At 38.4% G+C, this 277,557-nt stretch overlaps 1 protein-coding gene across 4 annotated transcripts; it reads right to left on the minus strand.

Annotated features, from left to right (window-relative positions):
* Nucleotides 1–12,543: 12,543 nt before the first annotated feature.
* On the minus strand, nucleotides 12,544–243,434 carry AFF1 (ALF transcription elongation factor 1). 4 transcript variants are annotated; one of them, XM_077142909.1, is made up of 21 exons: nucleotides 243,242–243,434; nucleotides 232,302–232,375; nucleotides 141,221–141,341; nucleotides 139,907–140,830; nucleotides 89,401–89,442; nucleotides 83,851–83,937; nucleotides 82,673–82,709; nucleotides 77,339–77,384; nucleotides 65,569–65,623; nucleotides 65,405–65,442; nucleotides 62,093–62,249; nucleotides 54,735–55,754; nucleotides 29,786–29,895; nucleotides 28,611–28,857; nucleotides 27,619–27,710; nucleotides 27,320–27,380; nucleotides 22,270–22,406; nucleotides 21,610–21,681; nucleotides 21,044–21,181; nucleotides 18,928–19,151; nucleotides 12,544–17,805 (listed from the first exon to the last, which is right to left on the minus strand). In XM_077142909.1, the coding sequence occupies exons 2-21, from the start codon at nucleotides 232,337–232,339 to the stop codon at nucleotides 17,684–17,686; spliced, it is 3,768 nt and encodes a 1,255-aa protein (XP_076999024.1). In that variant the 5' UTR covers nucleotides 232,340–232,375; nucleotides 243,242–243,434; the 3' UTR covers nucleotides 12,544–17,683. The 4 variants fall into 4 exon arrangements, with proteins under 4 accessions (XP_076999024.1, XP_076999025.1, XP_076999023.1 ...); XM_077142910.1 differs by lacking the exon at nucleotides 243,242–243,434 and adding an exon at nucleotides 242,006–242,712; XM_077142908.1 differs by lacking the exon at nucleotides 243,242–243,434 and having other exon boundaries at nucleotides 232,302–233,665.
* Between the last annotated feature and the right edge of the window lie 34,123 nt (nucleotides 243,435–277,557).

Raw genomic sequence — 277,557 nt, forward strand, 5'->3', positions numbered from 1 at the left:
TCCTATGCTTTTATTCAATGTATGGACAGATGAGTAAAAAAAATGAGGACAGATTGAAATACTAGTGGCCAATGAGGGAGGGGTAAGGAATATGGTATATATGAGCTTTTTTTTTCTTTTTTCTGGAGTGATGCAAATGTTATTAAAATGATCAGGGTGATGAATGCACAATTATGTGATGATACTGTGAGTCACTCATTGTATACTATGCTTGGACTGTATGTGTATTTCTCAATGAAAATATTTTTTTAAAATAAAAAAAGGGGGAGGCTAAATCTATGAATAGGCATTTTCCTGAAGAGCAAATACAAATGGCTAAAAAGCACATGAAGAGATACTCATTATCATTAGCGATATGGGAAATGAAGATCAAGAATACAATGAGATACCACCTCGCACCTATAAGAATGACAAAAAGGATGAGACTTGAAGACATAATGCTGAGTGAAATAAGCCAGACAAAAAAGGCTATACTGTATGATTTCACCTTTATGACCTTGATAAAGTTAGAGGCTTATAACATAGAATATAGGGGACTGAGAGATACATGGAAGCTAAAAATGGGTGAAAGCTTAGCTAATGAGGTTGGGGGTAAGGGAATAGATTTTTTTAAAAAAGTGAATGCAGTTCATTAGTGGGTCTATAAGTAATATTGCCACATTGAAGGTGAACATGATTGAAAAGGGTTGTATAGACCCATGTGTCCTACTGATTGACAGTACAAATATTAAGTTCTTGCATGAACTACTTCAAAGGTATGAATCCTGTACAAAGAGTGTGTAATTTCAGCCTATAGGAGGAAAACTGCAATTGTACGCTATGGGCTATGTTTAACAGGAAAACATCAACAGTACCACAGCAATATCATGCGTAAACAATGGTGGGGAGGGACAAGAGCTAAGGGGAGGTTTGGATTTTCTATTCGAGGAGGTGTTTTTCAGTTATTTTCTCTTGGGAGCAATGAAAATTTTTAAAATTGAGAGGGTTGATGGACTGCTGACTTTGGATATTATATATGATGCCCAATGAATGGAGGTGGCTGAAGAGTACACTGAGAAGTAGAACAGCAAACAGTGTGGTATACACGTGATCAAATCTTGCACTGCTACAGAAAGGAACAAAGCTGTGAGGCATACAATATGGTAAAAGAACCTGGGGTTCTTGTGAGGCAAAGTAAAGCCAGAAATGAAAGAGCAGATACTGCATAGTGTCATTTAGAACACACTTATTAAGAAAATTGGTGCCTAGATTGTAAGCTCTTATAGCAGTCACCTTTAGTCTGGAGTGGTAACTGTTATTTCTAGATTTTGAGAGGCTGTGCTATATATGTATAACCTGATATTTAGAGATAATGCTGATCAGGTTGGGATTAAGGTAATTCAGAAAACAGGGATAAGGAAGACATCATCTATATTTTAGAACTTCACATACTCTGAGAGACCAAAGGAAGAAAGGATTATTTTGTCCAGAACCTAAATTTTTTGTAGCACATAATCTAACTCAATGTAACTCAACCTGTATGGATACATCATTTAAACAATGCAAACACAGGGAACCCAAAATGGAAATGAGAGCCTGTAATCCTGTATAGCTTAATTTAATGCCGGGATATATCCCAGAGTATGTTAAACAGATAATAACAAAATATTGGCAAATAAACCGAAGGGCCTAACATGTTCATGGATTGGAAGACTAAATATAATTAAGATTCAATTCTACCTAAATTGATTTATAGATTCAATGCAGTACCAATTAAAATTCTATAAACTTACATTGCAGAAATAGAAAAACCAATAACCAAATTTATTTGAAAGAGCAGGATGCCCTGAATAGTTAAAAATATCGTGACAAAGAAAAATGAGGTCTCACACTACCTGACTTTAAGACATATTATGAAGCTACAGTGGTAAAAATAGCATGGTACTGCATAGAGATAGATAAACTGATCAATAGAATTGAATGAAGTTTTCAGCTATAGACACTCTCATCTCTGGACAATTGATCTTTGATAAGGCAGTCAAGCCAGCTCACACTGAACAGTCTCTTCCATAAATGGTGCTTGGAGAACTGGATATCCATATGCAAAAGAATGAAAGAGGATCCATATCTCACACCTTTACAAAAACTAACTCAAAATGGATCAAAGACCTAAACTTTAGAGCTAAGACCATAAAACTTTTAGAAGAAAATATAGGGAACTACCTTATAAAACTTGTAATAGGAGGCAGTTTCCTAGATCTTACACCCAAAGCATGAGCACTGAAGAAAGAAAGAAAGAAATGGGAGCTCCCCAAGTGCATCGAAGAACTTTGTCAAGAAAGTAAAAAGGCAGCCTACAAAATGGGAGACAATATTATCAGATAAGGGTCTAGTATCCAGAATATATGAAGAGATTGTTCAAATCAACAACAAAAAGACAACCCAATTACAAAATGGGCAAAAGACCCAAACAGACACTTCTTAGAAAAGGAAATACAAATGGCTAAAAGGCACTTGAAAAGATGCTTGACTTCCCTATTAAGGAAATGCAAATCGAAACCACAAATGAGATATCATCTCACACCCACCAGAATGGCCATTATCAATAAAACAGAAGACAACAAGTGCTGGAGAGGATGTGGAGAAATAGGCACATTTATCCACTGTTGGTGGAATGTCAAATGGTACTACTGCTATGGAAGGCATTTTGGAGGTTCCTCAGGAATTCTAAGTATAGAATTGCCATATGATCCAGCAATACTATTGCTGGGTAACTATTCAGAGGACATGACGGCAAGGACACAAATGGACATTTGCACACCAATGTTTATAGCAGCATTATTTACAGTTGCCAAGAGATGGAAACAGCCCAAATGTCCATCAACAGTTGAGTCGATAAACAAGATGTGGTATATATATATGATGGAATATTACAGCAGTAAGACAGAATAAAGTCATGAAGCATGTAACAACATGGATGGACCTTGAGGATATTATGCTGAGATTAGCCAGAAACAAAAGGACAAATACTGTATGGTCTCATTGATATGAGCATTAATGAGTGAACTTGGAGAATTTCAGTTAAGGACAGAGGTTATCAGGAGATAGAAATAGGGTAGGGATTGGATAATGGGAGCTGAAAGGATACAGATTGTGCAACAGGACTGTTTTTAAAAATTCAGAATGAATAGCACAATACTACCTGATTGTAGCACAATACTACCTGATTGTAGCACAATAATTTAAGTACACTGAATGAAGCTGAATGTGAGAATGATAGAGGGAGGAGGGCTGGAGGAACATATGAAATCAAAAGGAAAGAGACAATAAAGACTGAGATGGTATAATCTAGGAACACTTAGAGTGTACAATGATAGTGACTAAATGTACAAATTAAAACATGTTTTTGCATGAGGAAGAACAAAGGAATGTCATATTGCAGGGTGTTGAAAATAGGTGGTCATTCATATTTTAAAACCTCAACTTCTGTGTGAGAGTAAAGCAAGAAATGTTTACTTGGTGCAGAAGTTATATTCTGAGTAGTGCATTTTCTAATTTAACTTATATGGACAGTTTAATTGAACACTTTAAGTACATGGAACCTTGAGTAAGGCATGAGATTTTATAGGTTTGCTAGGTTACTGTGATGCCCCAATAAATCAGAGTGATTTGAACAGTGAATAAAGAATTATTGCAGAGTCCCTGTCATGGTTAGGGACAGGTGTCAACTTGGCCAAGTTGTGGTACCTGTTCATCTGATTGGGCAAGCGCTGGCCTGTCTGTTGCAATGAGGACATTTCATAGGATTAGGTCATGATCACGTCAACTACATCCACAGCTGATTCCATTTGTAATCAGCCAAAGGGGAGTGTCTTCTGCAATTAGTGATGCTAAATGCAATCATGGGAAGCCTTTTAAGGAGGACTCAGAGGAGACAGGTCCCATTCCTGCTTTGGCTGGTGAGCCTCTCCTGTGGAGTTCATCCAGGCCATCCATCGGAGTCATCGGCTTCGCAGCCTGCCCTGTGGATTTTGGACTCTGCGTTCTTACGGTCACGTGAGACACTTTCATAAATTTTATATTTGCAAGGGTTCCCTGTTGATTCTGTTTCTCTATAGAACCCTAAATAATACATCTTGGTACCAGGAGTGGTTCTTAAGGAACAGAATCTTAAAAATGGGTTTTTATGAATGGTTTTCTACTCTGACTGAACTCAGAGACACTAAGGACTCTGATTCCCATAATCAGAATGACACTCCCAATCCATGGACTGAGTTGGCAAAGGAGATAGTCAAAATATCATCATTCGATTCTCCTAATGCTTCGCTTGTACGAAGCCAGACTCTGGGGGATAATGTTTTTTACACCTTTACAGAGTTTTGTAGAAATAAGAGTTATAGAGATGTTGGTTGGTTGTTGTTAGATACACTGTCTACATTAAAGGGTGAAAGGGATGGGCTTAAGGCTTCAAACAAGAAGCTTAAGCACCGTCTGAAAGATGTAAAGGTTTCTATGAGTATCCTGAAGGAAAATTTTATTTCCTGTAGCCATAGACTTGAGATCTCTGAAAATCAGACTCAGAATCTTATTGTTAGAGTAGCAATTTTACAACGTAAACTGAAATCTCAGTCTTGCATGGTGTCTGCTGTTAAAGTGAGGGCATTGATTGGAAAGGAGTGGGACCCTGAAAAATGGGATGGTGACATATGGATTGATAATGATGTTGGGGGTGAGGTTGAAACCCTAGACCATGCTGAGCCTTCTTTAGATAACCCTGTAATAGCCTGCCCTGAGGACATAGCCGCCCCACCTCCAGCCTGCCTCGAGGAATTGGCCACCCAACCTCCTCCTGAAGGGATTAGCCCTAGAGTTATTAATCCTGTTTCACCAGATGAAACTGCAAATGAAAGCCCTGAAGCAAATGGCTTGGAAGATATTTCTAATTCTTTTCATGACCCACCCCCACCACCCCTCATTTCTTCTAGACCTATAACTAGACTAAACTCCCAACAGGCCCCTAAAGGTGAGGTACAAAGTATCACACATGAGGAGGTACGTTATACTCCAAAAGAACTGTGTGAGTTTTCCAATTTATATAGACAGAAATCAGGGGAATATGTGTGGCAATGGATTTTAAGAGTGTGGGATAATGGTGGGAGGAATATAAGGCTGGATCAGGCTGAATTTATTGATATGGGCCCACTAAGCAGAGATTCTGCATTCAATGTTACAGGTAGAGCAGTTAGAAAAGGTGTTAACAGCTTGTTTGGGTGGTTGGTTGAAACATGGATCAAAAGGTGGCCAACATTACCTGAGGTTGAAATGCCAGAACTGCCCTGGTATAATGTAGATGAGGGGATCCAGAGGCTTAGAGAGATTGGGATGTTAGAGTGGATTTATCATGCAGAGCCTGCTCTTACACCCCAGGAATGTCCAGAGGATGCACCTTTTACCAGAACAGTGAGAAATAAGTTTGTGAGACTAGCACCATCATCCCTCAAGAGCTCTGTGGTTGCACTTCTCTGTAGGTCAGATATTACTGTAGGAACTGCTGTCACTGAGCTGGAATCCTTAAACACAATGGGGATGACGGGATCCCGAGTTGGCAGAAGCCAGGTGGCAGCACTTAATCACCAAAGACAGGGTAGACGCGGCTATTATAAAAGACAACAAACTCAAAGGAGGCATCAAAATTATATGACACGCAGAGATTTGTGGCATTGGCTAGTAAATCATGGGGTGCCTAGAAATACAATAGAAGGGCAGTCTACTAAATTCTTGTTGGAGCTGTATAAACAAAAGAGTTCTAGGTCAAGGGAAGAGAAGTCTAACCTGAATTACAAAAACACAGAATCACGGCCCCTTAATCAATTTCCAGACTTGAAACAGTTTACAGACCCTGAGCCCCTTGAATGAAGGGGAGGCCAGGTCCCTATGGGGGAGAAACCTGTTTCACTGCCACAAATTTATACTGTTAACCTTCCTCTAAGTCTTCCCCAAGGAGACCGACGGCCTTTTACCAGGGTAACTGTGCATTGGGGAAAAGGAAATGATCAGATATTTCGGGGATTATTAGACACTGGTTCAGAAGTGACATTAATTCCAGGGAACCCAAACGTCACTCTGGACCACCAGTCAGAGTGGGGGCTTATGGAGGCCAGGTGATCAATGGAGTTTTAGGTCCGTCTCACAGTAGGTCCAGTGGGTCCCCGGACCCATCCTGTAGTTATTTCCCCAGTTCCGGAATGTATAATTGGCATAGACATACTGAGCAACTGGCAGAATCCCCACGTTTGTTCTCTAACTCGTGCAGTGAGGGCTATTATGGTGGGAAAGGCCAAGTGGAAGCTACTAGAACTGCCCCTACCAAGCAAAATAGTAAATCAAAAGCAATACCGTATTCCTGGAGGGATTGCAGAGATTACTGCCACTCTTAAGGACTTGAAAGATGCAGGGGTGGTGATTCCCACCACATCCCCATTCAACTCTCCTATTTGGCCTGTGCAGAAAACAGATGGGTCTTGGAGAATGACAGTGGATTATCGTAAACTCAACCAGGTGGTAACTCCAATTGCAGCTGCTGTTCCAGATGTAGTATCATTGCTTGAGCAAATCAATACATCCCCTGGTACCTGGTATGCAGCTATTGATCTGGCAAATGCTTTTTTCTCGATAGCTATTAGTAAGGACCACCAGAAACAGTTTGCTTTCAGCTGGCAAGGTCAGCAATATACTTTCACTGTCCTACCTCAGAGGTATATCAACTCTCCAGCCCTATGTCATAATCTTGTTCGCAGAGACCTTGATCGTTTCTCCCTCCCACAAGGCATCACACTGGTCCATTACATTGATGATATCATGTTGATTGGACCTAGTGAGCAAGAAGTAGCAACTACTCTAGATTTACTGGTAAGGCATTTGCGTGTCAGAGGATGGGAGATAATCCAACAAAAATACAGGGGCCTTCCACCTCAGTAAAATTTCTAGGTGTCCAGTGGTGTGGGGCATGTCGAGATATCCCTTCTAAGGTGAAGGATAAATTGCTGCATCTGGCCCCTCCCACAACCAAAAAAGAGGCACAATGCCTAGTTGGTCTTTTTGGATTTTGGCGACAACATATTCCTCATTTGGGTGTGCTACTCCGGCCCATTTATCGAGTGACCAGAAAAGCTGCTAATTTTGAGTGGGGACCTGAACAAAAGGAGGCTCTGCGACAGGTGCAGTCTGCTGTGCAAGCTGCTCTGCCACTTGGGCCGTATGATCCAGCAGATCCAATGGTGCTGGAAGTGTCAGTGGCAAATAGAGATGCTGTCTGGAGCCTTTGGCAGGCCCCTATAGGAGAATCACAATGCAGACCCTTAGGATTTTGGAGCAAAGCCTTACCATCTGCTGCAGATAACTACTCTCCTTTTGAGAAACAGCTTTTGGCCTGCTACTGGGCCTTAGAGACTGAACGCTTAACCATGGGCCACCAAGTTACCATGAGACCTGAGTTGCCTATCATGAGTTGGGTGTTGTCTGGCCCACCAAGCCATAAAGTTGGGCATGCACAGCAGCACTCTATTGTAAAGTGGAAATGGTATATACGAGATAGAGCCAGAGCAGGTCCTGAAGGCACAAGTAAGTTACATGAAGAAGTGGTACAAATGCCCATGGTTTCCACTCCTGCTGCCACATTACCTTCTCTTTCCCAGACCAGAGCTATGGCCTCTTGGGGAGTTCCTTACAGTGAATTGACTGAGGAAGAGAAAACTCGGGCCTGGTTTACAGATGGTTCAGCATGATATGCAGGTACCACCCGAAAGTGGACAGCTGCAGCATTACAACCCCTTTCTGGGGTGTCCTTGAAGGACAGTGGTGAGGGGAAATCCTCCCAGTGGGCAGAACTTCAAGCAGTGCACCTGGTGGTTCATTTTGCTTGGAAGGAAAACTGGCCAGAGGTGCGTTTGTATACTGACTCATGGGCTGTTGCTAATGGTTTGGCTGGATGGTCAGGGACTTGGAAAGACCATAATTGGAAAATTGGTGACAAAGAGGTCTGGGGAAGAAGTATGTGGATAGACCTTTCTGAGTGGGCTAAAAACATGAAGATATTTGTGTCCCATGTGAATGCACACCAGAGGGTAACTTCAGCAGAGGAAGATTTTAATAATCAAGTGGATAAGATGACCCGTTCTGTGGATACCAGTCAGCCTCTTTCCCCAGCAACTCTAGATAATGGAGGTAAAGAAGAGTTTTCTTGGAATATAGGAGATCCCCTGGAGCATCTATTAGTACTACCATGCCCTGGGATTAAAATCAATGGAAAACTGCAACAACACAATCCAGGCAGGACCAACTAATGGCTCTGAGACTTCAGGAATGAAGGTTTGGGTCATCCCACCAGGCAAAGAACCACGGCCAGCTGAAGTGCTTGCTGAGGGGAAAGGGAACATGGAATGGGTAGTGGAAGAAGGTCGTGATAAATATGAACTTCGACCATGTGATCAGTTACAGAAACGAGGACTGTAATGCTGTTTTGTTCGTGTTATACTATTTAAGTTGTAAGATATCAAGTTTAAGAATGAATGTTGCCCAAGGATTTGCACCCTATTTTTGAGAGATTTAATGTGTTTTCAGTTATATGCAGGACAGTTGAGTATTGTCAGGTAAAAGAAAAAATGTGTGCTTATTTGTTTTCATTTGGAAATTAAGTATGGTGGTGCCAAGTTGACAAGGGGTGTACTGTCATGATTAGGGATATGTGTCAACTTGGCCAAGTTGTGGTACCTGTTCATCTGATTGGGCAAGCGCTGGCCTGTCTGTTGCAATGAGGACATTTCATAGGATTAGGTCATGATCACATCAGCTACATCCACAGCTGATTCCATTTGTAATCAGCCAAAAGGGAGTATCTTCTGCAATTAATGATGCTAAATGCAATCATGGGAAGCCTTTTAAGGAGGACTCAGAGGAGACAGGTCCCATTCCTGCTTTGGCTGGTGAGCCTCTCCTGTGGAGTCATCCAGGCCATCCATCGGAGTCATCGGCTTCGCAGCCTGCCCTGTAGATTTTGGACTCTGCGTTCTTACGGTCACGTGAGACACTTTCATAAATTTTATATTTGCAAGTGTTCCCTGTTGATTCTGTTTCTCTAGAGAACCCTAACTAATACAGTCCCCTTGGTGGAATGGGGAGAAAGGGGGAAAATTCAGCTTCCACACATGGAGAATTCCTGATATTCTTGCAAGCAGTGGGGAGAACCAAATCAATAGGCCAAACCCTCAATCTTTCGGTGTGTTCCTATGAAACTTGTCCCCACAAAAGATAGGCTAAGCCTACTTAAAATTAGGACTAGGGTGGTGCAGTGGTGGCTCAGTGGCAAGAATCCTCACCTGCCAATCTGGAGACCTGGTTCAATTACCGGGAGTCTGTCCATGAAAAAAAAAAAAAAAAAGGTCTAAGACTCACCCCCAGAGAACCTCTTGTTGCTCAGATGTGGCCTTTCTCTCTCTCAGCTGACATGGCAAGCAAACTCACTGCTCTCCCCCTCTCTACACGTGACATGACTCCCAGGGATATAAACCTCCCTGGCAATGTGGGACAGAAATCCTAGAATGAGCTGGGACTCAGCATGAAGGGATTGAGAAAACCTTCTTGACCAAAAGAGGGAAAAGAGAAATGAGACAAAATAAAGTGTCAGTGGCCGAGAGATTTCAAACAGAGTTGAGAGGTTATCCTGACGCATTATATAGGTATCCTCTTTTTAGTTTATGGAGTGGCTAGAGGGAAGAGCCTGAAACTACAGAGCTGCGTTTCAGTAGCAATGTTTCTTGAAAATGATTGTATAATAATAGTTTTCACAATGTGAATGTGTGATTGTGAACACCTTGTTTCTGATGCTTCTTTTAACTACAGTATGGACAGATGAGTAAAAAATATGGGTAAAAAAAATAAGTAATTGGGGGAACAAAGATTAAAATAAATTGAGTAGATTGAAATACTAGTGGTCAATTAGAGGGAGTGGTAAGGGGTATGGCATGCATAAGTTTTTTCTTTTTTCTTTTGCTGGAGAGATGCAAATGTTCAAAAAAATGATCATGATGATGAATACACAACTATGTGATAATATTGTGAGTCATCAATTGTAACCATGTCAAGAATGTTTGTATGTCTGTTCGTTGTTGATAAAAAAAACATTAAAAATATATATATTGGAAAGTCCCCTGGGGGATGGGAGACAAACTATGGAACTATTAAACTTTGTCATGGGGAAACCCCAATACTATGCCAAACATTAGGGACTCCCAAGTCAATAGGACAAGCCCTTGCTCTTGAGGCTTGCTCTCATGAAGCTTACGTAGGTAGCGGAGAAGCTTAGCCTACCTATAAGTATGCCGAAGAGTCACTTCCAAAAGACCTCTTTTGTTACTCAGAAGGGGCTTCTCTCTCAGTGCAGGTCTGCAAATGAAATAATTACCCTTCCCACTATGTGGGACATGACATCCAGGGTTGATGGTCTCCGTGGCAACATGGGACATGATTCCCAAGGACGAGCCTGGCACTGGCATCATGGCATCGACGATGCCATCCTGACCAAAAGGGGAAAAGTGCTAAAAAAAAAAAAAAAGTTATCAGTGGCTGAGAGAGTTCAAAATAGTCAAGAGGCTATCCTGGAAATCACTCTTATTCAAGCTTCGGTTAGACATTGCTACCCATCATAGTTTGCCAAACCCCAATAAAACCATTCCTGCTAACCCTAAACAACACCTAGGACTTTGTATGAGATCCTACAAAGTTCCATGGACTAGGGTAACTTCCCAGAAACTTACACCCTCCAGATTGGTTCCTGAAATACAGATGGGGGTTAACCTCTCAAGAACATCAACTAGTTCCATCCCCCTACCCCATATTATCAACAGCCCCTTTCAACATGAAAAAGTTATTATGGACATAGCTCAAATAACCCTAAGGAGTGGGAGAAAGATCAAAGGAGATGGTAGAGTTATACAGAGAAGGCAGAGTTTAAGAAATGAGTATGACTGGTGAATCATTATATTGATATTTTAGTCTCCAGTCTTGGGGCAGCTAGAAGTAAAAGTCTAAAATTGTGGAATTGTAACCCATACTAAACTCTGAAATCTGTTCTACAACTAATTGTTGTGGTTTACTTTGAAATTTATTGTTTTTTGGTATGTATGTTATTTTTCACAAAAAAGAAAAAGTCAATTGTGATGATAAATGCATAGCTCTAAGATGATCCTGTGAACTGTTGATTATACACTGTGGATGATTACACAGTATGTGAATATAGAAAATGTATCATAAAAATTGCATTAAAATAATAAAAAAAGGGGAAGAGAAAAAATAAAACAAAAAAAGAAAGGGAAAAGAAAACAATTGAGGGTGGGGGGCAAGGAAGGACTATTCTGGATTAATAGACATAATGAGACATAATGATCAATTCTAAAGCATAAAATTGATTGAATTCTGGTTTCAAGAACAAAACACTGGGTGGTGCGATGGTGGCTCAGTAGCAGAGTTCTTGCCTGCCATGCCAGAGACCCAGGTTCAATTCCTGGTGCCTACCCATCCAAAAACACAAACAAAAAAACACTAGAGATGTTCTAACCCATCTTTCAAGGCCTACTTCAAACTTTTTTCCTTGACAATCCTCTCAATCAACAAAAATGCTTCCTTTTTCCACACTTGCCAGTGTGCCTTGTACAACAGTTACTGCTTACCTGTCAATTTTACTGTAAGCTTTCGTAGGGTGGGTCCATGTTTTTAAAGCACAAGACATCAACTTCATTTGTGAGGAAAAATGAAGGAAAAAAAGGAGGAGGTGGGGAGTGAGTTCTTTATCAGCATTCAGGCAGAGACTAAATAGTCAGCTATAAGGATGTTCTGGTGCAGGGAGGGGACATATATTGTCAGCCACCAGTTTCTGGGCGTTTACTCTATGTGGGACACTATGCTAAACTCTCTCTACACATCATCTCAATGTGATCCTTGCAAGTCATGTGAAGTAGATACCAAGATACCATATCAGCACAGTTTATAAATGAGAAAAGTCCAGATAAGTCATATAACTTACCCAAAGTGACAACTAGCAAACTGGAGAGTCAGGATTCAAATCCAGGATGTCAGTGCTTAGGCCTGTTCCCATTTCGTGAAACCACTAGGGTAGAATATTATTTCTTTAAGGTGGCAAAGGGATAAGAGACCAGATGGCTTTTAGATTCCTTCCAATACTAGCATTCTACAAATCTGCCTACGCAGCAACAAATGGAAAATAGGTAAACTTGGTCACTACTGCAGCTGGCAGTTGATGTTGGGCTCAGAAGCCATGCTAGTTCTATTCGGCTCATTTACGTATAACGACAATCTTGGAAAGAAACCAAATAGAAGGATGAACTATCCTATGCCCTCACTTCTTTCTGTGTTTCAACTATAAATACATACTGCTATTGAGAACTCATTAGTTGGTGAGACTGTCCTTGGATATAAATGCTATTTTCTAAAGCAATAACTATTTGAAGACTTAGTTTGTATAAAGTGAAAGCATGGATTCAACGCCAAAAATTTCTCTAAATTTTTATTTATTTTTACAGCTCAATCCTCTTGTGAAAAGGAACGAATTTGAAGATGAACCAGTCAATTACATTTTTTTTAAACAGCAATTAATCCTCATTATAGAGAACAAGCAAAAGATCTGTGGCACATTATCTTTGGAAAGATCTTTTGCTAATTTTTCTTCTAAAAAAAAAACAAAAACTATAATTCTCTCACAGATCAGGTATGTCTCTTTCAAAGGACTATACAAGGCAGCTAAATTTTATCCACAAAAGCCCCAACTTGCAGTTCTGTTGCTGAAGAAGATAAAATACACGAAGACCCCTTATTAATCTATGTTGCACATCTTCCCATCAAGAGCATCACTGCTTCCCTAGCCTACATACAAAATCATTGTGGTGAATAGACAGCTGGCACATTATTCCACAGTAATGAAAGAAAAATCATATTATTTTAAAAATAGGCCAGTAATTTTTCAACTGGATAATCTATTCCTTTTTTCTTTTTAACAATTTTAATAATACCAAGATTTGACTTTCCTCTAACGTTATAAGAAAGCAAAAAATATATAATATAATATAATATATAATGGTAATAAATAAAAAAGGCAACCCTGCTAAGGTATCATCCAAAACATGATCACATTCAGGAAAAAAATTTAAAACAAGATTTGGGACACACACACGTACCTCCTCACACACACACTGACAAGAACAGTGTATACTTGGTATCTGAAGGGGATGTGCAGTAACTTTAACAATACATGTTGATGGCCTGAACAAAAGGCGAAGTTAATACTGCCTGTGTTAAGCATCACTTAGATATCTACTTTTAAGCAGAGCAAATTACCATCCTTAGGTCAGCCACTGCCTGCTCTGACCATGCAGCTTGGCTAGCCTTAGCTGCCAGTGGTCTTATTCCCTTTTCCCCCCACGCTGATAAAGTCCTATATAGGCTCACGGGAGCTGTATGCTCTCTCCTCAATCTCTCACGCTCCTTGTATAGGCAATTCTCTACCTATCACAGTACCTGTTGATATCTGATGCAGTGAGACAGAATACAGTGTGATTTTCCCTGGGACCATAGGAAATGTATTGCCACTTCTGAAAGGTGATGGATGGTGCTTGTCTATTTACCATAAATAGGAACAAAAAGTATGGCCCATGCCCAAAATTCATAAAGAGATGTGCCTTCTCAGTCATTGAAAAACCAACACAACTGCATTGTATTTTTGAGGTGTATATGGTAGAAATACCACTTGTAATGTTTGAAGCAGAATCCCCAACATGTTATTCTGCCACTCTACCTGCACCCATCCCCAACAAAATGACAAAAAATAAAAAAGGCACATGAAAATATCTTACACATCCATTAATTCTAAATGGGACCAAAAACACAAAAAAAGAGGCAGCCCACTAGAAAAAGGGAAAGAACAGGTACCGCTGTAATCAATCCTGAAATCATTCCACAGCCACAATGCACAACTCTCACTTACTAGTGAGAAAATCTATACTCCTGTGTTTCTAAAAGAAGCCCAAAATATTCTTGTGAGATTTAAATACGGCTAATCAGTGATGGAGGTGGAGAGTGCCATAGATAAAGTGGCCAAAGTTTTTCCAAAGATTTTGTGTAATGTCTGGGAAAAGAAACTGTTTTTAAAAAGTTGAAATAATTTTTGGTGGGAGATATATCTTTTTTTTTTTTAAGTACAATTCTTATATGAAGCCCAACATCAAGCCTTATTTGATTCACTTACCTTACAAGTCATAAATATACCTCGAACTTTATGAAGCATAAGAATAAAAGGGACAAGACCCATGTAACATCTCCTAACGCCATGGGAAGACAAAAATAGCATTATTCATAACGAGGCTTGGTTAGTAAAAGTATAACAGATATATCCATTTCAATCAGGTCTTGTTCACTCTCTCTCTAATGTATTACATATTTATATAATCTCAGCCTTCCCTATATTACATATGAGTTTTTTGTTTGTTTGTTTTGAAGGATACAATATTTTCTTTTTGCTTCTAAAAATTACTGAACAGGGAAAAAAAAAACTTGTAATGGTAAGCTCTTAATCCTACTAACAATATTTAAGATAACAAATAAGGCAAGTTTTCAGCCAGGAAGGGGCAGTTTGTTTGCTTCTAAATATCCTGAGCTTTGGAATTAAAGGATATAATGGACAAAATAGTGGTCTAATTTGTCTAGAAGAAATAGCTATATGTTTTGGTCAAAACAGACCTATAAAAAAAAGATCCTTTCATTCAAAAACCAGATGCTTTTCCCAATCAATAATGTCATATTATCCTTCTACTGCAATTCTATCCCTCATACTATGATGGCTACACCCTCCATCTCTCTCCATCACCGTTAGCACATGGCCTTAAGTTTTTCACATTTTTAACCCAGTGTAATTTGGTAAAGTTCAGGAAAGTGTCTTTCTTTGTTTAGTAGGGCTCCTAGTCTGACTAAAATATAAGTTCATTCATTCACATTTTAATTATTTCCAGAAAGGACAGAAACATTCAACACTTTTAGAAGTAAAACAGTGTTCCATTTCCTATTAAACACATACACAACACACCCACACTCATAAAACTGTAGTGCCAAAGGCAAGATTTTACACTCCATATTCGCTCCTTAAGATGTTTTAAACCTCTACATTTGTTTCACTGTGAAGTATATACTATTATTGTTATAACTTCACTTATTCCAGGGCTTAATTTTATAATGTAGCCCTTTCAGTTACCTCTCAATACAAATTCTGCCTTTGGAAGTTTAAGCATGCAGTGAAAAAGTGCAAATGATTTTTAAAAATCCTTTAAATATATACAACTGTAACAGCAAAAAAGACCTTGTGTGAGTATTATAGATTCATCAACTACTGACTATTACATACTCTATTAAAAAGGGAGCCATTAGGAATTCTCTTTTAGGTACAATGCACATTGCAGTATGAACTGGAAATATCCAATGATTAAGATAGTACATACTGATCTATGCAAATTTTTTTTTTTGTTTTTCAAGGGACAAATAAATTTTTAATATAGAGATCAAGAAAAAAACCCCATGAAGAATAAGGCCACTGAAGAAGCGATCTGTTCTTCTAGAAATGGCTGAGAAATCTACTTGGAAATGTCTTTAGTCAAGGGAGCACTATGGCGTCCTGAGAGAACACACAATGCGGCACAATCTGCACTGATCAGATCTGTCATAGAGGACATAACCCTTCAACATTTATAGAGGATTGTTTGGGGAGTGATGGAGAAAAGGGAACGGAGTCGGCCAAGGAAGTAAAAAAAAAAAAAAAAAAAAAAGTTGAATAAACACATACGCCTGACACTGGTGCCTTGTGCCCCACAAAGTTGGACATACAATGCCATAAGCATACAACTGCTATCAGGCAATTATCGTGCATTTAGCAACAGGTTGTTGTTAAAAAGGACCACAGCTTTGCCTTAGACCACCATTAATGAAACCAGTTCATCAGGATTATGCACCAAAATATATATTTACCAAACTACTCAAGAAAGTTCTTACACTTATCATATGGACCTTAGAGTTCTTCATTATAAAGATGGTGCTTCCTTCTTCACTAATAAATGGGTACGAAAATGTCTAACATGCTCGGTAGGAAACAGACCATGTACAGTGGCAGGAGGGGGCTGAAGGGGGAAAGAAATTAATAATCAATTTTAGAGCTAACACACTTCAATTTTAATACATGTGCAAATTCTACTTCTTGCTAAAAGGGATAAAAAGAATTGGCTTTTAAAAACACTGCATGGAAAATAACGTTTCCAATAAGAACCTTCAAAGTTTCAATGAAAAAGAAAACCTGTGCTTATGGGCATGTGGGAATTCTGAATGTGTTCCTTCATTTTAGGTCATTTAGAATGAACTTGATTTAATGTAGATAGCATGGCAATAATCACTTAAGGGAAGGCCACGGTTTTTCTTCATTCTAATCAAAATGTAGGTGACTGAGAACACTCTGGAGTAAAGGCATGTGGTGACGGTTTTTAAAAAAACTCTAATTAACCACTCCAAATCTCCACATATTCTCAGGAGTTAGTTTTCTCCAGACAATCAAGGGCTCTAAAAGTCTAATTTTGCTATAAATATAAAATAATTTGTAGCAGAAAAATATAGCCTCTCTAAGAAGATTTCATTTCTCTTTGTTCACTGACAAAACTCTAAATTGGTTAGACAACACAAGTTACCACATTACTGTAGACCACAGATCAGCACCTCAAATTCCAGCTCTACTTAAAACAAAAATGAAAAAGAACTTTAGCCTTCTGCTCAGATATAAACATTGGTTCCCTTCTTCCCCATGGTAGGAAATTCAAATATAGTCAATGGTGACTGCCTGGCAGAGAGAGCCTTTCACTCGAACCTGGGGTGGAATCGGCACCAAGTCCTCCATGAGCGCTTGGAGATCTCAGGATGGCTCCCAGTGGGCTGTGCTCCTCTCTCTTCACTGCACTGACTTTCAGCACAGGGACGGAGACATTAGAGCAGGGCTGAACGTGCAGTACTACAGGCAATGGGGGTCACCCTCGATTTCATACACTGCGACAATATTTGGTATCATCAAAGTCGCTGTTCGTTGGCAGAAAGTGGGGTAATGGTGGAGTCCTTTCACAAATTACGTTTTCTCGATGATTGTTGGAATTTATTAAACAATTATTCGCCTCAAAACTTCAACAACAACAAAAATCATCCACAAATCCCAACACCAAAAATCATTGTTGAAAAAAAATTCCTTCTGGGAATGGACTAGTGTGGCTTCTGAGATGATATGAATTTGCTTTCAGAGTTGAAATTGCATCTCCTGACCTCATTTCATTTGCAACTTTCATCCTGCTGGTTAAAAAAATACAGAAATGTTTCTAGACCATTCACACTACCATTTAGGCTACATTGCACTTCCATCCTTCAGTTAGGAAAGGCAAGATCATCTCTGCTTCTGCATAACCATAGTGTTCACCCAATGATCTCACAGTTCTTGAGAATTTAAGTGGACAAATGTCCTTGCCATCTCGAGGTTGGTGTCCTGATGAGACAAATGTCGGAACTATTTTTGAGATTTCCAATGTGCAAAAAAGTTCCCAAGGCATTGAATCAACCTGGGCCTCTGTTAAGGTGTTTTGGTTATTTGTTTGAGCCGCCGAAAACCCTGTCTTGTATAGTGCACCAGGTCCATCAAGCTGCTGTTGAGGGCCAGGGCACACACACCTGTGCTGAGCTGAGCAAAGAACTCTGCAGAAAAAACAGAACCAAAAGCAGGTAAATACACATGCAGACACAAAACAACAACAGAAAAACAAAAGGTGACTTTCCAGAAGTTATGTCCCTACAATACCCTGCTCTTCATCTGTCACAACAACAAAAAAACATGATATCTAGTGTAATTGCTCACCAATTCTCCACATCCCCCCACTAGATGAGTAGGGTAGGAACTCGGTTTGTTTCATAGTTGAATCTGTAATGCCTAGCACTATGCCTGTGCACCAAGAGAAGTATTCAATTTATACTTTTGGATCAATGGATGTATGAATGGAAAGGAAAAAAAAACCCTATCAAAAGCATCATGAATTTGCTAAGAAAGATAATAAAGTTCTGTGAGGATGTGGAAAAATAAAATGACTATAGCCAGCTTCTTCCCTACAGCCAGGAAAATACACGTAATGGCCTTCATCTGTATCACATACAATCACTGACTTAGGGGTCACTGGCACTGACATGAAACAGTACCCCTAATAGCGTGCTTTACCATTTCCTACACCGAGGATTTCTCCAAGGGCCTTCTTTTGCCCTAACAAACCTCTAGAATACTTATTAGGCCATCTTATTCCTGTTGTCTTTAGCCATCTTAACATATACTGAAAGCAAACAAACTGAGTATTTGGGTTAGTCTATTTCATATCCCAAATTTGTTGAGCCCAAGAATAACCAGCGACTTTCCTTCTCCAGTTGCTTTTTGCTAGCATAGTCCATTTGCCAGCATTTCCATTCAGGAGTGATAAAGACCTAGAACTTCTGAAGGGGCGAGATGTTGAAGTCCCTTAAGTTTTGCTAAAATCCAGCTCCATGCCACAGAGCTCAAGAAAGAACTGCAAGGTGATGAGTACACAACCATGCGATGATACTGTGAACCAGTGACTGTATACTTTAGATGGATTGTATGGTGTGTGAGTATATCTCAATAAAATTAAATTTGGAAAAAACTAAAGAACTGCAACTAGGCAGAATTTGGAGACTTGAGGAAGGGATACCTAGAGATTTCCTTTTATTTAACAAAAAGAAAAGAAAATACAAACCAACAAAGTTATTCTCTCCCATTCCCCAAACTGCAGTAATTACCACCACAGAATCATTTACCTTTATTCCTCCTTGTAAGTGCCTCAGCCTGTTCCCAAAGATCAAAGGCAGTAAGGACGTGGGAAGTGATGGTGACATAGGAGGATGTCATGTTTTGGATAGCGACTGGGGTACTGATGGTGGCCGTCATCCCGCTGCTCCCTCCACTGCCAGCACTTGACTGGAACCCTCCGGAGCTGGCAGGAGATGGCATTGGAGACAGAGGGGATGGTGTGCCTGTGCTTCTGGAGGGTGGAAGACAAGAGAGAGAACTGGTTAAAATCACACAGACCCCCAGATTACAGATTCCCCTGTCTCTGGAACCACAGACCAAGTCACAAAATTTCAGTTGTGAACCAGCCAAAGATGCACTTCTAAAGTCACTCCTACAAGGTCAAAGAGATACCCCCTCACCTTCAGTACTTTTGGCAATCTATTTCCTAAACAAAGTGGGATGGGGCCCAACAAATGGAAAAAATAACACCTGCCTCAGGGCAAGGTCTCCCTTAGTGGACAGAGAGTAAAGTGGGATATCAGGTGGGGATTCCAAATGTTCTTTCCCACACCATGTACATATTCTACTTCCTCTCCATGGACTCCCTCCCTCCCACTGAACCCAACAGCAACTTGCACACAGTGGGACACTACTTTCCTCTGGGGGATGCTCCTAATCTCATATATATATTCACTCACTCACTCACTCAGTCCACCACACCTGAGGACCTACTATGCTCCTGGTACTCTTCTGGACACTGGGTCTTTCCAGTGTCATGGCTTCCTTTCCGCCACCACTTTAATTAACCTCTTTCATTGCATTTATCGTATTCCACTATAATTTTTCTATCTATTCCTTTTCCTGGGGTCATGAGCACCATGAAGTCAGAGATCATTTCTTTTTAATCCTCAGTGCTAAGGACAAACAGGCTCTTAGTAAAAATCTGCTGAATCAGTGAATGAACTGACACGGGACAGCCTACAAAGAGATTGGGCAAGAAGTGGTATGCACAGGAGACGTACAGTCGTATCCACTGTATACCCAGGTATGCAAGTTAATATGTGCCTTGAGGTAGAGCAGATGAGAACAGATAAGTAAAATCACTTCAACTCAAAAAGAAAGCAGATACCAAGTGGAAAGACTAGCCTCATGATATGGGTACAGCTCCCTTTTGGGCTGCATGGATCATAAATGTACTCAGAAAAATCTGTATTTTAAAAAACCAGAGTGCTCCAAGAAGGTGCCAATTCTTGTCAGTTTTGTTCTTGCCATATCCCCAGTACCTAGAACAAAGTCTGGTACAAAGAAGGGCTCAATATGTACTGGATGGACAAATGGTTGAAAGGAGTTGTTTTAAAATCATGTGATTGACAACCTATTAGGTAAGAACAGTATTTTGTAGGTAGGAGCTGTAAAGTATTTCCAGAGGTGGGATGTTAAGTTACTTGTCAATCAGGACTTTCTTTTTTAAGAGAGACCATATAGGAGTCTCTTCTTTTGAATGTGCTAGGAACGGGACAATTTCCTAAGTGATATTCTTAAAACAGCAAAATCTAACAGAACTGGACACTATTCAACAAGTATGACCAAATTAAAAAAAAAAAAATCCTAGGCAGGAACTACAAGAGAGAAAATTCTGTCTTCATCTTAAAACCACCTAACACAAGAATTCTAGTTTTCAACATCTCATGGCATATGTAAACAATTTCAACTCACAAAGTGGGGATAAGAATTTTGCTAGAGGTAATCATTCTGATTCATCATCTTACTGGTGCAGGTCCTAGAGAGTGTGGAAGGCAAATGGTTCTAGAATATTCTTGCTTACTGAAATGCCAAGAAGACACAGCATATGAAGAAAGGACCCTGAATCTGTCTGTTATTTTGGGTTCTTAGTTTTATCTAAAGATCCTTACATTTTGTCATTATATTCTATGCAATTATCTTTTTATGTTACTCAAAAAGCAAACACTTTGATGTGCAACTATTCCTCAAAAAGGCTAAAGATTTAAGTCTGAGCAGCAAATCAGCACATAGATGAAGTACACACCTTTTTTTGAAAAGACCACGTTATATGCATATATAAATGAATGGCAAATAAGGGAATGAATCAATTTTGGAGATTTAAATTAGTTTTGTAGTTACCTTGCAATGCACGGAGAAGGGGCCTGGGCAGCTTTGGAAGAACTCTCGAAGTGTTCATTAAGTGTACGAGAATACTTCATTGCTGTGTCTTTCTTACAACGAAACATCGCCATGTTCAAAATGGACTGGCAGCGCATACTACAAACAGAGAACGGAGGAAAAGTGAAGTACTGCCTTTTGAACATGACTGTCCCTACCTTTTACAGACTAATGATTACACTGGGTTTTCTTCATCTACAGAAGAAACAAGACTTTCTCAAGAACCTTACTGCACTTTTCACACTTATCAAAAGTAATGACTGGGTTGGTGGGTGGGGATGACAAAACTACACAAGGGTGCAAGAGAAGTCACAAGACAACAGCATTCACCGAGTCATCAGTAAGATGGCAGTAGATGTCACTTCATAATAATTAACTATCAAAGGGATTAATCCCCTTGGCCACACATTCAATTTTTTTCAGCTGTTAATTCACTTTTCATCATTTCTCCCATAAAGAAAACAACTTCAGAATCTTTTTGTAACATCAAACGATGCAAAGATAAATTCAAAGAAAACAGTACACACCATAAAACAGCAAATATTTTTTCTTGTGTTGGTGGTGTGGCATCTGAGAAGGATTTTAATGACATTATGAATCTGTAGGAAAATATAAGAGTGCACCAGTTTAAACAAAGGAAGTTAGGAAATTCCAGACACAAATAAACCTTATTTTGTTTGTCCCAGTTTTATATTGATTTTTCCTGAAGACATGAAGACATGAGAGCAACACAGAAAAGTGAGGCGTAAAAGCAATGATCCAGGCCATACAGAAAATCAGATGAGGATGTGTCTCTACCTGGCCTGTCTACTTGCTTGAAACTAACTAGAACTGTGCCCTTACTAAGTCTCCTGTTGAAATGCAGATAATACACAAAGAAGAGAGCTGTAACTGAGAAAGGCCATCTGATAAAAAAGCTAAACTGAAAAAAACAAATGAACTCTCCCTGAAAGGTTTGGCATTTTACCATGCACTTGGCAAAATGATGTAACTGCACCTAGTTATTCTGTTCTCACACATCACCTAGAATATAGTTTTAGTTTAGCACACACGCAAAAAGTTCAGAGCCTAGTTCCATTTTTAAGGTCCCTTCTATTGAGCTATCGTCATATGGATTCAGCTGGATTAAAGCAATAAAGGTGAGGAGAGAGAAATTAAGAGGAAAGCAAAATTACTTTGGCACTTACTTAATGAGATCTACAGTTTCTGAATATACAGAATAAGCTGACTTTGATGCCGAACTTTCAGACTCCAGTGCAATTCCACACTCAATAAAGGATAAGACAGCTTCCAAGTACTTAAATGCCTTTCCAACCTTGTCTGTCTGTAGGAGAAAAACATGTTCATTGTTAGGCCTAAGACAGACATTTATTTGGTTTCTCACCCATATTTTTTATTGAAACTTTTTCCTGCTTAGTTCAATAAGGACTAGAGTAAAAGTGGGAGACTAAACGAATTCAAAATGATAAACTGAAGCCTGCACTTCCAACCTACCAGAGATTTTTCTTTCAGTAAAGATTTGTTTTGAAAAAGAAAACAGGTCTACGTTAAGACGACTCTCAAAACCTCATGAAATAGTGCATTCAAACTAAGGCAATTGATTACCTAGTCTCTTTGTTGTTAATGTGCAGTTATTCCTATACAACTTTCTCAAGAAAAGATTATTCTACACACCTACAGTAATGCAGATAATGCAGATGTTTTTGGTATGTGTTGAGTATCTTATTATAAGTAGATAACACTTACGTGGCTTATGAGCATCTTAGATATATCATCTAACAATGGTCAGACTGTTAGATTAAATGCACAATAGCTGATTTAATCTCCTGTGGTGTCTGGTGTAAGTGTGCAAAGTCATACCCTGAGATGACAGGGATAAAACTTGAGAGTTCCTTAAAGGGAAAGTGGCTGGTCACCCTAAACTGAATATATACTTTTTTAATCACCTAACAGTCTTCTCACTAAGTGGCACCTGGCCAACTCAATACATGAGACTGTGATGAGTGGTTCTCTACACATAATATATGATTTTTATCATACATTGTAAAAGCAAGTGATTAATGGGACATTTGCAATTATGTTTGTTGTCTCTACTAATGCTATCAATTTGACGTGTTCAAAAAGAGGGGAGGAAAATAGTAAAGATAGGAGTAGAGTATAAGGATAAGGTGTGTAGGGCTGCTACTTAATTTATACAGTTAATACTTAAAACCCACAGGCCCTGTGCTGCATTCCATGAATAGGAACAGAAATGAGTCCTCCCTTCAGTGAGCTAACAACACCACTATTTCAACATATATCATTTTTGTGTTTTGCTGGTAGCTGAACAAATTGGATTTCAGAGTACCCAGCCTTCTAGAGTAATAATATATATTTTTTTTGTACGGGCAGACACAGGGAATCAGACCCAGGTCTTTGGCATGGGATGCGAGAATTCTGCCACCGAGACACTATCACACCGTCTTTGCCCAGTTTCTTTCAAACCATTTTGATTTTTAAATAATTTTTTTCCAGAGAACTCAAAGCTCAAAAAAAAAAAAAACAATGATCAAATTAGCATGCCCCAATGAATTAGCAGTATCTCGCCTGATTGGTTTGCTTCACTGATGGGAACCTAAGTCTCTAAATTTATTTATTAAGCACCACTACTTTCATGGAATTTCCAAAATTAATATTGGGCTTAGGGCAAGAACAAAAGAAACTACAACACAGTAATCTGCCAATGTCCCCTTCCTGAGGTAAGTATTTTACAAAGCTAATAATAAAAATATCCTTGAGATAACGCTCTGTATATCTCCTGAGACAGTTTTCAAGCAGTAGAATTCTAATTTCCCTACCCAACAACCAATGAGTATGGTGAGGAGGTGAAATACACTCCTGTACACTCAGTTATGGGATGTCAAATGTATATCTCTGAGATACTGTGGGATTAAGCAAGACTATTACAGAGAGGGGAGCCATATATGTTATTGTCCAAGATGGGTTATTTTGAGAATTAAATGGGATACTATTAAATTATAAGATGGGACAAAACAGGCAGAAACTGGGCATACTAGGATGTATGGTCACTTTAAGTAGAGAGGAAGGTAAGCATACGCACAGTTTTTTTAAAAAAAGTTCTCCGTAGTATTAACCTTATTTGTTTGAGCAGTGAGTGAATCAAGTGGAAAGTGTTCAAATGTCAAGTAAGTTTTAGGTGACTGGCTGACAAAATACTGAATGTTTACTCTTTCCCAATTAAGGCAAGTCTATAAAAACGTCCAAAGTAAGGTATCTTTCCCTTTAGGAAATATTTTCATAGCCTCAGAACTGTAAACTTGCTACTTAATAAATCCCCCTTTTTAAAAGCCATTCCATTTCTGGTATACTGATACTGGCAGTTTTTACAAACTAGAACACTCACTTTGCAAAATTACAGAGTGAACATAAATTGACAGGCACAGGACTCATTTTTTCTTTTTTACCTTTACTAACAGTCTCCATTTCTACATTCTTCTCCAGACCTATCTCCTGCCTTTTCCTATCTCCCTGTAGTACTCCCTTTAGTACTTCTTGTAAAGCTGGTCTCTTATTCACAAATTCTCTCAGTGATTGTCTAAAAATATTTTAATCTCTCCCTCATTTTTGAAGGCAGTTTTGTTGGGTGTAGACTTCTTGGTTGGCAGTTTTTCTCTTTCAGATTCTTAAATATATCATAATACTGCCTTCTTGCCTCCATGTTTTCTGCTGAGGAATCCACACAAAGTCTTACCGAGTTTCCCTCGTATGTGATGGATTGCTTTTCTCTTGCTGCTTTCGAGATTCTCTCTTAGTCTTTGACATTTGACAACCTGATTAGTAAGTGTCTTGGAGTAGGTCTATTTGGATCTATTCTGTTTGGGATCCACTGTACTTCTGGGATCTGTAATTTTATGGCTTCCATAAGAGATGGGAAATTCTCAATGATTATTTCCTCCATCAGTCTTTCTCTTTCTTTTCTCTTTTTCTTTCTTCTCCTTCTGGGACACCCACAACATGTATATTTATGTGCGTCATGTTGTCATTCGATTCCCTGAGACCCTGCTCATATTTCTCCAATCTTCTCCCTATATTTTCCTTTGTATCAGATTTCAGATGTCCAGCCCTCTAGTTCACTAATCCTTTTTGCTACCTCTTCAAATCTATTGTTGTAGGCTCCCACTGTTTTTTTCATCTCTTCTATTGTATCATTCATTCTTATAAGTTCTGCGATTTGTTTTTTCAACTTTCAAGTTCTTCATGTTTGCCTAATATCTTCTTTATATCCTACTTCAACTTGATTTAATTTTGATGAGATTTTGCATGTCTGTTCGAACATCCTGTATTAATTGTTTCAACTCTTGTATCTCGTCATTTGAAATGTTGGTTTCTTCCTTTGACTGGGCCATAGCTTTGATTTTCCAAGTATGACTATTTTTTGTTGCAGTCTAGGCATTTGATTTCCTTAGTTTATTCTGGAGGTTGTTTTCACTCTTTTACCTAGGGTTTTCCTGCTAGATGGCTTTGTTCTCTGTTTTTTGACATTCAGTTCAACTTATTCTAGACCTCTAGCATAGGTTCTGTTTGATCAGAACTATCCCGTTCTTGTTTTTGTTCTTGCCCTGCCCATACTGGAGTCTCTTTCTGAGAACGGTCTCCTCAGATACTATATACCCTAGTCAGAATCTCCCAGACTAGACAAGCCCAGGTCTCAGGAGGAGAGGGTAGCCAATATCAGTTTTCCGAGGGTGAAACCCAGAAGGTAGTCAGACTTTCCAATGTAATCTCTCAACTGTGTTTTTCCTGTCCTGCCCAGCTTGTGACGGCTGTCTGCTCAGGGTTTCCCAACCAGGTTAAAGTGATGCGATACCTTTAATTTCAGCAGACTCTCCCTGCCAGTGGTGTGGATGAGACAAAAGTGATAAAGTAGGTGGACTCTGACTGCTTCTGTTATCCAGTCCCTTGGGCCTGAATTCCTTAAAGGAGGGCTTTCATTTGAACTAGGCCCTGCCCCCCTTTTCTTGGGGAAGATATGCCCTTTAGGGAATTAAGCCCTTTCACGTGACTTTGTCTCTCAGACAAGACTTAGATCTGCCCTTGTCTGGGGCAGTGCTGGAGCCTGAGAGTGCTTGCAGTTCTATCTAATGAGCTGTTTAAGAAGAAAAAAGAAAAAAAAAAAAAAAAAGAAAAAAAAAAAAAGAAAAAGGCCTTTTCAGAGCCAGGCCCCTGCCTTTTGGTTTGCCAATCAAGAGCTTGATTTGGTATATGGCTCTATGTATCTCTAGGATCTATATACACCCTTTCCTTGGGGTTCAGTCCTTTTCCAGTATTTTGTGCTGTCCAACTCAAAAAGCCTCTGGTTCTCAGCCCCCACCTCTTCTGCTGGGGCAAAAACTCTAGGGTCCTTCAGTGCTTATTCCAGGTTTATCTGTTTTGGGGCCTGTTTTTTTTAATTCTGCCGTTGGAGCTTGTTTGAGTTAAGCCCTTGATACTACTAAAGTCTGTTGACTTCCCCTCTGGAAATCAGCCTGCTGTATCTGTGGGGGGAAGGTGCTAGCCTCCACAGTTTGGGGGACTTACAGGTTGGCATGGGATCTCAGCCGTTCCACCTAGTCTAGACTGGTGTATACTGTGTGTCTAATTACTGATGCTCCCCCAGCAGTTGTTCTGTACTGTTCCTGGCTATTTACTAGCTGCTCTGGAGGAGGAACTAAATTCCACACCTCACTATGTAGCCATCTTGCCCCACCTTCAGGACTCATTTTTTTTTATATCCAAAGAACTGTTTCAGTGGGACAAGGGAGCATTCAGGCATTACAACACTGCCAGATAAAACGAATTTCACTCATTCATACATGAAACTTGTGATGAATAGGTACTTTGTATATCTGCCCATGACCAGACAGAATCAATGAAGTCAAAGAAAAGAACTGATTCTCTTCCCTTCTCACTCACTGAAATCTTGATTATCCTGCTTATGCTGTATCTTACGTTTTGCCACACACTCTCTCCCTCCTGCTGACACACATACACACACGTGGAAATTAAGCAATATAGAATACACTATAGGACCACACTATAAAAATGTTATCAGAAAACACTCTATAGGGCGGGCCACAGTGGCTCAGCAGGCAAGAATGCTTGCCTGCCATGCCAGAGGACCCGGGTTCGATCCCCGGTGCCTGCCCATGAAAAAAAAAAAGAAAACACTCTATAAAAGGCTAAAGAGCCAAGACTGACCATTGACTCTGCTTTGTGCTTCAACTTTCTGGCCTCCTTCATGTGAAAATCTGCTTGTTGTCTGAAAGAGAAGAGAAAGATCAGGGTTGGGTCGTATGAACCTAAAATTACTGGGGCAAGATAGCTTCAGAAAAGTTAGAATAAGAAGATGAAAGAAGATAGAGGAAAGGGTAAGAGAGGGAAGAGAGAGGGTGAGCTAAGAAAGAGAGATGAGGAGGAGGGGAAAGCACCAGGGAGAGGGCAAGAAAGAGGAGGAAAAAATGAAAGAAAGAATAAGAAGAAAGCAACCAAAGTCTTACTTGTCAAACTTCGCTTGAGGTTTCCCTGGTTTAGAGTTACCATTTGGCAAAGAAGGCACTGGAAAAGGGTTTGCTATATCTCCTGAAGTTCCCTTAAAAAAAAAAAATTATTTTACAGATTATACTTAACATGTAAGATCACTGTCATAAAAACATCATGCCTCCTATAAAGCCCAAAATAGTAGTTCAAAAAGGAGGAAATCAAACATTGCACAATTTAGTTCAGTTAACCACTTTCTCAGCTACTGATACAGATACAATTGCAGCTGTAGCTCTACTTGCACAGGGGACCTAAAAAGGTATGTTACAAGAATGTCCAAGAGAACAGACTATCAACAAAGCCAAACATAACATTGCCTTTTACTCAACACAAGCATACAGGTTAACAGGGAGAGAGAAACTTAGATTTGAGAAAGTGGGTCATTTTGTACCACTATAATCAACAATGAAAGTATTTAAGATCAAACATTCAAATCATAAGCTACCCACTATAATCATTTGTTGCAAAACACGCGATAAACAACTACATGATGATATTGTGAGCCATTGATTATACATCATGCATGGAATGTTTGTATGTTGTTTTATCAATAAAAAAAAATTTTTTTTAAATGTGATAAAAAGTTATTAAAAAACTATTCCTGGGCGGGCCACAGTGGCTCAGCAGGCAGAGTTCTCACCTGCCAGGCCACAGAACCAGGCGCGATTCCTGGTGCCTGCCCATCCAAAAAAAACTATTCGTATTCCTCACATCTGAACCACTGTTTAAGAAGCATAAACTGACACCTAAAATTTTATGTAATATAAACTGCTTTTATTCTATCTCCCATTCAAAAGTAGAATTTTAAACATAAACAACTCATTCTTGCCATATTAAAAGAGATAAAAAGCTCTGAAATACAGTTAATGGGACCCTGTTACCAGATTTGGGAATTTCACAGTAAAAAACACCAATATATCCCATTGCACATAAGAAATGACTCCCCACTCACTTTGTGATCTGCAGAGCTACCAGAGCCCTTCCCCTCTATTTTTCTGTGCTTGGCAATGGAAGAGTCTTTGTGGTTGCTCTTGGTACTGCTGGCACTTTTGGGAGTATCCTGGCCACAGGTGTCCGCTTCCTGCCTTGGCCTCTTGTGTGCAGGCTTGGCTGGCTTCTGGGAGGATGATGAAGATGATGACACAGGGGGTGGGGGAAGCATTTCCTTCTTTGAGGGCTCAGAGGCAGGCCTGGATGTTCTGGAATGAAATATCATAAAAATCAAGTTAAGGTAGAACACGAATCACATGGCTTAGTTCAGTAAAAGGAAAGAATGGCTGCTAGCATGAAAGACTGAAACATCAGAGCATGAACGCTATCTATTTGTAGGAAGAAAATTTCACGGACTTTTTGATGCCTTTGAAAAATCCAGCTCAGCAATAAATGAGGTTGTTTGCTTACAAAGTCCTCCAACGGTTCTAAACTTCCCTAACCAAGTAAATCTTGCTTTAGCTCCTCCCCAACCTGTGCCTTCCCCTGATCAGCAAGCAGGCAAGCCCAACTGTCACCTTCACTTCTGACCGCGTTCCTCGCTCTCAAATCTGCGTGTTGGCTCCTGCATGGTAACAATATGCACTTGCTTTTGCCAAGTCACTTTGTGAAGAAACTTCGTGAATAAATCAGAGAATAAGTAACAGCTACTCTTTATAGTCACACCTTCCTAGCACCAACACTTCTCGCCTGCCATCATGCTCCCTAGCCACTGACACAACGAGTGGGTCCTTCAGATTCTTACTCATCTCTAAAAGAAAGAGCACTGAAGCCATGCTTGAATTTGGTAAACTTGGGCAAGTTTTCTAACTTGGACAAGTATCATCTCTCTCTGTGCCTGTTTCCTCATTTATACAGCAGGGATACAGCACTTTCTTTATTGGATGTAATTTTTGTGAACAAATGCCTTTAGAAAAAAATTAATTCCAGGTGTTAAGAAAAATTCCATACTCAAAATGCTTCTGATAGATTGAAAAATGCTGCTAAGTTGTTAATTTTTATATACTCTTCATGGATGAAAGCAATACAAAACAAATTTAATACATCATCAAAATGAACCAAAAGAACGACTTTTTCACCACCTCAAGACCCAGGAAGGCTTAATCATCAATATAGACGCTAAGTTTCTTAACTTACTTTGTCTTAGTAGATTCTTTGTGGGAAGATGAAGATGAAGATGATGACTGTGATTTGGTTTCTTTCTCCAGTCTAATTTTTTTGCTCTCACAGTCTTTTTCTGCTTCACCCTATTATTGTAGTATAGCAAACAAAGTGAATTGTTACAACCATAATAGTAAAGAAATTCAGCAAAGGCAATAAGAATAATTAGATTTTTTTTTAAAGACAACTATACACACACATCAGCACATATGCTGCAGTATGTGCAATGGCTAGGAGATGGGATATACTCTAGATTTGATGGGATTTGTTTTGAAACAGATTCTTGCATGAGGTAAGACTATTCTAAAGATCTAGGAAGGCGCCGACATCTAATGTAACAGCTGACAAAAAGAAGAAGAACTATTTCTACACAGCAATGACAATTTCCTAAATATAAATCACTAAAGTTGTGCATTCACATCAAGTACCAGACGGTTTTATAAAAAGATTCCCCCTTTTTTTCAAAAGAATCATCCAGTTACACCCAATATTGTTTGTATAAAACTACGAGTGGACTATCATTTAAAGTTTACTTTCTGCCTAATGAAAAATAATTTATATTGTTGAAAAAGAAACAAGCTACAAAATCCTCTAACTGCACATTTTACAGACAGGACTGGAAAGATACACAAAAAAATGAGAATAGTTGCTTTGGGATTCTGGCTTCCCTGGCCACCCCATCCCCACCCTGCTGATGATATTTTCTCTTTATAAAATGTCTTTATATCCATCTCTACATATATTGAAAGGTATGTTTATGTTTTTCAAACATTTTGATACACATAAAGTATTATAACCATGATTTGGGAGGAGAAAGAGTAAGGACAGGAAGAGAATATTTACCCGAGGAAAATACCTCAAAAGCAGTTCTTTACACCAACTAAAGCGCTACATAAATATACATACAAATCATTAAAGGAACAAAGAATTCTTCATGGCAAATTCTTTTTCATGTTTTTCACATGCCTTTACCTGGCAACATACGTATCAACTTTTAAAGAAATCTAACATAGAGATTTGGTGACTTCGTGGTGACATCCTTGAAATGGGTCTGGGTTCAGGTAACTGAACTAGCAGAAGAGCCCACATATTCTCTAACTAATGACAGTGAAATGATTGGTGGGAGTCCTTCAGTTATTTCTGTTGCACATTTAGAACTGAACTCCTCCAACTGTCAGTTCACTGCATTAGAAATCTGGGACACCACCAGTCAATCTAGGACAATCCCTGAAACCCTCTCTCAAAGCCTAAAAGGAAAAACACATTCTTTGAATAAACTAGTTCTAGAAGGTTCCCGCTTTCACCACCATTTTTCCCTTTTTCCCTCACCTTACCCAAGAAAAATGAAGCAATAAACTAGAAGCATAGGCATCAGCTCTGCCCAGACACTAATAAGCAACTAGCTATGGCAACCCAAGGGATAGGATCCCTGACTTGGGGAAGAAAACAAACAGAGAAACAGAACTTAAAGCATGCAGCAGCCTGTGTGGACAGAGAACATGCCAGAATGAAAACGACCTCTCTGGAGGGGGAAACAACAGTCAAGCTATTTAAATAGACCTGAACTTCTTTGAATGATTATCTATCCTGTTTTCCCTTTAATGTATCAATGCTGAATCTATATCCTGTATGTTTCAGGAAACCTTGAAATGTTACTGTTACCTAAGAAAATAGTTAACTTTGTTAGCAGCATGGGCATGCACTCTCTTGGATCTGAGACTTCTTTGTCTATGCCCACTATAAAGTCTGCCTCCCTTTCTGATGAATGCAGAGCACTGATTTCCATTTGCACTAGTGCTGACTTCCATTTCCTAACTGGGCGCCACTGGAAAGAAGTGTCTCTGGTTAGTAAGTAACTCTCTGCCTAGCATGGACTTCGGTTTGGGACTGTGCTGGGTTAGAACACTAGCCCAGCTCAAAAGGAGGAGACAAAGGAAAAAAAAAAAACTGTTGGAAACAAACGTGTCTGAGTATACACTTCTGTTCAGTCCTTCACAGACTTCCTGGAAAAATAATTTCATTAATATATGCACCATCTTGTTTTAAAATGGATTAATTCAAGGTGGCTTATAAAGACACATGGATTTAATCTTGTGGTGTGTGCAAGTGAGAATATTAAAAAGAGAGAAAACATGGGTAGAAAAGATAAAGTAAGGCCAAAAGCCAACTGAAGGTTTGTACCCTCTGAAGGCCATTGGTGCTACACTGCAGGACAGTCACCCTAGCCGTGAGCACTTAAACATGCTAAATTTAATCTGAACTGAAAAGTGACTTCAAAGATTTAGTGTAGAAAAGAGGGAATAATTTTTTACATTGATTAAAAGTTGAAAAGACACTATTTTAGATATATTGCATTGAATAAAATTATAGTTAAAATTATTTCCACTGGTTTCTCTCTGCTCTTTTTAAAAATGTGACTGCTAGAAAATATAATGGCATATACAGTATATTTATATTGGATAACACTGTTCTATATACTTTGCTGGACGTGATCTGCAAACCGGACTCTGAACTTCCAAATACCCAATGCAAACAAAGAATTATAAACACACAGGTTAGATAAGACATAAATGAATCAACTGTTCAGAGATATAACCATTCATTATGGAAGACGGGGTAAAAATATATCCTGAGTGCACTAATAAGGAGATAGCAGGTGATGTAAATAAGCATATCTTAAACCCAAACACAACACAGATTACCCAATATGGGTCAGTAGCAGAACACCAGAGCACAATTCAGGAAAAGTGCAAAGCACTGGCACATTCAGGAGAAGTGCCAAAAGTATGGGCTTTGCAATGGGTATTGGCACAGCATACAAACCTCCCTAAAACTAATTTATAGTGGGGAAACTTTGTAAAGCATCAGCATTTGAAGAAAGAAAAAGAACAAATTGGAAACAAACAGAAAAGAACCTGCTACTGACATGGCCAATGAGGGACCCCCTAGATCCAAGGTACACTGCCACCAGGGGTCCAGTGAGTTCTCTTCAGTTTAGAATAATTGTTTAAGTGCTGCACAACTGGCTCCACTGACTGGGCAAGCACTGCAAGATGAGAAATCTGTCTTTGGGAAAAGTCACAGAAATTGCTAAAATATCCAGATGGACATTAACATGAGTGAGTTAGTACTATATACTTATTTAAATTACAGGTTCATTCTAGGTAGTTAACGACACAATGAATTACCCAAGGCAAAACCAACCATAGATTAAAAGCTAAATACCAGGTCCAAGATGGTGGCTTAGTGAGGTGTGGGATTTAGTTTGTCCTCCAGAGCAGGTAGTAAATAGCCAGGAACAGTACAGAGCAACTGCTGGGGCCACATCAGTGACTGACACACAGCGTACCCCAGTCTGGACAAGCTGGACCAGCCTACCCAGAACTGTGAGTCCCCCAAGCCATGGAGGCTGGCACCCCTCCCCCCACACCCTGCTTCCCAGAGGGGAAGGGCAAGAGATTTTACTAACAGCAAGGGGCTGAGCTCAACCAAGCTCCACTTGTGTAATAAATTAACAAATTCTGACTACTAAAAATAGGCTGCCAGCTCAGCTGAACTCAAGTAAAAGCTGAGGTTGCTGGTTTTAGCCATGGCCCAGACGGGGCAGGGCTGACAGAAAAAAAAAAATGTTTTTTTGGATCGGACAGGAAAAAGTACTTCAAAGGGTCTGGGCCCTGAAAGAAAGTTAGAGGCACATAGGACCTGAAAATATTCAGAGCAACGTACAAACTTAAGCTCTTGATTGGCACATCCAAGGAATCAGGTTTTGAAATCTGAAAAGGAATTTTTCTTTTCTTTTCTTTTTTGTGGCTGTGTTTCTATGACCTAACTACTCTTTGAATACAACTGCAAGGCTTCTCAGGCTCAAGTGCCCCAGGCAAGGGCAAAATTAGCCTTGTCTGAAAATCTGTCTGGAGGCTGTACCTTGGAGAAGAGGTATAGGGCCCAGCTCAGGTGGACTCCTTCCCTGCCCTCAAGGAATTCGGACACCAGGGTCTGAAAAACTGAGGCAATTCAAGCCAGCATACAACCTCTACTCTGTCTCAAGCACGCTTGCAGCAGGGGGAGTCTGCTGAAGTTAAAGGTACCGCATCACTTTATGCTGGTGGGAGCCACAGGCAGACAGGTGTAAACTACTGGGCAGAACAGGAAAAACATACAGTCTAGAGGCTTCAAAGGAACCTCTTTCAACCTCCTAGGGGTTTCACCCTCAGAGAAAACTGATGCAGGTAGCTCCTCCTGAGAAGAGGCCAGTCTGGTCTGGGAAAATCTGACTAGGGTCTATAATACCTAAGTAGACCCTCCAAAGTCAGGGGTGGGGTGGGGGGGGTAGGCACCATACAGGCAGGACAAGAAACAAGAAAACAAGAACTGAAAATTTCTGCTCTGTTAAACAAAACCTAAGCTAGAGGTATAGAATAAGCTAAACTGGATGTCAAAGAACAGACAGACAACAAAGTCATCCAGCAAGAAAATCCTAGGTAAAAAAAAGTGAAAACAATCACCCGAATAAATCAGTTAAGGAAATTAAATGTCTAGAAGCCAGTAAAAAATAATGAATCATACTAGGAAAACTGAAGATATGACCAGGTCAAAGGAACAAATTAACAATTCAAATGAGATATCGGAGTTGAAAAACAATTAATTTAGGATTTTCGAACAGTTATGGAAAAACCTCATCAAAAATCAAATCAAATGACATGAAGGAGGAAATAAAGAAGGCAAGGGATAGACAAAAAGAAGAAATTGCAAGTCTGAAAAACCAAATCACAGAACTTATGGGAATGAAAGACACAACAGAACAGATGAAAAAAACAATGGAAACCTACAACATTAGATTTCAAGAGGCAGAAGACAGGATTAGTCAACTGGAGGATGGGAAATCCGAAATTCCAATGAGCAAGAGAAAATACAGGGAAAAGAATGGAAAAATATGAGCAGGGACTCAGGGAACTGAACAACAACATGAAGTGCACCAATATATGTGTTGCAGGTGTCCCAGACGGAGAACAGAAGGGAAAAGGAGGAGAAATCCTAATGCAGGAAATTATCACTGAAAATTTCCCAACTCTTATGAAAGACTTACATTAAAATCCAAGAAGTGCAGCGTAGCCCAAACAGAACAGATCCAAATAGACGTACTCCAAGACACTTACTAATCAGAATGTCAGATGTCAAAAAAGAAAGAGAATTTTGAAAGCAACAAGAGAAAAGCAGTCCATCACATGCAAGGGAAGATCAATAAGACAATGCATGCATTTCTCACCAGAAACCATGTAGGTGAGAAGACAGTGGTATGACATACTTAAGATACTAAAAAAGCAAAATTGTGAACCCAAAATTTTATATCCAGCAAAATCGTTCTTTAAAAATGAGGGGGAAATTAAAACCTTTTCAGGCAAAAAAATCACTGAGAGAATTTGTGAACCAAAAATTTTATATCCAGCAAAATCGTTCTTTAAAAATGAGGGGGAAATTAAAACATTTTCAGGCAAAAAAATCACTGACAGAATTTGTGACAAATAGACCAGCTCTGAAAGAAATACTAAAGGGAGCACTAGAGACAGACAGGAAAAGACAGGAGAGAGAGGTGTGGAGAAAAATGTAGAAATGAAGGCTATCAGTAAAGGTAAAAAGAAGAAAACTTAGGTATGACATATAAAATCGAAAAGGCAAAATGGTAGAAGAAAGTACAGCCCTTACAACAATAACATGAAATATTAATATATTAAACTCCTCAATCAAAAGAAATGGACTGGCATAATTGATTAAAAAACAGGACCTATATATACACTGTCTACAGGAGAAACATTTTAGGCTGAAAGTGAAAGGTTGGGAAAAGATATTTCAAACAACTATCAAAAAAGAGGAATAGTAGCTATGCTAATGTCCAACAGATTAGACTTCAAATGTAAAGCAATTAAAAGAGACAAAGAAAGACACTATGTATTACTAAAAGGAACAATTCAACAAGAAGACACATAAATATTTATGCACTGAGCCAGAGTGCTCCAAAATAAATGAGGCAAACACTGAAAACACTGGAAAGAGAAAGAGATACATCTATTATAAAAGTTAGAGACTTCAATTCCCCACTCTCATCAATGGACAGAACATCTAGACAGAGGATCAATAAAAAAACAGAGAATTTGAATAATACAATAAATGAGCTAGACTTAATAGACATTAATAGAACATTATACCCACAACAGCAGGATACACCTTTTTCTCAAGTGCTCATGGATCATTCTCAAGGATAGACCATATGCTGGGTCATGCAGTAAGTCTCAATAAATTTTAAAAGATTCAAAGCATACAAATACTTTCTCAGATCATAAGGGAATGAAGTTGGAAATCATTAATAGGTAAAGGGCCAGAAAACTCAGAAATATATGGAGGTTCAACAACACACTCTTATACAACCAGTAGGTCAAGGAAGAAATTACAAGAGAAATCAGTAAATATCTCGAGGCAAATGAAAATGAAAACACAACATATCAAAATTTATGAGATTCAGCAAAAGCAGTGCTAAGAGGGAAATCTACTGTCCTAAAAGCCTATATCAAGGAATTAACTGTTCAAAGAAAGAATAGTAAACTAACCTCAAAGAAAGTAAAAGGAAAGAAATAATGAAGATTAGAGCAGAGATAAGTGAAATTGAGAACATGAAAACAACTGAGAAAATCAACAAAACTTTCTTGGTTCTATAAGAAAACCAGTAAGATGGATGGACCCTTAGCAAGGTTGACAAAAAGAAGAAGAGAGAGGATGCAAATAAATAAAATCAGAAATGGAAGAGAAGACATAACCCCTGGCCCTGCAGAAATAAAGGAGGTAATAATGAGAGGATATTAGGAACAATTTTGTTCTAATAAACTCAACAATGTAGATGAAATGGACAACTTCCTACATAGGAATGAATGACCAACACGGACTTGAGAAGAAACAGATGCCCTCAACAAACCAATCACAAGTAAAGAAATTGAACCAGTCATTAAGAAGCTCCCCAAAGAGAAAAGTCCAGGACCAGATGGCTTCACATGTGAATTCTACCAAACATTCAAGAAAGAATTAGTACCAATCCTGCTCAAACTCTTCAAAAAAACTGAAGAGGAGGGAAAGTTACCTAACTCGTTCTATGAAGCCAACATCACCCTCATACTAAAGCCAGAAGAGATACTACAAGAAAAGAAAATTATAGACCAATCTCTCTAATGAATATAGATGCAAAAATCCTCAACAAAATTCTAGCAAATCGAATCCAGCAGCACATTAAACCAATTATACATACACATGACCAAGCAGGATCATCCCAGGTATGCAAGGATGGTTCAACACAAGAAAATCAATTAATGTAATACACCATATCAACAAATCAAAGCAGAAAAACCACATGACCATCTCAAGTGATGCAGAAAAGGCATTTGACAAAATTCTATATCCTTTCTTGCTGAAAACGCTTCAAAGGACAGGAATAGAAGGGAACCTCCTCAACATGATAAAGGGCATATATGAAAAACCCACAGCTACCATCATCCTCAATGGGAAAAAACTGAAAACTTTCCCCCTAAGATCAGGAACAAGACAAGGATGTCCACTATCACCACTGCTATTAAACACTGTGTTGGAAGTTCTAGCCAGAGCAATGAAACAAGAAAAAGAAATACAAGGCACCAAAATTGAAAAGGAAGAAGTAAAACCCTAACTCTTTGCCTATGATATGATAGTGTATGTCAAAAACCACGAAAAATCCACAGCAAAACTACTAGAGCTAATAAATGAGCACAGCAAAGTGGCAGGGTACAAGATCAACACTCAAAAATCTGTAGTGTTTCTATACACAAGTAATGAGCAATCTGGGGGCGGGGATCAAGAAAAAAATTCCATTTATAATTGTAACAAAAAAGAATAAAATACTTAGGAATAAATTTAACTAAGGTTACAAAAGACCTAAACAAAAAAAACTACAAGAAATTGGTAAAAGAAATCGCAAAAGACCTAAATAAATGGAGGCATACCGTGTTCATGGATAGGAAGACTAAATATAGTTACAATTACCAATTCTACCTAAATTGATTTATAGATTCAATGCAATACCAATTAAAATCCCAAAAACTTACTTTTCAGAAATAGAAAAACCAATAACCAAATTTATCTGGAAGGGCTGGGTGCCCTGAATAGCTAAAAATATCCTGAGAAAGAAGAAGGAAGTTGGAGGTCTCACACTACCTGACTCTAAGCCCTTTTATTAAGCTACAGTGGTCAAAACAGCATGATGCTGACATAAAGACAGATATAGTGACCAATGGAATTGAACAGAGTGTTCAGATATAGACCCCCTCATCTAGGGACAATTGATCTTTGATAAGGTAGTCAGCCAACTCACTTGGGACAGAACAGTCTCTTCAATAAATGGTGCCTAGAGAACTGGACATCCATATGCAAAAGAATAAAAGAGGACCCATATCTCACACCATATACAAAAATTAACTCAAAATGGATCTAAGACCTAAACATTAGATCTAACACCATAAAACTTATAGAAGAAAATGTAGGGAAATATCTTATAAATCTCATAATAGGAGGCATTTCCTAGATCTTACACCCAAAGCATGAGCACCAAAGAATTAGATAAATGGGAACTTCTCAAAAATTAAACACTTTTGTACATCAAAGAACTTTGCCAAGAAAGTAAAAAGACAGCCTACACAATGGGAGTCAGTATTTGGAAATGATGCATCAGATAAGGGTCTAGTATCCAGAATACATAAAGACATTGCTCAAACAACAAAAAGACTAACAACCCAACTACAACATGGCCACAAGCCATGAACAGACACTTCTCAGAATAGGAAATACAAATGGCTAAAAGGCACATGAAAAAATGCTCAACTTCTTTGGCTATTAGAGAAACACAAATCAAAACCACAATGAGATATCATCTCACACCCACCAGAATGGCCATTACCAATAAAACAGAAAACGAAAAGGGTTGGAGAAAGAAGCACACTTATCCAACTGTTGGTGGGAATGCCAAATGGTACCACTGTTGTGGAAGACAGTTTGGAGGTTCCTCAGGAAGCTAAGTATAGAACTGCCATATGATCCAGCAATACCACTGCTATGTAACTATTCAGAGGACATGAGGGCAAGGACACAAATGGACATTTGCACACCAATATTTATAGCAGTATCATTTACAACTGCCAAGAGATGGAAACAGCCAAAATGTCCATCAAGAGAAGAGTGGCTAAACAAGCTGTGGTATATATATATATATATACAATGGAATACTATGCAGCTATAAGACAGAATAAAGTCATGAAGCATATAACAACATGGATGGACATTATGCTGATGAGATTAGCCAGAAGCAAAAGGATAAATACTGTATGGTCTCACTGATGTGAACTAATATTAATGAATGAACTCGGAGAATTTCAGTTAAAAACAGAGGCCATCAGGAGATAGAAATAAAGTAGATTTTAGGTATCTGGAGCTGAAGGGGTATAGATTATGCAGCAGGACTGTTTGTAAAAATTCAGAAATGGATAGCACAATACTATCTATCTGCAACACAATAATGTTAGTACACTCAATGAAGCTAAATATGAGAATAATAGAGGGAGGAGAGCTGGGGCACAAATGAAGCCAGAACACAAATAGATGACTGATTTGAACAGTGAATAAAAAAGCATTTGCAAAGTCCCCTTGGGAGAATGGCAAGAGAGAGAGAATATTCAACTTCTCCATTTGGAGAATTCCTGATATACTCACAAGCAGTGGGGACAACCAAATCAATAGGCCAAGCCCTCAATCTTGGGGTTTGTTCATATGAAACTTATCCCCACAAAGGATAGACTAAACCTATTTAAAATTAGGTGTAAGAGTCATCCTCAGAGAACCTCTTTTGTTGCCCAGATGTGGCCTATCTCTTTCTCAGCCAACATGGCAAGCAAGTTCACTGCCCTCCCCTTCTCTACATGGGACCTGACTCCCAGGGGTGTAAACCTCCCTGGCAATGTGAGACAAATTCTACAATGAGCTAGGACTCAGCATCAAGGCATTGAGAAAACCTTCTCGACTGAAAGGGGGAAGAGAAAAATGAGACAAAATAAAGCATCAGTGGCTGAGAGATATCAAACAGAGTGGAGAGGTTATCCTGGAGGTTATTCTTATGCATTTTATAGATATCCCCTTTTTAATTTCACATATTAGTAGAGAGGCTAAAGGGAAGTGCCTGAAACTGCAGGGCTGTGTTCCAGTAGCCTTGCTTCTTAAAGATGAATGTATGATACCGCTTTCACAATGTGACTGTATGAGTGTGAAAACTTCGTGTCTGATGCTCCTTTTATCTATGATACTGACAGATGAGTAAAAAAATATGGATTAAAAATAAATAATGGGAACATATGTTAAAATAAACTGAATTGATCAAAATACTAGTTAACAATGAAAGGGAGTGGTAAGGGGTATAGAAAAAAAATAGGGGGAACAAAGGTTAAAATATATTGAGTAAGGGCAGGCACAGTGGCTCAGCAGGCAGAGTTCTTGCCTGCAATGCTGGAGACCCAGGTTCGATTCCCGGTGCCTCCCACGGGAGGAAAAATTTATATATAGATTTATATACAGAGAGAGAGATGATGGAAATAAGGGAGGAGTAAGGGGTATGGTATGTATGAGATTTTTCTTTTTCTTTTTATCTCTTTTTCTGGAGTGATGCAAATTAAAACAAGCAAAAAAAAAAAAAAAGCACTAAATACTATTTGGTAATGGATGGTGGTGGTGATGGTAGCCCAACACTGCAAACATAATACCGCTGAATTATATATCTGAATGTAAAGGAGAAATTTTAGGTTGTATAAATGTTACTAGAATAAAAAAAAAAAAACCAACATAGGACTGTAGAAGACAAACAGTGAATAAACTGTAGACTACAGTTAATATAATTATAATAACATTATTTTATCAATTTTAACAATTGTACTACGCTAAGGCAAAATGTTAATATGGGAAACTGTGTGTATGAAGGCAAGTATATAGAACTCTGTATTTTCTGCAAGATTTTTCTGTAAACCTACAATTTCTCCAATAATAATATACCTGTATATAAAACCTTAAAAAAAAAAAAAAAAACCCCAACCATAAACCACCTGTTTTATTTCCCAAAGGAAAAAACCAAACCCTAGTGGTGGAGTAAGAGTTCATTTTTGTTAGTATATTTACATGCAGCTTAGAACTTCACGCTAGGGATGACTATAAAGCAAACTGGCAGAATTCACAAACCACATCTGAAGATAAGAGTCACAGCTAATCAATCCTCACAAACTGGTTATAACTGGCTTGTGCTACTCAATGACTCAAGAGAACAGTAAACAATAAATCATCCAACACTAAATTCAGTGCTAGCCTTTAAAACAACTGTGGTGGCACGCACATCAATAGTATACTTGATATTAATGTTTAGCTACCTAGAGGCTGATAACAGTGTATGAACTAGGAAGGTAAGTCATTACAAGTAAATGCTCTAAAGAAAAAACTCCCGTTGGTTGGTTTTGCTTGCTTAATAGGTTGAGTTCAGGCTTGCAGGCAGGTTTTTTTTTTGTTTGTTTTGTTTTGTACACTGCATTTGGAACCCCATCATTCCTTGGAACAGTCACAGAGGCTACCCCAGAGTAAATATTCAGTAAATATTGTCAGTTGGTATGGGAATTAAGTTTAGCAGCTGAGGGACACAGCTCTGGTCTCTGGAAGCAGGAATGCACTAAAATTTTTAAGTCGATAAATTTAGGAAAAGGGCTAGTTAAGAGAGAGCCATGTAATACTGGGTGGCAGGAAACACAGGCTTGAAATCCAAGACCAAGATCTGCTGAAAAACAGGAGGCTTGAGGTTCTTGAGAGTTTTCTACGCCCAAGAGCTATTTGAAAATCAGATGAGATCAATGCACTCCCTCCTCAGAGGGAAACAGAAGCCTCCTCTGCCCCACGGCTTACTGACAGACCACCCCCACCTGAGGGACTCTGTCTAAGGTCTGGGCTTAGAAAGTTTTGTTTGTCCAGAAGGAAAAATGTCTCAGTGGTCACTGCACCTAGAGCAAAAGGAGGCTGGTGGGAAAAGACCTGGTCCTACCGCTTTGTTTGCTGTTCTTAATCTGTTGGTTCAAGCAGCCATGGATTATGTGCCAAATGCTGCCTCATCTACAGAGTGGAGCAAAGGGCAAGAAGGAAAATCATAAAAGGAAGAGATGAAGCTGTGGTAGGCCAAGCTGGCTTGTGTAAAAGAATTGCCTCCAGGGCAGCCTAGTGTCCTTCCCCAATATTTGGCTCAACATCAAGGCACATGTAGGTAGCAGAGGAGAAAAGAAGGCTTTTTCAGAATTGGCATTTGTTTGGGGCCCTAGAATTTCTATTAGGTGGAAAAATATAATCTACCAAAAGCTTGGCTGTGATGAGGAGCCATGGGAAGCATCTGAAAGGGAAACTGAAATGGAGATGTAGTGGGCTGGGTTTTGCAGTGCAGGAGTGGAGGACAATGGAGGAACAGAGCTCAGGATGATACTGTAACATACCAACATGCTGACCTTGTCTTCTCTCAAGAACCACAAAGAGGTTTTATACATGCAAAAACACACTTGTACACACAAAAACATGTCTGAAATAGAGGAAAGATCATTGGACAGGGACATCTGAGCTCCAGATCTTTTACTTTCACTAAAAAGCTGAATAATGGTAGAACCTTTCCATATCTCATCTTTAAAAAGTAACAGCTGCTACTGACTCAGAAGTAGATTGGTGAACAATGGTGGATACATATGATTGAATGTTGTACTCCTACAAAAAGGAATGAAGTTGTGAGTCACTCAACAATGCGAATGAACCTGTGGGACATTTGGCGAGGCAAAATAGGCCACAAACAAAAGAACAATTATTGTACAGTCTCCTTTAGAAAATGCTTATAAGAAATCACAGGCCTAGATTGTAAACTCTTAGAGCAGTCACATTTAGCCCAAAGGGGTAATTACTGTTTCTGGATTTTGAGAAGCTGTTTTATATATTTATAACATGGTATTTAGAGGTAAGAACGAAGCTGATAGGTCAGGATTAAAGTAATTCAGAACACATGGGTAAGGAAGACATTCTCTATATTTTAGAGCCACATCTGTTCTTTGAGACCAAAGGAAGAAAGGTTTATTTTGTCTGGAACCTAAATTTTCTATAGTACATAATCTAACTCAACCTGTTTGTAGAGGTCATTTGAACAATTGAAACCCAGGGAGCCCAGAATAAGAATGAGGGCTTTTAATCCTGTATAGTTTAATGTAAGGCTGAATATATCCTAGAATATATTAAGCAGATAATAAAAAAGTATTGGCAAAGTTCCTTGAGGGATGGGAGAAAAAATATGGAGCTATTAAACTTTACCATCAGGGAATCCCCGATACTGTGTCAAACTTTAGGGACACCCAAATCAATAGGCCAAGACCTTGATCTTGAAGCTTCTCTTGTGAAGCTCATGTAGGTAGTGGAGAAGCTTAGCCTACCTATAGGTATGCCTGAGAGTTACTTCTGGAGGACCTCTTTTGTTGTTCAGATGTGGCCTCACTCTCTGTAAGCTCAACTCTGTAAGTGAGATCACTGTCCTCCTCCCTACATAGGACATGACATCCAGGGGTGAAAGTCTCCCTGGCGGCGTGGGAGATGACTCCCAGGGATGAGTCCAGCCCTGGCACCACAGGATCAACAATACCATCCTGATCAAAAGGAGGAAAGAAATGTAATTCAAAGTATCAGTGGATGGGAGAGTTTTCAAATAGAGCTGAGAGGCTACTCTGGAGGTCACTCTTATGCAAGTATCAGTTAGACATTGCTGCCTATGACAACTTGCCAACCCCCAAGCAAAACCATTTCAACCAATCATAGAGAACACCTAGGGCAATATATAAAATTCTACAAAGGTTCCATGCGCTAGGGTAACTTTCCAAAAACCTACAACTTCCAGATGGGTCTCTGGACCACACAGGTCCTGAAACCTAGAGGGCCCAGCCTCTCCAGAACCATCAGTTAGTTCCATCTCCTACCCCATATTACTGAGAGCCCCTTCCAATGTGAAAAAGATAGAACGGCCACAGCCCAAATACCCCTAAAGAATGGGCTAGAAAGATCAAAGGTGATAGTGGAGTTATACAGAAAAGGTAGGATTTAACAAAAGAAATGATTGCTGAATCATTAAATTGATATTTCTTTTAGTCCCCAGTATCTTAGAGCAGCTAGAAGTAAAAACCTAAAATTATTGGAATTGTAACCCATACCAAACTCTGAAATCTGTTCTACAACTAATTGTTGTGCTGTGCTTTTAAATTCATTGCTTTTTTGTATATATGTGATTTTTTACAAAAGAGAAAAAATCAATTATGATGATAAAAAAAATATTTATTCCTTCTAGCCTCTTAAATTCTTGAGCAGTTAGAAGGGAAAATCTAACAGGATGGTATGGTAGCCAATGATAAACTCTGGGATCTTGTCCTGCAACTACATGTAGAAGTGTGCTTTGAAAACTACTGCTTTTTTCTTTCTTTGTTTTGTATTTTATACAATTTTTAAAGTAAAAAAAAAAAAAAGTAGCAGTTGCTAATAATGATTCTAGAGCCTTTATCTTGTGCCCTCGTTATTGTAAAAAGTTGTGACTAACCTTCACTGTACCTATTTCTCCAAATTTTCTATTTTAGGGTCTTTTGATCACTAAGAAAACTCCTAATATTTATTAACGAAGGGTTAGCCCAGAACGAACCCACCTCACATCCAAAATTATCTTCAAAACCAAAGCTGGATCTAACCAAAATGTGCCCACCTAACATATACAGTAGCTTAGACTTTAACTTATAAGTCAACTATCCCTCATTATAATACTAAAAATCATGCCCATTACCATATTAAGGCCGCCATTTTCTTACATCCATTCTGTGACTAAGCATGTAATAAATCTGTGCATGTTCAATAATTAAATCACCTCTAAGTACATCCTCTGGGGCCACTGTATTATGCTCATCACCCTAAAACCTGCCCATCTTTTGATATTCTAAAACTATCAGAATTATTGCAGTTTGGAGAGACACAGTTTTGGGGCCAATAGGCTAGCTAGCTGACCTCCTGCTTCTTACCTAGCAATAAGCTCTTTCTCTCTTTGGGGGAAAAAAGTAGCAGCTGAACAAGTGTCATCTGAGGTCCTCTCAGTACTCAAATTCTATGATTTTATTTCCTTTCCCCTAAAGTGAAATAAATAAGCTTGGCTGTACCTGAGAAGCGGAAACCTGGAGAAGGAGCCTTTGGGGAGCTTCAGGTACTTCCCTGTGATTTGCCTCTAAGGGCATTTCAATAAGAAAGAGACACAGGGGACACCCAAGTCCAAATCAGAGTCAAGAACAGGGATAGGCCTTGCTGAAGACGCAGATTATATTCACTGGGATAAGTACTACAGAAAGGGAAAATAAATTCACTCTTTTTCTCTTTGGTAAACATACAGGCTATAGAATGGTCTATACCAGCCTTAGCTACCATATGCATATGGCTATGATTCTCTTCTTAGGATAAAAACACCTATGAAGAAATTGAATGTAAGTGGCTTTAAGAAAATTATAAAGGATGAGTTTTCAATTCCTTGATTTTGAAGGATAACAACTGGGAAATGTTCATCTGTAGAAAGAACCCAAGAAAAGACAGATCTTTGATGGAAAGGAATGACTGAATCAAATGTGCTCAAGCAATAAAACCACACATTTTCCAACCAGAACCCATCACTATCTTTCTCCCCTCCTCAAAACCCCTAATTTCTGATGGCACTGAAATCCATTTCCAAAAATGTCAAAGTTTACTTGGCCAGTGAAACAATTATTTAGAAAAAGGAAAAGAAAGACTTGAATAGATATACCTCTTTGTTATTTGTCTAAATGACTATTAAGACAGGCTATGAATTTATTTCAAAGTCCATTATTTGATTAATCAGGACATTATCTACATAAGTACACAGAACGATGCCTGGCTCACAAATGGATTCCTTTGCGTGTTAGGTGCATTTTCAGAATGTTCTCAGTTGCACTGGTATGATTGCATATAATACTGTACACCTTAAATTCAATTTTCCTTCAAATCTGGATAATTTAACTTTGGTTTAAAGATTGTATAGAGATCAACAGGTAGAGCACAGGGCATTTTTAAGGCAATGAAACTACACTGTATGATACCATGATGGTGGACATATAACACTGTGAATCTATCAAAACCCACAGAACTGTACAATAGAAAGACTGGACCCTAATATAAACTGTGGACTTTAGTTATAATGTATTGATACTAATTCATCAATTGTAACAAATGTACTGAACTAATGCAAGCTGTCAGTAATTGGGGAAACTGTGAGGATGGGGTGGGGGTGCTAACTTGGGTAACTGTGTAGTTTTTCTGTAAATCTAAGCCTGTTCTAAAAATAATTTATAACTTCAGAAAGTGATATAAAAGAAAAAATAAAATTGGTAAGTAAATTCTAAACTGTAGTTGGGTTGATGAAAAATCTATAGTTGATGCCTATCACAACTTTCTCAACATATGATGGCCTCATCACAGCCGCTGGTCACTATTAACTTTTTGTGATTATCTTTTCACACTTTAAGCCAAGAGAGGGACAGATTCTAGTAAGCCCTAAATTAAACACTATAAACTGCACAAATGTGAAGGACCAGGCATATTGTTCAATAGCTCTGACCGTGTCCTCAGAGAGTCTTTTGTGGGACATATCCTTCAAATGAGGAAAATGAAAAGCAAGCCTTCACTATTCCAAGTTGGGGAAAAGTGCCCCCAAGCTTGAAAGAGTACCCTGCCGTCCGCCACAGAAACCCAGGCCCACGCGCTGGACAGCAACTGTGCCTGTCAGAAGCTGAAAGCCATGACACCCGGGGCAGGCAAAGCCAGGCTGCTGACAAGGACAGCTGGAAAGCCTTGAAAGAATAATATATTCAGTGTCTCCCACCTGGGATCCAGCAGTAGAGACAAAACACACAAGATTCTGTGATCAGGAAACAAGTACAGAGTTGACTGATTTTTATATTTATCCAAAAGCTTCTGAGTAATGTTCTAATTAGTAACATGTCAGTCAAGGAATTCCTGGTTGCCTAGATCTGTGATGTCTAAATAAAGCACACTTGAGGAATTTCTCAACCCACTGAACTAGCGTTCGCTCATCTTGGGCTCCAAAGCGATGCTCTACTCCAGTGATTCCCAGCCCCACTAGGCATTATATTGCCTGAGAAGTTTTAAAAACATCACTGGCAGAGACACTGACCATCAGAACTAGCAGCTCCCAGGTGGAGGTCATGTGCAGCCAGGGTCTGGAACTACTGGTTCAGACCCTGGTCCTAATTCTACTGCAACAGAGAAGCAGACCGTTTCCACGGCCAAACTGCTTGGCTGCTGCCAGAAAATCATGCACTCAATGAAGCTGAGGGGATCATTATTTCTCCATGCTCTAGACAGAAAGATAAATGAGCTATCCTAGAGGAGCACAGTCAGGGGGGCACAGCTCTTAAACCAAACAGAGAGAGCTGTGCTCGAGCTATAAATTCTCCTATCTAGAGCTACCAGCAACACTTTCAGATCTGCACTGGGGCATGGTTTGGACAGAGGACTGTCTGGGGGATCCTCCGCCAGCTAACGTTCCCCCCTGGTTATCTGTGAGGCATCACTCCAGGTCATGCAGAAGGTTTGCATGAAGTATGGCTGAGAATATACAAGAGTACGGCGACTGGGAGATAGATGATAGAAGATTTACTAGGAACAGGAGGTAAATGACTCTATTTAAAAAAACTTTCTTGGGTATATTAGATGCAGGTAGCTTTTCCCTAGTCAGGGCCACCACAAATTTCCCTTCCCCCATAAAGTGCTATACCTTTAAAGCACAGATATACACACACCATTTAAAAACTTTCCTGTCATGAGAATATACCCTCTTCTATTTGAAATGGTATCTCCAATTAGCACTTAATCCCATTCCACTCGACTTGCCTGCTTCAAGCATGCGGCAATAGACACCCTCATTCCACAAGGTTCTGGAGAAAACAGTCACTCTTTACTACTTGGTAAAGTAGTGTTGTATTTTTAACCCAGTGGATTAATCAGCCAAACCACAGATCTTGACCACAGGCTTCACAGTCCTTTTTTCCTTTATTCTTAGCTTAATTTCCACAGCTGGGTAAGAAGTTCCTCATGTGCATGTAAGAACATTAAATTTTTTTATTCCTTCGCAGGTGAAAGATGGTCCTTCATATGGCTTTAACTCTCATCTTGCACAGGTTACCTTGGGACTACTGCTGGAGAACAACTCACTAATCTTCCATTGTCATAAAGAAGCAAAAAATAAGTAAGAACTGAAAGAGAACAAAGTAAAGGTACTGGATTTCTAGGAAGACGGTGGAACAGGATAGGTCAAACTCACCCTTTCTCCAAGGAACAGCTAGAGAAGTAACAGAAAAACGACTGGGACAGCAATTCCAGGGTGTAAGTGACCTGGGAAGGTCTTTACACCACATAGGGAGGCCTTGGTTGCAAAAGCTGAAGAACCGAGAACCAGAGACTGTCCACCTGGTGCAAAACAACCTAACCCCCTTTCTAAATGGAGGCCGGGAGCCCTCAGGAGTGCACGGACAGGGAGACCAGGACTAGGAAGTAAGCCAAGCTTGAACACACTACACTCTCACTGTGCGACTCCCCATATGCAACTTGCCCCATACCCTAAGAACCTGAACACCACCCGCCCACGGTATTCCAAGCACACGTGCCCTGATGCCCCTTCCAAGCCTCTCTACCCTACACTCCCGCCCTGCAAATGAAAGCACACAGGCCTGTCTCAGTCCAACCCACCTCTCCTGAAAGTGTACAGGCTCACCGCCACCCCACCCCACCCCCGCAGGAGCTCACCTGCAGATCCTAGCTGCAGAAACTTACCTCCATACCTGGGCCACACCCGCAACCACGCCCTGCCCTCCCTGAGCTCTGTGCACATGTACATCAGCATCCAGCACCCCCAGACCCAAGCACATGTGCACTGCCACCATGCCCACCGAGCTCTGGGCAAGTGCTGACCTGTGCATCCAGGTCACACCCATCTGCAGTCCATGCAGGCCCAGTAGGGCTCCACCCTCCCAATCTGTGCATGTTACACAGCCACATCCTCCCCACACATCCATGAACTGACCTCTTGACCCTTGTACCTCACCTTCTCACTTCACACATGTGCATACCCTTGCCCCACCCTTCAGCACAAGCAACCTGCTCCCACACCTGGCAGGTGCTCACAGGTGCATCTGTGCACACAGCCTCTGCCCTGCACGACACCTATGCACCCACCCACCTGACATCACCCACGCAGACCCATGTCTCATAACCCGTGTCCCACCCCTCCACAGTTACACATATGCATCCTGGCTCCCCTGGATCCCTCCCCCTGCGCAAGGACACACCCGCCCCCTGCCCTCCCTGTGCCCCATACTCCACACCCTGATACCCATGACCTCCATGCTCCATGCACCCACCCTTATCTTGCCCACATCCCAGCCCCTGTCCATCTACACAGCTCCCCCACCTGCCTGCCACCACGCCCTACCCATGTTCCCCACATCCCACCCTACTCTTGCACTCCAAGGCCTGCCTGAGCAAACCTGCCCCCACTGCACCGCACTTCCACAACCCTGCGCCCCACACTCACAGGCACCAGCATAGCATCCCCGACCTGTGCCTTAACCTGTGCTGCAACCCATCACCACACTGTGTGTCCCACCCCACGCCCCACATCCTGCTCCACGACCCTTGCGCAAATACAAAGCTTCAGACTACTGAAGGAAATCAACTTCCAAAGTAACCCTATCAAGACATTTATATGCCTCGTAGGCAACAGATCACTAAGCATATGAAGATACAGACAGATGTAGCTCAGCCAAATGATCAAATTAAAGCACTGGAGGAGACATATGCTTGGGAACAACTAACATCAAATACGTTCATGTAACTCTGCTAAATAAAATCAATGTGATGGCTAATGACATAAAGGAGATCAAGGAGACATTAGGGGAATATAAAGAGGAATTCGAAAGAATAAATAGAAAAACAGCAGATATCACAGAGATTAAAGATACTGTAGAAAAAATAAAAAATATACTAGAGATCCACAATAGCAGATTTGAAGAGGCATAAGAATAAGTGAACTAGAGGACAACATGACTGATTTCAAACTCACAAAAGAGCAAATGGGAAAAAAGATGGAAAAATTTGACTTGGATCTCAGGGAAATGATGGACAAAACAAAGCACACAAATATAAGTAACATCAGTGTCCCAGAAGAAGGAAATTGTAAAGGCCTAGGAAGATTAGTTGAGGCATAATGGGGAAAAACTTCCCAACCCTTATAAAAAAAAGACAAATATGCCAATTAAAAGAAGCCCAATGAACTCCTACGAGAAATACTAAAGAGAGTTCTGCCAGCTGAAACAAAAAAAGACAAGAGATGGAGGTCTGGAGGAGGGCACAGAATTGAGGAGTACCAGTAAGGGTAATTTAAAGGATAAAAAGAGAGTGAAAAGAATATACAGATCTGACAAATAAATCCAAAGGATAAGATGGTGGATTCAAGGAATGCCTTTACAGTAATAACTTTGAATGTTAATGGACTAAACTTACCAATTAAAAGATACAGATTGGCAGAATGAGTTAAGAAATTTAATTCAGCTGTAGGCTGCTTACAAGAGACTCATCTTAGACGCAAGGATATAAATAGATTGAAAGTGAAAGGATGGAAAATGATGTTCTATGCAAGCTGTAACCAAAAGTAAGTAGGAATAGCTATACTAATATCAGATAAAACAAACTTTAAATGTGAAAACATCATAAGAGACAAAGAAAGACATCATATATTAATAAAAGGGACAATTCGCCAAGAAGAAATAATAATCATAAATGTTTATACTCCCAATCAAGGAGGTCCAAAGTATATGAGACAAACATGGACAAAACTGAAGAAGTGATAAACGTTTCAACAATAATACTAGGAGAATTCAATACATCACTATCCTCTATAGATAGGGCAACCAGACAAAGGATCAACAAAGAAATAAAGAGCTCAAACAATTTGATTAATAAATTAGACCTAACAGACATATATAGGTCTTTACACCCCAAGACAACAGTATATGTATTCTTCGTCAGAGCTCATGGATCATTCTTCAGGATAGATCATATGCTGGGGCACAAAACAGGTCTTTATAAATTTAAAAACACTGAAATCATATGGATTAAAAATAAATAATAGGGGGAACAAATGTTAAAATAAATTTAGTAGACTGAAATGCTAGTGATCAATGAAAGGGAGGGGTAAGGGGTAAGGTATGTATGAATTTTTTTCTGTTTTCTTTTTATTTCTTTTTCTGAATTGATACAAATGTTCTAAGAAATGATCATGATGATGAATATACAACTATGTGATATCATGAATTACTGATTAAATATGTAGAATGGAATGATCATATGGTGAGAATGTTTGTTCTTGTTATGCTTTTAAAAATTTAAAAATAAGGAAAAAAAAGAAAAACACTGAAATTATTCAAAGCACTTTCTCTGATCACAATGGATAAATCTGGAAATCAATAACCACCAAAGAATGAGAACTTTCACAAATAAATGGAGATTTTAAATAAAATACTCTTAAATAAACGAAGAAATTGCTAGAGAAATCAGCAGCTATATGGAGACAAATAAAAACAAGAATAAGAATACAATATATCAGAACTTATGGGATGCAGCAAAGGCTGTGCTGAGGAAAATTTATTGCCCTAAATGTCTGTATTAAAAAAGAAAGAGGACTTACCTGCCCATCTGGACAAACTTGAGAAAGAACAGCAAACTAACCCCAAACCAAACAGAAGAGAAATAACAAAAATTAACACACAGCTAAATGAATGGAGAACAAAAGAACAATAGAAAGAATCAATAAAACCAAAAATGGATTCATAGAGAAAAATCAATAAGATCAATGGACCACTATCAAGGCTGACAAAGAAAAAAAGAGAGAGAATGCAAATAAACAAATTCAGAAAATGAGAGGTGAGTCGTTACCACAGACCCTGAAGAAATAAATCATAAGAGGGTACTATGAACAGCTGTATGCCAACAAACTAGATACCTTAGATGAAATGGACAAAATCTTGGAAACAAACAAGCAAGCTACACTGACAACAAACAAGTTACACTGACTCAAGAAGGAACAGAAGATCTCAACAAGCCAATCACAAATAAAGTGATTTCAATCAGTCATCAAAAATCTTCCTATAAAGAAAAGCCCAGGGCTGGATGGAATTTTATCTTACATTCCAGAACAGAACTGATGCCAACCCTGCTCAAACTTTTCCAAAAAAAAAAAAAACGAGGGAAAAGAACAGGATCTAACTCATTTTATGAAGCTACCATCACCAACACTGGGTAAAGATGCTATAAGAAAGGAAAACTACAGGCCAATCTCCCTAATAAACATAGATGCAAAAATTCTCAACAAAATACTAGCAAATTGAATCCAACAACACATTAAAAGTTATACACCATACAAAGTGGGGTTTATACCAGGAATGCAAGGATGGCTCAGCACAAGAAAATCAATTAATGTAATACAGCACCATTAAAAAATTCAAAGGGAATAATCACATGATCATTTTAATTGATGTTGAAAAACATCCTTTTCTGATAAAAACACTTCAAAAGGTAATTTCCTCAATATGATAAATGACATATATGCCAAACCCATAGTCAGCATTGTTCTCAACTGAAGCAACTGAAAGCTTTACCCCTAAGATTAAGAATGAGACAAGGACGCCTTCTGTCACCAGTTTATACTACATTATTCAACAGTGTAGTATAACTTCTACCTAGAGCAATCAGGCAGGACATAGAAATAAGAAGGCATCCAAACTGGAAAAGAAGAAGTGAAACTTTCATTATTTGCAGATGACATGAGAAATCTTGTAGATTTCCTAAGAAAGTTACTTGAGCTAATAAAGAAATTCAGCAAGTTGGCAGGATATAAAATTAACGTGCAAAACTCAGATCAAAGGTGATGGTGGAGTTACACAGAGAAGGTAGGGTTTAACAAATGAGTATGACTGCTGAATCATTACATTGATATTTTTTTTAATCTCCAGTACCTTACAGCACCTAGAAGTAAAAACCTAATATTGTGGAACTGTAGGCCATACCAGTCTGTTCTAAAAGCTGTTCTATCACTAATTGTTGTAATGTGCTTTGACATTTATTGCATTTTTGTATATATGTTACTTTTCACAATAAAGAAAAAAATGCCAATGGTTCATAAAAATTCTTTACCCACGCTTAAGAGGAGACTTGCATTGAAAGGCTGAAGGATAAGTTTTAAAATATACCACAACTTACCCACCCAAATGAGAGCTATCCTCCTTCAAAGGAGTTCCTATCAAAAGCTGCAAATTCATTCCAACTATAATTTCGTATTTTAAAGCTTTTTAAATATACTTATTTTGGAATTAACCACCATAATCCTCCAGGAATTTACAGTTTTCTATTTTTTTCTCATTCTATTCGATGTTTAGAAGTATTCATGCTCTGGGAATGGTTGTCATTTCCAGAACCATTCAAACCCCAAGCGCCAATCCAGGAAATAAAGAAGATAGCTGGTTGTCACTGCTTGGGATCCAGATGGAATATGAAAAATTCAGACTAGAAAACAGTAGTTACCCAATGGTTATAATAACATAGAAGCTTGTGGATATGGATAAACAGTCTTCAACAGTAATAGAAAAAATTTAAAATATTCATAATAGGTTGTAGGAATTCTGGGTACTTTTATAAAAATTGTCCCAGTTATTATATCATCTTTTCACTTACAAATATTTTGAATGTTAAAAGGGAAAGAGCTGGGGTGTGAGGGTAGTTCAGTGGTAGAATTCTTGCCTGCCATGCGAGAGACCCGGGTTCGATTTCTGGCCCATGCTCTTTCCAAACAAAAACAAACAAAAAACAGTGAGAGACCTGTGTTCATCATATTCATTCCAATTATTTCAATAAAGTATTTTTGTAATTTTAAAAATGGGGGGAAAAATGTTAAGAAACCATCCAAAATAGTGGCATGACCAAGCAACATAGGGTCTGAAATAATTTAGGAATTTTTTTTTTTAATGTCCTTAAACAAAACATCAAATAATTGTGATAAAATGATGAGATTTCAACACGTCACAACCTATCAGTCAGTCTATTTTACTCAACAAGATATCCTAAACAAATGTTTGAAACCTATAAACTTTATAATGTCCTGCTGATTAATAAGTCATTAATGGAGGTAACACATACAAAATCTGATTTCAAAATAATGAGGTGTGCAATGGCCAAGTGTTAAACTTTAGATATAATATCGGTATTATAACAATCATACCACAAGAGTAAAATTCAGTGTATAGCAGTTCCTTCAGTGATTCAGAATACTAGTTAACATTTCAGTTCTTGTAAGGTCTTAATTTTTCTAGGGCAAATCCCATTTGGCCTGTTGGTAAAAACCAATGTTATCAGAATAAATAAAAATGTATCCCTAAATGCTACATTATCCTAAAAAGCTATACTTTTCAATGACTGCCCCATCTTTTTTCAAACTAACATGACTGATGAAATCGGGCACTTGTTACTACCTCTGACTACAGCATGTAAGCATCAAAGTCCAGACTGAAGGAGCAAATGCTACATAATGATCAAAATGAAGATTTCCAGCCTCTGCTAAGACAACTCAGGGCTGGCTTTAAATGAAGGGTCAGAGAAGCCCCCAAGCCAGAGCAGGTACATTCCACAATGTAGTGAGAGGCCATCTTGCTACACTAACCTTTCTCTTTTTGGCCAATTTGCTTGAGTTCTCTGAGCTTCTCTTCTCAGAATCATGCTTCTTTCTTACAGGTGGCTGTTTCTCTACCGGTTTCTTTTGGCGGCTGCCCTTCCCGGGTGGCTGGGGTATCCGAGATAGAAGGTCTAGGGTTATCTTCACCATCAAGTTTTGGGGGGGAGGAGTGTCCCTGAGGGGTGAGAGCAACTTGGTGTCTCTCAAAGGCAATGGAAATTTATCTTTACGGCGGTCTTCCTGGACGACCACGGCTTGTCTGCAGCCACTTGTCCTGCTGCCACCGCTGCCACCACTGTGGGAAGGGCCCTGGCTCTGAGTCAGGGGGACGAGAGCAAAGTGCTCAGGGCTCCTGTCCTCCACATTGTCCTTTGTGGGTTCTGGGCCTGAGAGTGCCTTGGAGGGGGGTCGGGGGGAGCTCTTGTGCTTCTTCCTTTCACTGGGAGCCGGCACCGCGGGTTGGGGCTCTCGGCTTTCTCCCACGCGGGGCCTGCCTTTCGTCTTCACTTTGGGCTTGTCTTTGGAGGTCTGGTCTTTTGAGCCATAGGGAAGAAGTCCTGGCTCACTTTCTACCTGCAAATTGGCCTGCAAACCCGCCTGGCCGGAGGTCTTGATGGGCTTTTTGGGTTGTTTGGTTCCCACGGTTTGCCTCTGCGGGGGTTCCTGTTGGGCAGGAGACTTCTGGCAGCTTCTCTTGCTGGGGTGGGGAACTTCAGAGGGGACGCGGGGAGCTTTGCTGGGGCTTTTGGGGGGAGGATCTTTGGATTCAGAATGCTCATGACTAGCGCTGCTGCTGCTGCCGCTGCCGCCGCTGCTGCTGCTGCCGCTGCCGCCGCTGCTGCTGCTGCCGCTGCTGCTGCCGCTGCCGCTGCCGTCACCCTTGCCCTTACTCTCCTGGTGCCGACCGGGCTTCTCCGTGCTTCCGGGGCCTTCCTGGGGCACAGCTGGCTGGTTGACTTTGGTCAGCCAGTTGTCCAGCTGCCATTTGTTTGTTGTTGGGGGCTCAGGCTAAAAATGAGGAAAAAGGGAAAAGTGTTAATCGACCAATAATGATACGCTGTTCTTTTGTGTTGTCACAATATAGGATAGTCACGGTGTTGACGGGAGGGTTGGGGAGAGGGCTGTGATCAAAACCTAAGAATTGAGCTTCTATTCATCCTCCTCTGATAATAAGTCAAATTCCATAGCAATTAACTCTTAAAACAATCCTTAAACATTTCTATGACATGGGAATTGTCTTGTAGTAGATAGACTAAAAACAGGCCACTGATAACTACTGAGAAATCTTAGTAACATGTATTTTGTTCTAATGCTACTTACATCATAATTTAAACAGAGTCAGCATATCTTGGCTTGTAAACTATTCTATTAGGGAATAATAGAGTAAAAGGAAGAATAAAAAGTATCATAAAGAATTTTCAGAAGAAAACTAATGAATATAAGTCTTGGTGATTATTCATGGGTTTTATGCTTTATCCATCTCTTTTGACATATTCTTCTACTGAAAATGACTTTCCCTCAAACACAGCCATTTTGATTTCATTTCTCTTAGTTACTAAAAAACATTATAAACATTTACATGCGATGGGATTATTGGCATGAGAGAGATATATGCTGAGTTTCAAACTGTACATCTTGACAGAAAGGGTCAAATGGGAAGTCACATTAGCCAAGCATTAGTTTTCCTTGGAATCTTTAAAACATGGACAATTATCAAACAATTTCTCATCACAGGCAACCTAGTCTGGCATACACCCGTGTTCTAGCCAACATAGGGAGGGCTCCAGAAAGAGAACACACCAGTACAACTGATGTAGCAAGTAAACAAGTTCCTGACCTCTACTGTTACCGTAACTGTCATTTAAATGTTTGCTGTTAATGAACTACTGCTGCATTCAATCATGCCTCTCCAACCAGAATGGTAGATCTCTGTATCTCCAAGCCCCACTTGCTGTATCTTGCACAGTGGTGAACATGTGATGTTTATCTGAGCATTCCTGTAGGTATACCGCTGTGCCTATGAATTTTCTATCACATTAAAAAATATATCCAATACAGTGAACAATCATTATACTTTTAAAAATAAAAATATGACTTCACTGGCAGGCTACCTGTTCTTCTTAAGGTGCATTCTGACAGGTGGTTTGTATGAGTCACTAAATCATATCCCAACGGACAAGGAAGTTACTGAAAAAAAATCTACTTGGAACTTTAACTGATTATATTATGCATGAGGAAACCAGCAGGTGGACAAATATTTTAAGGAGAAGACTGCTGACAATTTTCTCACACGCAATATTCCAAATAATTCAACTCTGTAAAAATACGCAAACAATATACACAAGATACATGGACATGATTTAAAAGGCTTTTGGGACAGGGAAAAGTCAGCTAACAGAATGATCAGCTAGAAGCTTTGGACTTAGTTCTGTGATTGTAAACACACAGAACTAGGAGGAACTTTAAGAAAGTAGGTAAGGCCATACCTCACCCAGAAGGACGGGTGTGTGCTTGTTTTTCTGCTTACCCTGTACTGTTGCTTATGATAACATATCTCCTTTAACAGCTCCCTTCTCTTAAATCAACTCTATAACTAGGCTCTCGTGGTCAGGGAGGGAGAAGAAAACTACTATTATGTGCCAGACATTTTGTGCCATGTAATCTAAAACTGTATTCAATATTCTAAGAAGACAAAATGATTGTTAAGGGTAGAGAAAAGATTAGCACACAACACCTACTTGTCAAATATTCCCTGCAAATACTTGAGGGCGTGGTAACGCAAGTGGTTAACCAGGGGTGAGGCAGTAAGAAACATCACTTGCCAGTCAGTCAAGACCCTGAACGGGTCCCTGAAGATATCTGAGTATCTCTCACTCACATGCTGTGTACAGGTGTACCCCAATCACTGACAGTGCCATTCCTGGCATAAGTAACATCTGCTCCCTACCTCACCACCCCTAAAACAGGGCTGTATGGGATACATTTAGTAATCTCTATAGGAATGTCCTGGTTACAGATATAAAACGTATTATCTTCTACTATAGTAATAAAAATGTGCAGAACAGGAGGCTTGTGGCCCAATTACAGGGCAAAGTTGAGTTGGGGGGAGGGGGAGGAGGTCAATGCCTTTCTTGTACCAAAGTAGTGTATAAAGTTGTAAAATGGACAAAATCCCTTTCAGGTCAAGATTATATGGGTTTTGAAATGCACGGAATTTTTACATAAGGTATTGATTTACAACAAATATTTAAATGAATCTTAAGGTTATAAGTTCTGGAGAGAATCAAAATTTGATCTTCATTCCTTTCTCAGTCTCGTCTCATTGCTCCCTCCGTCCTTCCAGTGCTGGTATATAACCCAAATACCGAAAACTACTAGTGGAAAAAAGTACATGACTTAATTTGCATTACACATTTTAATAAATGTTTTATCACACGCTCCTTTATATCTCTCCTAACCTTTCAAATTGTCAAAAATTCATGTATTTTTGAATAGGGAATGACATAAATCATAGTTGTGGAGAGAAAAGGAAATAAGGAATGGAGGAAGGAGAGAAGCAGTATTGTGCAGTGGGGGGAAGAAAAGCATGCTGGCGTCGGAATTAAATGACTATGTGTTTGAATTCAGTTCTGCTATTTTCCTATAGGGAAAAAGAAGGCAACCACTTCTACTTTGTAGACTGATGGAAGAAATAACTTAGATAATTTATGAGAAAGCACCAACAGCCCAGTAGACAATCAAGGCAAGGTAACTTACTACTGAAGGACTGGATAATAAGTAAGTGAGAAAACTGAGCAGATCAGTAGGTTCTCTGAAAAACCAAGCACAGAATCATGTTTTCTGAACTTTAAGTAGCAAAAAGGCAATGCTGAAACAAAAGAACAAATGTATGGTGTCTTTTAGAAAATATCTATGAGAAAACTGGGGCCTAGGTTGTAAGTTCTTATAACAGTTACATTTTGTCCAGGGTTGTAAATGTTATTTCTAGATTTTGAGATGCTGTGCTATACATGTATGACCTGGTGTCTCCCAAGAACTTTGGCTACCTGTATGACACCTACGACTCAAAAGTTGGAGTTCTGCAGCTCTGAAGGTCAGCTTTACTGCAGACAACTGGTAAAGAAACCAAAAAAGAGATTAGGTTTCAATTAGAGACAAAAGTTGAGAGGCTATTCTGGAGGCTACTCTTATGCAAGCTTCAGGTAGATATTGCTAACTACCACGGTTTGCCAAAACCAAACCAAAACCATTCCCGTTAACCCAAAAGAACCCCTAGGGCTGTATCTGAGGTTCTACAAAAGTTTCACGTACTAAGATTACTTTGCAGAAACTGACCCTCCAGATGGGTTCCTAGGCCAGATAATTCTGAGAAACCCAGAGATGCCAAGCCTCTCCAAGAAATCAACCAATTCCATCCCCCTATCTCATCTTATTGCCATCCCTTTCTAACATGAAAAAGAAATGTCAGAGCTGAAATAAAGGTTTGGAGAAGGATCACAGGAGAAGAAGGAATTAGAGAAGTTAGGACTTAAAAAATGAGTTAAATTGCTATTAATTAAACTCATTTGTTAAATGACTACTGAATCATATTCAAATTTCTTTTTAGTTTCCAGTGTCTTGGAGTAGATAGAAGGGAAAACCTGAAATTGTAGAACAGTAACCCATACCAAACTCTGAAATCTGTTCTGTAACTGCTTGTTACAATGTACTTTGAAATTTGTTGCTTTTTTGTATACTGTTATAATTAACAATAAAAAATGAAAGGGCAATGTTTCCCATACATTTTGAAAAGATGAGATTTATATTTTTGATTCACATTATAAAGCAAACACTTAAATGGAATCTATAGTGGCTAGTACCAAAGTTAAGCATCAGTCCATCAACATGCATATGTTTCATATCTCGTGAGATTATTGGGATTACTTTAATAACAAATGAAATGACTCAAAATGGAACCATAAAAAGCAAATTTCCCAGCATTAAAAATAGAAGAAATCTGCAATATTGTGATTGTGATTAATCCCACTGAATACTATGCCTGGGAGCGGCTGAGATAGGCAAGTTTATGTTGTATATATGTTCTCACAATGAAAGAAAGGGATAGGGGAAACAGAAGGGGAAGGGGGGAACAACTAAAGAGACAATAATAATTAAATGTAATATGTTATCCTGGACAGGTTCTAATAAAGGAAGAGAAAAGGCTCAAAAGGACATCATCGGGATGTATGAAAAAAACAGAATATGGATTGTAAGCTTTATATCAATGTTAAATTTCTTGAGCTTGGTAAACGTACCTTAGTTACATAAGCGAATGTTAAGTGTTCAAGGACCACGATGTACACAACCTACACTCAAGCATTCAGAAAATGGATGGACAGACAGACTGACAAGGTAGGTAGATAAATGGATAGATAAAATGATAACGGCAAATGTAGCAAAATTTTTAAATTGATGGATCTGGGTATCTGAAGATGATAGGGTATGTTAGAATTCTGTGTATTGTATTATTTTGTAACTGTCCTGTTAAGTTTGAAAGTATTCAAAAATAAAAACTTAAAAAGTAACAGAAGAAATAAAGTGAGAAAGCTAGAACTAGTTTCTATGGCTTATTACAAAATGCATGTGACTCAATTTAACTCAGGAGATTTACAATAATGTAGATATCTATTTTTAAAATGAGGGGGTAGAGTTAAGTACCTTGAGGTTTTATAAAATCCAAGCAAAGCAAGACAAAATATTCCTGGGGAACATGAGCCTTAGTTCATAACAGACAAACCATCCTCAGTCTGAATTTGGACCTAAACCCACATACACAATTTTTCAAAAATATAATAAGATAGGGACATTTATTTTACATCTTAGAGGTCACTAAGTCTATTTCTATACCATCTTGAGCAAGAAGATAGAGCCGAGTTTTCTTAATACAAATCCCAGATTAAATTTTTCTTTCAAACTTCAATTATTCAGGCAAATCACTTTATTTCGACTGAATTATATCTCATACTTGAATTCTCTTCCATATGGTAGTAATCTCACAAGCATGCAGATATTCTTGAGTAAGTTAGAACATAAAGCAAAGATATACACATTAACAGTGAGCAATCACATAATTTCTCTGCATATCATATTCAATATCTTTTTCCTGAGGCATTGGACAATTATTTCAACATCAATTCGTATCACATAAAGAAACGAATGGCCCCCCACAACACACATGGCAGCTTCTAAAATCTGAAAGGGACATTCTATGCAGTTAATATTAATCCATGTTCATTCACTCCAAAAAATATTTATTGGGCACTTATTCTATGCCAGAGATAGATTCATAATTAACAAAAAATGGAACTGTTATTTTCCCAGCCTCGCTTGCCCTCAGACCTTTTGAGGCATACTACATATATTCTGTTAATGCTTTCTTAGGCACCAGAGACTAATATAGAAAACATGAATGCTTCCTTAATCATAAAGCCTTCTTTCCAGGCAATCCCATCTTAAATGTGCAGAATAATTTTCTAAGGGTTGGTGTCTAGTGCACCAAAATGAAAAAAAAAATTTAAGAATGCCTTCCAGAATAACCTTTTTCATTAAGTATCCCTCATCTTGTGTAATTTTTACATTGCTACTCCAAAGTTCTGAGGGCATGTGGCAACCCTTGTTAGTTTCTTCTAACAATTCATTGTGCTCGACACTCCAGTAAATGGCAAAATGCATCTAGATAAATTTAGCACTTGAGATTTTCAGTCTCATCGGTTTGTTCTCCCAAGGGTGGGTGACAGACAAGCAGCAATTAGCCCTATTTTACATGGGGAAGAAAGGAGCAGGAAACACCACTCTGGCAAAATCAGACTGCCATTAACTGAATGCACGGCTTTTAGTGATTTAAAAATAGAGCCCATGATGACTTATTTCTAGTTCACATTCCTGCCCTTTGCTAAATCAGGCTGCCTCCTTGTCATTTCCCTAATTCATGCATTCCTGAAATTTCAAAAAGAATTCTCATTAATATTAAAAGAGCAGCCCACGGAACAAGTTTTCTTTTTCAAAAGAAAAAGATGTGCGCACAGTCTTAATGAGCTGCTTGTCAAAACAACTTTAGCAACAACAGAGAAGAACCAATCATTTTAAACAGGAGAAAGAGGACATCTTCCCCAAAACTCCACTGTGAAATATCTGTAAGAAATAAGTAAACAGAAACAGAAGGCTCTACACAGCACAGGGGCAGGAACGCACAGTCCCAAGGGACAGAACTACTCAGTCTCGTGGCTAGTCCTGGCTCCCACCAGGTTCTATCCCCAAAAGACAGAAAGCTGGCATCTTAAGACTCCTCCCTGAGGAGGACACGGTACCTCAGGAGCTGGGGTTTCTGGAGGTTCGTTCTCTTCGCTGTCACTTGAACTGCTCTCACTCTCCGAGTCGGAGGAGCTGTCTGAGTCGCTGGTGCTCTCTGACTCCTCACTACTGCAATGTGCTGATGCCGCTGGTTCTGGAAGCGACTGTGGAGCGCTGCAAAGCAATCCAAAGATAAAATCAGAAAACACCACATCAGGCGGATTGCAACCCGCTCTATCCCCTGCCCATTTTTCTGCTACTTGAAAAGAAAGACCTCAGAATTACCTACTACTTCTAAATTACCATATCATCCAATTAAGAGAGAACCCCACAGGGGCTCAAAAAGCAGAGAAAAACTCTTAAAAATGGGTTTCCAGACAAGTACATTAAAGAGAAGTCTGAAATTTTACTCTTGGAGAACACTTCAAATTGTGTATGGAGTCCTTTATATTAGTGGTTGTTAAAACCAGGATCTGGAGCTGGTTGCCTGCTTTTCTAAAGTTTTACTGGGATACACCCAAACACCCATTCTTTAACATACTGTTCATGCCTGATTTTCAGGTATAAAGGCAGAGTCGAATAGCTGCAAAAGAGATTATATGGCTAACAAAGACTAAATTATTTACTATCTGGTCCTTGAAAAAAGGATTGGCTGAGCCCTGCTTTCCATAGCTAAAATAACATTAATTTATAAACGGAAAGCCAACAGCTTACATTTTCTCTATACGAGAATGTGGAAGGTAGTCAGAGATTACTGAATAAGTAGTGCTCCTTTGGAAGGTGAATGCAAGGACAAAGCATTCACATTTATTTGGCGAAATTATAAAATGGGCTCTTCTTTATGATTAAAAAAGCTTAGGACCATCCCCAAACATCAGCTTAAATAGAGATTAACTGCTGCAAGTGTTAAGAATAGGGCAATAATATTTTAAAACTTCAACTTCTGTGTGGGAGAGATGTTTATTTGGTGCAAAATTTATACTTTGGGTAGCGCATAACTTAACTTGTAGGGTCAGTTAAGTTGAACACCATGTACAGGAAATCTTGAACAGGGCATGAGATATTATTGGTTTGCCCAGGTTGGTGTGATGCCCCAACATATCCCAGAGCAATCTGGGCAGTGAATAAAGTATTTGCAGGGTCCTCTCGGGGGACTGGGGAGAGGGGAAGAAATAGTCAACCTCCCCATTTGGAGAGTTTCTGATAGTCTCACAAGCAGTGGGGACAGCCAAATCAACAGGCCAAACCCTCAATCTTAGGGTTTGCTCCTATGAAACTTATTCCTGTAAAGGAGAAGATAACCCTACTTAAAATTATACCTAAGAGTCACACCCACGCTCACAGAACCTCTTTTGTTGCTCAGACGTGACTTCTCTACGCCAACTTGACAGGTAAACTCACTGTTCCCTACCATGGGACATGACTCCCAGGGGTATAAATCTCCCTGGCAAAGCTCCTGGGATGAGCTGGACCTGGCATCATGGGATCAGGGAAGACTTCTTCACAAAAAGGGGGAAGAGAGAAATGAGACAAAACAAAGTTTCAGTGGCTAACAGACTTCAGAGTCAAGAGGTTTTCCTGGAGGTTTTTCTTATGCTTCATTCCTTTTTAGTTTATGGTGTATTAGACTGGCTAGAGGGAAATACCGGAAACAGCTGCACTGTGTTCCAGTAGCCCTGATTCTTGAAGATGATTGTATACAGATATAAACTTTTACAATGTGACTATGTGATTATGAAAACCTTGTGTCTGATGCTCCTTTTTTCCAGGGCATAGAGAGATGAGTGAAAAAATACGGATTAAAAATAAATAAATAGTTGGGGGTTAAGGGGTAAAATTAATTGGGTAGATGGAAATATTAGTGGTCAGTGAGAGGTAGGGGTAAGGGATGTGGGATATATGAGTTTTTTCTTTCTTCTTTTTCTGAATACAAATGTTCTAAAAAATGATCATGGTGATGAATATACAACTATGTGATGATATTGTGAGCTGTTGATTGTACATCATGTATGTACTATATGTGTACAAAGATGTGTCAATAAAAATATTAAAAAAAAAAAAAAAAAAAAAGAACAGGGCCATAGCTGCCAGAAAGCAAGAAAACACACACAGATCACATTGCTTAATACATTCGGAATTTAAAAGCATATGTAATTTGAAAATCTTGCCCTGGATCCTAACAGCTAAAGTAGTAGTAAATCATTGACTATTATCTTGAAAGCCTCCAAATCTACCTAAAATAGTTTTCAAAATGATAAATTAAAAATTCTATTTGAGGTAATTTTAAAACAAAAACCGAACCAAACCAAAAGTTCTCGCACTACCTAATTTCCTTATAGGATGCTGTAGTCAAGTTTGTGACCCTTTACACAGTGGTGGCTGAAAAGCTTAATGTACACTTTCAATGTTAGTCCTGCTTTCTAATTTATCCCTATCTTGTTTTGTAATTTTTTCTTTTCCCCCCACTTTGTCATATTTTTTGGAGTTGTTATAACCCACCAGAAATTACTGAAGAAACCGAGAAACAAATTATAAGCAATGAAACCTTAAGGATTCGTCATTTATTTAACTATAACATCACCTGTGTGATAGGCAGGTTTTGATTGCTGATCTTATTTCTGAATGAATGCCCAAATCCCAAGGGAGTAAAATAGCTAACAGCACAACTTAACTCTTTGTTGATGCAGGCATTTGGCATGTTAGTTCATTAAACTCCATTACAGAGGAATTGGATTGATTATAAAGACAGTTCAAATAATTCCCAGTTCCAAATGAAAGCATCAGATTTTCTAAAGTGTGGATAGCTGTTTTGCAAGTGAGAATAGCGACATTTTCTATGACATTAAAACTGCTGCAGGTCAATTTTAAAAGCAGTTGAAACTATTTGAAAATGGCTATTTTCAAGAAAACAGGCTGTGGAAAACAATTTCTAAAAACACGTTGGCATTATCATTTTTTAAAACATAGTGAATCTGTCACCTTTGTAAAAACACTGGACTCTTCAGTCTAACTTCTCAAATGCTGGTTACACAATACCAATGATTAAGTGTGTTTTATGCATATTTTTAAACTCTTAAGGTTAAACCCTGTGGGATTCATCACTGAGAACAAAGGTGGATTGAGGGATTCTTGCTCTTTGACAGGGTTAGCAACCTTTCTAGGACTGATTACAGCTTCCAAAGTATTAAAAGGTATTTTCCTTCACCTGTGATCCCTCATCCCCTTCCCCATGAAGAAAACATACAAGCACTATTTAACAAGGTTTTATTCTTCACACGTAGGAAAAATGCCACAGTTGAATCCAGGTGGGACGAAACCACACACAGTACCTTGGAGGCGCAGACGAGGAGGGAGGCTTCTCTGGAGCCTAATTCACAGTAAGGGAAAAGGAGGGTCAGAAAAAGAACAACAGACAAAATAGATTAGCATAAGCAGCTCAGCGGTGTCCGACTGATTTAAAAGGATTTCTAGTATCAGGGTGTACAAAACTTACTTGTTCGCTGTCACTGTCCTCACTGTCACTGAGCTGAAGGTCATCTTCAAGTGTACTGGAATGGGCAGGGAGGGAGACATTGCAGAATTTAACGTAATTTCTAAAGCGATATCTTTAAAAGATAGAAAAGCTGCTTAATGACACAAAAGAGGGGTGGGGAGAGGTATAAATGTTATTTATACTCTGAATACTTTACTCCCCTAAAGATACAAGTTTTACAATTATAATCCAAAACTCAGTTTAGTTCAAGCCCCCCACTATTCCAACACTGAATCTTTCACCTGTTCTCAACATTAAAAGTGGAACTACACAAGACAGGAATTTGTTGCCAGCCCTGAGACTTAAGTCCTGACTCCCTAATCAGTGAGGGCAGGGTCTACAACATAAGAAAAAATATATGCACATACATGCAAAAATTATTTTCTATTGTCTCTAATTTAACTAGACAAATGATTAACTATTAAAAGAATTAATACTGAATGAATGTGTACTTGTAAAGTAATTAGAATAGTGACAGGCACATAAACATACTAGGTAAGAAATAAATAGGTAAGACAATATATGCCAGCTATTGAGGCAACTGTCACTAAACAGTGCAAACCGTTCAGTTATTTTACACTTTTGTCCAAAGGACATTATTCATACTAAGCTCTATACATCAACACAATTCTCTTTTGTCTGCTTGAACACTAATTAATGGGAAAGACAGCAATATAAATTTCATTGTTGTCTAGAAAGTACAGTTAACTTTACGGCTATCATTCTCGTGGGAAAAACAAACAGTTCTCCAACTCACTTATGTTACTATTATCTCTGTATTCTGGCTTATGAGGAACCTTAATATTAAAAGCAAACATGGTCTATTTTGTATACATCTACTCAAATTTTAACAATATCCTCCCTCTCTACCCCTCTTCCATGGAAATACCTAAATACCAAAGGAATGAATCAATAATTCCTCCCTCCCATTTAATGAGCACAGCTATTTGAGGAATGGAAAAAATGAGAAACAAACAAAAAATCTGCTTGAATATTACTGATGATCCAAAAATTAAGTTATATTAGAGACTAAAATCCTTCAGTATTTATAAAAATGTGTCTAATAATCTGACCAGCAAGTATTACGTCAAAACCACTACCTACCACTGAATTAGAGTGGATATGTTGATTTTGGGAAAATCTGGTATGCCAGTTGGAAGTATTATGTACCCGAGAAAAGCCATGTTTTAATCCTGATTCAATCTTGGGGGTTTGGGGGAGGGGGGCGGCCGATTCTTTTAATCCTGATTCAATACTTGTAGGTTGGAGGCTTTGATTAGTTTATCTCCACAGAGATGTGGCATGCCCAACTGTGGATGTGACCTTTTGATTAGTAGAGATGCGACTCGACCCATTCCAGATGGGTCTTGATTAATTTACTGGAATCCTTTAAAAGAAGAAACATTTTGGAGAAAGCCAGAAACAACAGAAAAGCCAGAGCCAAGAGAGAAACTTGGAAAGCAGTTACTTCACAGAGCAGAGACCCAGATATTTGGAAATACCTAGAGCCCAGCAGAGGTCACCATGAGATGTTAAGAAGCGAGAACCTGGACAAGGCCAAGGGAAGCCAAGAGATGAAACCCAGCCCCAGAGAAGCAAAGTGAGGAACCCCCACAGGAACAGAGGGTGAAAGCAATGGACCAGCAGATGCCAGCCACGTGACTTCCCAGCTTATTGGTCTTCCTTGAATTAAGGTATCCTTATACAGATGCCTTAGTTTGGACATATCTCTAGGCTTAGAACTGTAAACTCATAACTTATCAAATTCCCTTTTAAAAGCCATTTCATTTCTGATATTTCGCATTCCCTCATCTTATAACTAATACACTTAGTAAAAATCACTACATTTAATGAAAATAAATTACAGTAAAACTTGGCTCTTTGGTATCCAACCGCCTAACATGCTATATTGTGATTGTTCCAAAGGAACTACTCTCACAAACAAATGTACAAAAAAACACCCTGTGATAAGTTTCTAAATAAAATGAAAACTACTAGCTACCTGTCAGTGTAGAACTTGCTTAATATTTATCTAGTGGAAGCTAAATTTGTATTTTAGCAAGGCTAGAAAGAAAATAAAGCCTTTAAACACAGGACTTGGCGTTAGCAATAGTTATAATGTAGAGAAGAAGTCACTCAACAGGTTTACTCCTAAATGGTGGCTTGGCTGGGATACATCCAGGCAAAAGGTAAAAGATAGCTTTTTGGAATGTAAGGCAAAATACAATAAGAAAAAAAAATCTGGCAAAGTGTATTCAATTATTAACCAACAACAACAAAACCACAGTAAATGGGCCACTTTTTTTCTTAGTCACAAATTTTGTTTTGTATAAAACTGGTGCGCCCTAATTTCCTGTAAGACCAATGATCATTACAACCACGCTTCCTATTATAAGCAGAGGACTAAAAATCTTGTAAATTTGTTCTCCTAACTACTAAATATCAACTTCCAATAAAATATTCTCCTAAAATAAGTCAGAAAGCACATAAGAAAAAGTTCTGACCTTTAGCTCCACTTGCTATTAGAGAATAAAAGGTGCCGTGAAAATGGCGCCCCAGATTCTGAAAATATCCCCTTCAGAGCATTATGTAGAATGTAACAAAACAAGACTGCAGGTACAAAACTTGTTCAGGGACTAGAGAGTTGAGGGATAGTGGTCCCTGAAGGAAGAAGGCTAACAATATGTCCAAAGAAATGATAAATCACTCATTGTTAACAGGGACAAACAATATCTATCACTTATAAAGGATGTATTAGGGACTTTGTATCTGGTATTTCATTTCATTAAAAGTTATGGGTGTATTGTATGTGGTAGAGAAATAACAAATCTCACACGTGAATCAGCAGACATATTGTCAGTGTCTGACAACCCAGCCAAGAATAACCACAAAATCTTCCAGAAAACATGGCTTATACATTGCCAGAAGGGGGTGGTCAACACAAGCTAGCATGCTATTGGGGGAGGGGGGAGAGATTTTCTAAAGTAACAAAAAAGATTACTTAAAAAAACCACAGCTAAGTCTCATTAATATAAAATTGATCATGAATCCCTTTATGAACTAAAAAAATAAAAACAGTACATAGTTAGGAAAACACAGCTTGATGATAGGCAAAGATTTTTATTTTAAAAAATAAGTAAAATTTTTAGAGGAATCAGTTGCTGATTCCCTTGCGTGTTTCATAAGCAATTATATTTGAGGCCGAGCACGTATTATGTGAAGAGTAAAGAGTGAGAAGCTTTGGGCCCACTAAAAGGGAATCAAATCTCTTAGACCCAGCCTCGCTGACAACAGTAACAGAAGGGAAGGCCCAAGGGATATGCTACCTTCTACTCAGCTGTGAGTTTCTCTGGTGCAGGATCAAGACATCTTTACCTTCAGATTCTCTGTCTTGAACTTGGCAGATACCTTAAAAAGCTGGCTGAATGAATAGCACCCTCTTGGCTGAGGGAGTAACAGTATGACACAGCCGTGCCCAGCATGTGGTCAGGATTTCACAGGCATTGCCTGTAATTCTCATAACAATCCTGTGAGGTGGTCATGATCATTCCTTCACATAATAAGATGAAGACACAAGCTCAGGATGGCCTCTTAACTTGCCTAGGATTAGACTGGAGCTTAGGTGCGAAATCAGTTCCATTAGTTCTCCTTGTCCCTGTCAATGTATTACACAATGGTTAGAAAACCTAACTGATGGAATTAAATTCCAAAACCCACACAGAGAAACTCCTTGATGTAAAATCTTAAAAACATCTATCCTGTTGGAATAAAATGAATACGTTACTTACTTCTCATGAAAATAAATTAACTTTAAATAACCTTATATACTTTCTAAACTGGTCAAGTAACACTTCATTTTCAAGTTTCAAGACAAAGTGGTTATTTCAAAGCATATGACACCATATGGCCTCCTCTGGCACTGTTCAAAAGACACCAAATGCTAAGGTAAAAAGCAACACTTTGAACTACTATGTAGGCTAACCACATTTTACACATTACTAGGTAAGCTTTTAACTTAAAGGTTAAAGACAATCCTCAAAAACCTTTGCGCAAATGCATTCTTCAGGGAAAGATTCTAGTAAACTTAGAGAGCCCTGTACAGGTTCTGGCAGGCATGTCTCAGTGAGTCACAGTCCAACTGTTACTGTGTGAAGACATCATAAGACAAACCTTTATTTCTTTCCCATTCCTTAGTACTGGGCTTGCTTAAAGCTTTCATTGCCAAAATTCTGTAACATTTCAATTCAAAAGCAAAAAAGTATTTAAATAAACTTATTTCTTGGATAATGCTTCCTATTATCGGCCCATACAGTTTAAATTTGGGAAAAAGCAAGTGAGAGCAAGCTGACAGATGTTATTGGCAACTAATAAATCACATCCATGGTATTAGCTGTGTTTAAAAAGAAAGAAAAATAATACTTTTCAGAAACCATTATGAGCATGCAAGAATGCATAAACTTGCACAATATCACAAAGTTGAAACTGGTTTGGTTATAGAATGGATGATGAAATGTAGAAAAGGTGAAAGAGGCTGGGTGCCACAGTAGATTCTTAATTCCCCAAACTTAAAATTCAGACAGGCTCTGATTTCCCTTTTTTCTTTATTAAACAATCATGGGTAGAAATAAGGACTACAGATGCAGAGGTTGATGAGAAGGTACCAATTTTGAAGACGGCTCCACACACTAGAAATGTAAAAGTAAAAAAGTAACTGTGATACAAGATACAAATGGGAACTCTCCAAACGGTGATATTTCAAAGGAAGAATTCAAAATCACAAAGAGACTGTTCACAGCAGAGCATGAACTAAAAAAGAGAGGGGAAATTAACACAGTACATAATTTACTATAGTAAAAAAGCTTAATAGTTGATAAAGTAAAGATCGCTGCCTGAGGTATAAAAGATGCTCTATGGATGAGGTGAAGAGTACTTGAAGTCAAATAAGGAAATGAGAAAAAACACAGGAGTATGAGTAGGAAAACTTCTTACAGAAAGTTAAATGGATAAGATTAAATCTGTAAGTATGAAGACTATGAGGAATAAAATAATAGTGCAAGAGTGATTCAGTAGACAACTAGAAACAAAATCTAGAAAAATTATTCCTTATCATCACAGAGCTACTAAATATTGGTTGTAGGTATTTGATCTAGCTTATGTGCAGTGTTCTGCCTTTCTCATTTATTCAAGCACCAGCTATGTGGCAGGCACTGTTGTAGGCTCTATGGATATGGCTCAAGGAGACAAAAATCCCTGCTCTTTGGGAACCTGCATTCTAAAGGAGGAAGAGAACCAACATACATACTTTCTTAGTGAGTAAGAAGTGCCGCGAAGTGGGGAAAGGGATAAAAGAGGATGGGTGTAGGTTGCTCTTTAACTTAGGGGAGTCAGGGATAACCATACTGAAATGGGGACAGCTGAGAAGAAACATGAAAGGAGAGAAGGGCACATGATGCAGGTAAGCGGGGAGAGTGATCTAGACAAATCAATCAGAAAGACTGATGTGGCCGGAATGGAATGTGTGTGTACTAGTGGTCTGGGGAGAGGAAGACTGGTAGAGGTAGAAACATGGATGGGCACAGATTATGGAGGGCCATGGAGACCTTTGCCCCCACGCACCAGCACCCGGTACACAAGCACAGGCAATTAATTTGATGCAATTAATACATGAATGGAAGCAATTTTTAAGGAAATATCTCCAAGTCACCTGGAACCAAGCCTAGAGAATAATATTTATGGTTATATGATTTGGGGCAAAAACATGATAAAGAAGGATGAGAATTATTTTTCTTATGCAGAACATAAACTAAAACTTGTTTATCTAACACCTGTTATATAACAGGCACTTGATAAATTTATTCTTATTGTCCACCTCATTTGATCTTTTGCCTAAGATCAAGTATGATTACATATATTTGTCCTAAAAGGGACCTTACAGAGTATTTCAAACCATAACTCCATCATTCAAGTCAATATATAAGCTCCAAGGTAGACAAACTTTGAAGCAGATGCTATTTCCAGTATGAATGCACAGGAGCAACCATGTTAAGTTTACTATTGTCATGCAAGGGATAAAAGAATGTTGTCTGTTAGAGCTGGAACCTATTGCAGGTCCAGGAATGAAATAAAATATTTCAAAAGACCACAATTCTAACACAAGTTAGATTCAGGGTACTTCATCCATGCAGAAGAGGAAAGGAGGTGATTCTATATTATAGACTGAACTGTATCAGTCCCACCCCCACCAAAAAAAAAAAAAAATTGAAAAAGATATTGAAGTCTTCATCCCAGCCCCTCACACCCTCACAATGTGACCTTATTTGGAAAAATGGTCATTACAGGTGGAATCAGACAATTTAAATGAGGTCATGTTAGCATAGGATACGCACTTAATCCAAGATTACTGGTGTCTTTAAACAAAGAAGAACTGTGGACAAAGATGGGAGAACATTGTGACAACTGAAACAGAATGCTGTGGACTGCTGGCAAGCCCTACCAGAAGCCAATGGTGGAAAGATGCAACAGAATCTTTTCTACAGACTTCAGAGGCAGCATAACTCTGCTAATACTTTGATTTCAGATTTCTAGCCTCCACAACTGCGAGGCAATACAATTCTGTTGTTTTAAGACATCATTTATGGTACTTTGTTACAGTGGCCCTCGAAAGCTAAGAAATTCAATATTTGGGGATTACAATATTTTCTAAATACTGTCCAATGCATCTTGGTGACTAATTTTAAATAAGCATATATAATATCAGCATATATAGTATCACATAGAATGGTTCTGTTTTTTTTTTACCTAAGAATGAAAATTCTTCAATATTTAATTTTATAAATTCCTGCCATAACACGGCTAGTATCAAGTTAATTCTGAAAAAGCTATATTCCTTATTTTCCATTTTATACCTCTACCTTTCCTCCTAAAACATACATAAAACTCTATGTCTAGGTTGCTAAAATAATTATGAACACCTCTAATTCTAGATTTGTAATAACTGGTTGGGTAACTTGGGAGTAGAAAGAAAGTATACCCTTTTTCAGCAATACCAAGTATCAAGTATTGAGAATTATTATTAAGATTAGGATATCCTGGATTAAAAATAAATAAATAATAGGGGGAACAAATGTTAAAATAAATTGAGTATCAATGAAAGAGAGTGGTAAGGGGCACAGAAAAAAAATAGGGGGAACAAAGGTTAAAATATATTGGCTCAATGGAAATACCAGTGGTCAATGAGTGGGAAGGGAAGGGGTATGGTATGTATGAGTTTTTCTCTTTCCTTCTTATTTCTTTTTCTGGAATGATGCAAATGTTCTTAAAAACGATGATGGTGATGAATATACTATTATGTGATGATATTGTGAGCCACTGATTGTACACCATACATACAATGTTTGTATTTTAAGAATGTACGGGTTTGCATGTTGTTTTGCTTTGTCAATCAAAAAAAAAAAATCAGGATATCCATTTACATTCCATGATGCTGAACATTTACCATAAGCCTATAAATGTATAGCTGATCAGCACCAGTGCTTGCTCCTTGTTTTCTGAACTGAAGAACTGTACATATGGGATAGGAGTACAATCTCAATGACAAATAATTTATTTATAAACTTTGTGCACTTGGATAGTTTCTACCACTTCTCCCATAATATTTATCAGCAACAACCCCCTGAATTAGAACTGCCCTTGTAATACAGGATCCTTCACATATCATCAGCTAACATCTGAAGACAAGACAAAATGTGCCTTGAAAAGGAAAAAAAATAATAATTTTCTTAGGCTGAATATGATTTAAGTTAACTGATACAAGTAATCCATTTCCTTCAGACATAATTCTAGAACATTTCAGCTGACAATTATATCTTGATATGAAGATTTTATATTACAGCAAACTGGTAGAACAAGTTTTTCTCAGTGCTTTACAAGATATTTAAAAACAAATAACGTTTTGAGTAAAAGTTGAAAACTCAGGTTCATTTAAAATGGTATCACTCTTTTCTCCAACTATACAGACAATTCTAATTCCAACCTTCACATCCAGAGATTTCCCTCATTTCAAAAGAAACTTTCCAATTAAGTAATACAAATTTCAAATAGCTATGATATTTGTCTACCTTTAATTCTAAGTAAGTACTGGTGATTTCTGAAGCAGATGAAAGAAAAATTAAGAAGGGCACCTCCTACTAAGGATTCAACAATTTCTAGGTAGGGGAGAGGAGAAGAGAGAAGGTTAACCTCAATAATAAATATAAGCTGCTTTAGAGCTCTTAAAACATTAACAGGTTATGCCTTTTATGAGTGGTTTACACACCACTAAATTGTATTTGGCTGCACAGAAAGAGACAGTTATATAACAGATACCAGTTACTGTATCTATTATATATTATGTAACTGTAAAGGAAAAGGAAATACTTTGTACTTTGTCCTGAGAACTCAACAGATCAAGGCCTGGAAAGGAAGAGGATTCCAAAGTCAAGAGCCCTTAAACAAACATATCCTCCCCTACAGCTAGGGGCAAATAACAATAACAACCCGGCTAATCATTTACAGTTAGAGCTCTGCAGAAGGAATTCACTATTTGAGAAACACCCAGGGCTTAAACCACAGAGATTAAAAGTAACGAGTTCACAGCACACCTACATCCTTCTACCATCCCCACTATCCCTCATATCAGTCTGTGATAGATGTAAGAGTTAATACAGACTGTCCTCAAGCTGATTCTCTAATGCTAGGCCTATCTTTTTTTCCTTTAGATGTACTATTCCACTTTTCTAAGAATTCCAAAGTAGGACTACCTCTGAAAGAAAAGGCATTAAAACCTAGTTGATTTTTAAAACCAAAGTGCAAATGACTTTGTAATTAATAATTTTTTCTGACATTCAAAGTGCATTAGACCCTCATCCTGGCACTCTATGTGCCCCTCAAAAACTTTAACTATGTGTGAAAGAACCTCAATGCTGCCATTAGATCGAATTAACCCAAGGCACTAAGAGATTTGCCCTACTAAACCTGAAACAATGATGGCAATGTACAAATTAATTGGGACACCGCTTTCATCTAATTTCCACCCTAAATTCATTAAAGTGATTAATTTCATTTTTGTACTTATCGATACCACCAACCCTATACCACATACAATCGCTAAGTTCAAACATCTCTCATTTTTCACCCAGTCTCGGTATTACTTTCTATTCTGTATTACTCTTTCTTCTCCTCTTCACATACAATAGTTCTTACTTCATCCCTTAACTAAATCTAGTAGATTCAATTCAAAGAATGCCAGGAATTGGCAATATCTGGTATAGGAGCATCAAAAATACCTTCACTGGATAATTTTATATATGATTTTATACATCATTTTAAGTAAAAATAATTACTTTCTAAAGAAAGTACTACAATTCTTAAGGTACTCATATACCCGTTATTAATTTCAGGCCCATCTGATTTCAGTGGTTTAGCTCACTGTTATCAGGAAAACTACCTGTTTCTCTAAGTAGCAAACTCATCACACAAATGGCCTAAATCCTGACTAACCACCTAAGCCTAAAAGCTAACGTGACTTAGACTGGGAGGGTATGGCTTTTGCCTGCTCAGCCTGAATCGACTTCCCAGGACTAGATCAGATCCATTGCTTTTTCCTTTCCCCGGAGGAGCAGAGGCACAGCTGCCTTTTCCCTATGGCATCCTCCTCCAAGGAGATTACTCCATCTCTAGTCTTATTACCAAGTGAGATGCAACTCTTCAGTTCCCTCTTCCTTCAGGCCCCAAAGACAATAGGGCCTGGGACTTACATGGTGTTAAAGGGCCTTCTTAACAACTATGACAAAGACACAGAAGGCGTAAAAACCATGGGAAGTTACAGAGCTTACAACTTGTGGTCTTTGGATCTGTAGTTTCTATTCTCTACCAACCACCAACGGGTTAACAAACCTCCTCCTTCCTTAAATGTTATGGCATCTAGTGATTCTCAGACTTTTAGAATTGAGTCAATAAATTTTTTTAAAAAGGAAAAGAAAAAGAGAGAGGAGCTAATTGACAGTTACCTTTTTGTTTTTCTAGTAAAAGACAGTAAAAGCAAACAAAAAAAAAATCATCTGCCTGTATCAAGAATAAAATGAATTTATCATATGCAAAAAATCCTTCCATCAAACTGTAATAAATTTACCTTAAAAAAAAACCCTAAAGCTCACTGCATTATTTTTTTTTCTCATTTTGCTATGGAGAAATGAAAACAAATTGCATCAAAATCACTTGGACACAGTGATTTAACCCAGACCCACATTTAATCATGGCTAGGAAATAAAATAGATGGCTCAACTACTGTTCTAGTTTGCTAGCTGCCAGAATGCAATATAACAGAAATGGAAGGCTTTTAAAAGGGGGAATTTAATAAGTTGCCAGTTTGCAGTTCTAAGGCTGAGAAAATGTCCCAATTAAAGCAAGTTTATAGAAATGTCCAATCAAAGGCATCCAGGGACAGATACCTTGGTTCAAAAAGGCCAATGAAGTTCAGGGTCTCTCTCTCAGGTGAGAGGGCACATGGCAGACACAGGGTTTATCTCTCGGCTGGCAGGGCATGCGGGGAACACAATGTCATCTGCTAGCTTTTTCTCCTGGCCTCCTGTTTCATGAAGCTCCCAGGAGGCATTGTCCTTTTTCATCTCCAAAGGTCATTGGCTGGTGGACTCTCCTTCATGGTGCTGCACCATTCTCTACTCTCTCTGAATCTCTCGCTTTTTCCAAAATGTTTCCTCTTTTATAGGATTCCCAAAAGCTAACCAAGACCCACCCAAATGGGTAAAAACACTTCTCTACCTAATCTGGTTTAAAAACTGCTCTTGATTGAGTCACATCTCCAGGGAAATGATCTAATTACAGTTTCAAACATACAGTACTGAATAAGGATTAGAAGGAATGGCTGCCTTTACAAAATGGGATTAGGATTAAAACATGGCTTTTCTAGGGTACATACATACTTTCAAACCAGCACAGCTACACAGTTTTCTAAATAGTCAAACTATAGTCATCATTTCTACAGAATACATGGAACAAACATTGTGTCTAGCAAATAAATGAAAGCTGAAGCTTGAGCACCTTGAATACCTGAAATTACCTGAGACAAGCAAATTCAAGGTTTTCATGACTGATTAGAGTTTGAAAGTGAGAAAGGCCTCCTCACTCCATAAAAACCACTTCTAGTTATGTGAAACTCAAGAAATATTAGTTTAACACCATTAGGAAAAGACAAATTGGGTCAAAGTACTGATTTCAAAACCTTTAATATGTGGTCTAAAGTGTTTCCCAAACCCAAAATATATCTGGACTGACTCAGCCTTTATAAAGAACAGATGCGGATGGGCAATAGGAAAGTTCTTTATTAGTAAAACTAGGCCAAAAAAGTGGTAGAAAATCATAAATTGCATACATAAACCAAAATGTATTTCCATAATCTAAAGCTATATAAGACCAGAACCTATAGAGCTAAAGCCTACTATTTTCTACAATTAATATGTATATAATGGTTCCATTTCTTTATTTTTTAGAAACTCGTGAGCAAAATGCATAAGCCTTCAATATGAGACCTTAACTCAATACAATGTATCTGTAATTTCTCTAATTTTATGTAAGATTTTTACTTTTAAAAGCAAAATAGTAATAAGCAAAGGATTTTGATGGGAAATTACAATCTCATATTATCAACATTTAATAAACAAAACATTTTACTTACGACGTTCCCTGCTGAGGATGGGTTTTTGAAGATGTATCATATTGTTCTGTGGGGGAGGGAACAAATGATCAGATCAGCAAAATGCCCTAAATTTATGAGATAATTACAAGCGGACTTCTTTGCTGCCCAGCCCCCATACCCTTTTCACATATACAATTAGTGTACTTAAAGGCTGTCAACCAGACGGCTGTACATTGTACTTGGTATAATCCTAACATTATAATATTTATGTTACTTCTAGAGAAACAGCTTGCTCAGAATCACAGAACTCTTAATAGATCAAAAATGTTTTGAAAAGCATTGCTTACAGTCTGCTATACCACACTGCTGGCAACTTTTCTGTGTATGAGTCTCCCCTGGATGCCAGCGGATAGAGGTCATTTGGAAGTTATCATGATGGAGCCACTTCAACCACAACCTGGTGCCATCTCACACATCACTGATTTACCATCACTGCTTTTTTCACAGCCTTTGTATTTGACATGCTATGCTCTCTCTCAATTCATTTATTCATTAGCTATTTACACACTGGTAGGTAGCATAAAGCTCGTGTGCAGTATGTGAGTTCTGAAAGCCAGGATGAGACGTTATGACTTTATCTGTTAGACAACACGACACCATCAAAGGTCTAAACTGGCACATGCCAGGGATTCCTCATGAAGATTCATCTGGTGGTTTAAACTGTAAGAAAACTGGAAATATTAAGTGTGGAGCCAACAAACCACTGGGGAAGCTGTTGTAGGTATCTTGGTATGAGATAATGAGGCTCTGAAACTACTGGAAGAGAATGGAAATATGGGTGCTTTTTAGGTAGGGGTGAACAATATTGCTCACTAATGTCTTATGGAGAACTCTGCATATTTGCAATTAATCACATCATCCTCATGGTGGCAGCAGCTCTTATATGTACTTTTAAATTGCATCTCCTGCTAGCTAAAAAGCTAGAGCCAGAACTACTAAATGAGTGGGGCTAAAATCACTCTTTTCTGACTAGTCACAGGAAGTCCCACACAGGTCTCGATGTTCTACAAGGTTCTGGTTACACTTAAGCAGCCATGTTTTACATATGTGGACATAAAAACTCGGGCATACAAATAAAATTCCTGTGCTGCCCCTCCCTCTAAAGAATCCAAAACCTAGGCACCAATACTATGAGATCATCAAGAAGAATACATAATCAATTTTCTGGGCATACTTCGAGAAATATGTCATATTCTATTCTTCACTATAGCCATACATATCCTACCTCCTTCTCAACTGACACACAATATGCCTCTTCTTTAGACTGCAAAGTCTGCATTCTCAGAAAGATAAACAAGGTTCGCCAGAGCAGCAAGGAACTAAGTGGCAGCAGTGGAAAAGACCATGGTGTAAGAGGCTAGTGAGCCAAGACCTATGAGAGATCCAGCAGCATCTGACAACTTCTCATCAGAGCAGTGATGAATTGGCCCACACTATTCCACAGACCAAAAGGGTGATCCATCCCTGGCCAAGTAAGTGTTTATCAGTTCATCTTCAACTATATTTTGCGATAAGGGAAAATCAAACAGTTTAATGGGTTAGCAGTTCTTTCTAAACCAGGAGTTAGCAATCATTCAAGCCATGAGTAACCCCAATGGGAGGCTTATAAGGCTGTATGACTAGCATCACTAGCCAGAAGGCGAGGAGAGGGGAAGGGGGGGGGGAGCAGAAGGGAAGAAGGGGAGAAAGAGGGGGTAGAAGGAAAGCCATCCTATTCATGTTTGAGCTGATGTTCACCTTCAGAGCTGGGCCACTTCACATCTATCCTTGGACTGGCTGCCCAGATGTGAAGGGGAAAAAAGCACCCATCAATTTCATTTAATTTTATCTTGCTACTTATACAATATGGCAGCAATTGTGTCAGGTTTATTTTTCTGTATTTGGGGGAAATTTTAGTTAAGAGTTCTTTGCAAAATTTTACTCTGTATCTCAATCAACTTCTTTCTCTAAAGGTCAAATATTTACATTTAGGCTTTGAGCTACACTTTATACTACAGTAGTAAATGAAGGTGTATAACTATATCCAATAAAATATTTGCAAGATATAGGAAGCATTAGCCCATGCAAAGGAGAACGTTAAAGTATTAGAAACCATCACAAGAAGGACCTGAGATACAGCTGACAAAGATTATTTTAAAATGGCTCTAAATGGACTGTATGGTATATGAATATATTTGGATAAAATCACATTAAAAAGTAAAAAACAAACAAACAAACAAAAAACCCAAAGCATGCTCAAAGAGCTAAAGGAAAACATGGACAAAGAACTAAAGGACATTAGGGAAACGATAAACACAAGTATCAATACAGAGATGGAAAATATGGAAAGGACTCAAACAGTGCTGAAAACTACAGTAACAAAATTTTAAAATCCTCTAGAGGGGTTTAATGGCAGATAGGAGCTGGAAGAAAGAACCAGTGAACTGGAAGATAAGACAAACGAAATCATCCCAGTCTGGGGAGGAGAAAGAAGAATAAAGAAAAGTGAACAGAACCTGAAGAATCTGCGGGACATGCATCATAAAGCACACCAACATACTCACTGTGAGAGTCCCAGGCAGAGAAGAGAGAGAGAGGGAAAGGGGCAGAGAGAATATTCAAAGAAATAATGGCAGAAAACATCTAAAATTTAATCAAAGAGAATATACACCTCCAAGATGCTGAACAACCTTCAAACAGGATAAACCCAAAATACACCCACAGCAATAGCTCCATACCATGGCATATTATCATACCATCATATGTGAAAAATAAAGAGAGCACTCTGAAAGCCATAAAGAGAGAAGCAACATGTCACATACAAGAGAGCCTTAATGAGATCAAGTGCTGATTTCTCAATGGAAACCAAAGAAGTAAGAAGGCAGCGGGATGATATATATGAAGTACTGAAAGCAAAAAACTGCCAACCAAGAATTCTATATCCACCAAAACTGTCTTTCAAAAATAAGGAAGAGGGCGGGCCATGGTGGCTCAGCAGGCAAGGACGCTTGCCTGCCATGCCAGAGGACCTGGGTTCGGTTCCCGGTGCCTGCCCATGTTAAAAAAAATAATAATAAGGAAGAGATAAAGACATTCCAAAATAAACAAAAGCTGAGGGAGTTTTCACCACTACACTGGTCCTAGAAGAAACATTAAAGGGAGTTCTGTGTATTGGAAAGCATGAACAATGGGCAATAGACAACAGATAACAGCCATATAAAGAAATAAAGATTTCTGTAAGGGGAATGACATGGTCAAATATAAATGCCATTATTATCACATTTTTGGTTTATAACCCCACTTTTTATTTCCTGTTAAGATCTAAAAGGCAAATGCATAAAACATACTGAGAATCAGTGGTTTGTGACTCATAATTTATAACATGATTTGTAACAAAAACCACACAAAGTTGGGGCAACAAAGGAGTACAGGAACATAGTTTGTATATATTACTGAAGTTAAATTGTTATCAAAGTAAATAAGACTGCTGCAGACTAGGATGTTAAATTTAAACCCTATGGTAACTACAAAGAAAATGTCAGAGGATATGCAAATTCATAAGAGAAAACAAGCAGAATGCAGACTGTCAGGGGTGGAAGGCAAGGAGAACGGGGAGTTCTGCAGAGTGTGTTTAGGTTTCTATTTGGCAAAATCGGAAAGCTTTAGTAATGGAAAGTGGTGAGGGTACCATGACATTGCAAATGCGATTAATCCCACTGAATGGTACGCTTGGGAGTGGCTAGAAGGGAGAATTTATATTGTATATATGTTCCCACAGGTAAGAATAAAGTAAGAACAATTGAAGAGACAATGACAATTACTACATGATCCTGGTCAGGATCTAACAAGGGAGAAGAAAAGGCTCAGAAGGACATTACTAGGATATATGAAAAAACTAGAACAAAGATTGTAAGCTTTATACCAGTTGAATTTACTGAACTGGATAACTGCACGTAAGGTGATTATTTAAACGAATATCTTTGTTTGTAGGAAGTAAAGTAAGCATAGCAGTATTGAGTGTTCAAGGAATATGATGCATACAACCTACATTCAAATGTTCAAAAAATGGATAGAAAGACACAGATGGACACAAACAAGAACACGGCAAATGTAGTAAAACGCTTCAATTGGTTGATCTACATAAGTTACAGTTCTCTGTGTGGGGTTTGCATTATGTTTGTAATTGTCCAGAGAAATAGTCAAAGACATTCCAAACTAAAACAAAACAAAAAATATTATTTGCAAAAACTAGCCACAGGGCAGATTTGGTTCTCAGGCTATAGGTTTTCTCATCCTTGCACTAGGGGAGGATATTCAGTTTCTTGTTTTTTCTAATCTTATCTCCTTTCTTTAGAGCCTTGCAATCAAACAATAAAATAATCAAGGAAGAAATATAACTATAAGTGAGGGAAGATAATGAGGTGGGGAGATTTGAAGGAAGGCCCTGTATGGAACATCCGTGAACTCTCCTCTCCCAACACACACATACATGCATGCGCACACACACACACACACACACACACACACACAATTTTGGCTTTTCCAAGCTTGGAAGGCACTTCATAAAGTTGATACTTACCACCTTCTCTGTCACATGTTATCTTCACCTGTGCAAGCATCTCACCAGATTTTAAAGAACTAAGTGAGAGCAACTATTCTGGTTATTTTAGTAAGGCTTGAAATGCCTTGCATTTAGTGACTAGTGGTTACTACTAAAGAGAAAAAGTGGTTCCAGTTGACATTTTTTTTCTATTTCTCTCTGAGTTAAGCATTTTACAATCCATGAAAAAGGACCAGAAAGGAATTATATGGTAAATACATATAGCAGGGTTAGAGAAACTGTGGCAGTGTGGCAGTACTGGTTATAAATATTCCTTAGTTTTGCTTTAAAAATATAAGAATCACACAAAACCTATTACTATATACAATTCCTTTTTTTTTCCTTTTTTTGGTGGGGAGGGAAGAGCCAGGAAATCGAACCCGAGGCTCCCACATGGCAGGTGGGCATTCTACCACTAAACCACCCATGCACACTATTATATATAATTCTCGATTTTTATAACGTTTTCAGTCACATTCCAATACAGCTGCTTTTTTTTTGAGGTAATACCAAATCATATTTGTTAACTACTTTACTAAAAATGTGCCTCATTAACTCTGCTACAATCTGAAATCCCACCTAAGGAGCATGTTTTTGTTTGCTTCCCCTCCCATTTTTTAATTTATGAAGTTCTCATGTCTGCTGCAGCATTTTTACTCAATATTTTTATATTAAAACAGTAAAAACTATGCTTTGTTCTCCAATGCGGTTATCAGTTTCAGATATTTACTTACTTTGGTTTTGGATTGCAGAACTGATGTGCTGAGAATCCTAGAAATAAAAATAAAAATAAAAAATACCTAGTTATTTAAAACATTAAGGTTTACAGAATCTAAGGGCAAAAGTGGATTCCGTTTAGGATGAAAAGATAATCTTGTGAAACCTTTCAAATATACAGTAGAATGGAAATAACTAGATAGGGAATACCTACAGATCCATCATGTAGAGTCTACAACTAACATTTTCCTGTATGACCTTTATTCATTTCTCTATCCATTCAATCTCATTTTTCAGATGCATTTCAACATAAGTTGCAAACACTGATAAGTCTAACGTCCACATAAAATAGCTTTTATTGCTTCTGTTTATTTTCCCAGAGTTCTTTTTTCCTTGTGTTAAGCAAAGATAGTTTATAAAGTTTAACCCTTTACTTTAAAAATCAGTATTAATAAATCACTTTTTTTAAAGCTATCAGGAAATAAATAAAATTTCTAATTTGTGACAAATTAGGTTTCAATAGATATAGCCTCTTTTGAAAACAGTATGAGGGAAAGGAATAACAATGTTCATGCATATCAGACTGAGGACAGTACACAAACTTGCAGATAGTTCTACATTCTGATGGTAAATCAAAAATACAAACCCCCAAAAGGAAAACGAAACGTTTTTATACACTGTTGACAAATAATGTAAGGGAAGCATGCATGTCAGCATGCGAGTCACTGGTTTTATAAAAACCAGCATAAGTGGAGAAGTGATCATTTTAAGGAGATTTAGGAAGTAGGAGGAAGTGTAGGATACACGTATTTATGGACATTTATATATCTTAAATGATATCTTAATGTTATAAATTAAATTCTGGACTAGGATTCAGACAACCTACCTCAAACTTAACTCCCCTGCACTTGAATTTTTCCATCCCTGATGCAAGTCCTCCAATGAGAGAATTTACTGGAAAGTCCTACAGTGCTTTCATAAGCTATAAAGATCTACAAATATAAGGTGTTTTTGCTAACGTAATTTGGGAAGTGTTTGAAAACATTATGAAGTACTTTAGAAGCTATGTTAATTGTGATTTTAAACTTATCTCCAAAGATTTCAACAAGACAATACTTTATGAATCTGGCTTACAGCAATAACTCATACTTTCCACTAATGCAGATGCAGTGTCTCCTATACTTTAAGTAATTACCTTTGTGGGAAAAGGAAATTTGGATGGCTCAGCTGTACTAGGCGTGTGTATTGCTGTCAAAGGAGGAGGCCATGAATGGGTCATTTCCTGAAAAGAAATTTAAAAGGGGAGAAAAAGTAAATTACAAATAGAATAGTTATTGCTACTTAACTTTTTGAACTTAATGTAGTGGATTGATGGTACATGAAAAGTGAAATGTTAAAAGTTACCATCGACTTTTTTTTAAAGCTTCCTAATTAATCAGTCATATTCAAAAGCTGAAGCACTCCAGGTTACATCACTGAAAAAAGTAATTTCTAAGATGAAAACAAGAGCTCAGAACATGAATGATTTTTAAAACACCCTAAATATTAAAAAGCATACAAACTGTAACAGGTGCTACCAGAGGTTATGTAACTGTGAAACTATAAACGACAGGCTGTGCTGGAAAACCAGTCTCTATTCAATGCTTTCTTTCTCCTTTGGCTTCTTTATTGCATTTCCTGGAATTATTTAAGTTCAAAGGAAGAAGAACTTTCCTGTTTGACTTAAGCAAACAAGTAATTCAGGTCACTTTTTCCACTTGGAAGAGTTTTAATGGATTTGACCCTTCCCTGATACACACTATTAGCACATAAGAACTTTCTGGGGAGAGAGGGCCTTTGAAAATTACCTTCTGTTTCCACTAACAGAAGCTTAATTTTTATTTGCTATTTTCTTGGTTGGAGGGAAGATTTCTAAGACTTACAAATAATATATTTATCTTGATGTGAATTCTTTTTCTCTAAGCACACTCAAGAATTTAATTTTGGTTTGCTAAAACACAAGCAGAAACAGATGTCAGATAAGGTGTCTAATCAAAAAGACCCTCCCACACAACCCTTCCTTTTACAGGTGAGAAAAGTGAGGTCCAAAGTGACTGGATCAAAACCCCCCAGGAAGCCGATGGACAAGCAGAGCACAGGCCACTTTTCTTCCCAAGCTAAGAGAAAGAAGTCTATTTCACATGTCAGAACCGCCTGGCAAGTGGGCCTAAAGATCAGTCAGCGGCTCTCTACCAAGATACCCCACGCCATGCTGAATTACCTCATCTCCATAACACACGATGTGTTGTAACACTTCATTCTTTCCAAAGTGCTGTCCAACCTCTCAGCTACCACAGAAATGCCATCTGATCTTTGCAACAACTAGAGTCAGAGCTCTAACAAGTATTTCTACTTACAACCTTTCTGTATCTCTTCCTCTGCCCTTCCCCACTGCCACTCCCTGGGCCCCTACAGCCCAAGAGATAAAAATGATGTGGCAGTGTGACAACCCAATGTAACCGATGCCGGCTTTCTTGAGTAATTTTTGTGAAAGGTAGTTACATTCTTAGGTTTACTGACTAGCCATCTGCTCTGCTCAGTACAAAAGAGGAATTCTGTATAAAAATACAAATGGAAAGAGGAACAGCTTTGGAGCAGAGACCCAGATTGGAATCCTAGCTCCAACTTCACCAGCTGTGTCAGCCAAAGTAAGCTGTTTATGGGCTCTGAGCCTCAGTTATCAGAAGTAGGACTAACAACTCACCTGTTTTTTAAAATGTTGTAAGGTTAATTTATGTAAAGTGCTTGGATGGTGCATGGTGGATAGAAGACACTTAGTATAAAAATACAATTTTTTATTAAAAGTCTAGTTTTTAAAGAATTTCAACACTGAACCAAATAGAAATCTGTTTTATTTATTTGACTCTAAGATATGAGACCATTATAATGTTACAGTATAAAAACATATAATAATTAACTAAGATGGTATTTGAAAGCATCACCCTTATGTTTTCCAAGAATTTCTTTAAAACCTCAGTGATATCTATGAATTTTAGATACCTGTCTTTCCTAAACAACATTCATTGCAGTTGCAATATCTAAGGCTCTCCTTAAAATAGGTACTTGGGAAGTATGCATAAATGCTTTTAGGCCCTAAATAGTTCCCCAGTAGCCTGGAAGAATTTATATACCTCCCTAAATGCCTAACTTACTAGGGGAACTTGGGCCTTAGAAGAACTGGTGCCATTGCAAGAGAGAAGCGGGCGGCTGCCCAGAATCACAGGGCCATGATTTGACTCCCCACCTGACAATGACTCCCCATCACCGGAATGTAGGTAAATCACGTGACACCTGCCTTAGTCCTGGCCATTAAGTCCCATAGGCTCTAGCTTCTGCTCACGTCTGATTCCTCTCCCTCCTTTCCACCTTGCCCATTTTGCTCCAGACACACTGTCTAGCTCTTCCTGTTCCCCCCCACTCCAGGTTTTCATATAGACTCTTCCCCTTGCCCAGTCCTTTGTTCAATTGCCTGCTAAATTATTCACAGCACCTCTCAATACCTGGCACTGTACTTTTATCTTCCTCACTATGATGTCCATGAGGCAAGGACTTGTCTCATTCACTATGGTATCCTTAGTGCTTAGAAAAGTATCTGGGGATACAAATAGATATTTGTTGCATAAATGAATTAATAAACAAACAAATAGGGTTCTCGGAATGCTGTACTGAGATGTGGCTGCTAGTAGTACATTAATTCCCAAGAGGCTAAAGAGGCCATGCCCCTGGAAACCTGAGCTGTTTCCATATACCCACTGAGGACAGGTTGTACTTTTGGGACCATACTGTGTGACCAAGTCTTGGTTTCTAGAAGTGTCTGCCTGCTATCTTTTCACTCCATCAGCCTGTAGCAGCTATAGGCCAACACTTCCCCTTCATTATGACATTTTCACCCTTAATATTTCCCCCAGAGAACCCAACAGTATCTGTTATGATTGATTTACTATGTTAGTGGACTACTTACTCCCTCCACTGGCTGTCAGAAAGATTTGTGTTTGGATTCCTGGTAATCTTAATGTTGCTGGTATGAGCTAAGAACAGGAACCACCGACTACAAGAAAATATCTGGATAACCATCAGAAAATTTAAGAACTGGGGAAAGGACCCTAGAGATCATCAATTTCATTTTACTGATAGGAAATTGAGGCCTAGGGAGAACACACAACCTAACTAAGGTCACAAACAGAAAAGAAAAGCAGGGGACAGACTCAAATCTCCATTATGCAAAGGCCTATGTCTTCTTCAATCCCAGACATATTTGCTTTCCCTACTTATGATTTCCAAATGAAAATATATATCTTTGGCTTTGCATTAGCCATTTACTTTCAATTACATTCAGGAAAGCAAGCACCCATTAATAAGATGATGTTGAGTGAGAGGGGAAGGAGGATGACAGGTTTATTAAACTAAAAATGCTTGCTGGATGCTCTAGTACCATCAGCCTAAATAAAGGACGCAACTTGTCATCTACTGACATACATCAAAACCTGAAAGAAGCATCTGACATATCCAGAAGACAAAAAATGTATTTTGTTGCATTTATTTTGGAAGTAATTATAGAACAAATCACCCAATTTTAGAGAAAATGCTAAGGCCTTTGTCAGTCTTACTTGCTGCTTTACAATCAAGTCTCACATTTTAGCAGTTCAAAGTATGCTTCCTTAGAGATATTCTTTTTTCCTCAGAAAACATTACTACAGAAGAGCGGACAAAAGACTATAAAATAAAAATGACAGAATTGTTTTCTGAACACTGTTTAAATGTTACTTTTCTCAAAAATATCACAGGTGAGGTGGTAGTCAATATACTTAATTATTGCTTTCATCACCACCATCATTTAATACATTATATTAAAAAATTAAAGGAAAAAACATGTACTTGGAGGGAAAAAATAAGTAGTAGAGATTCAAATTAATAGAGATATCTGTCATATATTTCTCCTACTCCCCACCCCCCGTACCTCTCCCCACCAAAAAAGACAGAAACTTTCAGAAAAAGACACAGCAAGAATATCATTAAAATTGACAGGGAAGAAAAATAAGAAACATAGACAAATAATTAGAAATAAATACATGAAACCCTCAGTAATTAGAATTACTATTGTATTTGAGGATTAAATTTAGTTCTACATTCCATGGAAATTAAAGCCAAAAGGGAAGCACAGGACTTATAAACTTCTTCTCTAATAAAAAAGAATGTTAAAAAGTGAAAGACAGAAATGAATATTTAGATCTGATAAATAAAAACTATATGATAAGATGCTAGATCTAAGAACTGTTTTTACAGTAGTAAATTTGAATACTAATGAACTAAATTTACTAATTACAAGACAAATTGACAGGACAGATTAAACAATATGATCTATCTATATGTTGCTCATAAGAGACTTATCTTAGATCTAGGAATACAAACAGATCAAAGTAAAAGACAGGGAATAGATGTTGTATACATGCTGTAACCAAAAGAAAGCACAGTAATATCAGATAAATAGATTTTAAACGTTAATATCATAAGAGATACGATTTTCATATGCTAACTGTAAAAAACATATGTATCTTTATATTCTCTTGAAATAAAAGACTTAAAAAAAAGAAAGAAAGCATGCGGCTTCATGAAGAGAATGCACATTTTTTCCCTGGACCTGAATTCTAGAAGGAATCTGTTATCCTTGTGCAAGAAAAACAGAACAAGTAGGCAATGTATTCAATGACATGTGGAGAAAAAGCACAAATGTTTATGACATGGTCTTAATAAACAAGAATTTAAAAATGATCCTTCAAGAGTCTCTTTTGTTGCTCAGATGTGGCCTCTCTCTCTAAGCCAACGTGGCAGGTGAACTCACTGCCCTCCCCACCCCACCCCCACATGGGACATAACTCCCAGGTATGTAAATCTACCTGACAACATGGGACAGAATTCCAGGGATGAGCTGGGACCTGGCATCATGGGAATATAGCTTTTACAATGTGATGTGTTAGCCAGGGTATGGACAGATGAGAAATAAACAGGGGAGATAAAGAGTAAAAACAGGGTCGAATCGAAATACTGTGTGTCAAAGTAATTAGGAGGGGAATGGATGTATGAGCTCTTTTTTTTTTTCTTTTTCTGAAGTAATGCAAATACTCTAAAAACAAGCATGGTGAAGCATACACAACTATGTGAAGATATTTTGAGCCACTGATTGTATAATATGGTTGGGCTATATGTGTGTGGATATTTCTCAAAAATATTTTTTAAAAAAGGAAAAAATAAATCATCTTCAAAGCAGTTCTAAAGACGTCCATTTACTTTCTACTATTTTTCCTTTAAAAATTCATGATCCCATTAAAGAAGAGGTGTACTAAGTATCATTTACAAAATACCAAGATGTATAACACAAGCACTATTTATGCTTCCTATATTTTATCAATCAGGAAATTTTTCTCTCTGGAGAATGAGCAACTCTCCCCAATTTTTATGAACCAGAAAAATTTGAGATGCCATAAAAACATTGGTACAAATTTCTTGAAGTTCATAGTCTTCATTTAATTAATAAAATCTATCATAGAATTCATTAATGTCTAAGACTCCCTCTGTTACCATGTTCTGTTTTATTTTGTTTTTGAAGTATGAGGGTCTAAAGAACTTTTCATTAAAGTGAAAGTAAATGGATACATGCCCGCCTAATTAAATATTTCCTTGAGCGAAAAAAGAGTAATAACAGACTCACCTTCAAAATCTCTTCAACACAATGGACTTCATTGGAGTAGGTCTGCAGAAAGTGAAAAGCAAGAACAAAAAGATTGGTAAACAAACAAAAAAACAACTAGAGTGAAGGCAGCAACACCTTCACAGGCTCATCCCAGAGTCTACAGTCCTTATTAGGAAGTACTAGGAACTTCATATTTTGAATGAAATAAGACCAAAGAGATTAATCTGAGCTATCTGTGGGGGATAAACGTTAATGCCAGAGATGATGGCAGATTAATAATGACCCACATGTCAAAAGTTTCCAACTGAAAAGTCACATACTAAAGAAAATTAGTATACTAGTACATGTATGTGAATAACAGATAGAGCAAAAATGGTGGCAGAAAGAGATAAAACAGCTGTCACAGTCTGTTAGCACACAACTTCTGACCAATGAGTCAAATTAAACGAACCCAAAAATGGCCTCCTCTTATGCCTTCATGGGCTCCACAGGAAAAAGTCCAAAGTTCAAGCAAGAATAGCAGGTCAATTTGTTTTTTCATATTCTAACCTGCCCAAAATTCATTTTAACATTTAAAATGTCAAGCTCTTCTTCAAATCAGCATTGTCACTTCCTCATGTGCTTGTACACACGTATGCACACACATGCACTTTTCCCAGAGAAAGTTTGGTGGCAAAGAGATCAACTAGGGTTTTGGTGGAAAGATCTACTCTGCACCTCTTGCACATCCCCAGCTCAATAAATGACAGTGCCTAGGCAATGTCATCGTTCAGTAAACTTTTTTAAGTGCAAAGAAAACAGAAAACCTCAAATCGGGGGGGGGGGGGGGGGGGGAAAGAGATTTTTTTCCTTAGCTATGGATACGGACAAAAATAGCACCATTTGTTTCACCCTGTGTCAATTCAGGAGCCAAGTGCCCTCAGCGAAGTACAGTAAGTTCTATCCAACACACACACTTTCCCTTTACTGCCTCTGTCCTGCCCACTCAGTTTAACGCAATACCTGCGCCTCACAGCTGGAGAGCAGATAGAAAAATGTTCTTTTCCCTATGCCTACTTCAGATTTAAGAATATCACTGAATACAACATTGGCCACTAATTCATATTCTAGGGATTCTTAATCCATTTCCCTCATTCTACCAGGGATGAAGGAAAAGCAAAGAACATATAACATTCACACTGTCCTGTAATTGAATCTTATCCCCACGTCCAAAAATCAAATGCAGAAATAAAGAAAAAATATTTTAATAAAATATGAATTATATATATTGATATATACATTTTATATATATATATAATAACAGATATATACACACAAAACAAAACAGCAACCAAAAATGCAATTTGACCTGCTGGGATCAACTTTTAAAGCATATAAATCTCATAGAAAATATTTCGCTGAAATTTTTAGAGTTCATATTCCAAAGGGTTACAACCCAAAATGAATCAAGGTGGCCCTTCTATCTGCTGTACCCATCAGACCAGCCTTCAGATACTATGTACATAAACAACTAGAACTGCTTACGACTTTTTTTTAATTGTGTAATATAATATATATACAAAAAAGCAATAAATTTCAAAGTACATTGAAACAAATAATTTTAGAACTGATTTCAAGGTCTGGTATGGGTTACAGTTGCACAATTTCAGGTTTTTCCTTCTAGCTGCTTCCAGACACTGGAGACTAAAAAGATCAATAAAGTGATTCAGTAGCCTTACTCATTTGTTAAATCCTAACTTCTCAGTTATAACTCCTTCTCCACTGATCCTTGTCCCAATCAGTTTAACTTTTTTCACACTGTGAAGGGGTGTCAACAATATGGGAAAGGGGGATGGAACTGGCTGATGTTCTTGGAAAGACTAGTACCTCTGGGTTTTAGGACTTATCTGGCCTAGGAACCACCTCAAAGTTTTAGGTTTCTGAAAAGTAAACTTAGTGTGTGAAGCTTTTGTAGAATATCAGATAAAGCCCTGGGTGTTAATTAGGGTTAACAGGAATGATGATGGTTGAGGTTTCACAAACCATAGCAATTAATGATATCTAGCTGAAGCCTGTGTGAGAGTAGCCTCCAGAATAGCCTCCCAACTCAATTTGACCTCTCTCAGCCACTGGCACCTTATTTTGTTTTATTTATTTTCCCCCTTTTGGTCAGGAAGGCCTTTGTCAATCCCACAATATCAGGGCCAGGCTCATCCCTGGGAGTCATGTCCCACATTGTCAGGGAGAACTCACACCTCTCTATGTCATGTCCCACATAGGGGGGAAGGTAATTTTCCTGGCAGAGTTGGACTTGAAAAAGAAAGGCCACATCTGGGCAACAAGAGAGGTTCTCTGGAAGTAGGTCTTGGGCATAAATATAGATAGGCTTATCTTCTCCTCTACAGAAACAAGTTTCATAAGAGCAAGGCTAAAGATCATGGGGTTGGCCTATTAACTTGGGAGTCCCTAATGTTAGAGAGAGTATTAGGGATTTCCCAGGTGGGAAAATTGAATAGTTCCATATTTTTTCTTCCATCCCTCAAGGGACTTTGCCTATACTTTTTAATTATCTGCCCAACATACTCTGGAACATATATGGGTATTACATTAGGCTGTACAAAATCATAAGCCCATGACTTATGACTTTTTGTTTTTCAAAATCATTAACAATGTCTAAATACTGGACCAAATATTAGTGTTCAATTTTAGCACAAATGTCAGATACAGAAAAGAAAGCTGTTTTTGACATGAGGGTAAAATGTAATTGTATTACTTGGTTTTAATTTTTAACATGCATCATTATAAAAAAATAACAATTAGAAGTTAAAGATAAATCAGTAGAACAGAACATATGATTAATTGTACTGACTCAGGAAAAACAGCTCCCTCAGCCTGTCAATGGGGTGAGAACAGAATTCAAGCAAAATACCTGACAATCGAAGAAAATAGTGAAGCACATTGAAACGAGGACAAAAAAGATTTGTCTGCTGCTTCCCAAAAGAATGAGGTAAGAAAGCTACAACTTTAGGACAATGAAGTAGCTCTTTCTGATCTTCTTAAATACTCATGCCAAGATATTTCATGTCATGAAAAGATTCACTTTTTCTAAAAAGTTTTATTATACATGGGATGAACCGGGACTGAAGAAATTTTTCTAGAATTTATTTTTGGTTAACAGCATTATCTTACCTTGATACCATCACCATTTAACCCATTTAAAATTCTAAATAAGATTTTAGATTCAAGCATTAATCAGTTAATTTGTTTGGAATTTTCATATGAAGTCTACTATGGTGGTAAGGTGTGCCAAAGGGCAGATGGGGGGTACAGGGAATCCCATTCTTAACATTCAAATCATATTTAAGGATCTCTATGTAACACTGTTTATAATGAAAAAAAAATGGAAATGGCAAATGTCCAACAACAGGGGCCTAGCTAAAATACCTTTATAGTGAAAGCATACAAAAGTAAGTAATGCAGACTTAAAAATAATAATGTAAATATATGTGCCTACATGGAAGGATGCTCAAGATATATTTTTAACTTCTTCTTTAGAAATAATTTCATACTTAATGCAAAAATGCAAAAAAAAAAAAAAGAATTCCCATAAATCTTTCACTGAGATTCCCCAAATGCTAATATTTTACCACATATGGCTTTATATCTTTCATTCCCACCCTGTGTCACATACACTGCTTTTCTGAACCATATAAGTTAGGAATGCTCCTTTACCTCAAAATACTTCTGTACATACCAAAATACATTTTTGAACTATTTTTTTAAAAAGGAGAGTTAAGATAATCTGTTAGTATGAACCCATTTTATGTTGAATCTATCTTATGTCCACTCTTTCCCCTACACAAATTAGAGCATAGGTATTTCAGATGGGTCTGCATATAAAGGCCTATAAGAAAATGTTGCCTTTTAAAACAAATTACAATCCAGCATCTCCAAGGCTACCACTGGAAGGAGACTCTCCAGAAAGGAACAAAAAGAAAGAAAAGAAAGGAAACCATCAGAACCTACTCCCTTCCTTAATATTCACTTTCCCCATAGGGTCTCCAGCTGAGGACTGTCATTCCTACTCAGAAACCACACCCTCCCTTGAATACTGGAACCAAAGAACAATCACCTCTGGCCAAGGGACACTTGAGCACAGGTGAGCTAAGGCTGAAGACATGCAGGTGAGACCGCCTCAAACAAGAACAGGAAGATAAAAAATAAAACTGGCAATGATAGTTGCATGAATCAAGAAGATCTAGTTTGCAGGTCCTTCCCAGTCTAGCTCTCCCCCTCAAGGGAAATAATGACTTACAAACACAAGTATCACGGTCCTCTACCACCCTTATATCTACTTCCCAGAGATGAGCTCTCCTCCTGCCTATCTGTGGCCACACCTCATAGACTTGTTTCTGGTCTTAAGGCAGACCTCTCAGCAGAAGCCTCACTTCCCCCACAGGGGGTATGGCCTTATTAACACAACAGCCATTATTCAATTCAATTTTTTTTTAAAATGATAGCAACTCCTTGAATGCTTATTGTACTTGGTACTGCATTAAGGTCTTTAGATACTATTATTTCCTTAATTTAAGATACCATCGACCACAAAAATCTGGTGCCATTACTCTAGCACAGGGGATAAGTTACTACCCTAAATAGCCCCATCAACTGTAAGATACATCCCTAGTACAGGAAATTAAAAATGTACTAAAAATGTCTGAAAGTTGTGTATAATGCTCTATTTAATTCTCCCATCAACTTCTGTGATGGGTGTTACCTCAGTTTTCAAAATGAGGAGACCGAGTCCTAAAAACCTTTGGCCACATGCCCAAGCTCACACAAAGGCTCTTAAATGGCTGAGCCAGGCTTCATAATACTATTTTATACTGCTTTTCCAAAAACCTCAACATTCATGCAAGAGACACACTTTTACCATTTTTAAGAGGGGGTGTGATTCTGGTTGTCCTCTATATGACCAAAACATTTTTTAAATAAGAGCTATGTTATTCTTCTGTTTCTACAGAGAAGCATTTGGGTATTCAGATATCACCGCCTCCCCCTGGCACTACTATAGGTGCTTCAGACCAGAAAGGACAACTGTGATGGTCTCATCCTGATTTCTCACTCATCTTGGAATGACACTGTGTAATCATGAGGATACACACTGACACTAGAATAAAATATGTTAGTATATATCTTCCAAGTATGGCACAGTTTGTTTTACTAAGCTAAAAAGAGCAGGATGGAAGAAATATACCTCACCACTGAGACCTGGGGCCTCTTGCAATACAGTGTTTTAAGTCTCTCAAGTTTCAACAGAGCAGCATTTTTATAACAGTGCTATTCTTAAAAAGGCTTAGTTATCACTAACCAGGAAATGCAGGGAGCACAAAGGCAGCATGCTGAAGAGGGAAGCCAAAAGATCTTGGATTCTAGTTCTGGCTCTGCTGAGGCCTGGGGTTCTGTAATCATGGATAAAATTTACCCTCTTTGGGACTATTTCCTCCTTGTGATAAAGGGATAATATTACCAATGTAAACCACTTCACAGGGGTGGAATAAAGGTCAAATGTGGAAATGTGAAGCTCTAAAAAACATCAAAAGGCACTAACTATGAAAAAATACATGATGCCAAGATTATGGAGGCATTCTTTCATTGTGCAGTGGCTTTTTTTAAAAAAATCTCAAGAAGTTCTTAATCAGTTTAATTTCTGAAAGATTAATAAACGCCCGTACTGCTTTTCTTCACATTTACTTTTTGGATTATTGCTCAGTCTTCAATATCTATATGCTGCTCCTCTATCCCCAGCTAGCTAGGTAAGCCAACTTTTCTTGCCTCTACCTGGAATGCTCTTCCCCTCCCAACTCTGTATCCAGATGATTTCTACTCAGCCTTCCGCCTCTGGAAAACACGCTCCAGTCCCTCCACTCCTCAAACTTCTAGGTATACCTTGCATGTGCTCTCAAAGCTGTCTGCACCTTCCTATCAAAGCACCTTATACTGTATTATATTACTCCTTCTAGATTGCAAATTCCATGAAAGCAGGAGACAGTTCTACCTTGCCGGATCAGCGACCACACGTTGTCTGCCAAACAAAGGCAACCAAGAAGCTTTTGCCAGTAAGATTTCAGTTGCAGAACAGTTTTTGCACAGAAAGAGTATGAAAATAAATTTCTAACCTTTAGTGCTTTAGAGGCTTACTAAATGCTACCTATAGGCTGTTTTGAAGCATCATAAGTCCACACCTTTATTGACAAACTACATAGAAACAAACATACAAGGAACAAAAAAGGAAACTGTTTTATATTGTTTTCCCCTTAAAAATATCAAAACTACTTTGAGATGCTTTTTCATGGATCAGATTGGCAAATAAAAAAAAGCAAAACTGTGTCTCTGAGATAGATGTGAAACACACACTCAAAAACTGTGCTTGGTGGAAGGGTACAGTCTCTAAATGACATCAATTTGGCAACAGCCACCAAATTCTAAATATCTGACTTCTAGGACATGACTTCTATAAGCAGAAACTGAAGGCTGTTCACTTCAGCCTAGTGTGCATTTGCCCCTGCAAAGTAATACTGTGTGGCTATGAAAAAGGCTGAGGAAGCTTCTTTACGTACTGATTTAGGGTAAACGCCTCAATATACTGAGGGGGGGAGGGTGGAGTGTAGCTAATGCCAGCATTTTTATAAATGTAAAGAATCCAGTAATAAGAGAACATATTTGTTTACTATATGTTTACTATACATAAAGTACCACGTGGAACAACACACAAGAAATTTATAACATCAGTTACTTCTTTATAGACAGAAGAATTAGGTGGCTGTAAATGGAGTAGGAGGAAGGTTTTTCACTGCATATCCTTTCTTATCTCTCAAACTCAGAATCATGAGATGTATAAACTTTTTTTTGAGGTGTATTAACTTGTCATAAATAAAAAACTAGACAAATTTAAAGCAGAGATAAAAACCTTTCCTCAAAATATGGCCATATTGTATTTACTTTCTGTTGGTCTTCTCTGTGTAACTTTCCTTCTTTCAAATCCAAACCTATCTTAACTCCTCATTGCCGGGTGCTCACCTACACACCACTCAGCACACTGAAGCAGTTACTTTTTAACTGCTTCCTTAATAGGCTGTGCGTGTTCCTGGGGAGCCCTGGGCTGCCAACCTCTGGCTCAGTGTTGGCTGGCTAATATACTTTTGTTTCCCAAATCAGACTAGGAAGTCCTCAAAAGAGATGTATTTTTTGGTTCCTTATATTTATCAGTCATACTTAAATAATGACTTTGAAATATTGGAAGAAGAAATAAGATAATACACGTAAAAGCTAGTGCCATGCAAATAAATACAAGCGCTTATCATAAAATGCCATGATCAGCATTTCCCAGAGACAGATTATAGGAGCAGATCAAAGGGCCTGCACAAGGTTTTGACATAAAATTAATTTTAGTCTGTGAATACACATTAAATTACCTAAATAGTTAAACCTATTCCAAGAGCACACCCGTATTGCCTGGGTGTGCCTACTTCAGCTGGAAAAGATATAAAGGTATTAGCAGTTTCATTTCGTTAGGAGCATTATACCCTTTGGACAACTATCTAAATGCCTACCTCCACACCCAGAATTATAGGCAAGAGTTTTTAAAATTCTTGGACAGCTGTATGGACAGAGTCAAAAAAGTTGCCATGCTAAAGGCTGTTAATATTGGAGGAGAGATAAAGGGTTAGAAAACCGGGAATACGTCACCTTGAACAGTTCTTTTAATAGATAAAGTAATAGCATTTCTATGTAAGGTTCAAATCCAAATTCAACTGTTAAATTCTCCCTTTAAAAACTTAAACAACCTTCCTTTCTTCCTACATATTTTCAAATAAATAAAAGGTTTTGGATGTATTCTTAAAGGTGATAACCTCAATACGTAGCCATGCACAGGGAAGTCTCTTTTTACGTGCATTTTTATCTTCAAACTGTCTGCCAGACCTGTAGGCTAATAAAATTAATATATGCTACTTGCAGAAATCTCTACAGTTCTCTAAATAAATTTTTCAAAAGGAGGAAGAAGATTGATAAAAGATGAATTCATTTAAATTATTAAGGAATCTGTGGGTCACCTGCAGTTATCTTCTAACAAAACAATTATGGTGGACAGACCAAGCAATTTGGCTCATATAGGGAATCCAGAAAACATTCTGGAAATTCTGTTGTGATCTCTATTAAAATAAGGTATCTTTTAATTATGAAACCAAAGATGAAGTTCTTAAGATCTTATTTAAATAGATACAAATGAACAGGAATAGCTGTTCTCCACTTATATAACTGTAAATACTCTTTTGATACAGGTAAATAAATGAATATGAGGGGAGAAATTATTTCATTTATTTTATTACAAACTCTTCCTGAAATCATACATGAAAGTTTCAATACATTTGCAAGACTTCTATGGAGTCATATGAAACAGGCCCTATTTAAATAAAATACTATTTGGTGTTGATGCATTATATGCAGAAATGTTTCTAGTGGAATTACTTATGATGATATATCAACTAGCTTCTCAGGTGCTTTTCTCTCTCTCTCTCTCTCACACACACAATACCAACTGATGAGCTTTGAATCAAAAACAACACTACTGAATTACCTTGTCAACTATGACAGGTTTCATAGATACAGAACTCTGTATTACTACTCAGTCTTTGTGAGTATATGCCTATCAAATGTAAGTGGCAAACAATGTTCAGGAATCATATCTAATTCTAGTTTTCATAAGGTGCCTGGACATTTTGGTTGGTTTTTTTTTTTTTTTCCTTCACAGCAGAGAATAAGCTAAAACTATAGAGGTACCAGAAAAAACTGTCCATCAATTTCTGGATGAGGGTGAAAGAAACTGAAGTCATTAAGAATAAGATAAGTCATTTAATCCATTCTTTGTCTGAAAAGACACAAAGATTTTATCCTGCGTTTATTCCAGCAGTAATCTCAACAGTTTTCTCTGAGCTAGGTGTTAGTTTCTTGTCTCCTAGCATCAGTGATTTTTTAAAACAAACAACAAAAAAAACCCAGGACCCAAGAAACACACACGCGCGCGCACACACACACACCCACATGCACATACAAACAAGGGAAAGAAAATTACTGAAGTCCTAGACTAGAGGCATATATACTCTAAGGAAGTAATGTGAGCTTCAAACTACCCTGGGGATTACTGATACTGTAACAAACACAGCAGAGAGAAAGCAAATAGAGATGGCCTTGTCGTTTACATCTCAACTTTCAGCAACTTTTTTTTTTGCTTTAAGACTACTGTGTTTTTCTATAACTCATCAAAAAAACATGCTCATTCATAAAGGAAAGGCAAAGCTTGCTAATTCCACTGAATCTCAGGTAGACTTAATCTTTTCCTTTTCCTGCATTATGTCTGTATATTTCAAGTTTGATTCTGAAGTACAGACACTACACACATTAGACTTCCAGCAAACTCCGCTTATAAACTAATTTGCCAAGCTGTTGAAAGTAAAACATATTTAATAACAAAACACTGGGCAAATATTTAGTCATTCAACAAGCAGCAGTATTTATTTTGTATTAGTACAAAGAGCAGAAGAGAAATATACATAATTGCTTTTAAATTAAAGTAAGTTTTTAACATACACCAAGAAGAAAACTGTCTTTGTTTATAAAATACATGCACTATAGTACCTTCTGAATTTAAAGCCCTTTAAGTATTTATAATACCAACATGGCCATCAATTCTAAAAGTTAGGGAACAGTAAGTATTATCCCTATATTGGCAGAATAAAATAATCAGTGACTCCCATATCTTCTCCTTAAAGCATTTCTCTCTCAGTGTCTCTCTTTCTCTGTCCCTTCACAGACACAAGAATGCACAGGGCAGAAGTCTAAAAATTACTCTTCTGGCTGAACCCTCGATCCTTTACTCTAACCTTTTGAACGTTTTAATGCACAATGTAGCTCAACCATATTACTTTCCCCTCTCATTCTATCCTTTTCTAGAATACGGAATGTAGGCACAGGAGGAAAGATAATATGAAAAGCAGGCACTTATTCTAATCATAACAGCTGCCCTTGAAATCTGCCTTAAAAAGATGGGAGAATCAAACCAGCAATAAGTTAATTATTTCTCAGTCACACATAAATACAACACAACTGTGGCCCTCCTGACTATTTCCTACACCTGGTGCACAGCCCATGGCATGTCCCTCCTGACACTGTGATGATTACACTGCAGTTTGGGGAGAGGGGTATAGGGACAGGTGCCATTAAAAAAAAAAAAAAAAAAAAAAAAAAAAAGACTCTTTCAACCTGAAGTTCTTTAATTGGTATATAACCATATCCTACATAAATATGAGCAATACTACCAATAGAACCACAAAATTGCTGCGTACCAAGCAGCATTAAGTGAATCTGAAAAATTTTAAATAAGCTCCTGAGCAGGTAAGTCTCATTTGTTTTCTTATCTCTTTTAGGTAAAACTTTAAGAGGCATCTTGATATCAAACAGTTGTTTCCTCAACAAAAATCTCAAAAGCTTTTTGGAGAATGAAATATACCAATTTCTTTTGAACTTAACTAGAACGTCTGTCCTTAAAAAAATTATTTATGAGAAACTTTAGTCACTAGAAAGCTCTACTGCCTCTGAAGACCGAGAGGAGCATATCCTTCAACTCATTTTGTGGCACAGTTTTGGTTAAAAGAAGCCAAAAAGTATACTCTATAGTCAATTCAAATCAAGGAAGAATTTATACACCAATAATGTGGTGTATCTTTTCTCATTACTTTGGGCCAATTTCTCAGCTCTCTTGTGGTTGATAGAAAAGGATTCACTATAGCTTATATCTTAAATTCTGTCTTCTGAGAAGAGGACATGGAGACTGGCATCTTCTCTTATTAGTCTTTCATCACATAAATTGACACCCCAAGTAGTCACAGACCACGAAATTAATGAGAACCATAAAGCTCGAGTACTTTGCAATTTATATAGTATGCCTACCTGCACTGAAACTGAAGTAAAATTACTCTGTAATTTCCCTAGACCAGCTGAAATCTATACCACCCCCTATGTGCTAAAACTTGGGTAGGTGCTCTAACATCTTTTCATTATGACTTAAATTCCACATCTGCTGATAAACAAAAACAAAGCAATAAAAGCCTGGATGGTAAGTATACACAATGCATAGACACATACATACATATAGGCTTAAGGTGTCAATATCTTATATTTGTATCTTTACTTTAAAATATAAAAGAAACCATCAACATTTAACAAGAGATCCAGGAATTCAAGACCAGAGCTTGAAAAATGGGCAAAAATGTCTGAAGAGATAAGGAACAGCTTATTTTAAAACATTTTTAATGTCTTTAAATATATTGCCAAAATACGCTGTGATTTTCTACAGACAAAAAATTATAATGTCATGTCTTCTCTATCCCTACTCCCATAATTCAGGAAGGAAAGAAGGAAGGAAGGGAGGAGAAAGGAAGGAAGAAAAAGAAAGGGGAAGGGAGGGGAAGGGAGGTGAAAGGAGGGAAAGAAGGATGGAAGAAGGAAAGAAGGAGAAAATCCATAATCCAAACTAACAACCATGAAATCTCAAGAGGTATTCCAAATCCCTCGTGGCTGCCCAAAAAAAAAAAAAGCCACACCACACCACCTGTCTGCTACCTATCAAGAGTATAGGAAGGGAGGGGACATGGGAGGGGCTGAATGCCTGTGGCTGGAGAGCATATTTATGTTATTTATAAGGTCAGGCACACAGAGGCACTTAACTACAGAAGTTATTCTGAATCCCTCTCTTCTTTGATGTTAGTCCCTAACAGAGAAGGCAAAAGACAGGAAAAGGAGAGAGGGTAAAAGCACAAAGGACACATTTTCCTTGAATCTTCACACTCTCCCTTATCTCATGCCCACCATCTTCCCCAAATGAACACCAAGCTATGTACTTACAGTGGGGCAGCTGTACAATGTGGGGTACTTACCTCTGTGAACATGTCTTACTGCCTTCCTACATGGCAAAAGAGATTTCCTGTGTTCATACATCCCCTTACCAGCCCTAATCAGTGCCACTAGGTCACAGTCTTTTGTGCTGGCAGCTGCAATGGCGGCCCTGACAGGAAAGAACTTTTAATCTCTTCCCTCGTATTGAGCCATAAGAAGCAGCGAGTGCTCCCAGGCACAACTCCCCTGGCTCTGCTCCTAAAAATGCTCTCTCAAGTACACCGTTGCTTAGCAATATTTGCCTTCCCCCTGTACATTCGAAATTGGCAACATCTGTCCCTTTGGCAGTTTTGACTCGTGCAAAGCACAATGTACATAGTTTAAAAACATACAGCTTTATGAAATAGGCAGTCCTTCTAATCCTCCGTCTCCACATAAAACCAGGGATATAAAGACCCTAAAACCGTTCTAACCTCTGCTTTGCTTTATTTTATTTTCCAGGCTGACAGAAAAATCTACAAGATTTAAGGCAGCTGATAATACACAAGCAAAATATTTAAGCCACCAGTGGGAGTTCCTATTAAATCCCACCTAATAAGTTTTGTGACTGCATATATACACCTGAGAATCTGAAATAAAAATCCCATTTAGTTCACAATTTCCTTTAGAACTAATATTCTATCACAACGTATTATGTGTAAATACTTATCATTAGTAAGAAAATATAGAGGCAATATGGAGGCAATTTAATTTATTTATGAAGTGCATAGTGCTACTTCCATGTTTACATTATAGCCCAAAAAATGCAAAGACATCTAAAGAGATCAGTGGCAAAGGAATTTAGAGTCTAATGGAAAAAATTCATTTGTGCAATTCCGTATTATTGCTTCAAAACAAATGATGCTAAGTTTCTTTTTATTATTTATCCATCAATGTAGTCAGCTTAGTATTCTACTCATTGATCCAAAAATAGCCCATAATAATGTAATTTTACACATAAGGAAACTCAGCATAAAAAGTAAACACTTTGTGGGTAATAAATATATAATATGGCCTGATAGAATTTTACTTTAACTAGCACATGGATGGGGAAATTAAAATCAGAGTCATAAAAAAGGATAAAGTAGAAATCAAGAATTGAACCATACTCTCTGCATTCAAACTCTGGGAAAAAAAAAAAAAAAGACAGTTTTTGTTCCTTGAAACAAATCAGGCAACAATTTCCTTTTCAGCTTAAGCCAAACCAATTTTGACATATTAGAAACATATGTTTTCAAAGAAATTCTACAGGAACTGAGTTCCAGCTACCAAGGGCTGGGTGACCTCTTAGCTCTCACCAAGTCTCTACCTGTGCATGCAGAAACAGAAAAGACTGAGTGCTATTTAGTGCTACTAAAAATACAGGCAGCAGGTCTCCAACTTTGTGGATTTAACAGTGGCCATGCAATTCCATACTACACATTAGTTTGTAATTCTATTTAGCCACAAACATGAATTTAACACATAGAATCCACTTCTCACAAAAGCTCATCCCTTACTGTTTACCCAGATGTATACAGTAATTCTTGTAAAGTTATGTCTTAATGCAATCTATGGGAGAAATTTGAATAAGCTTTGCAAGTTGAAGAATTCTTGAAAATCTCAGATGTTCCTGAGGTTATCCATAGGATTCTGGCTATGCAAAAAAACTGCTTACAAATAAAGTTCTTTCGAGGCATGGTTCTTTCGAGGCTCCCAGGCATGGTTCTACTATGGACAGCTACTAAGTTCTATTTAGTACAGTGCCTGGTGCAGAGGGCATGCTCAATAAAATATAGCCTATCTTACTGTGAAACTAAAGCCTTAGTCTTTTCTTCCTTTTTTCTATTAAGTTTTCCCACTTCCCTATACCATCACTCAAACACATTTACTTTAACAAATTCCTAGTAAAAACCCCTGGAAGAAGGCAGGGAATGCTGAAGGAATGCATGACAACACACGTGTAACTACTTTTCCATAACGATACAGTATAATCTTTGCTTGTATTACCTTCTCAAATTTCACCTTCAACATCCAAAAATTTCTTAAGCTCAGAATAACCCCATCACCTACTTGACACTTGTGTCTTCAATTTATTTCTAATCAATTCTGAATTCATTAATATGGGGACGATTCATAATTTGTGGAGGCCACAAAATGAAGTTTGTGGAGGGATTCTTGGCTCTGGGGGTCAAGGAAAACAAAGGGAGACGGGGCAGGGGCTGTGGTGCTGTCCACCAGGCAAGTGCTGACAAGCCCTGAGACTGGTTGGGTTGAGAATGCCTCTAGGATACCCCTCAAGTCAAAGCATTTATTGGGCAAGAAGAAAGGGCAAAAAGCTTTCTCTGGGAAGAGTTCCAGATCTAGGAAGGCTGGCTATGTCAGCACTGCCCTGCTCCATGAGTGTCCCTTTCTGAGTTCACAAAGGCAATGAAGGGTTACTAGAAAGACAAACCTCAGAGTTTATTTAACCAACTACTGGAGTATTAAGAATTTCTCCATTCTAAGGCTTGTAGTATGAGATCTACTCTTTAAGATGAATGTTACAATCCCAGAGAATGAATCAATAAATAAACATTAGGCCTGCAAGTAACAGCAAATAAAACAGTGACCATAACAGTCTTTTGACAAAATTAGCTACAGCTTCACTACCATGTAATGATACCCTAACCTACTTTGATATCTTGAAGGAAATCTCTATGGGCCACATAGAGGCATACCTCAAAAGATACTGTGGTTTGATTCGAGACTATCACAATAAAGTGAATATGCCACATACATGCAAACCTTGAAGACACTGTGATTTGATTCCAGACCACCACAATGAAGTGAATATGCCAATAAAATGAGTTACACAAATTTTTTGTTTTCTTGCTGCATATGTTATACGCTTATGCTATACTGTAGTCTATTAAGTTCACAACAGCACTGTCTAAAAAAGTGTATAAACCTTATTTAAAATATGACACACAGATGCGAAGTGAGCACATGTTGTTGGAAATACGGGGCCAACAGACTTTCTTAATGCAGGGTGGCCACAAATCTTCAATATGTAAAAAGTGCAATATCTTTGAAGTGCAATAAAATAAAATATGCCTGCATTGATTTTACCTCTGAAAATGTATGAATAGAGTCAACCCCCACTCTCCTAAAATCCTATATACCCAAAAAAACTGCAGGACAACCTACTGATGTACTACAAAGTGATTACAAAACAGTATTACCATAAAAGCCTTCTAAAAGTTATTCCGCATTCATGAAAAATGTTCTACAATATAGTAGCAGTAGTAGTAGTAGCAGCAGCAGCAGCAAGAGCAACTACTGCTGTCAATTATAAAAATATTTATTAAGCATTTACCATGTTCAGGTGCTGTTTAAAACACTTTACATTTAATTTTTTTTTTTTTTTTTTTTTTTTTTTTTTTTTAAAGGAAAGACAGAGAGAAGGAAGGAAGGATAGAAGGAAGGAAGGAAGGAAGAAAGGGAAACATTTTTAAACATTTTCTTGTTTTATTGTATTCTGTTTCTCCGTTTTTGTTACATGGGCTGGGGCCGGGAATCGAACCGAGGTCCTCCGGCATAGCAGGCAAGCACTTTGCCCGCTGAGCCACCGCGGCCCTACATTTAATTTTGACAAGTCCATGAAGTAGGTATGATTAATGGTTTCATTTTACAGTATGGAACCTGTGGCACAGAAAGGTTAAGGACCTTCCCCAATGTCACAGAGCTAACAAAAGGCACACCTCGGTAGATTAAGCATCATCTTCCTCATGTATTTTTCTTTCCATTAAAACGAAATGCTACATTTGCCACTTGTAAACCAAGAGTTCTATTCAATTGCTCGTGTTTCACACTGGAACTGTCAATTATAAATTACCAAAGTAATCCTCCATTTATTTCCCAGGCAACAACAGTTCTTGTTTGATTTTGGTAGGGGATGGACTATCTTAGAAGAGCTGGCATTTGTACAGACATGTACAGGTACCTGTTGATGGGTTATGGACACTGCAGCCATCAGGCCCAAACTGGAGAAGCACAGGAGAGACTCAAGTCTCAGTCACAGTAAAAGGAACCATAACTTGCATCACCAAAAGCTTTGGCTTTTTTTTTTTTTAATGAATAAACTCCTCTCTAGAAGAGAAAATTCAACCACTCATAAGGATTTTCATACTCTTAAGGAAACTCTCTACCCCCACAAAAAAAGAAGTTGCAAAATGTTATAAGCATTTGAATATAATGCCTAGCTTCCAAAGACAACCAGCCACATTTCATTACATTGTCTCTAATTGTAGAAGGGCTCTTACTTTGGAGGAAAAAGCCTATCAGCAGTATGAGAGCCATGCTTCTACAATGTTACAAATGAAATTTCACATCACAAATAATGATTTTGGGCAGAATGTTTGCTTACTGCTCCTATTTGTGTCGCCTTTAGCATTGGCTTTAAAGTTCTCCGGTAAAACTTTTGGCTCCTGAGTTCCTTGAGTAGTCATTTTCGAACACTCAACTCAAAGATTTTCTGGCAGCTTCTATGAAAAATTCCTATCGTTCATTTTCACACTAAACTGGAGTCACATTAAAATTTTTAGAGAATCTTGGCATGTAATGTTTAACAGCCAATTTGCTCAAAACAACATCATTTGAGAAGAGACAATAAATGATGACAAAGGTGTTGCCCCCTCCCTTGCATCTTTTCATTACCTTGAGAACAAACATAATACTTAAAATGTTTTTATCTTGTTTACACATATGGACAACATAGGAACACATTCAAGACTACACATTCTCTAAGATAATGGCAAAATAGTTTAGAGCACTGGCTTTGACAGTGAGAGTTGACTTTAACCCTTTAATACTAAGTATATAATCTTGAGCAAGTAACTTAACTTTTTATAGCCTAATTCTGCACCTATAAAATGAACATACAGTTCTGGGAAGATGACAGAATAGGATAGGTCGAGTTCACCCCTGCTCCAAGAACAGCTGGAGAAGGAATGGGGGTGACTGAGATGGCGATTCCAGGGTGAATGTGACCTGGGAAGGTCTTCTACACCACATAGGGAGGCCCTGGTTGCAAAAGCTGAAGAACTGAGATGCAGAGAACCGGAGACTATTCGGCTGGTGCAAACAGCCTAGCAGACCCTTTTCCAAATGGAAGCCCTGGGCCCTCAGGAGTGCACAGATAGGGAGACAGGGACAAGGAAGTAAGTCAAGCCCTATTCCTTGAATGCACTTCCACACCAGGACAGCCCTGTGACCCGTGACTCACTCCACATCCCAAACACCCAAATCCTGTCACCTGCCCCCACTAACACGCTCCAAACATCCCTGCCCCACCACCCCTTGCATACCCGTCCCTCACCCTCACTTAAGGGCACACACCACTCTCCTCTACAGAAAGAGCAACCAGAAAGAAGATTAACAAGGAAATAGAGAAATTAAAATGAACATAAAACAGGTTAATGCAATGCTTGGATAAATCCCAGAGTATACTAGGCAGATATTCAAAAAGTACTGGTAAAGCACCTTGAAGGATGGGAGAGAAATTATGGAACTATTAAACTTCACCACTGGGGAAACTCCTGATACTGTGACAAACACTAGGGACACCCAAACCAATAGGCCAAGCCCTTGATCTTGAGGCTTGCTCTTGTGAAGCTTATTTATATATACAACAGAGAAGCTTATCCTATCTACAGGTATGCTTAAGAGTTACTTCCAGAGGACCTCTTTTGTTGCTCAGATGTGACTTCATTCTCTTTTCTAAGCCCAACTCTGCCATTGAAATCACTGCCTGTCCCTGTACACGCGACAAGACATCCAAGGATGAAAGTCTCCCTGGTGGCATGGGAGATGACTCCGAGGGATGAGACTTATCCTGGCACTATGGGATCAACAATGCCATCTTGACCAAAAGGGAGAAAAGAAGTATAACAAATTAGGTATCAGTGGCTGAGAGAGTTCAAATCGAGTTGAGAGGCTACTCTGGAGGTTACATACATGCAAGTTTCAGTTAGACACTGCTACCTATCACAGCTGGCCAAATCCCAACCCAAACCATTCCAATCAATGGTTCTTTATGCCCTAAAGAACACCTAGGGCAATATGTAAGATTCTACAAAGGTTCCATGCACCAGGGTAACTTTCAAGAAATCTATAAACTCCAGATAGGTCCCTGGCCCAGATAAGTTCTGAAACCTAGAGGGGCCAGCCTCTCCAAAATGTCAGCTAGTTTCATCCCCCTGTCACACATTATTGACAGCCCTTCCAACGTGAAAAAGTTAGAATGGGCATAGCCCAAATACACCTAAAGAGCGGGATGGAAAGATCAAGGGTGATGGTGGAGTTATACAGAGAAGGTAGGGTTTAATAAACAAGTATGACTGCTGAATCACTATACCGATATTTTTTTTGGTCTCCAATATCTTAAAGTAACGAAAAGTAAAAACCTAAAATTGTGGAATTGTAACCCATACCAAACTTAAATCTGCTCTACAACTAATTGTTGTGTTGTGTTTTGAAATGTATTGTTTTTGTGTACGTTATTTTTTACAAAAAAAAGGAAAAGAAAGAAGGAAAGGTGTAATAGAGAAGACAGGATTTAACAGTATCTTGGAGCAGCTAGAAGAAAATGTGAAAAATTATGGAACCGTAACCCATACCAAACCTTAAAATCTGTTGTATAACTACTTGCTAAAATGTACCTGGAAATTTTACTGCTTTTTTGTAAATATGTTATATTCCACAACAAAAAAAGTTTTTAAAAAACTAATAATATATATCTGTTCTTTACAGCCTTCATGTTCTAGAGCAGTTGGAAGGAAAAGTCTGAGATTATGGTATGGTAGCCCATGACAAACTGTGGGATCTCTCCTGTAACTACTTGTCGTAGAGTACTCTGAAAATTATTGCTTTTACCTTTCTTTGCTTCATATATATGTTATATCATACAATTTAAAACGTTTTAAAAAAAGGATAAAAAAAAAGTAAACCGTGCCATACTTAAGAGTAAACACTCAGGACGCTTTAAGAAATCTGTGCATTGTAAATATATTCCCTTCTATGTTTAACATGATATTGATTACTAGCTCTCCATGTAGCTAGCTAAGGGGAAAAACAGCAAAAACTGATGATGACCCTCATCTTTGACAGCTACTGTGATTCTAAATTTATCCCACATCCTTTGAGGATTTAAATCTATAGATCTTGACCCTGTCACAGAATTAGATATTTTTCCTTTATGCATCTTCTTCCCAAATCCAATCTCTCAACATACACAGCAGTAAGTGTCAAACTGGTTACATCCTAGAAAGCGATGATGTTGCTTTTTCTAGTATAGTTAAATGTATTGCTCTCAAATGAAGATGATGAAACTCATGATATGTGTGAAACAGAACTTTTGACAGTTAGAAATATTATGCTCTTGAGAAAGCTGACCCTCTTGAGAAGCCAAATCTGCCTGCTTACTGGCAGCTTCTATGTGGGACTGTAACCTCCTGCCCAGCTCTTGCCCCTCATAAAAGAAACCAAATATAGGTGCCAGAAAGAAACAATCCCTTCATTTTGCACCCAAATAAAGGACCTGAAGAGTTAAAGGGCTTACTCAAATTATTCAGCTACCTCTTGGTCAGATATCTTTATCTCTACCCCCGTTCCAAAAAGTATGAAACCCTCTCAAAGGTCATTTTGCATAAGTCACAAACTTCAAAATGGATAAAGACGGATGAGGAATGCTCAATTCCACAGGCCTAATAAACTATGTTATTTATTACATAATCCCTTATCTATACATAAAGAACATATTGCTTACAAAGTTAATTGTTAGCTGAACCCACAAAGATAGGACAGTCAAGTGTGCTAGCTACAGAAATATTGTGAAATAATGCACATGGCAGATAGGAGAGGGAGAAGTGGGAAGACAATCATGGACAAAATTAGTTCTGAACTGATGAAAAGTTCTTCAACCATGAGGAGGACCTTCACTGGTAAAGGCAGTGTTTTAAGTTGCCTCCATACTATTCTTTAATGACACTACCCCATCTCTAACCAGACTTCATAAATTCTTCCCTTTGTGAATCAAGAGTATGGTTCCAATGTGGTTTTACTCAAACTTCAATCATTTCCATACCACTTTGACAGTATTTTAAATCAGCTTATGATCAATTCAAGTTTTTACTTGGCCTCACACTTAGGAATGATATATATGAAATGCTGAGTTTGATGTGATGGTACATATCCTTTTTCTAACTCACATTAAGACATATAAAAGTATTAAGATAAAGTATGCTGTTTCTATAATGTTTTAAAGAAGTTCATGTATTAACTAAAAGCCTATTTGAACCAAAAGCTGAATGGATGTCTCAGGACATTATGTTGAGATTTTCACAGTTCCCCTATATAATATAATCTGCACAATAGCCTATATAAATATTGCCCCTTCTCTGTATCAGATGCAGGAACCCTTCACAAATTGTATGAAAACATGCTTATGTATTTAATTTGTGATCCAGTGCACAGAATTAACTCTTCATGAAGTGTTAGTATTATAACTTTTTTCCCACATGAATCATTATACACAAGTAACATAGAAAGCCCTTGACAGGCTAGAATTAGCCCTATATTGTTCTCACAACTACTAATACACTTTTGGAATCCTGAAAATACAGCAGGTACCCAATACTTTGTCATATAAAATTTTTATTCAAGTCTTTTATTTTAAAAAATATCACATTTTAAAACAAATTTGAATTCATGATCCAGAATTTTATTGCCTCACCAAAACAAGTGACAATTGAGAGCAGCATCAAGCTAACTGAAAACATTTCTTAGGAATCTGGTGACTTTTAAGCATTGATGTAAAGTCAACAAAGACAACAACCTGAGGGTGAATATCACACAATTTTCCTACAGTGTGTATGTCCTTACAATGTTATATATGTCAAGGGAAGGTAAGACCAACCTGAGGTCCACTATACTCTAGGCAAATATGGCCAATTTAATTTCCACAACACCTCAGGCAGTATTGTCCCTTTAAAGGTGGAGGAAAATAATCATAAAGAGATAAGTACTGTCATAAAATGGCATAGCCCCTAAATAGCAACACTGGATTAAACCCAGGTATTCTGACTCCAAAACTCTATTCAGTAAAAATAGTAACTCCCACTTGGATTTCTTTAAAGACTTAACGTTCACAAATATTACAATTTACAAAAGTTGAGATTCTAAAAGTCCAGGTAAAAGAGGCAAACCTCCTAAATTTACTCATACATACCAGTGTTAAAATAACTATAATAATTATGTAGATAGCAGCAGCTATTTATTAAGTATTAATGATATGCTAGACACTGACCTGTCTGTGTGAAAAAAGGGTTTCACACATTTTTTATTGAAACCTCACAACCATATTATGAGGAAGAGTCTATTATTATTCCTGTTTTACAGACAATAGAAGCTTGAATGGGTTAAGTAACCTATGGTCTAACAGCTAATATGAGGTAAAAACAAGATTCAAACCCAAGTCTTCCTTAACCAAAATCCATGTTCTTAACCTCTACTTTAATGTCTTAAAAAAAATTCACCTAATAATTTAAAAATCATGAAAGTTTACTTTCCTTCCCTTCGACAACATCCCAAGAGCTTTTAGCATTCTATTTTATTTTATATACTTACTATTCAATCAAGTTATAAATAGGTGTTGTTAACCACATCAAAATTCTCAGCAGTTATTTTTCTAGAAAAAAGAAAAATGACATCCAACGAGAAAAAACAGCTTGGAAACTTTCCAGAATAGGCACATCCTAGTCCTTAAATAGTAAATGGCCACCTGCACCCTATAGAAACAAACATAAGTTGCATATATAACCAAATGATCAATATTGCTAAAATCAAAGGAAAGAAAGCAACTCCAGTTTGCTGAATGAGTAGTACAAGCAAACTTCCTATTATTGACTATAAAAACAAGAAGAGTGATTTAGAATAAAAGGCATTAAATAATATGCTACTGGACTTGGTATAGGAAGAAACAGTGCAGTCTAATTGCTAAAACCCAAACTTCTTTAAAAAAAAATTTTAGAACTGAAAAGAGCTTCAGTGACTATCCAACCTCTTCATTACACATACAGGAAAACTAAGCAAACACATTCCTACTTGGTGATAAGAAAGAATCCATGCTGCATGATTTCTGGTAGTACTATTTAAATAAAAAAAAATTTAGGTGGATTAATATTGGTAGTTTAAAAAAAAAACAACTAATATATGAACAAATATCTGAATCATAAATTTAAAGGCTTATATAGGAAAAATATCTCCAGATTTCAATGTAGGATAAAAAAGCAAATTTTCATAATTCTTTATAATTTAAATGAATCACAACTTACTTTATCTACCTGGATAACATCAAAGGTATTTCATTATAAGTTCTTCTGAAAAGATATGCCTTTTGAGAGTGTGATTCTCATCTTCCGGGTCCGCCCAAAGTGAGGAACAATGATACAGATATGGAAATATTTGAATTCACATGGAGATGCCATCAACACTAACAGGGATCCAGAAGCCCAGGGAAGCCTGAGGCAAGATAGAGAGTGCGCAGCCTATCCTAAAAGACCAGCCCTATAGAAATGCAAATCCCATGTTGTCAATGTCATATTTAAGGAAAAAAAATGTATTCCAGATTTCAATACAAAATTTACTAATTTTCAGAAGTTGGCAACTAAATCAATACACAGTGCAGAATCCTGGCCCTCCGTGGGCAACCACCCTACAGTGTGGTTCTAAATGCATCCCTCACTCCCAAGTACGGGGCTGAGAAAAGATTGGGAGGCCCTGTGCTATTTTTTAAGAGGGGTCTCTTTATGCTCAGCACTGCCCCAGCTTTAGATAGCATTTCATTGAATATCTTTGAAAAGACCCTTCTGCCTAGGAGATAAAAAGTATGAGGCAGCCTCACTGCTTTACTGGATGGTGTCCCCTAGGACCACACAAGCTCCTGCCAAAGACTCCCTGGCCAACTGGCCTACGCAGCCTGACAGAACACTAGAAACATGAACCAAATAAGCAAACAAACCACAGTGTAGTTATTCTACATGACTTGCATGGAATAAATCTGTGAACTACAGGTGAGTCATAACATAATAAAAGACTCTATTAGGTCCCAAACAAGACACCAGTGTTTTCCCTTGTCTTAGCAACTAGCTCATTGGAATCTTGAATATAAAGGAGATAAAAGGACTCCTGTCTCTGTTTTATTCCTTACTGCAAGATAATTTTTTATCAGGAAATTAAGCCCAGGTTGTCAGTCAGGCATTTTCAGGGTCACTATTCTTAAATTTATGAAACTCTAGTAGTCTAGAGGAGTTAACTCTCCATTCAAAATTGTTTTCTTATTCCCCTAAAAGGAATTCATTCAATGGCAAAATATTTAAGGCTAAGAATCCTTTTCAAGATCAGCAGTAATTTTATTACATCCATTACTTATAAAGAAACAAAACATACTATAAGAAATCTGGTATCTGATTTAATACAGAGGAAAGCACCTTTATACACAACAGATAAATCATTATCTCCCATTTTTTTATAGTACATAAAATAATCTGATTAATCTTCAAACAAAATACTGAAAAATACAGCTGGAACCCTACTAAGCATTCCTAATGAACGAGTTAGGCTGGTTACTTCAAACCCACATACAGGGATGCCTAAGATGACTCAGGAAATACTTTGGTTGAAAAATGTTAAAACAAACAATTCCTCAAAAGAAAATTGTTACACTTCCTATCTGTTTCTCAGCATGTCCTAAATAGCAAGTTCAGTTCTACATCAAACTGTCATCGTCCCCCCACCCCCGCCCCGTTCAGCCAAACATTTAAAAGAGATATATCTTTTAAGACCCCAGATCTCAAGTGGACTGGGTAAGAAATCCTCAAGCTGAGCACAGTGGGGCAAGATCTGCATTTTGTCCCAGTCTTTACTTGTGCTAAACACAAAGACAAATGAACATATGACAGACAAATGATCTCTGCCCGCAGAAGTTTACCATCTGGAGAAAGGCACAAACAGATTGCGATACTGAGGGAGAAGCATGGAAGTAGAGGCCTGAGCAGCAGGAGCACAGAAGAGAAAGTCCTCTCCAAAGGCCTGAACTGCTGCAGCTCTGGGGAGCCAGGAACCACAAGAGACCACGACCTAAGACTGGGGAGACAGATAAGAGTCCCATCAAAAAGGCAACTGAAGTTATTTGGATTTTTTTTTTAACTTGAAGGCAATAGAAAGGTACTGAAGGATCTTAAGAATGACGTGATAGAATTTTCATTCAGTAAAAATCACTCTTGTGGAATAGTGTGGGAGATAATTTGAGAAGGAAAGAGGCAGGAAGGCCAGTTAGAAAGAAACTGCAGTAGTTCAAGAACTGAACTAAACAAAGATCAATTAGGGACAGAGAAAAGAAAAAGCTCTCAACAATCCTTTCAAAGTGATGTCCACAAGACTGAGTTGCCAAATAGATAAAACAAGGTGACAGAAAGAACTGAGGCTGATGACTGATGACCTCTGTGTGCGAAGAGGTTCAGGGGAAAGGAGACATCATGAAATCAGTTTCAGACATGTTGAATTTGAGCGGCCTATGCAACATCTAGAAAAATACAGAAGGCAATTGGAATAACGGATCTAGAACACAAATCTTTTGGAGTTTTAGGCTAGAAAAGTCAATCTGGTAGTCATTAGTGTATCAGTAGTTGAAACTCTAAATGTTGATGCGAACACCAGAGAAAGGCTAGGGGTGAGAAAAGATACTGGAAAGCAAAACCCTGGGGAAGAGGTGGGAAAGGCAGCATCCAAGGGAGATGAAGGGATGTCCAAAGAAGTAGGAGAAAAACCAGCACAAAGGAGAGGGTTTGCAGTGGTGGTGGTCAGTAGTGTCAAATGCCACAGGGAGGTCAAGGAGGGTAGGGGCTCAAAAGCATTCCTTGAATATATCCATTAAGATTCCACTGCTGGCTGTGGAGTAGGGAAGGCACAACTCAGACTGAAATGGGAAGAGAAGCAGCAGAAGCAGAATGTTTATCTATGTTTGTCTACAGAGCTTTGGCTGTGAAGGGAACAAGAAAGAAATAACTAAGGTCAAGACATAGGAGTAAAGAAGGGTTTGTTTTTGTTTTTGAAGCTAGGAAAGGCCTGAATCTAACTATAACATGAGACGAGAAAGCCAAGTGACGAGGGAAAGGTTTAATGGAAGGGTAAAAGGAACAACGCTTCTTTCTCTGAAATGAAAGGGAAAAAGAAAGAGGTAAGTGGTAGGTACAGCTAAGGAGAGAAGTGAGAGAAATCATGAGTGGAGGCCTCCTCTGCAGAACAGAAGCAAAGTGAAAGGCCTCAGAGCAAATCAGATGGCCACCAAGACTGCAAATGAGTTTAAATGATTCTCTCGTTTGAATCATCTGTGCCACTCTATATTACATAATTTATGCAGAAAAATAGATAGCTCTTAACCTTTGGGGGGTGGGGGGGAAGAGTGTTAATTTAAATCATCATTACTCCACAGAAATAGTTTTTGGCAGAAAGAGGCCTGGAACTAGAAGCCAAAAGTCCTGGCTTCTTGTCCCTATCTCTGCCAGTTACTATCTCAAATCATTAAACCTCTTTGAGACTCAGTTCCATGGTATGTAAAATGGTGATCAGTGCCAATGTGCCTGCCTAACACAGGGTTGCTGTGACAATCAAGAGAAAAACAAATAAGCAAGTGCTTTGGAAACTTTAAAAAGAGGGAGTAGGGAGGCAGTGGAATATTTTGGAGTGGATAAGGTTTTACAAAGTGAAACATTTACACCAGAGATTGCTTGGGTATGGGGACACCGCTGCTGAGAGGATGCCCAGCTCCTAAGCTGTCCAGCAGGGGTGGGGGGTGGGGAAGAGTTGAGGGCTGTGAGGGCAATGTTGAACACCACAGAACACCCATTCTCAAAAGCCTCATAATCCATAAGCAAATTATTTCTTTCCCGGGTTTTTTGTTTATTTTTAAATCTTTAAAATCATTTCATTAAAAAAATTTTCAAAATTATATTCTAAATTTTTAGGGCTTTTGTCTTGATCATCTTAACTGGGAGTTCATGGTCCCCCCTGATCTGACCCACTAACATTTCTAAACCACACTCCAACAAACAAGTACTAATTTCTTATTCACACATCCCTCCATCCAAACCCTACCTTCTTTTTAAAGTCCAGTTCAAATCTCAGTTCCAATCACTCTGTCGAGGCACCAACTACTGAGATCTTACTACATACCAGGCACTATTCTAAGCACTTCACATGGATTTCCTCAGTCTAGTAGCCATATTTTATAGATGAATAAACTGACCAACACAGCAAGGTTAAGTTTCTCGCCCAAGGCCTCACAGAATCAAACCTCATACTCTACTGTCTGCTGTGAAGCCCAAAGTTTTCTCTCCATCTTGTCTAAATTATTCAATAAGCAACCAAAAAACTTTAAAAATTGGCCCCATTCTCACAGAGCAGGTACATCAACCAGTGTTCTCCTCTGCCGACCCCCAATCTCCTAGAATTATACCTCTCACCCCTTATTGCCTTTATGTCTTTGCTCTCCCTAATCCTTTTGTCTGGAATACACTTTCACCAAAACCCAACATGCTTCACAAGTCAGCTTCAAAAGACTGTACAGCTTAAAGGGCACCATAATGTAGGTGTAGAAGTTAAGGGGATGGACCCTGGAGCGGGACTACTACTTGGGTTTGAATTCCAGATTCACCATAAAAGAGCTGGGTCAACTCTCAGCAAAACAGAGATAACAATAGCGCATACCACATGGGGTCCGTTTGAGGATTAAATGAGTTAATACACACAAAGCACGTACCATAGCTCCACTATCAAGTAAACAAGGGAACAGTCAACAGCTACTACTATGGAGTACCATATTGCCTTTTCTATACTGATTACCTTTGTATTTTTTACTCTATGTCACAATGACTTTACCGTCATTGTCGTTCTCTCCCCTCACCCTTAGCTTCCTTTAGATGTAGAAGGTGTTCAAATTTTTCTGATGAAAAGGAAGAACCTAGGACATAAAAAACGAGAATTCTGGGCGGGCCGCGGTGGCTCAGCGGGCAAAGTGCTTGCCTGCTATGCCGGAGGACCTCGGTTCGATTCCCGGCCCCAGCCCATGTAACAAAAACAAAAAAACAAAATACAATAAAACAAGAAAATGTTTAAAGATGTTTCCCTTTCTTCCTTCCTTCCTTCCTTCTATCCTTCCTTCCTTCTCTCTGTCTTTCCTTTAAAAAAAAAAAAAAAAAAAAAAAACGAGAATTCTTCTATGACTAAATTGTTTGACAGAATATACTTTTAACATTTTATAATGTCCAGATTATTTGATTTGTAAAAAAACTGTCATGAGATAACATGTTCTCAAGCATGAAAAAAATGTTTGAACACAAGAATCTCTAATTACAGCGTAAAATTATATTTAAAAATTTTGCTAAAATGTAATAGCAAATACCTGCTTTGGCTATAGAACTTCAAAAATTGAGGTTTACGGAAAAAGAAATCCATAAAGTTTGAGTTTGCAAGACTGACTGCAAGAAATCTGAATATGTAAATCTCCCTGGCAACGTGGGACAGAAACCCTGGGATGAGCCAAGACCAGCAACAAAGGTTTGAGAAAGCCTTCATGACCTAAAAGGGGAAGAGAGAAATGAGTCAAAACAAAGTGTCAGTGGCTGAGAGATTACAAACAGAGTCGAGAGATTATCCTGGAGGTTATTCTTATACATTATATAGATATCCCTTTTTAGTTTATGGTGTATTGGAGTGGCTGGACAGAAGGATGGACCTAGAGAATATTATGCTGAGTGAGTCCAGCCAAAAACTAAAGGACAAATACTGTATGGTCCCACTGATATGAATGGACATTCGAGAATAAACTTGAAATATGTCATTGGTAACAGAGTCCAGCAGGAGTTAGAAACAGGGTAAGATAATGGGTAATTGGAGCGGAAGGGATACAGAATGTGCAGCAGGACTAGATACAAAAACTCAAAAATGGACAGCACAATAATACCTAAGTGTAAAGTAATCATGTTAAAACACTGAATGAAGCTGCATCTGAGCTATAGGGTTTTTTTTGTTTGTTTGTTTTTTACTATTATTACTACTTTTATTTCTTTTCTCTATATTAACATCTTATATCTTTTTCTATTGTGTTGCTAGTTCCTCTAAACCGATGCAAATGTACTAAGAAACGATGATCATGCATCTATGTGATGATGTTAAGAATTACTGAGTGCATATGTAGAACGGTATGATTTCTAAATGTTGTGTTAATTTCTTTTTTTTTCTTTTTCTTTCTTTCCGTTAATAAAAAAAAAAAAAAAAAAAGTACCTGAAACTGTTGAGCTGTGTTCCAGTAGCCTTGATTCTTTTTTTTTTTTTAAAAGGTCTTTAATTTTTGAAAATGAGGACTGCAAGTATGAGATGATGGAAAAGGACAGTTTGCAAGAGAGAGAAAACAGTTCTTTCTATTACTTCTGCCCAAGTATGTAGTGTAACTTGCAATGAACTTCATCACTGACTCTCTGTCACACCCTTAGTGCTGCTAGTACTTTTTTTTTTATTATGTTTGTTTCCCCTCTTATTTATTTTTAATTCATATGTTTTACTCATCTGTCAAAACCAGAGGATAAAAGAAGCATCAGATACAAGGTTTTCACAATCACACAGTCATACTTCAAAAGCTATATCACTATACAGTCATCTTCAAGAAATATGGTTCTAGTAGCCTTGATTCTTGAAGATGATTGCATAAAGATATAACGTTTACAATGTGACTGCATGATTGTGAAAACCTTGCGTCTGTTGCTCCTTTTTTCCAGGGTATGGACAGATGAGTACAAAAACATGGATAGACAAACAAATAAATAAATAATTGGGGAGAACAAAGGGCAAAATAAATTGGGTAGATGGGAATGCTAGTGGTCAATGAGAAGGAGGGGTAAGAGGTATGTATGAGGTTTTTATTTCTCTTTTTATTTCTCTATCTGGAGTGATACAAATGTTCTAAAAAATGGCCATGGTGATGAATACACAGCACAGTTATGTGATGAAAACTGTAAGCCACTGATTGTACATCATGTATAGAATGTATATGTGTGAAGATTTATTAATAAAAATGTTTTAAAGAACATTAAAAAAATAGAAATCTGAATAACAATCGTCTTTTCTTAATTCATACAGCTGACTGCTAAACTCCAAATTCTTGACTAATATGAATTCTCAGAGTTCTATTATTTGTAAACTGGAATAAAAACCTAAGATGATTTATCTAAGGGACAGATCTAGAAATAGTACCTCTGAATACTTAAATACTGGGGCCCCAAGATTAAAACATTAAACCTCAAAACCCTTAAACCAAAGGGATTAAGGAGATTAGAATGGGCTTGACAAATTACCACCCGGTTAGGTAAAAAAAAATGCAGAGAGAAAGTAGGCCAAGCTTAAACAGGGAATGAAATGAAGTCCAAGGGAAAACTAATGTTGCATGTGGGTCCTCATCCACTGTGGAAAAATAAAAACCGTCAACTTGGTGGTTTCAACAATTAAAGCAAAGGACAAAATCAATGCAAAAACAGCTGCTTATAAAGTTCTTGGATAATGTGAACACACAGCAAAATAACCTTAAAAAAATTATGATTTTCAAATAGCTCTTGGCAACTGGAGAGGAAAAACACAAGGCCAAAAATGAAATACATGATAACACAAATCTCTTAGTATTTGAGTATTCGTCACCCCCACCCAAACAGCTAAATTCAAAACCACTACACTCCGTAATCAACAGCATTCTTCTTGGAATATCTAGTTTTCTGTCCCTGAAGATTACCAATTGACTCAAAATAGAACACAATTGATTTAGGGAAGAGTTAAAATGGCTTGGAGTGGCTGGCTATGTGATAGCCTGGGAGAGAACACTGCCTGGGAAGAATCAAAAGATTTGAAAGTCTACGTCTTGGCAAAGGCACAACTCAAGAGACCCAAAGGGTGTCCAGTAACCATCCACAAACATCTCAAGTGTGAAAACAACACGGAGGAACAGGAATTTCTTATCCTGGTACCAAATGTACTTCTGGCATTTTGAGAAAAACTAGACAGTAAAAAGTACACAGAAAACAATTCCAGTTAATAACACCCAAAAAGAGCTCCAAGTTTCATTTTTATTCCTTCCTCAGAGGCTAACATAAGCAATTTTATTCTTTGCACTAATTCATACCTAGCAATTTAAGAGCTTTTCAAAATTATTTTGCCTATATTAAAAAGGTAGCAGCCTCTACTCAGTTCTAGCCAACGTTTTCTGGAGAAACAGAAAATCTGAATTACCACCTGAAATCTCTAGTTTTTAAATATTCCATCAAAGAGAGAAAGAGGGTGGTGCAACGGTGGCTCGGTTTGATTCCTGGTGCCTGTCCATGCAAAAAAAGAAAAAAAAGAAAAGCTCCTATTTGAGAGATAAAAAAGGAAAAAGAAAAAACAAAATACATTATACAAGCCAAACAAAATAGTCTGCACACCCTATCTAGTCCTTGGGCTGCCTGTTTGCAGCTTCTGCCTAAAGCACTTGTCAATCATCTGCTATTGTTTTTTCAACTTCCACATTTAGATATTTTTCAGGCCCAAAAGTTAGCAAGCCTCTAAGCAGATAGAGACTACTTTACTCCTCATTATTTCCTGTACATGGTTTGGAAGTCTTCTGCTCCAGACCCCAAATCATCAGGGAATTCTACACACAGATAACCTTGCTGCTTTGCTATTGATTTCCTAATGGAAAACATTTAATTCATGTAGGTCTGCGCAAATTTATCACGCTCTAGTTCACGGAATCTAAGCTAAATTTGCTACAGCTGTTATCAGTAATAAAAACATTTTTAAAACCAAACCTGAAAAGTTAAATAAGATTACCAGCAAAATATTTCACCTTCTCCAAAGGCATGGAGGGCAGAGGAGTTGGGGGAATGCAGTGAGGGACAGAATGCTGCGGAAGAAGAGAGGATTATATATCGGTGATTGCACTACTGGTTTCTTTCCTGTGGCTGCTTCAAAGTTCAGGACCAAACATGGACACTGATCAATGTTCTGAACAACAACTCAGGACTGAAAACCTCATCAATTAGTGTGGTACTTCTGCCTTATACCCAGATGGGAGACTCCTGGACCACTATGAAGGGTGTCCCTCTCTAATTTCCTGTGGCCTGATGTCAGTTAATCTGGAACAGTTTTCACTTCCAGGCTACAGAACAAACAGAATCACACATACAGATTCCTCAGCCCACATGTATAACTATTGCAACAGAATTTCCTAGGGTGAGCCTGGAAGTGGGTATTTTTAACAAACGATTCCTAATGTGCCACCTAGTTTCAGAATGAATGAAACTAATTTCCCCTGATCTACAGTACTGGGCTTCGAACTCGAAAAGACATGTAATGAACTCTGTGTGTCACATGGGATAAGCCATGGGCACACATTACTCCCTCTGCCTGGAATATTGATGATGTTTAAAGTGTAGCATTTGCCAGCTTCACCTGTCCCTTTCCTTTGGGAACCCCAACTCATCCTTCACCTCACTCAAATATAACCTTCTCAGAGAATCCTTCTCTTAGCTCTTTAGTTCTAAGTCATGATCTCCTTTTACTGGCTCATAATAATTAGTAATATCCTTCACTGCAATCGTCAAAGTCCTTCCACATTTATCTGTGCAGTTATCTGAATAAAGTCTGTTCCTAACTGGACAGTTAAGGCCCAAGAGGATTAGAACCTTCTGGTTTTACCCATTATTGTAACCACAATCTCTAACACTGGGCCTAACGAACAGTAGGTGGTCAAAATATTTTTATTAGAAGTGACCTTCACACATCCAGGAACATGGCCGAATAGAGAGTAGCTTGAGCTTTAGCTCTGATCCACGGAAAAGTTAGAGAAGGGACAGGAGAGTGACTGAGGCAGTGACTGGGGAGTAAGGCTGACCCAGGAGAGCCCTCTGCACCGAACAGAGAGTCAGAAACCTGTAGCCTGGCACAGAGGCGCAGAGCCTGCAGGAGGGCACAGACAGGAGGTGGGGACTAGGAACTAAGCCAGGTCATGTTCCTTGAGTGCGCTACCCTCACCAGCACAGCCCTGTGACAGGTGATTCACACCACACCCCACGTACCCGAACACCATCACACGTTCCCATTCCACATGCTCCAGATGTGCCCACCCCAGCAGCCCCCAGCGCACATACCTACAATAAACATACCCCCACCCCAAGGGCAGCCCAACCCACCTCTCTTGCACCCCTCCAGAGTACAACCTCCCCCTCCCGTTACCTGCAGGCCGTTGCCCACACACAACGGCTGCCAGCACTAACCTCCATACCCAGGCTACCCCCACAAACCCCAGCTCATAATGTCACACAGCCTCACCCACCCACCCCATCGTCCACTGAACCCTACATATCAATTTATGGCAGTCCTAGGCCCACTCATGTACATGGACCCCCAATCAAGTCATTAAGCTCTGTAAAGCGCACTTTACAGCAGTCCTAGAATCACCATGTGCATGCCCCTCAGCCACACTTAACAGCTCTGAGAAAGTGCTGACCCATGGAACTGGGTCACATCTGTCCCCAATCCACGAAGGCATAATGCCAACCAGCAGACACAGCTCTATGCATACACACAAAGGGCCCCATGTCTTAGACCAGCACACACCAGGATTACACCCCCCAGACCAGTGCACCCCCACAGCTACATCCTCTCTGGTCGCTGGATGCCCATGTTTAAAAGCATCAGTGAACCATCCATAACCTGCTCCTGTTCCCGCCATGAAACAAATCACTGCTCCCTGCTCTACAACCATCCCACAAACACAAGGCCTTAGACCACTGAAAGAAATCAACTCCCAAACTGAATCAATCAAGATATTTATATGCCATGAAGAGGGCAGATCACTAAGCATATCACAATGCAGACAGATAAAGCACTGCCTAATGACCAAATTAAAACACCAGAGGAGACAGACGTTGGAACAACTAATCAAAGATGTTCATACAATTCTATTTAACAAAAACAAGTGGGATAGCAAATTACATAAAAGAGATCAAGAAAACACAGAAGAGCATAAAGGGGAATTTAAAGGATAAACAAAAAAATAGCAGATATCACAGAGATTAAAGACTGCTGACCAAATAAAAAACATACTAGAGGCACACAACACGAGATTTGGAGAGACAGAAGAAAGAATAAGTGATACAGAGAACAGGATAACTGATTTTGAAGACTCAAAACAACAAATGGCAAAAAAACAATGGAAAAAACTGAAGTGGATCTCAGGGAAATGATAGACAAAACAAAGTGCACAAATATAAGAATCACTGGTGTTCCAGAAGGAGAAGAGAGGAGTAAAGGGCTAGAAGAATAGTTGAGGATATAATGGGGGGAAACTTCCCAACCCTCTTAAAGGACATAAATATACAAGTCAAAGAAGTCCAGAAAACTCCAAACAGAAGAAATACAAATAGGCTTTCCCCAAGACATATACTAATCATCTGTCAAATGCTGAAGAAAAGCAGAAAATCCTGAAAGTGGCAAGAGAAAAACAATCTACTACATACAAGGGAAACCAAAGAAGGCTGAGTTCAGACTACTCATCTAGCACTCTGAAGGTAAGAAGGTAGTGGTATGATATATTCAATATCCTGAAACAGAAAGACTTCCAGCCTAGAATTCTATACCCAGCCAAATTGTCCTTCAAATTGAAGGAGAGATTAAAGTTTTCACAGACAAAGCAGTACTGAAAGAATCTGTCAACAAGAGACAAGCCCTATCAGAAATACTAAAAGGAGTTCTGGCAGCTGAAAAAAACAGACAGGAGAGGGAGGACTGGAGAAGGGCACAGAATTGAAAAGTACCACTAAGAGTAATTTAAAGAATACAAAGAGAAAGATGGAAAAGGAAATATATATCTGACTAATTAAGAAAATTAGATGGTGGATTCAAGACACATCTTTTCAGTAATAACTTTGAATGTTAACAGACTAAATTTACCAATTAAAAGATACAGATTGGCAGAATTGATTAAGCAATAAAATCCAGCTATATGCTGCTTACAAGAGACTCATCTTAGACTCAAGGATACAAATAGTTTGAAAGTGAAAGGATGGAAAAAGATTTTCCATGCAAGTTGCAACGAAAAGAAAGCAGGAGTAGCTATACCACTATCTGACAAGATAGACTTTAAATGTAAAGACATTAAAAGAAGAAGGACATTATATATTAATAAAAGGGACAATTCGCCTAGAAGTAATAACAATCATAAATGTTTAGGCTCCCAATCAAGGAGCTCCAAAGTACATGGGATAGACATTAGTAAAACTGAAGGGAGCAACAGATGTTTCAACAATAATAGTAGGAGACTTTAATACACCACTCTCCTCTATAGATAGAACAGACAGAAGATCAACAAGGAGATACAGAAGTTAAATAACTTGATAAATGAATTAGACCTAACACACATACATACAGAAGTTAAATAACTTGACAAATGAATTAGACCTAACACACATTGCATCCCAAAGTACATGGATATACATTCTTCTCTAGTGCACATGGAACATTCTCCAGCATAGATCCTATGCTGGGGCACAAAACAGGTCTTTATAAATTTAAAAACACTGAAATTATTCAAAACACTTTCTCTGATCACAAGGGGATGAAACTGGATCTCAATAACCACCAAAGAACGGAAACATTCACAAATACATGGAGATTAAATAACACACTCTTAAACATACTGTGGGTCAAAAATTGCTAAAGAAATAAATCAGTAGCTAGCTGATGAATGAAAATGAGAATACAGCTTATGAGAACTTACGGGATGTGGCAAAGGCAGTGTTGAAAGGGAAATTTATTGCCCTAAATACCTAAAATAAAAAACAAGAAAGGGCAAAAATAGAAGACTTAACAGCATACCTGGAGGAACTTGAGAAAGAACAGCAAACTAACCCCAAAGCAAACAGAAGAAGAGATATAAAGATTAAAGAACAATAGAAAGAATCAATAAAATGAAAAGTTGGTTCTTTGAGAAAAACCAATAAAATTGATGGACCACTATAAAGACTGACAAAGAAAACAAGAGAGAGGATTCAACTAAACAAAATAAGAAGTGAAAAGGGAAATATTACCACATACTCTGAAGAAATAAAATGAATCATAAGAGGATACTATGAACAACTATACACCAAGAAACTGGACAACTTAGATGAAATGGACAAATTCCTGGAGACACACAAACAAGCTACACTGACTCAGGAAGAAAGAGAAGATCTCAACAAACCAATCACAAGTAAACAGAGTCAATCAGTCACCAAAAATCTTCCTGTAAAGGATAGCCCAGGGCCAGATGGCTTCACAGGAGAATTTTATCAAACAATCCAGAAACAACTAACACCAATCCTGCTCAAACTTTTCAAAAAAAACTGAGGAAAAATGAACTCTATCTAACTCATTTTATGAAGCTAATATTTTAACACCAAACCCAGGTAAAGATGCTATAAGAAAGGAATACTACAGGCCAATCGCACTAATGAACACACATGCAAGTATTCTCAATAAAATATTAGCAAATAAAATTCAACAGCACATTAAAAGCATTATATACCATGACCAAGTAGAGTTTATACTAGGAATGCAAGGATGGTTCAACACAAGAAAATCAATTAATGTAATACAGCACATTAACAAATCAAAAGGGGAAAATCATATGATCATCTTGATTGATGCTGAAAAAGCATTCGACAAAATTCAGCATCCTTTTCTGATATAGGAATCAAAGGCAATTACCTCAATATGATAAAGGGAATATATGAAAAACCGATAGCCAGCATCGTACTCAATGGAGACTAAAAGCCTTCTCCCTAAGATCAGGTACAAGACAAGGATGCCCACTGTCACCACTATTATTCAACATTGTGCTAGAAGTTCTAGCTAGAGCAATCAGGTAGGATAAAGAAACTAAAAGGCATCCAAATTGGAAAGAAAAAAGTAAAACTCTCATTATTTGCAGATATGATACTATACTTGGAAGATACTGAGAAAACTACAGCAAAGTTACTTGAGCTAATAAACAAATTCAGCAAGGTGGCAGGATATAAAATAAATGTGCAAAAATAAGCAACATTTCTATACACAAGCAATGACCTACCTGAGGAGCCAGTTAAGGAAAAAATTCCATTCAAAATAACAACTAAAAGAATCAAACACTTGGGAATGAACTTAATTAGAGACGTAAAGGATTGTACACAGAAAACTACATAACATTGCTAAAAGAAATAAAAGGAGATATAAATAGGTGGAAAGACATTCCCTGCTAATGGATAGGAAGGCTAAATATAGTTAAGATGTCAATTCTCCCCAAATTCATCTACAGATTCAACACAGTATGAATCGAAATTCTAACAACGTACTTTGAGGATTTGGAAAAGCTAACTACCAAATTCATCTGGAAGAGAAAAAGACCCCGAAGAGCTAAAAGTATCCTAAAAAAGAAGAATGCAGAGGGAGGATTAACACAACCTGACTTTAAAATCTATTACAAAGCCACAGTGGTCAAAACAGCACGATACTGGCAAAAAGATACTGACCAATGGAATTCAAAAGAGACTGCAGAAATGCACCACCAAATCTATGGTCAACTGATTTTTAACAAGGTCCCCAAATTCTCTGAACTTGGACAAAATAGTCTTTTCAATAATTGGGCATGGAAGAACTGGATAGCAACAGCCAAGAGAATGAAAGAGGACCCCTATCTTACACCCTACACAAAAGCTAACTCAAACTGGATCAAATACCTAAAATATAAGAACTAGTACCATAAAGCTTCTGGAAGAAAATGTAGGGGAACATCTTCAAGATCTAGTAATGGGAAGTAGCTTCCTAAACTTTACATCCAAAGCACAAGCAACAAAAAGAAAAAATAATAAAAAATGTTTTTGCATGAGGAAGAATAAAGGAATGTCATTATTGCAGGGTGCTGAAAATAGATGGTAATTAATATTTTAAAATGTCACCTTATGTGTGAGACTAAAGCAAAAAATGTTTATTGTTACAAAATTTATATTTTGGCTAGAGCATTTCCTAATATAACTTATGTAGATAGTTTGATTGAACACCATAAGTACTTGGAATCTCAGGTAGGACATGAGATTTTGTTGGTTTGTCCAAAGTGATGCCCCGATGAATCCCAGAGTGATTTGAAAAGTGAGTGGGAAAGTATTTGCAAGCCCCCTTCGGGGAATGGTGAGAGTGGAGAGAAATCCAACTTCCCCAAGTTGAATTCCTGATATTCTCACAAGCAGTGTGGACAACCAAAGCTATAGGCTGAGCCCCCAGTCTTGGGGTTTTGTTCATATGAAACTTAACCCCACAAAGGATAGGTCAAGTCTACTTAAAATCTAGGCCTAAGAGTCACCCCCAAGAGAGCCTCTTTTGTTGCTCAGATGTGGCCTCTCTCTCCAGCCAACATGACGAGCAGTCTCACCACCCTCTCCCTCTCTGCGTGGGACATGACTCCCAGGGGTATGGACCTTCCTGGCAACACGGAACAGAGATCCTAGAATGAGCTGAGAATTAACATCAAGGGATTGAGAGAATCTTTTTGACCAAAGGGGGAAGAGTGAAATGAGACTAAGTGTCAATGGCTGAGAGATTCCAAACAGAGTTGAGAGGTTGTCCTGGGGGTTATTCTTATGCATTAAGTAGATATCATCTTGTTATTCAAGATGTAATGGAGAGGCTGGAGGGAACTGCCTGAAAATGTAGAGCTGTGTTCCAGTACCCATGTTTCTCGAGGATGATTGAATAATGATATAGCTTTCACAATGTGACTGTGTGATTGTGAAAACCTTGTGTCTGATGCTCCTTTTATCTATTATATGAACAGAAGAGTAGAACATATGGAATAAAAATAAATAATGGGGAAACAAATGTTAAAATAAATTTAGTTTGAAATGCTAGTGGTCAATGAAAGCGAGGGGTAAAGGGTATGGTATGTATAATCTTTTTTTTCTCTGTTATCATTTTATTTCTTTTTCTGTTGTCTTTTTATTTCTTTTTCTAAATCGATGCAAATGTTCTGGGAAATGATGAATGTGCAACTATGTGATGATATTAAGAATTGCTGATTGTATATGTAGAATGGAATTATATCTTAATGTTTTCTTTGTTGTTAATTTTTTTATTAATAAAAAAATGCTAAAAAAAAAAAAAGAAAAAGAAAAAATAAATAGGAACGCCTTAAAATCAAATGCTTCTGTACCTCAAAAGACTTTCTCAAAAATGTGAAGAGGCTGCCAACTCAATGGGAGAAAATATTTGGAAATCATATATCAAAGGTTTGATTTCCTGTATAATACAACTCAACAAAAGAACAAACAATCCAATTCTAAAATGGGCTAAAGATATGCATAGGCATTTTTCTGAAGAGCAAATACAGATGGCTCAAAAGCACATGAAGAGATGCTCATTTTCATTGGCTATGAGGGAAATGCAGATCAAAACTACAATGAGATACCACTTCACACCTATAAAAATGGATGTTATTAATCAAATGGGAAACTATGAATGTTGGAAAGGATGTGGAGAAATTGGGACACCTATGCATTGCTGGTCGGAATGTATAATGGTACAGCAACTATGGAAGACAGTTTGGCAGATCCTTAAGAAACTAAATATCGAGATGCCCTATGACCCAGCAATAGCAGTACTTGGTATGAAAGAGCTGAAAGCAACGACGCAAACAGACATTTGCACACCGATGTTCATAGCAGCACTGTTCAGAATCGCCAAAAGATGGAAACAAACCAAATGTCTATCAACAGACGAATGGATCAACAAAACGTGGTATATACATGTGATGGAATATAATGCAGCAGTGAGACAAAATGACATCCTAAAGCATATGACTGAATGGCTAAGCCTTGAGGACATAATGCTGAGCGAAATTAGCCAGACACGAAAGGACAGATACTGTATGATTCCACTTTATGACCGGCATAAAGGTATAATCAGAGGCTTATAATACAGAATATAGGGGACTTAGAGATACAGAGAAGCTAGAAATGGGTGAACAGTTAGCTAATAAGGTTGAACTCCAATATAAGGGAATAAATAGGAACGAAGATGATTTCTCTAGTGGGTCTACCTAAAGTAATATTACTAGATCAAACAAGATCGAAAGGGGATTATAGAACTACCTGTCAAAATGACTCGTACTAGAAATATGAATGAGTTCTTGTAAGAATTATTTCAAAGATACGATTCTTGTATAAAGAATATTTAAGTCCAGGGTACAAGGGGAAAACTACTATTGCATGCTATGAGCTATGTTCAAAAGGAAACCATCACCACTACCACAGCAACAACAGAGGTGAATAATGGGGGAAGGGACAAGAGTTAAGAGGAGGTTTAGATTTCCTATTTGGTGAGGGTGTGTTTATTGGTTTTCTGTCTCTTGGAAACAATGAAATTATCTAAAAATGAGAATGTTGATGGACTGTGGACTTTGGGCCCTCTACATGATGCCTGATGAATGCAGGTGGCTTAGGATGCACTGACAGAGAAGGAGAATGGTGAACAATGGTGTATACTTATGAACGAAGGTTGTGCTGTTACAAAAAAAAAAAACAAAGTCGTGAGGCATGCAACGATGTGATGCCTAAGAGTTACTTCTGGAGGACCTCTTTTGCTGCTCAGATGTGGCCTCACTCTCTCTAAACCCAACTCTGCAAGTGAAATCATTGCCCTTCCCCCTATGTGGGACATGATGTCCAGGGGTGAAAGTCTCCCTGGCGACATGGGAGATGAGTCCCAGGATGAATCCAGACCTGGGACAGTGGGATCAACAATTCCATCCTGACCAAAAGTGGGAAAAGAAGTGTAATTAATAAAGCATCAGTGGCAGAGAGAGTTCAAATAGAGTCAAGAGTTACTCTGGAGGCTGCTCTTAACACAAGCTTCAGGTAGACCTTGCTACCTGTCATAACCTGCCAACACGAAACCAGGACCATTCCAGCCAATCTTAAAGAACACCTAGAGCAATATGTAAGATTTCACAAGGGTTCCAGGCACTAGAGTTACTTTCTAGCAACCTACAACCTCCAGATGGGTCCCTGGTCCAGATAAGTCCTTGAAACCTAGCCCGGTCTCTCCAGTACATCATATAGTTCCATCTTCCTACCCCATATTAATGACAGATCCTTCCAAATTGAAAAATTTACAATTGCCATAGCACGAACACCCCTAAAGAGAGGGACAGAAAGATCAAAGGTGATGGTATAGTTATACAGAGAAGATAGGATTTACAAATGAATATGAATGAGTTATTAAATTGATATCTCTTTTAGTCTCCAATAGTTTAGAGCAGTTAGAAGTAAAAACCTAAAATTGTGGAATTGTAACCCATGTCAAACTCGGAAATATGTTCTACAACTAATTGTGGTGTGTGCTTTGAAATTTATACCTTTTATGTATATATGTAATTTTTCGGGAAAAAAGTCAATTGTGATAATAAAAAAAAATATTTAAGCCCTGTAGCCTCCTATATTCTGGAGCAGCTAGAAGGAAAAATCTGCGATGATGGTATGGTAGGCCATAATAAGGTCTGGGATCTGTCCTGTAACAACCTGTTGAAGAGTGTTTTGAAAATACTGCTTTTTTATTTCTTTGCTTTGTACATATGGTATAGTACACAATTAGAAAGTTAAAAATGAAAAAAAAAAAAGTGACCTTCTCAGAAGGACCTTTTCTGACTACCCTTTTAAAAGTGTTCTCCCTCTGGTTTTTCTTGCCCTCATTACCCTATTTACTTCCTGAAGCATTTCTATCAAAGTCTGTGATTTCTCCTTATGTATCAACTGTCTAGTCCCACCCCCTACCAGCCCTGTTAGAAATAGAGGGAAAGCAAGGACTAATCTACCTTGATCATAGCTATATCCCTAGGGCCTAGCACAGTGCCTGGCAACAAAATACAAATTTTCTGAATGGATAAATAGAGCAGTAAGAAAAATAAAAAAGGAAGATGAAAGACACAGGCTGGGATTAAAAAACACATAAAGGAAAATCAATTAATGTAAAACACCATATAAACAAATCAAAGCAGAAAACCACATGATCATCTCGATTGATGCAGAAAAGGCAATTGACAAAATTCAACATCCTTTTGCTGTTGAAAACACTTCAAAGGATAGGCTAGAAGGGAACTTCCTCAACATAATAAATGGACTATATGAAAAACGCACAGCTAACACCATCCTCAATGGGGAAAAACTGAAAATTTTCTCCCTAAGATCGAGAACAAGACAAGGATGTCCATTATCATCACTGTTATTCAACATTGTGTTGGAAGTTCTAGCCTGTGCAATTAGACAAGAAAAGAAATTCAAGGCATTAGAATAGGAAAGGAAGAAGTAAAACTCTCACTGTTTGCAGATTATATGAAAATCCACAGCAAAATTACTAGAGCTAATAAATGCGTACAACATAGTGGTAGGTTACAAGATCAACATTCAAAAGTTTGTAGTGTTTCTATACACTGGTAATGAACAATCTGAACGGGAAGTCAAGAAAAATATTCCATTTACAATTACAACCAAAAGAATAAAATGTTTAGGAATAAATTTAACTAAAGATACAAAAGACCTATCTATATAAGGAAAACTACAAGAAACTGTTAAAAGAAATCATAGAAGACCTAAATAAATGGACAGGCAAACCATGTTCATGGACTGGAAGACTAAGTTAAGATGTCAATTCTACCTAAGCTGATTGATTTACAGATTCAATGCAATACCAATTAAATTCCCAAAAACTTACTTTTCAGAAATAGAAAAATCAATAACCAAATTTATCTGAAAGGGCACAGTGCCCCGAATAGCAAAAAGTACCCAGGGAAAGAAAAATGAAGTTGGAGGTCTCATGCTACCTGACTTTAAGGCATATTATGGAGCTACAGTGGTCAAAAAAGCATGGTACTGGCATAAAGATAGATATACTGACCAATGGAATTGAATAGAGTGTTCAGATATAGACCTCTCATCTAAGGTAGTCAACCCAACTCACCTGGGACAGAACAGTCTCTTCAATAAATGGTGCCTAGAGAACTGGATATCCATATGCAAAAGAACGAAAGAGGATCCATATCTCACTCCCTGTACAAAAATTAACTCAAAATGGATCAAAGACCTAAATATTAGATCTAAGACCATAAAACTGTTAGAAGAAAATGTAGGGAAATATCTTATCAATCTTATGATAGGAGGCAGTTACTTAGACCTTACACCCAAAGCACAAGTACTGAAGAAAGAAAGAAATGGGAACTCCTCAAAATTAAACATTTTTGAGCATCAAAGAACTTCATCAAGAAAGTAAAGACAGCCTACACAATGGGAGACAATATTTGGAAATGATCTATCAGACAAGGGTCTAGTATCCAGAACATATAAAGAAATTTATTCAACTCAACAACAAAAAGACAGATAACCCAATTACAAAATGGGCAAGAGACTTTAACAGACACTTTTCAGAAGAGGAAATATAAGTGGCCAAAAAGTACATGAAAAGATGCTCAACTTCCCTGGCTATTAGGGAAATGCAAATCAAAACCACAATGATATATCATCTCACACCCACCAGAATGGCCATCATCAATAAAACAGAAAACGACAAGTGCTGGAGAAGATGTGGAGAAAGAGGCACACTTATTCACTGTTGGTGGGAATGTCAAATGGTACAACCACTGTGGAAGGCAGTCTGAAGGGTCCTCAGAAAGCTAAGTATAGAATTGCCATATGACCCAGTAATACCATTGCTAGGTATCTACTCAGAAGACATTAGGGCGAGGACATAAATGGATATTTGCACACCAATGTTTATAGCAGCATTATTTACAATTGTGAAGAGATGGAAACAGCCAAAATGTCCATCAACAGATAAGTGGCTAAACAAGCTATGGTATATACATACGATGGAATATTATGCAGCTGTAACACAGAATTAAAGTTATGAAGTATGTAACAACATGGATGAACCTTAAGGACATTGCTAAGTGAGATTAGCCAGAAACAAAAGGACAAATACTGTATGGTCTCACTGATATGAACTGACAGTAGTGAATAAATCTGTAGAATTTCATTGTTAACAGAAAACATCAGGAAATAGAAACAGGATAAGATATTGCATAACTGGAGCTGAAGGGATACAGATTGTGCAACACGACCGATTGTAAAAACAAAGAAATGGATAGCACAATACTACCTAACTGTAATACAATTATGTTACAACACTGAATGAAGCTGAATGTGAGAATGATAGAGTGAGGAGGCCTGGGGGCACAAATGAAATCATAAACAAAGATAGATGATAAAGACTGAGATGGTATAATCTAGGAAGGCCTAGAGTATATAATGATAGTGACTAAATGTACAAATTTTAAAATGTTTTTGCATGAGGAAAAACAAAGGAATGTCATTACCGCAGGGTGTTGAAAATAGATGGTAATTAATATTTTAAAATTTTAACTTATGTGAGACTAAAGCAAAAAAATGTTTATGCAGTATAAAATTTATATTTCAACTAGTGCATTTCCTAACATAACTTCAGTGGACAGTGTAACTGAACACCATAAGTACATGGAACCTTGAGTAGGGCATAAGATTTTGTAGCTTTGTCCAGAGTGATTTAAACAGCAAATAAAAAATTATTTGGTCCCCTTCGGGGAATGGTGAGAAAGGGGGACAATTCAACTTCTCCAAGTGGAGAATCCTTGATATACTTACAAGCAGTGGGGACAACCAAAGCAATAGGCTGAGCCCCCAATCTTGGGGGTTGTTCATATGAAACTTAACCCCACAAAGGATAGGTCAAGCCTACTTAAAATTAGGCCTAAGAGTCACCCCCAAGAGAACCTCTTTTTTGCTCAGATGTGGCCTGTGTCTCTCCAGCCAAGACAACAAGCAAACTCACCAGCCCTCCCCCTGTCTAAGTGGGACATGACTCCCAGGCGTGTGGACCTTCCTGGCAACGTAGGACAGAAATCCTAGAATGAGCTGGGATTCAGCATCAAGGGATTGAGAAAACCTTCTCGACCAAAAGCGGGAAGAGTGAAATGAGACAAAGTGTCAATGGCTGAGAGATTCCAAACAGAGTCAAGAGGTTATCCTGGAGGTTATTATTATGCATTAAGTAGATATCACCTTGTTAGTCAAGATATTGACTCCATAATGGAGAGGCTGGAGGGAAATGCCTGAAAATGTAGAGCTGTGTTCCAGTAGCCATGTTTCTTGAAGATGGTTGTATAATGATATAACTTTCTCAGTGTGACTGTGTGATTGTGAAAACCTTATGTCTGATGCTCCTTTTGTGTACCTTATGGAAAGATGAGTAAAAAATATGGATAAAAATAAATAATAGGAGGAACAGACATTAAAATAAATTTAGTATACTGAAATGCTAGTGATCAATGAAAGGGAGGGGTAAGGGACATGGTATGTATGAATTTTTTCTGTTGTCTTTTTATTTCTTTTTCTGAATTGATGCAAATGTTCTAAGAAATGATCATGATGATGAATATGCAACTATGTGATGATATTGTGAATTGATTATATATGTAGAATGGAATGATCATTAAAAAAAATACACACAACTCACTATTATCAGACTTGCTGCTACCACAAGACAAGTTAAAAGTTTAAGACCAACAAACTGGGAGAGTTATAAATCTGACTCTGCTACTAACTATAGTTTCTTAGCAAATGAAGTGACTACAAAACGAAAAGGCTGTGTGTGATAAGACTCAGAGTTAGAGTTCTGCAGCTCTGAAAGTTAGCATTACTCCAAACAGCAACTGTTAAAGAAGCTGAAAAAGAGATTTGATTGTAATTAGAGATATGAACGAACCTCATCTGCTTGGGACTAAGCTAAATCAGAATACAGGATAAAGGATGATATTCTATAGTCTAAAATAAAATATATTCTAAAAACTTCAACTCCTATGTGAAACCAAAGGAAGAGCTGTTAATTTTGTCCAAACTTTAAATTTTCTGTAGGCACAGAATCTAACTTAACTTTTCTGGCCAGTTCATTCAAACAAACCAAACACATGGAACCAAGAATGTGAAGGAGGGATTACAATTCTGAATTGCTTAATACGATACCCAGATACATCCCAGAGTATGTTGAGCAGATAATTTAAAAGTATGGCTAAGTCCCTTGAGGGAGAGGAGAAAAGATATGGAGCTATTTAACTTTTCAACGAGCAAAATCCCTGATACTGTCTCAAACATTAGGGACTCCCAAGTTAGAAGGACAAGCCCTGATCTTGAGGCTTGCTCTTGTGAAGCTTATTTATGTAGCAGAGAAGCTAAGCCTACATATATTTATGCCTAAAAGTTACTTTCAGAAGACCTCTTTCATTGCTCAAATATGGCCCCTCTGTCTCTAAGTCCAACCCTGCAAGTAAAACATTACCCACCCTCCTACATGGGACATGACATCCAAGGGTCAAAGTTTCCCTGGCGACGTGGAAAATGAATCCCAGGGATGATCTGCTCCTGGCACTATGGGATCGACAATGCCTTTCTGACCAAAAGGGGGGAAAGAAATACAACAAAATAAAATATCAGTGGCTGAGAATGTTCAAATTTAGTTGAGAGGCTATCGTGGAGGCTACTCTTAGGCAAACTTCAACTATATGTTGCTATTTACCATGGTTGCCAAACCCCAACCAAAACCATTCCTGTGAACCTGGAAGAACACTTAAGGCTCTATCTGTGATTCTACAAAGTTTCATGTACTAAGATTACTTTCCAGAAATCTACCCCCTCCAGATAGGTTCCTAGGCCAGAAAAGTCCTGAAATTCAAAGGAGCCAGCCTCTCCAAGAACATCAATTAGTTCCATCCCCCATCCCATATTATCAACACTCCTTTTCAACATGAAAAATTAGAAAGGGCATAGCTCAAATACCCCTAAGGACTGGGAGAAGGAAAAAAGGAGAAGCAAGAGATAGGATTTAACAAGTAGGAGAAGGAACAGTTATAAGAGAAGATAGGATTTAACAAATGAGTATGACTGCTGTATCATTATATTGATATTTCTTTTAGTCTCCTGTGTCTTGGAGCATCTATTAGGAAAAATCTAAAATTGCAGAACTGTAGCCCATGCCAAACTTTGAATTCTGTTCTATAACTACTTGTTACAATATATTTTGAAAGTTATTTGCTTTTTTGTAAATATGTTTTATTTCACAATTTGAAAACATTTTTAAAAAGTATTTGTAAAGTCCCTTGGGGACTGGAGGGAAAATATGGATCTATTAAACTTTCTCACCTAGGAAATTGTTGATGCACTTTCAAGCATTAGGGACTCTCAAGTTAACAGTCAAGTCCTCAATCTTGAGGCTTGCTCTGAAACTAATTGGAAGCTACCTATAATTATGCCTAAAAGTCACTTCCAGAGAACCTCTTTTGTTACTCAGATATGGCCTCTCTCTGTCTAAGCCTGACTCTGTAAATAAACTCGTTACTCTCCCCCACTATGCAGAACATGACTTCCAGCTGTGTAAGTCTCCCTGGCAATGTGGGACATGACCCCCACGGAGGAGCCTGGCCCTGGCATCGTGGGACTGCCAATGCTGTCTTGACCAGGATGGGGAAAAGAAATGTAATAAAACAAGGTTTCAGTGGCTAAGAGATTTCAAACAGAGTTGAGAGGCTATTCTGGAGGTTACTCGAATGCAAGCTTCAGCTAGATATAGCTAAATACCAGGAAACATCAAGCTCCCAACAACAGTATTTCTGAAAACCTTTAAGAATACCCAGCGACTCTACAAAGTTTTACTCACTAAGTTTATTTTTCAGAAACCTTGAAGCTCAAGATTATTCCTATGCCAGATAAGCCCTGAAGCCTACAGGCACCAGTTTCTCGAAGAACATCAACCAGTTGTATTCCCCTACCCTATAATGTCAACACCCCTTTTCAACATGAAGAGGTTAGAATGGTCATTGCCCAAATATACCCAAAACTTGGGAGAAGGGTCAAATGAGAGGGAGGAGTTGTAACAGAGAAGATAGGATTTAACAAAGGAGCATGACTACTAAATCATTATACTGATAAAAGAAATTTTTAGTCTCCAGTGTACTAGAGCAGCTAGAAAGAAATATCTGAAACTGTGAAACTGTAACTTATGCTATGCTTTGAAATGAGTTCTATAACTACTTGTTAAAATGTTCTTTGAAATTTATCACTTTTTTTGCATGTTATATATTTCACAATAAAAAATGTTTTTAAAAAAATGAAAAAACTGATGTTTAGCTTTAAAATTCAAATATCTTAAATCTAATATACAATTTGGTATACCAATCTCTTGCTTTTTCCACGTCTCCTTTTCAACAGGCCTACTACCTAAATCCCTGTATCTTAAACCTATACCTAGGTTACTCCCCCACTAGTCCTAAGGCTCATGCTCAAGAACACTCACACAAAATTGCCATGGTTTTTCTCCCTCATTTGTCTTTGTTATCTTGAAGTAGAAAATAAGCATAAAGGTACTTAACTTTCAATCAAGCAGCTCAATTTCTGACATGGTAACCCTAAAGCTTCTGGATCCCCAAAAACTGATGGATCCTGCCCATGCCTTACACAGGTCATTTCACACTGCTGCCATCTTTCAATGACTTAGAAATAAAACTGTTACCCCCAGAACAAAATGAGCATAGATTTTTACAGTTCAGCCCTCTTACTTAGTCAGAGTATTAACCTTTTGATAGTCTTTCAGGAATAACATTATCCCAGAAAAGGATTTTTTTAAAGAAACAAATAAAATATACAAAACTACAGTTTCCTATGAAGTGAAAAGAAAGTGTACGGAATTCACCACTGATGTGGTTTGAGAAGGAAGGAACTCCCAAAAGGCAAGATGACTTTACTATTTCAATCCATTTAAAAATAATAATGTTTTATAGAAGCAGGGCGTGGGGAAGGGGTAGTAATAAAACAAACTACAAAACTCAACCATCCTTACACTCGGAACCAGAAAGAGAAAATCTGCTCTGACTTGCCTTACAACAAATTAAGCAAATAAGGGAAAAACCACTTAACCTCCTCCATCTTTCCTCTATTAGCTCTATGCCAGCCAACTTCCTCTTCTCTCTCTGTCAATCTTTGCACTTCTTCCCCACTCCAAAAGCAGCCCAGGATATTTAGAATATTCTGGTTCTATATTGAAAGTTTGCTTGTTCTGGGGTTAGTTGCCTTTTTTTTTTTTTGACCCCTATTTCTACGCTTTCCTTAAGTTCACTGAAATATCAAAATTTGAGCTTTTAAATGTAATTTATTTTTTTAAAAACATAAAAAGCATACCCAATTTGCTGAGGTAAACAGAAAATTAATGGCAAGTCTGTGAAATGCACCAGTTTCATTAAAAGAGCTAAATCAAATCTAAAATCTATCTAGACAGCTCCAACATCCCTGCTTCCCAGATTACACTCCACTCATTCCAATCTCTTTGTTCCTAATGCCCCCCTAACAGGTCACCCCCGAGCCCTGCATCTGCCCAACCCATCAATACTGTCCTCCCACTCAACCAACACACCACCCTGGGGATTCCTGGGAGTTGGCACCACAGCTGCCACTGGCATAAGAACCCTGCTTAGAAACCAGAGGGAGCAGTCATATTAAAAAGAATGCTGACTGCAAACAGAGCCCACAGAGTAGAAATATATGTCCATTCAATTGTTGATAATCAGTGCGTTTGTGCCTTAAAAAACGCCATTTTCCTATCACCAAATTTATGGAAGATTTTGTTCATTTCAAATGTCCACTCCTCAGAAAATATGCAAAGGTCATCCTCTAATATATTCCTTTGTTTGGAACATATATTAATTCTGAGGTGCTCTGAAACCCTGAAGAAATATCAGTTCAGCTTATCTTTATCTTCCCTAAGAAAGCAAAAAAAATTAACCAGGGACCCCTCCTCTAAAGCATATATTGAGAGATGTTTTAGCTGAAGTTACACAGCTTCAAGGTCTTAAAGCTGATATTTGAAACTTATTTTTCTAAGAACCCAGAAAGTTTGTCTTTAATCGTTCTCTAATTATTTCAAGTGTTTAGGCTGATCTCCATAATAGGTTGAAATCTCTCCTGGGACAGGGACCCATACCTCTTTTAACAGCCCACCCTATACTTAATCCTTTTGTAGTCAAGGAAAACACTGGCTATTTTGTCTCAGCACTGTTTTAAAGCATTTTTAAAAGCCATTTAGTATTTCTTTTTAGGAAGAAAGCTGAATTGTGCCCTTATCTGTTTTTTCAATTAGGAACAAGAACAGACCCTATTTGATAAAAAGCAAAGAAGCTCTTTATTGTCTGAATCATAAAGTATGCTGGCTGACCATTTTGAGAGGAAGGATCCCACTTTACTCATCTGCCCTCATCCTGCCGCCTACCCTGTCCCTCAAATACAGCACAAATTGCTCAATATGCAGTTTGTTGAACAGAATCTGCATAAATATCCATAAAAGGTGGAGTTCTGCATGCTGGTCATTTCTACCATTTGCTGTATTACCCCCTTCTCAAGGGGCACCCTGAGAATTGGAAAAGACTGCCTTCAACATACTGACCTCCTATTTTTCCCTTTTTAAGTTTAGATTGTAGAAAAACTAACCAAGCTGAAGAATAAAAACAATTTTTTTTCTTTACCTTGTTAAAGAAACCAGTGTTCCCTCAATAAGAAAACAAATAGATTAAAACCTTCCTGTTGAGTGTGAAAGCCTTGTGTCTGATGTTCCTTTTATCCAGGCTATGGACACATAAGTAAAACAATAAGGATAAAAGGTAAATGAGTGACAAGAGGGGAAGGGGGGTAAATAATTGGGTAGATTGAAACACTAGTGGTCAATGAGAGGGAAAGGTAAAAGAGTATGGGATGTTTGAGTTTTTCGCTTTTTTTTTTTCTTTTTAATCCTTTTTCCCGTGAGATGCAAAGGTGATCATGGTGATGAATGCACAGCTATGTGATGATATGTGAGCCACTGATTGTATACCATGTATGGACCGTATCTGTGTGAAGATTTCTCAAAAAATATTAAAAATATTTTTAAAAAAGATTTTGCATTTCAGATAAGCACATTTAATAAATGAAAACATTTTATACTTAAAAATAAAAAAAAACAAAAACCCTTCCTGAAACTTCATGGTGATGGAAGTGTTCTGTATCCATAACACAGGTATATGTACTTTTATGTGAATCTTAAGATCCATATATTTTACTAAATGTAAATCACGGCTCAGCTGAAAAAATCATTCTGCAGAATGCACTGCAGTATCTGTCATAAGTAATCCACCTCAGACTCGAGTTTTTCATGGGTCAACAAGATCCTAAAGCTAAAAAGGAAATCCCTACCCAAAAGACACTGACTTCCCCCCACCACCACTCCTTCTTCAAATACTTGAATCTCACCTCTTTCTTCAAACGAAATTAACAAGATAGGAAATTCCACTCACCTCAACTGACTGAGAAGGCATTTTCAGCTTAGTGAGCTTGGCTTTGGCAGGCACTTTTAAATCTGTTTTTTCAAAAGTCTGTTGACGGTAGTCCTCCGGCAGGGGTTTCAGTTCAGGAGACTCACTGGGAGCCTGATCTTGACCATCCATGGGCCGGACATAAGCTGTGGGCTTCTGCTGCATTGCAATGCTCTTTGAGGGGAGGGAGGGTGGAGGGAAAGTCTGAGAAGAAGGCTGGGGAGGGGCTACCCCAAGGCTGGCAACTGCCACCAAACTGTCTGGAGGGGTCTCTTTATCGTGGACCTTCAGTGCAAGGTCCTTGGGGGATTTGGCTGGACAGTAGCCTTTACTGTTATTGCTACTGCTGTGAAGTTTGTTGCTTCCTTGCATCCTGGGAAGAGTTTGCTGGTTGGAATGTATAGGTGACAAAGGGGGTACTGGAGAAGGCAAAGAGGAAAGTAAGGGAGAAAGCTCCCTCTCTGGAGCTAAGCCTGGCATCAAAGCACAACGTTCTCCATCAGCTCGGCAGTCACCTTTTTTGTGATGACTAGAACCAAACGTCTCCTGACCAAGGTGATCTCGGGTCAGGTGCTGGCTGTCCACTGGGCCATAGCTTTTAGCATGGAGACTTGGTGCTGGTTCCTTTCTCGGCTGTGCCATCTTTGGATTGTTGCTAATGTTACCAACAGAAAGTGGTCCAGAGGCAGGAGTGTTAATGGGCTGGTGGTGGACACCAGCGTGGAAGGAGTGGGATGGAATGCTGCTCCCCTTCTCAGGAAATAGAGAATATCTTGGCTTTCCCAACCTATTTTCAGAAGCATCAAACCGATAAGGGTGGGACTTAGTACTAAGCAACTCCTTCACTTCTTCATAGTTCCCCAACATGTTCTGTATTCGGCTGGATAGTTCATCACCTTTTTCCGTCTGGAAAAAGAAAAGTAAAAGACAGCAAAGTTAGATACCAAATAAAAATCCACTTAATCCATTTAATAAACCATTTACATAATACCATTTTATAAAAACATCAAAATTTAATGCATAGTCGAATTTAAAGTGCAATTTTAACTCAATTTCCCTGTTGAGAAGCCTGTCATGGACACATATTGCCATATTTTGGAGACTAACATTACAAAAGAAAACCAACTAACGATTCTCAGCGAATTTTTATATTTAGTTTTCAAACTCAATCATTAGGACAAGTTGCCTTCTTCACAGTTGGGACCCTTGGGCAAACTCAATTACACTGAATCATTTCCGTCAGAATCAAGTATTAATGATAAATCAGACTTTCACCTCCTGATACGCAACAAATACCTTGTAGGGCTCTCCAAAAAGGGGCGTCTTTTCAGGAAATGCCTCTTTCTCTTGGTGAGCTTCCTTATTGCACTTCTCTTTCTCTCTAATTTGAAGCAGGTTTCTGTCTTCATTGTACAAGCTATTTCATATGCCAAGAACAAAAACAAAACGTATCAGTATTCAAGTTTTATTATTCACATGTGCATGAGTCGAGGGAGGGGGAGAGCGGTCCAGGAAGAAGAGACAACACGGGGTACCACGTAAGTGAGGCACAAGGCCCTCAATCTCCTGCTCCACCGAGACCTCAACAAACTGGTCGTGACCTTTCAGTACTAGATTCTGGGCTCTGGCCTTCGTGGCTCAGGACTGACTCCAAAGTGAAGTCTTTTACAGACGATGGTGCAAGTGAGGCAAGAGTAATGGTATTTTTACTTTCGGCTTGCAAAATATGGGGTAGAGGTAGAAGCTTGTCATCTGATGGAGTCAGCAGGATGTGACTTTTAAAAGGACTGTTCTCCTGGATCATTATCTTACACTTTGGAAGATTACAATCAAAAGGCTTATTTCGTAATTAAAAGATTACTAAGCACCCAAAGCAGCATTTACTTAAGCCCCAGCCTACTCAACTAGAGTGTCTTGGCCTGTAAACAAGAAAAGATGGTTTTTACTTCTCATTTCAAACATAAGGATGGGAAAATCCAATTTTATATGTCACTTCGACCTCCTGAGACGTCTTAAATCTGAGCACTTTCCTCAGGTCAGGTAAAAATGTATCCTGAATCATCAGTCCTGACACCAAAAGGATTACAATTTATTAAGAAAAAAATCACACAGATGGAAACAGCAGAGAACACAAGGTTTAGCAAGCACAGAAGACTCAGGTCACTTCCTTCCAACTCCCACATGTGATAACCAAAAATAAATAATAAAATTAATGAAAATAACAACTATTAAAAGACCTTTGTCCTCTAGACATCCTTCTGTGGGATATTCTCAATCACAGAAAAGTATTCAATTGTCTAGCTAAGACTCCATGTACCTCAGATATTCTAGCCCTCATGTCATACACATACCTTCCCACCTTCCCCCAATTCCTGGCCTCTTTGCTCTCCCATGACTTCTCTTATTTCTTCTGGCAAGAGCCTACTGGTCTCCCCGCCTTCCCCGTACCTTGTCCCTCTAATTCAGCCTTCTCACAGAAAGAAATCTGATCCAAGGTCCCAGGTTCTCATACCACCATTGATATTTTTAAATAAACGTTTTCCAGGTCTTTACTGCTGCAAATTACATTCTAAATCCTTGCGTTGGTATTAAAGCTCCCCTACAATGTGGTACAGATATATTGTAGCACCGCCCCCTTGGAGGCCTGCCACACACATTCTCCATTAGAACTGACTGGATAGTTATGTCCATTCCCCAAACATACCCTGTACCCAGCAGTGTTTTGTTCCAACCTCTACCCCCAAACCCCCTTTACTAAAAATCCAACCAATTCTTACAGGACCAGCTTGGAACTATGATTCTCGTGCAAACCTCTCTATATTACAGCCACATCAATTACTCCCCATTCTCAGTGATAACCTGGACTCTCATTCCAATCACACAAATTTCTGCTGCCTCTCTCTCAACCACACATGTCGATCCCCAATTTTAGCCCGTCTCTGGAGTGATTCAAACGTCACAAACTCTACAGTCTTCCTCAAATCCACCAAGCATGTATTTACAGGAAATTTTGACTGGCGTATCTCCAACCCTTTCCCCACTACCACACAGTAAGTATGTGAACTCCACCATAACAGAACCTCTAAAATTTATATTCCCCCTGGTGCAAAAAGCATGATACTTTGCATAGAAGTTATCATTGATTTTTTTAATTAAAAAAAATAGTGGTTCAAGAGTAGAATGCTCGCCTTTCATGCGGGAGACCCAGGTTTGATTCCTGGACAATGCATCACCCTCCCACCCCACCCCCAAAAAAACACAAAAGGCGACTATGTTTACAGCTTTTCTTTTTTTAATAAACTTGAACTTTTTTTTTTTTTTTAAATTTCGCTCTGGCAGACAATGCAAAAACAAATTTCAGAGGTGTTTAAAAGCTAAGCTACCTGTTCGCTTTTGCTAGGTATAAAACTTTGCCTAGCTTACGCATACCTCTACCAGATTTTAAGAGAACTAATATAACTACAAAACAAAAAGTTTATGCTAGTCAACGTACTGAAAAAGTTGAGGAAAAACTGAACCAGAAACTGGCTGTGGAGCGTTCTGTAAGAGTCTGAATCTCATGAGTTTAGACTTGATTCTTCTTGGCAACAGCATAATGAACTCTATGACCACTCAAGAATTCAACTATTTTATGATTTTGGTAATTCCTCTTGTGGTTCAAAAAATCAACATACAGGGGGAAAAAAGTGTAACAAATAAAGTATTAGTGGCTGAGAGAGTTTATCAAATAGAGTCAAGACGCTAGCTACACTGGAGGTAACTCTTACACATGCTTCAGTTAGACATTAACTATCATGAATTGCCAAACCCCAACCAAACCATTCCTGCCAATCCTAAAGAAAATCTGGGGCATTATGTAAGATTCTACAAAGGTTCCATGCACTACGGTAATGATCCAAAACCTATCACCTCCTGATGGGTCCATGGACCAGGTAAGTCCTGAAATGCAGAGGAGGGGCCAGCCCTTCCAGAACATCAGCTAGTTCCATCCCTCTATCCCATATTATTTACAGCCCCTTCCAACATCAAGAAGTTAGAATAGGCACAGTTCAAATACCCATAAAGAGAGGGAGAAAGATCAGGGTGATGGTGGAATTATACAGAGAAGGTCAGGTTTAACAAATGGCTATGACTGCTGAATTATTATATTGATATTTCTGTTAGTCACCAGTGTCTTGAAGCAGCTAGAAAAAAAAAATTGTGGAACTGTAACCCATACCAAAATTTAAAATCTATTCTATAAGTACTTGTTAAAATGTACTTAGAAATGTATTGCTTTTTTGTATATATGTTGTATTTCACAATAAAAAGTTATTTCACTGCCCACGCAAAAAAATAAATTTTTTTTAATTAAAAAAAAAAAAATCAACATACAACCATAGAAGCCAAGCAAGAGGTTAGGAAATAACGTCTTTTTTCCTTCAAAACTTCCTTTACAGCCACTGCGAAACAGCTTTAAGGGAGGATGGTGTTTTGCAAACCTTCCTCTGAGCAACCTGATCTCTTAATGCATCTCTCCAAAAACTACCCAATACAGAGGCACATTACAACAGTCAAGCAAGCCAATGGATGGGGTATGACAGAGGGGAAGTCAGGGCTCACCAAGGGCTATTCTCACCATTAAGGTACCTCTCCCCTTTCTGGCAATGTTGGTTACAACAGCAAAGTCCCAGTACCTGTATTCACAGGTATTAGCTTCTAATTCATAAGACCGAGTTCTTTCTGCCTGCTCCTGAATAGCTGCTCCCTTTGTGACAGAAAAAGAAGCCCAAATGGTAAAGTGGTACCAGACTTCTCAATCCTGAACTGAAAAGTGAGGTGTTAACAGTAAAACCTCAACTAATAGACTGCTTAGGGTCCTCAATTAATTTTCCTGTCAATTCCTTTAAGAAGAAATTATCTTAAGAAAAGTTGCACTAGTTTAAAATTACTAAAATATTTCCAAATAGATCAGCTCAGTCTTATTTCAGAAACGGTTGGGTTTCACAATGCTTCTAGATTTTCACCTCAAAATAATGAAAACTGTACAGAACTCATGAGAAGAACTCAATTAGGTAGTCTTTTACAAAAGTCCTAAAGCACTGGCTTATTTGAATTATGTTTCTGAAATCAAGGTACCTTCATAGAGGGGGAAGTCCCATTAAATGAAGGATTCTGGTTAACTATGGTTTTACATCACTGGTTTAAAAAAATTTTAAACCTACACTAAAATTTTACTGCCAGACATATCCAAAATGACAACTGACATTTACGATACTAATTTTAAGACGAACTTTGGAAATAGTTTTTATTCTTATTCACCATTACCCTTCAACTTTGAAAAACCTGTCAAGTATTAAGGTAAGGGAAGACATTATGAAGATCATTGTTAGGATGCCTTTTATTAGGTTCAGACTTTGCAGGAGAAACTCATCTCCACCCAAGACACTGTGTCTCTGTTGGGCAACCCCCTCCCATGTCTCCACAGGGCTTCTGTTCCAGGCAGAAGAAGCTGAGGTGCCTACTTCCCAGGAATGCATGGCGGCCTGTGGACCTTCACTCTTCTGGGCTGTCTACTTTCCCTTGTAATTACACTTTTACCAGTTGTAACTGGGTGGCTTTCTGGTTTATTTGGTTTTCATTTGTTGTGAGTTTGTAATGGCTTACAGAATGGTTTACTTAAAGTTCACAGGCAAATTTCTCCGTGAATATTTTCATTTTCTTGGTTCCATCTTGAAATAAGAGGAAATATAAATTTCTTCTTTGTTCTGTCTATACACATCATTTTTTTTAAGACACGGTATCAGAAGGAGGAGGTGCATGGAAGAATTTTTAAGTCAGGGGGATTTTAGGAAGTAGCAAATGTCCTACATGGTTCACAAACTCTGTGATACCATTGAAAAATTACAAGTTGGCTATCACTTTTTAAATTTAAAGGTGGCATTTTTTTTTCCTCCAAAACCAAAGAAAAACGCATTTTTCTCTCATGCGCAAACAGGATAACCTTATCCCAATACCTACTCAGTCAAACTCTGCCACTGTTCCCCACAGAATATAGTGAGTTACACGGGGTCCTTCCCTAATTCTACACAGTACTACTTCGTGTAAGAGAAGACATTCTCTGACTTCAGTACGAGAATCACCTGGAGGGCTTATTTAAATGCCAGATTGCTGGGGGACCCACCCTCAGAGCTTCTGCTTCAGCAGATATGAGGGTAAGCCTGACATCTGCACATCTAACAAGCTTCCAGGCGGTACTGAGGGGCACACTTGAGCACAACTGGGGGGTGAGGGGAGGGCTGTAAGGACCACTGAGGGCTAAGCAGAAAAAAAAAAAACAGTAACAAGGGCAGCAGGATCATAAACCAAGCACCACCACCACTTAGCATCTTTATGCAACAGGCACTGATTTAGGGATATCATTATCAGTCCCCTATTTAATTTTCACAACTCTGTAAGAAAGAGTCACTCCATTTTACAGGTGAAAAAAATTAGACTCAGAGGTTAAAAAACCTGCTAATAAATGGTAGAAGTGAAAATTCAAATTCAGGTCTGCCTGGCACTAAAGCCTTTTTCTGAACCACAGTTCTGTTCACAAAACTTTAAGGCTGTGTTAAATTGGGCAATAACAAGGCGTGCTAATGTACGTTACCTTACAATTACTCATAATTCCTTAGACTCAAAGGTACACATCTAAGTGAAAGCAGCTAGACAAGAAAAAAAAAAAGAGGTAAACATGAGCAATCAGAAATTATCCCTGCCAGCAGAGCAATTCCACAGCTTTACAATATATTTTAGGTTAAATTTAACCACAAGTCTGTTTTTTCTAAGGCCCTAACATGGGCTCTCCAAGAGAGATGGCCAAAAGCGTGAAGTTGCTCTTCAAGCTATAAAAACTATACTGCAGTTCTTATTTTAGAGACTTTTCAAAATTTACAGATTAGTTTGAAACCACTGGCACATAATAACCTCTGGGTTCAGAAGTCACCTCTAATGTGTTAAGGTGCGCTTCACATTAATTTTGTTCAAGGACAAGCTGAAAATAAACATACACCAAAGTAACCATGGAAGGCCTCCTCCCATCAGCTTCTGGTCAACTGACTCAGGCCAAGTTCCAAAGGCTTTTAACGCCTGATCAGCCTAGGAATCCCCATTTGGTAAGATAAAACCAAGTCTTCAGTGAGTCAATGCATACAAAACCAAGTCCACATGTTGAAGTGTCCCCACCCGGGACAATGCAATGTCTGGACAGTATGCAATTTCACAAACGCAAAGGTAGGGAATACCAATAAATTCAGTAGCCAAGTTCTTGCTTTTACATTCAATACTGTCAACTGCTAGGTTGAGGACTGGCACATGAAAAGAGATTACACAGAACCCATCAAACCACCTCCTTCATCACCACCCCCCCCCCACCTTTTTTTTTTTTTTAATGAAAACTAGAAAGACTGATTGGTAGAAACCACAGGCTTCAGTTTCCAGAGCCTGGTCAGAGGGCAGTCAAGTGTGAACAGGCATCCTGCAGAATATAAAGCGCAGGCCAACAGAGGTGGACTGTACCACAGATGTTTCCACTGACAGAATTTCACCCCTCTAATCAGCACGGAAGACAGAAAGAAGCTTGGGAATCCTAACACATGCCCGGATGCTCTCACTTTTGGAGAGGTGGTGGAACTCCTGAGGAAGCCAGGGCTGCTATTCCCTACCCCAACCCCCCACCCCACCCTGAATTAGTCATTTAGGCAACCCCATGCTGAGGCCTGTCAGGGCACATTTACTCTGACTTTTCACATCTTCTCCTTGGGGGCACCAGTGGATGTGTTAGAAACATTGGGATAAAATGAAAGAAATCACAACTCTGTAAGGTTTACTAAGAGTGATACCCCCTTTCTTTTTTCCCTTGCACTAAAAGGAAAAAGTCCTTACATGGAAGGACGGAAAAGTCATAGAAAGGCCTACGCTGGGCAGTGTGCTGGCTCTGGTATCATCTGGCCAGAAGTACCTTCTTCCAGTCAGGAGCCAGTGAGGCCTGCTGCTAAACTAGGTTAGTCATGCAGGACTGACGGATGCCACTGGCAACTCCACGGCAACTCGCCGACCCCCAGGGCTGACTGTGCACAGCTGACTACCCATTCATCACCCTTGACTGGTCACTCCACACAGACCTGCCTCTGAAAGATGTGACCGGCCCTCTCCAGAACTCACGTTTCAAATGCGAATTCTCCCTGGGAGGATGGAGTGTACTTTCTCCTATGATTTATCTTTGGAGATATGAAAGGGACATTCAGGAGCAAGGAAAAGGTAAATCCTAGTTTCAGTAGTGTCACATTAATTCTGGAAAAGATCAAGTTTTCTCTTTTAGAAGCACTACTGCTATTCTGATTTGAACATACAAGATGTCAAAAAGTTGGAATACCCAGATTTAGAGATGGTTAAGATACAGACACGTATCAAAGCGACAGATGCAAAAGGACAGGGGGCCTAGGTTCTTACTAGTTCTGCAAGCAACTTTGATTTTGAAGCCACCTCTCACTTTTTTGTTTTGCTTTGTTTTTCTTTTGCATGGGCAGGCTCTGGAATCAAACCCGGGTCTCTGGCATGGCAGATGAGAATTCTGCCTGTTGAGCCACCGTGGCCCGCACTCTGACAAATTTTTAATTCTATCTTCTGGCACTCTGGTTCTATCTTCCTCTATCCCTACAATTTAACATACAGGGAACATGTCTCACACATTGGCTATATGAAAAAAAGTCAACATACTTCAAAGCACATACTAGTTTTGTCATTAAATTATTTCACTCCTAAATACAATTAAACACAAGAAACCAAAGTGGCTCCACGTTTGAAAGCAGAATAAATGCTGCTGCAAAGAATGAAGAATTTCCCATCCCCCTCAATTCGTGCACATGGAAAAATTTGTAACAGGCTTTCCTATAATAAAAACCACTCACCTAAATCTTCCAGTGTTTTCATCCTCAATGCCATTCCCATCACTGAACACAAAATAAATCAGGGACTTAATCTTTAAACATAAAATCTTACAATCCTATTTTATATTAAAAACAATTATCAGCCAAGTGAAATGAAAAAATAGCATTATGTCAATTGTTCGCCTGGACAAGCCCCCAGAGGATTATTGCAATGTAATCTCTCTCTCTGCTACTAACTTCTGTTTGCCACAGAAGGCTCAGCCCCATTCTCATACTTAAAAAACAGCTTTATGTGACCCCATTTTGCAAAACTAAATCAATCTTAAAAACAATGCCCACATAGCTTCTTACCCATTATAAATTCTCTCTAGAATTCAGATCCAGTAAAGTTATTTCAAATTGTAGATCTAAATTTTTACCTATCTTACATGCATATTGCAAGTTTTAAATTGGGAGAGGATGTGCCTGGGTAAATAAAGAGTAAACCACATCAATTCTTAACAAGAATCATGAAGTTAATTTACGTTTTTTAAAAAAAAAAGCTGCAGGTATTTCTGCATGCGAGTTAACATGGAGCAACGTCCAAAAGGATATACACACTACCAAAATTTATCAAGGACTATGGGATTAGGGTGGAGGAGGTGTTTGGTGGTTTAGGGAGAAGCATTCTGCTTTATAAATTGTAACATTCTTTTCACATGTGCTCACTGTATTACTTGTGTGGTTAAAAGTTCTGATTAAAAATAAAACAGCCACACATACATAACACCATCCTCAAGATCAGGGATAAAGAAATATTGGGGCATTGATCAAAAAAGCCCCCCAAAAGCAGAGATTCCTACTGGAAACCTGAAAACTGACTTTTGGACTCAGCCTTAGATAATTGCCATAAAATCGTCATAGACGAAACTGCATAAAGTAGAATTTCACTGCCTACAGTGCCTTAGAGAATATATTTCAAGGTTCAAACAACAGCAGCGGCTGTTTTTCAATTGGGGTACATACTATAACCCATTATGTTTCTTTCAATAGATCACACAAACATATTTTGAGAGGTATTCTTGTAGTCCTACAAATGGAAAAGCACAAGGACCTGCCTTCCTGATTAATTGGTTTTAAAACCAAGGGGAAGGTGGGGGGTGGGGGGGTACTGTGTGGATGATATACTGCTCCAAAAGAAAATTGGTATGAGGGAAAAGGAGACAGACCAGCTAATGTACTCCCAACTGTGGTACACCAAGTTCCTTGCCTTCCAAAACAAACTTCAAAAACAAAACTAGTACCGACTGAGCAAGGCCATCATGCAAATAGAACAATTACATAAATCACACCAGTTGAAAAGAAATCACTTCCAACCTCAGAGAGTTTTCAGTCTACAGTGAGATAATGCATTCGTTTTTTAATGTTAGATGAAATGAGGACATAGTAATGTTACTGACAAATTCTACAAAATTCTGTCTCTGAGGAGAGTTCCCTAAAATACTGACCATACTTTTGACTGAAGTCAGTCGAATGGACACACAGAGTTACCCCCTCATAAGGGCAAAAGGCTGACTTGAGCTAAAGCTGTCACCTGACTAGTTATTTACGTCTCCCCCTTTAGTTATAAAGGTCCCTGGTGATCAGAGCAGCCCTGCTGGCACTGCTCACACGGCACCAATCAGAAACATAGGCAGAAGCTGCTGGCTCTACCCCTGCAAGTCTGGTCTGTACTAGGATCAACCGGGGCACTGGCCTCATTAACACGCCATCCTTCTTAAACACTCAACTGGCCATGAAGGACCACATTACATATCTATAAAATAATGAGGCTGGTCAAAGTCTGTCTCACAGCAACCACAAATTTTAAAACTCCTGCAGTCAAAAGCTAAGAAAGAATGAAGATGAGCAAGCTTAGAGCTTTTTTTTATGCTTGATTTATTTATTTATCCTCAACTTAAAAAAAAATTATATATATACATATATGGGGCAGTAAATCAGTTAAGTGTCAAATATTCAGTGTTTTGTGGCCTTCATCACTTCTCAGTTGGAGTGCAGCCCCCCAAAAGGCTCCTAGTCTAAGGCTATCCATTTCCACACAGCCGCCTCATTGATCTTTCTAAAAACAAAAAAAAAATCATGCCTCTAATCCTGTCATTTACCTTTCTACAATCTTTGTAAGCCCTTTACCACCTACAAGATTAAAGCTCCTAGGTGGGTTAAAAAGCGACTCCCTTCTCCATCTGGCTTCTGCTCTTACTTTTCAACCCTCATGGAGTTAAGAACCACTTCCTGTCGACGGCCTCACCTCTCCGCACCGCCACCACGTCCTCTCTTTGAGCTCCAACAAGAAAGGAGCTCATACAGTATGGAAAGCACAGTCCTCCTGCCAGTTCCCTAGTGAACCCCTACCTTGTCTTCCAAAGTTTTCCTCAATATCACTGCCGCTAGACTGAACTTCCATACCTCCTCCATCCCTAGTATGAAATATTTTTCTCCAGACGACATCTATTCTTGCACATCTGCCCTACGTTTACATTCACCAGAACTACACATGGATTCTACACGTGTCTACAGAAGTTTATTAGATTGTGAGCTCCTGAAGGGCAAGGGTTAGTCTCCGAAGGCATTGTACCCAGCACAGCACTTGGCAAGAGGGATACTTAATACATATCTTTGACTGAAATGATATATTCAAGCGTCATCCAAATTTCAAACAAATCAGAATGCTGCTAAATTCTGCCAGTCTATTTATTATTGGATGACAAAATATGATTCATAATCTCAGCCCTAAAACTGATGTTTTTACTCTCAGATGACTCACACCTAGAAGGCAGCTGACATCACCCTTTTCTAGATCAGCATGAAAGACGCCTCAGCCAGCACCATGTTTATCAGTTAACGTGACAGGGCTCGTTCTTCAGCTTACCGCACTTGTTAGTCATACAACTCCAAATGTGTGCACACACATACATATACACATACGCAAACACAGAAGGTTTGAGCAATATTTACAATAAATACACATTTAATTTTAAATCAACAGATTCAGAACAAATTTTTAAAAGCTGTCTTCTGGAACAAAAAGTTCAACAAAAATCACGCAGAAAAATCTCTCCATGCTACTAGAAATGCATGGGAAGTGCACTGGGAAAACAGGCTACAGAAGCATGATTTTAAAAGTGGCTCGTTCCACTGCTGGAAACTGTCCCTCAGCTTCCTGTAGCATTTATGATTAAAATCCAGAGCTGACCTACAAGCCCCCCAGCCTATCCCATCTCCACAACACTTCCTCTTAATTACTATCTCCCAGACACATCATCACCCCCCCGCCCTCCTTCAATTATTAGCCACATTGACCTTCTTTTCGTGTTTGGAACAAGCTATGCAGTGAAATGGCAAACGCTGCCCAAATGCTGTGCCCCTAAAGCTCAGGACATCTGGCTCACTAATATCTCAGGTTAAATATCAGCTCCTCCCAAGATCCGGATCCAAATGGCCACTTCATCTACCAGTAAGAGTTTTATAACACTTCACATTGCTTTATCTGTTTCTATGGTGTTTATTCGTTATCTGTTTAATTAGCATCTGTCTCCCCATAAAGAATGTAAGTTGGCGAAGGGTCAGTCGCCTGTTCTCTCACTCTATAGCCATTAGGCTAAATGAATATTGGTTGAATGGTTGAAATGATTACCTATTCTGCATACAGATCCAGGGACCAAAGTAATGTGTTATTTTTTTTTTAAACACACATTTTGAAATTAAATGAAGTACCACACAGAAAGCAAGAGGAAGAAAAAAAAATTTCCAAATTCATCTGTCGAGAGACTTCTGAAATGTCCCTAAATGGATAAAAAAAAAAAAAACTCTCTTCCCAAGAAATGACTCAAGAACAAGTTTTTGTTTTTGCTTTATGATTTTTTTTTTACAACTCTGCTGTCCATAAGAGATCAAACATAGTGAGTGAACGCATTGTGTCACTTAACAGCTTATGCACCAGATAATTCCAAACACATATTAAACCGAATGAGGTACATTCTATAGACCAGCTGAAAAACCGTGTAAGATTTACCATTCCTAAAGGAAGAGTCTCTCCCAATAACTGAATTTCTAACACAAACATTCCAGAGAACCAACTGCACCACATACAAAAAGAAGAACTGTTTGAAACTGGGCCAATGTATCAAGTACAGCTTCAGCCAGAACAAATGTTCAGCATTTAGACTTGCTAACCAACAGCAAAAAGCAACAGGAAAAGGCTTACACTGGGAAAATTAAAGGAAAAGCAATGTCTGTGTATTGATAAGAACAGTGGGGAACAATGGGATAAAAAGGAAACTGGCAAGATGCAATTCAGTTATCTAAAGAAGAAAGTATTTTAAAACATTTTTTCTTTAAATGAGTTCACAGGGACCCATCAACACATTTTTCCATTATTGAACAAACCAAAAATTGTAGGGTTCCTCCCTTTCCACTGAATGGGGCTCATTCCACTACGGGAGAATTTAAATCCAAACATTCTCCACCTCCAACACACAACTTCTAGTTGTTGATTATATTTTAAACCAAGTTTAAAGGGGCTGCTTGCAGACAAACTCATACAGAGAGAGAAACTTGTGCAATAAATCCACATATTACACAAAACAGACAAAAATTAAGATTAATGTGCTCACATAAATGTTTTGGAGAACCATCAGAGTAACTTTACAACTATAAGCAGGTTTTTCTTTTTCTACTTCTTGGCTTACACTTAGATCTCACTTTGGTTATTTAAGCACACATGCCTTACTTGTTTCCACAGAAAAATCTCGATGTCATAAAAAGTTAGAGTCAGTTTCATTATTCTATTCCATTCCATTCCACAGACATTTCAAGTAGGAAGAACAGAGAGATTATTATGGAAGAAGAAAGCTGGAAACATGTATTGGTATTTTATATGGCAATGAGCAACAATTACATGTTTCTAAATATTCTCATTTTCATCATAACCCCATCTCACCTCCTACTGCCCGCTATAATTGGCATCTCCTTAAAACTAAACAGTAAGTCATTGTTTTTCTGGGGAAGTCTCCCTTCATTTGACCTCTGCTAAATGGTGTTGTGAGGCTTACAAAGCTTGTCAGGATTCTTTAGGCTGGAATTTGGCCCAGCCATCAACATTTCTATGCAGAATTTATCATCTTTTCCCCACCACTACCAACAGACAGTTCACATGCATAAAACAACAGGTATTTCTCAAACCATATAAAACTAACTTCTTCAATCCCAGAAAACCAGAATCTGAGAAACCAAGTGATTTCAAAAGAAAGAAAAAATGGTATAATTATGGATTTTTAGAGGTATTTTATTTTTTATAATGCTTTAAAATGTTACTGGTTTTTGAGAAGGTAGAGCTTAACAAATGAGTTTGACTGATGAATCATTATACTGGTATTTCTTTTAATTTCCAGTAGCTTAGAGCAGCTATTAAGTAAAAGCCTAAAATTGTAGAATTGTAACCCCAGAGCAAACTCTGAAATCTGTTCCTACAACAAATTGTTGTGATGTGCTTTGAAATTGATTGCTTTTTTGTATACATGTTATTTTTCACAAAAAAGAAAAAAAAAAGACGATTGCGAGGATAAAGAAATATTTATTCCTTCTAGCCTCCCAATGTTCTGAAGTAGCTAGAAGGAAAAATCTCAGATGATGGTATGGTAGCCCATGACAAATTCTGGGATCTGCCCAGTATCTACTTGTTAAAGAGTGCGTTGAAAACTACTGCTTTTTTCTTTCTTTGCTTTGTATATATATCATACAGTTAAAAAAAGTTAAAAAAATTTTTTTTTACTTATTTGTTCTCTTTGAAAAGCAGAGACTAATATGCCCATTGTAAGGAAGCAAGTGAACATTCAAAATTGCCAAAAACATTGATAATTTACTATAAGGACACTGATTAGATTATTTGTCACTTAATTAAAATTATTTGAGAACCAATGCACTTACTTAACGTGATTTTCTGTGGTGCAACACAAGATCTTTAGCCTCACTGAAAGAACTATTTATTTATCCAATAAATATTGGTTCCCTTCTGTGTGCTAGACCTAAGGATAAAAAGATCAAAGATTCCACAATATAGTGGGAGAAGGAGACAGAAAAAAAAAATGTTAAGAGACTGCAGAAAGGTTGATTACAAGTGATAAAAGACTAGGTGAAGAAAAACACTCTAAATTAAGGAGCTTAGAACAATCTAATTAAAAGCGGTGACATCTATCTGCACTCAGTCTTGAAGGATAAGCAAAAGTCTGCAATAGAGGAAAGGGCCTTTTGCATCTGCTGAGAAAGCATTTAAGTCTCAGGAGTGATCAATCATTCACCATGGAATTTTCCACCCATGAAATCTCCTTTTCCAATTCTAGGTTTCTCAGAGAATGGGTCCAAAAGAATTCCTGATAATTTGGGGGGATGGCAGTTTCCTGTAACCACACACTCAGCTTGGCTGGCCCGGCACCTCAATTATCTTTCAAGGCAGCAATCCCTGGGTAACGAACTGGGGGCTTTCCTCAGCCCTGTACCGTGATGTCAAATTATTGTGCCATGGACAACTGTCAACATGAGGAAGTGTGAGGACGTCTGAGTTCAGAATGCAGATGCATTTATCTGTGGCCTCAGACTTTTCACTAAAGCAAAACCGCTCATTACTCTCCTGCCCTTTTCCCTCTTCATTGCCCAAAAGTGTGCACAGCTGGCTCCAGAACTACTCAGAGTCCTACCGGCTGAGTAGTCCTGCTGACCTGATTGCCTAATTCAATTGCTTTTACAATACCTTCAAAACTGCTATGCATCACTCTGTTTGCTGACCCAGGATTCCCAATGCTACAGATCTTTTTTTTTTAAGAGGTAAATTTAAAATGACATTTAATTGAACATCTCCACCCCAAATTCTTCCTTAATATCCTGCCACACTGAATTCATACTTCACACTTGTAAGTAAAATTAAAGGAGAAAAAGACTACCTGTGTAAAGCAGGGGGAAAAAATTTTTAACTTTCATAATTTAATTAACATTGATCGATTCTTAAATTTCAACCCAAAATTACACTTGAAAAAACAGTTATCAAGAAATACAAAGATGGACTAAACCAGGGTTGGCAAACTATGGCCGTGAGCCTAATCTGGCCCAGCTGCCTAATTCTGCAAATAAAGATACACTGGCGCACAGTCCCACCCACTTGTTTACATATTGCCTACGATTGCTTAGGTGCTACACTAGGGCTGGGCAGCTGCAACTAAACCATACAAGCCACAGAGCCTAAAAATTTCCACGTAGTTATTTACAGAAAAGGTTTGCCAAATCCTGGACTAGACCCTAAATTGTTAAGAAATCAAAACAAAGGGCAAAGTTCATTTTGAGGGTTTTCATTTGAAAGGAGTGGGGCAAGAGTGCTGTTGAAATAATTTCTCCTGGAATATACAGCTTTTCTCTGTATATACAGTATACAGTATATACACAGTATATAGTGTATTACAATATACAGTAATTTCTCTCATCAGCTTTCCTGACTTGAGGGGGAGAAAAAGATGAAAATCTCTATTTTCTTCCCTAATTATCTAATTTAGATACTATTTTACCACCTCCCCCCCATGTCAAAAGATCAGCATGTGGTATGTGGTGGAAAGTGTGCCAACCCACTCACTGCATGATATTATGTGGTGTCTCTAGGACTCAACTGTCCCATCTTCAAAACTATATCTGCCCAGTCAGTCAAAAACCTCAAAGATACTGTGAAAAGGGTATTGGCTGAAGTGCGGGAGATATATAAGGCGTAAAACCATGCCAGTCACTGGTTCAAGCTGTATCTTAAATGGAAAATACCCTTCACATTAAAATTCTTTATAATTTTAGGAAGAAATAAAAGGACAGGGGCATGATAGAAGGGTGATGTTAAGGAGATGGCAGAGCAGAACACTAGAAGCTCTGGGATTAAACTCCCAAGGTACAGTGAACCCATCCAACTTCACTGAGCTATCTTCTCCAGCACAAAGGTGTGGTTTTTGGAAAATATGAAAAATTGAGCCAGAGGTTATTAAAGGTCAGAACTTACTGTTCTTCAAATGTCAGGTACAGGTTACCAGGGGCCAGGGTCAGGGGGTGGGGGTTAAGGCTTAAATCATACAGAGTTTCTCTTCGGGCTCATGGAGTCTTGGTGACGAACGTGGTGATGGTGGCACAACTTTGTGAGTGAAATTAACAGTACTGAGCTATATCTTTGAATGTGGCTAAAAGGGAAAATTTCAGGTTGAATGTGTGTTACTACAATAAAAATTTAAAAAAGAAATCCTGGTTCTTTAAAAGACTGTTGGGAAACTGCATCACTAGATTTTGAATACCTTTATTTTAATCAAAGGACAGCCATTGGATTGAGAGGATAAGGAAAGAGGTCAACTGCTTTAATAAAATTAAACCTCAGTCTTCAAAATGAGGCAGCCTGAACCTCTTACACCTCTCATCTCCTATTCCTTCAAATAAAAAATCTCCTTGAGGATCTCACACTAATTAAGGCTGTTACCCTCACACTCTGCCTCAGGGTGACACGGCTTCTATCTGGGATAAAGACTTTCAACTATTCCAGTACAAAACAGTTGAGAAAGGCTGAAATATTTGCATCAGATTTTACAAAAAACTGGAGGATAACAGAATAGAAATAAACAGATAACAAGTAATCAGATAATTTGACTGACAAATTGCCCATCACTGGCTTGGGGATTTCTTTTATATAAATCCACCAACCTGGTTACTGGGAGGCCATACAATCAAGCCCCGACTTCTCTCATTGTGGGTTCTCATGGGAGAGACAAGAGCTTGAGAAGAGATTAAAAAAAAAAATCCCATCCATACAGAATGACTGATACCAACTAAGTCCACTTCCTTCAGGGGAGACCTCCTCTCCCTACCCACAACTTCACCACCACAACCCCATATGAATACAATCCAATTATCCTAGCCAGCATCTCTTTATTCGATGCACTCTTGTAGTAGCAGGTGGGTGGTTAGATTCTGCCACATGCACAATACTGTTACCCCAAAAGAGAGAGGTCATAAGGAACGGGCAGGTGTCTCTATTCCCCTCGTGTCTTCACTAGGGAAGAGCTACTTTCAAAAAAATTTAAGTCAGACTCAAGGCTCAATGCATTCTTCAAAGAGGATTTTATTTAGATAAGGAAGTCACTATGTCCCTAATAACAGACATATAATTTTAGTTGTGACAGTAATGTGAATAGTCATTTTAAAATACAATGTTCATAAGACTCTATAAGGTTTCATACACTAAATTTGCTAATCTGGAACCTACAATTCCTGGAAGGTTCCTAGATCAGAAAAATCCTGAAACCCAGAGGGACCAGCCCTTCCAAAATTATCAGTTAATTACATCCCCATATGTTGACACCCCATCTCTACATAACAAAGTCAGAAGGGACATTGCCCAAAGGTCTCTACAGATTGGGAGCAGAATCAAAGGGGAAGGAGCATGTATAATAGAGAAAACAGGATTTAATAAACGCGCCTGACTGCTGAATCATTATATTAATATTCCTATTAGCCTCCAATGTTTTGGAGCAGTTGGAAGGAAAAATCTGAGATAGTGGAATGGTAGCCCATGACAAACTCTGGGATCTGTACCGTAACTACTTGTTGAACTGTGCTTTGAAAACTATTGCCTTTTAATTTCTTGGCTTTGTATATATATTATGTCATTTTAAAAGTTAAAAAAGTAAATAATATATTTTACAATAAAAAAGTTAAATATATATAATGTTCACTGTGTTTTAGGAGGTTGAAAAATCCCAGAAACTCATTAAGGCAATCTAGAAAAATTCTAGGCAAGAGACAACCTACGTACAGAAAAATATCCCTCAATTCAAGGATTTTGGTTTGAGACTTAAAAAAAATCACCTAGATAATCTTTACAAAATGAGATGTTATCAAGCATAAACAACTCATGTTTTTTTTAAATAGAAATGACACCTTGAGAGAAAGAAAAATAAAATAGGTATCGTGTGTTTATCATCTTTAACTATCCTCACACACAGACCCAAAAACTACCCCATAACGCAAGAATAGTTCCATATCTTAAGAGGGGTTTGTGTAAACAAGATGTACTGTCAAAACATCAGTTTAAGATTTGTGCCTTTCATTGAATATAAAAAGGAAAAAAACCTGTAAATAAATACTGAACTTTAGTTTTGAAATACAAGCTGTAGTACTGGGAAAGCAAATTGATATCTGCAACTTATACAATAAACACAAAAAAATAAAATAGCTTGATGATACAACAATGAAGAGACGGACTCACATTTGATAAGGCCAGCATGGTAAACTGTTAATGGTATCATCTGTGAATAAGGTTGCTTTCTGTAAAATTCTTTCAATTTTTCTGAGTTTTTGAAAAGTTTCATAATAAAATGTTAGGAAAAATAACCACAAGAACAAACCAGTATATTTGGCACAGTACTACAGTAGGACCTGAGAGGCTGACTAAGTGTCCCACATCTATCCTCCAGACTCCCCTCTGGAATTCGCAGAGGCTTCTGTTAAATCTCAAGTTTTATAGAAAGGAGCAATTCGATAGCATAAATTTACCTATCAAATGGTTTGGCCAACGTCTAGAAGGAAGAGAACTGAAGATGGGTCCTTCCAAATCATATGCTAGACACAGAATTCCATCAGCTGTGGACAGAACTGAAAGCATCCTCAGTGTGTGCATGCATGCTCCATCTGTGTTCTTCCGCCTGCATACTTAGCAAAACTGGAGACCCTACTTACCTCCTTCAGAACTGTGACCCACCTTCTGCTCTTTGCTCTTTTGAGAAACTACAAGCGATCTAGTAGAGACACATAAGTGTGCTGGAGTAAGTTTCAAAGACACCCAACTGAAAAGCTTTCAGGACTATCTCCTGAGCAGTCACTGTGAAGATTTAATTCACCTTCACTCCCCATCCTAATAGTCATCCTTTTAAAAATTAAAAGGTTACTTTTCTCTTTCTGGGAACTAGGTTGTAAGGTTTCAGAAAATTAATCTTCTCTGATTCTTGTTCTATTTCTTCATGTACTGATTTAGTATAAAGGAACCATGAGAAACCACATTTCCTTCTTCATATTTCAAAGTATTTTTCTTGCAAGTCTTTCCCTGCAAAATTACCAAGCCAGAAAATTTTAAGCTTTAAGGGGGAGGCGATTCCATGGTTCTATTTTACCCAGTTTGAGTTACATCTGATATCCAAAACACGAAAGGCTTAGTTGTTATTTTACACAAGTAAATCTGTAATACAATAATTGGTTACCTTATACATACCCATCTCCCTCCCTCCATGCTTTCTCCCTTGAGCTAGCTCAAAGTACTATGGTAAAAACAACACACAATACCTATTTTATTTTTCTTTCTCTCAAGGTGTCATTTCTATTTAAAAAAAAAAAACATGAATTGTATGTGCTTGATAATATCTCATTTTCTAAAGATTACTTAGGTGACTTTTTAAATCTCAAACCAAAATCCTTGAATTGAGGGGCATTTTTCTGTACATAGGTTGCATCTTGCCTAGATTTTTCTGGGTTGCCTTAATGAGTTTCTGGGATTTTTCAACCTCCTAATTACAGTGAGCATTATATATATTAAACTTTCTTACTGTAAAATACATTATTTACTTTTTTAACTTTTAAAATTGTAAAATATAACATACATACAATGCCAAGAAAGAAAAAAGCGACAGTTTTCAAGGCACAGTTCAACAAGTAGCTACAGTACAGATCCCAGAGTTTGCCATGGGCACCAACTCCCACAGAATTTCTTCCCTGTTTCTGTAGGAGGCTCCCCATAGGTCCCTGCTAATGAGCCCCCCTCCTCTCTGACCCTCATCTCTACCACCTGCATTACAGAGCAACTGGATGGTTACCCAGGGTCCCCAAAAGGAGACTACCCAATGTTTGCCAGTCTCTTGCCTTGGCCTTGTAGAATTAGGAAAAGGCAGAGGGGCAGCTGGACAACACACCACGGAAGACAGAACACTCTGGTTAAAAGTGTTGTCTCTAAAATTAACGAAGGGTTCAAACCTAGGTTCCGCCACTTCCTAGCTGTGGAACTTCAGGCAGGTCATTTAACCTCCCCTGAGCTCAGTTTCCTCAGCAGCTAAAGGGTGTTGATGATGACAGTAATATCAACCCCATAGGCTTAATATGAGGATCAAATGAGCTGTTGAAGTGCATGGTACAAAAGAGGGCACTCAGGGAATAAGAGAGAAATTTGAAAATGTCTCCCAGCATTTGAATACAAAGTGTTAATAGCGAAAGCTGCCTGTATATGGGAGGGAGGGGATGTATATGGGTACTCTGTACTTTTCACAAAGTTTATCTTTAAATCGCCAATGACTCTAAAAAAAAAAATGTCCCCCAAGACACCTCTCCAGTTAAAAGGTGCATGCACCCCACTCAAATCTTAGGCTTTCCAAATTCACAGCTTTTGCCTCATCTAGTCCATTCAGTCTCTGTCCAAGCCTTTGCCCACCCCACATCCTCTCTGCTTAAGCAAATCCTTTCCTCACCACCACACTCAGAAGTGTTTCTTCCATCTTTTGAATTTCCATGAGTGCCCTATAATTCATTTCACAGTGAAGTCTGACCACATCACCCTTTCCTATATGGCTGAGTATCCGACATAATGCCTAGCAGTGTCTGACAAGTTATGTCTTAAATACAAGCTAATATATGGGGCCAGTACAGATTTAGTTGGATTCTGATTACAAAGTTTAGGCACTCTTTGAAGCACAAATATCCCCATATATAAGAACTAGGGGGAACATGTAAAGCAGGGTTTCTCAAACACAGCACTATTGTTATTCTAAACCAGAGAATTTCTTTGTGGTGGGGACTGTTCTGTGCATTGTAGGATGTTCAGCAGCATCCCTGGCCTCTACCTACAAGGTGAACAAGAGCACACTTTCTCTCCAGTTGTGATAAGCAGTATGTCTCCAGATATTGACAAATGTCCCTGGTTGGGGGGTTAGGAGAACAGACGGGAATCTACTCCCTCCCCCACTGAAAACCACTGCTACAGAGAATGAGAAACCTCCCCAGAATCACTGAATTACTTTTCTTCTAATAGAACAGCCACCAGTAGTTCAGGATGGAAAGAATGGACATAGGAAATCCTTCCTAACAACTACATTACGGCAGGCACCTCCAAGATCTGTCATTCCTGGCTATGGCCAAAGGGAAAAGCCACAAGCTAAGTATTAGCACTATGTATGCAAAATTATTCTTACAGCAGCCCTAAACCTTTGGTCCTATTGTTATCACACTACCATTTTAGAGAAGAGGAAACTAAGACTTAGAGAGCTTGTGACTAAACTAAGACTTGGAGAGATGAGGAAATTACCTGGCACATGGTGCACACGCAATACCTATGAGCTGTTATTAATAAACAAACACAGATGGAGTCCAAACGCCAGGCCAAACAGCAAAGGCTTTGGTTCCTCCTCCCCTTCTTTCTATGTCTTATCACACCATCCATCTCCTCCCCCAAACGAGAAAGATAATCCAAAACTAAAAAGCACAACAGTCCCCAAAAGTTAACAGCATATGGAGAGGATAAAAACAGCTGAAAAAAAGGAGAATCCAAGGATGGTATGTTTGGTGTGGTGCCCCGCTACAGAGGAACAGGGGTATACACATTTTCTACTAAAAAGGAAGAGGTAGAAAGAAGTGCATCAGTTTCATTCTGATGTCAGTTTCTCCTAAGGAAGCAGAATCCTGAAGGGGGGGAGGGGAGGCAAAAGGTACTTTGTATTTTTTATCCAAGAAGGTTCTATCTACACACATTCCCCCTTTCCAAAACGATTAGAGGAGCTCTCCTAATTTCAAATATCCAACAACTACAAGTGTTGCATCATCTCTCTCCAAATTCCCTACCTGGTAACCAAGCTGAAGGGAACAGCCACTTTCCAGTGACTGGCACCGAGAACCACTGACCTCACACTTCCTTTGCACGTATCTCCACTCTGAAAGGAGTTACACATCCACTTTCCCTACTCTCATCCCCTTTCCTGTTTTACAACTGCAGTTCAGTTCACAGACACACACACACATTCTGTGTTCTCTGTCCTTCCTTTCTTCGTTCCATGAGTAAACCAAGGAGCACTGACTATGTGGATAACTGTATGAAGAACAAGGAAGAGACTGTGTGACCTTGGTGAGGTCAACTACTCTCCATAAGCCTCACTTTCTTCATCTGTACAATGGGGGGTGATAATTCTTTCTTTGTGGATTTAAGTGAAATGAGATATGCAAAATTCTTGACTCAAGACGCACAGCACATAAGAGTATGCTCAATAAATGACTATTATATGTGGCCCCATAAGGGAGAAAACATTCTGGGTTCAGCCTAGGAGCCAGGCCCTCATTTGCAAAAACATGTTCTGTGTTCTGAACACATTTAGACAAGAAAAAAAAAAGCAGTAAATGAGGAGCCATCTAAATTCTATTTTTAATTATTTTTATATTCCCAACACCTACCAAAATAACCACAACTCTGATCGGCTTGACCGTGAAAACATTTTTAAGTTAGAACAGAAAATTTCACTCAAATAAATAGTAATTTCAGTGGTTCTTTTCTCCTTCGTTTGGGCACAAACTTTAGAGGACGTCTATAAAAATATTAGCATCTGAATTTTTTATTCCCCATAATTTAAATATGTAACTAAAACAAACATGACATAGGTTAAAATGTATAGAGTTAAAGACAATTGTCACAAATCTGTTCATTTCTTGTAAATTCTAAAATGAGACTGCTAAGAACGACAACAAAAAAGATACAGTTTTTCACCAGCTAATTTTACAACAGCATTCTAAGGCACAGTTTAAAAAAATACTAATAATTTCAAGTCTGCCTGTATTGAGGTTCTGGGTGAGCATGCATATCATATCTGCACGTGTGGGTGGAAAAGGAAAAAAATCGTAAAAATGAGAGGTAAGTTCTACTAGTTCTTCAACTATGACAGTCTTATAAATAAATATGAATGAATGAAGCGCATACATATGATGATCAGTGTCATCCCAAACACCAGGGTCATGAACAGACTGCGACATCTAAAAATTCGAATGTCAGTGTGTTACTATCTCTGTAACGACCTTGGCTCCTAGCATAATAAAATAACACCTTGCTGCCTTCAATATTAAGAGGGCTTTTTGCCTTGTAAAGACCTATTTTTAGCATGGCATTTCTAAGCATAAATATCTGAGAGCCTTATATGTTTCTTTTAAAATTTAACACAACAGACCAATGTAAACCCAGCCTCATCTTTTCCTCTCCCCTATATGTTAACTAAATCACTTATCAAACATACATAGATTCAACTATTTGAAAATATTTAATATGTAAAGAAAAAGCTGAAATGAACAAAAATAAAATGATCAATTGGTCAAGTTGTTGAGCTTAAGAAGACTTCTCTTTCATTTCAATTACAATTAACATTAACATAGAATTGCTTTTGGTTTACTGAACCAAAAATATTTTAAGAGCCTAAATTATATATATCATGGTCAAGCTGGAATGGCTGAATAAAAAGTCTGCTAGAATGTAATGGCCTGGATACATTCCAGAGTATATTAAACAGATAATCAAAAAGTATTGGCAAAGTCCCTTGAGGGATGGGAGAAAAATTGTGGAACTATTCAACTTTACCACCAGGGAAACCCCTAATACGATGCCAAACATTAAGGACACCCAAATCGATAGGCCAAGCCCTTGACCTTGAGGCTTACTCTTGTGAAGCTTATGTATGTAGCGGAGAAGCTTAGCCTACCTATAGGTATGCCTAAGAGTCACTTCTGGAGGACATTTTTTGTTGCTCAGATGTGGCCTCTCTCTCTAGGCCCAACTCTGCAAGTGAGACCATTGTCATTTCCCTATGGGCGACATGACATTCAGGGATGAAAATCTCCCAGGCAGTGTGGGAGATGACCTCCAGGGATGAGCCTGGCCCTGACAGCAGGGGATCAACAATACCATCCTAACCAAAAGGGAAAAAGAAGTGTAACACATAAGGTATTAGTGGCTGAGAGAGTGCAAATAGAGTCTAAGAAGCTACACTGAAGGTCACTCTTACTCATGCTTCAGTTAGACATTGCCACCTATCATAACATGCCAAACCCCAACCAAAACCATTCTTGCCAATCCTAAAAAATACCTAGGGCATTATATAATAGTCTACAAGGTTCCATGCACCAGGGTAACATTCTAAAACCTACAAACTCCAGACGGGTCCCTGGACCAGAAAAGTCCTGAAACCCAGAGGGGTCAGCCCCTTCCAATATGAAAAAGTTAGAATGGGCATAGACCAAATACCCCTAAAGAGTGGGAGAAAGATCAAAAGGTGATGGTGGAAACCCCCAAACAGGACCAGTCCAGCCAATCCTAAAGAACATGTGGGGCAATTTAAAAGATTCCACAAGGGTTCCAGGCACTTGAGTAACTTGCCAGAAACCTACAACCTCCAGATGGGTCCCTGGTCCAGATAAGTCCTGAAACCTACAACAGACTCTCTAGAACCAGACAGTTCCATCTCCCTACCCTATATTAGGGACAGAGCCTTCCAATAACAAAATTTTAGAATTGCCATAACCCAAACAACCCCAATGAGAGGTATGGAAAGATCAAAGGTGATGGTGGAATTATACATAGAAGATAGGACTTAACAAATGAATATGAATACTGAATCATTAAGTTGATATCTCTTGTTGTCTCCAGTATTTTACAGCAGCTAGAAGTAAAAACGTGAAATTGTAACCCATGTCAAAGTCTGAAATATGTTCTACAACTAATTGTGGTGCTGTACTTGGAAATTTATAGCTTTTTTGAATATATGCTATTGTTCACAAAAAAGAAGGAAAAAAAAGTCGATTGTGATGATAAAAAAGTAAATAAGCACTCTAGCCTCCTATATTCTGGAGCAGCTAGAAGGAAAAATAAGAGAGGATCATATGGTAGTCCATGACAAACTCTGGGAACTATCCTGTAACCACTTTTTGAAGAGCGCTTTGAAAACTTGAGAAAAAAGGTGATGGTGGAGTTTACAGAGAAGCTCGGGTTTAATAAATGAGTATGAATGCTGAATCACTATACTGATATTTCTTTTAGTCTCCAGTACCTTAGCGCAGCTAGAAATAAAAACCTATAATTGCGGAACTGTAACCCATACCAAACTCTGAAACCTGTTCTACAATTGCTGTAATGTTCTTTGAAATTTATTACTTTTATGTATATATATTATTTAAACAGGAGAAGATAACAGAGAAGATAGGATTTGACAAATGAGTACGACTGCTGAATCATTATATTGATATCTCTGCTAGTCTTGGAGCAGTTAGAAGAAAAAATGAAGAATCATAGAACTGTAACCCATACCAAATTTTAAAATCTGTTCTATAAGTACTTGTTAAAATAAACTTGCACATTTATTGCTTTTCTGTATATATATTTCACAATTTAAAAACAACAACAAAAAGACTGCTAGAAAGTGAGGAACTATCTACAGCAATACAGAGACACAAAATGCTCCTTTTCCTTAAAGCTGGATATAAATCACCTCAGAATATGATTACACTCTTGGAAAGCTATCCTAATAATATTCATTTGTGACAAATGTGAATGTGCATTTTCACCGCTTACTGGAGAAACTGAGGCAAACAGGATTATTTACAGTCTCCAAGATAAATGAGTGGTGTCTGACTAGTGATTCAGGAGTCCCTGGCACTCTTACTTACTCTTTCCGTTCCATGAAAATCTACAAAGAACACAGTAATCCTATTTAAAACTTTTAAAAGTCTGAAAAACAGGATGAGGTTTTTAAAATTTGTTAGAGAAGTCATCCTATTAAAGAGCCACTAGTTATTTGACAAAACATTCAGGTTCATCTGAAGAAAATACATATATACAGGAGAAAATATCTATGAAAAGTCTGAAAGTACAAATAGAAACTGAGTAAAGAAATGAGGGATTAGCCCTATTACATACTAAAATGATTTATAAATGTAAAGTAATTGAGTTTGATGATGGTTCTTGAATAAAAAGAACAAACAGCTAGTTTTGTGGGAAGAGGAAACAGTTCTAAATTCCAACCTTCACTCCTAAGCCCCAAACAAAATCCACATGGATAAAAGACTTAAAGATACAGAGTCTAGACACAAAGAAATCTTCTGGAAGAATACATAAGAAACCAATAATTCCAAAGGAGCAATTTAAAATGAAGACACAAAAATCATGAATATCTATGTATCAAATAGCACAGCATCTATATTCATAAAACAAATAGAAATCCATTAATTGGGTACTTTCATTCTGCTCTCAATCTAAGACAGATTTTTTTTGTGTCCATTTTGTCAAATGGACAAGAGTTAGAAATTGTAAGACAGGTCAAATTTAGAAATTCACATTTACGTCTGGATCCTAAAAACAAATCTTTTTGTGTGTTCATGAAACATTCATAAAACCATCATATTAGCTATAAAAGGTCTACAACTAAATACATCTATTAGAAAACAACTGTAAAACAGGTACAAAAGAGATGTAGTAATGAAAGCAGGATCCTTGAAACAGCTACATTTTATCAAATACAGCTGTGATACATGCAGAGCCCAAGAACCTTCATTTCCTATAGCAGTTTGTTGTGATCGCACTTCTCAAGGAGCCACAGAATACCTAGAGAAAACTGTATTTAAATCATTTGCCACTTCCTAAAATATCCAAGGTAGAAGACTGTCTATTTTCCATTTCTAAATACACTAAAAGAATACCTCTCTCTACTTGTGTTTTCATATTTAAGCAAGAAAACATGATCAAAGTGATCCTATGCTTAGCTTAAACTTCTCAACATATATAATTTCTCTAAGATCTGTTCTTGGCAAAAAAAAGAAAGAAAGAAAGAAAAGGAGAGCTGGGTCTAAAGGGTTATAAATTAACCTTTATATTTAATAGCCAGGCTAAACGCGTTCCTTACTGTCTAAATCTTTACTTTCTTATGACTTTACTCACTGAGCTGGAACTTCTCTAATTAGTACCACAGCCCTTATTTGAGGGCTTCCAACAAAGAAAAATGTCCTCTCAGAGTTCTTTTCATCACTTCTATAACATGTTTATTTATGTACCAATTAAGGCTAACATTTATAACTAGGGTCTCCATTTTAAAATTCAAGCTATGTTTTCATGGTATTCATTTTGCCTTCATTAAAATAAAAACTTCAAAAAAACAGGGCTGTGTTTTGGTAGAATTATATTCTCCAAAAAAAAAATCAAATTTTTATTTTGAGAAATTGCCACATAATAGTTATTTCCTAAAATAGTATTTAACCTGTTTTAAAGTACCGTTCTTCCCAACACCATCAGTTGTCACTGTCCATGTACCTTCTGCAGGAACAATTAAATCTCTTTAACAGGTCATTGCTTGCTTTTCCTCCACCTCAGTTCACCTTCCTCAGGTTCCCTGGACCCCAGTGTTTTCTGTCTTGGCACCCTGTTGGTTTTTCCATGGTACTTATCAGAGTTTGCAACTGTTTTGTCAGTTTATATACTATTTTCTGTCTGTCTCCCCAAACTGTGAGCTCCCTGTGGGAAGGGAGCAGTCCTATCTGTCTTCACCAACTCTGAGCTCTGCACACACTGTAATTGGTTCTTTAAGTCAGCAATGGAGCATTCGGCAATAAGTGATGGAGATTAACATTAAGCACACTGTTAACTCATGAAAATTGGGCACAGTCATAAAGCTGTTAATATGACATAATCCTTAAATAGAAAAATTACCTTAATATGCTAAACCATGAATTCCAACTACAAGCCATAATACACTGACACCCCCAGAGCTGAAAGCACACTGAGCAGACTCCTATCAGGCAGAGACAGAGGAGACACCTTCTAAACCTCAAAGCTGTTTCCCAAGGACAGCAAACGAGTACCGAAAAAATCATTAGCTTTCCTGATTATCGCACACACACTGAAAGACACTTAAGTGAGCATTTCACGAAATTTTTTTATTTGGAAAACAGACCTATTTTTCCTGAAGTTTGGGTCACAACCCTCAGTCAAGGGCATGTGGTCCCCACCTTTCTGCAGCAGGGCCCAAGTCTTAATGATCATTTCCAGAACCTCCACTTAAATAACCTATCTTTGCCTGTGAGCCTCCAGCGAACAAGAAGTGCTCATTTCTGCCTGAATGTTTTTACTAAAAAGCACATTGAAAGAATAATTTCCAACCCAGCAATACCATTGCTGGGAATCTACTCAAAGGACTTAAGGGCAAAGACACAAACAGACATTTGCACACCAATGTTTATAGCAGCGTTATTTACAATTGCAAAGAGATGGAAACAGCCAAAATCTCCATCAACAGAAGAGTGGCTAAACAAACTGTGGTATATACATACGATGGAATATTATGCAGCTTTAAGACAGGATAAACTTATGAAGCATGTAATAACATGGATGGACCTAGAGAACATTATGCTGAGTGAGTCTAGCCAAAAACTAAAGGACAAATACTGTATGGTCCCACTGATGTGACGGACATTCGAGAATATTTAATATGTCATTGGTAACAGAGTCCAGCAGGAGGTAGAAACAGGGTAAGACAATGGGCAATTGGAGCTGAAGGGATACAGACTGTGCAACAGGACTAGATACAAAAACTCAAAAATGGACAGCACAATAATACCTAATTGTAAAGTAATCATGTTAAAACACTGAATGAAGCTGCATCTGAGCTATAGGTTTGTTTTGTTTTGTTTTTACTATTATTACTTTTTTTTCTCTATATTAACATTCTATATCTTTTTCGGTTGTGTTGCTAGTTCTTCTAAACTGATGCAAATGTACTAAGAAACGATGATCATGCATCTATATGATGATGTTAAGAATTACTGATTGCATATGTAGAATGGTATGATTTCTAGATGTTGGGTTAATTTCTTTTTTTTCCGTTAATTAAAAAAAAAAAGAGAGAAGGGGTAATTGGAGCTGAAGGGATACAAACTGTGCAACAGGACTGGATATAAAAACTCAGAAATGGACAGCACAATACTACCTAATTGTATTGCAATTATGTTAAAACATTGAATGAAGCTGCATGTGAGGTATAGGTTTTTTTCCTTCTCTCTATTATCGTTTTAATTCTTATTCTGTTGTCTTTTTATTTCTTTTTCTAAATCGATGCAAATGTACTAGGAAATGATGAATGTGCAACTGTGTGATGATGTTGAGAATTACTGATTGTGCATGTAGAGTGGAATGATTTCTAAATGTTTTGTTAATTTTTTTTTAATTAATAAAAAAAAAAGAATAATTTCCAGGGCTATTTTACAGTGACCAAATAAAATTAAGGATTTGTATTTAACTAATAATATATTTATTTATGCTATTTGAGGGGTTTATGCGTTGTGGACTAGAAAGTTTCATTTGCTAGTTTGGCACCAATTAGCATACCCTTTACACGTAACTTAAAATATTCCTTGATATGACTTTCTTTATCAAAAAGAACAATCAACTTAAGAAATACAATAAAGGATTTTCTATGAGAAAAATGCACTGGGTTTTAAAATATAAACTTAAAGCAACACACTGATTTTTAATAAACAAATGCAAAATCAAAATTTATCAGCTTGTACAACCATAACTTTTATAGTCCAACTGATTCTGAACTTTTCATAGCCCAATTGACTCTGAAGATAGTAAATAACTTGCTTTAGAAATGAACTGAATTTGATCAGTTTAAACCTATACAAAGGTGGGCATACAGTTTGCAAAACAATCTGGCAGTTTTTCAAAAAGTTAAACATAAAACTATCGAATGATCCAACAATTCCATTCCTACATAACTAACTAAGAAAAAGGAAATGTCCACACAGACTAGTATTTGAATATTCATAGCAGCATTATTCATTACTGTCAAACCAACCTGTCCATTATACCTACACAATGGAATACTACTATTCAGAAATTTAAAAGACAGAAGTACTGAAGCATGTATGCCATGGATGAACCTTAGGTTGTCTTTTTATTTCTTTTTCTGAATTGATGCAAATGTTCTTAAGAAATGATGAATATGCAACTGTGATGATATTGAGAATTACTGATTATATATGTAGAACAGAATATGTTAATGTTTGTTTGTTCTTAATTTTTTAATTAAATAAAGCAATTTTAAAAAAAGCCAGTCACAAGAAACCACGATTCCATTTATGATTCAGTCTATTTGAACTGTCCAGAAAAGGCAAATTTATAGACAGAAAATAGATTATGGTTGCCTGAGGCTCAGAACAGAAATTAACTGTAAATGGGCACAAGGGATCTTATTGAGGGGATGAAAATGTCCTGAAACTGATGTACAGTGATGGTTGCAACATTCTATCAAGTGACTAAAACGAGTAAATTGCCCACTTGAAATAGGTGAATTTTATGATATGTAAAATATACCTCAATAAAGTTATTTAAAAAAAAACAACTTGGGCTGGGAAGAAATGCTCACAAATGAGAGCTAACATAGGAGATAAAAAGATGTGAATGATAGTGAATGCATGTTAATTAAAGGGTTATTTACAAAACTACCTAACGTCTAAGGAGTGCAGCTTCTAATTCACCGCATAACTTTAAAATGGATAATACCAATACCTTATGAGTATCCACACAAAATATGCGTGACTTCAGGATGAAATTAAGTTTTATTCTATACTTAGAAAACTGGCCTGATTTCCTAAAAGCCTACAAATGAAACTCAGCATAACATAAACCTAATGATTTTTACTTTACTCTTAGAGAAACATGACTTGGTGGGGGGTGGGGGGGTGTATAGTCCAGGAATCAAACCCAGGTCTCCCGCATGGAAGACAGGCATTCTAATCACATGACTTGAAAAATATGAAGGGCTTTTGTTGTTGTTTATTTAGTTTGTTTTGATAGAAAAGGCCACTGTCATAAGGATAAAAACAAAAATTCCACACTATGAGCAATGACAGGAATTAGCAAAATCAGTCTTTTATAACTGCCAACATAAGATTTTTCATCTTCTCGACAGTTTCCATTTAAAAACAAATCCAAGTTTAATTAGTATACTTTGAATTTTACTAAAACCATGTCACATGACAAGCAGGACACTAATCTGTTTATTCTTTCCAACATTTTCAAGTAGCAGAATCTTACTTTGAAACAAATGTAACATTTGGTTTCATTCTACCCTTTTACTGTGTTAATGTTAGGAAATGTTCCGCCTAATTTTTTTTCCATGTGGTACAAAGTTTCTATTTACACAGCTCTTTTTTAAAATTAAGAGTTAGCATAAGTGTGGTCCAAAAGAGGGTGAGGGGGATGGAGCAGGAGATGCAGACTACAAAAGAATAATGAAAACATAATCCCTAAAGTGTAATTGCTAGGACCAAGTTACTTGAAAAAATATGTAAAATAACAGGGCTTTAGCAATATGTTACTGTCCAGAATTCTGTACCAATGAGCAGGCGTTTTTTTTGTTTTTTTAAGCCAATTAAAAACCTATCTAAAGCCCAGTTATAAAATCAATGAGATGGTCTGTGTTCCTCTAAAAAAAAAAAAAACAACATACCATAATATATTTAAATTTTTATCAGTGTTCTGATAGCTCAAAGCTACCAACTTACTAAATGGGCCATTTCACTTACAAATATCCATGGTTAAATATTAATTTGTCAATTGAGAGGCAAAAATAGGTAATATATGCAAAGCTGGATAGGAAACAGTTCTCATACCTTTGTACAAAAAAGGATGGGAACTGGTTAAGTTTACACTACTTTCCATAAATTCACCTACAGAGTAAATCAGACACACCTGTATTTTTAAAGCAAAGGAAATGTGGGAAGGAGGGAGAAGCAATTTAGAAAGTTATCTAGAGCACATTATCCAAGATGAAAGTCATGTGATGATCTCGTCTGTTATGACCACAAAAAACATATGCACCAAATCAAAATTTAATTATACTGCACGGCACAGTTTGGGAGTTGTGCTTTATATTTTATGGACTGCTTTGCTTTTGACAGGACAGTTTCCTGAAGGAAAGTTCCAAGAATTGAAAAGTTACAACACCCACATACCAGAAAGTGTTTCCTGATTTTGTTACAGGAAGTGACATCTATTATAATTTTAACATTTACTTTGCAGTAGAAGTCTCATTTAAAACTTCTTGTTGAACACTGTTCAACAACAGTACACGTAAGCAATGCTTTAGTTAAAGCAACCATCACCACCACCACCACAACAAAAAACACTTTTATTTCAGTATCATAGGGTTTGAACATAATCAACCAATTCACAGTTGTTAACATTTCCCTGGGAAGGAAAACAACTGCCACCTGATAAACTGGGGTTTGCCGTGGTGGAGAGTGAAGTGAGTTAGCTAGCAGTTTAGGGAGAGAGCCCACAGAGAAAAGGAAGGGGTAAATTAAATACCCAACTCCTTGAGAAGAAACAAACTTGGTAAAGCACTGCATCATCAAACATTGGACATTACTTCTTGATACCTTTTGGAAAAAAGTTAACTCTTCTTCCAAAGTAATCAATTTACCATATATGCAAACTTTTATTTGTATTTTTTTAATATAGGTACATGTGGACATTTTAACTAACAGAGTTTAAAAGTATGTAGATGAGAAACCCTGAACATCATTGGCCTTCTTGAACCAAGGTATTTTTCCCTGGATGTCTTAGATCGGACATTTCCATAGTCTTGCTTTAATTTGGACATTTTCACAGTCTTTGAAATGTAAACTTGCAAGTTAATGAATTCCCCTTTTTAAAAGCCAAAAAAGTATGTAGATGAATTTATGAAATTAAATACCTGCCTTCTCTATCAACCTTCCAGCTGATTCAAGGGAGGGGAAACAATCTGTATATATGAGCATAAATCATACCAAAATTTAATTACCCTGCATGACACAGTTCATATGATATTCATACCACACACGTGCACACACACTATTTCACAATTGTTGGCCTATGGACCTCTTGCCCCAGAGCTCTCTACCCTGGACCTGCCCAATCTCCTGCGGGGAGGGGAGCCGGAGTTAACAAGCTGCCATGGTGATTCTACTGTGGGATCAAGTTTGAGAACACTGAACCTAATATGACCCCTAAGATATTCTTTTACTTTCATTTGCTTTATTGCCAATCTAACAGTCAGCAATACTGAAAAGAAAGTAATATTCTTTTGGGCAAAATAAAGGCAGGCCACTGACTCAAGAGTCAGAACCTTAATTCTCCGCAGCCTACCCAAACAAAGAATCATGTGGCGTACAAGTTTCCAAGCATTCATCATATGAGCCATGAAGGAAGAAAACAATTCTTGGTACTTTTTAGAATGTGGTCAAACTGTGGGGACCCTTTGGAAATATATAACCTAATACCAAAATAAAGACAATTTAGATGTCAATAAAAATAAAATATATTTTCACCTCTGTTTGCTTCGGTTCCTTCAGACAAGACAATGTCACCTCTGGGGTTCCCTCTTAATATATTAAATCTGACACCAAATTATGGCTTTGAGTAACAGAATCTTATGACTCTAACAGTTTATTTCTTGTTAAATTAAAAACAAAGCCAAAAAAAAAAAAAGCCAAAAAAAGCCAATAAACCAACTCAGAACAACAGAACTTCAGCACAGAACAAGACTTTCAGGCCATCAGTTTAAGATTTAACTCATTGTGGACAGACAAGAAAAGGGAAATGTTTACACAGGGAGAGGATTCCCAACATTGAGCACTGCCAAAACACAAAAAGTCAGCACTTGGATGGCTTTAAAGTGAATTCCTTATGAGTGCCCAGGGCATTAACATCAAAACTTAAAAATCTTTGATTTTTTTCCTCTGGGCTCTAAATCTAAACTTAATCTGGCACATTTATATTTGAGCAAAATACTGGAGCTTCTACCTGCTGTGTATTATTACCTTGAGCAAATGAATATACATGCTAACAGCCAAAATAAAATGAAATATTACTACAGTTTTTCCCAAAACTTTTTTCATTTAAATAAAAAAATAATCATTTGAGCTGTAAAAGAAATTATACACCTACAATATACTAATAAAATATAACTGAACCACAACAAAAAAATTATGATACCCCAGCTCGCTATGTTTGCACATCTGAGCCAAGAAACATATTTAACTTTGTCCTAAACTTGCAAACTGTATTTCCAAGTAATAATCAGAATGTAATGTTGTTTGCAGTCCCTTACCATAACTCATAAAGAAGGATATCTTGGAATATCAGAATATGTTTACATCAATCTTGGAAAACGAATGGGACAGAGTTCGCTAATGAAAAACTAAGTTCATATATTTAGAGGAAATCAAGTTGTATGTTATACCCCCAAAGCAGTAATAAAGCTAATTAGCTTTGTAATCCTGCATAGATTTGTATACCTAAAATAAATAAATTACAGAACCAAGATGAGAGCGACGTCTCTCTTAGCAATGATTAAGATGCTATATTTCATTACTAAGTAACTTTGAAATCTAATTTTTTTTTAAATGCAGTATTTATTCCCATTTTCAAAAGAGTATAGGACCAGCTACTGAATAATTTTTTCTGGTATGGTATAGAATCCCCTAAATTTCTCAAGATATCACTTCGTTAATTTGAAAAAGAATATCCCTACAAAATAGCTGGCTGGAAAAAAGTGACTCATTTCTCTTCAGTCTTTATCATGGAGGAAGCACTAGGCTATGTATGAGTCAGGAAGCTCAGCTGAGCTCTCAGGACCAAATACAAGGAAATCACTTAGGAGAAGGAAATCACTTTGGAGACCTGTCTGCATTTCTCTTCTGTCAAGGACACAGTTTGCAATGGTGTCAGCATGGGGTGGGGGTGGGGAATGAGGGCATTCACTGAGTCAAAATACTGCCTAAACTATTCCCTTCTTTAAGTCATTTTCTTGAGCTGCACTTTCCAAAATACCATTAGTATTCTTCTGTGAGGTTTGCTCATATTTAATCAGAGCTTCTTTGTTTTCATGTATTTTCTCCCAAGGTAATCAGTCGCGCGCATAAGGGGTGGGGGCGGAGGGCAGGCACACCACTGGTTCTACAACAGCTTCAGAGCAATGCTTTTTGCACTGGAGAAGTTCCTCACCAGACTCAAAGATATCCATCAAAAAGTAGCTTTGTAACAGTCTTGGAAACAATGTGACTTTGCCTCTTTATAGGTTTTTTTTTTGTTTGTTGTTTGTTTTTAGAAGTTTCATTAACTTCAGTCCAATTCAAAAGAAAAAAACCATGGGGGAGTTGACTTAAAAGTCAACTTTTTGCAGTCTGTCTCAAAGTGATTCCTTATGCAAATCTCCTAAAGAATTAAGTTCAACTCCCCTTCCCCCACTCCCTAACCCTGCTTCCACAAATCTATGGGCGATGGGAGGGGACTTCTCAGGTAGCTCAAGGTGCTTGTGTAATTGATTAATTCCTGATGGTAGCTGAAGGTATGTATTCCCTTCTAGAATTCGGGGACTGCCTCAATGAGGGAGATAGTGCAGTCGGATATCAGACAAAACTGCCGCCGCTGCTGCTGCTGCTGCTGCTCCTGCTGCCGCCGCTGCCACCCGCCCCCCCCACTTCTGTTCTATTCATCAACAGTCACTCCTCAATATAAAACAAGTTTATTCCCACAGAAAAATATGGCTCCATAAACTGTTAGTTTTCCACGCCCACACCCTACCCACCACAGGATTACTAGTTTCCAAAAAGAGGGCATGCAAATTATTATACTTTCATAAATGCATAGTCTCTATGTGCATAAGATCAGAAATTAGAACTAAAGCCATGATCTGTAACTATTTCATATTAAAGAAAGCAAGTTTGTTACAATTCCCACAAGGAATGCAATTCTATGTGCCTGTGTTTACAGGTTCCAAAGAAAGAACACACTAACCTGAGAACTGAGACACAGCACATATCCTACTGCAATCGATGTTGCATTTCTAAGTGATGATCTTTTTCCACAACTCCAAAAGCGCAATAAACCAAATACTCATTGATTTCAAAACAGTGACCAAAAATCTAATTTCTAAAACCTAGGCAATTCACATTTAACTCAATAAATGCCTTCTAGGTGATGAAACCAGTCAGAAAAGAAAAATAAAAAGAATCAATTCCCTACTTTCAGGTTTTTGAATGAGGTAGAGGAATATATAACTACAATTTGTAAAAGTTCACAGGCCAAGAAATATTTAGGTGATCCCGCTCTCATTCAAAATATTTCTAAGCCTATATATGGGAAGCTAAAAACTGTTAAGACAATTTCTTGCCTTAAGAAGCCGATTACAGAGAAGGGAATACATAGCCTAGTCCCACGAAAAATTAGTCATATCCCACCCATATCAAATCAAGTTTGACATTACCTGAAATGAAAGGCCAAATAATGAAACAAGTGCCATGATCAATTTCTATATTCACTAACAGTGCTACAAAATTCAGTTTCCTCTATAAGTTCTTTAAATCCTGCACAATGAAATTACTGTGGCTCAAACAAACAGCTGCAAGTCTTTAGGTACAATGAGTCCAATCTAAATTAATTGTTTTAAAAGTAAACAAATATTGCATAGCACACAGGCAAGATTTTACTCCCCTAGATCATATATCACCAGTGATGCTTCAGTTTTGCTTCGCACTACTCCAGGCACCTTGGCCCAGTTTAGGGTTTCCCTGAAATCCAAAAATACCTGGAATCTTCTCTCCATATTGCCTCTCTTTAGATCCCAAAGATTACCTACTCTCCCACAAGGCAGGCAGTTTGAATGAGCTTGGACTACATTTCAGGTGGGACTAAAGAAAATGGACATTGATAACATGTGAGATCTACTCCCAAATGAAGGCTTAGAAAACAACAGACACAACAGCCTTGCATCTTTGTTCCCGGTTCAAGGGCATGTCTGAAGGCCAGGTGGAGAGCTAGAGGGGCAGAAATGTAGGCAGGCCTCCTATTTCAAATGCTGGCATATTGAACTACTACACTGATAACTCAGATTATTACATCTTGCAGCAAAGCAATTTTAGTAGAAATTGCTTTCTGGTACATTTTTACTGAGATTTTGCAGATCCTTTTTAAAACTTCACCTCAGCATTAAAGTGGCAGCATGTAAATGAAGAAGGGCTGCAGAGTAGTCATTACTCCACCTGTGTGACCTCAGGCAAGAAACAGCCTGGCTGGGCCTCAGTTTCCTTAACTGCCAGAAGTGGATAACAAAAGTATTTATTGATTTAAATTACTAAGAAGAGTCAATGAGGTAATTGAATTAAAGCTGCTAGCCAAGTGCCTGGTACACAGCAGTGTTCAAATTAGCTATTATTTTATTATTATCATTAGGTTAAGGGCTCAGGGATTGGAACCACTCAGATCTGGGTTCAAATCCCAGCACCATATTACTGAGCTCTGTTAGATAGCATTTACTTAACTTCTTAAATCAAGGTATCTTAATCTGAGTTCTTGTACCATGCATCTCTGGCAGTTCGGTGAAGACTATAGATTCCCCTCAGAATGTTTTAAAATGTATTTAGTAAAATGCATAAGATTACAAAAGAAACAATTATACAGAAATACCCTTATCAAACTATTTAAAGACTAATTGGTAGTATACGGGTTTTTTAAAAAAGATAAAGCAGCTCCTCGATTTTGTAGTAGTGGTGAGTATAAAAGATATTTCAAAAGATCTGCAACAATTGTAATGATACATGAAAACATGTGATTTTCTATTTGTGGTAATACCACAGGTACTGACAATCAACTACTATTCTATTTTTGTCTACACTGCTACTAGAAAGTAATACTAAATTTCAGTTAAAGGTAAGCAAAAATAAAGACGCAACTTTTGTTTCTCTTCCAAGTTCTCCCACTACTTGGCCCCAGTTTTAGAACTCCTTCTTTATTAGAACAATCAATAAATTGGGGGCAGGGGCTAAACTACTTACCGGAGTTGAGAGGATTAAATATAAAAAAGCACTTAAGGAGGTACTTTACATAAAGAGTAGTTCCTTCCTTCCTAGAAAGTTCTCTCAAGAAAAAAATTCAAAAAAAATCTCATCAAGCCCCAACTTCAACATTAAAACATCTACTTCTCTGAGAGTTCTATCTGGGTCTTCAGTTCTGAAATTAGGTTAGCTTTCCGAGGCATTCCAAAATCACTAAACTACTTTGTATATGACCTTGTACAGTGCTCCTTTCATTTTAGATGAAGATTAGAAGTGTGAGACCACAGTGCTTTCTAGCAAAACTGAAAGGTAAAGAGGAAAAAATGTATATAGAACTCCTAAGTTTCCCTCAGCAGGAACTGCTGTCACAACTAAAATGAAATCACACAGAACAATTTTAATCTTATAATAATCATCACCGCTTGTCATCACACTAATTGATTTCTTTTACGTTTTCTAACGTTCCTTCCAAAGCAAGTAACAAGCTATGTAAAGACAAGGCTGGAGCGTCTTACACTGGTGCTGCTGACAGCAACTGCAGTTCATTATCTTCTCTCCCCTCCACCAACCCGGGTACATTCTCCGTCTCTGCCTACTCAGCAGCTTCACACAAGCTGTGCCGTTTTATGTGAAATGGTACGTTTGAGCACTAAAATTTTCAGTCACTCACCAGGCAAATTCCCACCCACCACCTCCAAGACATTATCTGGTATTTAATTGTATTTCTAAAGTCCGCTCAAGACCTCAATGAGAGGGAACCAAAGGGAAGGTGCACAGAGAAACTAAATGAAAATTTGATTAAAGGCAGGCAAGTTAAATCAATTTCCCTCAACAGCATTTTTTTTTTTTTTTGCTTTTTGGAAGAGGAGGAAATTTAACTTTAATTTTAACTTTAACTCAATTACTCCTTCCACTATAACAGATAGTATTTAGCATGCTCGCCAAACTGTTCTGAATCTGACATTAAATAAGAACCACAGCATCACGAATGATGAGAAGAAAGCAATGACAAAGCTGCTTCCTGCCCGTCTTCCCAGCACCCCAACCCTGCCCCCCACAACCTTCAATTCCCCTATCCATTAGCATATTTTAAAAGTTTCTCTCAGTGCCTGGCTTACCTTGACTGAGCTGCCATAATTCAGCTTATAGAGCCAAATGTCTTCTGTCCATGAGCGCTTTCAACCCGCGGGCCCTTCTGCCAGCGCCTCGGTCACCATTTGCCAGAGCCGGGCGGGGACGATTCCCCAGCGCGACTCCGCAAATGTTACGGGACTACCTGCTCCCGAGCTCGGCGTCCTCGGCGCCGCTGCGGGCTCGGAGCGTATTGGTTTACACTAATCCTGATGGACATCCGGGCACTGGGGCCTCTGCAGGAGAAATACACTTTTTACGAGCCCGGGGAACGTCGCGCCTGAATTCGGAGCGAGTAAGAGCCCTCGGGGCGAATTCTAAGAAGGTCACCACAGGGACTCACGCGCAAAACCCGCCGGCGCACAGAGCCCACCAACCACCGCCGGAAAACGGGCCAGCGCTGGAAAAGTTAAAGAAATCTCCTTTTGGCTCCCTCAAAGTTATTTGGAGCTCGCCTGCATATCCCCTGTTAAGAAAGTTCTGGTGGTATGGTCCGCCTCCTTAAATGGGCACGGCGCTCGGCCGGCCGGAGCCAGAGGTTGGGCGGGCGGGGGCGCGAGCCCCGCCTGCAGGTTCCTAGCTAGTGCACCCCTGCCAGGTTTTAACAATGTACAAACACGCGCCGCCGGAACACGCAGTACCCTGCCGCTAACTCCAGCTCCAATGTGAATGTCTGTTGGAATACTGGGGCCCAAGAGGCTGCAGCGAGCAGGGAACTAAACCACAGCAGTAAAAACCACCTTGGCCACTTTTGATCATTCCAATGCTAGCAATCAGGAAATGTGCAACTAACGGCACACTTGTTTTGCTTTGCTTTCAGTTTTGATTTCATTAAATTCAGACAAATACAAAATGCTGTACCCTTTTTGGACCACATGTAAGATTACCAAAGAAACGATTATTCATTTCGGTCCTTAAGCAAGTTATTAAGGGGATGACAAATTTTTAAAAAGGTAATAATGAAGATGCAAGACAACAATGTAATAAGCACTATAAATGCAAACAGAATCTCTTCCTACTAAGGGAACAAGGGAAGGCATTTATTCTGTGCCTACTGATAAGCAGGAGGGAATATCCATGGGTAGAGATGGGGGATAACCCTGCTTCAGCATCTCAGAGGGACCAGCACACTGTAGGTGCTATAAACTCAAGAACACAATGAAAGTGAATTTCCCATTCTATCTAGGGTCATGGTACTGTTTCACATCTCACGAAGAGATACTCCAAACTGTGTTAAGGGGCTAAGGAATACAGCCAGGGCACTAAAATTATTACAATGCTAGGGGATTGGGGGAGAAAGGGATGACAAAGGAATTAACACACCTACCAGTGACCCTCCAAGTATGGTTCATGGGTTCCTAGGAGTCCTCAAGACTTCAGAGGTTGACAATATTTGTTAGAATTATGTAAAGATATCATTTGTCTTTTTCACTGTGCTATTTGCACCGATGGTGCAAATGCTATAGTGGAGAAAACTGCTGGTTTCTTAGCATTAAACAAGGCAGTGGCAGCAAACAGTCAAGGCATTCTTCACCGCCACATATTAGCAGTTAAGAAGAAAAGCCAATTAATTTCCCTTGTGATTGTCCTTGATGAAGCAGTCAGAATTAATGCTTTTATTAAATCTTCACCCTTGAATACAGGTCTTCTTAATGTTTGCATGTGTGTGTCAATACGGGAAGTATACATGAAGTACTTCAGCAAACTGAAGTACAATGGTCGTCTAAAAGAAAAGCTCTTATGTAGGTGACCTGCAAGCTGAACTAGCTGGGTTTTTTGGGTTTTTTGTTTTTTTCATGGACCACCATTATTACTTAAAGAACTGATAAACTGTGGTTATTCTGACTGAGGTATTTGGCAGAATTTTTCTCAAAAATGAACAAAGTGAGCCTGTTTCTTCAAGGAAAACAACAGACAGTTTTCGTTTTATCACTAGTTTTCGTTGCTAGTGATAAAATTTGAACCTTCAGCACTTTTGAAAACTTTTACATGTGCCACCATGAGTTTAACAGCTTAAAGTCTTGTCTGATGACATCAAGGTGATAGTAAAAAATGTTATGCTATGAGATCTGCATAACTTAATGACCACTATTTTCCAACTGACCAAATGTATAATGGTACAAAATCGTGCACTATAAAAGATCCATTCAAAATGCAAGACAGAATAATGGATTTTCATGCATAAAAGTAAAAAAAAATAAAAATAAGCTGAATGATATGATTTTAAATTCCACGTTGCAAATAACCTTTAAGAAACTATGAGTTGTAGAGTGTTGGTATAATATTAAAAAGGTATTAAAATATTTCTCTCTTTTCCATGTGAAGCTGGATTCTCTTCTAGACTTCAACCAAAACAACATACTGCAACAGATTGAATGCAGAAGCAAATTGGGTATCCAGCTGTCTTCTATTAAGCTAGATGGTCAAGAGATTTTCAAAAAGATAATGCCACTTTTTGCACTAATGTTTTTTCTTTTACTTTGAAAAAGTTTTTCAAAGTAAAAGAAAAACTTTGAAAAAGTTTTTAATAAAAACATTTTTATGTTAACATGAATGGGCTTATTGTTATTTTAGATAAATTAATAAACATTAATATTTTAATATCTCAATTTTTTAATATGGTACATGTCAATTGATATAACCCACATATATAAAATTCTTTGGGGCCCACAATAATTTTTTGGAGCACAAACTTATTCCATATCATCCACTAACATTCCTATGTCTCTCATACTCTAGTTCCAGAACTACTGAATTAGAATGCGTGTCCGTTGAAGTCCCAGCAACATGCATTTCAACAAATTCTCCAGGTAATGCTTATTTGCATATATTTGAGAATCACTAGCCTAGATCATGTATTTTTAGAAAATAATGTTGAGAGTTTTTTGATCCAGTATTGGTTTATAATCCCTGAATCATTTTAAGTACCACGGTTGGTCAGCATTTATTTTAATTATTTTATGTTAAATAGTATATATATTTTAAGTACTATGGTTGGTCAGCATATATTTTAATTATTTAATTATATCAAACAATAAAATACCATTGGACACATATTCTTTTACAATAGTAGAGTGATAAACCTTCAAGAAAACAAAGTATAAATTCAAGTAAAAAAATCTACTCCCAGAATTTTTTTGGTTGTTCCCCATTTTTCTCTTGCTGTTCTCTCTATACCAACTATGATCATTTATGCTTTAAACAAATTGGTATCAGTTAGATAAAGATGAAAAAATATTTCGTAATATCATTTATTCACAATTTTTCTACTGACCACTTAATATCTAGATGGTTTACTAGAAATGTAACATCAGTAATACTAAAATTCCATTTTTCTCTGTGAACTTTGTTCTGAAATCATTTAAATGCTGGAAATAAAAAAAAAAAAACAGCAAATATTTACCCCAAAAGAAACGTGGAATCAACAGTAGATTTGAGATTGCCTGGGCTCTCTAGATTGTTTCGAATGTAAATTAGCATGGGTAATTTGTAACATAAATAGGATTACACTAGATTTGTAACATCTTGAAATATGACAAAGAAGCACAGGAGAAATTACTCTGGAATTGATATTGTATGTGGCTGAAGAAGTACTGCAATGCAAACATGGTTGTTACTTCCCAGTTTTTTGAAGACATTACTGTGTCCGTCCCACAGTCTTGTACAGGAGGGAAAGTGAACAAAAAAGCATTCTCAACTTTTTGGGGGTACACAGAATTATTTGACTTTCTGCTGAAACCCATGGGTATGTGCCCACACATATAACATTTGTTATACTTTGATGTGATTTATAAAGTCCCCTAAGGGAGCATCTGAGGCGCTGTAAACTCCAGGTTACAAAACCCTGGGCCCTAAAATATTCTCAAACTGGACCAGCTAATGGCCCAATTAGAGATGAGATCACCTGTCAATCTTCATTGCCCATTTAAAACTTACAGCTGTCTTACTAATCACCCAGAATAATGAAGAAGTTCTAAAAGAAAATAATGAAAAGTTGTTATATGACAGCAAAACTTCATCTACAAAACAAATGACAAGTTTTTTATACAGGGAAGATATGCTAATCAGTTCTACATTTCCTTAATCCATTAATCCTACTGTGACCCAGTGTCCTAAAATAAAAAAAATAAGATATGTGACTTAATAAACAGAGTAGAATTCCTATGATGAGTAAGACAGACTATTTTACTATCTGACATGGGTTCTTGAATCACAGGAGCACCTTTTTATTAGCGCTTTATATTAATGAGCTTTATAACTGACACCTGCACACATGTAATGACAACAGATCGGTATGTCACACATCTTAAGTCTAATCACCAATGTGCACTATAATGTTTATCCAAGAATGAATACAGAATAATCTTTATACCCCATCATTTATTTGGCAAAGTCTAGATAGACAGATTTAAAATATGCATATTTAAAAATTGTTTAAAAACCTGTATTTTTACTTTACATATCTTTTTAAATTTAAGTGATGGAAGGCAAAAATCTTTCTTATGTACCTTAATTTAAATTTTAAAATATATATTTAAGACGGGTTGCCTTATTTAAAACCCTGAAATACCTCATTAATTGCATGCATTTGTTCTATCAATAGCCATTCAATGATGCCGATATCTATAGCACTTTTGGTCTAAAAATTACATAGGCCAAATCTCCTTACTAAGAAGTCCTACTTTGTTTCAGTGGAATTTTGTTCAATGACGACACTGCTAAAATCGCTTCACTAAAAGAATGGTGCTCAAGGTTGCCAGTATTGTCACATAAAGCAGAGACAGGAAAACGGAGGCGAGAGACAAAGGAGGAGAAAAAAAGGTGGGCACTCCTGGAGAGCACAGACAGAAGACGAGACAGTGCTAATAAGCACAGCTAGAAATTTACTGCTTCCCACTTCCGGTATGATTTCAACATTAAGCAGTCACCTTTTCTCTGGTCCTTAGTAAGTTTTATCATTACCCGGCATTATTCCAAAGCTCTATTCCATACCTCTCAGAGCCTCTACCTTGGTTTTCAGAGGGAGTGATACAGTAGTATCTCAGAACATATAAGGGCAGAGAGAGTTTTACATAAATCCATTTCCAACTTCTTAATTTCCATACGCCCCTTGTCTTAAAACCACGGTTCTCTCCCTTCCAATCCCTCCCAAATCAATTTTATAATGGTGTTTTACTCCAGGGTATAAATACCTGTTAGGCACCAGTGGAACAGTTCTCTGAAGAGGGAGAGTCCCCAAGCTCAAATAAAAAAATACCTTAGTAAAGGGTGGCTCCTCGTTAAACACATTAGGTGTGATGGCTTGAAGCTGTGTGCACCCCAGAAAAAAAATGTTCTTAAAGCTAATCCACTCCTGTGAGTGTAAACCTATTGTGTATGTGGGGCCTTCCAGTGAGTAGGATTTTAAGTTAAGATGTGACCCACCTGATTGAAGGTGGGTCTTAATCCTCTTACTGGAATACTTTATAAGAGGATGAGAAAAAGTGAGACAAAAGACAGAAAAGGGCAGAGAGAAGCTGAGAGATAAGGACACAGAAAACAGAAAAACCACAGAAATAGAGAGGAAGCCACTGAAGCCAGAAGGTGGAAGGAAAGAAACCTAGAAGAGTAGAGAGAAACCAGAGACACTGCCATCCATGTGCCTTGCCATGTGACAGAGGAGCCAGACTGCTAGAAGCCTTTCTTTAGGAAGAAGGTATTGTCCTGCTGAGGCCTTGATTTGGGCATTTTCATGGCCTCAGAACTGTAAACTTGGAAGCTAATAAATCCCAGTCCATTTCTGGTATAATGCATTTCAGCAACTTTAGTAAACTAAAATATCGGGTAACAAATCTGTGGCAAAGCTCCATGCCTCACCTATTTGGCAATATATTAGAATTATGAAATGAGATGCACAGTGCCATTAGAAGTCAAGATTTTCTCTGACAAAGTAAATTGATTTTTCAGATTGGTTTAAGAATAAAAACTTGCTTTTTTAAAAAATTTTAAGCCAATGGTGAACATGTTTCATAAATTTGAATGTATGGAATCTGCAGGTATAAACTTTCTTAGAAGCCTACTAAAAACAAAAATTTCAGTTCATACCACGTTGTAATCACATGCTTTGCATCTTGTTAAACTTATGATAGAAAATGTTAGTTGTCATTTTAATAATGTGAAAGGTTATAGTTTTTTCAATGTTCTTTTAGGGGACACACAAGCAAAAATGTTAAGACCACTGATCAACTTGACCTTTTTCTTTACTAAATAAATTTGTCTTTTTCTCTACTTCTGGTCTGTATCACTTTTTTTCTGTGCACTATAAACATACTTCATTATCCTCCCCAATATTCTTGTCCATTCATACTGGTTACTTACTCTAAGCTTATAAAAAAGCTCTAAATTCTTCCACTTCCCCTACCCCCAACACAATTTTTTTTTAATAAACTTTGTTTTTGAATACTTTCAGACGTACAAAAAAGTTGCAAACGTATTACAGAGAGACCAATGAACCCCGCAAGTTCCCCTATCGTTAACATCTTGTATTTCTATAGTGGTTTGGAGCTATGTACCCCAGAAAAACATGTTCGTATACTTAATCCAGCCCTGTGGGTGTGAACCCATTGTAAGGAGAGCCTTTTGATGCATGCACTTCAATTAAGGTGGGTCAGAATGGGTCTTAATCCTATTACTAAATCCTTTATAAGCAGAATGAAATTCAGACAGAGAGAAAGTCACAAGGGGGGCAGCCAGAAGCTGAAGGTCAACAGAGCCTGGTAGCGCAGGGAGAGGCCACCATGTGCACTGTCATGTGACAGGACCCAGGACGACTGGCAGCCAGTCCCAGGACACCAGTCATCAGGAAGGAAGCATTACTTTGATGACAGCTTCATGTGGACTTCACCTAGCCTCAAAAACATGAGCCAAAAATTTCCCATTGTTTAAGCCAACCCATTACACAGTATTTGCTTCAGCACCAAGGAAGCTAAAACAATTACCACATGTCCTTGTCAAAATTAATAAGTTGACACTGGTATATTACTATTAACTAAACTCCAAAACTCCAAACTTAATTTAGTGTTCATCAGTTTTTCCATTAATATCCTCTTTCTGTTCCAGGATTCAATCCAGGATATCATTTATTGCATTTAGTTGTCATGTCTTCCTAGTCTCCTCTGGCCTATGACAGTTTCTGTCTTTCCTTGTTTTTCATGACCTTAAGAGTTTTGAGGTAGTCTGACCAAGTATCCTGTAAAATGTCCCCTATCTGGGTTTGTCTGATAGTTTTCTCATGATTTGATTGGGTTTAAGGATTTTTTTTAAAGGATACAACAGAGGTTCTTTGAAATTAAACCATCCTTTCTAGAATCCCTATCCCTCTCTTAGTTCAGGTTCGTCTTTATATAACATCCATGCTTTTCAATATCTTAATGAGAACTGTTTTTCTTGCCGTGTCTCTCCCCCTGCTCCAATTTTACAAGATTGCTAGAATATAGAATATAAAATTCCTAAAAATACACATCAGATGTTACTACCTTACTTTAAAAAAGCGGTACATTCCATTTAGTCTTCCTGGAAAACTAAACTTCTTACAGGAGCAGCCAAGTCCCTTTCCAATTTTGATCCACTTCAGAAACCTTATATTCTTTCCACCAACCTCTCTCCAGATCCTCCCCACCCCATCACTACAAACACCTTCCAGCTGGACATGTCTTTCATGCCACCAAACTTTGCACAGGTTATTTTGTCTCTCCATTGGAATGCTCTTTCCCTTCTTCTGTATCTCGAGACCCATGCCATCTGTTTTAGTTTCCTTGGCTGCTCAAGCAAATACCATGCAATGCGCTGGCTTAAATAGTAGGAATTTATGAGCTCGCGGTTTTAAGGCTAAGAAAAAGTCCAAATTAAGGTGTCATCAAGGCAATGCTTTCTTCCTGGAGACTGGCATTCTGGGGGTGGCTGCCAGCGAGCCTTGGTCCTTGACTCCTCTGTCACATGACAGTAGACATACATAGTAGCCTCTCCCTTCTCTTCAGTATTGATACTGGCATCTGGCTGCAACCGTCTGTGGCTTTCTCTGTCTGAATTTCATTCTGCTTATATTATATTACTTAAAAATCCAGTAATAGGATTAAGACCCTTCCTGATTATGGGTTCACACCTGCAGGACTGGATTAAGTTTAAGAACATGTTTTAAGAACATGCTCCAAACCACCACACCATCCTTTAGAGCCCAGCAAATGTACCTCTTCTCAGAAACTGTCTCTCTGATATCTTTACCTTCACTCTACCCATCACAAGCTCCTAGCTCTCATGCATATCAAATTGCAAGAGTGGAGTGGAGATGGAATTAGGTCAATGTCTGTTTTGAGTGGAAAGGTAGCCAAAAGATCATTACAATCAGGGAACTGTGAAGAGCTCTGCTATAGTTGCATGTGAGAATTCAAAGTGGCAGAATCTGAGAGCTTCTCTCATTATGTAATCAATAGATTCTGACCTGGATCCACAAAGAAAGCAAGCAGAGATCACTGAATTATTTTCAACTTTTCAAAAAGCCCAAAAGAAACCACATATCTATCCATGGAAAGTGTGTGGAGGACTCGGGGCTCATTCTGGAGAATGTGTTAACTCAGTGTGGTAACAGCTGTTAGCTCCCGTGGATCAGGAAGCCTGATAAGCAATTTCATGTTTGATTCCTTTAAAAAATAGGAAAACCACTGATTGTCTAAATGTAGTTTGTTTAGAAGAGAGGTTCTTTCAAAACACGGGGTTCAAAGGAGAAAGGAAAAATAATTGAAAATGATGTAAAACACACCCAGAGGACAATACTTTGAAGGCAAGTATTTCCCCACAGTAGTGAACTAACAAGAGCAATTCAGATCCTTTTGAGGGAGCTGAGGTTCATATCCTTGGCTGCACATCAGAATCAACCTGGGGAGATATATAAATTCCTGACACTCAGGCCATACTTCAGGCCAATTAAATAATAATCTCTGGAAGTGAGGGAAGGGCAGTGGTTGAGTGGGCATTTTAAAATATCCTCAGGTGGTTTAATGTGCAACTTGAGAACCTCATTACTCAAAGCCTGAGAAGTACTGCATTATAAAATATACAACATTTAAGAATTCCTTAAACTCTCAAAGATAACTGACCAACATGTATTTACTCCAGATATTCAGTCTAAAATATTAACCTCTAAAGAAACTCATCAGGAGTTTATTCATCTCTTCAAACTATCCCCCAAATTTCCTGAATACATATAAAGACAAGGAAAGGACTTAAGAATTTGAAGAGAGGATTTATTTTCCAATCTTTGCAGGAGTGGTTTATCCTTTTGAGGGAAAATGATATATTTCATATACAGACAAGCCACAATCACTAAGCTGCAGTTTATAAATTACATCAAGATCTGCACTCCAGGCATAAAAGTGATTACATCGAGTATTGGCATTTGCTGTCCTAATTGTACTGTTCTTATTCTTGGCAAATCTTTGAATACAAACAATTCAAAACCTAATATGGGGTAGGAATTTTACATTCCGTTTGATGACTGAGGCTCTCCTCCAAAAAAGCCAGGGGCTTTTTATTTGAGGTATATTTGTTCCATACTTTGCTTCCTAAGTCACATGTAAAACAGGATGATTAAATCTAAACAAATCAATATTTATTAAGTACCTATGATGTCCAAAGCACTGTGCAACTCTATAGGAGAGATTTTTTTTTTTTAATTCATTTTCTTCTAAGTACTTACTAATCCAGAGAAAGGGCTATTCCATTTTCTCAATTGTAAATATCTTGAAAACATAACTGAAAGAACAGAAAGTTAATGAATAACCAGTTAATCATTTTAATGATCAAGGATCTAGATATGACTGAGCTAATTAGTTATTTTGGGGGGTTAACTTAAGAAAATCACAAAAGTTTTAACAATGGAGTTCTTTGATGTTCTCAGTATTTCCTCTGTTCTCAGAAGGAGGGAACTTCCCTGGCTAATCCAATTAGAACTCAGTAGAGGCAGGAGAACTCTCAGCTGGAAACTCTGCTCCCATTTGACAACATGTTAGTGCCTCTTCACACCTCAAAGCTGGTTAGACTCATACCTTAAAATGCTGAACAGTTTAGGCTCGCCCAACATCTTCACTTGGAAATTTACACAAAGACGACTTCCCCCCAAACATGATAATGCTCCCTCCGTACATATGCTTGAGATGCTTAATGAAAATCTTAGATATCAAAGCCTCAACACCAAAGGACAATGGCAAGCAAGGCGTCAGGAATAATTATGTTAGTAAAATAAAGTGCTAAGTTTGTGGAGCATCACCACATACCTCGTGCTGTTCTATGTGCCTCGTCAGTATTAAATTAAGCCCCACAACAAGCCTTAAGCCGAGTACAGTATTATCATCTCAGCTTTAAGGTAAGGAGAATGAGGACTCGGCAATTGGGTAATTTTCCCAAAGTCATGCAGCTGGTAAGTCCTGGGCCTGAGATATGACCCTGGCAATCTCGTTCCAGAGACCATGCTCTTAAATTCTATGCCATATGGTCTCCCTCTCTTTCTTTCTATTTCTCTTTTTTTAAAGCAGTTTTATCTTTAAGAAAATCATTTTTCCTGATATCTAGTTGTGTTTCTCCACAGCACTCCCAAATCTGTTTTTTGTTGTTGTTTTGTTTGTTTTTATGCATGGGCAGGCACTGGAAAGCGAACACGGTCTCCAGCATGGCAGGTGAGAATTCTGCCTGGTGAGCCACCATGGCTGGCCCTGGACGCCCAAATTTGACATTCCTTTTGAGCTCAGCTAGATTCGATGGCTTCTGCAAAAAGGCAACTAGTAATTTATCATTATAGTTAGTTAGTTTAATTTTTTTCTAGTAGTGTTTGGGGTTTGAAAGAAATTCAACATACGAGACCAGAGTATCTACCATATTCCAATAACTAAAAGGTAGGGACACAAAAAGTAAACACGGAACTCCAGCCCTGTTTTTTACCAAACTTTTCAGGTACCATGAACATTTAAGTCTCCCATGGTAGTCAGCAAAGCACACTAAAGATTTAGTCAAGCTGTGCCTCTCCTCGCTCTCCCACTCAGAAAAGACATTAGTAAAAAGTCCATAGAGCTACAAGTTATGTTCTTGAGTCTTAGGGGTTGTAGCAACACAGTCATCTGGAACTATCACTTTATTAATATAAACTGATTTTAGAAAATCTAACATGGCTGAAACAATTTCAATGAATAGCATTTCTCTTATTCTCATTTCTTCTTGTTCTTGTTTTACAAAGGTATAGTTTGATTGTAAACCTTGACAAATAAATAAATAGTTTGAGGGAGGTATCTATGGAGATTACATATTTCCAACTCAAATAAGGGGATCACAGCTGGGGGACCAAGAAATTGCATAAAAAAAGAAACAAAAAACATTCTCCAAACAGTTTTCCCAACACTCAGGCACTTATCCTCAGGGTTGAATCATGTTCCTGGAAAATCCACCATTTTGGTCAACCACCTACTGCCTACATACAATACTTAAGCCTGGTTTTTCAATGACCTTTGATTATAATTATCGCACGTTATCCAAGAAACGGTGGGCAAGAGCCCGCTGCACCCTTCTCCTCACAGACAGCCCCAAGTCCACTCCCCTCTGTTGCTTGCCATGTCGCTCATCAGCACCCTCCCTGTGGGTGGTCTGAAACTGTTTTTAGGACACCTGGGGGCAGGGGGCTGAAAAAGTTGTGTTTCCCTCTAGTGTACAGCTGTTCAGAGACGAGACCTGTGGCCTTGTGTTTTCTTCTTAAATCTTTGATGTCAACAGCCAATTAAAGCTGCCTGGAGACTGGCAAATAAGAGGTGCCGTTTTCCCCTTAAGGGGTCCCGCTCTGCCTTCCCCAAGTTATGCTACCTTAAGGAGGTGCTAAATCATTATTACTCCCCGATGATTTTTACTTCTGGTTTCCACATGGGTATTAATTAGTTATCACCTCTTGAGGAACGAGACCTTCCCACACAGAGGGCTGGCGCTCTGCCAAGCCTGACTCATCCCAGTCCATAAATTCTTTTTTTGGCAAGACTCTGGCTGACCCCTGACTGAAGGCCCACAACTGGTGTCTTCTGACCCTGCTCAGGAGGGGGCACACGGTCAGGGAGAAAGCACACAGCAGCTCCTCGGGGGCCATCAGGCCATCCCAGCTTCAGCGCTGGAGTTCCTGCCCCAAAGGCACACGATTAAATGAAGCCTACTCACAAGCAACATGATTGCTTGCACATTATAGTACTACAGTAAGATTCTGAGAAAGGAAACAAGAGGGAGTGGCTACCAAACAGGAGAAAGCAGCAAAGAGCAACAAATCCACTTCTTTATTTTATGGGTAAGAGACTCAGGGATCAGGGTTTTCCAGGTTTAAATAGACTTTAAATTTTTTTAAAGGTAAAGATTTTTTTCTTTTAATGTAGCCACAAGACCGTAATCCCGCAAAAAATGTAACAATTCCTTTAACAGCATCAAATATCCAGTGAGTATTCAAATACACATGGTATGTTCCAATCCAAATAGGGTCCCTTTTATTAGAGAGTTGATTTGTCCTTATGTTTCTTTCATTTTTTGTGAAATTTTTGTGTTGAGGAGAAAACACTGTATTTTTTCCTGGTAGCTCCAACATTAACGATTTTGCTTCTAGCATCAAGGAAGTGTTCCTTTAACATGTTTCTCAGCCCAGTGTACTTCCCATTAACTGGTAATTTGATCTAGAGACTTCATCAGATTCCTGTTCAAATTTTGGGGAAGACTATTTCACAGGTGGTTTGTCTCAATCCCACTGGCTCACATCAGGATGCACAGTGGTTACCTTTTTAATCTTAAAATTAAATATTAGTTATCAGCCACTTTAAACTATCCCTTTGTAAAGCTTCTCAGCAGCTTTTCACCTAATTGTATCAACAGTTATTGGTCGCTACTGCTTATACATTTAGAAGATGCAAAATGATTAAATTTCTACATTATCACTCTTTATTACTGTCAATTATTTGGTTACTCTGATTAACAGCTTGTTCAGGAAACTAGTAAGAATGGTCGACTCTTTCTTTTTCATTCTTTTAAATTATGAGTTTGTTCCCTACAATATTCCAAATGTGACCGCTGGTTTTTGTGGTTGTTTAAATATCATTTTACATGCAGGGGGTTAAATATATTTGGCGTGTTTTAATCCACTACAATTATTTTATAGTCACACTGACTGGCCTTTGGCTAGTGGGAAACCCTTTAAGTTGCTTCTGGAGACCTTTTGCTGTTACCCCAGTGGTTTTGATAGCTCTTCGCCTTCTGGTAAAATGAGAAATTCCAGGTTCATCTTGTACATTTCCACATTTCCTGAGCCAGACCTGGAGTCAGCCATTACTCTAAAGAGCACTGTTTCCTTTAAGTGGGAATGGTGCATAAACCCATGCTTCAGATCTGGGGATGTGCCCTGCTACCGCATTGGTCATTTTTAGGCTTTACTTAAGGGTTAAAAGGAAAGGCCATTTTTTTACATATTATTTCTCAATAATTTCAAACTTACAGTAAAGTTATAAAAATAATATAAGTCCCATACAGAGAACTCAAATACCTCCACACCTCCAGAAACCCAGCTCCACCAATTTTAACATGTTGCCACCTTCACCATATCTCTACCTATCTATCGCCATCATATTATCTATTTTCTGAACATTTGAGAGCAGGTAGCACACATCATACTCCTCGAATACATTATACTTCTTGTACATTTCCCATAAACAAAGATAATCACTTATTATCACCTTCAGTGCAGTTACCAAGTTCAAGAGATTTAACACTGATATAAAGCTTACATTCTATATTCCAATTTTCCTTATGTCCTGTTCCTTTCAGCCTTTTCCCCTCCATCCTGAAATCCCAGTCAGTGTCATTTAACTGTCATTATCTCTTTGCTTTTGCTTTTTCGTCACTGTGGAAACAAATACTCAATATAAATGTCCTCATCCCAACCCCTCCTAGAATCAGCGGGACTGATCACCATCTGCAATGGTGATACCCTCACCACCATTCATGACCGTCACCTTCCCTTCACCCCAAACAGAAACCTGCCACTCATTTTGCATTGCATCCCCATTGCCCCTGCTCTCAACACCTGGTACACTGTACTCTATGTTCTGTCTCCGTGAGTTTGCATATTCTCTGATGTTTTCTTTGTGGTTACCATGAGGATTAAATTTAGCATCCTAAATCTGTAACAATCTTGTTTGCTTTTATACCAACTCAATTTCAATAGCATACATAAACTATATTTCTATAGCCCTCCATCCCCCAACTTTATGTAATTCTTGTCCCAGATTATATATTTATACATTGTGAGTCAAAACTCATTAATTTATCATTACATTCTAAGAATTTGTCTTTTAGATCCTGTCAGAAGTAAAAACGTGGGGTTACAAATAAAAAAATATAATAGTACTGGTATTTATCTTTACATGTCTTTACCTTTACCAGAGATCTTTATTTCTTCCTGTGACTTCAGTCAATTGTCTGAAGTGCCCTATCCTTTCATCCTGCAGAACTCCCTGTCTCTTACAGGGCTGTTCTAGTGGTGACAAACTCCCTCAGCTTTTGTTTATCTGGGAATGTCAATTCTCCCTGATTATTGAAAGATAGGTTTGCCAGATAAAGAATTATTGGTTGGTAATTTTTTTTTGCTTTTAGCACTTCAACTATATCACCCTACTGCCTTCTTTGGTTTCCAATGAAAAATCAGATTTTAATCCTATTGCGGTTCCCTGTATATAATCTGTTACTTCTCTCTGTGGCTTTCAGAATCCTCTCTTTATTTTTGACATTTGACAGTTTGATTATACTATACCATGGTATAGGTATATTAAGTGTGGATATATTGGGGTTTATCCTGTTTAGAGTTTGTTCAGTATCTTGGATGTGTATACTTTTGTCTTTTGTTAAATTTTTCAATTTAACAATGTTAAAGCTTCAATCACTATTGAAGTTTTCAATCACTATTTCTTTGAATATTCTCTCTTTCCCTTTTTCTCTCTTTTTCTTCTTCTGGGACTCCAACAGTGCAAATGTTGGTATGTTTGATCATGTGTCACAGATTCTTCAGGCTCTTTTCTTCATTCTTTCCTCTTTCTGGCACTCAGATTAGATGATCTCAATTGTCTCATCTTGAAGTTCACCAGTTCTTCTGTCAGCTCCAATCTGCATGAACCCCTCTAGAAAATTTCTGATTTCTGTTACTGTGGTCTTTAGCTCAATTTGGTTCCTTTTTAGAATTTCCATCTCTCTATTGCTATTGTCTTTGTGCTTACCTATCATTTTCCTGATCTCCTTTAGTTCTTTGTCCATGTTTTCCATGAGCACTTTGAGCACATTTAGGACCTTTTATTTTAAGTCTCTGTCTGGTATGTCCCAGATCTGATTTCCTCTGCCTGGGCCCTTGTGTCCCATTTCTTTTGTGTGTTTTGTAACTGTTTGTTGAAACCTGGACATTTTGATATTTTGGTGTGTTGGGTATGCACGTTTACACAGATAGAAATGCCCCTCTTCTCCAGGAAAGAGCTTGTTCTGGGCGTGGTACTGTGTGTGCTACAGCCAGCAATCCTTTGCCCCAGGCAGCCACTTCACTACTCTCCCAGTGTTCCGTGGGAGAAATCTGTGAGCCACTTTCTACATACAAGACAAATCTAGAACAGCAAGCCCCGCAGGCCAACACCAAACAGACTGGGCCAGACATTCATATGCCCATATACACACAAGGGTTCCCTTGCTCTTTCTGGAACCAGGACCATAGATCCACACTGGGAGTGTGGACTGGCTCTGCAACAGCTGATGTGGTGTGGGGGAGGAGCCAGTAAGGGACCACCCGCCTGGGCACCAGGAGCTGCCACCCCTCTTTAGTGGCCTTTCATTTGACTGGCATTTGCCCAATTACTGAAATCCTTTAACTGTTTTCTGGAGCTTTGAGAAAGATATTTCTGTCAATTCTTGCTGGTGGTTCAAAGCTTCTGTGGGCAGATAGAGTACTGAGGTTTCACAGTCTACCATCTTGACTGAGGCAGGTCCTACAGTTTCCAGAAAGGCAATTTTTTAAAGTAATTTATATCATTAGTTCCTATTGACATTTCCAATTACATTTAAGTTAGCGTTTTTACTTAACCTCTTATTTTGTATATCTTTTTCCTTTTGCACCAAAAATTTTGTTTCCTAACAACTACAATAATAGTTTATTATTATTATACTGTATAATCACTAAACATGATTGATAGAAAGAGTTTAAGATTTCTCTGTTATTCTTTTTATCCTCAATATATATCCCATAAAGAATGGACAAAATTACTGTTTCTTAAAAGCCACTTGAAATGCAGGCAGCTCTTGCTTTGCAGGGTAGTAAAGGACCATAAAAATGACTATACAAGCTGAAACTGTGAAAGTAATCTTAATAATAATGGGAAAATTACGACTGTTTAGAGCCTTTAAAAATGTTTTGTCAAACGCTAAAAACTCTTACTGTCCATAATAAATATACAGGGAAATTAAATAAATACCAAAGCTAATATTTAGTATACTGTAACTAAAACATTGGACACTGAGAATTAAAGTGTTTGAACAGCACTTGCCTTCTCATCACACAACTTTACAACATGAAGCACAGATCGTTTTTATGCCTTGGCAAACTGTCATACTCCACTATAAGCATTAGATTAGCTTTCAACATTTTATTCTTTGCTCTTTAAGTGTAAAATCTCCCGAGAGTTCCTTTAATATGAAATGTTGCTGCAGGACCATTTACTCTGCGATATCTTTACACTTTTTGTCACAATCTTTACGTCATTCGTTTCACCTTCACTAAGCTTCTCTTGGCTTCATATCTACAGTCTCTTTAACAGCAGTAGTGTTAACATTCCCATTGTCAGCTATTTCTTCTGCAGTGCCAATGGTTTTACTTGAATTTCATTTCCAGCATTATCGCTTTCCGTTTCTTTGGTGTGCTTTCATCTTTGCAGGACAACTCCCTGTTTCAAATATCCATTGCATGTGGATTTATCACTGGAAACAAGGAGGCAATAGAATTGCATGCGTGCTCTTGTACAAATGCTCAGTGACCAATCACCATCAGACTTTGGTTGCTGATCATGATGCACTTTTGTTAATTACATAGCGATTTGTGTAGAGGAGCTAGCAGCAAAGTTTGTACTTCAGATAATTGCTCACAGTAAATATATTGTGCTAGCTGAAATCTGAACTGCGTTATTGGGGGACTGATGTTATTTAAAACATGGTGACTGAAATTTGTGCATATCAGAACTGGGCAAAGCGAGAACTGCCTATAATTTCCCTTGGTGAAGATAAGTCACCAATTTGACACACTATACTATTATTTTTTCAATTTCGATTTTTTTTTTAAATATGTATTACATTTTGAGAATGATAGAGGGAGGAGGGTTGGGGGCACAAATGAAATCAGAAAGAAAGATAGACGATAAAGACTGAGATGGTGTAATCTAGGAATGCCTAGACTGTATAATGATAGTGATTAATGTACGAATTTTAAAAATGTTTTTGCATGAGGAAGAACAAAGGAATGTCATTACTGCAGGGTGCTGAAAATAGATGGTAATTAATATTTTAAAATTTTAACTTATGTGTGAGACTAAAGCAAAAAATGTTTATTTGGTACAAAATTTATATTTTGACTAGTGCATTTCCTAATATAACTTATATAGACAGCTTAATTGAACATCATAAGTACATGGAACTTTGAGTAGGACATGAGATTTTGTTGGTTTGTCCAGAGTGATGCCCGATGAATCCCACAGTGATTCGGTCAGTGAGTGAAAAGTATTTGCAAAGCCCCCTTGGGGGAATGGTGAGAAAGAGGGAAAATTCAGCTTCCCCATTTGGAGAAGACCTAATATTCTCGCAAGCAGTGAGGACAACAAAATCAATAGGCTGAACCCTCAAACCTGGGGTTTATTCATATGAAACTTAACCCCACAAAGGCCTAAGTCTACTTAAAATTAGGCCGAAGAGTCACCACTCGGAGAACCTCTTTTGTTGCTCAGATGTTGCCTATCTCTCAGCCAACTAGATAAGCAAACTCACTGCCCTCCCCCTCTCTACATGGGACATGACTCCCAGGGGTATAAACCTTCCTGGCAACATGGGACAGAAATCCTAGAATGAGCTGGAACTCGGCATCAAGGGATTGAGAAAACCTTCTCGACTGAAAGGGGGTAGAGAGAAACGAGACAAAATAAAGTGTCAGTGGCTGAGAGATTTCAAATAATGTCAAGAGGTTATCCTGGAGGTTATTCGTATGCATTATAAAGGTAACCCCTTTTTAATCTAAGGTGTTTTAGAGAGACTAGAGGAAAGTGCCTGAAACGGTAGAGCTGTGTTCCAGTAGCCACATTTCTTTAAGATGATTGTATAATGCTACAGCTTTCGCAAAGTGATTGTATGATTGTGAAAACCTTGTTCTGATGCTCCTTTTATCTACTGTATGGACAGATGAGTAAAAACTATGGATTAAAAATAAGTAAATAATAAGGGGAACAAATGTTAAAATAAATTGAGTAGAGGGAAATACTAGTGGTCAATGAGAGGTATGTATGAATTTTTTTCTTTTTTCTTTTTATTTCTTTTTCTGGAGTGATGGAACTGTTCTGAGAAATGATCATGGTGGTGAATGTACAACTATGTGATGATATTGTGAGCCATTGGTTGCACAAATATGGAATGTTCACACATTAAGAATGTTAGCGTTGTATGTTGATCAATTTTATTAATAAAAATTATATATATATAATTACCTGAAATGGATTGACTTTTACAATGGGGATTTATTAACTTGAAATTTACAGTTCTAAGGCATGAAAATGTCCCAACAGGATGATACCTGAACTCTGAAGACAGGCTGCTGGCATACAGGGCTCCTCTGTCAAATGGCAAGGCACACAGCCAGCCCTTTGCTCCTGGGTCTCCTTGGTTTCAGCTTCTGATTCTAGTGGCCACCTCCAGAGCTTCTGTAGGTCCTCTCTTATCATCTCTGCACTTTTTACTGTGTTCTCTCCATACGTTGCTGGGTGTTTCTCTCTAAGAGTCACCTCTTCCTTTATTCTCTCCCTAGAGGACTTTAGTAAAAGGATTAAGACCCATCTCAAACACAGTGGGCCACTTCTCAACTGAAATAACCTAACTGAAAGGTCCTACCCTCAACAAGTCTGTACCCACAGGAAGGGATTAAAATAACCATTTTCTGGGGTACATAACAGCTTCAAACCAGCGCATCTTCTATTATTTATTCTTTTAATATAAGCAAATACATATATACTTTCACAATCTTCTTCCCTTACTAAAGAAAGGTAGCATTATTTATTTATACACACTGTTCTACACTTTGCTTTTTAAAATAATATCCTAGAGAACCCGCCATAGTAGGAAACAGAGAGTCCTCCTTTTTTTTTTTTTTCACATGGGCAGGCACCAGGAATGGAATTGGGTTTCTGGTGTGGCAGGTGAGAATTCTGCCTGCTGAGTCACCATGGCCCGCCCCCTCATTTTCTTTTAAGAAGTGTAAATAGAACCAGAGGTTTTTTTTTTTAACGAGCTCCTTTTCGATGATATGTGGATTATTTGCAGTTTTTACTATTACATATAATCTATAATGAATACACTTATAGACATCTCTTTTCATATTTTTTGCTGGATATCCTGGGTATAGATTCCTACAAGTAAGCATACTCAATCAAAGGGAGATGCAGATGTAATTTTGTTACCTATTGCCAAATTCCCCCTCATTCTGCACTTCTACCAGCTGTGTATTAATACAGTATTTAGTCCCCTGCAGCCTTGACAACAAACAAGTTGTCAAACTTTTGATTTTTGCCAACCTGGCAGAAAAGATATAACATTTTCATGTAGTTTTCATTTGCAACTTTCTTAGTATGCATGGCTGAGTATCTTTTCATATTAAAGGGACATTTTGAAAATGGAACTGCTCTGACAAGCTTGACATTTTAGAATAAAAGTTTTCAAATAAATTTTTTCACAAAGATAAAAAGAGCTATTAAACACGCTCCTTCATAATCTGAATAATTTAAATACCCTCCCACCTTGCATAGGCTTTATTCATTATTGGGGGTTTTGGTGTCTCAGAACCTGCCTGCCCCTGATACACTAACAGAGACTTGGGCCAAGAGCTATGAAGATGACAAGGACAAAAGTAGCCAGTGGACCCCAGGGATTTGAAGACCACTGGAGTTGAGGCAAATTTTCAATGAGGATTCATTAGTTCATTGGGTCAAAAGAGGAAGAATATTCTAGGCTTTAGGGATGGTTTCAAATCTGCCTTTTCTAATAATTAAAAGGTGGGGAGTGCTTAGGAGGTAGATGCAAGTACCAGAGAATTAAGGTGAGAAAAGCAGAGACAGATGCAACCAAAAGCTAAAATACAACACTGTAATAAAAATTTATAACCAGGTACCTCTATAATCAAAGATGATGCTTACTGTAGATTAAGCCCTAGAAAAAGTAGCAAGAGTCCAAGAAGAAATTTTAGTCTAAGGGCAGGGATATATGTCCTATCTTGTATAAGAGGAATCATTTCTACTCAGGATTAAAACCTGAGAAACAAGTACTTTACACCATGCAGTTATTAGACAGAGTCCATGCTGATATAAAAACAAAATGTAACAAGCTATCACCGATGGGACATTATTAGAGAAATAATTCCAAGATTCTTCGATTAAAGTCATTACACATCTGATCCAAATCTCTAAAACAACTAAACCACTTCATGGTTTATTTTCCATTAAACCTATCAACAGCCATTTCCCTTACTGTCCCTTTATAGCCATAATTAAAGACTGTAACAGTTCACACAACCCAGGGCAGACTGCACAACTGATTCATCTCTGTATCCCCCACAGGGCCATGTGCAGTAGGTACTCAATAAATACCTGGTGCATGAAAGAATGAAAACACCCTCCCATAGCAACATGTCCAGACTCTTCCATGGGAGGACCTTTCTCTTGAATTATAAGTTAGGGCAACTCCCTAGTAAACCTTTCAAATAAATCCAACAAACATTTATCAAGCGCCCAGTATGTGCCAGTGTCAGGCCCTATTCTTGGCACTGGGATGTAAAGATGAGTAACACATAGTCCTTAGCACCCTGAGGGAATTCAGTCTAGTGTGAGAAACACAAACTATAAAATACAATGGGAAAATGCCACAGCAGAGATAAAATGCTGTGGGAACACAGGCGAAGGAACAAGTAGTTGTGCAGCAGGGCAAGGGGAAAAGGTGAGGTCAGATCTACAGAAGTACAATTCCAGAACTACCCCTCATGATACACCCACACAGACAGACACATGCTCCTTTTAAAAGGATATTTGAAAAGCAGAAGCATGATCAAGTCTTCGCATTGCAAATAACCCTCCACGGGTCTGCAATAGGTCCAGGCTTATCTCCACGCAATACAAAGTCTATGGCTGTCAAGGGCATCCATTGGGCACTTGCTTTGTGCCAGACATAGTACTTCATAAGTACTGCCTTTTTTAATCCTTATAATAACCTGACAGGGTGGGTGCTATCACTCACTCAGTTTAAGAGACAAGAAACTGAAACACAGAGATTTAAAACCCTGTCCTTGATATCAGACATGGAAGTGCCCAGAGGTTAAGATGAGTCCGGCTCTGGCTGAAACACCCACTTCTCAGCCTCATTTCCTGCCTCTGGGCTCCCTGCACTGTTTAACACCAGTGATACCAAACTACTTCAAATTCTGTGAACATAACCCAAATTGTATTAAACTTCCATGCTACTGTATGGAAAGCCCTTCAGCCACCCCTCACCAAATCCTTCCACTGAATGGCAACATTTATGTGACGCTCTCAACACCAAAGCTCCCTTCTTTTTACATCCCTCTATTATGAATTTATCACCCTGCATATAACTATTCATTTACATTTTTACACATAGGTCTCCTGTACATACCCTATGATAATAAATCTTCATTATACTTTAATTATTTGTTTAAATGTCTTTTTTCTGTTTTCTTTAATAGACTTTGTTTTTAAGAGTATTTTACGGAAAGACTGTGCAAAAAATATAGTTTCCATACAGCCGCACTCCCTCTCACCTGGCAATTGTAACATCTTGCATTGCATTAATGTGGTACATTTTAACAATCGATGAACCAATATTGATACATTATATCAAGTAAACTCCATGGTGTACGTTAGGGTTCACTCTTTGTGCTGCACAGTTCTATGGGACTTGACAAATGCACATCATAGCTCCATGTTTATTGTATCATATGGAATAATTTCAGTGCCCTAAAAATCCCCTGTGCTACACCTATTCATCCTTTCCCTCCTCTGCCTGTTCCCCTGACAACCACTGATCTTTTTACTATCTCTATAGTTTTGCCTTTTCCAGAATGTCATATGTTGGGATCATATGTATGCAGATATGACTTACTGACTGATTTCACTTAGCAATATGTGTTTAAAGTTTCTCCATGTCTTTTCCTTATGTCACCTCCTCAGAGAGGCCAATTCTGACCCTCCTCTTTATCTAAAATGATTTTCCTACCCATTATTTATTGTCTCAGATCAAGATTTTTTTCTTCATAGAACTTCTCACAATCAATGGCAAAATTTGATTTCTGTCCCCCATACATATGATTCATGGGGCTGATATCTTTGTTGTTGTTGTTTTGGTTTTTTAGCACTTTATCTTCCATATCTCATTCAGGCACATAGAAAATGATGAATAAATATTTGTACACCTGCCTCCTATTCTATTAGCAAAAAGCCTCTGTCTGAATGAGTTTTGTATCCCTAACACATTGCACGTGGAAAGACCTCGATAAAAATTTGCTGACTTGAACCCAAATAGGGTTATTGTGGGAAGAACAGTATTTTCCCAGGAAAACAAAGTAGAGTTTGGAAGACCATTACAGGAATGGGATCAATATGATCAGAGACATGGGAAGAAACAGCTTTTGAGGAAAAACAGTGAAAATTTGTGTTGTACTATAAGATGCACAAGAGAAAATTAGGGGAAAAACTTAAGAGGTGAGGGCAAATCAGGCTGTAAAGAGATTTGCAGTATTTTTTTTTTAGGCAGGAAAGTTCTATTAGAGTTTTTTAGTAATTGTGGTTCCATAAAAATCATCTGGGCACACATAAGGGGATGGAGAAGGCAGCAGAACCAGAGGCTGTTACAAAAGTGCAGGCAATATGGGGCAGGCAGTGGTGGCTCAGTGGCAGAGTTCTCACCTGCCATGCTGGAGACCGGGGTTAGATTCCTAAGGCCTGCCCATGCCAAAAAAAAAGCAAAACAAAACAAGTGCAGCCAGTATATTCTACACGGTGACTTGACAGCATGTTTGTTGTATCATGACCCCAAATTAGCTAAAGATCTTTTTCAAATTTAACTTAGGTGATCATAACATCACACTTAGCTTTTTCTTTTAAGTGTGTATTAAATGCTTTTCTGTTACTTCGCATCATTGCCCAAAAAATATTTTATATGAATACCATTAATTAGGAAAAATGCCATACTTTGCCACAAGTTAGGAATTCTTGATGGCATGTCATGTCTAATACCTTCATCTGAATATAAAATCTTGGAAGAGCAGTTTCACATTAACTAAAATAGGATGGCAGAGCAGCCACAAGAGAGGAAACATGTTTGCTATAAGTCACTGCATCTACTCAAACTCAAAAGTTTAAGTGGGACAAACTTTACACAAGCTGAATTCTGCCACAGCACTCCTTACAGCAAGACGACGTGATCTTAAGGTCCGCAAAGAAATGGAATCAGAATAACCATGGTTCTGATCAGAGAGATCTTATACATGACTACTGCCTTATGATTCTTTAACGTTTTAGTCACACTTCTGTTAGAGCACTTATCAGTTTTGTAATTTATCTCTGCACCTATCTCCCTGGGTTAAACAAAAGAGTGACCCTGACCTTGATCATCTCTGCTATAGGAGAAGTTACTGTACCACCTGACACAGCAGATGTTCAATAAGTATTTGGTGCATGAATGAATGAATGGATGAATGAACACAACTCTCATGAAAGAGGTCCCTTGTAATAAAGGATCTTCTTAGGTATTGTTTTGATTCTAGGAAATAAAGCTCAGGAAACTTATTTAGATACTTCCTTTCTCTTAACCAAATTAATCTGCTTCCTGACATAATAAGGAAAAGGATAAGTTGCTGTATCTGTCTAAATATGATACATTAAAAACTTTTGGACACATCTTCATTTGCATGCTGCTTTTCTTCTCTCCTCTGAAGGGTGTGGTCGTCTTAAGAAAGATGATTGAGGCAGAATTGGGAAGACCAGAGTAAAACTCAGCCTAAACACATCAAGCGATTCTGCAGAATTCTTCTACAAAAGTACACCGCACAGAAGGGAGGCTCTCGCCGCCACCACCCGCCCCGTGAAGCTGCAGCAACCAGGTGAGACGGGCACGGGGGGACCCAACCCAACTGGTCTCCCCACCTTCAGCCGCTGCCAGCTCGGATCCACCCCACATTCTGCTGCCAAACCAATCTCTGTACGGCACACTCTGTGATCCACAGGCCTGAAATGAAACCTGCATTGTTCCTCTGCCCTCCAAAGCCTCCGTGCAGCAGCGCACACCTTCAGGTGGATTGCAACACCCAAGCCAGAAGCCTCAGAGGCCTCTGTGGCCCACACCAATTTATTGTAAACCCTGGAGTTGCCCCTTTCCTAGTATCTTCTATTCCTTTCTTTCTTTCCATGCACCCTGCAGATGAGCTCTGTCTCGTAGAAATACAATGAGAGCAACAAATATAATTTTAAATTTGCCAGTAGCCATACGAAAAAGGTAAAGAGAAATGGGTGCAGTTGATTTGAACAATGTTCTATTTCTAAATTTATGGCCAGATTCTCCAAAATGCTTTCATTTTAATGTGTGATCACTACAAAAAGTCTATTAATGGAACACTGACATTTTTGCCCCAAACTAAGTCGGTGAACTCTGTGTGCATTTGATCCTTACAGGACACCTCAATTCAGACCAGTCACATTGCAAGTATGCTCAGTGGCACAGGTGGCTGCTGTCTGCTGTACTGGACATTTCACACTTGGATGGAATGGTCTGTCCTTTTCTCCCACTGCCTTCCTCTTTCTCTCCTCTGGAAAATACAATCACAACTGTAATAGAACAGTCTCTGGATACATTTCCTTCCACATCACTCCTCTGACTGTTCTTTAAGTACAATACACCTTTTTTGATCCTCTCCACAGTTAACCCCAGCTCAAATACTGCTTTGATCATGAAGCCTTTTCCATTCCCCCACCCCACTCAAAATTCATCTCCTTTGTGCTTCCACATTATCTTGCAACTCTGTTACAACAATAGTGCTTTTGCCTATTTGCCCAGCAGAATGTAAACTCCTTAAAGAGAGGGCATTATTATTATTCATTTTGTAACTCTCAAAGAATGTAGCAGAATGCCTTACCCACAGCAGGCGCTTGATAAGCTCTGTAATTACCCCAGCCTTATAAGACAAGTGCATTCTCACAGGAGTGCACACCTGAGGTACAGCTGACTCCAAAGCAAACTAAGCTATTGCTTAACTAATATGCATTGGCAGAAACAATAACTAACTGTGTGGGTACTTCCCCACTCTACATGGGAAAAAGTGACACTAACTCACCCTTTGACCCAGAATTATAGAAAATGCCACAGATCAGAAGTATTAGCTTCCTGTAAAAAGAGGATTGAGACCAGAATCACTGGACAATCTATACAGTATCACAGGCAAGGGTCATAATAATTGGTCAGAGATCTAAGTAGGAATAATAACATGTTATAAATGAAATAAAAAATAAATAACATACTATGACATTTTAGGAAACGGAATAGAAACCCTTAATCTGCATAACAGAACACTGACCTGACAAATGGGAAACTCAGGACCTGATCTACTATGCAATGGTTTTATGTCCCTACACCAGACATTTGACCTTCACGACATATAAAATGAGAGGCAAGGATAGTACCTGTCCATGCAGGGACAGTTTCCTTTTTACCACTCTTCCTATTTTGCCCACACTCTCCACAGTGTAAATTCCACAAAGCCTCCCCAGTGATCTTGTTAAAAGGACAGTCAGCTTGTGCTCTTTCTCTGGCCAACACCCTCTAATGGGGTTCCATCCTACTTCAACAACTTTTCAATTGCCTATGAGGCCCCCTCTAAAACCTGGCAGGATAGTTGTTTTATTTGCTGCTATACCCTCACTGCATAGAGTAATGCCTGGTGTGCAATTAGCACTCAAATATTTATTGATTGAATAAGCAAATGAACAATATTTTAATTTCCTAAGGAAGCAGCAAGACAAGGGATCATTCCTTCACTTTCTCAAATCATATTTTAGGAAATGCTTTCATTTTAATATCTTAAACTTAATTGTAAAATTAACACATACACATCATCAAAAAGACAAATATTACCCTAAATTTAAAAATAAAAGGTATCCTGAATAATCCTATTTCCAAGCAAATTAATGCAGTAAGGACTGATACATGTTCTTTCAGACCTATTTTATGCATGTTTAGAAAGATAGAGCTAAATCTTTCTATCCATAAAAATAGAATCATATCCTTAATTCTATTCTCCAACTTCTGTACTATATAATGCCATTTCGATACACATGGCTAATCTTTAACGACTACTCAATTTTCTGTTTTACAGGTACATGCTCTCATCGAGTCCAATCCCCTACTAATGAACTGATTCAAGTATGTTTCATTTGAAAAGATAACCAAAAAATCTCAGGCCAAATTCTACCTCTGCGCAAGACATAAGGATCTCCTTTGCATACCCTGAACCAGAGCAGACACTGATGTAGATTAATGAAGAAACAGAGGCATGTCATGCAGAGGGTGACACGTGAGACCTGAGACCAATGAATGTACTCTTCTGCTCCCTACCAAATAGTCCCTTCTGTCTTTTTTCTTCTCAATTTAGCAAGCATTCATAAAACTATAGGTGATTCTGGAGCCTGCTGAGCCATCTCTCTCTCTCTCATCTGCTCCCGTTTGTCCCCTTCGAAAGGTGGATTATCCCACCTCAGAACCAACCCCCACACAGACTTAAGAGTGTCACTGACTGATTCTCCTTCCCCCATGTGGTATGAAAAAGACAGCCATTAAGGCACCCAAGAGACCCTCCTATGGCAGACTTTATTTTCTGAGCTGCCTCCATGATTTATGTACATATCTTCCCTCTTCCGTCACCAGCAGTGATCCTAGAACAGGATGTTGCTCATAAATCTTCTCCTTCAGCTTCCTTCTCACCCACTGACCAGCTTATTTTAACAAGAGTCGCCATTTCCCATACTCCCATAGTGTAAGCCACCATGTAAGGTCACAAAAGTGCCGTTCCTGAGATCTCTGCCCATCACAAGAAGAATCAAGCACAGAAAAAATATCTATCTTCTGCCACAGAGAGTAGAAAATTCTATAAGAGGCTATAAAGGAATATCAGTACACTTAAAAACACATCCTACATCCAGGGAGACAAAAATAAGGCAAATCACTAAAAAGACATAACCATTTCTTGGGCAGGCCACGGTGGCTCAGCAGGCAAGAATGCTCGCCTGCCATGCCAGAGGACCCGGGTTCGATTCCTGGTGCCTGCCCATGTGAAAAAAAAAAGACATAACCATTTCTTGACGGCAGGGGCTAAATCTCATTCATCTTTTAATTAATTGATTAATCAAAATCTCCTATGTCCAGATACAATGTCAGCTCTTGGAGACAGAAAGACAATAGCTCTTAGTCAGCTGTCTTGATGGCAGAATCTTGTGAGGAAGATAAACATAAAAGAAAATAAGTACCATAGTAAAAGATTTTATCTTTAAGAAGCAGAGGGAAGGTTACCGCCTGAGGGTGAGAAGGGCAATTTCCCAGAAGAAGTTAAGTGAACCAGTAGTTAATAGCATCTGATACTCTGAACCACTGCCTCCTACACTGTCTTCCCTTGGCCCCTTGAAACACTGCTCTCCTGGTTTTCCTCCCACTTCTTTGGCAGTTTCTTCTCAATCTCCTTGAGACTCTGCTAGTACTGCTATGTGGGCTCCTCCTCCAGACATTCTCAACGTCTCACTCTTCTTAGGAAATCTCATTGCACAACTGTGATTCAATTTCCACTGAATAAACGTGTATCGTAAGCTCAACCTATCCCCCACCAAAGCTTGAGACTTAGACCACCAGTTGCCCCAGCAGCCCACTTGACATCTCCATTTGAATTTTCATAAGCATCTCAGCCCAAACTACTCATTAAAAAACTGCATGACAACTCCCAATCCTCCCTATCTTAAGAACAGTATCTCCCCATAACCAAGCCAAAGGATTAGAAATTGTTCTTGACCATTCTCTTTTTTTTTTTTAGACTCTTTACAGCCAATCTACCAACACAACCTTTCTGGCTATTTCTCCAAAATTATCCAGAATCCATTCAGTTCTCGCCAGTTCCCTCCTGGACTACTAAAGAGTCTTTGAGTTGGTTTCTCTTGCTTATATGTACCCCACAAAACTTCATTCCCCAGCCAGTGGATCTTTTAAAATCTTATCAAACTTTTACCCTACTTAAAATTCTGTGATGGTTCACAAGATCATTTTCTGACCTGTTGCCCTATGCTCCAGCTATACTGAACTTCATTCAGTTCATCAAAAGGCCCTATAGTTTTGTGTTTTTGTTTTGTTTTGCTTTTACCCAAGTCTTAACAAGTTTGGTTCCTTTTACCAGAAACATATTTCTCTTTTCCCCAATCTACTGATTAGCCTCTTTTTAAACACTTGATTAACTGTTAAATACAACATCAGTTCTCTGCCTCGCCACCTCTTCCTCCAAAGAATTTTCCCTGGTTATTCTCCAAATCTATGTTTAGGTGCCTCTATCATACACTCCTATAAAGTCCCATACGACCTTGACAACACTTACAGGTGAAGGAATGGACAAATGAAGTGGGGGTGGGAAAGAAGGAATAGCATATGCAAAGGCAAGGGACTTGAAAGACAAAAGCCGGCTTAGGGAATTATGAGAACTTCTGAATGACTAGGCACCAAAATTGGGTACCAGAGTTGGTAAAAGGACAGGAGTCATGGGGGATGAAAACTGAAACCCTAACCCAGGCATGGAGGAGCTGAATGCTGCATTAGGGAACAGACTCTAAATTGTATGCTATGTTGACAAAGTGAACAGACAAGAAACCTCCTAGCATAATGTGATTCCCGCTATTAAGAAGAGAAGAAGAGGGGGAGATAATGACTTATATTTAGACAGAGAGATATGCAGAGGGAAATGATGGTACTCAGGAAGCAGTTCTGGCTTAGAAATCCAGATGTGGGAGTCACCTTCTGAGGGTTGTTATATACTATGAGAAATTGTACTAAGCAGAAATTGTACTGTGGCATAAGAAGGAAGCAAGTCAGGGATAGAGGTCTGAGAAATGACAACTCTGATCTAACAGTATAAACAAAAGTTGAGCAAAAAACTGAGAAGGGTCATTCAGAAGGGTAAGTAGTATGTGATTCAGAAGGGATGTCCCAGAAAACCAGGGCAGAAGATGGTCAGGGAGGACAGGATTAAACACATCACGGGCCAAATTTATTTTGCAGCACTCTGCTAGCATTTGTTGAAGTGGAAAATAATGAACGGCAGCTTGTCCATTCAGGCAATATTTATTTTTAAATAAACTACCTATTTTTCAGAGTATCAGGTCAATTTTTAATTACAGCAACTGTCACTTCAGGGAGGTGGTGAAAATAGCTCACATACCTGTGAAGATACTTTAAAAAAGCATACAGGCTTCCAAGCCCTGATTCAAAGGATACTGAGTCCTTTTGAAAAGAAACAAAGAAAAATACTTTCTTCATACAAATAATTACTTCCCAATTTTTCAAATTTGGGATTTTAAAGTATTCCATCTCCTCATACTAGGGGAACCCCGCTGAAGTGTGAAAAAGTGTTAGTGTGAAAAGGTCATCTAAGTGGGTGTGAGAAGGGGTGGGGTTCAAAGGATTGAGCAATGACAGACATACAAACACCGAAGGAAATAAAAGGCTTGGGCAAAGAGAAGGCATATGCAAACAACCATGAGCTAGAATTAGCAAATCCTAAAGGCTCAACCAGCTGAGCCAAATAACTCTTAGAAATTCAAAATTGCTTTTTTAGCTTAGTGATACCAAGTATTGATATTTCTATTCTATGAGCTATTGGGGGAGCTATCTTCAAAATAAAAGCAATATTCCTGAGGTTTTTCTTTTTTCTTTGTTTCTGCACTACTTTCTTAGACATAGACTTAGAATGCCAAACAAAGAAAAAAAATTTTTATCCTAAGGGTTGTACCCTTCACTGATCCTCTTTTGCTCAAGAATTCATGAGATACATCTATGTGATGATATTAAGAATTACTGATTGCATATGTAGAATGGAATGATTTCTAAATGTTGTGTTAATTTTTTTTAATTAATAAAAAAAAGAATTTATGAGATAAAAGGCTTAGCAAGTGTGTGTGTGGAAAATGAACATTAACCCACTAAATGTTTGGCTAAAACACAAAAAAAGCTGCTCTGAGATGACATTGACAAATTAGCCTGAAAAGTGAAAAGCAGGTAAGTTTTGGGCACCAAAGGCTACCTACCTATAAGGATTGCCTGTACTTTAAAGTAATTTGTTTTTAAAAGGTCAGTGAAGACAAATAGGTAGCGGTAAATCACTGTTTACACAAGTCTGAACACTTTATATACAGACCTTAAAATGCAGTTTTCAGCAGATTGGTCAACAAGAAGTAATTGCTTCAACAGTTGAAGGCTTTCACAGAAACACAGGTTTTCACTATTAATGAGCAACATGCTCTGGGATGTTTCTCAAGAAAGGTCACATAGCCATTCGTTCCCCTCTCTCTAGGACAATTATAACTACAACTGCAGCAAACTCAATCATTGTTAATTTCCGATTATATGCAAACCATTGCTTTAGGGATCAAACAGGCCTCTGTTCTAAAAGAAGTTTACAATCTAGACAGATGTGTGAAGTGACATTCAGACTGCTGGAAATCAGTACTAGGGGTTGTAGTTATCTGGATCCAATCAGGAGAAACCATACAATAAGGTAAACAGGAGAAGTTTAATATATTAAAAAAAAAAATTAAACTATTGCAACCAAGAAATTGAGAATTAACAAATAATTATGATTACTGAGTCATTATATAGATGCTCTCCTTACTTTCTAGGATATTACAATAGCCAGAAGGAAATATCTGAAATTCCCAGCTGTCTTAATCTTTGATAAAGACTGTATAACTATATAACTTTTATCCTGTGATTGTAAAAACCTACTTGTACTCCTAATCCTGTTTTCAACTTTAGAGTCTAATAATCACTAAAGACAGCCCCTAATGTTTATTAATGATGGAACTTGAGTCAGTCCAGAACTCACCCTAGTCCCTAAACTATCTTGCTAGATGAAGTTGGATTTAACCAAAATTGGCCCACCTGGCACATGCAGTAGCTAAAACATTAACTTATAAATGACCCATACCATCCTCACATTAAGGCTGCCATTTTCTTATATACATTGTGACTAAGCATGTACTCAGTCTGCATATGCTCAATAATTAGATCACTCTAATTACATCATCTAGAGCCACTGAGTGCCTTATCCTATAGCCTGCCCATCTTCTGATATATAAACTACCACACCTACTGCAGTTTGGGGAGACATATTTTTAGGCTGATAGGCCATCTGATCTCCTGCTTTGTACTTAGCAATAAACTTCTTTGAAACCCCAGTGTCACAGAAATTGGTCATTCGAATGCATCGGGCAGAAAACCACTGCTTTTCATTGGTATCAATTTGGAGACCCAGATGGGACAGGTCCCTAAGATGCAAGGAAGCCAACTGCTCAGAGTTCTCGCGTCCCAGGACAGGTATGCACAGTAATCGAGCCTTTCTGTGGGCACTGTACTCTTGTAGTCTAGAGGCTCAGCAAACAGGGTTTTCTCCTCCTTTGCTGGCCCTTGGTGCCCTAAAGATTCAAAAAGAGAAGCAGTTTCAATTCAGGTCCAGACCTGTGACTGAGTGAGTGTGCTACCAAGGTAAGAGTGGGTCGGGATGTTAGCAGGGAGGTTCAGGGCTCCTGGACCTGGGTCCCACTTCCAAAATGATCCCACTTTGCTCTGACCTCTATGCCCTTTGTTTTTTGTCTGTTGAGTACACTCCTAAAAGAGAAGTAATCCAGAAATTAATTTGTATTTTATGAAATTAAGTATTTCATGTCTGTTTAAATTGTTAGCTGGTGTGTTACTGCATTTGTATTGCTCAAATGTTCCTAACTGGTTACTGATGATAACTGATATTCTTTAAAATAGGAAGCTCTGATTCTAACAACCTTTCTGAATGTAGCCCTTTGGGTTGTACGGGAAAACTTAGAAAGATTTCAGTTATGAGCCAATGAAAAAAAAGTAGTTTATTTCTGTAACAGTCTGGACTCAATCTGATTTAGAATCAGGAAAGAAATGGCCTGAAAATGGTGCTATAGAAAAGGACACTGTGTTAAAGGTAGAGTTGTTCTTCAAAAGAGAACAAAAGTGTTGAGTGAAATAGACCAGAAAAAAAGGGACACATATTATATGGTCTCCCCAGTGTGATCCAACTAGAATGAGCAAACATGAGAGTTAAATTTGATAGCATAGATTACTGAGATAGAAAGAGTGCAGGTATTTGGAGTTGATGCTTAAGGAGTACAGAATGTTTAATAAGGTTCATTTAAAGGTTCAAAAATAGAATCTTTACATGAACTAAAACAAATGTATGTCACTAGTGCAAAATGTTAATCATGGAGGGGTGGTACATGGGGAAAAATGCAATTAATGCAAACTAAGGTCTATAGTTAACATTAACACTGCAATATTCTTTCATGAATTGTAACAAAGGCACTATATCAAGGCTAAATGTCAATAGTAGGGGGATGTAAGGGAGGGGCATGAGATTTTTTTCCCCCTCTCTTTCTGGAAGAAATAAGAATGTTCTCATATAGATTGTGGTGGTGTGACTGCATAGCCATAACTATGTGATTATACCAGGAGTCACTGATTGTACACTTAGGAGGGACTGTGAATAAAACTGTCTAAAAAAAGAGAGAGCAGAAATGGAATGAGATGACATAAATTCAACCTTTTATTTGTCTCTCTCAAAAATACATTTCTCTGTTTCAGTTTTTTTGTGTCTAACTTTCTGTTTCTGTCCACTTGTTTAATGTATACCTTCATACCTGTGGAGTAACAGCAAATTAACAAAAAATTCTTAAAGAGCTCTATTCAAATTGCTTAAAGATAAATAAGCACACAAAAACAGATACCCCAGGAGTCCTGAAATCTCAGAGAAAAAGAATGAAATTTTAAAAACTAGGCACCAGGATTCAAGGCATTAATACTTGCAAATTTGATTTTAAAAAAAAAACCCTAGACATGAAAGAAATTGACACCTGGAATTTCTGAAAGGTAGCAGAGGGTTGCCTTGAGAAATGGCAAATTTTTTCAATTGTCCAGGTGATGGCTTTAGGTGAAACAGATCTCATAATTGGAAACAATTAAAAGAAGGGTACTGGAACGCTGATCAATGTTAAGGCCACCTTATGGGTTTTAAAACTTTTAAAACCAAATTCAACAGAACAGGCCTCATTCTTTCTGTATCACTTATCCCTGCTCCCAGGGCTTGTAAAACTTTAGCCAAATAGGAATGAACCAGTTCAGGCAGTTACAGGAGAAGAATTGGGTGCAGAAAAGATAGGGGAGGTGAAGTTTGGCTTCAAAATTCTTTCTATTGGGCCTAGAGATTGGAGGTGATAGGGACAGAAAGAACATTAAAGAATAGGCCAAGTTTTACACAATTTGTCAGATAATTCTCCAATTTAAAATAATTAACTTTTTTTCTTTAAAATACCTTTCCAACAGCAGCCACAGAAGACAGATCATTATGAAATCTTGGAATGAAGGTAACAATAAAATCCAATTACCACATTTAAAGGCTCTAACAGGCAAAACAATACATGTCCTTGAGAGCTATGGAAAGTTTTTTTGGATTTAAACTTGGGACAAATTAAACAACTGCGGTATAATTTGCACAGCTTGACAGTCAGTATGCTTTTCGGGTTCATAAATTTAGGATATTATGAAAACAAAGAGATTTTTTTTTTTAACCTCTGACAGAAAAAAAACAAAAAGGTAAATATAGCCACAAAAAAAATGAAGTGACAAAGTCTAGTCCTATTCCTGTGTTATGATGACTTTTTGAACCAAATAAATAAATTCTAATCTACTTGGGTGTATTTTTCCTAAATTTATACAAGTTTCCTGATAAAATTAGCTAATTATATCTATTAGATCTTTAAGATGGTGACAAATGTGCTCGTGTTTAATGAAATTAAGTTATTTTAACAAACTTTATTTTTAAAATAATTCTGCTTTGTAAGGTGGTTAAAGTTATTTTAACAAACTTTATTTTTAAAATAATTCTGCTTTGTAAGGTGGTTAAAGAAGTACCAAAGATCTTTTTGGTAACTTAAGGAGCATGGGTATGTAAAGTATACAGAGTGTGGTCTGTTAAGGAAAGGAGTGTTGTTTATCCTGGAGAATGTGTAGAACAAAACCTGGGGGACCATGGAAAGTTGTGGAAGGGTTACAGAAGTTAATTTTGTTTGTCCTAGTCAATGCTGACTAAAATTTGATAAGCTTGTTTAAGAAAAGGTAGTTTTGTCCTAAAGTAAAACGGCTAGTTTTAATATGTAAGGCAAGATCTGAATGGATATGGAAAGTTGTAAAAGGTTTGTGAAAATAAATTGTCGTAGTCAATGCTGACCCCAAATTTGATAGTCATGTTTATATTTTTAAAGAGCTTTTGTGTCAAACTGTATATATTTATAAAACCGTAGTTTTATTTTCTCTGTTAAAATAATGCAGATTGTTGGTCTGCTCTTAGTGAAAATTTATAAAAAGGTTTTCTTAATCATCTGAGTATTCTGCTTGGAAGACAAAAAAATTCTGTGTCACGTCAGAATAATGTCCTTGTTGATATTTATGTTGACTTTATCATCCTTTATTTTAGAAGACATCATCTCACTTTTAACAAAACTAAGTATTTTTCTTACAATCGTACTAACTCCTATTTTACTTTTAGGTGTCACTTTGGTTAAGTAAGGAACCAGATATTGTTTCACTGTAACCCACTTTCCTGTCTAACATAATGTTTGAAGCTAACAACTTTTGTCCTCCCAAAATTGAACCCTAAAGCTTATCTTTTTATTTCAAATTGGTGAAAAGGATTTGTTCTTTCACCTTGTAAAAGTGAGGTGCTAAACATAATTTATTACATGGGAAATGTTTGGGAAGTATTATAATGTTAAAAAGGATTTTCTAACCTTCTGTTGGTCAAATTTGTGTGGATAATATGCTATCCATATATTTATAAATTCTATTAAATTCCTAATGACTTTGACAATGTTTCACTGTCCATGTTCTGTCCTAAAAATGATGCATATGATGCTAGAAAACAGTATGATGTTGTTGGTCAGGGTTTTAAATTATCCTTAGAAAAATGTTACATGTCAGGAAACAACTAAATTTCCTTGTCAGTTACACTGTTTTGCTCTGATGCTTCTCTAAAAATGAATGCAGTCAGCTACAGATCAGAGCTTCATCTTCAACCAAAAGAGACTTTAACAAGAAGCAACGCAAGTCTATAAATTATGTTCTACCTGTTAACATAACCCTGGTAAATATGTAAAAAAGAAGACAGGACAAAACTTCTGCTACAGTTTCTGGTGGGTGACCTCAAAATAACTCAATTGTCAAATGTTTTTATTTCTGGAAATTGCTTCATTTAGAAAATGCTTCCAAGAAAATTAGGGCCTAGATTGTGAATTCTTTTCAGCAGTCACAATTATTCCTGAGCTTTAACTGCTATTTCCAAATTCTGAAATGCTTTGCTCTTTGTGCATAAAACTGGTAGCTCCCTAGAACTTTGTGTATCTATGTGACACCTGAGACTCAGACTTTAGAGTTCTCCAGCTCTAGAAGTACTAAAGAAGCAACATCACTCCATGCTGCAACTGTTTAAAATTTTGAAAAAATAATGAGACAACAGTGATGTGAATGAGGCTGATACTTTAATTTCTGTGTGAGAAGTAAAGGAGAGATTTATTTTGTCCAATATTTAAATTTTCTGTTGCACACAATCTGATTTAACTTGTCTGGTCAGTTTATTTAAACAACCTAATTAAGCTTTATTTGACATGGAACCTAGAATAGAATGAGATCTTGATATTCTGTATCAATGGCTGAGGTAATACCCTGATGCATTTCACCATGTTCTGGGCAGAAAATGAGTAAGTATTTGCATAGTCCCTTGAGGAACTGAAGAAAGAAAGTATGAAACGATTAAAACTTTCCCACCTGAGGAATTCCTGCTATTCTCTCAAGCAATGGTGGTTCCAATTTAATAAAGGCAAGCCCTCAAACTTGAGTCTTGCCCTTATGAAACATTTCTGTAATGGCAAAGCTAAGCCTATGTATAATTAAAGCCTAAGAGTCACCCCTGAAAACCTCTTTTGTAGCTCAAATGTGGCTTCTCTCTAAGCCAAACTCTGCAAATGAACTCACCACATAAGAATGTAGAAAATGACTTCCAGGAGTATAAATAGTCTCCCTGGCAACATGGAATATGACTCCCAGGGAAGGGCCCTGGTTTGGCACTGTAGGATTTGGCAATGCTTTCTTGACCAAAGTTGGGGAAAAGAAATAAAATGAAATCTCTGGCTAAGAGATTTCAAAAAGTTCAGTCTGAAAATTACTCTATGCAAGTTTCAGCCAGATGTTGCAAACTGTCACAGTATGCCAAGATCCAAGCAACAGTGTTTCTGAAAATCCCCAAAAATACCTGGGCTCTATTTAAGACCCTACAAAAGTTTTAATTTTTAGAGACTTAAAGCCTCTGTATTGTTCCCATGCTTATGAAGCCCTGAAACCAAGAGATACTGGTCTCTCCAAGAATACCAATCACTTTCATTCCTCTATCCCTTAATGTCACTGCCCATTTTCAACATGAAGAAGTTAAAAGGCCATTGCCCAGGTATCCCTAAAGACTGAGGAATGAACAAAAAAAAAAGGGGGGGGGGGAAGGAATTGTAACCAAGACATTAAGAATTAACAAATAATAATGATTACTGAGTCATTATATAGATGCTCTTCTTATTTTTTAGGAGATTAGAATAGCCAGAAGAAAATATCTGAAAATACTGAACTGTAACCAAGCTGTCTCAATCTTTCATAATGATCATATAACTAGCTAACCTTTATCTTGTGATTGTAAGATCCTTGTGATTGGTTCCATTTGTACCACTTTTACGTGGTATTTTAATCCTGCTTTTCAACCTTAGAGTCTTATGATCTCAAAAGACAGCCCTTAATGTTCATAATAAAAGAACTGGAGCAGCCCAGACCTAACCCACCTCAACTTCCAAACTGTTTTGCTAGATGAAGCTGGATCTAACCAAAATTGGCCCACCTGACATGAACAGTTGCTAAAACTTGAACCTGTAAGTGACCCATACCATCATCATATTAAGGCCGCCATTTTCTAACATACGTCCTGGGCCTAAGCATGTCCTCACTCTGTGCACGCTCACTAATGAGATCATCTCCAGCCTGCTCATCTAAAGCCACTGTGCACATTTTCCTAAAGCCTGCCCATCTTTTGATACTCTAAAACTATCACAGCTACTGCAGTTTGGGGAAACAGACTTTTAGGCCATTAGGCCATCTGAGCTCCTGCTTCACACCTAGCAGTAAGTTCTTTCTCTTTGAAACCCCAGGTGTCTCAGGAATTGGTCATTTGAGTGCATCAGGCAGAGAACCCCCCACTTTGATCATTATCACTATCACAAGGGAATAGCTATAAAGATATTAAAGGCAACTCTAAAGGGTGTCCTGGAGGCTGAGAGAGGGCACCCAAACTTTGAAGGGGGCCCCACCCCAAGGCTGAAGTTCAGACAGTTGAGGAAGGTATGGCGGTAACCCAATGGACAGCATAGAAGCAATAGCCAAGTGGCAGGGAACAACCCACTGGGGTGCAGGCGAGCAGAGGCTGACAGGCACCCTTTGTCTGAGCGACCCCTGCGGGGACCACTGTCTACACTGGGAGGGCCACAGTAAGGACCCTGCCTGGGGCAGAGTGCCACTGGAAGTGCACACTTAGAGAGCACACACTGAGGAGCAAAAACACCAAACACAGCCACCAGAACCAGGGAGACACTCCTTCATTCCTATTGCATCCCTCCAGCGCCCTCTACTGACAACGCTTAACACGGTGCTCGGTCTAAAGAAACAATTCTGAACCATGGTTTGCCAAACCCCAACCAAACCCATTTCTGTTAACCCTAAAGAACACCCAGCACTCTATGTGGGATTCTATAAACGTTTCCCGTACTAAGATTACTTTCCAGACACCTACAATTTCCAGATGGGTTTCTAGGCCAGATAAGTCCTGAAATGCAAAAGGTGCTGCCTCTTTAGAACATTAACTAGTTCCATCCCCCTATCCCATATTATCGACAGCCCTTTCCAACATGAAGATGTTAGAATGGCCATAGCCCAAATACCACTAAAGATTGGGAGAAGGATCAAAGGAGAAGGTGAAGTTATAACAAAGAAGATAGGATTCAACAACTGACTATGACTGCTGAAGCATTGTACTGATATTTCTTTTAGTCTACAGTGCCTTGGAGCAGTCAGACAGAAAAACTTAAAATTGTGGAAAATAACCCCTAAACTCTGAAATCTGCTCTGTAACTACTTGTTACAATGTACTTCGAAATTTATTGCTTTTTTGTATATATATATATCACAGAAAAAAAAAGAAGAAATGCTGAAAGTTCTGTCCATGATGGTAGCGTAGGCACTGAAGGGTAAGTCTGAAGGAGAGAGCATTAAATTAAAAACTGGAACAGACATAAAGGCAAGGTTAGGAGGGCACAAAAGGAGCAGTGACTTTCTTGGGAGCTTAGGGTTTTGGAGGAGGTATTTGAGCTGAACCTGAAAGGCAGAGGAGGATATTGATGGGGGAGGGGTGGGGGGGCAGGGAAAGAGAGAGAAAACTCATTCCAGGATGAGAGGACAGTTTTATTATTAACTCTGGTGTCTCGGGCAAACTTAGCCTCCTCAAGCCTCAAAGAGAGATACCTGGTCAGGCCTATCTTAAAAGATCCCTATGAGATTAAAATGAAACGAAGGATTGTGAAAAGGCATTGAAGAAAGGTTAAAGCATTAGCTGAAAACCACTTAATGGCAGTATCTCTAAATACTACCTACATTTGGAGCTCTGGTATGACCTCTAGTGATTACCTACTCCCCCGATTCCTTCCTGCATTGCTCCCTCTAACCCTGGTCAACATTTCTGAAATCAGAGGCTTTCTATCAATCTTCCCTAAATGAATGACTGCACCTTGGAATACCATGAGAAGAGAGGAAAACCTCCGTTTTGAAACAAAACTAATCTCAGACAAATACAGGATTTCTTATCTACTTGTAATGAGAGTAAAAGTATCATTAAATAAGCACCTACTTTCTCTAAATACAGTTATACACACTTACTTTGATGTATACCTTAAATTAGACCCCGGTATAATATGTGAATAGGAAATAGAAAGGACTTGATTGAGAAATTAATTCATAGTGTCATCTGCCATTCTAAATTACCCAAAGCTCTTAATGTCATCATATGATCGATACAACAATGAAAAACATAAATTCCATAATAACAAACAGAAATCAGTCTGCGCCCAAATCGACAGGACTATACAGACGAAGCAGTTCACATATGCTGCCGGACCCTGCTCACAGAGGCTGTTCAGAGCAGGCTCTTAGGGCACAGGGGACCTGCTTCCCCTTTCCTGGCTGCTGGAACCCACACTTTTGAAACTTCTGAGGTTTTGAAACTTGTGAGCAGAGAGCGCCACGTCTCCAGGCCCTAAACACTAACATTATCAGAGGGTGGTCAACAGAAAGGAAAGAAAATTCGTATTTATTCAACACCAACTTCGAGCCAAACACCGTGCTAGCTTTCTAAAAATACATGACCTCCCATAACCCTTGCTACTATCCTCTCTTACAGATAAGGCAAATGGGGTTTGGAGAGGTTAAGCAAATCGTGAGACTGGAATTCAAACCCAGGTCTAACTGATTTCTAAGCAAACTCTTTCCTTTGAACTCAAGCTTCCTTTCCAGGTAGAAATTTAGTTTGCAGGTCCCCATGAGCTTGTAAGAAGTTGCCTTCAATACTTTGGTTTTGTCCTTAACGGGATACTGAAATGCATATATTTTTTAAAAATTTTTAGACAAGATTTGTTTTCGGTTTTCATTTATTACATACTCTATCATATATGGAAACCAACGCCTCTCTTCTTAAATTATGAACAATTTCATATCTCACTGGGCAAGTGCTCTCTGGAGAAAAGTAGGTTGCTGCCGGATGTCGAAAGATAATCTAAATGAGAACTGTTACAATTTCTAACCGTCGGCTGCTTGATTTATTAACAGTGCCACCACCTGACATCTGCAAGGCTCTGCGAACTACAAAGTACTTTCGCACACGTCATCTCACTGAGCACGAAAACAGCACTGATAGAGGCAAATGTGAACTTCGAGCCTATCGCTGGATGGGCTCCACCTCTACACCCCCCTTTTAAAATTTGTCATTTAATTAATTTTTTTCCTGCCATATCGCCTGTTAGTCACCACCATCTCTGTCCCATCCTTTCTCCTCCCTCCCCCACCTTCTATACCCCAATGTAAAGAAGGCAGCTTGTTCCTTCATTAGAAAAGATCCAAGTTTCTCCAAACACTGTAGCTTACACTGAAACACTCTCCCAGGGACAACCTTTTATCTAGTACTCATATATAGCGCCAGAAAAGAAGTCCATTATAGGATCTTTGGCCCATGCCTCAGAGTTTCAAACCAGAGTTCCGCAAGTATGTCCCTCCCCCAGCTTCTAACGTGACAATGTGGAAGAGGAGCTGATGACAGAATGGAGCTAGCTTGAATATCTGCTGCTGACTGGTCAGCTAACGTTTGCTTTCCTTTTTCTCATCTGTAAGATGGAATCTGCCCTAATAGGGTGTTCTGCCACTGAAAGGAAATCATGCCTATAAAACATTTTGCACAGTCTGGTCAATAACAAGTACTCACTAAATAGTAGCTGCTATTATTCTCGTGCCATCTGAACTGACTAAAGCTAACCTGATGTATATCTCCCCCATGCCAACCTGTTGTATATCTCCCCCATGCCAACCTGTTGTATATCTCCCCCATGCCAACCCGTTGTATATCTCCCCCATGCCAACCTGTTGTATATCTCCCCCATTCTCACCATGCCAATAGTAAAGGGAAATGAAACATCACTTCACAGCCAGTAGGATAGCTGTTACTTAAAAAACGGAAACTAAGTGTTGGGAGAGGACAGGGTGAAATTGGAACTGTCCTGCATGGCTGGTATGAATGTAAATTGGTGGAGTCACCATGGAAAACAGTGGTTTCTCACAAATTTAAATGTAGAATTACCATTTGACCTAGCAGTTCCACTCCTTAGTATACACCCAAAAGAACTGAAAAGAGGGTCTCACACAGATACTTGTGCTTTAATGTTCATGGCAGCATCATTCACAATAACCAAAAGATGGAAACAACCCAAATATCCATGGACAGGTGGATAAACAAAATGTGGTACATACTTACAGTGGGATATTATTCAGATGTAAAAAGGAACACATGCTACAACATGGATAAGCCTTGAAAACAAGCTCAATAAAATAAACCAGATGCAAAAAAGATAGATATTGTATTATTCCACTAAAATGAAACATGTAGAAAAATGCACAGAAACAAGTAGATTAGAGGTTACCAGGGGCTGGCAGCAGGAGGGAATGGGGAGTTACTGCATAATGGCACAGAGGTTCTGTTTGGGGTGATGAAAAAGTTTTGGTAATGATTGGTGCTTATGGTAGCACAACTTTGGAAATGTAATTAATGACACTAAATTATACACTTAGAAATGACTGAAATGGAAATTTTCACGTTATTTATTTGCCATACTTGTAATAAAAAAAAAAAGGTGGGGGTAGGGAGGGGAAGGCCTTGAATACTCTTATCTGTAGCTGAAAATACATCAACATCAGCAGAAGGAGGATTTTTCTCTCCCTGGCCATCCAGCAGGGACCCTCCCTCTCCAGCTGTGACCTCTACTCCCTTCTCCCTTCCAGCTTGTTTGGAAGACACACTCAGAAGGTGATTGCCGAGCATGTGGAAAGTCAGTAAACACATTAGAATTCTTGGGTGCCCAGCACCCTACTAGCTCCACTCGGGTTACAAAGAGCAGTCTCTGACCTCCAGTTGTTTAAAATCTAGCTGGGGCTTAGATTGACTGCAACAAAGGAGTCAAGTGAAAAAGCAGCAAGAGATAAGCTTAATAGGAAGTTAGGTACATAAGAAAAGGAGTTTACGTTTATTGAAGGTGGTAGACCTTCAAAGCAGGGGTAAATTTAAAGAGCAGTGTCCAAGACTTAATTCTGTAAAATGCCAGATTGTTTTTATGAGCCACTTTCAACACTAGAAAGCATTTGTGTGTGTGTGTGATTTTGACTAAAGGTATTGATCATATGCAAAGTGATGTACCACACCAATAAAAGGAATACTATATTTAAACATAAACTTTAAAACAACAGCCTTGGAACTTCTTTTACAAAAAGTTAACTCAAAATTCTGTAATTTAGAATTAACCTAAAAACACATCCCTTTCTATAGTGCAAAGGAATAAAGGAATTTTTGCTTCTAATGTTGGGTGGGGAAAAGAATGGAGGTAGGTTCTAATTCTTTGATCTCTTCAGAGGAAGAGGGTTAAAAAATCTGCCCTGTTCCACTTTACTGCATGTGAAATGCAGCTCAGCAGACAGCACCTCAATTTTCAACCCTAGACAGATACCTGTGGAGCTAACCCTAGGCATAAAGCATTTTCCCACTATTTGAGAATCAGGGCAAACCTGGGATAACAGCAACTGCCTCCTTAAACCTTAACAAAGATCTTTGCCGGTCTGAGCAGTCAAAATTCAAACTAAAAGCATCCCCACACTCACCAATAGGAAACCCTGTTTTCTTTTAATTAAAAAAAATTTAGAGGTCATCCGTCAGCTTTATTTACAAGTAATGAGTCCAGCAGCCCCCATTTATCACCCCTGGAGATTCTTTTACACTTTGATGTGAAAAGAGCGAGGGTCCATTGTGATTTCAACTACTCCAACAGAGGTCCTTTCATTTGCAAACGAAGCCCTGGCCTTCAGTAAGAACCAACTCTCAGAAAAAAATTCATTGCCTTTCCTTCTATTTATTTATAAAAGACAGGGGAAAGTAGCTGGCTTTAAGACATTTCTTAAAAAAAAAAAAAGCAAAACAAAAAACAGAGTTCCTAGCACACCCCTAATGCATTTCCTACCTTTGCCGGTTCCTTCTGCCCAGAATGCCCCTTTCCCAAATCGTGCTGCTTATGAAAAGGTGAACTGAACTTCTTTCGTGAAGCCATCCCATCTGGAAGGGCATTCTCTCTCCTCTAAGCTTTTGTAGAAATGTACGTGCAACATTTCCTTAAAATTCTAACACCCAAGGGCTTAACATTACTTATTACTCTCTCACTTAGAGCAACTCTGGAGCGGTTTTCTCCAGAGCCAGGAATGTATCAACATTCGGAATAGCCACAACAAACCCTCAACCACCCCAATAATTAGGTCACAAGACACCCATTTTCCTCCATTTTCACCATGAGTTTGAAGGAAGTTTAAAAGGGAAAGAGGGCTTAAAGATTTTTAAAAGTAGCAATGAAGTCCGAGGCAGTGGTCAAAAAAGAGGAAGGTACGGTACAAAGCACAACTAGGAAGGTTGTTTTTTTTTTTAAGTAAACTTTTAAAATTAAAATATAACATACATTAAAGTATAATAAATGTACCACACTAAATAAGGTGCTAATAATAGGGAAGTATATGGGAACTCCATATTTATAGAATTTGTGCATGATTTTTCTGTATACCTATAACTTCTCTAATAAAAAATTTTAATTAAAAAATATATAAATAAAACATACATAAGAAAAGTGCACAACTCACGTGTGAATTCTCACATCCCTGTAACCAGCTCCCAGAACAACAGCAACCCTCCTGACCTATTAAACTATGTTTAACAAAAAGACTTATCTTGAATTTAATCAAGCTTTAGAGCTAAATTCCATTCTACAGGAAATAGACTGGATAGAATCAAAGGTTTCTCACTTTGGGCACTACTGATGTTGGGGGACAGGTAATTCTTTGTTGTGGAGGGCTGTTTGGGGCATTGCAGGATACTTAGTAATATCCCTGGCCTCTCCTCACTGGATTGTGACAACTACAAATCTCTCTAGACATTGCCAGATGCCCCACTGGGAGGAGAAATGGTCCCCAGTTGAGAACCACTGGTATAGAGGGAAACTCAAACATAGTAAGAGAGGAAGCAAACAGACAAATCCACAAAGTTAACACACCAACAACTCAGCTTCCTCAACCCGTCAATATCCACCCCCTCCAAAAGTAGGGGAAATGCTCTAGATTAAAAGACTCAAGAGACATAGCAAACTTAACTGCAAATGTTTGAACTGTGGCTTGTTTGAATCAGGAAGTAAATAACTTTAAAAGAAACTTTAAAATGATCTGGAAAGTTTGGATACAGGCTAGGTATTAGACAAATCTAAAAACGTTAGTTATAGTAGCTGTGAGACTGTTGTGCAGTTATATTGGGAAATATCCACATATTTTAGAGATGCACATAAAGTTTGCAGAAATAAAAAGACAGATGCCTGGAATTTGCTTTAAAATACTTCAGCAAAGAAAAAAAATGGATAGATGAGACAAGTGTGGCAAAATCTTGAGAAATGTTTAATTTGTGAAAAGGGTACATGAGAATTGAATCTCTCTACTTTTACTGATGTCAGAATATTTTCATGATAAAAAGTTTCCTTTAAAGTGAAGAAAGAGGAGAAATGGAGCAAGAAAAAACTGTTATGAAAGATTTTTTCCATTTTGTGTCTTTAGAGTCTCTCTTCTCCTTAACAAGAAGTGAACCATTTCATGCTTTTTTAGTAGTTTTAATAAGACCTGTTCACCTAACCTCAGTCAATAACATCTTATGTGTATCTTACATAACATACTTTCTTCCAAACTTTTAAATCTTTTTAAGGCAATAAAAAAGGTGATACTCTGTTATGCCTTCAGAACTTGTTGGTCAAAAGCAGAAATGAAATTGCACAGTACCCTGTATGTAATTATTTAGTGTAGTAATTAAAATATTTCCCAGCCAAAAACAAACTAGTTGCCTCAGCTTTTCCTATAGTCTAATCCACACAGTCAGCTATTAACTTCTCCAGGCTCTTTGCTTTCTCCAGTAAAATGAAGCTGATTACCATTTAATCTGACTACTTTATGAGGTTATCATGAGGTACAGAAAACAAGGCTCAGATTCTGAATAATATTCTCCAAGCTTCCGAAAATGAGGAAAACTGGAACTAGAATTTCAAATGAGGCTGAATGTTACAGATTCAGAAGAAAAGGATTTCTATAATTGACACCCTACAAAAGAGAAGAAAATATGTTATGCCACGATTCAGAATAGTACTTTCTTTTTCTTTTTTTTACATGGGCAGGCACTGGGAATTGAACCTGGGTCTCTGGCATGGTAGGTGAGAACTCTGCCTGCTGAGCCACTGTGACCTGCCCTCAGGATAGTATTTAATTAGTATCTTTACACAGATAGTGTAAAACTAAACAATTCAGCTCAATGTCCTTCTTATCCATGACTGCCAGCCAAAGTATTACCTAAAGTGATATAACACCAACAGCATGGAGTAGTATTTGTCATACTAGAGGCACTAAAATAAATATTAATTTGTTCTCTACATCTCAGCAATAGTAAAGAGCTCAAGACTGAAGACAGAGGGGAAAACCACATGCAAGTGAATTTAGAAATTGCCCCATGGGCACACTGGCTTGTAAATTTAGAATAACTTAAAAATAACTATAAATATAAACCTACCATACAACCAAGCATTTCTAGGTATCTACCTCCTCAAAATGAAACATATTAAAAAAAAAAATGAAAACAAAGACATTTTCATAAATGTTCAAAACAACGTAATTTATAATAGCCCAAAGGTAGATACAACCCAAATGACCATCAACTGATGATAATTATGGTCTATCCAGTCAATAGAAAATTATTCTTCATTAAAAAGGAATGAAATACTGATACATGCTACAATGTGGATAAACCTTGAAAATATTTTAAGTGAAAGAAGCCAGTGATACACAGACACACAAACACACATTGTATGATTCCATTTATATCAAGTGTCCAGAAGGGGCAAATATAGAAAGCAGAGTTACTGGCTACCCATGGCTGGAGGTGGGAACAGGGCTAAACTGTAAATGGGCAGTTACAGCTATTGGGAATGATGGAAATAGTCTAATTTTGGATTGCAGTGATGGCTGCACAACTCAATAAATTTACTAAAAAACATTCTGTTGTACACCTAAAATGGCATGCAAGTTATATATCAAAAGTTATGAGGTTTTTGGTTTTTTTTATAAGATGGCTGTACTACTTGTAGAGGAATACTATGCAGCAGTATTTCCTTTATACTTTGTGCATGGTTTAGGATAATACCATCTCCAATATTTAATGTAAAATGCACCACAGTAAAACCTTCTAAGTGTAGCCATAGTCTGCAGATAAACACACTGTGTTTCTCTACCACTCTATGAAGGCTATTCTTGGAGCAGCTCACAAAGGAACCCCTTCAATCCCAAAAGCTGCTACTAAACAAAACCTTTCCCCTTGCAGTAGCATTAAAGAAGCTACTGAGTCCTCTAAAACTTACCATTCTACCATCATCATTTCAGCGTTAGAATTAACAATTCTTTGTGGACTTAAGATGTCCCAGGCACTGTGTTAAGTACTTTACCTGCACTATCTCCTCAGCCCCAATTTAATAAGGCTTTAAAGGTTAAGCAATTTGCCCAAGGAACCAATACGGGAGAAGAGATTTGAACTCAAACTCTCCTACTTGCGAATTCTACCCTCAGCCATGTTATAATGGCCAAATGGATTTTATTGGTGAAATTACTCGATATTTTTACATTTAAATATTTCCCCCCAAAATCTAACTGTCCCTTTGGGAAATAACCAATTATGAAAAAGATTTCCTCAGATCTGGGATCTTCTAAAGTCATCAAGCTGAATGACTGATTCATTGTAAGCTACATTTGACAATGACACATACTTACCAGTTAGGAATCCTTTTCTAAAATAGAGGGAAACAAGGTGTCTATCCTCTATGAGCATTATTGCACCTATAAATGAGGCCTGAAACTATATCACTTGGAAAATACAGGAACCCTTCCTTTTGCCCCTATTTCACAATTCCAGGTGTGGGTTATTTACAGTATCCAGGCAAGCACTATTTCAGGAAAATATGGCCTACAGCCATTCATCTCTCTAGGATGCATCTAAAAGTTTGGTCCCTGATTTACTCACACAAAGAAAATCTGTTCATAATATAGGTGTTAATCTAGTTAACACCTTGTAAGCTTCCTCACTAATTGAAGACTCTTGTCAATTAGGAGAGTTAAACATTATTTCAGCCTCTCCATTCAACCAAAAGCTTCCTAGACTACAGTCTCACAAGGGATCACAAAATTCAATCCTCAAATCCTCTCAAATATGGAAAAGCATGCCAGATGATCTTCTAAAACGTTTATAAGATGTACCCACGCTTAATGGCCAAAGACAGTGTGGTGGTATCCCTAGAGGAAAACATCTTTCATTTGTATGTTTATCCTATCTTAACATGTTTTCCTCCAACCACAAAGTAAAAATTTCCCAGGAATATATCCCAGCTTTACTCTCTGGTTTCACTTACCTGAGTACCATTTCAGAAGAATATAACTTAGCACACGCTTTACAAAAGTTAATTTCTGTTTCAGGATTCCAAGAAGAAAATAAGAAATTTCAAGCAATAAATATGGAAGAATGAGAAGGAAACATGTGAGTGAAGTGGCAAAAAGGCACATTCCTTCTTTCAACAAGGAAAAAAAAAGTAATTAGAAACCCTGGGGAAAACAAACACTATTCGAAGATGATGCAATATAAAACATGGCATGAATTTGAGCAATTTACTAAAGCTAAAAATAAGAGTTCAATATGAACCTTCTCTTTCAAGTGGCACTTGGGTTGAACTGAACACACAGAGGAGGAATTAAATCCTAGACCCTGTTTTGCATCTCAATCAAAATAATATAAATGATGCTAATCAATGTTTCAACTTTTATCAATTTACAAGCAAGTTTTCAAGGATACAGACTGTAAAACAAAATGTGCAATCAATCTGGAAATTAAAAACTAAAAGCAGAGCTAATAGCTGAAGGACAGAAGGTAGAAGAGAGGTGGAAGAAAGGGTAATGAATTGTCATCTCAGCTCATGGGAAGTTGATAGGAAAAACAGCAAAGATATTTTTATGATTATTATATTAATATAAAATATAAATATATTCAAATATTAAATATTTAAATTCATAAAGGTAACTAGTAGAATTAAAAATAATATAAATATCAAAACTGACTGAAAGACATAAGAGTATTCACTATATGATTATATTTAAATAAAGTTCAAATGCAGGCAAAATAAACCCATGGTATTAGAAGTCAAACTGGTGGTAAACTCCTGAGGGAGGCAGCACTTGAGAGGGGGCACAAGAGGCCTGGGGGAAAGCTGGTATGTTCTCTTGATTTGTTAAACGAGTGTGTCCACTTGATGAAAATGCATTGAGTTGTCCTAATAATGTATGCACTTCCAGTTTTTGCAATTCAATAAAAATTTTTACAGTGGTGCGACGGTGGCTCAGAGGCAGAATTCTCACCTGCCATGCAAGAGACCCGGGTTCGATTCCCAGTGCTTGCCCATGTAAAAAATATATATATATATAAAAAGAACTAAAAGAGAGGAGGGGAAGGATTGGGGGGAATATAAGTAAGCTTAGATTTAACAGGCACAGGCTGATAAGTCTGGATATCACATAAAAAGCCTATTATTTGTAACAATAAAATAAATATTAGTCTTTGCACATTACATTAATATGCTGTCCACGCTTATGACTTTTGATAGCCCTAAGCAAAGTAAGAGTTCACACTCGGACTCCCTTTTAATTTGAGTGATTAGAGCTGCTCAATAGGCATCTATTTTCTTTGTTAATAGGGCTTAGTCGTGGCCCCGTTCCACATGAATCTGATGTTTTTCTGGAGTCCTAAAAGATTAAATGCCTATCATGATAAGACATTTAAACAAGGGAGCTACTGGTGGATATTAAAGATAGAGCTTTATTTAGTATTTCCCCTAGCTTACACTTGTACTAGGTATTAAAAATAAAATGAGCACAAACAATAGAAACAAATTAGAATGTTACTACAAAGGACAACTACCCATTTTAACTCAATAATTAGCAACAATAGAAAACATCTAATAAATAATAAAATATATCTTTTTAACCTTGGCACTGACAAGACTGTTAACTATTATATTTATTCTTCCACCAGAAATTATACTGGATACAATGTCAATAACTAGGAATTTTAAAAAATCATACCTCCACAAAAAATCTTACAATTGAAAATTAAAATTTCTTCATCCCCTTACATTTTCACCAATGTGATATGCAGATTCTTTTGTAGGAAGACCCCATTCTAATATTCTATAGAAGTCAACTGTGCTTTATTGATGAATTCAAAGGGACCCCAATCAAAACGTCAACAATATTTTTTCTAGAATTTCATCAATGACTTCAGAGTACACATGAAAATATACTTAGATGTGAATAATTATGAAAGTTCTTAAAATGAGAAGTAATGATAAAGTATCTGCCTGAATACCAAAACATCCAGAGAAACAGTACGGAATGGCTGCCAGAAGAAACAATCAGTGGAACAAAAGAAGTTCAACAACTGACCCAAGAATGTGAAGGAATTTAGACAGTGCATTCAAATCACTGGAGAATAGATAAATGATTTCATAAGTGACGGTGAAACAATTGGTTAGCCTTTTACTTATATCATCATAATAAAAAGGCTCCCTAATGTCCTTTCACCTTTTAAATCTACTCATTATTATGGAAATTTACAACATATACTTTACACTAAAATCAATTACTGATGGCTCAAAGAACTAAAAAGATCTAAAACTGAGTTGCAAGTTAGTTAGCCAAATAGCTAACTAAATGTGTGAACTGGCTGCAAAGGAACGGGAAAGCTTCAGTAAGCTCCCAACTTTTTTTTTTTTTTTTTTACATCCAGGCACCCTGGGGCAAACTGACAAGGCAGATGTCTGCAGGAGGAAACCAGGGGTGTGTTCTGTTTGACCTGTAGGCTGAGGGAATCGACATCTTGACATACTTTATAAGTATTGATGACACAATAGTTGGGAAGTTCTGAATTAGAAAGCTTATGTCTAAAAGAACAGTGGCTATTCAATTCCATCTGAATGCTGCCATGAGGCAATGCAGTGTTGCTAAATCTTAAATTTTTTCAAGAGAAGGTGGAAATCTAGAGTTTTATGAAAAAAGATTGGCAAAATTATTTTTGTCTGAGCACTGTGAGGGACCAAACAAAACCCATCTGTTGACCAGATCTGTCCCACAGGCCACCAGCTTACAAGTTCTGATTTAAATGCAAAAAAAAAAAAAAAAAATGAAACCATACAAGTGCCAGGAAAGAGCACATGACATTATTTTCACAATCTTGGAGTAGGAAAGACCTTTTCAAGCACAATCAAAACCAGAATCCATAAAGGACAAGACATTTAACTGCATAAAAATTTAAAACGTATGTGCAACTGAACATTATGAACAAACCAAAAGACAAAACACAACAGTTTCCCCCCAAGGCTCTGGCAGAATGCTGATTGCCAGAACGTATGTCACATGCCTTCCCATGCGGGGGAGGAGAGCATACCAAGTCTAACAGTCCCATCACGACTACCTAGAATTAGAGAGTTTCCTAAAATGAACCAGGAAGGGGGAGGAAGTAGGAAAGCATTCAGAGTTACAGGCAAACCATCAGTACTCTATTACACAATAAATACTGAGTAAGTTTGAGTCAATACTTCTCATACTTCAATATGTTTTTTTAGAGCAGTTGTAGGTTTATGGAAAAGACATTCAGAAAGTAAAGTTCCCATGTACAACACTCCCAACACACACACACAAAGTTTTCCCTATTATTAACATTTTACATTAGGGCAGTACCTTTGTTATAATTGATGAAACAATATTATTATAGTTATATTATTAGCTAAGGGTCATAGCTTACAGTAGGGTTCACTCTTCGTGTTCTATGGGAATACAATTTAAAATGTATTCTTATTGTGGTAACATATCTACAAGATAAAATTTCCCATTTTAATGACTTGCAAGTGTACAATTCAGTGGTGCCTAGTACATTTACAACATTGTGCTATCATCTATCACCACCATTCATTACCAGAACTTTTCCATCACCCCAAACAGAAACCCTGTACCCATTAAGCAGTAATTCCCCAGTCCCCACTCCCACCCTCACCCTCGATAAGCTGCATTATAACCTCTGACTCTATGAGTTTGCATAGCTAATAGGAAAGGTAAAAACTGAGCAGCACTATTACGAATTTTGAAATGTCAAATGAGTTATTCTTAAAAATTGCCTTAGAATCTTAACATGCTCCTCAACCTCAACAAACACTGATCATTCAGTACATGCAAGAAGACACTGTGTGCACGCAGAGTTGGAGGGAAGAGGTGTGAATATGGCAAAATATAAATGTCACAGAGTCCCCTCTCTACAAACTCTCATAATGAGGTAGATTTCATCACACACCTGTGTCAACACAAGCTGAAGATGTATGCACAACTTTCCCAAATCAGTGCAATATGGGCCCATATCCTGAACACAGAATTCGAATGCTGATTCTATGAATTGAAAATATGCAGCTGCTCTAACAGATTTGACTTCATGTAGACTAAATGAATATTTTCACAATTTTCCCTGCACAGGAGTGTTCACAAATCACACATAAAACGAAAAGGACCAAACTTATTCTTTGGAAAGTAGATTCAAAAAATTAAATATCGTCACGTCTTTAAATCATGGACTTCATCTTTACCTGTTGCCGTTGCTGTTGACTCTTTCAGTAAACGCCATCGCTGCCAGTCAGTGGAAAGCTGCTGGTCTGCTCATCTGAAAGAGAATCAAAACCCATGACCATGAGCCCATAAATAAATTCACAGTCATGACTGACCTGTAAGAAATCTTACTGGAGACAAAAATTCAAAGTTCTAATTCAAATTAGGGAACATTTTTTTCACCAATCCCCAAGCTGTATGAACAAATGGGCTGTATGAACATCAAAGGCCAAAGACATTTTTTATTTTAAGGCTGCTATTCAAAGCCATTTCAGAAAGAAAAAATACATAGAAGCTTATCACGAGGAGGAGGAAGGGAAGTAACATTTCCCTTGTATCCACTGTGTGCCAAACATTGTGTTAAGCCCTTTACAAAAATGGCATTTCATGTAAACATTACAATAAACTTGCAAGGTAGAACCTAATACCCCATTTTATAGGCAAGAAAGCTGAGAGACAGCTTTAATTAATTTTCCTGAGGTCACAGGTTGTCCCAGCATCCTCCCTAGAATCAAAAGCAAGATAAAGCATGCAGGGGAAAGAAGAATATACAAGAGAAAAGAAATTCAACATTTACTAGAAAAACGACTCCCAATAACAGTCAATCTTAAGATTTTCCTTCCACTTATGAAGGTACTCAACCCCAAAGGCAACTCATGTGCATCCTCTCAAAACAGGACTGGATTTTAAAAATAATAATTTTATACAATATGGGCAGATGGCCTTGGTACTATCTTATCTATCAATAGAAAGAACCTACCTTCTGATGGTGAACACTATCAACAGCTGTTTCCTTTTTCCCTCATGTATATATTTGTAAATTGACTGCACTTCTTCCAACTTGCTTTAAATATATAGTTCATTTTTTTTCAAACATCCTTAAGGCAAAAGCCTATGTTACTAAATTATCTTAGTACAGATTTAACAAACTGTTTGATACAAATGGAAACACTACTTAAATCTGTAATAGTTTCAATTCGTCTGCATTGTAGAAGCATGCTTAGTGGTTACACTGTTGGCTAAGACTGAAGCACTGAATACAGACTTTCATCTCTACTCAGACTCCTGATAAGGTCTTTTATCTTCCAGTTTATGAAATTAAAATTGCCAACTTGCTGACTACAATGTTTCCATACAAGTAGATCTCATTCCTTACTCTATCTCCTCCCCACAAAGAATGCAACATGGATGTTGCAATTATTCTTATTGAATTCACACTAGTGGAGCTCTGAGTTTTTCAGTATCAAATATGTTTTGGGGACAGACCCTTCCTGAATCAGCTACTTGCCTACTTGTCCTAGGCAAGTTACCAAAATTCTCCAACTCAATCCTCCTCTCCCCCTCCCCCACTTACTCTCACTTTCCCTCCTTCTCTCTTCCTTCTCCTCATTTTCCACCCAACCCCCACCCCCAACCCCTGCACCACCTCATTTTCTCTCTTGACCTGCAGTCCTGGCACAGAGTAAGTGAGCAATAAAATATTGTGTTCGTATTAGCATCATTCTCATAACATTGCTGCAAAGTCCTCTGGAAAGCACCTGATGGCAGCCCCCCCAAGACCGTCTCAGGAAGATGCCCAAGCTACTTGCAACCCAACACAGCCCACCTCTAGCTGGGCTGCCTAAAGGCACCAATCTGGGGGAGTGGCCCTCAGTGCACATGTTTTTTCATTCACTCATGTAGCGAACAAACATTTCCTGAGCACCTATTCTAATGCAGGTACTGCTATAACTGCTGAGAGTAAAACAATAAAGAAAACAGACTCCTGCTTTAACTGAGCTTACACACTGCAGGAGGCAACGAATGAAGATGACGCATTAAGCAAAACACATACAGTCAGATATTAAAGGATGCTATAGAGAAAAATAAAGCAGGAGTGTAGAGTGTCAGAGAGGAAATGAGGTAGGATGCTGCAATTTTATATAGGGTGGTCAGGGCAGCCTTCGCTGAGACTGTAACATTTGAGCAAAGACTTAAAGGAAATGAGGAGCAAGCAATGCAGATCTGTAATGAAAAAGTGTCCTTAGGGACAGATAAGTTCAAGACCAAAGGGGCTAGCCTATCTGCTAGGTCTCATCCCTCAAGAACACCGTGGGCTTCCTGGATGGTGGAGGTTCAAGGTGAAAAAGATCACAGACCCTGAGGGTTCAGGACCCTGGACGTAGTCATGGACTTGTCTGTGCAAATCGAACCTCTAACCTCACTGGAGGCACAGAGGAAGGGTCAGGAGGGCTGCATCACCAGATGACTGATTGTTATCCTGATCTCACCACAAAGACCAAATTCAGTCTTTGAAAGACCATTTAGGGTGCTGATGGTACGACCTGTAGAGCTGTAAGGAACAGCCATGCAACTCAGAACAGTAGGCTGCATTAGAATGGAGGCCTATCATAGTCAGGAAATTGTTATCCTTAACTACCATAAAGAAAGGAATTTAGTATATGCCTCAGGTCAACAATTCTCCTTTAAATAATTTTTCTTAAAAATATAGGCATACTATAAAAATATAGTGTACAAGGAGATAAATGCAATGAAAGATAGTTTGCAATAGTAAGAAAACTGGTAACAACCTAAATACATACCAACCCACAAATGACTAAATCAATTATGGTACACCATAATGAGATGCAATATAGTATCAAAATGAATCAGATTTATCTAAACAAGTAGATGAAACACACACACACACACACACACACACACACACACACACACAGGGTTTGGAAGAACATATACCAAACTGTTAATAGCAGCTTCTCTGAAAAGGAAGGAGAGTTGGATGAGGAGGTCAGAGTAAGAACTCCGAAGAGGCATTTTTACCTTTTATTCCATGAGTGATGAAACATTTATTATCTACAGTAAATATTTTTTCTTTAAATATGGAGGATGGCTAGAAAAGTTATACTAGCCTATATATACTGAAATCAGCCTTCCTGAAGTTTCTGTACATCTTTCCATTACTTTCACTAGATTTCAAAGAGGGTTAAAAAAAAAAAAAAAAGACTAATAAATGGGAGGGAGGCAGTTAAAAATCATCCCAATAAAGAAAGCAGGGAAGATATCAATTTGGCACTATTTGAAAATGGAGTAGCGCTGTATAAAGGAAACGGGACAGACTTAAGTGAGCCACATGATCCCCGCAGGCAAATTTACCTCTCTCAGCCTCAGTGCTCCCGTCTGTAAAATGGGAGACAACCCTCTATTTTATAGAGCTACTGAGAAGTGTTAATTATTTAATGTAGCTACTGAAAAGAGTTAATTGTTTAATGTAGCTAATGTACCTAGCATGCTAGCACATTATAAGTTTTAATGCATAGCAGCTCTTGATATTTAAGTCAGCAATCTCTTGTATTACATTTTATATAAGTGCAACAGACTATATTTCGTTTAGGAACACACCTTGCCAGGTCTACTTAAGTAACCCTTTTAGAATACAAATTTATTCAGAAACAAAAATATCATGTGTACCAAACTGCTTTTCTCCCAAAGTGACAATGTAAGTAAAAAATATTTTTTTAGTTATATAGATAGACAGAAAGAAAGAGAAGGGGGGGGGGGAGAGAAAGAGAGAGAGAGAAAGGGAATGAGAAATTCAAAAATAATTCAAGTTATTTGCAAACATTCAGTTTGAGGTCATTAAGTGCTTCTAAAGCCTAGCACATTCTCAGGAATTTACTCTCAGGAGTCCTCATGACAGGCTGGTTAAGGACCTGTCTTGAGATCTACCAGCTATATGATCTTGAGAAAATTACTCTTCACTAGTACAACAGCTTTCTTATTAGTAATATGGGGCTTTATGGGGTTGATATAGGCTTACTTTTTAGTACAATGACTGGTAATCATTCAATAGTTATTACTCTGGTTACGTTTCTGCCAACCAAAAACCACATGCTCTGGAGAATCCGTATGTTAGGGTAGCTTTTCAACTGGATGTGACCATGAGCAGGTCTCCCAAAGGAGAATATGAGTACAAATACTCTGTTTGAGGGCATAGGGCTCCTAAACTGCTCTGTTCCTGGTCAGCTCTACTTCCCCGTTTCCCACACATACTGTCCAGAGATAACAGTCTCTGGGTAATAGGCAATGTGTCAGTGGTGAGTCATGGGTCATAGACTCTATTTTGGTTCACATTCTCCTGATCTCTCCCCCAAGCACATCATAATCTACCAGGGTCCTAAAATGATCTGACTGCATGTAGTTCCTCTAGCTCTCCACGATGATAAGGAACCCGCAAGCTTTGAAATCCACAATGGAACACAATTTCCCCAACTATCTTTTCCCCACTTCTAAGGCTAGTCAAGGGAGTGGTTCTGGTGCTACCTCAAATTCAACTCAATGATCATCTCAGAAATGCCGTTCCCATCTACCCAGGCCAATGTGGCACTGTGGTGCCCTCAACCCCTCAGCTAACCCACTCTCTACTCCGTTATATTCTGTATAGTTTAGGAATGTGTTTAGCTGCAAGTAACAATGACTTAAACTAATACACATTTATGTTTATCTTATAACAAGGCTTGAGTGGCTAGTGGTTCAGTTTTAGCTACTCAATAATGCTATCTGGTTTTCTGCTCTGCCATCTGTACTATGCTGTCCTGATACCTGTCCTCTCATGGTATGCTCTCATGATATAGTTCAAGGTTGCTGCTATACCAGACATCAAGACATCTCATCCACACTTACGGCAGGAAGATGAGGAGGGTATGGCTGTCCCAGCCACATTTGTTCCTTTTTCTCAGGAAAAGAAAAATCCATACCCCAAACCTTGGTTATCAAAAAGCAAACAGTTCTGTGTGTGTGTTTGAAACACACACACAGACACACACACACACACAGAACTGGTTCACATGGCCTCCTCAAGCTACAAGGGAAGAAGCGAAATCAGGATTCAAACTGCCTTCACTGACTAAAACCAAACATGATCTACTACTTCAGCTGGACACGATGTGCTGCCATATACAACTGAGGGACATTTAGCAAAAAATATGGACCACTATCTGAATTTAACATACAAAATTAATCAGTGAGTTGTTAATCTCCCCTCAATGGAGTGCGAGCTCCAGGACTAGCTTTATGTTTATACCCTCAGAGTGTTGTTTTGCTTTAAATAATTGGCCTCAACTTTCGCACAGTAGGCAGGCTTGTGGCACTGGGACGTAGTGCAGATAGTCTAGATTATGCTAGGGTGGCAAATGAATCCCCAAATTTCAGTTTCTTGACAGAATAAAGGCTTATTTCATGCTTGTTCTTTCTGTCCATCACATATTGGTGTGCATGGGGGGTAGGGAGTTGCTCCCCATGGCCACTGAGAAACCTATACTTTTGGCAGTTCCAACACCTCAACATGTAGCTTCAGAGTTTACTGTGGAAAGAGAAGCAAAAGCTGGAGGGTCTCTCAATAGCACTTTTAAATACTTGGGCCAGAAGGGACATGTTGCTCCTATATCCAGCCTACTGGCCAGAATTAGTCATATGATTCTGTATAATGGTGAGGAGACTGAGAAACAAGAGAGAGCCTGTGAATATTGGTAGTAAAATGCCTCTGTCTCATTCCCCAAGGGCTGTTAATTTAGACCCATTAAACAACTTTCTTGTAACAAACTCAAAAAGTTAGGGCTACTCAATAAAGCAATTTACAGGGCAATATTTACCATTGAAAATGGGAAGACAATCCTTTCCCTCAGGAGAAATAACAGCAAACATTTATATTGCATTACTTGTGCTCTGCTTCATCCAAGAACTTGCCAAATTTTATTACCTCTAATCAACTGAACTAGCCAGTAACGGAAGTACTACCACATTGTTAACCCCATTTTACAAAAGAAAAAACTGAAGAATGTAATTGTGTTGGAAGATAATTCTCCACGGGTCTCTTACATTTCTGCAAGTCATACAGAGGCACTGACTGCCTTTACTCTGGACGATGTATAAGGATGTTTACATAACGAACAGCCTTGGCAGACAGAGGTACCACCCTCCATCTGGAGCAAAGGGCAGGCACAGTTACTGTTCAGTGTAATCAAGACAATGCCTTCCTCTGAAGTAAAGAGAAGGCATGCTTGCTGCCCATTATAAAAGATCAGGACGCCTTAAGATTAGGATTCCTCTCTCATAATACAACCCATTCCATATACAGGGGTCACTTGGCCCTCTTGACATCACCCTTTGGGAACTGACCATCGGGAACCAACATGAGAAAAAGGCAATATTCTGGTTACAGATATGGCTATGAATAATAGTCACTCCTTTCTGGCCCAGGAGTCTCATGCCTTCTGCCAGCATTCATGAAACATGTTAGGTTAACCTGTTAGCTTGCGGGAAGGGGTGAACTCTCAGATGCCTCACAGACTTGATGATTACATCACCTGCCCAAGATCTAACAGCTAGTGGGTGGCATACCTAAAATTCAGACAAAGCAGTCTAGATCAGAAACCATGCAATGGTTCTCAATGTGGTCCCTCAGCCAGCAGCTTCAACATCACCTGTGATCATACTACAAATGCAAATTCTCAGGCCTGATTTGAGACCAACTGAATTGGAAATTCTGGGGTGGGGCCCACTCCTGTGTTTCAGTAAGCCTTTCAGGAAATTCTGATGCATACTAAGTTTGAGAATCACTGTTATGCTACATTTATTCTTTGTGTCTATAAGACTGAAGGAAATGCTATGGGTATATCCTGATACACAAGCTTCTGCTCCCCAAAGTCTATAAAATGAGCTTTCATAAATGGAATAATAGTTTGAAAGCACCAAGGGAACAGACTCCTAAGACCCTGGGTTGAATTTTTAGGAAGGTAAAGATCTCTAGTGCAAATAAACACCTACTAGGTCTGCATAATATTTTGTAGAGGCCCAAATATATGGAGAATATATTTGCTTGTTTATTCTCATAATGCTCCAAAAGAATTACTAAGCAAAGGAGAAATACTATTTATATTTTAGAGTTAAGCTGTAATTCTTGAAAAACAGGAAACCACACATCAACACAGCCAATACAGTGTACCATGGTAGAAAGGGCACCAGGCTTTGAGTCACAAGAGTCAAGTAACTTCTTCAACTCCATTTCCTGATTTTAAAATGGAAAATGAACTCCAACTTCAGAGTTCCAATTATGCTTAAATGACATGTCATGTTCAATCAGTTGGTAAACAGAAGGGCTACGCGGATGTAAGCTCCAGCTTTAGGCACACTTCTGTCTGGATCATGGCATTATCCCTGTTTCTCCAGTATAGAAAAGCATCTGGCACATAGAAGATGCTCCGTATCTATGTGTAGAATGAATATGAGGTATTATATTAATGATGTAATTGATTCCAACAGGCTCCATTTGCAGCAATAATCTCAGACTTTAAATAGGAAAAAGTCATTCTAACAAGAAATCCTTAGTCATGTTTAAAATGGGCCAGATAATTTAGGAAAATCAGCTGATTTCCTACCCCTTAGAGAGTACTACTGACGGAGTTCTGCCCTAACGCATAAGACAGAAACTTCTATTGGGCACGTAAACAATCAGAAATAAAGGATGTGTACTTACAAACAACCACATATTCTACTTTAACCTCCACATTGTAGTAAAATTGTAATAACTGGATTACAGGGTTACAGGGTCTATTTTAATAAAATCTGAGACTCAATACAGCAAATATTAAATAAGTTCCTACTGCACATAAGAAAGAGACACGGGCGGGCCACGGTGGCTCAGCAGGTAAGAGTGCTTGCCTGCCATGCCCGAGGACCCGGGTTCGATTCCTGGTGCCTGCCCATGTAAAAAAAAAAAAAAAAGAAAGAAAGAGAGACACCGCTAGAAAATCACTGCCAATTAAATATCATTTGGAAGAGAAACCATTATTGAATTCACAATTTAATGAGGAAAACATAATTTATCCACAAAACTTTGCACAGTAATGTTAAATGCAGTTCCTGAATTTGTACTCTCTCCAACATACTTTCTCAATCTCCTGAAAAATTAGTTAACGGCCTAGAGCCCTTGAAATGGAGGACCCATGTGCTTTTAGATTTGATACACATATCTAAGACAGCAAATAAATTCAAGGCTGAGGACAGCTTTCAATACAGGATTTTAATAATTTAAGGAGAAAAGCCCTAGGTATGTCACAATACCATAAAAGAGACATCTGCAGAGTATATTACCCCTTCTACATAGCTCATACTGACACAAATAATTATAAGTTAACTTACCTATTTAACTGAAAGCGTAAGACTATCAAAAACTTTTGGATTTTAACATTCAACTAACTTCACAGGGGATTATGCAAATTTGCTTGATGAAAGCACAAATTACAGAAGTAAGCAAGAAACTCCATCCACTTGCTTTTTAAAAAATACTGAAAACAAGTTTTTCCTTCTAAGCTTACTTTTTTTTCCCACTCATCTTTTCAATTCCCAAGGCGATACATAACTTCAACTAAAGAAAATGTTCACATGGCTACAGCAATTTCTGGAGATGTCTGATAAAGATGCAACTCGTATATATGTATTTTAAATTAGTAGTTCCAAATTTAATTTAAAACCCAATTAAATAAATAAAAAGTAACTTTTAGCTCAAGTAGGTCTTTGCGAAATTTAGTTAAGCCAGATTACTATCTTAACCCCATAATGGAACAGTGACTTCTGGTGGTAAAAATATGCATCCATGTCCTGCACCTTGCAGGAGAAGATACCGTTTAAAATCACTTGGGCTTTATTCTCGCCATAAATTCTCAGGTTTTTGGATGATCTTTGTATTTTAATTTAACACACTGTGTTTCTTTAAAATTGTATTTTTACAAAGTTGAAGGGTAAAGTAAATGACAAGTGCAAAAGGCACATTTACTACAGAAATTTGATTGCTGTAGTAAATGAATAAGACATATTAACTCATACATAACAGTTCATTTTCCTGCTACATATGGAAAACAAATAATTCACAGCAGCATACCCACAAGTCCCACATCTCCATCGTTCCTGCAAATTATATTTGGAAAAGGAAAGGAAAGGGGGAGAGGGCAGTAACAGTCCTAGTAGCCCATTTTCCCCCAAAGTTTTACATCCCATTCTTCATTTCTTTTTTGCCTCAAAGTCATCCAAACTGTCCCAAATCAACCCCTAGGCTCACTCTTCCCTAAATTAGCTGCATTCATATTCCTAGTTTTCAGTACTGCTTATCTATAATTCTTGCTTTCTTACCCAATCTTTCTTGGGTTTCCCTTTGGATTGCTAGTTCTCTCCATTCCTTTCTGCGTATTTATTTTCAAATACAAAACTGATACTGGGAAAAGAATACACCTTTAAATTAAAGCAGACCATCCAGAATTTTCAACTCTTCTGTGAATCTGTTTCCAGACTATCCACTCAACTAATTCTATCCACTCAACTAATTCTTTCCACTAAAGATGAAAGGCAAGCTAAGGAAATACATTAGACAGAGGAAGTAAACATTGAAACAGGGCCATGCCTATGTATTCTTAAGCTTCTGGGTAGAACTTGACTTCTGAGTCCAAAGGTCTTTTTTCTTTCTCGTGCCTCCTATGCACCTCCGCAGAATGACACCAGGCAAGCCCGGGAGAGGTATCCCACCGCCTCCTACCTTCTACACCTCTGCATGCCTTGCTCTCAAACAATCCTGCACAAGAAAAATCCCCGCACCTCTCGGATCGCTCCTCGCGGGATGTTTCTGTGCCTCACTTACTTGAGCTCTTCTCGCTCTGCAACGGTCCCGAGGATCACTGCGTTTTCGCCTTAACATACCCCTTCGCCCAGGAGGTTTTACATCTGTCTGGCTCCTCGGTGATATGCCTTATCCATAACGTGCACCCACGGGGTTAAAAGTGCCCACCCCACCCACCTAAAAGGATAAAGAAAAAGAAAACCGAAAAACACTGGTTGCAAGGCCCTTTCCGCGACAGAAACTGGTTCTCCGAAGATTTGGAAATATCCCCACCCCCAAAGCCAAGGGTCTTCGTGAGTTTTCAGAGACAATCTGCATAACAATATGGGGTGGAGGATACTCTAGGAAGACAACCTAGTACCAAAGTATCAACACCCTCGAAGCCCCTTCCAGCTTCTGATTCATTAATGTAAATAACATTACATTAAGAAAATTATTAGACAAAACACCCCGCCCCCTAATTCCTCTCTCTCTCTCTTCATTCGCTGACTCCGGGGTTCGCAGGGCGGCAGCCACGGACGAGCAGGTACCCCAGGAAAAAACATATTATCAGGAGAAATGAACCAGTCCCATATTTAGAGGCCGCCGTCTCCCTCTGCCTCAAGAGCAAGTCTCACAAGGTGCCTCAGACGTTTCTTCTAGCTTGGGAGAGTCTGCGGACCCCCGCCGCTCGCCTCCAGCTCAATCACGAATGGATGGGCCTGGGACCGAAACTGCGAACTTCTCTCCGAGGGCGTGGGGGTGGGGGTGGGGGTGGGGGGCAGATAATGAGGAGGGAAGGAGACCTGGGGCGGGGAGGAGAGAAAAGCCCGCTTTCACCCCCGAGAAACTTCTGGGGCACTTCGGTTACGCAACCCGGGGACCAGGTTCCAACAACTGAACATCAGTCCGCCACACTCGAGGCGCACCGGCTGGCGGCCGAGATTTTGGGGGTGGTGTGGGGGGCGGGAGTGGGGTGGGGGTGGGGGACTAGGAGGAGGATGGGGTCTTTTCTTACGCTCCCTCCCCTGATTTTCTAGACGTTATCCGCAGCGGATTTTACGAGAGGGGCGGTGCAAGCTCCGGGTCTCCTCGTCCCCCGTTCCCCCGGCAGGTTCCCACCGGAAAAGTGGGAACGCCAGCGACTTGAGTCAGCGTGCTGGGAAGCCGGCGGCGAGGCGGGAGAGCCTCAGCTTCCGAGAAGTCTGCGGCTGCGGCGTGTGGGGCCAGCCTGACCCCCGGACCGGGGTGGGGAGGGAGGCACAGGGCTCCGCTTACCTTCCTGCGCTCTCGTCCTCTGCCCTCTACTGACCTGTTGCGGACAGGCAGCGGGGAGGGGGGCCACGGGAGCGGGGAGGGCAGAGGAGCGCGTCCTCCGGAGGCGCAGCAGCGGCTCGCGCGGGGCTGGGCTCCGGGGCTGCGGAGGCGAGATTGCAGTTTTGACCGCAACGCCGGCGGCGGACGGCCGAGTGCGCAGGGGCCGCGCGCGCTCGCTCCCTCGCCGGGCCGCCCCAGAACGCCCGGGAGGCCGGGCCACGCCCTCCTTGGGAAACCCCGCCCCTTCCCCTCTCGCCCCTCCCTCCTCGCTCCCCGCCCCAGCCCCAACCCAACCCTTTCCCGCCCCCTCCGCGACCCGCGGTATCCTTCTCCGCCGGGACCCACGCCCCCTAGCCGGCGTCACCCAGATGGCGAGGAACGTCGCGGTCCTCCCGGGGAGACTGGTGGGAGGACCGAGGGGGAGCAGCAGCCCAGGATGGAATACGGCAGTGACCGCACCGGCCGCGTGGGTGACCCTGCCCTGGCTGGTGGGGAGCGCAAGAACCCTCTCGCTTTACAGCGAGATTAAGCTCAGGGTCAAGTTCTGACTAAAAGTGTCAAGGAGCCTTTTTGCAATCTCCTGTACAATTTAAAACAGTTCTGTGCCCGTTAAAGGAGATAATAACCTCTGGGAAGCGTTTCACAGTTTCTAGAAGGGCTTTTTCACAAACAGGCCCATCTCATCTGCACAACCACCTTGGGGGGAAAAAAATATATATATATATATATATATTTTCCATTTCACAAATGATGGAACCAAAAATTAGCATTGTGCCCAAGGTGACAAGCTACAAAGTATTGTCAGGTTGAATCCAGGGGAATCAGGTTTCCTGGATTCAATCTTGGGGTCCTTGCACTCCACCAGTCCAGCCCCGAAATGTCTTATAGGTGCAGGGGCTTTAGCACAGAGACTCCCCCCCCTCCAGCCACCCACCCACCCACAGGAAGAAAGGAACGCTTATTTGCTTATTTAGGTCGCTGCCCAATTCCTACTGTGAACGTACCACGGAGAATAATCAGCTGTCCCCATTGCCTCATCTCGTCTTCCTTCCTCCCTGGAAGAGATGCAGGAAGATTCCGTCAAATGTCCAGATGAGTTGTGTTTAGTATCTTAATGGTTTTAAACGAGTAAAATTATTTGGGTGAAGAAAATTACTTTACTTAAATGTAATTCAACATAATGTAAACGTAAATATTATAATGTATGAAAATGAATATAATATAAATGTAATTTAATATAATGTAAGAAACCTTCTGTATTCTTTTTCATTTCTTTTGCCCCTTCTACTTTTGTCCCTACTACTTTACCCCTGATGACAACATTGTGCACGTTGATAGAGATTGATTGAAAACCTAATCAATAGATATTTACATTTCCAAATTTAACACTTGGCTACTTGACTTAATTTATTATGGATTGTTTCCCAAAATATAACTCTTCTCCCTACTCCCCTGACCCCAAACATGATGTTGATTTGATTTGCCTTAAAAGCTAAAATATTTAAAGACCCCCTGATGAAATCAGGCCCTGAAAGCATTGGAGGGTGGGACATGAGTCACTCGGACAGATAGGTGTTTGTACACTTACAAGTTCCTAAAGGGGACTGATATTATTCTAATCAACAAAAAATGTTTAACTTTTTTTGTTATGTGACCAAAACATTTCATTGTAAACCAAATATGAACATAGAAATTTTCTATAAAATCTGATGTGCTTTTTACCATTCTTACCTACAACCTTTTTTCCTTTGCTGTGCTATTTTTGTGTTGCCCCATAGGACAGTATTCAAGCAGTAGTCAACTCAATAAATGATGCTGACAAAGAATAGTTCGATCACTTTTTCTTACTTTGGGAGATAAAAAAAATTTTGAAAAACCGTGTTAAAAAGGTTGTAGGTTTGGTTCAAAGACTGTAGTGCATTCCACTTATATGAATATTCTTAAGGCAATGTGCCAAGTGATGGAGCTACATCAATGGCAAAGACAAAATCTCTGTCTTCATGAGAATCTAGGGCTCTGATAGAAACAAGCAAGTAAACAAACAATTACAAAGCACACTTCTATTGAATAATTTCCTGAAAGTTGGCAAGTTATTTAAAAATACCTAAATTGGGTGGTGCAATGGTAGCTCAGTGGCAGAATTCTCGCCTGCCATGCAGGAGACCTGGGTACGATTCCTGAAGCCTGCCCACGCCCCCCTCCCCAAAAGAAAACTAAATCAAAGTGAATCACATTTAATCATATCAAAATTAATTAATTAAAAGAAATAACCAAAGTCATGATAAATAAGGAAATGTAGGGAAGTAATCCCAGTGAGATTTTTTTTAAGTTGCTTTTCTCCAAGTCATATATAAACAATTAATAAACAAGCTATTGTTAAAGTGTTTACCTTGTATCTATGTTTTGTATGTGACATAAACAAAAGAAAAGAATTATAGAGTTGCAGACGTTTTGCTTCTATTCATTCATTAGCTACATTTTTCTCCATCTTAATTACAGAGATTCTGAGATTACATTTTTCACACAGTGAAATTCCAGCACTTTCACTATCTTGACAGCCTAGCACATACATTTGTCATTATGTTTCTGCTAAGGTGAAGCATATCTCTGATATCAGTGATCTTTTTTCAATAGAACTGAAAAAAAATCTACCTTTTTAATACAACGATGATACTTTTCAACTGCTTGTTCATCTGGGGGCTCCTGGGATGTTACCTAACAATTTTCAGGCATAATTTTACTTAAAATTTCAGAACAAACAAGTGACACCCCTGGGACTCAAGGAAATTTCAGAGGCTGTATTCTCAAAACACCTGAACAGTACAAGGGGATGGGGGTGGGGGCGGAGGGGAGAAACACAACACTAGAGACCAGGGGATAAGAGGGGGAAATATATGCCTGGCAACTGCAAGAGGTAGCTCTTTGCTTGGCCATTCTGAAGTGCGCCTAAATTCTGCAGCAGCCAGCAAGACCTGAGCATTTTAAACCAGGAATTTAAATTATGTTACTCCAAAAATAACTGCATATTTATTTTAAAAGATGTTAATTTCTTTATCAAACTATAAATAAATCTTAACCACATTAAGAGCTGAGCATACCTTTGTGATAAGGCAACAGCCAAACCAGGGGAGGGGAGGGTAGATGAGGAGATGGTTCTATGGGCACTGAGGAAGAAGGAGGAAAGATTAGCCTAAACCAGGAAAAGGAAACTGAAGGAAGAGTCAGTCCTCTGAAAAAGGAACACTAACCAGGAAAAGCAGGACTGCAAGGCACAGATTATGAGGGGCAGTAATAAGAAATGAGACAGTGAATACCCCTCAAGGAAACTGATGGTGATGAGCCCAAGCTAGGGAGTTTCCTTTCATGCATTTTTGGGCAGGGAGTGATTTGATCATATTACATTTTAGAAGGATTACTGTGGCTGCCATATGAAAATGAATTGGAAACAGTAAAGCTGCAGACATAATTCCTGAGGCCATAGCAGAAAGTATACAGAGAGGCAGGCAAAGATTGTGAGCAGATAGAGAAATTCCTAATTACATTTCCTTACCTGGGGGTGCAGATAGGCAAATGTGAGGACCTGGTGCCTTTTGCATCAAGAATCAGATGTGCAATTATTATAATTAAAACAACCATCTTCATTTGTTGGGAACACTTAGCAGAAAACCATGGTACCTAGTCACTTGACAGCCCTTTTTCCAACAATGCTTCATAAACTAAAATGATTTTTATTCATTGCTTCACACAACTCCCCACTTCCACCAAATACCAGTGGAGATTGTGAATGTTTTTTAGTCATGTATTAGTATTGTTAAATTGCTTTCAATTTAAAACAGCAATTTGCAAAATCACAACAAATCCAGAGTGAGGGAATGTGAGTGCAGCAATCATGGCTTTCTCTAAAAGACATAATGTAGGGATTTAACTAAGCTTCTACAATTTACCAGACATTTCACACACAATTTTATTTAATCCCCTTGAAAATGTGTATGCTATCTCTAGTTCGTGAATAAGGAAGGGATAAACTCAAAGAGCTCAATCATCTCAATCATGAACATACAGTATAGCAAATAAATAACAAAGGCAGGATTTGAACTCAGTTCTTCCATGATCCAAGGTTATGTTCTTATGACTGTACATAACATTAGGTTAACAGAAATATCCCAATTGTCTTAGTTTGCCTGGGCAGCTATTACAAATACCACACAATATGTTGACTTGAACAATAGGAATGTGTTGGCTTATGGTTTTGCGGCTAGGAGAAACCTAGGTATCAATAAGTCTTACTTTCTTCCCAAAGACTGTAGGTAGCATTCTGGTGCTGGCTGCAGGCAATGCTTGGGGTCCATTGGTTTTCCCCTTATATGGGAATGTCCTCTCCTGTCTCTTCCTGGTTCTCACTGACTTCCTGCTTCTTTCTATGGCCTTCTCTTTATGAGGCTTCCTGTAATCTGGATTAAGACCTATGCTGCTTCAGTTCTCCACATGTTAACTAAAAATAACATCTTCAGAAGGCTTTATTTACAATGGGTTTAAACCCACAGTTATGATTAAAAACATGTCTACACGGGGGTACAATTCAATTTACCATACCAATAAACATCTATTATAGATAAACTAACACCAGCAGGCTCAGGAAGAGCTGGCTATGGGATTTTCATTCCTTAAATTATATCTGGAGGGATTTAATAGGAAAAGGATAAGGAAATCTGAGTGAATGGTAAGTGGGAAAAGGGCAGAATAGCAGGCAGAGCCAGAATAGAAGAGTCAAGTTAGGGGGCTCCAATGGGAGCAAAGCTAGGGATAAGAATACTCTAAAAACTAGGGCACGACTTCCAGAACTCAATACTCAGTACTATGATTCCCCCAACCCATATCTCTCTTCTAAGACCCAGATTATCGCTCGCATTTGATTGCAGGAAATGTCCATGTGAATGTCCACATGGTTGCCCCACAGGCATAACAAACTCAACATGTCTAATATGACACTGGTAGTGTTCTCACTTTTTCCACAACACACCCAGCCCAAATCCGTTTGTTTGGTTGCCAATTTTTCTGTTTCTTTTCTTTTTTTAATGGTACCATGATAGACCTAGGATTTAGGTTCCAATGTCCATTCCTTGCCAAATTGAATTTAACATTCCTCTTAAATATTTCTCTTCCCTACAAATCTGCCCTCTTCCATTTTTCTTTTTGTTTTATTTCTCCATTCTTTCAATGAAAAGCTATAGTTAGGTGCTAACTTTTTTCAGTTCTGGGAATATGAAGATAAAAAGACAGTCCTTGTCCTCAGAGAGCTCAGTCTAGTCAGGGAGTGTGAGAGGCAGAATTCCAACCTGATCCCCATGATTTTCAGTCCTGGTGTGCATGCCTTGTATAATCTCCTCCTCTTTGGTGTGGATGGGCCTCGCCTAATCAAGTGAGCCCCCCCTTTTAAAAGAGTGTCTAGAGGTCAAGGGGGAGGAAGTCAGAATGATTCAAAGCTGTAGCAGATGTTCCTCTGTGGGTCTTGAAGGGGCAAATGACCATGTTATAGAAAGGGCCATGTAGCAAGGACCCAAAAGCAGCTTCTACCAGCTGAGAATGGTTTCTGGGCAACAACTAGGTCAGAAGAGCCCTTAGGAGCTTAGCATACCTCATCTCAGCATTTGCAGCTCAGTCCAGAAGTTTGGAATGCAGAAAGGAATCTCCCTGGGGAAAGCTGTTGGAACCCAGAAGCCAGGAGAGAAGGCCAGCAGACGTCACCATGTGCCATTCATATAAAAGGGAGTCTCGGAACTATAAATTTTTAACTAATAAACCCCCTTATTAAAAGTTGACCCATCTCTGATGTGTTGCATTCTGACAGCTTTAGCAAACTAAAATATGTGGTAAAAGATAGGTCTAAAGAATAGCAAATGTAAGAAGCACTACTACCTCTGAGGTTGAGGGAGAATACCCAAGAGAGGAACAAACTTGGAAAATGCTCCACCACAAAGGGTAAGAGTCTCTTTGGAGAGGGTTAGGCTGCAGCCCACTGGATGGCAGAGAAGTTCACCAGAGTGCGACAAGCCAGGCATGGTGAGCAGGAAGCTGTCTATTAGGGTGCCCATGAACTTGACGTGAGCACTACTGGGTCTCTACTGAAGCTACCATGAGATAGGTAGACGTAGGAACAGAAGCCACATCTTCTGCTATGCCTTGAAGTGTTCCTCCAGTGTCCTCTACAAATAAAGCCTAACTTGCACTAGCTGGCAAAGGAGAAATGTTCACAGGGTTCAGATCCAGAGGCAAAATCCAGAGCTTGGCAAAGAAGAATGCCTTTGGAACTGAGATGCAAAAAATTAGTACTGCACAGTCCTTCCTCCCCTTTGGCTTCTCAACTTTCATATACATCTCACAGCATATATTCAAACTAATATGTAACGTTCAAACAACTCTTTATTTCCACCTAACAAGATACACTTTTCTATTGTGCTACTGAAGAAGTTCTTAACCACTCCAAAAAATTAGATACATAGTCCCAGTAGTCACTGTTACCATTGTTGGTGTCAAGAGAAATTATGACCAAGTTCTAAATGAGGGAAAAATTACCAGGAATTCTTTCATGGCCAAACTTTCTGGTTACCATCACTTTTCATTGTTTTTGGGCAATTTTACAGCTCTGTAACTTGCCGAAAACTGATAATAATGCAAATCTTTTTAGCCCATAAGGAGAGGAATTGTGTCTGGTGGAATGCAATTTTTTCTCTGTGGAAAGACAATTTTTGTGTCTAATTGTAAACTCATTCTAGCATTACATATTGTCTGTTTATGGTTCTCTGAATTCTCCTTTGATCTAGTTGTAAATCTTACTGGTTCCCTAATTAATTAATGAGCTAAGTAATAGATAAATAAAAATTAGAATTTAACTCTGTCTATATTAATTACTCCTCAAATTCAGTCACAGTCCTACTAAATTGTAAAATTAACCTCCAACAACTTGTATATGAAACAATAATGGGAAAAATAATACGATGGTTAATATTTACAATTAAACATATTTATGTGTGCTGGCTTGAAACTGCTATGAAAAGCCATGTTCTTGTAATCCAATCTTGTGGGGGCACACCTATTGCTTTGGGTGAGACCTTTTGATTAGGTTGTTTCCGTGAAGATGTGACCCAACCAATTGTGGGTGGGACCTTTTGACTGGGTTGTTTCCATGGAGATGTGACCCCACCTATCCTAGTTTGTAAGCTGCCAGAATATGATATACCAGAAATGGAAGAGCTTTTTAAAAGGGGAATTTCTTAAATTGCAACTTTACGGTTCTAAGGCCATGAAAATATCCAAATTAGGGCATTCAGGGAAAGATACCTTGGTTCAAGAAGGCTGATGATGTTGGGGGTTTCTCTCTCGGCTGGGAGGGCACAAAGTGACGTCTGCTAGCTTTTGCTTCTCATTTCATAAGGCATCCCTGGGCATTTTCCTATTGCTCCAAAGGTCTCTGACTGTGTGGGCTCCGCTGGTTCGGGTGGCACTGAAGGTTTTTCAAAATGGTTCTCTCTTAAAGGGCTCCAGTAAGCAACTCCACCTTGAATGGGTGGGTCACCTCTCCATGGAAACAATAAGAAAGGTCCCAGCCAGCAATACTGAATGAGAATTAAAGGACATGGCTTTTCTGGGGTACATAATAGCTTCAAACCAGCACACCACCCATTCAAGGTGGATCTTAATCCTTTTACTGGAGTCCTCTATGAAGAGAATAAAAGGCAGAAAACAGAGAGAGAGCTCAGAGCTGACACAGAAGGAAGAGAGATGAAACCAAAAGACACAGATATTTGGAGATGCTAAGCCAAAAGATGAAACCCAGAGTTTGCCCTGAATAACCTATGTGAGGACAGATACTCAGAACGAAAGCCACCGGAATCAGAAGGTGAAAGCAATGAACCAGGAGCAAGGCCAGGAGACGCCAGCCATGTGCCTTCTCAGCTAACAGAGGATTCCAGGTGCCAGCAGTCTTTCTTCAAAGGCAAGGTATCTTTCTCTGGATGCCTTAATTTGGACATTTGGATGGCCTTAGAACTGTACATTTGTATCCCCTTTGTAAAGGCAATCCATTTCTGGTATATTGCTTTAGCAAACTGAAATAATATGTAACAAATTCTTTTCACAAGGAAATAATCTATTGCATTCCACCAGACACAATGAACATTTACATGTAATGAGTAAAGAGATAATGGTACTTGTTTTTGCAACAAAGACACGCTTTTCCCTAGTTCTTATTAATGACTTTCTTCTTCCACAATATATTCCATATTTCCTTTGCCCCTCAGCTAGAAGTTCAGCTGATCAGGCTGTCTAGTGAAATGAGCCAACTTTCATTCCTGAAAAGTCGGAGACTTCAATAGCTCTGCCTCTTTTTGGTTGCAGTTTTTCGTTCTCTTTTACTCTCAGACATGGAAATATTAAGTGACGTCCCACAATAGTATGCATGCAGTTACCAAAAAATACTCTGACCATGACTTTGAATGTGTATGAGGAGAAGTGCTCATTCTTCTTGCTGATCTGAAAAGCCAGCTCCCAAGTGTGACACATCACCAGCGCCGACACCTGCCGAGTAACTGGCTCCAGCTGTTGTGGTGTACCAGCACAAATACTGCTGTCTTTCCTTTTCCCTTCCCTGACTTGGCCTGGAACAGGATATCCATATCCAGAATGGCCTGAGAGATGCACTCATGCTGGGCTTCTGATGGATGCTCAAAGTCACAGAAAGACATGGCATAGATGTAGAAGATATATTTTTTATCTTACCAGGTAAATGCTAACTGCTTCTGATGGTCTTTGGAAATTGGTATTGATAAAAACCATTAACCAGGCCAAAAGCTGAATACTAAGGGACTGTGTTGTATTGCTCCAGTAAACTTACAGCTATATCTGGGTCAGCAACAGTAATTGGGGTCATCACCTGATTAATTTACCATGGTCCATAAACATTTTTCAAGATCTCTCCAAATCCTGCGCAGGCCAAATGGGAAAACTAAATAGATTTTGGTAAGTACCACCATCCCTACATCTTTCAATTTCTTTATGGTAACTTAATCTCTACAATATCTGTAAGAGGTGGTATTGCTTCTGGTTTACTATTTTGGCAGGAAGAGGAAATTCCAGGAGCTTCCACTTAGCCCTTCTTAATAGAAAGGCTTTCACATCATGGACCAAAGTGTGTTCATTCCAATTAAACATTAGATTAGTATAATTGCCAAGTATATCTATTGCAATGGTGTCTTTAGAAATAGGAAAATAACCATAGGGTGGATCTGCGGACCAACTGAAGTCAAAGCGCATTGACTGGTAAGCCAGATGTTTCAGGCTTCCTTGTATTAGTAACAATTCAGAGTCAGTTTTAGTAATTCCTGAAAAATCTGGGCATTTTCCTTTTCATTGCACAATCATTCTAGTAAACAATTTCACGTCCCTTTGAGGATGTCTTTGAGAAAGATTTATGAAAAATACCTGCAGTAGTGTTGCAGGATCCTTCCTCAAGGGCACCTGGCCTCCTCTTCAATTAGGGACTCTGAATATGTTAATTGACTTAAACCTGAAAACTGGGTGATGGGCTATGCCACTCTATTTTGGTGATGCAAATCAAATTTGGACTGCCAGACAAAGAGACTGTACTGTTATAGAGATTGTTATGAATTTAATTTTATCTCCAAAAGAAAGACATGATCCCCAAAAGGACAAGTTCTACCCCCTGTCCTGTAAATGTAAACTTATTTGTAAATGGGATATTTTGAAGATGTTATTAATTAAGATGCCAAACTGATTATGGTGGGCCCTTAACCAATATGACTTGTCCTATTTTGACAGAAAGGAGAGAGAGACAGCCAGCCAAGTGACAGAGGTGGAGACTGAATGCCATGGATTGGCTACCGTTCGTCAGAAGCAAGGGGAAAGGCATGGGGCAGATTCTCCCCTTTAAGAAAAAGCATGGCCCTGCCAACCCCTTGATTTCAACCCCTTGACTCCTAGCCTCCAGAACTATGAGATAATAAATTTCTATTATTGATGTTGTTCTGGTTTGCTAGCTGCCAGAATGCAACACACCAGAGATGGATTGGCTTTTAATAAAAGGGGATTTATTTTCATTAGTTCTTCAGAGGAAGGCAGCTAACTTTCAACTGAGGTTCTTTCTTATGTGGGAAGGCATAGGACAATCTCTGCTGGCCTTCTCTCCAGGCCTCTGGGTTCCAACAACTTTCCCCGGGGTGGTTTCTTTCTGCATCTCCAAAGCCCTGAGCTGAGAGGTATGCAGAGCTGCTTGGGCTGTGCTACGTTGTGCTCTCTCATTTAAGCACCAGCCAGTTAAGTCAAACATCATACATTGAAGCAGGCAAGCCTCCTAACTGACTGTAAATGTAATCAGCAACTGATGAGGTTCACGTACCATTGGCTCGTATCCACTGCCATAGAACTAGGTGCCTTCACCTGGCCAAGTTGACAACTGAATCTAACTACCACAGATGCCAACTTGTTTGTGGTACTTTGTTATAGCTGCTGTGACAAACTAAGACACAGAATATGCAGTATTCTAGAAACTATCATTTTGTTCCTAGGGACACAGGATCAACCAGTTCCTGCAGGCCAAAGCATTTTGAATTCTAGTATGTGCCTTCATTTCTTTATAGTAAACACATGCGTTTTTTTTTAATTTTTTGATTTTTTTAAATACCAAAAAACACCAACAAATGCAAACATTCCTATTTTCCTCATTCCATTCTACACATATGATCAGTAATTCACAATATCATCACATAGTTGCATATTCATCATCATGATCATTTCTTGGAACATTTGTATCTATTCAGAAAAAGAAATAAAATGAAAATAGAAAAAAAATTTATATATACCATACCCCTTACCACTCCCTTTCATTGATCACTAGCATTTCAAACTAAATTTATTTTAACATTTGTTCCCCCTATTATTTGTTTTTATTCTGTATGTTCTACTTGTCTGTTGACAAGGTAGATAAAAGGAACATCAGACACAAGGTTTTCACAATCACACAGTCACATTGTGAAAGTTATATCATTATACAATCATCATCAAGAAACATGGCTACTGGAACACAGCTCTACATTTTCAGGCAGTTCCCTCCAGCCTCTCCATTACATCTTGGTTAACAAGGTGATATCTACTTAATGCGTAAGAATAACCTCCAGGATAACCTCTGGACTCTGTTTGGAATCTCTCAGCCACTGACATTGTATTTTATTTCATTTCGCTCTTCCTCCTTTTGGTCGAGAAGTTTTTCTCAATCCCTTGATGCTGAATCTCAGCTCATTCTAGGGTTTTTCTCAATCTCTTGATGCTGAGTCTCAGCTCATTCTAGGATTTCTATCCCCTGTTGCCAAGAAGGTCCACACCCCTGGGAGTCATGTCCCACATAGACAGGGGGAGGGTAGTGAGTTTGCTTGTTGTGTTGGCTGGAGAGAGAGGCCACATCTGAGCAACAAAAGAGGTTCTCTTGGGGGAAACACATGCATTTTTATCATTGGTGCCAGTTTTGTGCTGCCACTTGGTTTTTGCTACTCGGGGATCCCATAGACCCCATCTTCTTGTCAGCACATCCATGTCATACCTGCATATGAAGGAAAGCAATCACAGACTTTCAAGGATACAGGTGTTCCCCTCATTAATGTATTTCTCAACACCTTAGTGAAGGAAGGGACCTCTTGGGAGATATAGTCAGAGGGTGGATGTGCAGGTCACGCGTGATATGTCCACTACATTGATCCTCTTTCTGTGAGCTATTGAATTCCACCCCCTACCTCATACCAGGAAGTTTTTGGTATCTTGATCACATTAAACATAGGCTACAGTTGAGGTCAACTGTCAGCCAACTAACCAAGTGTGCTAGTTTGAAACTGTTATGTACCCCAGAAAAGCCATATTCTTTTCCCAATCCAATCTTGTGGGGGCAGACCTATTGTTTAGGGTGGAAACTTTGATTGGATTGCTTCCATGGTTATGTGACACATCCACTAGGGGTTGAACCTTTTGATTAGATGGTGATGTGACTCTGCCCATTCAAGGTGGGTTTTGATTGGTTTACTGGAGTCCTTAAAGGAGCTACACAGGGAAACATTTTAGAAGAAAGCTTAGATGCAGACATTTGGAGACGCTTGGAGACCTGACAGAGAGCAGATGCCTAGACACAGGTGTTTGAATTGCACAAAGAAAATGCCCCCAGGGAAGCTGTTTGAAACCAGATGCCAAAGGACCAGCAGATGACAGCCATGTGCCATCCCAGATAGGCCTTCCTTTTGAGTCAAAGACTCTTTATCTGGATGCCTTAGTTTGGACGTTTTTATGGCCTTAGAACTCTAAACTTGTAACTTTATAAATTCCCTTTATAAAAGCCAACCTATTTCTGTTATATTGCATTCTGGCAGCATAAGCAAACTAAAAAACCATGTAAATTATTAATGGCATCTACACCTGTACTAATTAACACATTAAATCCATAGTCTCTAGTAAGCGCCTCTTTATCAATGAAGAAAGCCCAATCTAGAGTTTCTTCCATCCTCCTGGAACCAATTCCCTCAGAGTCACTCCCACATATCTTTCTCAAGTTTCTGCTAGTAAATATTAACAAAATCTTACAATTCTTTTGGTGTGTGAGGTCTCTTCTCCTGGGCTATAGTATTTCTTGATTTCATGGAACATGCTGAGAGTTTATTCCAATCTTGGTCTACTGGCCACCAGAGGTGGTCGCGGTAGGTCTTGAGTAGATTGACAGTTTCTTTCCAAGGCATCTGCCCCAGGTGAGTTTATAACAGGATTTTGAAGCACAGGGAGGCTGGTATCCTTAGACACAAGAAGGCAATCCAGTTTCATTGACAAAGGATTCAAGATTGTCAATGTGAACTGAGTCCAATGAGGTATCCTCATTACAAAGTGTCAGGATCCCATTCTTTCCCAAGTAATACCTTAAATTTCACGTGAAAATTCTTGTAAGAATATAAATTCTACTGATATTGTATTTCAGCAAACTACACAGTGAAGTTTTGTGTTCCATTTTTGGTAATATTCTATTAGAATTGCCATGGAAGTTCTCTGGTTCTCAGACTGATTTGAGCTGAGAGTTGAAGGGACCTGAATCTGTCATTCTTTAAGTACATCAGTGCACAACGAAAGGTTCTTCCCATACCCCAGTCACTGAAGTTGTCACTGCCATCCTGATACTCAAGTGAGGCAGCTTGTTGTTTCCCAATGTACTCATGTGGGTTGGCACTTCATCACAATCACCCGCAGGTGACAGCTCGATTAATTCTTATGCTCTGCACATCACGGATTTCTAGAATCTCATTTCCAATTGGAAAGGCCTTATAACCAGATCTGAGGGAGAGTGCCTGAGCAAGAAACAACTTTGCAAGAGGACTCCCTGAATCAACATCATATTTACTTGGAGAGGGTGTGGCTGGGGCCCACAGTGAAGTTCTCTGGGGTGGGCTAAACCAGAGTTGATTCATAGCCTCAGGATACGATCTGACAAGAAAGGGGCCATTTGCTAGTTTGCTGATAGGCTGTGGATGGGGAAGCTGCCTTCTGGGCTGCTGGCAACTCTCACTGAAGGGAGATTTGCCACTGGATCTCCCTCACACTGTTAACAACTGCAAAAAAAAAAAAAAAAAAGCCAATTTGAACCAGGAAGAGGAGCCCATGCCTCTGCTGATGCCTTGCAGTATCATCCCAGCATCCTGAATTGGCAAAGTCTACCACTGTACCATCTGCTGGAGGAGAAAGTTTACAGTCCAGCTCCTGGATTGCTAAGCAAGACAAAAGGTGTATCTATAGCTTAGAGGCAATACTTTATAACTGGGAACTTGAGTCTTAAGTGAAATCACTACTTAAAAATATAAGATGCATAACTTTTAAATTAGAATAAAATATTATGCGTTTAAAAGCAAGAAAGGATAAATAAGACAATGCCTTAAAGGGAAGTTACGAAATAAGATGACAGAACTAAGTCCTCACATGAAGTGATTCTAATACATATAAATGGGCAAAATGCACCAATTAAAAGGCAAGATTTCAAACTTAATTAAAAAATATGAGACAAATAATATGTTGTTTCTAGGATGTACCCTTAAAACAAAAGAGGTATAGAAAGGTTAAAAATAAAAGACTTGGAAAGAACATAACAGGCAAATGTGTACCAAAGATATCTGAAAAATTTAATATATGAGGAAATATAACTGAAGGGGAAAATATGATTAATGAGAAGATTTTCAATAATGGCAAAAGGAACAATAGAACAAGAAAATAGGGCTATCATAAACATATACGTGGTAATAATATAGCCTCAAAATAATTAACAGTTGTCAGGACTGTAGGGAAAAATAGGTAAATCAACAGTTGTAGTTGGAGATTTAACATAATTTTCTCAGAAACTGATAGATCAAGCAGACAAAAAAAGTAGAAATATCAAATGTCTGAATAATAAAATAAATAATATTGAGTTTGTTGATATATAAAGAACTTTATATTATGACTATATAGAGAGAATACTGTTTCTTGCTTGTTTGCTTATTTTAGCGTGCATAGAATATTCCCAAAATAGGACCATAAATAAAGTTTCCATATACTCTAAAGTATCAATATCATACAGAGTATATTATTTAAGCATATTGCAATAAAATTAAAGTTTAATTACAAAAGGACAGAGTGTTAGTTTGCAAGATGCCAGAATGCGATATACCAGAACTGGAAAGGCTTTTAAAAAGGGAAATTTAATAAGTTACAAGTTTATAGCTCTAAACCTATAAAAATGTCCAAATTAAGGCATGAACAAGAGGTTTCCTTCACTCAAGAAAGGTCAATGGGTCAGGAATACCTCTGTCAGCTGGGTGATCATGTGGCTGGTATCTATTGATCCCTTGCTCCTGGGCTCAACTGCTTTCAGCTTGCATGCCCACCCCAAATTGGGCATGTCATATCTCTGTGGAGATAATTTAATCAAGCTTTTCCAACATACAGTATTGAATCAGGATGAAAAAAAATGGCTGCCTCCACAAAATTGAGTCTGGATTAAAACATGGCTTTTCTGGGGTACATAACACTTTCAAATCATCACAGATAGATACTTCATATATTTGAAAATTAAGTTACATATTACTAAATAATCTTAATATTAAAAAGAAAGCATTAATCAACTTAATACTTAGAAATAAATGATAAAAATACAGCAAGTAAGAACTTGTGGGTCATAGCTAAAACAGCTATGACTGTTTGAGAGAAAAACTTAGAATTTTACACACATTTATCAAGAAACAAGATAGCTTTACAGCAAGGGAGCTAAGCAATTAAGTTATTTGAATACAAAGAAATGCCCAAAGAAACAATAAGCGGGGAAATGATAAACAAAAAAGAGAAGAAATAAAAGAAATCATTATTTTTTAAGGCAGGAAATAGTAATGAAAAGATTACTAAGAGAGGCAAACATTTGGCAAGATTGATAAAAAAGAGAGAGAGAGAGTGAGAAAGAGAACAAATGCAAATAAAATAAATAATTGGAAAAAGGAGAAATTTACTATCTCAACAGAAATGAAAATTAACAAAACAGTATTATGGATAAGTGTACAGGAATAAATGTCAAAATCTAAATGAAATACATGAAACCCTAGGAAAAATTTGCAAAATTGCAAAAATATTGCAAGAAAGAGAGGACATTAACACGTCTGCATGGGCCCCAAGGGGTGCAAGAAGGACATCCATTCATGGGGCTGGCCCTACACTGGGTTTTGGAGCCCGAGAAAGGTGAATAAGACATCCATGTGTGGCAGCAACCCTGTGTGGGGAGTCAGAGGCAGCTCAATGCTTGTGTCAGAGCCCAAGTGGGGTGAGAGGCTTTAACACAGGGTGGGGGAAAGGGAGCACCCTGGCACAGAGTGTTGAAGTCCAAGTGAGGAAAGGAAGGTATCTGCATGGGGGAGAGGACAGTGGAGGTGATAAGAGATTGTTCTATTCAGGAATTCTGACCAAATAAGTTAATATAGTAAGGACAATGAGAGCCAGGTTTGTCATTGTTGGAGAAGGGACTACAAATATGGAAAGGAAGAAAGCTAGAATAAACCTTCTGCTGGTGGACTGGAATTGGAGTTATCGGTATGAATTCATGATTTTCAATATAGAGTGATAAAGAAATAAATATCGACGCGAATATGTGTCTCTCTCTATTTATCTTTTCATTCATATAAATGTATATAAGTTTATTCCTTAGTTTGCTAGGACAACTATGACAAATACCATAGGTTGGTTGATTTAAATAGCTGGCTCACAGTTTGGAGGCTAGAATCCAAAATCAAAGTATTACCAGGCTGTGCCCTTTTTTGGAGCCTATAGCATTCTGTTGCTGGATTGCCAGTAATCTTTGGGGTTCCTTGGCTTGTAGATGCAACTTTGCCTCCATTTCATAGTGATCTCTCTCTCTCTCCTTCTCTGGCTTCTCTAACTGACTGACTGCTTCTAAATTTTCTCCGCTTATGTGGACTCCGGTCATGTGGATTAGGGCCCATCAGATTCAATTTGGCCTCATCTAAACAGGATCTTCCAAGATCCTATTCATAAATGAGTCCACACCCACAGGACTTGGGGTATGATGGATGGAGGCTTTATGGACCCCAGAAATTTATGTTCTTAAAGTTAATTCATTTTTGTGAGTGTGAACCTATTGTAGGTGGGACCTTTTTGGTTAGGTTATTTCAAATGAGGCATGCCACAACTGGAGTACTTTACAAGGATACAATATATAATATAAATACTGGAATCATTTATAAATGGAATGAAGACAGAGAGAAAACCACAGAAAGAGAGAGAAAGCCATGGAATCAAGAAGTTGAAAGTAATAAAACTCAGAAGAGAAGAAAAGGGAGAGAAGAGCAGATGCTGCCATGTGCCTTGCCATGGGACAGAGGAGTTCAGGATCATTGGCAGCCAGTCTTCTGCGAGAGAGCATTGCCTAATGATGCCTTGATTTGGTCATTTCTCTTAGCCTCAAAGCTATATCCTTGTAAACCAATAAATCTCCATTGTAAAAGCCAACCTATTTCCGGTATATTGCTTTTGGCAGCCCAAAAGGCTAAAACAGGAAGCTAGGACTTAAGCCTTTCTCTGTGGGGGATACAATTCAAGGTACCACAGTATGTGTGTGTGTTTATATATAGCTCTATCCGCTGAAAGGGCTTGGGTGTAGTGACATCGCAATAGCAGTGAGCACAACTGTTACCCAGATCTTGGTTTCTAATTACTGTTCTCTGCTTAAACAATCATGATTGGATTATCTCACTGTGAGAAACACACTTAGCTGGCCACAGATGGAATCAGCTACAGATGCAATCAACTGACTGATGACTTAATACCCCAGCCTTCCAGTTTATCAACCAGCCATGAAATATCCTTGCAGCAACAGTCAGGCCAGTGCTTGTCTGACCAGACAACTGGGCAAAATCACTTGGCCAAGTTGACACCAGAACCTAACCATCACACCTAGGGAGAACAATTTTAACATTTTAATGGCTCTTCTTCCAGTTAACACACTCTGTATATATTTCATTTTGACTTGATAAAATGGTATATTAGCACTGATGGCAAAACAGTCTAAAAACAGTTTAATCATTATTTCTGCAGAACAGCACAAGTTTAGGCCTACTACTTCTCAGGGGTCCATTTTATTCAAGCTAATGAAAATGCTAGCTTTTAACAGAATGATTTTATTTTCAGAACTTTGGAGATAATGAATTCCAGAGTATCTAAATTCTTCTTCTCATCTTACAACTTTTTCAACAGCTTCCAGAAAGAGAAGACAATTCCACAGAGCTAGGAATGAAAGTGGGTAGATAATATCCCAGAGCAAAAGCTGTTCAAGAAAATGCACATCTTGAGCAGGGAAGGCAGTGAACAGAGGAGTTATAGATGCGAGTCTTTTACAAGCTGACTGTTTTTTAATATCTTCATTTGTGGTATGTGTCTTCATTGGGCTACTTATAGTACTGGAATAGCATTATCCTTCATTAAATCGGAACAGGCCTGGCATGTGGTTAGTGAAGTTTTGAGAGTAAATTAGGCTTGTATGTATTAAAATATTATTATTCTGCCTCATACTTAAATGATAATTTTGATGAACATAAAATTCTATGGAGATGAAGGAAAACAGTGAATACCTCAAGAACTATTAATTCCAGGGAGGCAGAAAGTAGAGCTGTTTTGTCACAGGGACCTGCAGTGGTCAAGAGACCAAGCTTTGGATTCAGACCAGGTGTGAGTTTGAATTCCAGTGCTGGATTTACTGGCTAAGTGATATTTGGGCAAGTTCCTTAGCATTTCTGAGCTTCAGCTCCTCACTTGTAAAATGAGATGTTACAAGGATAACATAAGTAAAATGTTTGGCAGGTTGTGAGCTCTTAGTGTTCTCACTGGGTATACTTTGAAGACAGCAGCAAAAATCAAACAAAAAAGCCCTATGAAAGTATTCCAAAATCCTCATCTCAACTCAAAAGGCAGGAACTTGGTGGAGTTCCAGGGACTTCCCAGCCCCATACACCAGCCACAGAATTAATATGCTATATTTTAACTTTAATTAAGTTTATTAATAAAATTTATGATAAGAGACTTGACCTGTGTTTTGGATAGTCCCAAGAGTGAGTGTGTAGGATAAGGGTGGGATGACAGAAATTATGCCAATCTGATTACATTCCACAAAACTAATGAGCTGGGGGAAATTCCTATGTTAACACAGTGCCAATGGGATTAGGGCCCCACTGACACAGCTGCTCAAATCAGAAGCACTTAATCTTCTAAAGTTCCTCCCTTCCTCCAACAGTGCTTATGTCTAATGAGTCATCAAGCCTTCCTGCTCTATTTACAGTTCTGCTTCTCTGCTCCTCTATAGCCACTGCTTGGTTCCAGCCTTCTTTCTGACTTGGTTAATTTGTGCAAAGCCTTCTGAGTGGGCCCTAATGCCCTAGTTTTCACCTCCTCCAAAACCATTCTCTACTCTGTCAAGGAGTGATTTCATTCTCCCAAGCATAAACCTGGTCCTGTCACACCGACATTGAAAATCTTCAGATCCTATTTCTTTCAGCATAAATTTGCTTCCCCTAACCTGGCATTTAAGGACTTCCTAATATACAGTCTGCTACAATCAATAAAATCTAATCATTCCCTATCCTTTGGGATGATATTTTCATGTTTGTATATAAATCTTTCAACAAAATCCTCTTCCCTTTTCTCTTTATACAATGACTGTTTCTTTTTGTACATTGCCTTTTGTTGTTTTCATTTTTATCATAGTTAAACATGCCCATAGAAACACAAAAATTTCTAAAAGATTGTTGTTTTGGTTTGCTAAGGCTGTCAGAATGCAATATAACAGATATTAGGTTGGCTTTTACAATGGGGATTTATTAGTTCACTTATTTACAGTTCTAAGACCATGAAAATGTCCCAGTTAAGGCAACAACACAATGATACCTTCTCTGAAGAAAGACTGATGGCATCTGGGGTTCCTCTATCATATGGGAAGGCACATGACCATTGTCTGCTGGTCCTTTGCTCCTGGGATTCACTGCTTTCAGCAATCTCATTTCAGTGGCTTTCTCTCTGAGCATCTGTAGGCCCTCTCTTAGTATCTCTTGGGCATTTTTCTCTAAGATCTCCCTCTTTGTGTTTCTGCCTTTTATCTTCTCTTAAAGGACTCCAGTAAAGGATTAAGATCCACCTTGAATTGGGTGGGTCACATCCCAGTTGAAACAACCTAACCAAAAGGTCCCACCCACAATAGGCTGCACCCATAAGAGTGGAATAAAACAATATGGAATTTTCTAGTGGTGCATAACAGTTTCAAACCAGCACAATTGTTATATAACAATCCCCCTGTCCCTTCCTCATGATAGTTTCCCTCTCAGTGGCTACAACTTTTGCTTTTTTAGGTGATTCTTTGGGTGTTTTCCTCTACTCTGTAAATGACTTATCTTGCCACTCAATTTTTAAATTTTAGGCATTATCTATGGACTTCTACTACCAAAGATTTTGTGTTTCTATACTACATGCGCACATAAACACACACACATGCTTTGCATTCTTCCTGTCCACACACTCTGCCATTAAAATTACATCATAATTCTTCACTGATCAATATTCATGTAAATACTATTCCAAGCTGAGTCATGTAGCATATTGTGATTACTTTTCCTTTCCTGCATAAAAATGTCATTTCTTAAAATTCACTGGCAGTCTTCTAAAACTCTTCTCACTATTTTCACATGAATCAGTTATTTCTATCAGTTTCATATTTCTGAAAAAAATCTTTTCTGTTGTCCCATACTCTGTCCCCTTATGAAATGCCTTCAAAATCTTATCCACAGTTACTCTCCTGTGACTCAGGAGAGATCTCTCAGTCTCATGATGGAGGTCTAGTTACTTGGATCCCATGTCTTCCTCTTTCTTGGTTTAGTTCCTCATTTTGGTGAAGCACGATTTGCAGTAGCTTCTTTGAAAGAACTGGTGTAGTACATATTTTGGGACGTTGTGAGAATTAAAATATTCTATTCTACTTTCATACACGAATGGTAATTTGGCTGGGTATAAAATTCTATATTGACAACTGTTTGTTTTCATAATTTTGAGAAAAGACTATTGTCATCTAGCTTCCAGGGTTGCTACTAAAGAGTCTGACTCCATTCTGACTTCTGATTCTGAGCTATTTACCTTTCTAACCTTATTTCCCATCATACCCCTGTTATAGTTAGGATGCCTTCAGCAACAAGGGAATTAAAATCAAATCAAAGAGGCTTAAATAAGAAAATTTATCTCATATAAGAACTCCATGTTATAGGACTAAGGTAGAGCAGAATACAAAGTAAAGGATGATATGGCCCATATTTTCAAACTTCAACCTCTGTGTAAGACCAGAGGGAGAGATGTTTATTTGGTGCAAAGTTTATCTTTTGGGTAGCACATTATCTAATTTAACTTGAATGGTCAATTTACTTGAACACCATAATTACATGGAATCTTGACTAGGGCATAAGATCTTGTTGGTTTGTACAGGTTAGTGTGATGCTCCAATACATCCCAGAGAAGTTTGGGCAGAGAATAAAAAAGTAATTGCAAAGTTTCCAGCCCCTTGAAGGACTGGGGAGAAATGAGAAGATATTAAACCTCCCCTCTTGGGGAATTCCTGATAGTCTCACAAGCAGTGAGGGACAACCAATTTAATAGCCTGAGCCCTTGATCTCGGGGCTCATCCCTATGAAATTTATTCCTGCATTGGAGAAGCTAAGCCTACTGATAATTATGCCTGAGTCACCCCCAGAGAGCCTCTTTTGTTGCTCAGATGTGGCCTCTCTCTCTAAGCCTACTTAGCAGGTGAACTCAATGTCCTCCCCCCCTGTGGGACTTGACTCCCAGAGATAAGCCAAGACCTGGCATCATGGGAATTAGGAGAGAGAAATGAGACAAAAGGAAGTGTCAGTGGCTGAGAGATTTCAAACAGTCAAGAGGTTATTTTCAAAGTTATTCTTATGCATTATATAGGTATCCCTTTTTAGTTTATGGTGCATTGGAGTGGCTAGAGGTAAGTATCTGAAACTGCGTCTGAGTAGCCTTTATTTTTTTAAAATTTATTTATTAATTAAAAAATTAAGAACAAACAAAAACATTAACATATCATTCCATTCTACATATATAATCAGCAATTCTCAACAAGCCTTTATTCTTGAAGAAGACTCTGCAAACATTTAGCTTTTACAATGTGACTGTGTGATTGTGAAAACCTTGTGTCTGATGCACCTTTTATCCAGGGTATGGACCAAAGAGTCAAAAAAATGTTAATAAATAAATAATAGGGGGAGAAAAAGGGTAAAAATTAGGTAGACTTAAATACTGTGGGTCAATGAGAGGGAGTGGTAATGGGTATACGATGTGTTCTAGTTTGCTAGCTGCCAGAATGCAATATACCAGAAACTGAATGGCTTTTAAAATGGGAAATTTATTAAAGTTGCTAGTTTACAGTTCTAAGACTGTGAAAATGTTCAAATTAAAGCAAGGCTATAGAAATGTCCAAGCTAAGGTAACCAGGAAAAGATACCTTGATTTAAGAAGGCCAATGACGTTCAGGGTTTCTCTCTCAACTGGAAAGTCACATGGTGAACATGGTAACATCTGCTTACTTTCTCTCTATGCTTCTTCATTCAAGAAGCTCCCCCAGGGGCATTTTCCTTTTTCATCTCCAAAGGTCTCTGACTGTGTGGGCTCTTGTGGTACTCATGGCTTTCCTATTTTAAAGCATTCCACTAAACTAATCAAACCCACCTGGATTGGGCAGAGTCACATCTCCCTCTATTCAAATTAATACCCACAATGAGGTGAGTCATCTCCGTGAAGATAATTTAATCAAGTTTCCAACCTATAGTACTGAGTAGGGATTAAAAGAAAAGCTGTCTCCACAAGATGGGTCAGGATTAAAACATGGTTTTTCTAGGGCACATAATCCTTTCAAACTGGCACATTCCACCCTCTGGACCTTAAAAAGACATGTTTTTCCCATATATAAAATACATTTATTCCATTACAATATCAGAAAGTCTGAAACCATTTCAATAACAATACAAATGCAATACAAGTCAGAAACAGTATAAAATCTCAAGGTCAGCTACAGGCATGGTCTGTCCTAAGACAAAATTCTCCTCTGGCTCTGGACCTGTAAAACTGAAAACAGTCATAGGATACATATATCCATTTCCATAGGGAGATTGTAATTGAACACATGGGTCAATGGACCCAAGGAGTTTTGTTAAACCTGCAGGGCAAAGTCCATTAGATTTCAAGGTCTGAGAGTCATTTATCTTCAGGGTGTTAGGAAGCGGCATTCCCAGCCTTTCCAAGGACTTATGTAGCAGTCCACCTCTCTCTGAATGCAACCTTGGGGGACACTGGGGAGATCACTTTTTCCTTGGCTCCACCCTCTCCAAACATTAGTGCTGCACCCAGGCTCTCTGCCATCTCTGGGGCACACACTCGGCCTCTCCATGTGGTGGCAGCTAGGCTATCCCCAAACCCCAAGGAATGTGCTTCACCACTTCTAAGGCCTGAAGTAGTACAACTCTTCCGTGGCAACGAGGTGGAAGGCCCACCCTCTGTCTTCTGGGCAAACTCACCCTCTCTGTGTGCTTGGGTAGGTCTGTTCTCCTGGCCCGAGGTCTCTTGACTTCAGCCTTTAGATTCCAGTCCTGCCTCTGAAGTAATGTTACCTTCACTTTGACCTTTTGCTTAGATTTTTTTGTTCAGGCTGGCAGCAGTTGCATTTATACAGATCCAACAGCATTCCTGTGGGTTTTCTATACAGTACACTGGGATCATGCTCATCAGATCCCAAATCCTGTTCCACAAATCCTTCCTGGATAACTTCATCTCCAATCCTGTTTTTTCTGAAATGTCTGACTGATTCCACATTTGGTTAAATCCTCATGCAGGGCATTATGCTCTGGGGTCTCCCTTCATGGAAACCCAGAATTTTTCAGAACATCAATTTCTGGGTTTCTTTTTGTACCCAAGAATTCAGTTCTCAGCTTATCTCTTTCTTCTTGCATTTTACCATAGTTTCAAGGAGCAGCCAGACTGCATTTTCCACATTTAATTTGGAAATCTCTCCTGCTAAATATCCAAGTGTGTGGCTTTTAAAATATGCCTTCCAGCCAAAGCCACTAGTCAATTTTGCCAGATTATGTGCCATTTTAATAGATTTTATTTTTAGATCAGTTTCAGGTTTATAGAAATATTGTACAGAAAGTACAGAGAGTTCCCATATACCCCCTCATTCCTCCTCACAGAGTTTTCTCTCATTTTTAACATCTTATGTTAGTGTGGTACACTTGTTACACTTAATGACCCAATATTGATTCATTGTATTAACTAAAGTCTATAGTTAATTATAGGGTTCACTCTTTGTGTTGTATATTTCTATGGATTTGACAAATGCATAATATCACATATCTACAATTGCAGTATCATGTAGAATGATTTCACTGCTCTAAAAATGCCCTGTGGTTTATCTATTCTTCCCTCTGCCCAACCCCTCTCCTAAACCCCTGGCAACTACTGATCTTTTTAAAAAAAACAAAACTTTTAAAATTGTATAATATAATATGCATACAAAGCAATAGTTTTCTTTTTCTTTTTCACATGGGCAGGCAACGGGAATTGAACCCAGGTCCTCTGGCATGGCAGGCAAGTATTCTTGCCTGCTGAGCCACCGTGTCCCACCCAGCAATAGTTTTCAAAGCATTCTTCAATAAGTATTTGCAGGACAGATCCCAGAGTTTGTCATGGCCTATCATACCATCATCTCGGATTTTTCCTTCTAGCTTATCCAGAACATAGGAGACTAGAAGGAATAAATATTTTTTTATCATCACAATTGACTTTTTTTTCTTTTTTGTGAAAAATAACATATATACGAAAAAGCAATAAATTTCAAAGCGCAGCACAACAATTAGTTGTAGACAGATTTTAGAGTTTGGCATGGCTTACAATTCCACAATTTTAGGTTTTCTAGCATTCTAAGGTGCTGGAGACTAAAAGAAATATCAATGTAATGATTCAGCAATCATATTCATTTGGTAAACCCTACCTTTTCTGTATAACTCTACCATCACCTTTGATCTTTCTATCCCTCTCTTTAGGGGTATTTGGGCTATGGCCAGTCTAACTTTTTCATCTTGGAAGGGGCTGTCAATAATATGGGGTAAGAAGATGGAACTAGCTGATGTTCTGGAGAGTTATCTGCCATTTTAAAACAAAGAACACCTTCCTTCCAGTTTGCAATAAGACATGCCTCATTTCTGTCTGGAGCCTTGTCAGATGTATCTTTAGAGTCTACACTTTTACCAACAGTTTCTTCAAAGCATTCTAGGCCTTCTCTACAAAGTTCCTCACAACTCTTCCAAAATCTTCCCCTTATCCATTTAAAAAGCCGTTTGAACATGCTGGGTATCTGCAAACTGCAGTACCTCACTTCTCTGGTACCAAAATCTGTACTAGTTTGCTAGCTGCCAAAATGCAATACTCCAGAAATGAAATGGCTTTTAAAGGGGGAATTAATTAAAGTTGCTAGTTTACAGTTCTAAGACTATGAAAATGTCCAAATTAAAGCAAGGCTATAGAAATGTCCAATCTAAGGCATCCAAGGAAAGATATCTTAGTTGAAGAAGGCCAATGACATTCAGGGTTTCTCTCTCAACTAGAAAGGCACATGGCAAACATGGTGGCATCTGCTAACTTTCTCTCCAGGCTTCTTGTTTCACGAAGCTCCTCTAGGGGCATTTTCCTTCTTCATCTCCAAAGGTCTCTAGCTGTGTGGACTCTCGTGGTTCTCATGGCTTTCCACCTTTTTCCAAAATGTTTCCTCTTTTAAAGCATTCCAGTAAACTAATCAAAGCCCATCTGGATTGGGTGGAGTCATATCTCCCTCCAATCAAAGGTTAATACCAATTGTGAGTCACAACTCCGTGGAGATAACCTAATCAAGTCTCCAATCCATGGTACCGAATAGGGATTAAATGAAACAGTTGCTTCCACAAGATGGATCAGGATTAAACATGGCTTTTCTAGGGCACAGAATCCTTTCAAACTGGCACAGGATGTAAGAGTTCTTTTTTTTTTTTTTTTCATTTCTTTTTCTGGAGTGATACGAGTGTTCTAAAAATTATCATGGTGAATTATACACAACTATATGATGATATTGTGAGCCATTGCTTGCATAATATGGTTAGACTGTATGTGTATGGCTATTTCTCAATAAAAATATTTTTAAAGAAAAACTAAAAGAAAAAAATTTATATTGAGCTAGTTAAAAAAAAAATAGAGCCAAAGAATCCTTACTAATTAGGAGCTGAGGAAAAACTGGCCTCTCTGGAGAGTGAATTCATCATTTCTCCAGGACTCCTGAGGGATGGCCCACAGGTTGTATTTCAGAGAGAATAACTATGTATACAAATAATCTAGCAGCAGAATTATTCATATGATTAATGCTATATATAAATCTTCCTGAGAAGTGACTCCATTAATTTTATTCAGTGAAAAAAGAGGCAGAATCATGGATTTTGTGAAGTCTCTAAACTGTCAAAATAAATATTCATATTACAGAAGAAAAAAAAGTTCATGCGGGATGGCTCCCAAAATGCTTAATTCATGAAGAAATGACATGACCACTGACCTTTCTCTTTCTGTTTTCTAGCTTTACCCTCTTCTCTGTCTTTTTCCTTAGGTCAACTCTCCTCATGGTTATAAGATGGCTATAGAGCTCCAGGTACATGCAGTATCCAGAAATGCAGAAGGAGGAAAAGAGAACCTCTTCTTCTGTACCATTTTTAGGAGTGAGGACACTGCTTTTAGAAGTTCCAAAGACATTTCCTCTCACGTCTTATTGTCAATAGCACGTCACCTGCAGAAGCCTAAATCAATCACCATTTAAGGGCATGGTACCACCCTGATTGACTTAGAGTAATCGAGGCTGATCCTCAGTGCCTTAGCAAGTAGTCAGTATACACAGAAGCACAGGGCCAAGTGGAGAAGGGTGGTAAAAACCTGGACAAAACTAGAGCTGTAACTGTAAGGAAGAAGGGGGAATGATTTTGAGAAAATAATCAATAATGTCCACTATATCTTTGGGCATAGTTTGTTTAATTGATCCTGACTTCATTAAAGTTCCCCCAATGCTCATATCCATAGGCCTCTGACTTTGCGTTGGCTCCTGCCGTCCCTGTCACCTTCTGTAGGAAGCTGAAGAGTAAGACTTGATTTCTGAAGTCATCTCTTTCTCTACACTTGACTCACAGTACCCTCCATATGTAAAGAAAGTAACAGTGTTGATGACTTTGGAAATGTCCATGAGGATTATGCTTTCCCCCTTCCCCCCACCCACTGGTATGGGTCCCTGGTTACCATTTTTGTACCAAAATCCCTGTCTCTCATCACCACCAAGGCTGATTGATCCAGGGAGCACATTATATCCAAGTTTTATCAATTAGAGTTGAAAATTGATAAATTTGGTATTTGAATACCAAATTCACCGGAATTTTGGTATTAGGACTGAAAGACAGTTATTCTATGTACTTCAAACATAATTTGAAACTGAAGAGGCTGCAAGAGATGAGATGGAGAGTGGAGTGCTCGGGGCTATCCACTTCCTGGTCTCAGTGCCTGCCTGAGGGCTGGCTGCATTCCTGCCCTGGAGTTCCATGAGAAAAGGCAGTACTCACAGCAGAAACTGTCCTTTTGGTTTAAGCCGGTTTCCTGAAGTTTTACTATTTTTAACCAAATCACCTTAACTGAGGGAGTTACAGTAAATTCTTCTGAACTGAGCCTGTGAAACCTCAGAGCTTGTGACTTTGTCACATAGCACCGAATTTTTTCCTCTCCCTCTTATCACCAGAGTTTGGTTTATTGTAAATTCTGTGGGCACTCTGGTATGTGTGGGAGGGGGGGGGTCTGACCTGTATGCAAAGATTGGGAGAAGAGTGTGCCATTTGATTCATGCAGAGATTGGAGATGTTTCTCTTTTCTTTAATATAGCAAGTAATAATCACTTAACTAATTTTTCAACAGATAAATGAATATTTTATACCTCATAAGCCTGGCCCTGATAAAAATTAATTGTGAAGTGATTTTTAGAAGCTGCTGTGTCACATTGTGAAAACCCAGTGAACATCCCTTAATTGCTACGCCTGTGGTAGCTGTGTTGGGGTATCAGCCTTTCTTCATGTTATGCAGCCAGTTGGCTGTGGGTAGGAAAATTCTAGTGTTGACACAGAAGACCACTCAGAGAAGTTTTTATTTGTTCACTTGTTTGTTTTTTAGAGTAGTTACAGGTTTACAGAAAAGTCATGCAGTAAGTATAATGTTCTGATGTGCTTATCCACCATAGTTTTCCCTATTATTAACACTTTGCATTAGTGTGGCACTTTATTACAACTGATGAAACATTTAATTATATTTATATTATTAACTACAGTCCATGCTTTACATTAAGGTTCACTTTTTCTATTGTACAGTTCTATGTTTTTTAAAAATATTCCTTCTGGTAACGTACATTCAACTTAAAATTTCTCATTTTAACCACTTTCAAATATGCAACTCATTGGTGTTGATTACAGTTACAATCATAGTAGTGTGCTACTATCCTCACCATCCATTACTAAAACTTTTCCATTACCTGGAACAGAAGCTCTGTACAATTAAGCGGGAATTCATTTCGTACCCCCACCCCAGCCCCGGTAACCTGTATTCTAGTTTCTGACTCCATGAATTTGTACATTCTCATCATTCTTTTCTAAGGGAGATCATATGCTATTTGCCTTCAGAGAAACTTTTTTTAGGAGGAGCTGCAAAAAATTTCAGGACCTGAACAATGTTTGCTGGGAACATTGTTCTATTTATTCTGCCACCCTCAGCTAGGTGCTTGACTTCCGGGAATTCCCTTTCACCATTTCTTGACTTCCTCATACTTATGGTGTTAGTTTGGCTAAGTTGGGCTCCATTTCCCAGAATCCCTTTCCTTGTGTGATTTGAGCTAAGTCGGGAGAAAAGAAACGAGTGAAATTTGGAAGGCAGAATCATGGTTAGGATTGGAGAAAGACTCAGAGGGACTAGCATGTCCCAGTTGCCCACAGTCTCCGCCATATTGAGACATGGACACAGGTGGCAGTGCGTTCTATTTATCCTTGTTGTTCCCTGCTCTACATCCACTTCTTTTCAGGTCAGACCCTGTTGACCAACAGCTATCCCAGGCTGTGTGGTTCCATGCTGGCAGTTGGAAGGACCTGATCTCCCAGACTGCTTTGCAAGTGCTACCTTGTCTGCCTGTGCTAGTGCTTCAGGGGACCAATTCATGGTTTTTCTCTGATCATCCAACTTTCACTTTTGGACATTTAATTCTCTTGTTTGTTACCCCAGAAGTTACCATAGCAACTAGCATGTAATGAATCCTCAATAAACATTTACTAAATTATTAATCTTTAATTTATGGAAAAGAAAGAGATAAAATAAGAAAGAAAGAAACTGCTTGTGCTGTAAAACTTGTCCAGACGGTAAAAATTCTCTTCTGTATATTTTTGGCTAAGAGGAAAAGGTGCTTTCCAATCTCTTGCTGCTCACTTAAACTAATTCCACAAGGCACATTCCTTAAAAGGCAGATGATTGAAATAGAGAAATGAAAGTAGCCTGCTTAAGATCCTGGGGCAAGAGAGGAAATCAACCAAAATTAGAGCTTATAGTTATGTTTTTCTTAACTACAGCTTAAGTCTACTCAGAAAATCACTAACTAAACTTTTTCTCTGTAGGGACCCAGGCTCTGGGCCCTGCCTATTGCTCCATTTTGAGAGCAAGTCATGTAGCTGCCTACATGACCAGGACAGATGCGAAAGGTTAAATGTAGAGTCACGCTGCCCTAATAACCAAATCTCATGACAGTCTGCTGAAACTCCATTGTAAACAAATCTTGTGAGACTGTTAAACTTTATAAGCCTTTCCCTAGACATACCCCTCTCTCTCTTTAACTCTTGGCTTGGTGGGGCGCAGACTTTCATCTCCCAACCAGCCATGGGAGGAACATGGGAAAGATGTTCCTCCTGTCCGTAAGCCTCTAGTTAAACTCATGGGTAATCTTCCATCTAGTGTGTTCATTGGTCTTGCGGTTGTCCGGGCTGGAAAAATCTCCCTTCCTTTATTTATTTATTTTTGTTTTAATTTTGAAATGACTTCAAACTTACAGGACAGTTGCAAAGACAATACAAACCCCATACAGAGAACTCCAATATACACTCATCCTCCGAGATACGCAGATCCACCAATTTTGCCACCTTTGCCATATCAGTCTATTATCTACCTTCTGAACATTTGGGAGCCGATTGTACACATGCATTCCTTGAACACATGCACATTTCCCAAGAACAAGAATATTCATTTCTGTAATTCCCTTAAGTGCAGTTATCACATTTAAGAAATTTAATGCTGATATAAAGCTTGCATTCTATATTCCAATTTTTTCCTTATGCCCCAATAATGCCCTTTTGAGCCTTTTCTCCTCCATCCTTTGATCATTTTTTAGTCTTCCAAAATGCAACATATAGAAACAGATTGGCTTTTATAATTGGAATTTATTGACTTACAATAAATTGGAGACAGAAAAATGTCCAAATCATGGCATCATCAGGTGACTTTCTTTCTGAAGACTGGCTGCCGGTGATCATGGGCTCATCTGCCATAGGCAAAGCACATGGCAATGTCTGCTGGTCTCTCCCTTCTCTTCCAGGTTTCACTGCCTTCCGCTCCTTGCTGCTGTGGCTTTATCTCTCAGCTTCTGAGGCTTCCTCTCCGTGTTTGAATTTCATTCTCTTATAAAGGACTCCAGTAAAAGGATTAAAATCCCACCCTGAATGAGTTGGTTCACATCTTAAATTAAAATCCTACACACCAAATGATCCCACTTGCAATGGGCCCACACATACGGGAATAGATTAGTTTTAAGAACATGGATATTCTGGGGTCAATAAAGCCTTCAAACCATCACAGATCCCATTCGGTATCATCTATTGCATTTAACTGTCATTACCTCTTTACTTTTTCTTTTTCAATTATAATAACATATATAAAACATAAATATTCCCATCCCAACCTCTTTCTGGCATATCGTTCAGTGGGATTATTCACATTCACAATGACTCTCACCACCTTCCATTACCATAACTTTCCCATTTCCCCAGACAGTAACTCTACACACATTTGTTAACTCTCCATTGCCCTTGCTTTCCCTTCTTTTACCAAACTTTCTTTTACCACCACCTCTTCCATCCTCATCTATATACAGACATATATACTTGTCTAAATACCACCAGTAAAAATATATATCTGTTGAACGTATGACTCTCTGTATGGGGGTAAAGCCAAATCAATTCAACAGATGTTTACTAAATCTCTCTATATTTATATCCATCCTGCTGGGACTAAACAGTATGAGTAGAGAGCAAATGTGCTGTGGTGTTCCTACTGGAGAAATGTTATACAAATTCTTTGATGTTACCATTCTTGGTTATTGCTTAATTCCTATTCTAAGTAATAGGAATTTCTCATTCTTCACTTGAGTCTTGGGGTTGTGATTTCTCATGAACATACACGTGAAGTAGCTTAATGAGATTCAGTGGAAATAGGTTTTTTGGCCACGGCCCAACAGAAAGAACATTTTGTTATTCCTTATGCCAATGCCAGTAAACCTCCAAGAGAGAAGTCTTTTTAAAATGAAGAATTTTGGGCTACCCAGACCTGAACCACTAAAAATTAAAACACATGATATCTGGGGAAATTTGCATTTTAAACAAGACTCCAGGTAATTATTGTCAGGGGTCTTCAGGCCACACTTGGGGAAATGTCCAAAACACCAAGTAGGGAATCATCTAGGGCACTCTTTTTTTTTTTTCTAACCTTTTTTTAAACTGTGAAATTAATATATATACAAAAAAGCAATAATTTTCAAAGTGTATTTTTAACAAGTAGTTATGCAACAGATTTCAAAGTCTGTTATGGGTTATAGTTCCACAATTTCAGGCTTTCCCTTCTAGTTGCTCTAAGACACTGGAGACTAAGAAATATTGATTTAATGATTCAGCAGACATATGCATTTGTTAAATCCTATCTTCTCTGTTATAACTCCTTCTTCGTGTTTGATCCTTCTCCCAATATTTTGGGGCATTTGGGCTATGCCCCTTCTAACTTTTTTCATGTTGAAAAGAGGTATCAACAACATGAGATAGGAGGATGGAACTGGTCGATGTTCTTGGAGAGACTGGCACCTCTGTGTTTCAGGACATACTGGCCTAGGAATCATCTGAAGTAAACATAGTGCATGCAACTTTTATAGGATCTCAGATAGAACCCAAGGTGTTCTTTAGGATGTACAGGAATGATGTTGGTTGGGGTTTGGCAAACCATGGCGATATTTAGCTGAACTTTGCAAAAGAGTACCCTCCAGAATAGCCTTTCGAATCTATTTGAACTCTCTCAGCACTGATAACCTATTTTGCTACATTTCTTTCCCCCTTTTTGGTCAGGAAGGCTTTGTTGATCCCACAGTGCCAGGGTCAGGCTTATCCCTGGCAGTCATGTCCCACATTGCCAAGGGAACTCACATCCCTGAACATCATGTCCCACATAGCGGGGAGGATAATGATTTTACTTGCAGTGTTGGGCTTAGAGTGGAGCACTCATTTTTAAATAGTTAATTCCTAGGCCCTACATCAGACCTCCTAAATCAGAATCTTTGGTGGTGAGTCCCAGGAATACGCATTTAAAATTCATTCTCCAGGGTGTGCGCCAGTGGCTCAGCAGGCAGGGTTCTTGCCTGCCCTGCTGGATACCCGGGTTCGATTCCCAGTGCCTGACCATGCAAAAACAACAACAACAAACCCCATTCTCTAATTGGTTCTTCCAGAGGCCACAGATTAGAGAAGTGTTGTTAGGTTCCCTACACTAATTTCAAGTCTAGTTTAGAGTACAAAGATCTCTGGAGATTGAAAGAGAGAGCAAAAAAGTAAGACACACCTTTCTAATAAACATCAATTTTAGAATCATCCCTTGCCAACCTTTAGAGTCTGTTCTCAGCTTATTGATGAGCTGAGCATTTCTGGAAAATGGTGGAACTCCCAGGTCAGCCAGCTCTAACACCCTCTGAGCTCTGATGTACCCATTCAAGCTAGCTCTGATTTGCTGAAGAAACACTATTTTCAGGCCCATCAAACAAAAATGGGAACCTTGGGACCATGGATGGTGTTTGGAACTGTCTTCTAAGTGAGCTGGGGCCTCTCTGGGGCCTATTTCGTGTCACCAGTCTGCTTTCCCACCTTCCCACTCTCAAAGCCCTGAAGATGCCATACCAGATGCTGTTGATTTATAACATGATTGGACTGTATGTGTGTGGCTATTTCTCAATAAAAATATTTACACCCCTGGGAGTTATATCCCACATAGAGAGGGGGAGGGCAGTGAGTTTGCTTGCTGTGTTGGCTGAGAGATAGGCCACATCTGAGCAACAAAAGAGGTTCTCTGAGGTGACTCTCAGGCCTAATTTTAAGTAGGCTTAGCCTGTCCTTTGTAAGGATAAGTTTCATATGAACAAATCCCAAGATTGAGGGCTTGGCCTATTGCTTTGGTTGTCCCCACTGCTTGTGAGAATATCAGGAATTTTTCACTTGGGAAAGTTGAATTTTCCCCCTTTTTCACCATTCCCCAATGGGATTTTGCAATTACTTTTTTATTCACCGTTCAAATCACTCTGGGATTTATCGGGGCATCGGGGTATCACTTTTTTTTTTTTTTAATTCTTTATTACACACTTACATACCTAGCTTTTCGGGGCATCACTCTTGACAAACCTACAAAATCTCATGCCCTGCTAAAGGTTCCATGTACTTATGGTGTTCAATTAAGCTGTCCACATAAGTTAATTAGGAAATACAATAGTTAAAATATAAATTTTGTACCACATAAACATTTTTTGCTTTAGTCTCACACCTAAGTTAAAGGTTTTAAAATATGAATTACCATCTATTTTCAACACCCTGCAATATTGACATTCCTTTGTTTTTCTTCATGCATAGAGATTTTTAAATTTGTACATTTAGTCACTATCATTATATACTCTAGGCATTCCTAGATTATACCATCTCAGTCTTTATCGTCTATCTTTCCTTCTGATTTCATTTGTGCCCCCAGGCCTCCTCCCTCTATCATTCTCACATTCAGCTTCATTCAGTGTTCTAACATTATTGCAGTACAGTTAGGTAGTATTGTGTTATCCATTTCTGAGTTTTTATATTCAGTCCTGTTGCACAATCTGTATCCCTTCAGCTCCAATTGCCCAATATCTACCCTATTTCTATCTCCTGATGTTCTCTGTTCTTAACTGAAATTCTCCAAGTTCATTCACTAATGTTAGTTCATATCAATGAGACCATATAGTATTTTTCCCTTTGTTTCTGGCTAATCTCACTCAGCATAATGTTGTTAAGGTCCAACCATGTTGTTACATGCTTCATAACTTTATTCTGTCTTACAGCTGCATAATATTCCATCATATGTATATACCACAGCTTGTTTAGCCTCTAGTCTGTTGATGGGCATTTTGGCTGTTTCCATCTCTTGGCAATTGTAAATAATGCTACTATAAACATTGGTGAGCAAATGTCCATTTGTGTCCTTGC

The sequence above is a fragment of the Tamandua tetradactyla genome, chromosome 24 (assembly GCF_023851605.1).
Source record: "Tamandua tetradactyla isolate mTamTet1 chromosome 24, mTamTet1.pri, whole genome shotgun sequence".
Lineage (NCBI taxonomy): Eukaryota > Metazoa > Chordata > Mammalia > Pilosa > Myrmecophagidae > Tamandua > Tamandua tetradactyla.

Excerpts from the sequence above, each read along its gene's own strand:
- AFF1 (XM_077142909.1), bottom strand. The coding sequence starts at position 232,339 with ATGGCGTTTACTGAAAGAGTCAACAGCAACGGCAACAG. Across the intron at positions 77,385-82,672 it reads TTCTGCAATCCAAAACCAAA|AACAATATGATACATCTTCA; the intron begins GTAAGTAAATAT and ends CCTCCCCCACAG. Across the intron at positions 17,806-18,927 it reads ACTTACAAGGAGGAATAAAG|AGTTCTTTGCTCAGCTCAGC; the intron begins GTAAATGATTCT and ends TTTTTTCTGCAG.